The sequence below is a fragment of the Hemiscyllium ocellatum genome, chromosome 17, assembly GCF_020745735.1.
Source record: "Hemiscyllium ocellatum isolate sHemOce1 chromosome 17, sHemOce1.pat.X.cur, whole genome shotgun sequence".
Lineage (NCBI taxonomy): Eukaryota > Metazoa > Chordata > Chondrichthyes > Orectolobiformes > Hemiscylliidae > Hemiscyllium > Hemiscyllium ocellatum.
The window spans coordinates 43,948,800-44,237,157 of NC_083417.1; the positions used below are offsets into that span (position 1 = coordinate 43,948,800).

The following is a 288,358-nucleotide window of genomic DNA, read 5'->3' on the forward strand; positions in this document are numbered from 1 at the left end:
ATCTGAACTCCAGAATTGAACATACTGCAGGATCCATGTGATTTATTTGTTAGAAATTCAGAATCCATCCTTTTAATAGTTTTTTTTAAAATCCATCCTTTTAATTGTTATTTTTAAAAATGCGCATATTCAGAGCCTTATTTAGTTTATGAAATATTGCAACATAAACTTGCTAATTTTTCAATTTGAATTTGAACCATAAAAGACCAGATTTTTGCTCCTGAGGCAGACTGCTTGACTTGGCAAATTCCCACCTTGTTTTAAAAACCCCATTACATCCAATTTTCATTCTGGGAAGCAGGAATACTGAGAGGCGTGGATAGATTGGATGAGGAGAAGATGTTTTCACTTGTAGAAGAGACTTGGACCGAAGGGCATAGCTTATGTGTGAAGGGCTAGTCCTTTAGAACTGAGATGAGGGGGAATATTTTCAATCAGAGGATGGTGAATGTGTGGAACATATTGCCACAGAAGGCTGTGGAGATCAAGGCATTGTATGTATTTAAAACAGAAATTGATAGGTTCTTATGTAGTAAGGCAATCAAAGGTTATAGGGAGAAGGCAGGAGAATAGGTTGAGAAACATATTAGAGTAGAGAGTGTGGTGCTGGAAAAGCACAGCAGGTCAGGCAGCATCCAAGGAGCAGGAGAATTGATGCTTCGGGCATATGTCCTTCATGAAGAATGAGGCTTGTGAACCAAAGGATTCGAGAGGCAAATGGGAGGGGGTTGGGGCTGGGGGTATGTTAGCTGAGAGTGCGATAGGGAGATGAGGATTGAGGTAATGGTGATAGGTTGGAGAGGAGGGTGGAGCGGATGGGTGGGAAGGAAGATGGACAGGCAGGACAAGTCATGAGAGCGGAGCTGAATTGGAAGGTTTGATCTGGGATAAGGTGGGGGGGTGGAGGGAAATGAGGAAATTGATGCCATGTGGTTGGAGAGTCCCAAGGCGGAAGATGAGGCGTTCTTCCTCCAGGTGTCAGTTGTTTAGGGTTTGGCAATGGAAGGACGATGGAGGAGGCCCAGGACCTGCATGTCCTTGGCAGAGTGGGAGGAGGAGTTGAAGTGTTTGACAATGGGCAGTGGAGTTGCTTCGTGCATGTGTCCCGGAGTTGTACTCTGACACATTCTGCAAGTAGGCATCCTGGACTTTTCCTGTACTACAACTCCTCCCACCCTGCCTCCTACAAAAATGCTATCCCTTATTCCTAATTCTTCTGCCTTTATCACATCTGCTTCCAGGAGGACCAGTTCCACCATAGAACACACCAGATAGCCTCCTTCTTCAAAGTCCACAATTTCCCCTCCCACGTGGTCTATGATGCCTTCCAGTGCATCTCATCCACTTCCAGCATTTCTGCCCTGGAACCCCACCCCTCCAACTGCGACAAGGAGAGAGCCTCCCCCCGCCCCCGTTCCTCGTCTTCCACCCCGCCAACATCCAGATACATTGCATCATCCTCTGCCATTTCTGCCACCAACAAACAGACCATACTACCAGAGATATATTTCCCTCCCCACCCCGATTTTAATTTTGTAAAGTCCCTCTGCGACTCTTTAGTCAGGTCCACGCTGCCCACCAACCCACCCTCCCCTCCTGGTACCTTCCCCTGCCACCACAGGAATTGAAAGCTCTGCGCCCACACCTCCCCCCCTCACCTCTGTCCAAGTCCCTAAGGAGCCTTCCACATCCATCAGAGATTTACCTGCACTTCCACACATCATTTACTGTATCCATTGCTCCCGATGCAGTTTCCTCTACATTGGGGAGACAGGATGCCTACTTGTAGAATGCTTAAAAGAACATTTCCGGGACACATACACAAAGCAAGTTCAGCACCCTGCAGTCAAACTCTCAACTCCCCCTCCCACTCCACAAAGGACATGCAAGTCCTGGGCTTCCTGTATCACCAAACCATAACCACTTGATGCCTGGAGGAAGATCGCCATAGTGATAGGTGCATTAGTCAGGGGTAAATGTATGGGAATGGGTGTGGGTGAATTACTCTTCGGAGGGTCGGTGTGGACTTGTTGGACCGAAAGGTCTGTTTCCATACTGTAGGGAATCTAATCTAATCTTCCGCCTTGGAACCCTCCAACCCCATGGCATCAATGCAGATTTCACCAGTTTCATCATTTCCTCTCCTCTCACCTTATCCAAAATCTAACCCTCCAATGTGGCACTGCCCTCATGACCTGTCCTACCTGTCCATCTTTCCTCTCACCACCCTCCTCTCTGACCTAACACCAATACCCTCACCTTCATCTACCTATCTTAGCTATCTTCTCTCCAGCATAATCCCACCCCCCCCCCTTCCTGCACCTCCATTTATCTCTCTACCCCCTTGGTTCACGAGCCTCATTCCTGATGAAGGGCTTAAGCCTGACCCTTCAATTCTCCTGCTCCTCGGATGCTACCTGACCTGCTGTGCTTTTCCAGCACCACACTTTTAACTCTGATCTCCAGCATCTGCAGTCCTCACTTTCTCCTGAGAAACTTATCAGCCTTGATCAAATAGCAGAGCAGACACAATGGGCCAAATGGCTGAATTGTGCTTCTATCTTTTATGGTTTTATGGTCTTAGGAATGATAGAACTGGATCCCATAACCCCAGAAGCTGATCACACGTTTCCGGGCATTGAGCAAATGTTGAGGCAGCCTAGTGAGAATGATCATCTCTGTTGTATGAACAATGGTACTGCTACTCATCACATTGCAAAGTTACAGACATTACAAAATCTATTTGAGCAGTCCTTTAACATTGTAGAATAAGGTGGCTTATTGAACATAAAAAATGCCTCTATTGCTCACTATTTGCTGCTACCATCCCCTTCAGCAAAGGGTCACAGGGCCTGCTTGGTCTATTGCGGTAGACAAAGTCAAAAATCACATGGCAGCTGCCTGAGGAAAGAGTGGGGGCTCCAAATGCTTGAGGTTTCAAATAAACCTGTTGGTGTATAACCCAGTGTCGTGTGATTTTTAACTTTAGCCACCCTCAGTTCAACACCAGCACCTCCATATTGTGATAAAGGAAGACCACTTGGTAGTCTAATAAGAACATGTTTTTGTCTTGACAAGTTTATTGCAGGACAGCAACAATATAAATTACACCAATGTGATAGACATTGTTACAGAGATTACAATGAAGATTTAGTCACTAGAGATCTTAAGCTGCTCTTAAGGTCTTAAGGTCTAACGATCCCCTGGTCCACATGATATTATTATTATTATAGTGGGTGGAACCTAAGTCACTCTTCAGTATTAACCCTTGAAAGCCTCACAGTCTTATACATCAATCTCAGTTCACTGGGACGTCATCGCAGTTGGTTTACAAACTGTTAGGCTCTTTAACCCTCACTTCTTGTACTCAGCCACCCCTATGACCCCCTCCACATAAACCCATAATATCTCTATGGCTACTCATCCAATATCTACCATAGGAAAACATCAGGGGCCATCTGGAGAAAAAAAATAACATTCAAATAAAGCTCTCATTCATGCACATTTGATAGTCAGAAAAACACCTAATCATGAAAATGATTCAAAACATTTAAATCCCCTCAAATCCTCAACCTATTGTAAGAAATATTCTCTATCAGAATCAATATCTGACAGTTAATCTTTTATTAGTTTCTTTTAACTTGTCACTCAAAACTTGAACTCAGCTACCTCATTGGGATAAATTCTATTGTAGCTTTTCAAACTCAGCCAAGGATTCATGATGAGCTGAGCTATAACAACTGATTTTGGAAAATGTCAACAAAGAATTCTATTGTAACAGCAGTTATAGATCTTAATGGCTTGTCTGGAAATTAATAGGTTGAAGTCATGTTTGATAAATTGCAATTTAACTAAAATCAAGTGACTTGGTTTGGGAGTTAAATTACACCCTTTTTTTAAAAGTATTTTTATTGAAAAAAATGAAAGAAAAGTTGCTTTCTTGAATGTTACAACAAATACAAAACCAGATAATTAAAAAACAAACCCACTAATTACATAGATAAATAAATAATGACTAATAACTAAGCCAAAAAAAGAAAATCTTAACAGTAATAATAATAACAATAACACAGCTCAACAAAACAAAGCAATAGCCCTCGATCATCGAGCGCATGAGTTCATACATATTCATATGTTTATAGTTCCACCCCTCTGGATACTAGATTCATTATATAGAATTGCCATGGCTATATAAAGGCTCTTATTAGTATGTCAGACAAATCTGTACCCAGCTAGTCCAAAAAGGACCACCATGTCTTATAGAAATTTTCAGTCTTATGGTGCACCATACTCAAAAGAAAGTTCAAGGAGATGTGCTCTATGACTAGCTTATGCCAGCCTGCCAGCCCTGTGGTATTGTCCAACACCTACCCTAATAGAATGTTTTTTCTTGCACAAAAAGCGAGGATACTGAAAAGCCTTTTGTCGTGTGCATCTTATGAAAGTGAACTAACAAAGCCAAGAAGAAGAGATACCGGGTCCATCTCCACCTCCGTCCCCAAGACCTTCGCTATTTTGCCTAACACAGCTTTCCAGTATGCCCGCAGTCTCTGGTAGGACCAAAAGCAATGAGTAAGTGTGCCCATGCTCACTTTACATTTGGAACACATTGGAGATGCTCCCAGTTTAAATTTAGCGAGGCGGTCCGGGGCCAGATGGACCCTGTGGAGAATCTTCAATTGCAAGGCGTGGGTCCTGTTGCAAATTGAGATCCTTCTTGCATTTTCCCAGGTATCCTCCCATACTTCAGAAGAGATCTCAACGTCCACCTGCCTCTCCCATATCTTACAGAGCCGTTCAGCCTCGTCTGAGGGACCTTCTCCCAATAGGTGATAAGCATTGCTAACAGAAGCTGTACCCTCAGCACTCAGCACCCTCTTCTCCATATCGGACCTATAAGACTCAGTTAGAAGTGTGTTCTCTTTTTGTATGAAATTTCTAATTTGAAAAAATGAAAGAGGTCCTTACCAGACAAGTCGTATTCCTGAGCCAATTGGTCAAAGGACATCAATATGTCCCCTTCGAATAAATCACCCAGGCAAGGCACGCCCTTAGCTGCCCATAGTTTAAACACAAAGTCCATCATCCCTGGCAGAATACCGGACATACCAACAACGGGTGTAAAAAATGATGTTTTGGCAATATTGCCCTCACCCTGTCGCATTGCCCTCCACGCCTTGACAGTATTGATGACTATTGGGCTGTGGCAATATTCCTTAACTGTTCTCAATTTATCTAAGAACAGCAGGCTAATTAGAAGGAACCTTGCCTGAGATGCTTCGATGTCCAACCAAAGTGAGTGAGGGTCTCCCCAAGCTCAATCATTCACATAAGACAGCAACGAGCTTAATTGATAGTTTTTGATAGCTGGGAGGTCCACTGCTCCCAGTCTGTAAGGTAATTTGCAATTTGATCAATTTAATTAGAGGTCACTTACAATACTAGATAAAATAACTAAACCAGCCGTTCAGTCTTCTAAATATTTGCTTAGTAAAAAGCAGAGGAATCATTCGCAAAGGATACAACAAGTGGGGCAGAATGTTCATTTTAATGAGGGCTATCTGACCTAACCAAGAGATCAAAAGCACCTCCCACCTACAAAGGTCCTGCTTGATTCTGTCGAATAATGGGCAATATTTGTTTTAAATAGCTGATCAAAGATGGGAGTAGAGAAAGCCCTCCTGCGACCATCTAAAGCAGAAATGAGATCCGCCCTCAGGATCAGGCACTCTCGGCAGACCACCCATGAGCATGACTTTTGACTTTGCAAAATGGATCTTATAACCCGAGAAGCCACCGAAAAGATTAATGCATTGTATCAGGTGGAGCACTGAGACTGCTGGGTTTGATAAAAAGGCAAGAACGTTATCCACACACAGTGTGATCTTCTGTGACTTCGTCCCCACTTCTGGAGCAGTTATATTGGGATCTCTGCATATTGCCTCTGCCAGCAGTTTGATCACCAACATGAAAAGCAATGGTGATGAGGGTCAGCCCTGTCGACTGCCCCTACAAATATTAAAAGTGCTTGACCCCATCCTACTAGTGAGGACCACGGCAAAAGGATCACTATACAAAATCTCCACCCACCTGACGAAGGTCTTGCCCAAGCCAAACTGTTTTAAAATATAAAAAAGATATGGCCACTCGACCCTGTCAAATGCCTTTTCCACATCTAAGGAGATCATCAATCCCTGCACCAATCGCTGTTGATGTACTTGGATCATGTTAAGTAACATCCTGACATTATCTGTTGATCTGTTACCTTTTATGAACCCTGTCTGGTCCTCCTTAAAGATGGAGGGCAGTACAGTTACTAACCTTAATGCCAAAGTCTTGGATAGGATTTTGAAGTCAACATTCAGGAGTGAAATGGGCCTATAGGAAGGACAGCCTTCTGCGGCCTTCCCTTTTTTAAGAATGAGAGAGATGTTTGCCTCTCTTAGAGTTTGTAGGAGGAGCCCACAACTATGTGAGTCATTAAACATACTAAGCATTGGTCCTGACAATATACTTATATATTCCTTATAGAACTCACTGGGGAGCTCTTCAGGATCCGACGCTTTTCCATTCTGGAGCTGCCTCACAGTCTCCTGCATCTCTTGCTCTGATAATGGGGCATTGAGGAGAGACTCTTGTTCAAGGGTCATCCTGGAAGGTCCAAATGCTTTAAAAAAAGACTCCATCCCAACCCACCCACCCTCACAGCTTTCAGATTGGTATAGTTCAGAGTAAAATTTCTGAAATGCTGCATTAACCCTTCTAGAATCATAGGTTAAATTTCCAGTGCCCTCCCTGATCGAAGTAATGGCTTGGGAGGCACTCCTTTTCCTCGCAAGGTATGCTAGGTACTTGCCTGACTTATCCCCATGCTTAAACAGCCTTTGGTTTGCAAATGTAAGCTCCCTCTTGGTTGTTCGTGTGAGCATGGAGTTCAGTGTAGACTGAAGCACTGTGATCCTCTGCAGTTTAGCCAGTGAGGGTCTGTCAAAGTATGCCTTTTCAGCTGCCTTCAGACATGTCTCGAGCTAGCATTGCTGCTCACCCGTCTGCTGCATCTTACTGACGGAATAGGAGATAACCAACCCCCTAGCATAGGCTTTAGCTGTTTCCCAGAGAATGATGGGCTACTGGCTGAGCCTGAATTAATATCTAAAAAAGTCCTGAACTCATAGAAAAGAACTACTATCCATGAGGATGAAGAGGTCCAGTTGCCAGTGCCTTGAGCCTACCATAGCATCCTCACTCTTAACCATTAAATACACTGGGGCGTGATCGGAAATAGTGATAGTGCCAATTGTACATGACACCAATGAGCCCAGATATGCTGTGGGGGTCAGAAAAAGATCAATCATGGTCTGGCATTCGAAAAGAACGTGAAATCCCTGCCAGTACGGTGAAGGTGCCACCAAACATCTACCAACCCCAATTCAGCATACACATCCCTTAATTGTTTAGATCATGAAGAAGATACTGGAAGGCCTTTGGGCAATCTGTTCACTGGAGAGTCTATTAGACGATTGAAATCCCCTCCTACGATAATTTGCCGGGATGCAAGTTTAACCAGTCTAGAAAGTGCGTCTGTCAAGAACTTAAGGGGGTGGGCCAGGGGACAGTAAACATTTAAGATCCTGTATTCTTCCCCGTGTATCAGAGCTTTACAGATTACAAATCTCCCTTGTGCAATTTAATGCACTCTAACAACTTATATGGGAGATTCTTTCTAACTAAAATGGCTGGCCCTCTATTCCTCGTATTGAAAGATGACAAATAAACCTGGTTATACCCATTCTGTTGCAGCTTCAAATGGTCTGCATCATCCAGGTGTGTTTCTTGTAATAAGGCAACATCCAGCCTTTCCCTTTTAAGGCTGGAAAGTACCTTCTACCACTTGACCGATGAATGACTCCCCTTAATATTCCAGATGCTTCTCTTAAACACATCCTGAGCTATCATCTTCTATAGCACCTTTTAGACTCCAGAGAGGAAGAACCCGAACTACAGACCACTGAGTTTTAATGCAAAAGAATCCACAAAACCCCAAACTACACAGATTAAAATAACTACAGCCAACAAATCTACAAAACTTACAAAAACTATGTAGAGCAAAAACAGAAAAACAAAACATCACCAAAGGCACAATTGGAGGAATTTACCCCTATTCAGAGGGGGTACCTACACATCCTACAACCTTACCAACCATCCTAACCACCCTCTCAACTGCTACCAGCTAGGGTTGCACCACACACACACTGACCACCCTGTAGAGGGAAAAAAAACACCAAGAGCAAGAAAACTAAAAAATAAATATGTCACCGATCCTTTACATAACTTAGAGATTAAAGATAAATACTCTATCCATCCCGGATATCATTTAATGCAACTTATCACCAAAAAGGAGACTCCACCACGTCCTTTTTAAAGAAGAGCAAACCCCAACAGCTTTGACCTCTACACCTATTCAGCCGTTTGACTTATGTCAATGTGTCCACAAAATTCTTTGCTTTTTCTGGCAAGTCGAACAAATGTATGGATCCATTATGATTGATCTGAAGCATTGTTGGATATCTTAAAGAATACTTGATCCCAAGCTCTCTCAATCTCCTCCTGATGCCATCATAGGACTTCCTTTTCCAGACCACTGCTGCCAAGAAGTCATGAAAGAATATGGCCCTGGAGTCGCCACACACCAACACTGTCAGATCCCTCTCCTGGGCTCTAGAGGCTTCCATGACCCTCCACTTGTCGTTATAATGATGGAACCTTAACAGGACAGAGGTGGGCACTGATCTGCACCTGGCTTTCGTGCCGTGAACCAGTCTCTTTTAATTATTATTCTTCCCCTCTCAGTCTTCAAACTAAGGAACTCCAGTTACCACTTCTTGAAGAACTCCACCGACCGCTTACCTTCCATTCCCTCCAGTATGCCAACAATGCGCAGGTTCTTTCTTCTGCCCCTGTTTTTGAGATCGTCTACCAGATCCAACAGACCACGGAGCCGTATTTCCAGGGTTTCAATCCGGTTCATGGAGGAGTGAGTCTCTGCCTCTGCCCCTGCAGCCCGGTGCTCAAGCTCATCAGTCCTTTTCCCTAGATCTTGCAACATAGCACGATACAGGAGCCAGCCGCTCCTCGATTTTTTCTGGGATCTGCCTCCCCAGGACCTCGCAGGATTTGGCCAGCTCCTCAACCAGAGTTTGGTGAGGAAGCAAGTCCGCTGCCTCAGAGGGCAGGGCCGTGGTCTCAGCCCTGGGAGAGCTTCCTCCTCTCTTTGACATTCTCCAGCTCCAAGGACAAAGGTAAGTCATTTCTTTGGGTTTCTTGCTCCTTTACTGTGATTTTACTCACAGTAAAGTTAATGGGTTGGGTTCAGGCTCTGTTGAGCCAGTGTTGTGGCATGGAGCCCAGCAAACACGATCCTAACAGGATGCTGCCATCTTGCTTTTATTTTGGAACTGTTTCTCTGGTAGGTTCTGGTACTTGTTGGGACTTAACATAGCAAACTGAGACATGTGCTGTTGCCATTGAGAGCTTTGTGAGTCATTCTGGATTGACAGAATGTGCCGGAGACAAATTAACAGAAAGGAAAATTGGACTTGAGCTGCTAGCTTAGGGAAGTGTAGAGTGAAACATGGAGGGCTGTTGTCGTGGTACTAATGGGCCAGGATACCCTGTTTAAGCCTTACCTGCTCCAAAGGTCAATAGGCTTGTGACCTCAATTTTTAATAAGTGGATTATTTTCTAATCAACCAGTTCAGTGATGTTACTACACACCTCCATTAGATTAGATTCCCTACAGTGTGGAAACAGGCCATTTGGCCCAACAAGTCCACACCGACCCTCCAAAGAGTAACTCACCCAGACCCGTTTCCTTCTGGCTAATGCACCTAACACCATGGGCAATTTAACATGGCCAATTCATCCGACCTGCACACCTTTGGACTGTGGGAAGAAACCAGAGCACCTGGAGGAAATCCACGCAGACACGGGGAGAATATGCTAACTCCGCACAGACAGTTCCCCAAGGCTGGAACCAAACCTGGGCTTCTGTTGCTGTGAGGCAGCAATGCTAACCACTGAGTCACCATGCGGCCCCACTCTGGGACAAGTGGAACTTGAACCCAGGCCTTCTGGTTCAGAGATAGAGACTGCACCAAAGGACACTCAGGGGGAATAACTCACACTGCCACTGCACCAAGAGAGTTCACTTCAATATTTATCCTTTTTTTTCTGTTAAACCTGTTCAGAGATGCTGTTACACACCTCTGACACAGGTGGGACATGCACCTGAGCCCTTCAGTCCAAGGGTAGGGACACTACCTCTCCACAAGAGCCCCTTGTCTCATTGTATATCTAAAGCAAGAAGCTCATGGCCTTCAGGTATTGAGAGTGCCTCTGGCAGACAGCAGCACATCAGCAGCTGTTTGGTATGACTACAGCTTTCCATGTTTCACTAATTACAAGTTAATTAGGGCATCAGCTTTCCCAGATTGGTAGCTTCCTCCTAATTGCACAGGAGAGGGGAGGTAGTGATCAACACGTGTTCGTGCTTTGATGCTGGAAAACATTGGCATCAGAGGATGTTTGCACTGTTTATGTCTAACAGGATAATTGTTATTTGAGGTAAGGTATATGAGAAGGTAATAGGGAAGCGGGTGTATAGATGGAAGTGATACATTGTTTGTCAATAATGTGACACATTAATAATATAGTTAAAATTTAAACAGTTATTTTTGTTTTTGTTCTTTAATATCCTCAAATTGGATTTGTATTTACTTACCCCCTAGTTTTTTGAGTTGTACATTCACCTAATTTTAGAGAAATAAATGTTGATTCTTCTACATTACTATGCTGTAAGAAGATGTATGATGGGGTTTACAATGTAGTTTTGCTTTCACTCCATCTACAGAGTCAGAAGTCACACAACACCAGGTTATATTCCAACAGATTTATTTGAAATCACAATCTTTTGGAGTACTGTTCCTTCATCAGATGAAGTGTTTGAAAGCTTGGGATTTCAAATAAACCTGTTGGACTATAACACGGTGTCATGTGACTTCTGACCTCAGCCACCCCAGTCCAACACCGGCACCTCCACATCCTGGCTCTGTCTACAGGGAAAAGTATAAGCTGGGCCTTACATCAGTGTCAGAAAACACAAGATTGCAATTTTCTGACTTCTTGATACCAAATCCATCACCTTTTCCCACTCTCCCAGAATGTCCACCTCTGTGGAACATGCAAGGCTAAGGGTCAGTCTGCTGCCTTCGCTAGGCTGTCTCAAGCTGTGATGGAAGCAAAGGTTGGGCTTGTCTGAAGACCCAGGGGTCAGTGCTGGGCCCATTGCTGTTGGTTATCAACATCAATAATTTGGATGATTAGTAAGTTTTGCAGATGACATTAAAATAGGCGGTATCGTGGACAGTGAGGAAGGTTATCAGAAATTGCAGTAAGACTTTCCTCAGCTGGAGAATTGGGCCAAGGAATGGCAAATGGAGTTCAATATAGATAAACGTGAGGTCTTGCATTTTGGAAAGTCAGATCAAGGTGGGAGTTTCATGGTGAATGGCAGTACCTTAAGGAGTTTATTGGAACCTTGGAGTTCAAGTGCACGGTTCTCTGAAAGTGGAGTCCCAGGTAGTCAGGGCAGTGAAGAAAACTTTTGGCACACTGGCCTTCATCAGTCAGGGCAGTGAGTATAGAAGTTGGGAAGTTACGTTGCAGTTATACAGGATTTTGGTGAGGCCGCACTTGGAGTATTGCATTCAGTTTTGGTCACCTTGTTATTAGGAAGGAGGTTATTAAACTGAAAAGAGTGCAGGAGAAGTTTTTAAGGATATTGCCTTTTTTCTTTAAAGACCTTTTTTCTTGAGAAGGAGACTGAGAGGGGATTTTATAGAAGTGCAAGGGCCGGGAGGGTTGACGTTTCAAGCATAAGCTCTTCAACAGGGACATTCCCGATGAAGAGCTTATGCTCGAGACACCGACTCTCCTGCTCCTTGGATGCTGCCTGACTGGCTGTGCTTCTCCATGGCCACACTTTTTGACTGTAATTTTATGTATGTTTGAAAAGTACAAGATAAATATATTTTGTTCCACTAAGATAAGAGTTGAAACAAAAAGATGATACAAAAGAACATCAACGAGAACATCAACAATTCCTTGGTTCAATCATGCTTGTGTAATAGTATCAAGCAGATTTCCATGAGGCTGCCCTGATTTCGTGTCCAACAAGTTCAGGATATCATAAGATAAATTAATAGGTTCTGAGTGAGAATTGACTTTAGGGAAAGAAGTGTTTTGATGATGTGCCACAAACTGATTGGCAGCATTAAATTTCATTTAAAGCCTTTCCTGAGGGAACCATCTGCCACTAAATCCAAGCTTGTATTATTTGAAAAAGCTTTCAGAGAACAGGTGGTCTCCAAGCTATACTCACTAAATTATCTCACCATGGGGAAAAGCTTTTGGAAAAAATAATCACTTCAAAATACTTCTGATGTGCTTCATTAGCAGAATGCATCCTTTTACATTTATGTAACAACCTTACATATTGAAAGCATAGCACAGTGAACAAAAATGGTCACTTTCCATTCTCAAACACATTCTTTTTGTTTTAAAGTAGCCCACTCTCCTCAATAAGTTTATTTTGTCCTCACCATGTATGACCATAGAATTGTGTGGGTTTGACAGTTCAATTCAATTCACCCATGTCCAACCGTAAATCAGCAGCAAACTCTCAAAATGTGGCCTTTGTTTTATGAAGATACAACCGTTCACGTTTAGTGATCTATGAAATTCAAATTGGGAATTTGGCTTTGAAATTTGTGGGAGCTTAACACAGTTTAAGAGTTGTCAAATTTCAATAATTTGCTCACTAGGATCCTCTTCTAAGTATTAACAATTATACTTGTGTGTTTTAGTGTAATTAACTTCAAATTACATTTCTAAAACATTGTTGCATTTATTTTCAATATGCTGGGAGTTGATATGATCTGTCCGTCCACACTCTTTGCTTGCACTCACGGTGAAGGCAGAGTCATAAAATAAAAACCATGCTTTTTATGAACCAAAATGTAACAATATGTGCAGAGTTAAAAAGATGTACTGTGTCCACAGGCTTGCCACTGGGATATACAGGAAATAATAACTTGCTGGCTGGTCTTGTACATCAGCAGCTTGCACCAAGAAAATCGACTCCACAGTGTGGGATGCTCACCACAAACTCCTGAGTGTCACTCGGGAATAGACTTATCATACAGTTTCCCCTCATCTCCTGCCAGAGCTATGACAGACGATCAACGGAAACAGCAGAGTAGCAACATAAACACCACTTTCAATACTCCTTTGACTTTTGACAATCATCCACTGAATTTGGGGTGACAGCCAATGTCAGAATACCAGATGCGAATCCTATTTGAACCTGTTCTTCCATCCACTTTGGAAATCCTACCCACATATCAGACCATATGTTTCAGCTGAAGCTACAAATTGTTTATTAGAGGAAAGAAATATCATCAAAAGCAAGTTTTAATTAACGGATCAAATATTAAATTATCACCTTGTTTTTGAATAATTGTATCTATTTTCCAAAGTCAAAGAGAATTAATTTTTGAGCTTTTTATTCAGTCTTTGTTCAGAGTCCTTTAACTGCTGTTGAATTGTAGATATCCAGCCACTTTATTTTTGCAGCTTAGCAAAAGGAAATCTTCTCACTAAAAGTTTCTTTTGAAACACTCTCAGTGTGAATATAAGCTTTGAATTAATTATATCCAACAGAGAGATAAATCAAGACACCCCCACTGCCCTGCTTCATTATCAGATTGATTGCTCTATCTTCTACCTGCTCAGAAAGGATATTGATTTTCTTTAAAGCCTGGACAATTAGGGATAATGGCTACATTTCCTACTTGCGCTTCTCAACAACTACACAATAGTTATCTACAGCACTGTTACTATCTAGAATCTGCAACTGGGTTAGAAGAATTCAAAGGCTGCTTGGAATCTAATATATTCTAAATGTGCATTGAGTCATTTCCCACCAAAAGATTAGACATAATTCTTAATACAGACCAAAACATCCAGAGGCCGCGCATTGGTGCATAATCATAATTAGTGGTGAACCAGAGAAGGAGATATTAAGATGGGTGATCCAAAGATTATAGAGGTGGGTTTTCAAGTGGGTTATGCAAGGGGAGAATGTGATTAGAAGCAAGGCCTTTGACAGGAATTTCAAAGTGTTGTGCTAGAAAGTCAAAGGCATCAGCACCAATAATGGGGCAGAGATTGGAGTGTAACATAAGAGGAAGGAATCCAGAAGAATACAGATTATCTAGATAGGTAGAAATGGAACCAAGAGAGATTCAAGCATAGCAGTTGGAATTTTAAAATAGAATCATAGGGAGCCATTGCAGGTCAGAAAGGATGGCAGTTTTAGGTGTGCTAGGATTGCTATGGGATAAAACTAGGTTGGCAGAATTTTAGACCTGTTGATGCTTAGTGGTAAATGAAAGATGGGAGGTCATCCAGGTGAATGGCAGAAAGTACAGCTAAAAGACCTCATTTTAAATCAGCCAATCATATCCTGGCTAAACCTTCTAGGAGAAAGATAGGGGAGTGATAAGTTCATACCCATCTTCATTGTCCATCTGTTATTTTGATAGGTAAAACAGCTAGAAAGTAGTCTAGGATGTTGATGGACACAAAGTGAGAATTGAAAGAGTAACTTAACCAACATCCCCATATAAGAGGACCATCATGAGGCAGGTCCAATAGGAGGGGCTCTCTGCTTCAAGTGCTTTTGCAACATAAGCCTTCACTTGGCTTCAGATTATTGTTGGTGCTTAGACAGTTGGTAATAAATTGTTTAACCGAGGAGTAGATGTGCACCATTTCATTTGGAATACAGTTAAGAATTGTTAGAGCTATGCCTGTGATGGTTGGACTGAAATAGGGCGAAGGCAAAAGTGAGTACTGCTGATGATGGAGATCAGAGTCAAGATTAGAGTGGTGCTGGAAAAGCACAGCAGGTCAGGCAGCATCCGAGGAGCAATAAAATCGATGTTTCAAGCAAATGCCCTTCATCAGGAATTCCTGATGAAGGGCTTTTGCCAGAAACATCTTTTTTCCTGCTCCTTGGATGCTGCCTGACCTGCTGTGCTTTTCCAGCACCACTCTAATCTTGAAGCAGGGCAAGGCCTGTCCTATGGAGAAGAACAGTGCAAGAAACATTGTGCAAAAGGATGTATAGTCTACAGTGTGTTGCAGAGAGAGCAAGAATGCCTTTGATTACTGTCAAAAGATGCCTTTCAAGATTGTGAATCGGACCATTTTGTTTCCTGAAAACAGTAAAAAGTAGAGAGGGTCGATTTGAACAAGGTGTTTACACTGAACAGTTGGGGTCATGTACCTTTGGATATGGAAACTTTGGGAACAGAGAAGCAACATTTCTCTCATAGATTCTCAATACGTCTTTTCTTCTTCTGCTGAATGGTGACTCAAACTGTATGAGATGAATTATTTGCAAAAACAGTTTCTATTTGTGAAATAATCATTTAACCCAAGGTTAAATTAAGTTAAACAAGATTATACCTGCAATGTCAAGACTTACAATGCCATGGGCCAAGTGCTGGAAAATAGGAATAGTTGGTTGGTTGTTTCTGACTGGCGCAGACTTAATGGCCTAAAGGACCTTTTCCAAAGGAATTCTGGGAAAGAAGATTGTAAGTAAGATGCTTGGTTATGAGGTCATTAGACTTCTGCTGACTCCCAGTTGCTTGGGAAATGGGGGTCAAAGAAGAGGCGCACAATGAACGGGGCTGTTACCTCAGTTGTTCTGGAAATGAGAGAAGACTAATTGGGATTTTACGTTTTGGGCTAGAGATTGCACTCAGCAGCAGAACACAAATAAGCTGATGAAGAAAGATAGCAAAATTCTCTTTGGTTAAGACCAGTTTTCTATGTGGTCGTGAAGCAGACAGGACTTTTTGGAGATGATGTATGAGCTGGCGAAGTAAGACCAAACCTAGAAAGTTGTAACAATTGCTCAGGGATGCTAAATGGCCGGTCTGTTTACCAGAAGTACCAGACTGCAAACTAAGCATTATTGGTTATTTGCGAAGGAGGTCTGCAAAGGGCCAAAATTATTGTCATGTTCCACAGGAGAGGAGATTTTTAAAAATTCATTCACAGGATGAGGGCACAGCTGGCCAGGCCAGCATTTATTACCCATCCCACATTGTTCAGAGTGAACTACATTGCTGTGGGTCTGGAATCACTTATAGGCCAGACCAGGTAAGGCCGGCAGCTTCCTTCCCTGAAGGATACAACTGAATCAGGTGTCTTTCCCCCAACAATCAACTACGGTTTCATGGTCATCATGAAATCTTCAATTCCAGATTTTTATTAAATTCAAATTCCATCATCCGCTGTGGCAGGATTCAAACCCCGTTCCCCAGAACATTACCTGGATCTCTGAATTAACAATCCAGTCATAATTCCACGAGGTTGGTACCTCCCTCATTCATAGAGGTATGCTTATAAATAATAATCTCACTCATAATCAGTGGTGAAAGCTGTTATCTGATAGAATTTCTGATCTATCCATGTGAGTAAAGAACAACATATTGTGGAACTGCGCAGCCAGGTAATGCCATACAAGCTAAAGCAGAATGTGCGTATTGTACATTTGTGAGATATACCTTTATTACACTTAGCATTTAAAGTGAAATTCATTTCTACTGAAATTTCATTTATCTGTAAATGCATGTTTATTTCATTTTTGATTTTAGGTTGACTGTTGTAACAAAATTTATACAAAATACAATTTTGACTATCAATTCATTTTGTTGGTGTTGTTAGGAATTTTTTTCTGTTTGAGTTATAGAGTCATAGAGATGTATAGCATGGAAACAGACTCTTTGGTCTAACTTATCCGTGCTGATCAGATATCCCAACTCAATCTAGTCCCACCTACCACCACCTGACCCATATCCCTCCAAACCCTTCCTATTTTTATACCCATCCAAATGCATTTTAAATGTTGCAATTGTACTAGCCTTCACCACATCCTCTGGCAACTCATTGCATACATGTACCACCCTCTGAGTGAAAAAGTTGGCCTTTAGATCTCTTTTATATCTTTGCCCTCTCACCCTAAACCTATGCCCTCTAGTTTTGGACTGTCCCACCCCAGGGAAAAGACTTTGTCTATTTATCCTATTTACGCCCTTCATAATTTTGTAAACCTCTGTAAGGTCACCCCTCAACCTCTGATGCTCCAGGAAAAACAGCCCCAGCCTATTCAGCCTCTCCCTATATCTCAAAACCTTCAACCCTGGCAACATCCCTGTAAATCTTTTCTGAACCCTTTCAAGTTTCACAACATTTTTCCGATAGGAAGGAGACCAGAATTGCACGCAATATTCCAACAATGGCCTAACCAATGTCCTGCACAGACGCAGCATGACCTCCCAACTCCTGTACTCAATACTCTGACCAATAAAGGAAAGCATACCAAACACCTTCTTCACTATCCTATCTACCTGTGACTCCACTTTCATGGAGCTATGAACCTGCACTCCAAGGTCTCTTTGCTCAGCAACACTCCCTAGGACCTTACCATTAAGTGTATAGGTCCTACTAAGATTTGCTTTCCCAAAATGGCAGCACCTTATATTTATCTAAATTAAACCCCATCTGCCCCTTCTTAGTCCATGGATTACAGTATCCTAACAAAGTTTTTTTTAGTCCGTATGACATTATACTAAATCAGAGTGGAAAAAGTATTAAGATTCTAAACAGAATGAATACACATTTGTTGAGCTTTAGGTTGTATCTGACTTGTTGCTGCATTTGGGTGTTCCCTTGTTGGTTGCTTCCAATATAATTGTGCAACCAAGTACCTTTAAACACTGAAATCAAAGCATGACTGGTATTTTACAGATCTGAGCAATGAGGATGTCAGGAAATGATTCTAATATATATTCCTCATGAATTTCAATGTTAAAAGAAAATGTTCATGTCATTTACCTAGTCAACGTTATCTTTGATGTTTCTTGGAAGCATTCGTCAAAGCAAAGTAGAAATAAAAATTCCTCCTCTGGTACCAGGAACAGCAAGCACAATATTATCTTAGCATTTAACATTTCCTATTAAATTATTGAAATATTTTTGATACTTGAACTAATCCCCAGAGAGATTTAACTGGTGGTGTGCTGATGTTCAGCAGAAAATTGTGTCTTAATCCACATTTTGATGGACAACATGTATATGTTTAATTACATCTGCACAATTTTTTTTAAAAATCACCTTTTCCCTTCTCATTATCAGTGGATATGTTGGTATTTTGTAACATGCTAATTTTGAAAGTAAATTTGTAACAAAATGCTTGAATTCAAATTCAAAGTATTGTACACATTGTGCTCACTCCGTAGTTCTATTCCCTTAGAGCAGAGAAAAGTAATTTGTACCAAATAGAATCACCCTAGTGTTCCACAGAAACATTTGAAAATGCCCCACATGCAGTGAAATAATTTACGGTATAGTCATCGTCAATTAAAGTAACTGCCACAATTGTTTTCTGCACAAGGCCCCAGAAATCATGAATAGGCCTTATCCTTCAAGATAGCACCAATCATGCCTGCAAATCACAGCATATTTCCCAGCAAAGATAGATGCAAACAATCTTCACAGGCTCTCTGGCAGCAGGGAGACAGATGCCAAGCTGTGCTATCTGTTGCAAGAAAACTGCAACTATAATGCATCAGAGAATTGTCATATCCAGTGACCATAAAGATTGTATATGGCCTGAAACCTGACTCCACCTTCTTGTAGGCAACTCCATGGTTAACGTCCAGTCACAGTTCACTGGAGTGGCAAAGAAGGTCACCCATCTTATGACCAATACTTTTGCTTCTACAGCAATCAAACTGAGCTTCATTACTTACATGTCAATGTAAAATGGGCACTTATTTTTACACATTATCTCTTAGTCCCCCCTTTCATCCATTTTGTAAAGATTATAATGGGCTGAACCATCCTTTTAATGGTTCTCTTTCCATTAGATTTCATTTACGCAGCATTTTTCTGGTTCTTCAAGTATTGGGCTGTATGCACCTGTCTAAATCTACACCTGAAATTTTGAAAAAGATTTCAATGCAGAATCCTGAATCCAAACTGTTTTGATCTCTCTCCAGAACCAATCAGTAACCATTTGCATTTATAATGAAATCTAAACCGTAAAGGCTAAGTGCAAGCAATGTCATGCCTTGTGTGTAAAAACGCCAGAGTAAAGGAACAGTCATTCTTTGGGAAACAGCGGCCTCAAGATTCTGTTCAGGGGAAAGAATTATTTTTCTACTAAAACTATTCACCAGTTATCTCAAATATCAAAACTTTTTAAAAATGTCAACATTGTTCTCATTATGGAAACTACTGAATCACATCTGACTGCCTGCTGGTCAATTCAAGTGATTGAAATTGGAGTTTTCCAGAATGGCTCCATATCAGATAATGACATGAACAACAAGATTTCACTTATGGGAAACCCACCCCAACACACACACACACACACACACGTGCACACACACACACACACACACACACACATTACATGGAAATTATAATTGTTCAAGAGTAGCCCTCAGGGTGTTTTGAAGTCGCATTTTCTGCAATTTGCATAAGAACCCAGTTTTTATTACCAATTGATCTCAACTGCAAAGTGAGGTTTTAAAAAATGAAAGAAGATTTTCTTTCACATAAATGTGGATCACGTTGATCAAATCAAAATTTTCATCCATTTCAATTTGATTGTAGGGCAATGGTAGACTTAATGTAATTGAAATAATTTTCAACACTCCAGGACTTATGTCCATGCACTTCAATGGAAACCAAACTGAGGAAAATGTTAAATGGCTGCTGACTAACTTCATGTCTTATCCTCTGCAAGTTTTGAGAAGATTTATCCTCTGTCTTTCCAACATCTTTGTCTTTTAAAAATTTGAATGCCCTAAAACAAGAATAAACCAGATGCCAATTTCAAAATTTTATTTGTTGCTCTTCACTGATACAAATGGTCCCTGACAGTCATATAAAATTGATTTCCACACATGGCTATTTTAGTTATGGTCAAGGTTAAGAACAGCAGAAGCTCGGTTTGACAGTGAAACAAAGAACTACAGATGCTAGAAATCTAAACTAAACAAAAACAAAAATTGCTGGAGAAATAGGCAGATTTGGCAGTATCTGTGAAGAGAAGTCAGAGTTGACATTTCCCCTTCGGGTCACCTGGACTTAAAGCATCAATGCTCTTTTCTCAATACAGATCCTGCCCAGGCCTGCTGAGTTTCTCCAACAATTTTTTTTATGTTTCATATTTATACAATGCCTTTCTCATAATGAAATGGCCGAATGTGCTTGAGAAGTATTCTCAATCAGCAATTGGCATATAGAGAGATATTATAGCTGCTGGCCTGAAGTTTGGTCAAAGATGCACATACTAATTAGCATCTTAAAGGGGAGAAGAGAGGTACAGAAGCTAAAGTTTGGGATGTGACTTCCAGATTTTAGAACTTTGGCAGTTCGAGTCATGGTCACCAAGACAGGAATGATTAAAATCAGGATGCACAAGAGACCAGAATTAGATCAGAACAGACAACTCAAAGCATAATAGATCTAAATAAGAGAGATAGGGAAGGGAGAGGTCATGCATGGATTTGAAAATAAGAATGAAACATTTTTTCTCATGCCAATACTTAATTGGCAGCTGACGTATGTCAATGAACATAAAGGCAACTGGTGAACACGATTCTGTATAGATTGGGAGTTTGGCAGCAGCTTCAAATTTATGGAATGTACAGAGATGTAGTCAAGTCTAGAGGTAACAAAGGCATGGATAAGGATTCTCGAAACAGATGAACTGAGGCAGGAGTGAAGTTGGGCAATATTAAGGAAGTGGAAATTAGCCAATATAAGTGATGATGTACACATGTGGTTGGAGCTTCAGTAAGATGAGGAACAGGTCTAGTGACTAGGAAACAGAGTTTGTGGGATGAATGAAAACAATGGCTTTACTATTCCCAATACTGAAGTGGAGGAAATTTCAGTTCATTGAATATTGAACGTCAAACAATCCATCCAACAGTTTAAAGACTGTGGAGGAATCAAATGCATTAAGGTAAATCTGGGTGTCATCAATGCACAATGCAATCTAATGTCTCTTTTGATGATATGACATCCAAATAAAGACAGGGAGCAGTATGTAAATGAGTAAACGGGTCTCAACAATTCAACCCTGAGGTAATCTAGAGGTAACTGTATAAGAGTGTGAAGAGAAGCTATCGCAGCCCTTTTCAGGCTATTGGATTGATAGAAATGGAAGCAGATTCTGTCCGCACCCGAGCTTTTCCCGTTCAGATAATAAATGGCTCGCTGCTAATAACATGATTTTTCAAAGTAAGACCATCCTTTCAAAAAGAGGTGCAGAATTGATTTTGCTGTGGTTCGTAGTCTCCTCAGCTGCTGAAAGGTGCCATATAAATGTGAATCTCTTGATCTTCCTTTTCCCAATAGTCTCTGTACTCATTTTGGTTTTTGAATGCTTATGCATTGTTCAAGGATGTCTCAGCTAACCTTGAAACAGAATGATGTGGACTTGAGCTCCATAGATTGCAAGATCTAGACCGATGAAAGAGTGTTATACTGGAGAAGTGTCAGAGGTGGTACCTTGCATGTGAGATTTTAAACATCAGCCCAGATCGTTTGTCACTGTCTCAAAAAAGACCATGATAGTTCTCACCATTCTAACTTACTGACATTATAATTTAGATAAATATTGGATCAACAATCAATATTAAAAAGAAAGTGTAATAGCAATAAAGATTGAGTTTGTGGCTAGTTTAAATGGATCTTGAATATTGAAAGTATAATTTTTCTAAATTATGATTTGGAGATGCCAGTGTTAGACAAGGGTGTACAAAGTTAAAAATGCATGTGTTTTTCTGAAGTATTTAGACCTAGCAGCTTTCAAATGGCTAATCTCCATCAATACCTCCAATAGCAACGTAAAATTCCCAACATATTTAACAGCACACTGCTGAGATTGGAGCAAGCATTTGTGCTGGAAAAGCTTGGATGGAAAAAATGTCAGATGGAGTCTAGTGAAGTGAGACTAGCTCCCAGACTCACATGGTGGAAACTTGCTGAGGAATGTTGAATTTCTGCATGACAGAGCTGAGATTCACTGGGGACTTTGTAGCACTCTAAACAGGTGATCTGGTCCATTGATTCCAGCAGTACCTGCCAACGCATTTAACATCTTCCGGAACCTGAAGAAGTCTCTGTGCAGTGAAGATGTCTCATTACATCAAGGTCTTTTGTGGTTCCTCGTCCATATTATATAATTGTGTTACCTCCCTTTTGTGTAGCAACACAATCTTAAAATGTTAGAGTAATGGCAGTACTCAAGCCTGTTATTTATCCCATCCTGCCTGCAGCATTTGTTTGAATCGCTGCCTTTTTTGTATTGCATTGTCTTATTATTGCTGTACTCCCCTCTGTCTCAATGTAGTCAGTGCGTCAAGTCCAAAGATTTGTCCTCCCAAGCCTAGAGAATGCCGAAATGCTCCCACCTTGCGAACTTTCTAATTGCTGCTTGCATATTGCCTTGCAGTAAAGTAACATTATCCATATGTAGATGAATCATTAGATCATCAAATAGAATTGTTTTTGATTCATCCACTATTGAATTTTAAGCTTCGATGCAATGTTAATTTTGTAATGTCACTCTTCATAAGCTGTTATCAAAAGCAGTTTATTCTTACTGAGTCAGAAAACCATAAGTTTTGACTAGCTCTGTAGTTTATTTTATTTCTGATATTTTAATTGTTTTCAGTGAAATCCTTGGGAGTTCTGAAATGCAGTCCAGATATGAGTGTCAGAAGGAATAAAGTTTTAATTTTATAACAGTCTGCAGTGACGAGGATATATATATTTCAAGCAATATTTTCCTCCATGAATAATTAAGATTACTAATAATGCTCACTAAAAGTTATGGAATATATCTCGTAGTCAAAGCTCTTTAATAGCAGAAATTATTTTAAATAATTCTCTGATGACACTTGGGTTTAATGGTTGTGCATTTTGCAATATGTCACCGCCATCTACTGGTGTACATGGGACATATCAGTAAAATGCAAAGGCCAGCAAATGTACAGCTGGAGCAAATTGAAAATTATAACAATTTATCAAATATACCATCACTTCATAATCAATGGATACAAAATCTATAGTTAGGAGTAAATTTAGTGCAGAGAGGAGAATTTGCTTAGTAAAACTTTACATGTTTTTCAGAATGAATTGAATGAAATATGTGGATTCAATATTATAAAACAAGCAATTAAAATGCTCTTGATCCCTCATTAACATGTGTATTCCTTTAGCATTTCAAATTAAGCTTCTTGTAGGGATGGTCATTGAAACGTTTGTTACTTTAAAAGTAGTGTGTCTTACCGTCTTGATATTACATCACCAAAAGCCTTGATTTGGTCCAAATTTATCAGTTGAATGTTATTGATTTCACAAATGCCTCACAAATTATGGTTGTTCTTTTTGAACGTATTTTGATAATTATATCAACTTTTATTTATTACATGGCTTTTAATATTTAAATTGCTGCAAACAACGCAGTAAAGGAAAATTAGATAAATTGTTATAAATGTGGGATTAAAAAGTGGAGTTTGAAAAGGAATTTGAAGGAGGAGAGAACTGTAATGAAACTTGATAGGAAGTTCCAAAAAGTAGAGCCGTGTCAGCTGAAAGCGATGTTTGGTATATGGAAGGTGGCAAGATGTTGTTCAATGTCTCAAACTGGAGAAAGTCAGGACTGCAGATGCTGGAAATCAGAGCTGAAAATGTGTTGCTGGAAAAGCGCAGCAGGTCAGGCAGCATCCAAGGAGCAGGAGAGTCGATGTTTCGGGCACGAGCCCTTCTTCAGGAATGAGGAAAGTGTGTCCAGAAGGCTAAGATAAAAGGTAGGGAGGAGGGACTTGGGGGAGGGGCGTTGGAAATGCGATAGGTGGAAGGTTCTTCCTAACCTCTCTGCCCCCACCCCCACTCTGGCCTATCACCCTCACCTTGACCTCCTTCCACCTATCACATTTCCAACACCCCTCCCCCAAGTCCCTCCTCCCTACCTTTTATCTTTGCCTGCTGTACACACTTTCCTCATTTCTGAAGAAGGGCTCATGCCCGAAATGTCGACTCTCCTGCTCCTTGGGTGCTGCCTGACCTGCTGCGCTTTTCCAGCAACACATTTTCAGCTAATATCTCAAACTGACCAAGAACTCCAGAAACCCATCTGAATTGGTTTAGTTGAGAGTAAAGGGACCTGAGGCAAAGATTTAAGGAAGTGGTTTGTCTTTGAAAGTCTTTTCAGATGTAAGTACTTGTTTCACCATAGCGCCTGTGGACCTGACCAAGAAATTAATAATAAATTGGAGAAAGTTCTGAAATTCCATTGGGCAACCACCAAACCACTAACTCTTTTCCCATTCTCATAATCAGCGTCTATTCAATCCTACCCATCATTCATTTTTTAAAATTGTTTACTGTCTTTACTTTGAGTCCATACCACTTTTATCTGTTGTAGCAAATATTGTTATGCTTCCCTTGTTGAAAGTACATTGTCTGTATTTTCAAAATAGTTAAGGAGCTGGAAAAGCCTTGAAACAGGTTGGTTGATATTTGATCATTTCTTATCATAAAAGCATTCTGTTACTGTACTCAGTATGAGTGTGAGGTTAAATAGAGTACAGTTACCTTTTTGTGCTGTATGTAAAGATTGTCCACTTCTAATCGAGGAACAAGTCTCTGATATTTATAAATATCTTATTATTACCACAATATCTTACAAATCTCAGCTTTTGCCTTTATGATAAATACCACTTATCCTTAGGATTTACTTGTTTTGATTCTTTTACAGGAGAAAGTGAGGTCTGCAGATGCTGGAGATCAGAGCTGAAAATGTGTTGCTGAAAAAGCGCAGCAGGTCAGGCAGCATCCAGGGAACAGGAGATTCGACGTTTCAGGTATAAGCCTGAAGAAGGGCTTATGCCCGAAACATCGAATCTCCTGTTCCCTGGATGCTGCCTGACCTGCTGCGCTTTTTCAGCAACACATTTTCAGCTCTAGATTCTTTTACAGGTTATCTCATATCTCCATATTATTTGGTTTGGTTGATAACCTGGATTATCTCTAGATCTGGAACATAAGTTGTTTCTTCTCCCTAACAAATATTTTACTTGGATGAAGTAGTCACTTAATTGAATAGTTATTTCATTTACATCCACAGTTTAATTTTGTTGTAATTGGTCTTAGGCCTAGTGGTATTATCGCTAGACTGTTAATCGAGGGACCCAGGCTCAAATCCCATCAAGGCAGATAGTGAAATTTGAATTTATAAAATAATCTGGAATAAGAGACTAATGGCAGTCAATTGTCAGAAAAATCCATCTGATTCATTAATGTCCTTTCAAGAAGGGAAACTACCATCCTTACCTGGTTTGGCCTACACGTGACTCCAGACCGACGACAATGCTGTTGACTCAATAAATGATATCTGGGCAATTAGGGTTGGGCAATAAAAGCTGGCCTAGCCAATGAAGCCCTTATCCTGTGAATGAATAAAAAAAAATTCAGTTGAATGTGGTCTTGCTGTCGAGGGCCATCACTCACCTCACCTCTAGAATTCAGTTCTTTAGTCCATGTTGAATCAAGGACGTGATTTCAGGAGCTGAGTGATATTTGCTGTTGCAGCCTGAAGTGCAGAGGCATCCTGCAAGTGGATTGGAGATGTGCCATTTGAGTTCTTCAAGGCTAACACAGGTCAGATGCCATGTTGGCAAATGTGGAGTGTGTGTGAGGCCCGTATCCATGGAGTGTTCCCTGAGACATTGGTGCCTGGTGTCCAATATAGAGATGCTTTGGAGAAAATGGTGAGCTGAAGTCGCCAAGTAGCTCATCTGGATTTGACATCAAGAGTTTTCAATGCCTAGCATGGTCAGTGCATTTCAAAAGTAGGAAATTGAATGTTATTGAGGTGGGTTTTGATATTAATAAGGTGTTTAACAGACACTTAACAGGGTTCTGGTCACTGGACATAACATGTTAATTCTGCTTTCTGTCTACAGATGTTGCCAGACCTGTTGAGATTTTCCAGAAATATCAGTTTTTACTTCACAATTTTAGCCTCCTTAAATGACAACTCGCTGTTGCCTAACAAGAAACTCTTCATTCTATTCAGCAAATCCATAAAAGACGCAGCAAGTTTTCCTCAAAACTGAGATAGGTCTCACTGGACTTCTCACCCAATTTGGCCACACATCAGGGCCCTATAAAATTTCACCTGAAGTTAATGTTTCGATTCCAATATGACTCTTCTTGGAAACTGGAGGAGACGGGTAAAGTTGTGTTTATTCTGTAAAAAAGCAGGGGAGCAGGAGCCTGTGGAACACATGGTAAAGGTGGCCCTCAGCAAAAGGCAAAGGGCAGGCTATAGCGAGTTTTGAGACATCGAACTGATGTGAGAAATAAGCGCATCTTCATTAGATGTGAAACTTTGTTTTATCATTTATTTTAGCTATTAACAGTAAGTTTGAAAGTTACTGGCTTCTACCAGGATTGAAATCTGACCAACTTAATCTAGATTGCACATGTGGGCTTCTTGCTTCAACTCAGTTGCAGGAGTGGTCATTACACACAGTGTGGCAAACCCCTTCGAAAACACATAATAGCACTTTGTTTTAATGGGCGACTTATGCAAAATGGTCTGTACTTTGCAAAACTGAGCTATCCTATGTGCAAGTAAACAGGAAATAGTCCAATTGAGGACACCTTATGATTTCAGTGTACCTCCATGTCTTGCTGGGAGAGACTGCTGACATATTCAGAATATACCATGAAGAACTCTCAGTCAGACCTACAATTTCTTAATAGATTGGCTTGATAATTCATGGATAGCATACCAATAAAATAAAACACTCAATGAAGAAAAAATGAAAGAATTGCAGATACTGGAAATCCACAGGTAGGTCACTGGACTCAAAATGTTAATTCTGGTTTCTCTTCACAGAACTGCTGAGTTTTCCAGCAATTTCTGTTTTTGTTTCTGATAACAATGTGTGAGCTGATCAATATGATGGTGGGGTAGATGTTAAGGCCCTTGACTTATGCTGGGTTATAGATGAAAGGGCAGCCTCTGATGTCTCATGCATGTCTCTGTGAGCCAGGGGGTCAAATGGTCATTCATTGTGGCGAACCCCAACTAAATTTGAACCACTCATTTCCAGATGCTTCCTGGAAGCAAATCAGGAAGCGAAATCATTTTTCCTATCTAGTGCTAAACATGCCCAAATATTCTACCTTTGCTAAAATTAACAGACTTAAATCAGGGAATAAACCTTACACCCCATACCATTATGCATTTGCCAGCTAAGCTAGTCAGAGAACTGTATGTGAATTCATGTATGTGTCTGTTTTATGTATTTGTATTATTGTTGAATAACTCCAGCCTCACAACAAATTGGTTGATTTTCAACTGCTCCCTGGACAAATTAGGGATGGACAATAAATACTGCCTGGCCAGTGACATCCATTTCCCATGAATGAGTAAAAAAAAATATGCTTGATGTGGGCAGCATGGTGGCTCAGTGTTTAGCACTGCTGACTCACAGCACCAGGGACCTGGGTTTGATTCCAGCCACAGGTGACTGTCTGTGTGGAGGTTGCATGCTTTCCCTGTGTCTGTCTGGTTTCTGCTGTGTGCTCTGGTTTCCTCCCAGAGACCAAATTTGTGCAAGTTAAGTGGATTAGCACTAAATTGCCCATAGTATTCAGAGTTAGGTGTATTAACTGTAGGAAATGCATGGTTATAGGGATAGAGTAGGAGGATAGGTCTGGGTGGGATGCTCTTTGGAGTATTGTTTTGGACTTGTTGGGCCAAATATTATAGAAAATCTAATTCTATTTGTAATTTAGACAGACGATGCCAGCTCCATATTTCCTGTTTGCTAAAGACCTTTCAACTTATCAATTCAATACATTTGGTTTAGTACATTCCTTCAGGATTTAATTCTGGTAATGCAACCTTGAATGTACTGTTATAATTATTTTGAAATTACAGTAAATTGTTTTATTTGCCATAAAAAGGGTTCTGCATCCAATAATCATAGTTCCTGAAAATGTTGGCAATTGACTGTGTTACAATCCCAGTAGAAACCTATACATTTAAAAAGAAATTTGATCTTGCATTTAATAACTAAAATGGATGACATGGCAACATTTTACATTTTAAAACATTTATTGCAAAAGCTGACTCAAGGTATTATTGACTACATTACTTTTTTTCATAGATGACTTACAAGTTAAACTGTAGAAAAAAGTTCCCTTTTTACATATTAATAAAACACAGAAAAAGGTAATACAGTCATCATAGCAAGCAGTGCCCATTGACTTTCATTTTCAATAGGTTCCATTTCGAAAGACTCTCTCCAGGCGCTCCTCTCAATTTTCAGTTTCCCAAATCCTCTGCCCGCAGTGAGCCAGAGCTAATGATTTTTCTCATCCTTACCTCCTCACAACTGATCATGTCAGGATGAATTTCCTAGATTCCTAAGAACCTCTGGAAAGCTTTTATTTTTAACAAGAGGCCTGATCCCTCCTGCATTGAGCTTTAGCAGCTTACAGGGAAGTTCCTTTCCAAGACACACACCTTCGTAACTTGAAATGACATTGCCATTCCTTCACTGTGACAGGGACAAAATCCTGGAACCTTCCTAACGATACCACATGTGCCCTCTCACCCCAAGGATAGCAGTGCTTCAGAATGACAGCTAGCCACCACTTTCCTCAGGGCGATTACAATGAGCCAGCAGCACTCTCATCCCATGAATGAATAAAATGAATTTGTGACAAACTAACACTATTGATGAATATCACTACCTCAGGCATATAGTTTACTGACATCACTGTCAACAGTCAGCATTTATTAAAGCACATTGTCAATGCAGAACATATATTGAATCAAAATTCACATTTTGTCACAAAATGTAAACACACAACTAAAATATAAAACTGTCAACATCTTAAAGTCTTGTACATTTAATGTGGTTCGTTGAAGGCAAAAGACCATGTTTTTTGCCATGAACAGAAGATGATCAGCATGCTGTCTGCTTCTTTGGTAGTATTAATTCTGAGTTGCAAGAACATACGATTATTAGAACATAAGAAATAGGACCAGCAGAAGACCATTTGATATCACAAAGCAACCCTGCTTCACTGAATTCTTTACCTAAAATACCTTTACTCTTTGTTGGTTCCACAACATATTGCTCCAGAAAACTGTATGAAAGCATTCTGTAAACACACCTTTCAGGCCACCTTTACTAATTCGATTGGTCCAATCTATATGAAGACTAAAGTCCGCCACAATTAATATATTGCCTTTGTGGTAATCTCCAATAACTTCTTGTTTAATGTTCTGTTCAATAGTATAACCACCATTAAGGGGCAAATGAACTACTCCCACCAATGTTTTCTGATGCTTATGAAGCCTAATTAACCCCCATATTGATTTCCAGATCAGGATCTGTTCCTATGAATGTCCTTAAGTCTTTCTTTATTATCAGGGTTAAGCCGCCTCCTTTTCAATCCTGTTTGTCTTTTCAAATATTGTGAACCCTGAAATGCTCATTTTCCAACATTAGTCACTGTGTAACCATGAGCAGGAGTTGTTGAATGGATGAGATTCTTGTCCCATCACCTGAAGTCACGATGCAACCCCAGCAAACACTGCAGCCCCAAAAGAGATTTAGTGCTCCAAAAATCATTAATTAGCTGGAGAAGGATCTATTGCCTCTCATTCAGATGGAAGTCTCACCTCAGACAGCTGCTGACCGGACTTACTGGGGAGAGGGAAAGTGAGGCTTTGGAGGTTTGGAGACCAAATGATGCAAATCAAACATTCTGCATTACAGATCCAAAGATGGATCGGTAATATCTATTTGTCCACTGAAAAATCTGCTCAATTTATTACGTGTTTTAAATTATGAAGACCAGAAACTGGGCCATTGATCAGTGAAAGGTCAGGCCACGTATGGAGAATCTGCAGATTTCACCAGACGTTTTTTTTTCTCCCTCTCTTTGGTGAAGAGAAAAGATGTCAAAAATTTTATTTGAAAATTACCTCCTTTTTGTTAAAATAGATTGTACAATGTATTTCTTTTTTAATGCACAGAAAATATTTTAGTAAAAGTGTGACATTAACCTATTTGGCAGTTTAGTTGACTGCTTGCAAGAAGACTTTCTGAAAGATAGGCTTTATTGAATGTATTCCTGCACCACAAGCTCTTTCAGTGAAGGCAGGTTGCTTTGGCAGCCATGTTGTTCCTCTAATTCAGTCACCTTTTTTTGGAGGTGCCTCATGTCCTTACCTAGCTCATTACCTAGATTGATCTGAACCTTCAGCAAAGGGATAAGGTACTTGTGGCGACTGTGATTGGGTAAAATAAGGCCACCTTTCTCACAGAATTGATAGGCATCATCTATATTACCCAGATCTCTGCAGCACACACTAATAGCACTGAGTGTAAGAACAAGCCGATCATAATAACGCATACACAGTTTCTCCTGCAAGCTAAGAACATTCAGAAGGCAGTTCAAAGCTGTGGTATATTGGCCACTTCTGAGGCAGTTGTATCCTTCCTGCACCTCCGGTAGGTAGAAGAATTCAATAAATTCATCCGATTCACGGATGTCTTTGATTGCATATAACTGTCCCAAGTAGTCCATGAGTGCCAATTTACGTTCAATGATTTTTTCTTGCATGAAGTTCCCAGCCACGATTTTCTTTGGGAATGTAATTCCTTCTATCTCTTCTTTAAAATTTCTCAAGATATTTTTATGGAGCTTTTCAAAGTCTGAGTATCGCCGTTCAGCATAGGCTTGACTACCATCATAGGTGCCGGATTTTATGACCACCACTTTGTACATCTGAGAAGGTAGAAAGATAAAGAGCAAAACACCTGCGTGTTATTTCAACTGGTGGCACATGTTTGAGTAGAAAATAAATAGATGCCATGAATTAAAATGGTGCAAAGGTTACTCAATCATTTCAGCTTAAACAATACAATTTAATTTTCTTTTCTAGCTTTAGCACTGGCCCATTTGGTGCAGCAGGCTGCAAGATTGGGAATCGACATCGTAACACCTTTTGAGAATTTCAGATTCTTTTTTACATAAATACAATTCAGAAACTCAAGTCCACTGAGGTTTGCAGGATTTGTGTTATTAATTAAGGACTGAGCCTTCCTCCCTCACTAATTTTAGCACAAAAATGAATGTGAATATAAAGCAGAGAACAGAATTAGCAAGTGAAGGAAAATATTTCCCCACAGGCACTATTCCAAGCTGCAATCTGAGCAAAGAACAAACTAAGAAATGGACTCTTTTTAACTAAAATAGAAGAGTTCCTCACACTTTTTTGCACAGTCATAGACTTTTTACAAACTGTTTTTCGCATGGGGAGGATTGGAAGAACAGCTGGAATGTAAGAAAATACCGTGAGTTAGAAATTTATAGAATTCAAGTGTGGTGACAACAGAAATTCTACTAAAATGGCACATTGTAATTTTCAGACTGAATTGGAACAAGACTCTTAGAAGCAACACAGTGAATTAATAGGAATTTATTAGCATTTTAATGAACGTCCATCAATGTGTTATAGAGCAAGTTATGAAGATCACACAGCAATGTGTAAACTATGAAGAATGTCTAATTTGCTGTTAAGAATATACTCACAACATTGTAAGACTAGTCATCCTGATATTAGAAATGTGCAAGGATGGAAATGCAATATTTGTGGATTCTTTGATGAGAACTTCATAATTCAGTGTGAAATGAAACAATATTTATTTTCCAAGCATTTCTTTTTATTGTGATTATACATGTGAATTAAGTAAAAACAAAATTATGAATTTTATAGTCATGAAAGTCTTTGGTGTTTCAACAAATAACTTTATCATTGAAAGAATTACATTACCCACTTGTATGTAGTCAATGGTTGGAAGATCAAGGGTTAAATGCTCTCTGATAAATGACAATACCAAACAATATCTGTGCCAAGTTGAAAATTAAGCATGGAGTTATAAGATGCTGACAGTGGGAAGGTGTATAATTTTGATTTGGACGACAGAATGGATCAACATCAAACAGGAACATAAATTTACATTTCATCATAGGGTGACCCTATCTAATAACAACTGTCAACAGCCAATATTCTATGGCAAAATGTGGACTATGAGTCATACTAGCATGTACTGAGGTCACTGTAGATATTTCCCTCTGAGTCTTCCAGCAACATCAAATGCAAGAGATTTTATGCATCTGCCTTTGCTAATGTTCTGGAAAAAAAATAATTGCACATAAGTAGCCCTCCAAGTGCCTCCTGAGATTCAAACAGTTTCTCATAATACAAACCAGACGGTCCTGTCCACAACATTGTGTGTTGTGGACAGATAAACCAAATTGTCTGCTTGCCAAATCTCTACAATTTAGATTTGGGGCCAGGGTGGTTATGTTCAAATGGTGTGCACATTTGGCAGACAAACGCTACACTGCACCTGCCCAATGGTTGTTGTGATCAAACCATTTCCATGGCAGGGTCTCTGCTAAATATTTTTGGCACTTGCTGTTTATATCTAAGCTTTTTGCAGTCGGCCCACTAACCTTGTTCCAGATTTCAACAAATGAAAGTAACACACTTATCATGGGATTAAAATGAAGGTTAGTGGTTGAATCAAAAAACAAAAATTTCTGAATAACTTATGAAGGTCCAAAAGCATTCTCAACTTTTGTCAACACTAAAGAGGAAGGAGACAGGAAATAGTAGATAGAAGAAACCAAGTTGACAGGCATGATTTACTGTTACTGTAACTCCCCTCCATGTGTGGTGGATAACCGTAGTGGGGCTGTTGGTGTGAGAGATGTTTATAAAGAGGATTATTTTCTTCAACACTCCATGTGGGATCCCTATTGGTCAGCAATGCAACGTGCAAGAAGGAACAGAATAGGATTTGTGTCATTCTGATGCTGCATGAAGTTTGTCAGCCTATGGCATGACTCTACTTCCATCTCTCTCAGGCCTTGCAGTCATCACCAACCGTGCTCAACAATGCCTCTATACATGGCTGGTAGTGTACAGGTGTAGACAATTAGCCTTGCTAAACAACCTGGCAGGTCAGCTTTCATTGTAAAATAACCAAAAGCACAAAACATGATTATGGTGTGTTGAACATTACTACTAGACATTCTCTGAGGTGCCATCAGCTCTTCAGCAGAACAATGCACTGCGTGTTTATTACTTTGTATTTATTTCTATTGATAGAATGTCAGTCTGATACAAAATATTGATCCCAGAACATAATAAAACTCATTTGGAGATTGAAATGCCAGAAGGTGAATGGTGGCCAATCCAATTTGAGGAGATGTGTTACAGCTGTAAATGTGTTCGCGAGGCTTCATTCCTCATTGTTACTCAGTCTCTGGACTTCTATATTTACAGCTGGCAATGGGGTTTCCTGAGCTGTTGGTGAAGGGGGGGTGGGGGGTAAGGGCGGCACCTATTCAAGACCAAATCTGTATCAGTTCAAAAGGTAAGTGAATTCACACTTACTCTGTGGAACCAGGTACCCATTGAAGAGTCTGTCTGGTCAGGCCCCATTATGCTACTAAGATGAAATTTCCACATCCCCTCGCCAGATTTCCCACTATTCTATTGTTAAATTGTTCATAAAAAGGGAGGAAATAATTTTTTATGCAAATCTAAATTGGAGGTGCTTCATTTGTTGTTGCACAAAGCCATATGTCAAGCACATGTATCAGTCCTCCAGCCAGTAGGGGAACTCTCAGAAAAACACTGAAACACCAACATTTGGAATCTTAGCATGTGACCGTTTCAAATTTATAGGCCAGAAGACGTTACATAGTGGATGTAGGTTTGCTCGCTGAGCTGCAAGGTTCATTTCCAGACATTTCGTTACCCTACTAGGTAACATCTTCAGTGGACATCATGCAAAGAAATGCTGGAACTTTCATTGAAGCTGTTACCTAGTAAGGTAATGAAACATCTGGAAATGAACCTTGTAACGCAGCGAGTAAACCTACATCCAAAACCTCAACCTGAGCTACAAATCTGCTCAAAACTCGCAAACACGTTACATAGTTTTGGTATATGGCAGTGAGTATGACTTAAATATTGAACAGGATTTAATATTGAATTAGTTTGGGGAAAAAAACAACCAAATGTAATGTCGAAAAAGAGACAAACTGAATTAATGGTTTGAAAATAACATGGCGGCTGCTGCAGCAATGGGCACACAGCTCCACTCATGATGAATTGCAATGCTAATGATGTCAAAACGGCATTTGAAAACTTTAAACATAAGAGCGAACTGACATTCAGTAGGTTTCAAAACGTCAGTAGTGAACAGGAAAGGATCAGCTACATCCTTTTGTGAGCAGCACAAAAAGGGTAAAGTTTGTTCAATTGCTGAGAATAAAGTGAAGAAAACAGCAATTGCGCAGACATAAATCTTGATAAAGTCAACTTGAGCTTTCATCTAAAGTCAAATCTTTAGATCCATTGATATGACTTGCAAAGCCTGAGGCAGGAATTGCAGTCTGCCTGTTGAGAATTTCCTGACAGCATGAAAAAAGGCAGAAAGAAAATGTAAATTTAAGGAAACAGATGCTAAATCAGCTCAAAAAGATTTGATTGGAAAGGCCAAGCTCGCAATATCGCAGGCTGACTTCAGCTCCAGAGACATGGAATCATAAGTAAACAGGTGAAAACACTGACTGCCCAACTGGCTAATCTTCAGTTAAGTCAGAAGCAAATCAGCAAGATTGATGAAGTGAAACATTTAAAGAAATGCACAGATAGAGGGAAAGATGTGTGGGAACTGTGGATGATCTCTTGAGTTCACAGACAGGAGGAAATGTCTGGTACATGGATCAAAAGGTTACGCTTTGGAAAATCCAATCACTGGAAAAGGATGTGCAGAGGCAAGAAACAAGGTGGTAAATAAGTTATCAACAGCAGGGTAAAAGGCAAAAGTGCAAACAAAAAAGCAAATATCTATATTCTGGAAGATTACGATGTGTGGGACTCTTCAGACAGCGGGGTGGGGGGGGAGTGGCATCACAGCCAACTTCTTCAAGAGTCAGTGAGAAATGAATCTCCAGACATCAAAGCAACCCTGCAGCATTTCACACTTTGTGGAAGTGTGCCTTGTACAGAAAAAGCTGGACAAGTCCAATTCAAGCAATTACTGCCCCATCAGTCTACACTCGATCATTAGTAAAGTGATGGAAGGTGTTATCAACAGTGCTATCAAGCTACACCTGCTCAGCAATAACCTGCTCAGTGTCACCCAGTCTGGGTTCCACCAGGGCCACTCAACTCCTGATCTCACTGACAGCCTCGGTTCAAGCATGGACAAAAGAGCTGAATTCCAGGGGTGAGGTGAGAGTGACAACCCTTAACATCAGGGCTGCATTTGATCAAGTGTGACATCAAGGAGCCCTGGCAAATCTGGAATCACTGGGTATCAGTGGGAAAATTCTCTGCTGGTTGGAGTCATACTTGGCACATTGACAGATGGTTGTGGTTGCTGGAGGTCAATCATCTGAGCGCCACGATATCTCTACACGATTTCCTCAGGATAGGTGCTTACCATTGACAAGAATTCAACTGGACTTGCCATAAAACACATATATAAGTGGATCAGAAGCTCGTAATAACTCATCTCTCGACTCCCCAAAGTCTGTCCACAATCTATAAGGCACAAGTCAGGAGAGTGATGGAATACCCCTTGAAAACATTTCAAGGCCCTCTGAGGTCTCTGACCTCTCGCGCAGGACTCAACATCTTCTCTGTTGACATCAACTTTTTGATTTCTATCCTCTTAGAAACTCCATTCCTTGCTGATTACCAATACATTAATCAGCATTGGCTGCAGTTTGGTTGTCAGTGACCACCTCCCTGCCTAATCAAAGGCTTCCCGTCAATCCAGTTTTGGCCTCCCACATGATGTGGAGTTAAAACCTCACACATTCTGGGGAATTGCAAATGGACAGTGAACTTCTGCCTAGAGTGTCTGCGCTTCAACATTCACATAAGTTACACTGAAAGCCTGCAGTAAATCTTTATATCCTGCTGCTCCTGGGCCTTTCACAGAAATTCAACTCTAAAGTTGGCTACTGTTTATGAGACCAAGATTGAATGATGATACATTAGATGGTAGAGAACTTGTGACTTTCACATTGGTGGTAAGTGTAATTTCTAAACATTTTTCTACTTTCTCCATCATCCACTAAGTGCTGTTTCATCAGACAGTTTTTTTTTACTGTTCTATCCGACATTTGAGGCTTTCCTTAACACCTAATGCTTTTGCAATGCTTTTAGTCACCTTTCCTCGTAGATTTTTTTCAGGCTTGCACAATTTAGCATGTATATAGTTATAAAGGATAGAGTGCTGCAGATTATTACCGGGAAGTCTTGTATTTAAAATCTGTTCATTTTCAGTTTGACAACCGTAAGCTTCAGCCTCTATTAAGACATGTAAAATTCACTAAATAATTACTCTGTAACTCCAATGAAGTAGTCTGCATTCTTGTCACACTAGCCTTTCTATGCTATTAACTTTCTGCATTGTTGCATCGGCTGTAGGTTCTGACATTTCCTGTGTAAATTCTTGAAATAGGAACTGGTGCAGGCCTTTGCATCTGCTCTACCATTCAATATGATCATAGATGATTTGACTATGGCCAAATCTCCACTTCCCAACCTGCCACTCCATGCCCCTTGTCAATCAAAAATATAACTGAGTTGTGAATATATTCAATCATCCAGTTCCATCTCAATCAGAAAGAAAACTCCAAACTGGCAAATCTCTGAGAGAAGAAATTCCACCTCATTTCCATCTTAACAGACCAAATTCCCCAGTTCACATTCAGTTTGGTGACTGGCATAGCCTTAGTTAGTTTTGCTAAATTTCACTAAAGCCATTGAGTGAATCTACCACATTGTTTAATTCAGTTGAAACCACATAAATTTGTATTAAATAATTTGGTTTTGGTACTGTGATAATGCCTGAACACAATCTTGTTGGCAATACAACTAGGAAAAGTACCCTTTGCTTTAACATACAAACCATTATTTCTTTAACTATATCTAAGAATGGTTATTGGCATTTTTCCTGATGTTTACAAACAGATTTATTTTGTGTTATCCCTTAGAGAATGTGGTACTCTGTCTTCAATTTCTCCGAAGCCTGTGAATAATTTGGGATCTCACTTTGAGATTCACTTTCCCGGTCTGCATCTGTAAATTCACCAACCTTGTAAATTAGTTTCAGCTTTAAGATCCCTCACTGCATTCCTGACTCTGAAAGACAGAGAGTGATTGCATGATTTCTTTTCCATTATACCTACATAGCTTTGCTGTGATCATTGTAATTCATTGAGATTTCATCTTCAGAAGCCATTTATGTTGATTTGATTACAGTGAGACACTGAGTCTAGTTTCAAGTTTAAACTCCATGGTGTGTTCATCCAATTTAACTCACTAGTATTAATTGTCATTATTATTGCAGTTTTTTTTCTATTTCTGGCCTTGTGGCATTTCCCTCTTAACTCTGCTTGGGCAGTAATGACTTCCCTTTTGATTCTCTGCTCTGCATTTAAAACCTGCATATCTTCCCAAAATGACCCACATTTCCACAATTGTGTCACAACACTCCCCCTACAGGGCAGTCTTTCCATTTGTGACACTTGTTCCCTCTCAACTTCATTTTTGGATTGGTGGTGCTGGAAGAGCACAGCAGTTCAGGTAGCATCCGAGGAGCAACAAAATTGACGTTTCGGGCAAAAGCCCTTCATCAGCAATAAAGGCAGAGAGCCTGAAGCGTGGTGAGATAAGCTAGAGGAGGATGGGGGTGGGGAGAAAGTAGCATAGTGTACAATGGGTGAGTGGGGGAGGGGATGAAGGTGATAGGTCAGGGAGGAGGGTGGAGTGGATAGGTGGAAAAGAAGATAGGCAGGTAGGACAAGTCATGGGGACAGTGCTGAGCTGGAAGTTTGGGTTACGGAGGCAGGCACTGAGGAAGCAAATGTGGCTGTGGTAGCAAGTTTCTCTCCACCCCCACCCTCCTCTAGCTTATCTCTCCACGCTTCAGGCTCTCTGCCTTTATTCCTGATAAAGGGCTTTTGCCCGAAACGTCGATTTTACTGCTCCTCAGATGCTGCCTGAACTGCTGTGCTCTTCCAGCACCACCAATCCAAAATCTGGTTTCCAAAATCTGCAGTCATTGTTTTTATTTACCCTCTCTACTTCAGACATTTCAGTGTTGTGGTCGACATGCTTTTTACCATTTTTGTGGGCTGTGCTTTTTGGGATGGCTTTACCTGTGGCCTGTGTTCTCAACCACCTGACTTGAAGTTTCCCCATGATGCCACAGTTTCTCCATAAGCACCTAGTTTTGCTTCCAAAGCTGTGTTTGCCTATAGTGATCTACACCGTTTTCTCCTCCAATAATTACTCTATACCTCAGAAGAGGTCTGATATTGCCTCATCTGACTCTCTGTACACGATCTGGTCAGGAATTAATTCTGCCTTCGGCCTCTTCTAAGCAGAATTCCCTGCCAGTCAGTGAGGATTGTTTAGGAATTAATCTATTGCTTCTCTTGACTCCTGCTTTAAAAACTGCAGTTTTAAATTCCTGTATCCATTGAAATAAACATTGAACATCAATAGTACTTCTTCCTATTTTGATGCTAATATATCATTTATCAGTGCAGTAATATAGGCCTGATCCTTTAGGACCATTTTTAGATTAGATTAGATTACTTACAGTGTGGAAACAGGCCCTTTGGCCCAACAAGTCCACACCGACCTGCCAAAGCGCAACCCACCCATTACCCCTATCCTAACACTACGTGCAATTTAGCATGGCTAATTCACCTGACGCGCACATCTTTCGACTGTGGGAGGAAACCCATGCAGAACGTGCAAACTCCACACAGTCAGTTGCCTGAGTCGGGAATTGAACCCGGGTCTCAGGCGCTGTGAGGCGGCAGTGCTAACCACTATGCCACCGTGCCGCCCAAAGGTTTTATCTAAACCTATGACCATTTGTACTTTGTAGAGCTTCCAAATCTCGTGTTTTGTGCCTGGAGCCAGCCCTTGATTGGATGGAATTTTCTAAGAATGGGAGAATAGCCTCCATGCTTTGCATAAACTCTGGAGCTGCTGCATTATCTGTGACTGTGTTTGTCCTCCTCACTCTGCTTTGGGTCTGTGCTCACTGCTGTCTGGTCTCGAGTTCTGACCTGCAGCTGCGATGTCCCTTTAATGTCTTGTTGAATCTAGAAGCGTGTTCTATTTTGGTCTTCACCACAAGGTTTTTTTGTTGCTGAATTAAAATTGCTTTACGCATTTCCAACTGTATTGCTTTTCTCCACTGCCAACTGCATAGCTAGCATTTTATTTTATGTCAAGGGGTCTAATTCTATGTAATCTCCAAAGGTTTTGCAACTGAAATCCATATGACCATATGAAGTCGGAGCGGAAGGAGGCCCATTGAGTCTGCTCCACCATTCAACAAGATCATATCGAATCATAACAACTCCATTTTCCTGTCTTATCCTGATAAATCTTGATTCCCTTGGCTATCTTGACCTTGAATATAACATAGAGTCATAGAGATGTACAGCATGGAAACAGACTTTTTGGTCCAACCTGTCCATGCCGACCAGGTATCCCACCCCAATCTAGTCCCACCTGCCAGCACCCGGCCCATATCCCTCCAAACCTTTCCTATTCATATACCCATCCAAATGCTTCTTAAATGTTGCAACTGTACCAGCCTCCACCACATCCTCTGGCAACTCATTCCATACACATACCACCCTCTGCGTGAAAAAGATGCCCCTTAGATCTCTTTTATATTTTTCCCCTCTCACCCTAAACCTATGCCCTCTAGTTCTGGATTCCCTGATCCCAGAGAAAAGATTTTGTCTGTTTATTCTATCCATGCCCCTCAATTTTGTAGACCTCTATAAACCCCTCAGCCTCCAATGCTCCAGGGAAAACAGCCCCAGCCTGTTCAGCCTCCTCCTATAGCTCAAATCCTCCAACCCTGGCAACATTCTTGTAAATCTTTTCTGAACTCTTTCAAGTTTCACAACATCTTTCCGATAGGAAGAAGAACAGAATTGCATGCAATATTCCAACAGTGGCCTACCCAATATCCTGTACAGCCGCAACATGAGCTCCCAACTCCTGTACTCAATACTCTGACCAATAAAGGAAAGCACACCAAACGCCTTGTTCACTATCCTATTTACCTGTGACTCCACTTTCAAGGAGCTATGAACCTGCATTCCAAGGTCTCTTTGTTCAGCAACACTCCCTAAGACCTTACCCTTAAGTGTATAAGTCCTGCTAAGATTTGCTTTACCAAAATGCAGCACCTCGCATTTCTCTGAATTAAACTCCATCTGCCACTTCTCAGCCCATTGGCCAATCTGGTCCAGATCCTGTTGTAATCTGAGGTAACCCTCTTCGCTGTCCACTACACCTCCAATTTTGGTGTCATCTGCAAACTTACTAACTGTACCTCTTATGCTCGCATCCAAATCATTTATGTAAATGACAAAAAGTAGAGGACCCAGCACTGATCCTTTTGGCACTCCACTGGTCACAGGCCTCCAGTCTGAAAAACAACCCTCCACCACCACCTTCTGTCTTCTACCTTTGAGCCAGTTCTGTATCCAAATGGCTAGTTCTCCCTGTATTCCATGAGATCTAACCTTGCTAATCAGTCTCCCATGGGGAACCTTGTCGAATGCCTTATTGAAGTCCATATAGATCTCATCTACTGCTCTGCCCTCATCAATCTTATTTGTTACTTCTTCAAAAAACTCAATCAAGTTTGTGAGACATAATTTCCCACGCACAAAGCCATGTTGACTATCCCTAATCAGTCCTTGCCTTTCCAAATACATGTACATCCTGTCCCTCAGGATTCCTTCCAACAACTTGCCCACCACCGAGGTCAGGCTCACTGGTCTATAGTTCCCTGACTTGTCTTTATTGCCCTTCTTAAACAGTGGCACCACGTTTGCCAACCTCCAGTCTTCTGGCACTTCACCTGTGACTATCGATGATACAAATATCTCAGCAAGGGGCCCAGCAATCACTTCTCTAGCTTCCCACAGAGTTCTCGGGTACACCTGATCAGGTCCTGGGGATTTATCCACCTTTAACTATTTCAAGACATCCAGCACTTCCTCCTCTGTAAAAGGACATTTTGCAAGATGTCACCATTTATTTCTCTACAGTCTATATCTTCCATATTCTTTTCCACAGTAAATACTGATGCAAAATATTCATTTAGTATCTCCCCCATTTTCTGTGGCTCCACACAACGGTCGCCTTGCTGATCTTTGTGGGGCCCCATGCTCTCCCTAGTTACCCATTTGTCCTTTATATATTTGTAAAAACCCTTTGGATTCTCCTTAATTCTATTTGCCAAAGCTATCTCATGTCCCCTTTTTGCCTTCCTGATTTCCCTCTTAAGTATGTTCCTACTTCCTTTATACTCTTCTAAGTATTCACTGGATCTATCCTGACTATACCTGACATATGCTTCCTTCTTTTTCTTAACCAAACCCTCAATTTCTTTAGTCATCCAGCATTCCCTATACCTACAAGCCTTTCCTTTCACCCTGACAGGAATATACTTTCTCTGGATTCTTGTTATCTCATTTCTAAAGGCTTTCCATTTTCCAGCTGTCCCTTTACCTGCGAACATCTGCCTCCAATCAGCTTTTGAAAGTTCTCACCTAATACTGTCAAAATTGGCCTTTCTCTAATTTAGAACTTCAACTTTTAGATCTGGTCTATCCTTTTCCATCATTATTTTAAAATGAATAGAATTATGGTCGCTGGCCCCAAAGTGCTGCCCCACTGACACCCCAATCTTCTGGGACTTTTTCCAGAATCCATAGATGCTTGAAGGATTACTACCAATGCTTCACCAACTCTGTAGCTACTTCCTTTAACAATGGGTTAAGGATACTTTTCGGCCTTTATCTCCAATAGTTTCCCTGCCACTTGTTCTCTAGTTATAGTTGTTGTTTTTGTTTTCTCTCCTCCTTTTGCCCCTTTATTATTCAGTAATTCTGAAATGATATTAGTGTCTTCTACTGTGAAGACTGAAGCAATGTATTTAATCAACTCCTCTGCTATTTCCTTATTCCCCATTATAATTTTCTAAATCTCATTCTATAAGGGGCCTATGTTCACTTTTTGACTTCTTGCTTTCTTTTTATGTATTTAAAGAACCACTTGCAGTCTATCTTGATACGTTCCAAGTTTTTCTTCCTTTTTTTAGTGGTTGTCTTTTGTGTTTTTTTATAAGTTTTCCAATCATGTAGTTCACCAGTAAACTTTGCCACATTATCTGGTTTCCTTTCAGTTTGAAACCATTCTTAACTTCCCTGGTTAACCATGGCGGGCTTATCTCATCCTGGACTCCTTCTTTGTCACAAGGATATCTCTTTGCTGTGAGCCATGAACTATTTTCTTAAACATCTACCATTGTTCATCAACTATCTTTCCTGGTAAATTCCTTGCCAGCCAGGTCTGCCCTTATTCTTTGTAATTACCCTTATTTAAATTTAGCAAAGTTTTTCCAACCCAGGTTTTTCCCTCTCAAACTGAATGCTAAATTCTCCCCTGTTTTGGTTACTGTTTCCCAGGGGATCTTTTATTCCGACATATTTTATTAAATGTGCCTCTTGTAACACCAGATCCAAAATAACTTGATCTCTAGTTGGATCCATAATGTTTTTTTGTAGGAAACTATCCCAAATACACGCTATGAATTCTTCCTCATGGCTACCTCTGCAAATCTAACTTTTCCAATCTACATGAAGAATGAAGTCACCCATGATTAACACACTGCCTTTCTTACATACCTTCACTACCTCCCAATTCATTCTCAATCCTATTGTGTAACGATTGTTAGGGGACTTAAAGACCTCTCATACCAGTGTCTTCTTCCCCATTTTATTTCATATCTCCACCCAGATGGGTCCTACACCCTTTTATTAGATTAGATTAGATTACTTACAGTGTGGAAACAGGCACTTTGGCCCAACAAGTCCACACAAACCCGCTGAAGCACAATCCACCCAGACCCATTCCCCTACATTTACCCCCTCACCTCACACTATGGGCAATTTATCATAGCCAATTCACCTAACCTGCACTGTTAGGACTGTGGGAGGAAACCGGAGCACCCGGAGGAAACCCACGCAGACACGGGGAGAATGTGTAAACTCCACACAATCAGTCGCCTGAGGCAGGAATTGAACGCAGGTCTCTGGCGCTGTGAGGCAGCAGTGCTAACCACTGTACCGCCGTGCCGTCCAAGATAATTTCTTGCTATTGCACTTAATCCATCCCCGACCAACAAAGTCACAATAGCTCCATTTCCTTCCTTTCAGAAAGTCACATACTCCTGAATATTTAGTTCCCAGCTTTGATTTCTTTGTAACCATACAGTCATAGAGTCATAGAAAGGTACAGCACGGAAACAAACCCTTCATTCCAACTCGTCCATGCCGACCAGATATCCCACTCCAATCCAGTCCCACCTGCCAGCACCCAGCCCATATCCCTCCAAACCCTTCCTATTCATATACCCATACAAATGCCTTTTAATGTTGCAATTGTACTAGACTCTGCTTCCGCTAGCAGCTCATTCCATATACACACCACCCTCTGTGTGAAAATGTTACCCCTTAGGTCTTTTTTATATCTTTCCCCTCTCACCCTAAACCTATGCCCTCTAGTTCTGGATTCCCCCATCCCAGAGATGCGACTTTGTCTATTTACCCAACTCATAAGACCATAAGACCATAAGACATAGGAATGGAAGTAAGGTCATTCGGCCCATCGAGTCCACTCCGCCATTCAATCATGGCTGATGGGCATTTCAACTCCACTTACCCGCGTTCTCCCCATAGCCCTTAATTCCTTGTGACATCAAAAATTTATCAATTTCTGCCTTGAAGATATTTAGCGTCCCGGCCTCCACTGCACTCTGCGGCAATGAATTCCACAGGCCCACCACTCTCTGGCTGAAGAAATGTCTCCGCATTTCTGTTCTGAATTTATCCCCTCTAATTCTAAGGCTGTGTCCACGGGTCCTCGTCTCCTCACCTAATGGAAACAATTTCCTAGTGTCTACCCTTTCCAAGCCATGTATTATCTTGTAAGTTTCTATTAGATCTCCCCTTAATCTTCTAAACTCTAATGAATACAATCCCAGGATCCTCAGCCGTTCCTCGTATGTTAGACCTACCATTCCAGGGATCATCCCTGTGAATCTCCGCTGGACATGCTCCAGTGCCAGTATGTCCTTCCTGAGGTGTGGGGACCAAAACTGGACACAGTACTCCAAATGGGGCCTAACCAGAGCTTTATAAAGTCTCAGTAGCACAACAATGCTTTTATATTCCAACCCTCTTGAGATAAATTACAACATTGCATTCGCTTTCTTAATCACGGACTCAACCTGCATGTTTACCTTCAGAGAATCCTCGACTAGCACTCCCAGATCCCTTTGCACTTTGGCTTTACAAATTTTCTCACCGTTTAGAAAGTAGTCCATGCTTGTATTCTTTTTTCCAAAGTGCAAGACCTCACATTTGCTCACACTGAATTCCATCAGCCATTTCCTGGACCACTCTCCCAAATTGTCTAGATCCTTCTGCAGCCTCCCCACATCCTCAGTACTACCTGCCTGTCCACCTAACTTTGTATCATCGGTAAACTTCGTTAGAATGCCCCCCAGTCCCTTCATCCAGATTTATATGTAATGTGAACAGCTGCAGCCCCAACACTGAATCCTGCGGGACACCGCCTGTCACCGGCTGCCATTCCGAAAAAGAACCTCTTATCCCAACTCTCTGCCTTCTGTCAGACAGCCAATCCTCAATCCATACCAATAGCTCACCTCAAACACCATGGGCCCTCACCTTGCACAGCAGCCTCCCTTGTGGCACCTTATCAAAGGCCTTTTGGAAGTCTAGATAGACCACATCCACTGGGTTTCCCTGATCTAACCTACTTGTCACCTCTTCAAAGAATTCCAATAGGTTTGTCAGGCACAACCTCCCCTTACTAAATCCATGTTGACTTGTTCTAATCCGACTCTGCTCTTCCATGAATTTAGAAACCTTATCCTTAATGATGGATTCTAGAATTTTACCAACAACCGAGATTAGGCTAATTGATCTATAATTTTCCATCTTTTGTCTTGATCCTTTCTTGAACAAGGGGGTTACAACAGCGATCTTCCAATCATCCGGGACTTTCCCTGACTCCAGTGATGTTTGAAAGATCTCAACCAATGCCTCCGCTATTTCCTCAGCCACCTCCCTCAGAATCTAGGATGTAGCCCATTGGGGCCAGGAGATTTATCAATTTTAAGACCTTTTAGCTTTCCTAGCACTTTCTCTTTTGTAATGGCAACCATACTCAACTCAGCCCCCTGACTCCCTTTGATTGTTGGGATATTACTCATGTCTTCCACTGTGAAGACTGACGCAAAGTACTTGTAAAGTTGTCCTGCTATTTCCTGATCTCCCATCACTAGGCTTCCAGCATCAGTTTGAAGTGGCCCAATGTCTACTTCTGCCTGTCGTTTGTTTCTTATGTATTGAAAGAAACTTTTACTATCATTTCTAATATTACTGGCTAGCCTACCTTCATATTTGATCCTCTCCTTCCTTTTATTCTCTTTGTTATCCTCTGTTTGTTTTTCTAGTCTTCTGATTTCCCAGTGCTCTTGGCCACTTTATAGGATCTCTCTTTTTCTTTAATACATTTCCTGACTTCCTTTGTCAGCCATGGCTGTCTAATCCCACCCCGGATAATTTTTCCTTTCTTGGGGATGAACCTCTGTACAGTGTCCTCAATTATACCCACAAACTCCTACCATTTTTGCTCTACTGTCTTCCCCGCTAGGCTCTGCTTCTAGTCTATTTTTGTCAGTTCCTCTCTCATGCCCACATAATTACCTTTATTTAACTGTAACACCATTACATCCGATTTGCCTTCTCTCTTTCAAACTGCAGACTGAACGCTACCATATTATGATCGCTGCTTCCTAAGTGTTCCCTTACTTTTAAGAGTTTTTATAAAGTCTGGTTCATCACATAGCACTAGGCCCAGAATAGCCGGCTCCCTTGTGGGCTCTATGACAAGCTGTTCCAAAAAGTCATCCTGTAAGCATTCCATGAATTCCCTTTCTTTGGATCCACTGGCAACATTATTTACCTAGTCCACCTGCATATTGAAGTCTCCCATGATCACCGTGACCTTGCCTTTCTGACATGCCTCCTCTATTTCCTGGTACATGTTGCGCCCCTGGTCCTGAGCACTGTTAGGAGGTCTGTACATAACTCCCATTATGGTTTTTTTGCCTTTGTGGTTCCTCAATTCCACCCACACAGACTCCACATCATCCGACGCTATGTCATTCAGTGCCATAGATTTAATTTTGTTCTTAACTAACAAGGCCACCTCACCCCCTCTGCCCACCTCCATGCCCCTCATGATTTTATAAACCTCTATAAGGTCACCCCTCAGCCTCTGACACTCCAGGGAAAACAGCCCCAGCCTATTGAGCCTCTTCCTATAGCTCAAATTTTCCAACACCGGCAACATCCTTGTAAATCTATTCTGAACCCTTTCCCATTTCACAACATCCTTGTGATAGGACGTACACTAGAACTGCAAGCAATATTCCAAACGTGGCCTAACCAATGTCCTGCACAGCCTGCACAGCCACAACATGACCTCCCAACTCCTGTACTCAATACTCTGACCAATAAAGGAAAGCATACCAAATGCCTTCACTATCCTATCTACCTGCGACTCCACTTTCAAGGAGCTATGAACTTGCACTCCCAGGTCTCTTTGTTCAGCAACACTCTCCAGTGCCTTACCATTTAGTGTATAAGTCCTGCTCTGATTTGCTTTCTCAAAATGCAGCACCTTGCATTTATCTAAATTAAATTCCATCTGCCACTTCTTAGTCCATTGGCACATCTGATCAAGATCCCATTGTAATCTGTGGTAACCTTCTTCGCTGTCCACTACACCTCCAATTTTGGTGTCATCTGCAAACCTACTAACTGTAACTCTAATGCTCACACCCAAATCATTCATATAAATGACGAAAAGTAGTGGACCCAGCACCAATCTTTGTGACACTCCACTGGTTACAGGCCTCCCGTCTGAAAAACAATCCTCCACCACCATCCTCTGTCTTCTACCTTCAAGCCAGTTCTATATCCAAATGGTTAGTTCTCCCTGAGATCTCCATGAGATCTAACCTTGCTGACCAGTCTCCCATGGGGAACCTTGACAAATGGCTTCCTGAAGTCCATAAAGATTACATCCACCACTCTGCCTTCATCAATCCTCTTTGTTACTTCATCAAAAAACTCAATCAAGTTTGTGAGACATGATTTCCCATGCACAAAGCCATGTTGACTATCCTTAATTTGTTCTAGCCTTTCTAAATACATGTACATTCTGCCTCTCAGGATTCCCTCCAACAACTTGCCCACCATTGATGTCAGGCTCACTGGTCTATAGTTCCCTGGCTTGTCCTTATCATTCATCTTAAACAGTGGCACCATGTTAGCCAACCTCCAGTCTTCCAGCACCTCACATGTGACTATCGATGATACAAATATATCAGCAAGGGGCCCAGTAATCACTTCCAAAGCTTCCCACAGAGTTCTAGAGTACACCTGATCAGGTCCTGGTGATTTATCCACTTTGATGTGTTTCAAGACATCCAACACTTCCTCCTCTGTAATATGGCCATTTTTCAAGATGTCACTATCTATTTCCCTACATTCTATATCTTCCATGTCCTCTTCCACAGTAAACACTGATGCAAAATACTTGTTTAGTATCTCCCCCATCTCCAGTGGCTCCACACAAAGGCCATCTTGCTGATCTTTGAGGGGCCCTATTCTCTCCCTCAATACCCTTTTGTCCTTAATGTATTTGTAAACATCCTTTGCATTCTCCTTAACTCTAGTTGCCAAAACCATCTCACGTCCCCTTTTTGCCCTCCTGATTTCCCTCTTAAGTATACCATTACTGCCTTTATACTCTTCTAAGGATTCATTCGATCTACCTTGTCAATACCTGACATATGCTTCCTTCTATTTCTTAACCAAACCCTCAATTCCTTTAGTCTCAGTAATAGCTATAAGATCACACACTCAATAACCTTTATTTGTGCCATGAGTTCATTTATTTTGTTTCAAATACTATGTGCGTTCATGTTGAGCCATTTTTTTACCACTTTTTCCCCACCCCCCTTCACCCTGTCTACTGCCATTTTTCTATATTTTGTCTCTTTCTGTCCCACTTTGGGTTTCAATATCTAAATAACTGCCCTGAAATGCTGCTGTATTCTTTCTACAATTATAAGCCAATAATTTTCTCCCCCAAACCCCTAATTAAATGCCCTCTCTACAGCCCTAGGTACTTGATTCACCAGGACACTGGTCCCAGCAGGTCCAAGGAACTTTCTGCATGAACGTGTAGCTTGATATACACATACATTCTCTCAATGCCCTGGTGGAGTTTAGGTTTCCCTCTAGTTTTCTCCACTTATTCCTGTGACATTGACATCATCGATATGCACACTCCCAGTTAATCTCATGAGTCGACAGCGACCAGTTCTGCAGTGTTTGCTTTCTTTGTTCAATACTTGCTCTTACAAATGGACAACAATACCACTAAAGTGGAAATACAGTACTCTGCGGCATTCCCTGAAAATAATTAAATGGAAACTTATGCAGTGTAAAAATGAAACAATTTTCTTAAGTTTAAGTAATGTAAATGATCAATATTTTGTACAGTTGTTTGACATTATATCTTATATCTTTAAAACGAAAAACTAGTTTTTGTGCTCAACATTAAATGACTGAAACTTTCACCGTTTCAATGAGTAGTAAGTTTCCCTGGAAGCTCACTGTTCCTCTTTTTGTTGTATAAAATAATTGTAAAATGTCTCACAAGTGGTTCACTTCTCTTATTAAAGAGGAAGTAGCTGCGGAATGATTCTGTACTATCTAACAATTGTCTTCTGTCAAATTAGTTTGAAGTGGATCTAATGGCAGTAACAGTTGAAAACACAAATGGTACAAAGCGTATTTTAATAGTATGACATTCTTAGGAACAGAACAGGAACTTAGCATTTAAAGAACTTGGTAGAGTTGGTTTTAGTACAGGCAAAACATTTCCATTCAATTATTTTTCACAAGAACATATAAAATAGTAGTAGGCTGGGACCAAACAGATCCACTGGCCTCCACTCAGTATAATCATGGATTCTCCTAATCTCAGTACTAAATGCTTGAGCTATTATCCTAAGAGCTATTCCCATATTCTGAATTCTCATGAAAATTAAAAATATTATACTTTGGGAAATAGATCAATTTTGAGTGGGAACAATAAATTAAAACATAGTACAGCCTGAGGTTTACCTGTATTATTTACATTAGGGTGAACAGCAATATATTTGTTGAATAAAATTCACTCCATGTGATGTCAAAAAATAGCTGAAGGAAATGAATATTGCAAAGTTTAGGAGGCCTGATCTATGTTCCCACAATTTCTTTTTCTTCCCCATGGACCTCCAAGGTTTGTACACAGCAGTGACTTCTGATACTGAAGGTCAATCTGGAAATGGCATTGGCTTGTCAATTGGTGTGTGTGAACCCTCAGAGGTGAGGGGACATTTGGCCCTGAAAACTTATACTGATATCTTGTGGTCCAGAATTAGTTACGCTCTAGCCTGTTCAATACAGCTACAAAACTGGCATCAACCTGACAATGTGGAAAGTTGCCCAGAAGTATCCTGTCCACAAACAAAAGCAAGAAAAGTCCAATCCAGCAAATTAATACTCCACGATCAGCAAAATGAAAGAAGGGTCAATCAACAGTGCTATGAAGCAACACTTGCATGGCAATAACTAGATCACTGAGGCTCAGTTGGATTCTATTGGGGCTACTCAGCTCCTGACCCCATCACAGCCTTGTTCAAACATGGACACAAGATTAGAACTCCAGAGGTGGAGTGAGAGTGACTGCCCTTGATACCAACTGGCACTGTCTTTTGTAGGTCAGTATTGATGAAAAAGTATCTCAGTCGGTTCCCTCAACTCAGCACCGCCCTCCTAACCTGCAATCTCCTTACTGACCTCTCCGCCCCCACCCCACTCCGGCCTATCACCCTCACCTTGACCTCCTTCCACCTGTCCCACCTCCATCGCCCCTCCCCCAAGTCCCTCCTCCCTACCTTTTATCTTAGCCTGCTTGGCTACTCTCTCTCATTCCTAATGAAGGGCTTATGCTCGAAACATCGAATTCCCTATTCCTGAGATGCTGCCTAACCTGCTGTGCTTTAACCAGCAACACATTTTCAGCTGAAAAAGTATACAAGCAAAGATAATGATTAGGTACTCTTCCTCGATCTGAACACATCATCATTCCACTTGTGCTGATACCCAGAATGCAAATACACAAGTATTTCTTGCTGCATTAAGTTCTGTCTGGCTGATGTTGCAGCACATAGTGACTTTATCATTTATACAATAGTATTTCAGCACTGCCATTGCCGTCACTAATTTTTTGACATCAGTGAACATTATTTATTGCTCTGTGCCCCAGTCATACATCCTTTGCGGTGAGTTGGTGCAGTGGTTCACCCTCTAATGAAAAATTGGGTCATAAATATCTTAAATCATTGACAAATACAACAAATCTTTGTACTGCTTTTACATCTGTTGGGTGGTCCATCACTGCTACAGATCTCAACTTTCTGCAACTGTGCAAAAAAGCTTCTGCTGCTTGCAAACAACAGATAAATCTGGGGAGTTCTGTCTAACTGTAAATTATGATGTTGTTTTGACATGGCTTCTTCTATTTTGTCTGAGCATCCATAAACTAACAGATCATCCACTATCGCAGACTACTCACAGTTTTATGTTGTTTGTATAGATACTTCTCTGGAGTCATGGAAATGCCAAACAGCATACACAAACATCCCAAAGGGCATCCTAAACACAGTTAGAAAGCTGCTGCTTTTATTCAGCTTCACTTACCAGCAACCATCATGAGTATCTAGGATAGGCTTTTGCCTTTCCATTTTCTGGCAAAATTCCTTTAATGGTTGACATTGGCTACTGATAGCTCACAGTTTTGTTTAGGTCAATGCAAGCTCTCGACTTTCCAGATTGTATCCCTGCTGCCATGCGGTAGGAGTCTTCATTTTCTATCTCATATCTCAGGCTAAACCTGAGGGCAACTGGAAATTTCCTCAGCAGATGCTCAGTTGGTCTCACACACTCATCTGATTCAAGATAATATTCTCCAGAAAGACATCCCAGGCCTCTAAGTGCATTGTGGTACATCTTTAGGATCTGCTCCATAATCAATGGTCATAGTGCAATTACTCAAATTATGTACATTTCTTTGGAACAGTCAGCACAAAGGGACTACAATCTGCGGGGCCAACAGCCCTGAACACCTTCACTGCCCATGATAAACTGATTTTATTTTTGTGGAATGTTAGTTTTTTCCATTATTATAAAATATCCCTAGATTGTAATATTAAAAAATTGTAACATTTCACCTTCTGCTTTAATCCCATATGTATCGCACAATCTTTATTTGAAATGAAGGATATTCAATACTTTGTACTACTCAGTTTACTGTCTGTAAAGATTCTTCGATATGATTGGCTGCTTAAGTTTTTCAACATCACCAGTGATGCTGGATACAAGTGATAACTGATAACAGAAATCATTTAACATCATAAAAGATACGATCATGAATCATTGCGATCATTTTTCTTCAGGTTCAGGTGTGGATACAATTATGTATCCAATTTGAAAACTCACTCTGAATCCCATGTGACCTAACTTTACTAATTGACTACTATGCAGAACCTTGTCGAAGGCTTTACTAAAATTCAAATAAACAACATCTACTGCCCTGCCATCATTAATTGTTTTGGTAACTCCTCAAAAAACTCAATCAAGTTTGTGAGACATGATTTTTCTGGCCCAAAACCATGCTGACTATCCCTTATCAATTGTTGCCTCTCTAAATGACCATGAATCCTCCTTGAATGATTTAAAATCATCGTCCTCACGTCTGATGGACCAGGACATTAAACCCACTTTCAGAGGTATCAATACAATTGCATCAAGTTACCGCTCTTCAAAATGGCACCGAATGTACTTTTAATATAAAAGATTATAAAGAATTGCATTTTATTATGCTGTGCTGGCTCATGGAAGACTTTAAATTTCTGATTGTGCAAATATGTTTAAACTGTTGACTAAACTTTTGCTTTGGAAATAAAATGATATTCCAAGCCCAATTTGCAGCCAGATTGTCAATTGCACTCAAAATGGAAAATATATCCAAAGACTATGATCTAGACTTAAACTAGTTATAAACTCCTTGAAATATTGGTCCAATAACATTTTTGGCCCTTGTAATCATTATTTGGCCATTATCTGCTGTATAATTACATATGATTCAAATTAGTGACTCAAACTTACCACATATTTGGACCCCTGTTCTTCTACAGTTCTAGTTTCTGGTATATCAAAGAGCAATCGAATTGGCTTCACCTTTTTATTCATATTATTCCAATACTGCAACAGCTGTTTTGTGGTTAGTGTAGCTTCTGGGACTGTTGCGCTGGAAGGGGCTAAGAAAGGAAGACAGCCTATGAATTGACTTTATTTTAACGCATTGGAATGTTAGTAAAACCTTCAAGTTGAACTTCTTTTTAAGGCTTGAAATCAATTCATCAATATAATGTTTCAAACTTTTGTTATGATGTATTTTTTATGGAATATTTGCTGGAGAGATCAAATGCTAGTATGCCCACACCCTATCTGTCCCAGATATCAGAGAAATTACAGTATAGATGGAAGCCATTTGATTGACTTGTTGTACTTGCCACCTATGCTAGTTTGTAAACTGAAGCTATTTATTCTCTTCCTAATTACTGGTATTCTCTTTCATTCCTTTTTGAATGCTCTTCAGTTCTCTAAAACTTCATGTTATGAACTCCACTTGAATAGCTACTTGCAGCTAACCTTTCTAATGACAAAATGCTTCAAAAAAACCTTAATATTTTGACTCTATTCTTCTCATGACATCTTCAAGTACATGTTGCTTGTTGCTTGTTACATTTGTTACAAATTTGACACAATCTGCCCTTTTATTGCCTTTCTTCATCTTGAACATTTCTATTATTTCTCTCTAGCTTTTTCTGACCCAATGAGAAAAAAGAAGTTTCTGAGCCTTCTTCCCTTCATTTCTGATATGATTCCAGTGAATCTTCTATGATGTTAATATGCTTACTTTAATGGTGTATCCAGATCTGCATATAACAGCATATTAACAAAGCAATATTCAATGGTGTTTTGTGCTAAATTCATAATCTTCTTTACTTTATTTAAATGGTTTTTCTACCTTCCATTTAAAGATCTTATTAATCATAACCCTGGATTGTTCTTGCCTCAACAGAAGGGATTTTCTATTACCTGTGCCTCAAGGTCCACAATGTTCTGCTCATTAAACTAAATAAGTGAAAAACCAAAGACTGTAGAGCCCAGAAACAGAAAAACCTGCTACTCTGCTGTTTTAACATGCTGTGCCAACATGTTGCCCTATCTCTTCCAAGGTTTAGGAAGAATAATTCACAGATGCTCAATGTTTTGTGCTGTTTTACTCAAGATAAAACTGAGCATTAAAGATGCCAACAAAATTTGGACATAAACCCTGAATGGGTTGGAAAGTATTCAAATTGCATGTTAATAACACAATTAAGCATTAAATGTGATGTAAACCTCTCTTTTGTTGTGTTTAGTTACACCACTTCATTTACCTTTGTTTTGTTGTGAAACATCACTACTGCATCCTTGTGCAGCCCCAGTAACACTTTGTTCCTTAATGGAGGTTTTATAGCAAAATGCTGCTGAAAGCTCATTGTTCACTGATGAATCTTTTTGTTTGTAATCTTCCATTGTTTTAACAACCTGTACGCTAAAAAAAATCACAAGGTTATATTGTTACATTGCCTGTCTGAAGAGGATCTATGGATGAATGATTGGTTAGCATTAATTAACTGTAAAGGTTAATGAATTGAAGATTGCTTGTGTAATTAAATGAAGCATTTTTACCGTAGTATGTATATCCAAATTTGAAGTCCTAATGTGGAGGATTTGTTCTTTGCAGTTATCTATAAGAATGCAAAGAAGACATGTGTGTTTATATTCTTGGAAATTTCTCAAAATACCTAAAAGTTAAAAAAAAGCCTGAGAATGAATTGAGACAAATGTGGGAGTTATTTTATAAATGTATGAACAAGCTGGAACTGGGATCTCCAGAAATTACCAAGGATAAATTGAATGCTGTTCTGGTCCATGGACATTGGCACCCATTAGGAATGCCCTTTAGTTTCTTTCATCAATGCCTCCTGTTGTCTTTCTAATTGCAATCCTACTGTAAGTTACAAAAACAGAAATTGCTGGAGAATGTTTATCAGTCCTGAAGAAGGGTTTTTGGATCTGAAACATTAACTCTGCTTTCTTTCCACTCATTCTGCTAGACCTGCTGAGTTTCTCCAGCAATTTCTGTTTTTGATTTAGATTTCCCACATCTGCAGTTCTTGATTATTTGTTTGTCTAATATTAAGTTATTTTGCATTCAGTCACGGGATACGGGCATTACTGGCTGGGCTAGCATTTCTTGCCCATACCTAGCTGTTATTGAGAAAGTAGTGATGAGTTGTCTTCTTCCACTGCAGAACTTTTGCCATTTAATCATTTTATAGTCTTTAGGTACTTTGCACATTACTTGATTTCTTTGTGTGGTGTTTCATGGTGCTACAACTTCTAATGATAAATATTTCCAAACGTGATGGTAGATTTGGATTGGTAGTAGTTACTTGCTCATATTTTTCCGTCTCTCTCTCTGTGCATATTTTATTCATTTCTTTTGCCTCATTCTGATCTTATTTCACTACAGTCACTAGAAATAGCTTTCTCTGTGTCTTGGTACTGCTGAAGACTGTATAAAAACAATCCAAATTCTGGAAATTCCAAATTGGATGTCACATGCAATATTGAGTCAATCTTTTAGACTTTGAAAATCTACAGATTAAACCTAGTGTGAATGCTGCCATTATTGTGAACAGTGCAATGGTCCCTAGAGTCTAACTTAGTTGCATCTGCAACCTTCTCTCTGGTACACGAAAGATTTATGTATAATGTGATGAGCAGAAATCATGTGTTTGCACACTGGAGTAATCTACAACATCTTGTTTATTCCATTTTAGAGACATGTTGCATGGAATCTTGTATGTAATGTTCCCTGAAAGCCAAAATATATGAAGTTGCAAATCACACAACACCCGTTTATAGTCCAAAAGGTTTAATTAGAAGCACTAGCTTTCAGAATGTCGCTCCTTCATTAGGTGGTTCCTTCATCAACCATCTGATGAAGGAGCGGCGTTCCGAAAGCTGGTGCTTCCAATTAAACCTGTTGGACTATAACCTGGTGTTGTGTGATTTGTAACTTTGTACATCCCAGTCCAACACAGCACTGGGTGGCACGGTGGCACAGTGGTTAGCACTGCTGCCTCATAGCGCCAGAGGCCCAGGTTCAATTCCTGTCTCAGCCAACTGTCTGTGTGGAAATTGCACATTCTCCCCATGTCTGTGAGGGTTTCCTCACACAGTCCAAACATGTGCAGGTTAGGTGAATTGGCCATGCTAAATTGTCTGAAGTGTTAGGTGAAGGGGTAAATCTAGGGCAATGGGTCTGGGTGGGTTGTTCTTTGGAGGGGTGGTGTGGACTTGTTGGGCCAAAGGGCCTGTTTCCACATGGTAAGTAATCTAATCTCCAAATCAGAAACATATGAATGTTGTTTGGCTGTAATGTCAAACACCATTAGCTTGTGTTTAGAGAGGTCTCTGTCACAATCCCCTGTCCTTGACTGTTTCTAAGGGCTTACTCTGTTTATAGTTGTAAAGGAAAGCCTTCAGTAAGGCTGAATGAGAAAAAGTCTCTTGCCCTTAAACATGATGTAGTTTATTGCATTATAGCAATTAAGTACTTGTAGCTTTAACAATTTTCTTAGGATTATGAGGACAATTAAGACAACAGATATGCCTTCCGCAAGATCTTATGTCAGAGCCTTGCTGCGTTTTTCATTTTTTAAATAATTTTGTCAATTTTCTAAACTGTGAGCTGAAAATGACATTTGCATTGTGGGTAGCAGCTTGTGTTATATATAAAAAAGGAACCGTTGTTTGTTTGTCAAGCCAGGTCTGGAGGTTAATTGCAAGGTTGGTTCTTGATCACAGGTTTCTACAGTCTCTTCGACTCTGAAGAAAGCAATACAGTTTGGCCATGAACAAGGTTGGTACCTGAGGACTGGTGCCAGCAAGTCTGGGAGGAAATATGAATGGTCAAACAGAGGGAGGACTCCCTTGTTAGGTCCATGCTCCCCACTAACACACCCTCTACTCACGGCACCTTCCCCTACCACCGCAAAAAATGCAGAACCTTTGCCTGCACCTCACCCCCTTATCTCTGTCCACAGTCCCAAAGGATCCTTCCACATCCAACAGAGATTTACCTGTACTTCCACACGCTTAATCTACTCTGATCATTGCTCCCAATGTAGTCTCCTCTACATTGAGGAGGCAGGACGCCAACTTGCAGAACATTTCAGGCAACATCTCTGGGACACATGCACTAAACAACCCCACCACCCTGTGACTGAACACTTCAACTCCCCCATACACACAACCAAGGAAATGCAAGTCCTGGACCTCCTCCACCGCCTAACCTGAACCACCTGATGCCTGAAGGAAGAACACCTCATCTCTCACCTTGGGACCTTCTAACCACATGGGATCAATGTGGATTTCACCAGCTTCTTCACTTTCCCTACCCCTGCCTTATCCTAAATCCAAACTGCAAACTCGACAACGCCTTTCGAACTGTCCTACCTATTGCATCCCAGCTACCTTCCTCCCCCAGCTCCACCACCTACCCTCCCCATCTCCATCCCCACCCCCAACTATTTATCTCTCAGCCCCTTTGGGCCACAAGCCTCATTCCTGATGAAGGGCTCCTGATCCTCAGATGCTGCCTGACCAGCTGTACCTTTCTAGCACCACACTCTTCAACTTTGATCTCCAGCATCTGCAATCCTTACTTTCTCCAGTCACTTGCATCCTCAACACTCAGTTAGTCTTATTGCATTCTCCTGATTTATTGCTTTTTTGATTGACTGCAGTGATTTTTCCTGACAAGCATGCAGTTATCTATTCTGGGAATATGTTTCTATAAGCTTTAACCCCAAACATATGAATATTAGTTACGCTATAATTATAAATTTACAATTTAATGAGTTGTGAAATATTTTAGCTACAGATTCTCTACATTAATCCTTTACTTGTTAATTATTTTATGACTATATTGCAGCTCCAGTTTTGTCTCAGTTGATTCATTTCTTACTAATCTGGATTTTCTCCAAAACTTGAAGGTGCATCTCTTAGCTTTCATGTAAAGAATTTGATGAAGTAAGAAGTGATGCACAAGCCTTATTATGGAGCATCAGAATAGAGATTTAAAACATTAAGTGGACTGACACATTATAAATTGTCCTGTGCAAGAACTTCCACCAGGTTTATGACAGCTTTCTGTCTGATAGATGTTTCCAAATTTGAGATGCAGGTGCCGGATGCCATTTAATGGCAGCTGCACGTCTGATCATGCATGAATATACCCAGCATTCTATGGCCACTATAATTTGGTTGTGAAGAGTTAAGCAGCCACTACTGAATTTCAACAATTTTAACTAATGGCTAACATGTATGTTCGTATATGCACTGCACATCTTGCACATTCTTGAATGAGTTGGGGGAGTGGTGATTCATAATGCCACATTTTCCAGTGCCTCTGTCAATTGTCTAATTACAAATGGTGATTATACCTCCATCTGTGGTAGCAGATAGGATGTGAGTAAGAGTCGTAGTTACTTTGATCCCTTTGGACCCTGTTTGGTCTGAGGATCACATTCCATATGCTAGGAATTGATCTTCTCTTGTCAGCTTGATCATTCAATTTCTGAGCCTGCTAGGTTTACCATATTCAGAGACCTTGTGTTGATTTCTCAGATTTTAATTTGGTTTCTCTCAACCAAACTTTATCTTGCTATTTTAGCTGATTTTTAGCCTGAGGATTAACTTGAACTTTTATTTTGTATACCTGTTTTCTTCTTCACACTGGCTCCCAAAATCCATTATCTGGTTGGATTCTGAAACAGTGGAATCATAGAATTTACAATAGAGAAGGAAAAGAAGGTGAGATTGCAGGGATAGGGTGGGACATTTGATCTGGGTGGGATGCTGTTCAGAGGGTTGGTGCGGACTCAGTGGGCCATTCTAGAGAATCTATGAGGCCAGTCAACTCATGGTGTCTATACTGGCTCATTAAAGAGCAACCTATCGAGTTCAATTTTGCAGCCTTACTCCGTAAGATTGATTAGAAAAATACATTAAATTTTTTAAAAAGTCCTCTATTGAAATTAACATGGAAACAACAATAATTCAAAGAAATCTATCTATCATACTTCTAAATGCTTCAAAACAGGAATTTTTGTCAGCAGTTCCTGAGCCATCTGTGGCAAAGTTAGCAAGTTCAAGATGTCTTTTCATTTTATACGAAACACGTTTCCTGCATTTTCGCATGAATGCACTCTTCAGCCTTTTATGTAAATACTGTTAAATAAAGCACTATGGTAATAATCTCCTGAGACCTCGATAAATGTAAAGCAAAAGTCCCTGAAACATCCGTAATCATATTGATAACACATGGTATCTCCTCAGCCTTTAAGGTGCTCTCCTGAGCTTTCCAGAAGCAAGTATATTGTGAAACTTCCATCAACACCATATATCAAAAAATATTTCAAAGACTGGGATGCTGAGTGCACAGTCATTAGACCAATTCAGACCAATGAGTCCTGATAATCTAGACCACAAAATCCTACTTCAATTTGTTCTGCCTAAATATAAGGGGACTAAAAGTTATAGTGAGCTGTTGCTAGCCTTTATGGTGGATAAAACAGATCAAAAATGTCTCTTTGTATTCATAACTTGAGAGTGATGAAAATAAAGAGAAAGAGTCATTAAACCTTGCATGTGGTCCTTGATTTTTTTTGAGATACAACTAAAGTGGCCAGTGAGGATACAAATGCTGTGTGTATATCTGCCCTAGAGCATGGCAGATAGCCATAACAGTAAAATAGGTCATGCATTCCAATAGCCCTCTGATGGTGTTTTTGATCCACATAAGCCTCCTTATTCATTGTATTCTCATCCTATGAATATATCATTCCATTCCTTTCTCCCTCATTCATTTTTCTTTCTTCCCCTTAAGTATTGCAATCATTCCATATGGTAGCAAGTTTCACATTGTCACTATAAAAAAGTTACAACTGAATTCCCTGAATCAGAGTCAGCTGGACTCGAAGCATTAACTGTCTTCTCTCCACAGATGCTACCAAATTTGCTGAGTTTCTCCAGTAATTTCTGTTTTTATTTGTTTCAGCTCTCCAGCATTACAGTTCTTTGTTTTATTTTAGAATTAGAATTCCTGCAGTGTGGAAACAGGCCCTTCAGCCCAACAAGTCCACACCAGTTGTCCGAAGGGTATCCCACCCAGACCCTTATTCTAAGTTTCCCCTAACCTACATGTCCCTGAACACTATAGGCAATTTAGCTTGGCCAATTTGCCTGGCCTGCATATCTTTGGCCCATGGGAGGAAACACACGCAGACACGGGGAGAATGTGCAAACTTCACATAGACAGGCACCCGAGGCAGGAATTGAAGCTGGGTCCCTGGCGCTGTGAGGCAGCATGCTGACCACTGAGCCACCGTGCTGTCCTTTCTGAATTTCTTATTGGATTTTGGAGTGATTATCTCTTCTGTAAGACTGCTAGTTTTAGACTCTGTCACCCAAACAAACTCCTTAAAGCCATCCAAAAGGATACCTCTCTGTTTTCTAAAGAGCACAGTTCATGCCTTTCAGAATTTACAATCATTATAAGTGACATTTCAGATAAGATGGTTGACACTAAATTGTTTTTCTTTAATTTTTGAAAAATATTCAGTTATTTGCAATTTTACTACATGCAAGATTATTACTTACATGGATCTATGACAACTTAAGATGAAATTCAAGTGTCCATTATAATATAAATCAAAAATCTCTCCAGGATTACAAGTTCCAGATTTCCATCACTGCTATAACTGAATCAGGTCTATGTACAGCTCAAAGGAGTGGATCCCTCCCACACACAACAATAGTGTTATAATCCTCTTGTTCCAATAACAGTTCCTCAAAGTTTATCTAATAAGACTGATTACATTACAAAGCCCAGCTTATATATTTTAAATACTGGTTGGAAAGAAAAGAAAATCCAAATCTTGAACTATTTTTAGACAGTTCGTACATATTACTGCAATCTAGAAAATAGGAAGCACTAAGTTTGAAGCATGAACTAACCTTTAAAGTCTGAGTTTTGTCCTGGAGCTAAGGCACCAAAATAAAGATGGACGTGGCAATTGTTGTAATGATGGATGTGAAGAACTGAAGTATTTCCAGTTTTACATAATCGAAACGTTGTTTCTGTGGATATGTGCAGTTATAAGGACATTTTGCCGTACGTCGTTAAAAAGAAAGAGGTTATACGCTGAAATATTGATTACTTCCTCTAAGGGAGGGGTTTATGCAAAGGAAAATGTTCTTTAACAGTTTTTTTTAAAGAGACACAACATCTAAAGATAGGCAGATAGGAAGAAACTGTTCTTGTTGGTGGAAGGATTGAGGATCATGCACAGTGATTTTAAATCATTGGCAGAAGAAGTATCAGTAACACAAGGAAAAGCATTTTTCATGCAGCAGATGGTTAGGACCTGGAATGCACTGTCTGAGGGTATGGTGGAGGCAGCTGTAATTGTCCTCTTTGAAAGAAAATTGAGTGGTTATGTGATGAGGGAGAATTTTCAGGATGCAATAATGTAGGAAGCCCAACTGTTGAACACCAGAATAAAGCTGCTACACAGGGAATAAACAGTTCTGTAGACCCTTCCATGTGTCTGTTTTTTTTCTCCTATATCTGGAAGTACTATGATATTTAACCGAATGACTTTCTAACCGCCAAATCACTGTGACTTGTTTTTGAATATTTTTAATATAAACTACTAAGCACCACCTGTAATCACCCATGTAGCTTGGGTCTGCTTTTATTTTATTTTTCTGGGTTTTTTTTCTCTTTTTGATTTCTCTTTTATATATCTGGAAGTGTTATCACACACACAGAATTAATTTCACACCACTAAATCACTGGGGTTTTTTTGGATATTTTGAAACTGCTAATCACCACTAGTAAAATCATCCGTGTAGCCAATTAAATATTTACAAGCAAGGCCCACTCTCCCTCATCGGATAACCACACAATTTTCTTTCCAAGCCAGGCCCATTATAGGCAATGCGAATCACCAAAAGTGCAAAAGGAGAGCAGGAAGGGGCTGGGTCTGCTTTTCTTTTGCATAAGTTAGAGCTGGGGGCAGGCCATTGACTGTTACCAAGGGAAGTCATACTTACTGAGTTCCATTGAGAGATTAATTATTGATTTCCCCTGGGCCGTAAAAGGGGTTATCACACTGGGCTACTGAGGAGAGGCACTTTTGAAATAATCTCACAAAGAGCTGACAGGGATACAATGGGTTGAATGGCCTCCTGCCATGCTGGAAATATTTTATGATCTTATAATATTGTATGTTGAGAGAGAAAATCCGGAGGCTGTTTATTATATTAGCATGTTCAAGTGACATGATAGTCTCTTTGATGAAATGCCCATCACTATAGGTGATACTAAAGAAAAGCAAGGTTTATCAAATGTTCTTTTGAGATTTCAATGTTTTCCAATCAAATGCTCAATATCATCATCCTTTGGAATCTCTAGATGAGAAAAACACAGTCGACTCACAGATCTTTAAGGTTCATTTACAATGAATAAATGGCCAATATTTTACATAATAATAGAATCTGTTCTGGAATCATCAAGTTCCTACTGTGCAGATAGAGATCATTCAGCCCATCGGGTCTGCGCCGACCCACCGAAGAGCATCCAATCCCCCACCCTCCCTGTGACCCTGCATTTATCACAGCTCACAGTTCCTAGTCTGCACACTGCTGGACACTATGGGGCATGGCCAGTCCACCTAACACATCTTGCATATTATTGGATTGTGGGAGGAAACTGGAGCACCCAGAGAAAGCCCATGCAGGTGTGGGGAGCATGTGCAAACTTCACACAGCCTAAGGGTGGAATCAAATCCAAGTTCCTGGTGCTGTGAGGCAGCAGTTCTAATCACTGAGCTGTTCCTGTTCTATTTATTTCCAGATCAGTTTTGTACTCCAGACAATAACTTTCGCTAACTTGCTGAGTCACATTTTGTCAGAATTGTTAAATCTAGAAATACCTTAGACTAACATCTAAGTTAGGAACACAATAACAAAATAAGAATCCTTCTTTTTATTTAACATATAAGAGAGAAAAAACACACACTTATGCAGTTAACGGTAGGGGCCTGGGGAGTTTGTTGAACAAGGAGACAGAGGGGTTCAGGTACATGATTCTAGAAGTGGTATAACAGGTAGACCATGTGGTGAAGAAGGCAGTTGGCATGCTTGCTTTCATTGGCCAGAGTATTGAGTATCAGAATTGGGCCATCATGCTAAGATCATACAGGATATTGATGAGGCCACTTTTGAAGTATTGTGCACAGTTCTACTCTATAAAATCAGGAGGGGCATGGCTGAGTAGCCAAGGTCTTTACCCTAGGATAGGGGAGTTCATAACTGGAGGGCATGGGTTTAAGGTGAGAGGGGAAAGATTGAAAAGGGACTTTAAGGGGCAAACTTTTCACACACAGGTTGGATTGTATGTGGAATGAGGAAGTGGTAAATACAGGTGCAGTTAAAACATTTAAAAGACATTTGGACAGGTACATGGACAGTAAAGATTTAGAGGGATATGGCCAAACGCAGGCAAATGGTTCTAGTTTAGTTTGGTAAACCTGGTCGGCATAGACGAGTTGGACCAAAGGTTCTGTTTCCATGTTGTCTGACTTTATGACTCAGGGAACCCCCTGAGTCAGCTGGGCTGTCTGACTTCTCCCGGCATGCTTTGGGACATTCTACATGTATTTTTGCAGCCCTCCTGGGGGTGTCCTGCCACAATGACCTCTGAGTAGAGCAGCTGTTTGGGAGTCTGGCATTAGGTGGATGAATGTTAACAAGCAGGAAGCTGGAAGAGCACAGCCCGCCAGGCGGCATCAGGAGGTGGAGAGATCAACGTTTCAGATATAACCCTTCTTCAGGATTACACCTGAAACATTGGACTTCACCTCCTGATGCCGCATGGCTTGCTGTGCTCTCTTAGTCTCGTTGTCTGGGCTCTCCTTGCGCTTTTCCAGCAACACATTTTCAGCTCTGATCTCCAGCATCTGCTGACCTCACTTTCTCCTAGTCTCCTTGTTTACCTTGGATTTGAGCATCTGCAGTTTCTTTTGTCTCTAATTTGGGTGTATGAATGACACGCACTGCCCAGTCGAGTTGGCTTGGAATGATTAGCGCCTCAATTCTGGGCATGTTGGCTTGGGAGAGAATGCTGCTGTTGGGGAACCGTCTATCTTGTCCCAGGATTTGGAGGATCCAGCAAAAGCATCTATTGGTGGTACAATTCTTATCCATTCATACACTGATCACCAAGTCTTTGATATGTAGGAATGCCAGAATGGTTGTATTTCTTCACGCAGTGAAAGTTAAGCTACCATGTCCAGTCCATTCATGTTCAGTTTTTCTTCCATGACCACCTATTGCCAGCTTACACATTACGAAAATACTTTAAACTCTGCAGCTTGAAACAAAAACCGAAACTCCTCAGAGCAAGTCGAACTGTTCCAGAGAACTGTTTCCCCTGCCGGAACTGTTGACTTGTATGTTTTGCACAACTTCAGACTGACTTCCTGCAGGTTATCTGGTGTCAGCTTCCTCTCCCAAAAATAATAAAGAGAGAAACTGGAGAGAGAGCAGTTTCTGAATTCTGACCGGATTCTGACGCTCTCAGAATGATCTTGAACAAGTGTCTCAGCCTCCCTGTGACCGGAACGCTTCAGGAGACACCAGCAGTCTTAGTTATTGAAAGGACGGTATTTTGGGAAGGTATGGAAGTCTCTCTCTGCGCCGGTGGGAAGTGGAGACGGAGATTATTATCAGTTCATGGTGTTTCTCGGCCCGTAGCTACTAACCATTGAGCCCCCAGTGCCATTCAGAGAAGGTGCAGCTCTCAAACTGCTGTGGGCATTTACACCGGGTTTTTCTGTGTGACTGGGAACAGCACGCACCCAGAAAAGTAGGACCTCACATTCTCTCCACGAGCCTGTTTTGGAATTTTAGACGTTCTGAGAACATTACCTCAGGTACCCCGAGAAATTCCACTGTACTTGTTTGTTACATGCCGTTATTAAAGCGTCTTGCGTTGCTATAAATGTGGATGTGGAACTTTCAGAAGTGTGCTAGCAATAGCATTCATGAAGTCTGAGATACACCTGGAATTATCTACTTGTAAAATTTTGTAATTGCTCAGCGCTGCTACGATATTGGGGGGAATAAAGCCTTCTTTTATGTCTTTAATATTGGGCTTGGATTAGACTAATAAAATCGAAGCGACTGTGCTGAATAACTCGGTCGTGTTCGCTCTCAGAAGGATTTAACAAACTCAGAATTGTTTGTTATGCTTATTTAGAATTTTTTTGAAGTTAGCATTTTATTCTTTCAAAAATGTACTTTATTCATAAAAATATCTTTGTATATACATCGTCACTGAAGCAGTTCAGTTCTGTACAGTAGCATATGAAGAAACATTGGGGTTTGACTCTTATTCAACAAATAAACCAAAGGCATTTCTGACTTGTACAAGACAAAATTTACATATAGCAATTTCTGCCCAGAACTCTGAAGACCAGGTTGTAGGTGACAGTAAACTTGTGTCTAATCACATTCAATTTGGGAGGTGAAAGGATGCTGTCTTTAATCAAAACTATATTGAGTTTGCACTTGTTCATTCTGTAAACTGGGGAAAAGAATAGGACATGTGCAATGCATTTATTACCTACCCCGAACCAGCCTTGAGAAGATGGTGGTGGGGCACCTTCTTGAAGTCTTGTAGCCTGCAACGTTGTTAGGAAAGAAGTTCCAAGGTTTGGATCTAGTGACAGTGAAGGAGTGGTAGTTCCAAGTTAAAATGTTGTGTGGCTTGGGAGCAACGTGCACGTGGCTGGTGTTCAACGTTCTAACTAGGTTTTGCCCACAGCCCCTCTGATGTTCAGCGATCGGCACTGAATGCAGCATTGATTGCCGATTCCTTGGTGAATTGCTGCAGAGCATCTTGTAGATGCACATTGCTACATGTATGCACGCAGCTCTTAGTACTTCCTACATACTTACATGATAATCTTTATCCTTCATAAATGTCATTGTCATTAATTTGGCCATAAAATTCCATCTGAATGACAAATTACAGAATGGGCCACCGTTTATGAATTTTCAAACATCGTTAAAAATGTAGCAGCAAAAATATGGCTCAGCAGTAGCACTCTTGCCTTAACTAGAAAGTTGTAGGTTCAGTCTCTATGCAATAGACTTGTGCACATAATCCATTTTGAGACATCAGCTCAGAAGTGAGAATTGGAGCTGTACTCTTTTTCATTAAGCATCAAACCAAGGCCCTAAATATTTTCTGATCTATGCAAAAGTTACCGTGGTCTGATTCAGAAGAGATTGGGAGCATTTTCCTTGATGTCATGGCCAATATTTATTCCTCAATCAGCACCATTATAAAAATAAAGAAATTTATCTCACTGTTGTTTTTGGGATTGAGCTGTGCAGAAAGTGGTCGTTATGATTAGATTATCTACAGTGTGGAAACAGGCCCTTCAGCTCAATAAGTCCACACCGACCCTCCAAAGAGTAACCCACCCAGACCCATTTCCCTCTCACTAATACACCTAACACTATGGACAATTTAGCATGGCCAATTCACCTGACCTGCACATCTTTGGATTGTGGGAGGAAACCAGATCACCCGGAGGAAACCCGTGCAGAACGTACACACTCCACATGGACAGTCACCCGAGGCTAGAATCAAACCTGGGACCCTGGTGCTGTGAGGCAGCAGTACTAACCACTGAGCCACCTTGCCTTATTTCCTACATTAGAGCAATAACTAGATAAGAACAGTGACCATGCTCAAAGCTGAGTTAGATACATCTCTATTACAAAATTAAGTCAAGGGATCTGGAGTACAGACAGGATCCTGAAGCTGAGACCACATCCCAATCAGCCATGGATCTCATTGGTTCTGCTCCATCAATCAATCAATACTATACTAAACTATAGTGAAATGCTGCGGGATGTTCTAAATTTGTGAAAGATTCTGTTTAAATGTGAGATTTTTTTAAAAGAAATTGACAACAGCATTCTTACCAAAATTAGGCATTTCATTGGTTGCTTAGGTCTATCTTGTTTTGGATTTTCTCAGCATTCGTTGAAATTAAATGCTTTTGGTTAATCTTTCTTTTACATACAACTATGCTCCAATGCTTGCTTGTCTCACCTAGTTTTGATTATCATTAAAGGAGATGTGTGCAAAATGATGATTATCTAACAGTTAATTAATTTGATTAATTCTAATTTAATGCTGATAAATTAAACAGCATTTAGTTCAATACAATGAGTCTTACAGGTAAAAGCAGATGAACTCAGGGCATGTATGGGAACATGGGACTAGGACATCAAAGCTATTACAGAAGTATGGCTGAAGAAGGGACGGAACTGGCAGTTCAATGTTCCAGTGTTTACATGTTATAGGAAAGAGAGGAAGGGGAGTGGCACTTTTGATTAAGGAAAACATTAGTGCAGTACTTAGATATTTCTGAGGGGCTGTCCAGTGAAGCTTTATGGGTGGAACTCAGAAATAAGAAGAGGATGTCACCTTGATGGGATTGTATTATAGGTGCTGAATAGTCAGAGGGAAATTGAGAAAAATATGTAGAGAGAGCTCACATTTATGTAAGCATAATAGGCTTGTAATAATAGAGGATTTTAACTTTCCAAACATAGATTGAGACTATAGAATGCAGACTTAACATATTGTTAAAGGTTTAGATGGTGAGGAAATTGTTAAATGTGTCAATAAGTTTTCTTTATCAATATGTAGATGTACCTTCTAGAAAAGGAGCAAAATTTGACCTTATCTTGAGAAATAAGGCAGGGCAAGTGACTGAAGTATTGGTGGGGGAGCATTTTGGGATCAGTGATCGGAATTCAATTAATTTTAAAACAGTTATGGTAAAGGATAGGCCTTGTGTAAAATATAAAGTTCTTAATTGGAGTAAGGCATATTTTCATGGTATGAAACAGGAACTTTGATTGGAGTAGACTGTTCACAGGTAAAAGGACGATTGGCAAGTGGGAGGCTTTCAATAGTGAGTTGACATGAGTTTAGAAGTATTATGTTCCTCTTAGAGTGAAGGGTATGGCTGGTAAGAATCAGGAACAATGGATGAATAAAGATATTAAGGCTCTGGTTAAAAGTAAGAAGGCATCATATATTCCGTACAGATAATTGAGATCAAGTGAATCTCTTGAAGAGTATAAAGGATAGATTCACTGCCACCAAGCCTTCTCATTGCTGATACCAAGGAGGAAGGGTGTCCACACAAAGCCTTCAACAGAAGGGAGGCAGTACAGACCTTGGTAGTGGATACACCAGTACTGGAGACAGATCAAATCTGGCAGAGATGTTCCCTGCACATCCACCCACCTCACCTACTGCATCTGTTGATCTCAATGTGTCTCCTCTATCCCAGGGAGACAGGACGCCAGCTCACAGAGCCGTTCAGGTAACATCTTGGTTTGTGCACACCAAACAACCCCACCGCCCTGTGGCCGACCACTTCAACTCCCCCTCCTACTCCCCCAAGGACATGCAAGTCCTGGCCCTCCTCCACCGCCAAACCTAAGTCACCCGCCAACTGGAAGAAGAATGCCTCATTTTCCGCCTCGGGACCCTTCCGACACACCATCAACATTGACTTCTCTAGTTTCCAAATCTCCTCTCTCCGCTCCTCATCCCAGATCCAACCCTCCAATTCAGCACCGACCTCTTGATCTGTCCCACCTATCCATCTTCCTTCCCACCTATCCACTCCACCCTCTCTGCCAACCTATCACAATCATCTTTGATCTGCATCCATCTGTCGCCATCCCACCTACATCCCCCCCACCCCACTTTATTTGTCTCTCAGCCCCCTTCCTCCTCCACATTCCTGATAAAGGGCTTATGCCTAAACTGTTAATTCTCCTGCTCCTCATATGCAGCCTGACATGCTGTGCTTTTCCAGCACCACACTTTTTGTCTCTGATGAGGAAGACAGCCATGGATCCTGAAGTGAGGTAAATCAGGAGGTGTCAGGGATGCTCAATAAACTAAGATGTTTGGGCGGCATGGTGGCACAGTGGTCAGCACTGCTGCCTCACAGCACCAAAGACCCGGGTTCAATACCCGACTCAGGCAACTGACTGTGTGGAGTTTGCACGTTCTCCCCGTGTCTGCGTGGGTTTCCTCCGGGTGCTCCGGTTTCCTCCTACAGTCCAAAGATGTGCAGGTCAGGTGAATTGGCCATGCTCAATTGCCCGTAGTGTTAGGTAAAGGGGTAAATGTAGGGGTATGGGTGGGTTGTGCTTCGACGGGTCGGTGTGGACTTGTTGGGCCGAAGGGCCTGTTTCCACACTGTAAGTAATCTAATCTAATCTAAGTTGTGCTTATGACCTCCCATGGACAATGGAAAGCTATCTGACAGCATGTTCAGAGAAGTTGTTACCCCCAGGTTACATAGGACAACGTTTCAGTTTCAGGCAAAGAGATTTATCATTTAAGGTTGAACTGAAGAGTAATTTCTTTCCTGAAAAGATTGTGATTCTTTGGAATTGTCTACGCAGAGGATGTTAAGACATCAACATTGAACATAATTAAGACTGAGATGGACACGATTTTTGTTTTTTTAGGGAGTAATGAGTAGACCAGAGAGGTGCAGTTGAAGTCCAAAATCTACTATTGCAGGGGGTATTGATGGGCTATATTGCCTTCTCTTGCTCCTTAATCCTATACTGTTGACTGAGAAGAAATGATTCTGAAACTGGCTGTTAGAGGCAAGAAACTTTACAATCTTTATTCTAACAAAAATTGAGATATGGAAGTAACATCAGGGTGTGCACATGCCTGTTTGTCTAGTGATAGAGTGAAATCCTGCAGATAGTTGTAGGTAAAGAATCATAGAAACCCAACTGTGCAGCAAAAGATCATTTGGCCCATTGAGTCTGCATCAACCCTCCGAAGAGCATCCCGCCACCCTATCTCCGCATCACCGTGCACATTCCCCCGTGTCTGTATGGGTTTCCTCTGGGTGCTCCTGTTTCCTCCCACAGTCCAAAGATGTGCAGATTAGGTGAATTGGCCATGTTAAATTACCCATAATGTCCAGGGATGTGCAGGCTAGGTGATTAGCCATGGGAAATGCAAAATTATGGGGATAGGGTGGGGTTGAGGGGGTGGGTGTGTGTCTGGATGGGATGCTGTTTGGAGAGTCAGTGTGGACTTGATGGATAGAATGACCTGCTTCCACATTCAACCATTCTATGTGGGATTTAAGACCTTTCGACTAAAGCAATGTTGTATTTAAAGTGCTGACTTATCGAATGCATTGACAAACTGACTGTTGGGGGTAATTCAAACAATATGTTGCACTTAGAGATCATTAAGGTGCAGGTAAGTCATGCCCGCTTATTGACATTCCCAGCAGGTGTTACCAGGTACTCTGCAAAAATGTCAATGGAAATACGAATTGGCCTTTATACTAGTCCCAAAAGAAAATGCCAGATCAATTTGAAAGCAAGAAGGCAGTTACTTTCACTATAAATTTATTTTGATGAAAGAGGAAGAATGCTACAAGGTGCACACTGAATGCGCAATATGTAATCTTGCTTCTGAAATAAGCAACAGAGAGTAGATATGACAGATGCCTTTTTATAATCTGCCTGAATTACAATTAGGAATCATTACCATATTGACATTGCCTCAAATTATTTTGCTATATTCTGCCAACAATGCTTCCACTTAAATTTTGTTGTTGCACATGGCAAGCTATGGCGAGTTTCTTAATTGTGCAGTATCTTTTAAACTTATCGCATGGCTGCCTGGATACATAAATGTCCAGAGCTGTGCAAGCTTGGTATTTACTATGGGAGAAGGCGACACGATACTTTCCAAGCTGCCATGGGTTTACACACACTGTAATTTAGTGGGAATAGGAATATTGGTTCATTTTACTTGGAAACTTCTATATTTTATCCAATAACCTGCCTTACATTGGATCACAAGTGTTACCAAACAATTCCCCAATTTAGCGAATTTTCAAACCTGGTTGACAGAAAGCATGGACCACTATGCTTACAGGTTATAAACTGTTGGCTTTTAACACCACTAGCGGTGGCATGGTGGCTCAGTCAATAGCACAGTTGCCTCACAGTGACAGGGACCCGGGTTCGATTCCAACATCGGGCGACTGTCTGTGTGGAGTTTGCATGTTCTCCCCATGTCTGCGTGGGTTTCCTCCGGGTGCTCCAGTTTCCTCCCACAATCTAAAGATATGAAGATTAGGTGAACTGGCCAGGCTAAATTGCCCTTAGTGGTCAGGGATGTGTAGGTTAGGGGTAAATACAGAATAATAGGGTCGGGGAATGGGTCTGCATGGGTTGCTGTTTGGAGTATCGGTGTGGACTTGTTGGGCCAAATGGCCTGTTTCCACACTCAAGGGATTCTATATAAGATTCTGTATAAAAACCTTAATCTACTTATAACTTCCCTGCAGACAGAAGAAAATAAACATGAGTTATGGATGGGGGAAAGAGTTTGAAAAAACAATTCAGAGGTTCCCATTTACAAGGGCTGCTGAGATGATTCTTGGCTGGTCAGAAAACTGCTTCTCAACTGTCCTTCCAAGAAAGGCAAAGTGGCTGATCCACTTATAAATAGGCCTCTGACATATCAATTAAATATCATAGCTTATAGCGATCACTGAAGCAAAGTTATACTGGTTTTCTTCAAGTTCAAAATGACTTATACAAGGAATGGAAGGAGAGCTCCCGGCTAGTTGAGACCTGATGGTTTCACTGTATATTGTTCCAACCCCAAACTGTTTAGTTGACTGAGAATCATGTGACAGGCAAAAGACCTTTGTTATTGATAACCAGTCACCAGTCTACAAACCAAAAGGTTTCTTGTTCCCAGTTAAAGCGATATCTGTACACAAGCTGTTGGCTCCAGTTCATCTGCTGTGGAATGTTCACCATAAATATCAAATTACTTGCTTTCAACCTTTCCAGGAGTCATTGTTTTTCAAAATACTTACCTCAGTTCAGTCCACAATCATAAAACACAAAAATAAGACACACAGTCTTCACACCCCACTAAGCTGTTTATAGGTCCTGTGTAGCGACCTTGTGCAATCCCACGTTATAGAAAAATCAGGCTTTAGAAACAGTGCTTAAAGAGTTGGCGATGTAATTGCGTTACAGAGAACACGTGTGAAAAGTTTGTGCTCTAGAAACAGTGTCCTCAATTCATCATTCGTGTTACAGCGAATTTGTGTTGATGAAACGTGCGTTATAACAGCATGACCTGTACATTCCTTAGAGTGGGTAAATATATGATGATTTCTTTAAAAGTTATAATGCCCATTTCTCCGTTATCAATTCCTATTCCTTCTTCTCCTTCTGCATGATATATACCAAGGTCTGCAAGAAGCCCTCTAAGACCTTGTGGTCTATCAGTTATAGAAAAATTCCAAAGTTTCAAAAACACTTTTCAGTTGCTGAAAGGTTCAGACTCCACAAATGCATCCAGTGATGAATCTATTTCCCAGTTTGTAGCAGGTTTAAAGAAGCTAGCAGAATCCTGTGAATTTGGAAACTATCTAAAAAATGATGCTTTCAGAGCCAGAGTGGTGTCTGGTTTATGATATGAACCAATCCAGAAGAGATTACTGACAGAAAGGAGCCTAGACTTAAAGAAAACAGAGGAAATATCAGTCTCGATGGAAGTAGCAGCCAAGAAAGTTCAACAGCTAAGCTCAACCCTGAATGTGTTTTATTATTGTGGACTGAACTGAGTTAAGTATTTTTTTTAAAATGACTCCTGAACAACATCCAGTGAAACCATCAGGTCTCAACTAGCTGGGAGCTCTCCTTCCATTCCTTGTATAAGCCATTTTGAACCTGATGAAAACCCGTATATCTTTGATTCAATCATTGCTATAAGCTGTGATATTTAATTGATAAGTTAGTGGCCTATTTATAAGTGGATTAGCCACTCTGCGTTTCTTGGAAGCATCCAGAGAAGAACAGTTGAGAAGCAATGTTCTGACCAGCCAAGAATCATCTCAGCAGCCCTTGTAAATGGGAACCTCTGAATTGTTTTTTCAAACTCCTTCTCCCATCCATAACTCATGTTTATTTTCTTCTGTCTGTGTGCAACAGGGAGGTTATAAATAGATTAAGGTTTTTATACAAAATCCTATGTAGAATCCCTTAGGTGTGGAAACAGGCCATTTGGTCCAACAAGTCCACACCGACCTTCCAAAGAGCAACCCACCCAGACCCATTCCCCTTCCCTATTATTCTGTATTTACCCCTAAATAATGCACCTTACCTACACATCCTGCTCTACACAATGGAGGGTATCCTCAATGTGAGGACAAGACTTAGCTTCCACAAGAACTGTTCAGCGGTTGCTCCTACCGATGCTGTTGTGGAAAGTTGCATTTGTGGGCAGACTGGTGATTGGTGAGGATGAGATCAACTATATTCTTCCCTGGTGTTTTCCACATTATCTCATGCTGTAGGCCCCATTGAACAGCTATGTCCTTTAGGGCTTGACCAGCTTGGTCTGTTGTTGTGCTGCTGAGCCATTCAAGAACCCAAAGCAGAGTACATTCTGTCACTTTATAACCCTCAAAGTGATGTTCAACTTTTCGACATAATGGAGGAGCAACTTCATTCTAACTGTACATCGTTAGCTTCCTATGGCTCAGGACATAGTAATCATGTTGTCTTGGACATCAGGTGTAATTGTATGATCATGCCTATTGCAGTCTGTGAGTCAGATCTCCCTATTTTGGTAGTAACTTCCCAATTGTAAGGTAGACTTTGCAGAATCGACAGGGCTGAATTTGTCGTTTCTGGTGCCTAAAGTCCAGTTGGAACATTTAAGAGTCAAATACTTTGTTGTGGGTCTTGAGTCACACATATGCCACACAAATGAAGGACAGCAGGTTTCTTTTTCTAAAGGGCATGAATGAACCAGATGGACTTTTATGACATGATATAATTCCAGATTTAAAAAAAAATCAAATTCCAACATCTACTGGCATGAGCACTGTTTTTTAGAGCAAAAAGACACTGCTATTTTCTGTGTCTGTAGATTGTGAAGGAGCAAAGGTGGCCTTTAGTAGAGTGATATGCCCTTCCTGTCAGATGTGGGAGTTTAAGGAGAGTTTCCATGTTACTGATGATTATGTTTACAGGAAGTGTCTTTGGTTGTAAATCCTATCAGATCACATTGGAATGGCAGGTAGTGACAATAAGGAATTTTTAAGTGCTGTGGCTGTGATGGATGGCAGTTATAGGAAGGGAGAAAAGACGCAGATACAGTCAGGTAGATGGGGGAACTCCAGGAAAGGTAGATGTGATAAGCAGGTAATGCAGGAGTCTCCTGTGGCTATATCCATTTCAGGAGCAAGTGAGGACTGAGATGCTGGAGATCAGAGCTGAAAATGTGTTGCTGGAAAAGCGCAGCAGGTCAGGCAGCATCCAAGGAGCAGGAGAGTCGATGTTTCGGGCATGAGCCCTTCTTCAGGAATGAGGAAAGTGTGTCCAGCAGGCTAAGATAAAAGGTAGGGAGGAGGGGCTTGAGGGAGCGGCGTTGGAAATGCGATAGGTGGAAGGAAGTCAAGGTGAGGGTGATAGGCCGGAGTGGTCAGGAATCTTCTTCCTGACCTCTCCGCCCCCACCCCACTCCGGCCTATCACCCTCACCTTGACCTCCTTCCACCTATCGCATTTCCAACGCCCCTCCCCCAAGTCCCTCCTCCCTACCTTTTATCTTAGCCTGCTGGACACACTTTCCTCATTCCTGAAGAAGGTCTCATGGTCGAACCGTCGACTCTCCTGCTCCTTGGATGCTGCCTGATCTGCTGTGCTTTTCCAGCAACACATTTTCAGCTCTATACCCATTTCAAACATGTATACAGTTTTGGAAAATAGACTGGGTCTGCCTTAGTGTTAGGGGGTGATAGACTGTCAGGGGAATGTACCACAAACAGCCAAGTTTCTGGTATCAAGATTGGCTCTATTGTGGTGAGGGGTACGTTGTGTTCCAAGCGATCGATTGTGTTAGGAAATTCTCTAGTCAGAGGCACAGACAGACGTTTCTGCGGCCAGCAGTGAAAAATCAGAATGGTATGTTGCCTCCCTCATGCCAGGATCAAGGATGTCTCAGAGAGGTTGCAGAATGTTCTCAAAGGGTAGAGGGACCAGCAGGAGGTCATTGTACACATTGGAAGAGAAAAGAATCAGATTCTGATGGGAGAATATCGAAAGTTAGGCAGGAATTTCAAAAGGAGGTCCTCACTGCCACAAGCTAGTGAGAGTAGGAGGATAGAGCAGATGAATGTGTGGCTGAGGAGCAGACGGAGGGGAGAAGGGTTCACATGTTTGGATCACTGGAATCTTTTCTGGGGTACAAGAAGGACAAATTGCACCTGAATTGGAAGGGGACTAAGACACAGACAGGGAGATTTGCTAGAGCTACTTGTGAGGATTTAATCTAGTAAGGTGTGGAGGTGGAACCCAGGGAAATAGTGAGGGAAGAGATCAGTCTGAGACTGGTACAGTTGGGAAAATGAGCGAGTCAAATAGTCAGGGCAGGCACGAACAAAGAAGAGAACAAGGTAGGACTGATAAATTAAACAGTATCTACTTCAATGCAAGAGGCCTAACAGGGAAGGCAGATGAACTCAGGGCATGGTTAGGAACATGGGACTGGGATATCATGGCATTTACAGAGACATGGTTCAGGGATGGACAGGACTGGTAGCTTAATGTTCCAGGATACAAATGCGAGAGGAAGGATAGAAAGGGGGAAAGAGAGGAGTGATGTTTTTGATAAGGGATGGCATTACTGCTGTACTTAGGGAGAATATTTCTGGGAATACATCCAGGAAAGTTATTTGAGTGGAACTGAGAAAGAAGAAAGGGATGATCACGTTATTGGGATTGCATTATAGACCCCCTAATAGTCAGCGGGAAATTGAGAAATAAATTTGTACGGAGATTTCAGTTATCTATAAGAATAATAGGGTGGTTATGGAAGGGGATTTTAACATTCCAAACATAGATTGGGACTGTCATAGTTTAAGGGTTCAGATGAGAGGAATTTGTTATGTATGTACAAGAAAACATTCTGATTCTGTGTGTTGATGTACCAACTAGTGAAGGTGCAAAGCTTGATTTACTGTTGGGAAATAAGGCAGGGCAGGTGACTGAGGTGTCAGTGGGAGAGCACTTTGGGGCCAGTGACCATAATTCTATTAGATTTAAAATAGTGACGTAAAAGGATAGACCGGATCTAAAAGTTTAAGTTCCAAATTGGAGGAAGGCTAATTTTAACAGCATTAGGCAAAAACTTTCAAAAGCTGATTGGGGGCACATGCTCGCAGGTAAAGGGACGGTTAGAAAATGGGAAGCCTTCAGAAATGAGATAACGAGAGTCCAGAGAAAGTATATTCTTGTTAGGGTGAAAGGAAAGGCTGGTAGGTGTAGGGAATGCTGGATGATTAAAGAAATGGAGGGTTTGGTTAAGAAAAAGAAGGAAGCATATGTCAGGTATAGAGAGGATAGATTGAGTGAATCCTTGGAGTTTAAAGGCAGTAGGAGTATACTTAAGAAGGAAATCGGGATGGGAAAAGGGGGCAATGAAATAACTTTGGCAAACAGAATTAAGGATAATTCAAAGGGATTTTATAATTCCACTAAGGACAAAAGAGTAACTAGGGAGAGAATAAGGCTGCACAAAGATCAGCAAGACAGGCTGTGTGTGGAGCCGCAGGAGGTGAGGGAGATACTAAACAAGTATTTTGCATTAGTGTTTACTGTGGAGAAGGATGTGGGATATATAGAATGTGGGGAAATAGATGGTGACGTCTTGAAAATCTCCATATTACAGAGGTGGAAGTGCTGAATGTCTTGAAATGCATAAAAGTGAATAAATCCCCAGGACCTGATCAGGTGCACCCTAGAACTTTGTGGGAAGCTCGGGAAGTGATCGCTGGCTCCCTTGCTGAGATATTTGTATCATCGATAGTCACATGTGAGATGCCGGAAGACTGGAGGTTAGCTAACATAGTGTCACTATTTAAGAAAGGTGGTAAGGAAAAGCCAGGGAACTATAGACCAGTGAGCCTGACATCAGTGGTGGGCAAGTTTTTGGAGGGTATCCTAAGGGACAGGATTTACATGTATTTGGAAAGGCAAAGACAGATTAGGGATAGTCAACATGGTTTTGTGTGTGGGAAATCATGTCTCATGAACTTGATTGAGTTTTTTGAAGAAGTAACAAACAGAATTGATGAGGGCAGAATGGTAGATGTGATTTATATGGACTTTAGTAAGGCGTTCGACAAGGTTCCTCGTGAGAGACTGGTTAGCAAGGTTAGATTTCATGGAATATGGGGAGAACTCGCCATTTGGATGCAGAACTGGCTTGATGGTAGAAAAAAGAAGATGTGGTGGAGGGTTGCTTTTCAGACTGGAGGCCTGTGACCAGTGATATGCCACAAGGATCAGTGCTGAGTCCACTGCTTTTCGTCATTTATGTAAATGATTTGGATGTGAGCATAAGAGGTATAGTTAGTAAGTTTGCAGATGACACCAAAATTGGAGAAGTAGTGGACAGTGAAGAAGGTTACCTCAGATTACAATGGGATCCTGACCAGATGGGCCGATAGGTTGAGGAGTGGCAGATGGAGTTTAATTTAGATAAATGTGAGGTGCTGCATTTTGGAAAAGCAAATCAGAGGAGGACATATACACTTAATGAAAAAGTCCTGGAGACTGTTGCTGAACAAAGAGACCTTAGATTGCAAGTTCATTGTTCCTTGAAAGTAGAGTCACAGGTAGATAGGATAGTGAAGAAGGTGTTTACTTTATTGGTCAGGGCAATGAGTATAGGAGTTGGGAGGTCATTGGAAGGATGTTGTGAAACATTAAAAGGTTCAGAAAAGATTTACAAGGATGTTGCCAGGATTGGAGGATTTGAGCTATAAGGAGAGGTAGAATAGGCTCGGGCTGTTTTCCAGGGAGCATCAAAGGTTGAGGGGTGACCTTATAGAGGTTTGTAAAATCATGAGGAGCATTGATAGGATAAATAAACAAAGTCTTTCCCCTGGGGTGGGGGAATCCAGAACTAGAGGGCATAGGCTTAGGGTGAGGGGGGAAAGCTATAAAAGAGACCTAAGGGATAACTTCGGAAAAAGTGGTGAAGGCTGGACTAATTACAGCATTTAAAGGCATCTGGATGTGTATATGAATAGGAAAGATTTAGAGAGGTATGAGCCAAGTGCTGGCAAATGGGACTAGATTAGGTTAGGATATCTGGTCGGCATGGACGAATTGGACCGAAGGGTCTGTTTCCGTTCTGTACATCTCTATGACTCTATGGATCTACTGCAGTTAAACTCAAATCCAAATCCTCAGAGTGTTACCTGAGTGTCTGAATTACTGGTCCCACAAGAATATCACTATGTCACCATCTCCCTTGTAGCAAGACTTCCCTACTTTTAACCCAATCTCACCTCTGATAAAAAGCAAACTTCTATTAGCTTCCCTCATGACTTGCTGTAAAGGTCATTATGCTATAATGCGTATTTCATCAGCGCGAATTGGCTATAATGCGATTGACAAATTGTGGATGTTGTTTGAATAATGCAAACTTTCTACTGAATGGGTATAGCAATTTTCAATTAGTGATCTTATACACCATGATTTTCTCTCGCAGCTTCCCATAGCATGATTTTCTGTAGTGTGAGGTTGCAGAGGAAACAACTTTCATGTTCTAGCAGAATGACCTGTACTGACAGGCCAGGTTTCTTTAATTCATATTTGAGGATGCACATATTTCTCTGTTCTGCAGCACATTGCAGTCAGTTGCCATTTTAATAATATTATGCTTTTCTTTGTTCCCAATTGAACAACATCATATTGTTCCACTTTGTGTTCCAACAAAATATCCCATCTGCCAAACTTTGGCCAATTTACTTAACCAAATTCATTCAACTTAAGTGTCTTCTCCTCACACCTTGCTTTCTGTCCTATCTTTGTATAATTGGAAAATGTAGTTATAATTCATCAGCACCTTCATGCACATCATTAATATAGATCATAAATGGTTGAGGCCCTTACTGATGTGGAACTTCACTCATCAGTTTAGCAACCTGAAAATGACCATTATATTCCACTCTCTCTTTCATGTTAGTTACCATACTTTTGTTGTGCTAACATATCATCCCTAACTCTTATTTTGTGCAGTAATCTTTTATCTGGTTCTTTATTGAATGTCTTTTGGAATTTAAATACACTATTACATCTTCTCTTTCTCTTTTATCTACCCTCCTTATTACATTCTCAAAGAATGATAATAAATTTGTTGAGCAGTATTTCTCTTTTAGAAAATCATATTGACTCAGCTTGATTTTAATTTTCTACATGTCCTACTACAACATAATTTATAATGGATTCTGAAACAAATATTAGATTAACTGGTGTGTAGTTTCTTGCTTCTTTCTTAAATAGAAATGTGACGTTTACAGATTTCCAGTTCTGGAGGACCATTCCAGAATCTGTGGAATCGTGTAATGTTATAAGCAATGCATCCACTATCAAGATTAGATTAGATTACTTACAGTGTGGAAACAGGCCCTTCGGCCCAACAAGTCCACACCGACCCGCCGAAGCGCAAACCACTCTTTTCCCTACATTTGCCCCTTCACCTAATACTACGGGCAATTTAGCATAGCCAATTCACCTGACCCGCACATCTTTGGACTGTGGGAGGAAACCGGAGCACCCGGAGGAAACCCACGCAGACACGGGGAGAACGTGCAAACCCCACACAGTCAGTCGCCTGAGTCGGGAAGTGAACCTGGGTGTCGGGAAGTGAACCCGGGTATCTGCAGCTACATTCTTAAAAATCCTCTGGTCCAGGTTACCAGGTCCAGGGAACCTGCCAGTCTTTAGTTCTATTCATTTTCCAGCGCTTTTACTCTTGTGATTGTGTTTGTTTTAACTTCCTCCCTCTCTTTTGAGTGCTCACTGTGCCTTCTGCTGTGGAAACACTTACAAAATAATTATTCATCAACTTTACCATTTCCTTGTTTAACAGCATTATTTTCCATGTCTCCGAGACTAATACTCACAACTATTCTCTTCCTTTCTATATATGTGTTGAAGTTTTACTGTTTAATTTTATATTCTTGCCATTTTACTCTCCTATTCTGGGGTGAATACAGAGAATGGGCCTAGGTGGGTTACTCTTCGGAGGGTTGGTAAGGACTTGTTGGGCCGAAGGGCCTGTTTCCATACTATAGAGAATCTAATCTATTTGAATTTTGTATTTTATTCATTATTGTCCATTGCTGATTTCTAAAAAAAATTAATCTCTGCAAATCTTTGTAGTATTGTACACATTTTTCAATTTTATATCAGCCTTAACTTCCTTAGCCAAAATGGCACATCTTTCTTGTTTAGTCTTTCTGAATGAAATACATTGTTTTTGAATATATGACATCTATCCTTAAATGCCCACTACTGCTTATCTGCAATTTGACCATTTAACCTATTTTCCCAGTCTATGGAAACTTTTGTTATAATCTTATTTAAGTTGAGGCTGCTAGTTTCAGACCAAAGCTTTTCATCCACAAACCAAGTCTGAAATTTTATCATGTTCTGATCATTCTTGCTTGGAAAGTACTTTACAATGAAGTAATTCCTGAATCCGGTTGAATTCCTCATTATCAGCTCTAAAGTAGACTTATCCTTGGTTGGTTCCAAGGAATAGCCCCAAATATCTAAGTGAACTCTGTGAATTCAACTTCAAGGTTTTCTTTGCCAATATGATTTGTCCAAGCTAAGTGCAGAGTAAAAAGTATTCACAGTGATTACAGTACTCTTCCTCCAAGCTTCCTTTATTTCTTGTGTACTCTGTTCTAATGTATAGCTGCTGTTAGTGGGTATTGTTATGGACTAAGCCAGATCACTCACAACATTCTTAAGCAGGCAGCTCAGACCATAATTTGCGATTTATTTTGGTAAGTGTACAGTGAAGGTTACCTGGATTAAGTTAACTAGGTTGACTATTAGACTTTAAAACAGACAAAAATTTATGCACAGAATTACACAATGAAACACAAAGGACAGAATAAAGAACTCCTACAGATCTCAATCTATCCAACTAGACTTAATTATGCTATTCTGAATATACACAACAGTCCCAATAATCAAACTCCCTTTAAAAACCAGTATAAATGGAACACATGGTTACAGGTTAAAGGGCTTAAAGAGAGAGAAAGTTTCCACACAACTCCCTGTTGAACTTCCAAGTAATTCAAGACTGAACTAAACTGTAGGGAATCTAATCTAATCTAATCTAAAACTGCTCAGTTCAGCTAGAGAGCTGACCACTTCCCTTTCTTTATACAGGTCACTTTTAAAACATGACCACTTTGGCCTGAAGTCTCAATCTTTTACATATTTTAAGAAAAGGCTTCTCAAAATCCTTTTCATCTCTGCACCAAACTAGACTGATTAGTGCCCAGCTGATTTATTAACCCTCTGAAAATGACCAAGGATGGAGTATCCTTGAGCCAAGGAACAGCCTTTATAAAAAAAGGACTAGCTTTGTGTACCTCTTCCCCCCCTCCACCCCCCCATAAAAAATGAACTATCCATATCAAAATATGGCATCATTTTTAACCCTTCAAAACCTTTCTAAACACACTAACGATAAACATGCAAATATGCACAACCACATGCACATTCAGGCCGTGGTACACCTATCACCTAACGCCTCCTTGTCTCATTTGAGTCTCGATAATGCATTGGGAAGCATATTTTTGTGACCTGCCACATGCACAATTGTCAAATTGAATGGCTGCAACAACAAGCTCCATCTAAACAGTCTGGCATTTTTGTCCTTAAATTTTTCCACAAATGTCAATGGGTTGTGATCAGTTTGTATGATTGTCTGAGATGCATTGCTGGTAATATAAATACTGAAATGTTGTAATGCCAACACCAAGCTTAAAGTCTCTTTCTCCACTATTGAATATTTCTGTTGCTGAACTTCAACTTCCTGGAAAAATATCTGATGGGTCTTTCTATCACTTTGTCCTCGTGGAGGAACACTGTACTAACACCCACATCACTGGCATTGGTAGCCACCTTGAAAGGCTTCATGTAATCCAGTGTGGCTAATACTGGGGCAGTGGTTAACACAGTTATTAGGTTGTCAAAATGGCTTTTGACAGGCCACTGTCCACTGAAACCTCTTGTCCTTTTTAACAATTCAGTGAGTGAAGCAGCCACACTGCTAAAGTTCGACACAAATGTTCAGTAAAATCCACTCACTCCCAGGAACAGTAGTATGGCTTTTCTTCGTTACAAAAGCCAAAATTGCCTTTGCTGTCTCATGACAGAGGTACTTGCCAGTAGCCTCTGAGCAAATCTAACTTTGTCGCTTGTCCCACTTTTTCGATATAGTCCTCCAATCGTGGAATTGGATATGCAAGAGTCTTTATAAGAACATTGACTTTGCGATAGTCCACACATTACCGTTGGTTACCATCCGGCTTTGGCACCATGATTCTAGGTGACCTCCAGTCACTATAACTCACTTTGATTATTCAATCTTGGAGCATGCACTCTATCTCCTTCTAAATCTGTGCTAACTTTAGAGCGTTATGGCTGTAAGGATATTGTTTAATCGGAATAGCATCTCCTATATCTACATCATACACAATTAGGTTTGTAGTTCCCAGTTTATTTCTGCATGTCACCCCATGTGATAGTAATAACTCCTTCAGGTCATTTCGATTTTCTTGTGGAAGGTAACTCAGTAATTTATCCTAATTTCTTACAACTTCCTCATTCTCCAATTTGATTTGAGGAATGTCCAATTCAGAATCCTCTGAACTTGGTTCTTCCTTCTGTGCTGTCATCATTAACACCTTCTCCTCTGGCTTTCCTTCCCTATCAAAATACCTTTTGAGCATATTCACATGACACACTCTGTGAGATTTCTTCCGGTCTGGAGTCCTTACCAAGTAGTTCACCTCACTCAATTTCTTCTCGATTTGATAAGGTCCACTAAACCTTGCTTTTAAAGGCTCACCTGTTACTGGAGGTAACACCAATATCTTATCCCCATTTACAAAACTGCAAATTCGTGATTTCTTATCACCTCCTGTTTCAGTGTATGCTGTGATACTTTTAAATGCTGTCTAGCCAACTCTCCAGCTCTACTTAATCATTCTCTAAAATTTGACACATTGTCCAAATAGGTGGTCTCTGAATTCTAACTTTTTCATTTCTCCTTAATCAATTTTAATGCTGATCTTACTTCATGCCCAAAAATTAATTCAAATGGACTGAATTTGGTCGATTCATTCGGTGCATCTCTGATTGCAAAAAGTACAAATGGAACTCCGTTATCCTAATCATCTGGATAATCCTGACCATAAGCCCTTAACATGGTCTTTAGTGTTTGATGCCATCTCTCTAGCTTTCCTCAACACATCCATTATTGTTCATAAATACTTATTCCCACTTTTTGTTTGAGGTAGGGGACCTATGCAATCAATCAAGACTCTTGTGAAAGGTTCCTGAAATGCTTGAATAGGTATTAAAGGTGCAGGTTTTATTACTGCCTGTGGTTTACTGATTAGCTGACATGTATGACACGTCTGGCAAAATTCAACTACATCTTTGTGTAGTCCAGGCCAGTAAAAATGTCTTTGTATTTTAACCTGTGTTTTCCTCACCCCAAATGACCTCCAAGTGGTAGCTCATGCGCCACTCACAGTACCACCTTTCTATACCTTACTGGCAGATCAATTTGATGAATCTCTGCCCATTTCTCATCTGCTTGAATGTGTGATGGTCTCCATTTCCTCATTAAGACATCATTTGTTCATTAATAACACTGTAAATGCCTTTTAATATAACCGTTTTAACTCCTCATCTTTCTGCTGTAATTCAATCAGCTTAGCAGAGCTAAAGATACTTGCATGTTTACCCATTTGCTCCTCTGTTCCACTTTCAAAGAAAGTTTCGGATAACACTATGTCAGCTTCCTTATCTGTGCCTTTTGATCCCTCCTGCTTCAACTTGTGCTTCTGTGATATTGTAATCATACAATCAAGGAAAATTGCTGGATAAAGGTGCATCATTTCTTCTGTTACCTGCGCCTCCACTGGCTTTTCAACTAGAGTAGGCAGCACGCCCACCAGTGAATCAACTATATAATTTACAAGGACAAATTGTATTCCTGGAGCTGAGAGTTTGTCCAGTATTCTTACCACAAATTCTCCACTCTTCTCTGGACTCTATAGCCTCACTTTACATAATTTGAGCACTTTTTGTCTCACCATGAATTCCTATTACTGGTACCTTTTCTGGCATTAGTCCCTCAGGAATACATATCTCCTCTTCCTTCAGCATTACAGACTGACAGGATCCCATGTCCCTTAATATCATAGCCTCCTTATGTACTGTTCCTAGCCTATGTGAATAAACTTTACCTTGCATATATATTTTTAAGCAGATCTGGCACTTCCTCCTTAATCAACTCCTGATTATCTTGTACACGCTGAGGCAGTTGTCTAACTTCCCTTGTGCTTTTTGTTACTAGTCCAACAAAATTTCCAGGCTTGTCTGATTTTCCTACATCTGTCATTCTCCTAGCTCACTGACACTGATTTTGTGTGGCCAACTTTATTACAATGAGCTTTTTAATTTCTTTGTCCCCCTCAAGGCTTCTTTTTTTACCCTGTGGTAAGTTATCCTTATGATCTTCCCTGAGATCTACCTTTTGCTTTTCCACATGAGGATTTCTCTCTGTCCCACTTTCTCTCCTTCATGGACTGAAATTGATTCTGGAAGCAAAACCGTGTTTTATTGATCAGCTCATAATCATCAGCCACTTCAGCTACTAACCTTGCCGTTTTAACTCTCAGTTCTTCCACATGAGTGCGCACTACTTCAGGCAGTGAATTTTTGAATTCCTCCAAAATAATTACCTCTCTAAGGGCATCATAGGTTTGCTCGATTTTTAAAGCTCTTATCCATCTATTGAAATTACTCTGTTTGATCCTTTCAAACTCAATGTAGGTTTGAGCAGTGTCCCTCCTTAGATTCCTGAAACATTGTCTGTAGGATCTGGTACAAGCGCATGTGCACTTAAAATGGCTTTTTTCACCACCTCGTATGTTGATGTTTGCTTTGGTGCACAAATTCGGATGACACAAGTTTCAGTACAACAGCAGATGCTTTATTATTGGACTGCCGGCTAGAGATTCTCAATGTCCCCAAAAGTATTCGTGTGTCTACTTGGGGTGATACTTCTCCAGGAATCTCTGTCCTACTCACAATTTTTTTATAGGGATTAAACAAAAGGTTTATCACTCACATGGCCAACTGTCATTACGTAGTTTAAAGTAGGTAATTATGAATTTACAAAGCCTGATGAACATTGATGTGATAGCGTGTGAATGGATTACAAGAACTGATTATTGTATTCTTCATGATTATGTGTTGCTGGGAAGAGATTAAGATAGAAGAGTTTTGCCTGTTGTTAAATGGGGAATTCACATACCTATGCTAATATGGAGGGGAAGTAAGACAATGGGAGCAGAAGGCAGTTTTAACAGGATTGTGGCCAAGGCTATAAGTCTTGTTTGAGAAGGACAAATACCTCTGTCTGAGGCTACAGGGGAATCCACATGTGTGGCTCCACTAGGCTCCTCTTCTGGTACACAGTCAGCCTCTCCCCTACTGAGATGTTCTGTTGTAAGAGGACAGGTTTCCAATTGATAGTGCAGTGAGTCTTTTTGGCAGTGGAATGTTTAACCCTTGAGTCCCCAATGTGCCTTGAAGGAGAAGTAAAACATGGAACTGATCCCTTGTGGCTTTCTAACTTCCTCACATACTCCCCAGATACATCCTGTGATAGGGATGCAAATACCTCACTAGCTCTACCTACAAGTTTCATTTGAATTAACAAAACCCACATTGCCACTCTGGCCACTGCATTTGTTTAGTGACCTTTTCAAATGAGATGAAAAAGGTTTCCACATCCTTCTCATCAAATTTAGGCAATGCTTGAACATACTTACAGTTTCTCACAGGGCTTCTGACTACTAGGAGCTTGCTCCTCATCACTCTCTTCCTCACTAAGCTGACCCTCAGCCTTTATCTCGAGGCTTTTAAGCTGACTTAACTTTTTAAATGTAAGTTTTTGAAGTTCAAAAGCGCTCTCTTTTTCCCTCTCTTCTGCTCTCTCCTTTTCTCTCTGTTCTGCTGCTCTCTTTTTCTGTCTCTTCTGATTTTAATCATAACTCAAATTGTTTCATTTCTGCTCCCCTTTCCTTATCTCTCACCTCTAACTCAAGCTGCTTCATTTGCAATTGAATTTGTGTCATTTCTATAGATTCTGATAGCAAGTTGAAATGCTGAGCTACTGCTGTAATAATCTCTCCTTTTCTCACAGAAGCAGGCAGTTCCAATTCCAGCTTCTCTGCTAATTCTTACAACTTGGTCTTATTCACTTTTTGCAAAACTTCCAAAGTCACTGCATCCACATCCAGAAAACTTTTGGCGACTGAAAGGGCCATTCCTATCCCAGGCTTTGTCTACCCAACTGAACCAACACCCGAAGTAAAGACACTAGCACCTACCTATCACTGTTTAAAATCCCGCAAAGAGCCCCCAGTCTGTTATTGACTAAGCCAGACCACTCAAAACGTTCTTAAGCAGGCAACTCAGACCATAACATTGCAATTTGTTTTGGTAAGTGTACAGCGAAAATTACCCAGATTAAGTTAGTTTGGTTGACTACTAGATTTTAAAACAGACAAAAGTTCATTCACAAAATTACACAAGCACAAAGAATAGAATAAAGAACCCCAACAGAACTCAACCTATCCAACTAGATTTAATTATGCTGTTTCAAATGTACACAACAGTCCCAATAAGCAAACTCCCTTTAAAAGCCAGTATAAATGGAACACATGCTTACAGGTTGAAGTTGAAGGGCAGAAAGTGAGAGAGAGAGTTTGCACACAGCTCCCTGTTGAACTTCCAACCAATTCAAGACTGAACTAAACTGCTCAGCTCAGCTAGAGAGCTAACCACCCCCCCTTTCTACAGGTTACCTTTAAAACATGACCACTTTGGTCTGAAGTCTTGTCTGTTCACATATAAAGAAAAGGCCTCTTAAAATCCTTGTCATCTCTGTACCAAACCAGACTGATCAGAGCCTGGGCAAAAGTGAGGACTGCAGATGCTGGAGATCAGAGTCGAGATTAGAGTGGTGCTGGGAAAGCACAGCAGGTCGGGCAGCATCCGAGGAGTAGGAGAATCGATGTTTCGGGCAAAAGCCCTTCATCAGGAACCCTTGATCGGAGCCCGGCCTGGTTTATGACCCCTCTGAAAAGAATCAAGGACTGAGTCTCCTTGAGTCAAGGAACAGCTTTTAGAGAAAAAAAGAGTAGCTTTGTGACAGTATGTAAGTTCCTGAACCATTGATTTCAATCTAATGCTATTTCTTATCTCCATCCAAACTGACTCTATATCTTGATTGTTCAACCTTTGATACTATAGCAGTATTTATTTTGAATATTTCACTTAGAAGCAGTAAGTAATAATCTATTATTCACCTGTTTCTTTATTTTACTAGGTCTATCTATCTGCATTAAAATAACCCTGTTGAAAGGGCATCCAGTGGAATGAATACTGATCAACTGCTTAAGGCACAAAGACATAAACTCATCACCATTCTTGGAAGAGGTTCAGTGGAAATCTTTGAGAGCATTCTTGATCATTTATGAGCATGGGATCTTCTGAGTTGGGAAGAATATGAACATGTGAAATCACCAGAGGTTCTGTCTCATTCCAGTCGTAATCTCCTTGATGTTGTTACATTGAAAGGGACGAGAGCCTGTGAATTTTTTCTTCTGGCTTTGGAAGATATCATTCACAGCTCGCAGCTGGCTGATTTAATTTTGGGCAGCTATAAGCCTTCAGAAAAGTCTCCTGAACCTTCAGCGTCACTGGCAACATTACCTTCTCAAAGTCTTCAACAGCACAGACCCAACATTGTGCGGAAACTGCATGAACACATTGCAGCTGTGTTAGAAATTCTGCACAGCTATAGTCATTTGTGTCAATATATATACCTTCTCAGCAGGTACCAAACACTGTGTGTGTGTGTGTGTGAGATAATGAATCATAGAGGAAAATTTAAGTGAAGTTATGAAATGTGATTTTACATCTTGCCCACTTGTAATTCATTTATCCCTCAACTGGCATAAAATTCATATCATATAGCTGCCTAATGTGTACTTAGTGTATGCTATATGTGAGCTGATTAACTTAATGATAGCGCAGTGTTTACAAAATAGGCATCAGATAGTTCTATATAGATATTATATATTTGCTGTTCCCTTTTCTGCCACCTGTTGAGCTTACACCTTCTCAAATCTTTGACCCTATCCTCAAGATCGATGACCTCTATCATAGGGTTTCTTTCCCTTTATTTCTGTTCCCTTCACCATACACCCCAAAAATCCAAAACTAAAAAGCCTGCTAATTCTTAGATCAGTCCACGCACTCAACTATTTCATTCAATAACTGCTAATCATTCAACTTTTTCCATTTAGACCTATGCCTGTCAACATTTCAGACATTTGGGACATGTAGATAATGTCTATTTATAGTGCTTCATAATTTCTGGCATCTGTTATGTCCATTGTCTCCACATATCTCAGGAAATATATTTTTAAAAAATGCAAGATCATTAACTTTCCCAATGTGGAATATGTTGGGCCCAACAAGCTGAAAAGGTTCCTTTTGTGCTATAACTATCATTCATTAATTCATTACTAAAAAGGCAAATGGTCAACTTAAAATAAAATTGAAGCTACCTTTACAAGCACTTAAGTAAAAAGACAATTAGACAAAGAGTGATTGCACAAATATTGAAAAGGCCATTTATGCCGAGAAGTGAAGGAATGGCAAAGTTGTCTCCCACATACTCTTTGCACCTCTAACCTGCCCACCTCTCAGTTAGCCCATGGAACTGATCTCCTTGCTCTCAAATCTCTCCCATAGATCACCCAGTACTGCCTCAGAAACCTCATCATATTTATCCGTATGCATCTCCACTTCTCAAATGCCTCATCCGTTTCCTCATCCCTTACTCTGTTCTGTTATTGGTAACTACAAATGCCAATTGCCTGTCGAGCAACTACAATTGTTATGTTCCTCGTAAGCTTGCTTTTTGCCCACACATTTGCCACAAATTCCTTTTGTTTTCTTCACAACCTCTACCCTTGGTCTATAGCCATGTACTGATCTCTAGGTTATCCTAGACATTCATCTATCATATTACACTCTATAAATATTATAAATACTGGCTCAGCCAGCAATGCCCTTGTCCCATGAGTGAATTTTTAAAAAACATGCAGAGTCTGTTGCTTCTTTTTACAAATATTGCATTTTTCACATTTTTAAGTACAATTTTACATGATTGAAAAGCAGCTTCTTATGAAACATTTAGTTATTCTTCTGTATCACATTCTATCTGAATGTAAATGATCATTTATTTACATTAAAAAAACTTATTCTGCCATTGATTTGGTGATGGACATCCAAAGTCTATGTACTGCACAGTTCCCATTAGCTCACACATTACTCTTTTTACTTCCCATTAGCTCACACATTACTCTTTTTACTATGTTTAAATTTTCAATGTTAGGCTCGAAAGCTGCTGGATCTCACTAAAGCTAAAGGGGAAGATACAGCTCAGGTCCTGTCAGACTACGTTGAATCTGAACCTGGACTATCAAACCCATCCTCGGTAAGGAATATCTCCAGCTTCTTAAAATTGATAGTTTTCTATCACTGCTGCTTTCTCAACACTGTCTAGGAAAGATTTCTGCTTCATAGCATTAAACCTCACTGCCTTCAAATAAGAAAATGTAAAATTGTGAGAACGTGTATTTCAATTGCATGCATAGCTCTGCTAATTGGTGTATCACTGCTAATGGCCTTTTAATATATGACTGTGTCAAAGGCAAACTCTCCCCCCTCATCCTTCTTGACTCCTCAGCAGCCATTTCTTACATTGTGCTTTTCCACTGGTGTGCAACTAGGTGGACTGCTCTTACCACCAGAACTTCGAGAGAAGAGTCATATCAGACTTGAAATGTTAACTCTGTTTTTCTCTTCAGAGATGTTGATATCTCGGGTGAATTTCTCTAGTAATCTCTGTTTGCTTATGAAATGTTCTTCTAACACTTGATAGCATCCCCGCGGGACACTCTTACTTTACAACATTCCTTAGAATCTATCTATTTAACCAAAAGTTTGATTTCCATGGAATTTCCACAACAATACCACCCACGGCCCAAGTTCAGGTTTCCTAGCACATTCAATTTTCAATACCCAATATTTGGGCTCTCAGCCAAAAATGCAAACCTAAGAGCCCAGATATCCATTAGACTTTTGGATTAGCTACACCCAAGGGAAAACATTGCTTGGTTCACAGCATCTGTTCTTCAAATGCTCAGTGTTTATTTAGACATGATAAAGAGATGCATAGTACTTAAAGTTTCGACCACTGGCCCTTTACAGTTCAGGTTGATTGATACTTTTATAGGACTTTGGTGATTTTCAAAGCATTTTTAAAGGATTATCCCACGTGATGTTCATACTGTAAGGTTCTGCATAGAATATGTAATGGATGAATAGGCATACAGGTTAAGATGGAGGACATGGGAGAATATAGGGCTGGATGGAAGGGCATTGGTCATGGAGGGTATACAGGCTGTTTGTAGAAGGGCATGTAGTCACATGGACATGAGAATTGAGGGATGGAGTACAATCTTTGGAAATTGTTTTTACAATATCTAGATCAAACTCCACACTTAGCAGCTACCTTGGCTCCTTCAAGATCTCATTCTGGGAACAGTGGATCATACCCCTGTTAGCACCAATTGCCCCCACCCCAAACAGAAATGGTACCTTTGCAGGTACTTTCTCCTGAGGTAGGTGCAACAATCCAGGAAGTTTTCTAATTACTGCTACCACCTCAAGATGGAAATCCAGTCCTATATTTTCTTGTATGGCTCAGTATCATAATTTGTTTCAACATGTATTTATGAAACACTTGGAATTAACATCAAGCTCTCCAATTTAATTACTGTAAATAAAACATTTCTTTAGGTTTTTTGTGATGTTAAACACTAACATTGACATTTACGTGAATGACCTGGATGAGAATATGAAAGGCAGAGGAGAAAGTGAGGACTGCAGAGGCTGGAGATCAGAATTGAGAGTGTAGTGCTGGAAAAGCACAGCAGGTCAGGCAGCATCCGAGGAGCAGGAGAATTGACAGTTCGGGCATAAGCCCTTCGTCAGGAATGGCTTATTCAGGAATGATGAATGGCTTATGCCTGAAATGTCGATTCTCCTGCTACTCCAATGCTGCCTGACTTGCTGTGCTTTTCTGGCAGTACACTCTCAAATATGAAAGGCATGGTTAGTAAGTTTGTGGGCGACACCAAAATTGGTAGCATAATGGACAGTGGAGAACATTATCTTGCAGTACAACAGGATTTTGATCTGCTGGGCCAGTTTAATTCAGTTGAACGTGAGGTGTTGCATTTTAGTAAGACAAACCAGGGAAGGACTTACATAGTTAGTTGTAGGGCCCTGGGGAGTGTTGTTGAACAGAGAGACCTAGGGGTTCAGGCACCTGTTCTTTAAAAGTGGTGACACAGGTACACAGTGGTGAAAAAGGACTTTGATACGCTTGCCTTCATTGGTCTGAGAATTGAGTGGAGCCGTTTGGATGTCATGTTACAGCTGTACAAGATATTGGTGAAGCCATATTTAGAGTTCAATTTACAATTCTGGTTGCCCTGCTATTGGAAGGATGTTATTAAACTGGAAAGCGTGTAGAAAATATTTACAAGGATGTTGCCATGACTGGAAGGTTTGAGTTACAAGCAGAGTTGGATAGGCAGGGACGTTTTTCCCTGGACCATAGGAGACTGAGGGATGACCTTATAGAATCACAGAATACCACAGTGTGGTAAGAAGGCATTTAGTTCATCATGTTTGCACTGATCCTTCAAAGAGCATCTCACTTAGACCAAGCTCCTTGCCCTATCTCTGTAATACTGCATTTTACCATGGCTAATCCACCTGGCCTGCACATCCTAATTACTATGGATAATTTAGCGTGGCCAAGAGACCTTACCTGCACATCTTTGGACTTTGGGAGGAAACCAGAGCATCCAACGGAAACCCACGCAGACGCGGGGAGAACATGCACATTCTAAACTGATAGTCATCCGAGGCTGGAATCGCACCCGGATCCCTGGCACTATAAGTAGCAATGCTAACCCTGATACACCATTCCACACATATAAAATCATGAGGGACATAGATAAGGTGGATTTCAAGATCTTTTCCCCAGAATAGGGAAATCCAAACAAAAAGGGTGTGGGTTTAAAGTGAGAGGGGAAAGATTTAAAAGGGACTTGGGGGGCAACTTTTTCACACAGTGAGACGGCCAGAGGAAGTGTTCCATGCAGATATAACAATTATAACAGTTAAAAGAAATTTGGGCAGGTACGTGGATAGGAAAGGTTTAGAAGGATATGTGCCAAATGCAGGCAAATGGGACTAGTTCAGTTTAGGAAATGTGGTCCACATGAATGAGTTGGGCTGAAAGGCTTGTTTCTGTGCTGTATGTGTCCAAGACTCTATGACCAACAGTTTGAGAGATGCCACATTGTTACTGTGCTTAACTATGAGCCTGTCCTAATTTCTACACACATCAGTATCATCCCACTCTGTCAGAGCTAAATATGATAAGAAGGTGTGTGGGTGTGAGCTCACATCTGAGACTTGAGCCCTGCTTTACCTTCTTGTCCAACAGTCATCAAGTTGGCTGCTAAAGGATTTCAAAGGGGTGACGCTGTAAAGCATGGCTGTGAAGGGTGCAAAGAGGAAGGAGGGGGTCAACAACAGTCAGTCAAAAGAAAATCAACATTTCAGGCAAAAACCCTTCATTAGGAATGAAGAGCTTTCCTGATGAAGGGCTTTTGCCTGAAACATCAATTTTCCTGCTCCTCGGATGCTGCCTCACCTGATGCGCTTTTCCAGCACCGCATTCTTGACTCTAATCTCCAGCATCTGCAGTTCTCACTTTTGTCTAACAGTCAGTAGAAGCCTGACTTCAAATTGTGGGGAATGTTAGTCACCGCATTAAGCATGGTCACCTCCAGATGGCAGAGTGGGAAGGGTGGATAGGTGTAGGTGAATGTAGTCAAGTTGGGTGGCGACTTGTGGAAGTATGAAACCTATGGGATTGACAGGATGAGCCACTGGGAAGGGGATGTGGATGTTTGTGGGCTCACATAAAACATAGAAAGTAGGAGCAAGAGTAGGATGTTTGGCCCTTTGAAAGTGCTCATCATTTAGCATGTTCATGGCTGACCATGCAACTTAATATCTTGATCATACTTCCTCCCCAGATCCTATGTTTCCTTTAGCCCTAAGAACTATATTTAACTCCCTGTTGAAGATATTCAGTGCTTTGTCCTCAACTACTTTCTGTGGTAGACAATTCCAGAGGTTAATTTAAAGTACCTGGGATCTGGCATAATATGTTGAGATGGATAGAAAATTAGTTAGCAGACAGAAAACAAATTGTAGGAATAAATGGGTCTTTTTCTGAATGGCAGGCATTGAATAATGGGGTACCTCAGGGATCAATGCTAGGACCCAGCTATTCACAATATATGTTCATTGTTTAGATGAGGGAACTAAATGTAATATCTCAAAGTTTGCAGAAATCAGGGTGGACAGGTGAGCGAGGATGCAGCAATGTTGCAGTGTGAGTGAGTGGGCAAGTGCATAGCAGATGCAGCCTCATGTGAATAAATGTGAGGTTATCCATCTGGGTAGCACAAATAGGAAAGCAGATTATTACTTGAATGGCTGTAAATTGTGAGAGAGGAATATTCAACAAAACCTGGGTGTCTTAGTGCAGCAGTCGCTGAAAGTAAATGTGTAGGTACAGCAGGCAGGAAAGAAGGCAAACTCCTTGAGGCCTTCATAACAAGCGGAATTGAGCCCAGGAACAAGAATGTCTTGCTATATTTATACAGGGCATTGTTGAGATTACACCTGGAATATTGTGTACAGTTTTGATCTCCATATCTGAGGAAGGTTTTCTTGCTACAGAGGAGGTGTAATGAACATTTACCAAATTGATTCCTAGAGTGGTAGGACTGACATATGAGGAGAGATTGAGTCAGTTAGGAGTTTAGAAGAATGAGTGGTGATCTCATAGTAACCTATCCAATTCTAACAGGACTAAATGGATTAGATGCAGGAAGGATGTCCTGATGGTGGGGTAGCCCAGAAGCAGTGGTCAGAGTTTAAGATTTAAGGAGTAAACCTTTTAGGAGTGAGATAAGGAGAAATTTCTTCACCCAGAGAGTGGCGAGCCTATGGAATTCATTACCAGAGGAAGCTAAACACTTTGAAGCGAAAACATTTTATATTTAAGATGGGAGTAGATATAGCTCTTGTGGCTAAAGGGATCAAGGGATGTGGGTGGTTGGAGGGATTAGGGTAATGAGCTTGATCATATTGAATGGCAGAACAGGTTTGAGGGGTAGAATGGCTTACTCATTTTCCTAATTTCTATGTTTCTATGAAGAAATTTCTCCTCATCTCAGTCCAAAATTGCCTAACCTATATCTTTAGACTTTGAACCTAGGCTGAACTCCCCAGGCAATCTGAAACATCCTTCCTGCATTCACCCTATATAGTCATGAAATAATTTATAGAATTTTAGAAATCTGTGAGATCCCTTTTCATTCTTCTAAACTCTCATGAATGTACTCCCAACTGATTCAGTCTCTCTTTATACATCAGTCCTGCCATCCCAGTAATGAGTCTGATAAATTTTGGTGCACTCCGTCCATGGCCAGAATATCCTCCTTCAAACAAAACTGCACACAGTACCCTAGAAGTGGTCTCACCAAGGCCTTGTACAATTGCAGCGAGATATCCCTCCTGCTGTACTTGAATGCTGTCACTATGAAAGCCAACATACCATTTTAACTTCTTCACCACTTGAATGCTTATTTTAAGCAACTGGTTTACAATGACACCCAGATCATGTTTCCCTTCCCCTCTTTCTGAATCCACCACCACGTACAATAATCTGCCTTCCTGCTTTCATTACCAAAATGGATGACTTCACACTTATCCACATTATAGTTCATCTTCTACTCAATTGCCCATCCACTCAGCTTGTTGAAATTACACTGCAGCATCTCTGTATCCTCCTGACAGTTCACCTCCCACCTAGCTTTGTGTTGTCTGCGAACTTGAGATATTATATTTAGATCCTTCATGTAAATAATGAACACATATTGTGAATAGCTGGGGTCCAGACTCTGATCCCTGCATTACCCCTTTAGTCATTGACTGCCACTCAAAAAAAATCTGTTTATTCCTATGCTTTGGTTCCTGTCTGCCAACCAGTTTTCTTTTCATGGCAGCACATTGCCCGCAATGCCGTGTGCTTTAATTTTGCATGATGATCTCTAATGCTGTATGTGCAGGCAAAGGCTAGAAGCCTTTGGCAGAAGAGTGCACGCGGTCACCTTCCATTATGCTGAAAATAATACATTTTCTGATGTACAAAAAAAAAGAAAATGATTAAAACCACACTCAGAGTGGGCAGGGTGAGTGGCTCAACATATGAGGCAAGGTGCTGCAGCACATAATGTTCTTAAGACTTTTAATGGGGAACAACACAGGTCACCAGCTACTGAAGGGTCTAGCACTAGTGCCTGTAGGCTGCATACTCCCTGCTCATTCTACAGTATTGGCCCTCCCAGTAGATGCACCTCCTTGCAGAGCTATTGCAGATCAACTGTTTGGCAGCTACACATTTATGCACAGAGGGTCGAAAAATTAGGTATTGTCTTCCAGGATAACTAAAAGTTCCAGAAGCACTCAAATCCACATCTGTGTATTGTTCCCTGCTTATGTGGTCAGCTCTCACCACAAACCTCTCCATGAAGTCTCTTGTTTGGTCATGAACTGTGGCTGATGGTCTGACAATTGTGTTGAGCACCTAGAGAAAGAACCTCAAAAGCAGATGTATGAAAGTTAATGTCAAAAATGTTGCTTTACAGCAATTGAATAATTGGACTGAAGGGTCTGTTTCTGTGCTGTATGACTCTATGCCAACAAAGTGCCACACAATGTTTTCTTATTTCTCTCCCGCTCTCTACACCTATGTGCACATCCTGTCCTGCAGTTTGGAGGAGGGGGTCTGCACTGAGGCAGATGCTGTTAGTTCTGGAGGTTTGGCAGGGTGACCCCAACGTGACGCTTGTGTCAAGACAGGGTGTCTGGATGAGTGCATGAGTATCATCAACTTCAACTTTGTGACTGGAGGGTGGCAGGCCAAGTGAAGATGAAGGTTTGGGCTACCTTTGTACATACCTAGGAATATTGTGAGCATCCAGATAGACTCAGGAGTGAGGTAGTGTTAAGAAAGTACGTGAAAATCCTAAAGATGTAGCCTAGTCCAGTCCCTCAGCTGGGTGTGTGTCTCTGAGCACACCATATCCTTGCTGCAGCAATACAATCAGAGTGCCAGTGGAGCCCAGCATACAGTATTGAAATGCAGAAACACCCTCTAACTGGATCAGGGATGTGCATGGGGACTCTTAGAGGCCAGTACATGTTGATGCTGGTATCTGTGGATGTGGGGTGTGTGTGTGGCTGGTATCCAAGGAGCATATCCTCAGATGTTTGTGCCTGGTTTCCAACATTTAAGTAATTTGGAGCAAGCGGTGAGCTTAATCTGCATGATGCCCTCTCTGGTTTCCTGGTTGAGCTTTCTGGACTTCCAGCTCAAGGTGAGCTCGCTAATATGAGACATTGAATATTGATGAGATGAGTTGGGCTGTTAACTAGTAATAATGACCGTCCATTGGCAACTTGTCACTGCCTGGCAAGAATCTTACCAGACCACTTGTGATAAGTATAAAAGGTGGCATAATTGCAACAACACCAAGATAGATCTTGCCACACTTGGTACCTGATTCTGCCACACATCTCCCTCGTAGCTGATGTCCCTTAGATGTCTATTAGATACCACCAAGGTGTATTACATTGTTCTTAATTCCTCATAAGCATGCATCAATCCTCTCCCCTATTTCTGGTTAAGTTATAAGACACTTGTGAGACTTCAGCTGGAGTGTTATGTACATTTCTGGGTACCATCTCATAGGAAAGGTGAAAGAGTGTGAGAGCGATTTACAAGAATGTTTTCATTGATGAAAAACTTCAGGTATGAGGATAAATTGAAGAAGTTGGGACTTTTGTCCTTGGAGAGAAACAACTAAGAGGAGATTTGATAGTGTTTTTCAAAATCACGAGTGGGCAGGATGGAGTAGAGAGGGAGAAACTGGTACCATTTGTAAAAGGAACAGGAACACGAATAGGAACAAGAGGGCATGGAATTTAAGTGATTTGCAAAAGAAGGGTCATTTGAGGAAAAAAAGAGACTTGCTTCAAAGTGTTGTGGGGGCAGGTAAAAACAAGGTCTGCAGATGCTGGAAACCAGAGTCCAGATTAGAGTGGTGCTGGAAAAGCACAGCAGGTCAGGCAGCATCCGAGGAGCAGGAAAATTGATGTTTCGGGCAAAAGCCCTTCATCAGGGATAGAGGCAGACTGCCTGCAGAGTGGAGAGATAAATGAGAGGGGCTGGGGGGGAGGGGGAGAGAGAAAGTAGCATAGAGTACAATAGGTGAATGGGTGTGGGGATGAGGGTGATAGGTCAGAGAGAAGGGTGGAGTGGATAGGTGGAAAGGAAGATAGGACAGGTCATGAGGGCGGTGCTGAGCTGGAAGGCTGGAACTGGGTGAAGTGAGGGAAGGGGAAGTGAGGAAACTGGTGAAATCCACATTGATACCATGGGGTTGAAGTGTTCCTAGGCAGAAGATGAGGTGTTCTTCCTCCAGGCGTCAGGTGGTGAGGGAGCGGCGGTGAAGGAGGCCCAGGACCTGCATGTCCTCGGCAGAGTGGGAGGGAGAGTTGAAATGTTGGGCCACAGGGTGGTGGGGTTGGTTGGTGCGGGTGTCCCAGAGATGTTCCCTAAAGCGCTCTGCTAGGAGGCATCCAGCCTCTCCAATGTAGAGGAGACCGCATCGGGAGCAATGGATACAATAATGATATTGGTGGATGTGCAGGTGAAGCTTTGATGGATGTGGAAGGCTCCTTTGAGGCCTTGGATGGAGGTGAGGGAGGGGGTGTTGGCGCAGGCTTTGCAATTCCTGTGGTGGCAGGGGAGGGTGCCAGGACGGGAGGGTGGGTTGTTGGGGGGCGTGGACCTGAGGTAGTCACAGAGGGAACGGTCTTTGCGGAAAGCGGAAATGGGTGGGGAGGGAAACATATCCCTGGTGGTGGGGTCCGTTTGGAGGTGGCAGAAATGTCGTTGGATGATTTGGTTTATACAAAGGTTAGTAGGGTGGAAGGTGAGCATCAGGGGAGTTCTGTCCTTGTTACGGTTGGAGGGATGGGGTTTGAGGGCAGAGAGGCGGGATGTGGATAAGATGCGTTGCAGGGCATCTTTCACCACACGGGGAGGGAATTTGCGGTCTTTAAAGAAGGAGGTTCTGTGTTCTTTGGTGGAACTGGTTCTCCTGGCAGCAGATGCGATGGAGGCGGAGGAATTGGGAATATGGAATGGCATTTTTGCAGGGGGTGGGGTGGGAAGAGGTATAATCCAGGGAGCTGTGGGAGTTGGTGGGTTTGCAAAACAATGTCAGTGTCAAATCGGTCGTCATTAGTGGAGATGGAGGGGTGGGGTTTGAGGGCGGAGGGGCGGGATATGGTCCAGGAAGGGGAGGGAGATGTCAGAGATGATCCAGGTGAATTTAAGGTCGGGGTGGAATGTGCTGGTGAAGTTGTGGGTGTAGGTCTAATTGAGTGTGTTGAATAATTCTTTGGGTAGGAATAACATGCAGGTTAATGGAGAAAAAAGCAGTCGATTGGCAATAGGCAAATGAAAGTGAGAACTGCAGATGCTGGAGATCAGAGCTGAAAATGTGTTGCTGGAAAAGCGCAGCAGGTCAGGCAGCATCCAAGGAGCAGGAGAATCGACGTTTCGGACATGAACTCTTCTCGGTAAATGATGCCTGTGCATGGAAGATGGGCTGAATGGCCTCCTTCTGCATCAAAAGACTTTTATGATTCTGTGAAGCACCTTCCTTTGAATTATATTACATGTTCTGTTCATAAGTTACAAACACTCCTTAAAGATAAACGGAGAAAAATGTACAAATTTTGTATAAATCTCCGATAATTTCTTTTATGTATGAGTCCCAAGCTGATATCAGAATCTGATAAGAATTACTTCTCAAAGTGATGAAGTATCATACACTTAATTATCTACGGTTATAACTGATTACCAGTTGGTAAGATAGTGTGTTGCAATAGTACAAAGATTGCCATGGATTTTGGATTTTTAATATTGTTCACTGTTGTTTAGGTAATGCTTGCTTGAAGTATCAGGAAAAGTTGAGCTCTACATTGTCTGCTCAGTCCCGATTTCTAACAAACTATGCTGGAACTGAAAATATGTGCCTGGAGGACATTTATGTGGATTGTCACTTGGAAGTATCCAATACTGCCGCTGCTCAAAATGGCTGCTTGTCATTCCTCGTTAGACTGGAAGACATCTTTGGATCAGATGGAATATTAAATAAAGATGCAGATACTGTGCTGATCACTGGGGAAGCGGGAAGTGGGAAAAGCATTTCACTGCAGCAAATGCAACAATTATGGGCAACAAAACAAGCTTTTCAGGACTTCACATTTGTATTTCTTTTAGCTGCAGAAGGTTCAACTTCATTGATAAACCCATTTCACTTCAAATGTTACTGTTTGAACATTGCTGCTGGCCTGATGATCACCAGAGTGAAGTGTTCCAGTACCTCCTCAACCATCCTGAAGAGGTCATATTCCTGTTTGATGGGTTTGATGAATTTAAATTCCAGTTTACAGATGAAGAAAGACACTGTTCTCCCTCAAAGCCTACCACTGCACTGAATTTGATCTTTAATCTTCTCCAAGGAAATTTGATGAAAAACACTAAAAAAAGTTATGACCGGCAGACCAAATGCAGTAACTGCCAATTTAAGAAAATATTTGCAGAAAGAGATCACACTAAAAGGTTTCTCACCAGAGAGAATTGGAAAGTTCATAAGGAAATGCCATAGAAACTCATCAAGTGCAGAACGTATTTTGTGTTTTGTTGAGGCAAACTCAGCTCTTCATGGACTCTGTGATGTGCCCTTCTTCTGTTGGATAGTTTCAAAGTGCCATGAACAGTTAATGCAGAATGGGAGTGATTTCACTCACACAATGACTGATGTTTATCTGTTGATTCTAGAACACTTTTTATTGCATCTTACTCAAAACAGCCGAGGAACAAATGAGATTTTGCTGAGCCATGTTGCTACAATCCTCCATCTTGGCAAATTAGCATTGGATGGTTTAAACATTTGCTGTTACTTATTCTAAGCTGTACAGCTACAAGATGCTGAGGTATCAGAAGAAGACATTTCTTTAGGTTTCCTTGTCTGTAGTCATAGTTTCTCACATGCACACAATGCAGTTAGCAATAGGAATTATGAGTTTCTTCACATCATTGTCCAGTGTTTCTTTGTTGCACTGTACATCACTTTAAATAATGACGTGGCACAACCTACTCTTCACTCATTGTTCAAACACAGACAGGAAAACCCATCCCTGTGCATAATGTCAGCAGGCTGCTATAAAGGTTGGTCATTTAATTGTCACCAATCTCATGAAGAAGATAAAAGGAGATATGAACTCTGTTACAGGAAGCGGAGACATCAAATCTTCAAATAACAGCAAGCTTTGTTTCGGGGCTTTTGTCTAGTAGCACAGGGACCTGATGGGGAAGACCACCCTCTTTCAGAAGCAATCCAAAACGTGCAGACTTGTTAAAAAATACTTAGCAAAGTGTATACAGAAACATTTCCTATCCATATCACCAGCTGTTGGAGGAGAGAAGAAGAGCATGCATGCTTTGCCAGAATTTGGTGGATTAAATGCATTTATGAAATGCAAAACAGTGATTTGGCTAAAGAAGCTGTTAGTAAATTGCAAGTTGATCACTTGAAGTTGACCTATTGTGGAGTAGCTGAAAATGTGTTGCTGGTTAAAGCGCAGCAGGTCAGGCAGCATCCAAGGAACAGGAAATTCGACGTTTCGGGCACAAGCCCTTCATCAGGAATGAGGAAAGTGTGTCCAGCAGGCTAAGATAAAAGGTAGGGAGGAGAGACTTGGGAGAAGGGCGATGGAGATGTGATAGGTGGAAGGAGGTCAAGGTGAGGGTGATAGGCCGGAGTGGGGTGGGGGCGGAGAGGTCAGGAAGAAGATTGCAGGTTAGGAAGGCGGTGCTGAGTTCGAGGGAATCGACTGAGACAAGTTGGGGGGAGGGGAAATGAGGAAACTGGAGAAATCTGAGTTCATCCCTTCTGGTTGGAGGGTTCCCAGGCGGAAGATGAGGCGCTCCTCCTCCAACCGTCGTGTTGTTATGTTCTGGCGATGGAGGAGTCCAAGGACCTGCATGTCCTTGGTGGAGTGGGAGGGAGAGTTAAAGTGTTGAGCCACGGGGTGGTTGGGTTGGTTGGTCCGGGCGTCCCAGAGGTGTTCCCTGAAGCGTTCCGCAAGTAGGCGGCCCGTCTCCCCAATATAGAGGAGGCCACATCGGGTGCAGCAGATGCAATAGATGATGTGTGTGGAGGTGCAGGTGAATTTGTGGCGGATATGGAAGGATCCCTTGGGGCCTTGGAGAGAGGTAAGGGAGGAGGTGTGGGCGCAAGTTTTGCATTTCCTGCGGTTGCAGGGGAAGGTGCCGGGAGTGGAGGTTGGGTTGGTGGGGGATGTGGACCTGATGAGGGAGTCACGAAGGGAGTGGTCTTTGCAGAACGCTGATAGGGGAGGGGAGGGAAATATATCCCTGGTGGTGGGGTCCGTTTGGAGGTGGTGGAAAAGACGGCAGATGATACGCTGTATATGGAGGTTGGTGGGGTGGTAGGTGAGGACCAGTGGGGTGCTGTCCTGGTGGCGGTTGGAGGGGCGGGGCTCAAGGGCGGAGGAGCGGGAAGTGGAGGAGATGCGGTGGAGGGCATCGTCGATCACGTCTGGGGGGAATCTGCAGTCTTTGAAGAAGGAGGCCATCTGGGCTGTACGGTATTGGAACTGGTCCTCCTGGGAGCAGATGCGGCAGAGATGAAGGAATTGGGAATATGGGATGGAGTTTTTACAGGGGGCAGGGTGGGAGGAGGTGTAGTCCAGGTAGCTGTGGGAGTCAGTCGGTTTATAGTAGATGTCTGTGTTGATTCGGTCGCCCGAGATAGAAATGGAAAGGTCTAGGAAGGGGAGGGAGGAGTCTGAGACGGTCCAGGTGAATTTGAGGTCGTATTGTGGAGTAGGACCTGTTGAATGTACTGCTCTTGCTTATGCCCTCAAACACTTGAAAAGTCCCATGGGATTACAGTTAGATTACAACTCAGTTGGTGATTTAGGAATTGAACAACTCCTTCCCTGCTTGGACATTTGCCACTCAATTTAGTAAGTTTATTTTTAGTCCCAATCCATATTTGCTGATACTAGTAGATGAATGTTTAATAAGTTTGTGCCACAATTCTTTGTTTGCTATTTTGGGAAAGAAGATAACCAAAAGTTCAAATCCAATTTCCTGTCTTTTGCTGCAAGTTAGTCTCATCCGTTTATAAGAAGAAACAAGATATCTGAACAAACGTTCCTTGTTTGTTGTTATAGATTTGTTATCAAAATATAAGACAAGAGTATTGTAGGCCTTGGTATGTATTTTCCACTACTATCGAAAATAAGTCATTTCAGGCAGTGGTTTAGGAATACAGTGGTATGATTAGCAGGAAAAATAATACAAATAAATTTAAGCAGACTCTTGTGGAGATTAATAGGTTTTATTAAATAGACCTGAGTACAATAAGCACTTAATATTGTTTTCAAATTTTATCTTCATCGAAGATGATGACAAATGTTTCCCTCAAGTCCTTATCTTTCGCCCAAAGTTTTTTGCCTGGTCTCAGTGCTGTCCCTTTCCCTCTAAGTCAGAAAATCATGGGTATAGGCCCCATTTCTAACTCTTGAACATCATCCTCGAATGACAGTTCTTGCTGAGAAAATGCTGCATTTTAAGTGATTTCATTGTCTGAAATAGATAGTAACTGCGACTTAACAGATCCAATGGCAGTACATGAGAAGTAGCAGATATTCTTTCTGGTGTCCTGATCAAAATTTGTCCATCATCTAACACCACCATAACAGCTTATCTGGTCATTTACTTCCATGCTGCTCTTGGAATCTTGAGTGAATAGAGTTGTAGCTCCTGAAGTTCCTTATGTTATCATAGTGGCTGTCATCAAAAACATCATATGGAGTGCTTTTGGACCTCATGAAATTGTGAATGCTAATCATTTTTGAATGTGCTTTCTACACTGAAAATCTGTGTGTTTATATAATTGCTACATTGCTAATGTTAACTGCAATAAAATAACAGAAGTAGAACCACATGTCACCATAATTTAGAGATACCATTTTCCTTCAAATATGTGAAATGTTAGAAAGTCTTTCTACAAAATTATACTTACCCATTCAATGAATTGTGACTAGAAAAATGTTTATCAGAGACTAGCTTCATGAGATCAAAGGAAATTCGGAGCCAGAGCAAGTCACTTGGCCTATTAAATTGCACTGCCATTCATGAAGTTCGTGGCTGATCTGATTGTAACCTTAACTTCATTTACCTGCTCCCACATCACCCTTGACTACCTTGTAGATCAAACATCAATGATCCAGTCTTTGCTGCTTCTTTGAAGATGAAAATTCCAAAGTTAATGTTACTCTGAAAGAAGGAATTTCTCTCCCCATCTTAAATGGGAAATCTAACAGTTTTAAATTGAATCCCTAGTTCGAGATAACCCAATCTCAACATCTAACCTGTAAATCTCATCATATGTACCCAGTCAATTCCATCAGAATGTTATATCTTTCAAAAAAAATCACCTCATTCTTCTAAACTGCAATGAGCTTGGCCCAACCTGCTCAATCTTTCCTATGAAGGCAAACCCCTCATTCTAATATTCAGCCTGAGTAAACTATCTCGGAGCTGAAATAAATATTTTTCAAACTACCTGATTTCCAGTTTCCTTGATATGTCTCATAATAGGAGACAGTGAGGTCTACAGATGCTGGAGATCAGAGTTGAGAGTGTGTTGCTGGAAAAGCAAAGTACGTCAGGCAGCATCCGAGGAGCAGGAAAACCAACGTTTCAGGCCAGAGCCCTTCGTCAGGAATGCTCTTCATTCATTCCCAATGAAAGGCTCCAGCCCGAAACGTCTATTTTCCTACTCCTCGGATGCTACCTGACCTGCTGTGCTTTTTCAGCAACACACTCAACTATGTTTCATAATAGTTTACAATACTTCAGATTTTCTGATGACTCTTCAATATTGGGGCTGAATTTTTTCCACACTTTGGTTAACTGTGAACTTTGGAGTGTTTCATGGAATGTTTCTTTTGTGAGCCCTGGCAATTCTTTTTGCACAGTTCTCTGCTGCTCACCTCATTAAGTGTGCCCCTCATTCCATTGTGCCTCTCTCACACAATCATATGAGTCGGCTCAGTCAGAAAGTAAGGAGGCATGGGTTACAGGGAAATCTGGCTGTCTGGATTCAGAATTGGCTTGCCCATAGAAGACAGAGGGTAGTAGTAGATGGAAAGTATTCCGTCAGGAGCTTGGTGACCAGTGGTATTCCGTAGGGATCGTTTCTGGGATCTCTGCTCTTTGTGATTTTTATAAGTGACTTGGATGAGGAAGTGGAAGGGTGGGTTAGTAAGTTTGACGATGACACAAAGGTTAGTGGAGTGGTGGATAGTGTGGAGGGCTGTTGTAGGTTGCAATGGGGCATTGACAGGATGCAGAACTGGGCTGATAAGTGGCAGATGGGGTTCAGCCTGGAAAAGTGTGAAGTGATTCACTGTGGAAAGTCAAATTTGAATGCAGAATACAGGGCTAATGCAAGGTTTTTGGCAATGTGGAGGAACAGAGGAATCTTGAGATCCATGTCCATGGATCGCTCAAAGTTGGCACCAAGTTGATAGAGTTGTAAAGAAGGCATATAGTAGAAGGCTTTCAGTAGCATGGGGATTGAGTTTAAGAGCCACGAGGTTATGCTGCAGCTCGACAGAACCCTGGTTAGACCATACCTGGAATATTGTGTTCAGTTCTGGTTTCCTCATTATAGGAAAGATGTGGAAGCTTTAGAGAGGGTGCAGAGGAGATTTACCAGGATGCTGCCTGGACTGGAGGGCATGTCTTATGAAGTAAGGTTGAAGGAACTAGAGCTTTTCTTATTGGACTGTAGAAAGATGAGATATGACTTGATAGAGTTGTACAAGATGAGAAGAGGCATAGATAGCGTGGATAGCCAGAGACTTTTTCCCAGGGCAGAAACAGTTATCACGAGGGGGCATGATTTTAAAGTGTTTGGAGGATGGATTAGGGGAGACGTCAGAGGTAGGTTCGTTACACAGAGAGTGGTGGGTGCGTGGAATGCACTGCCAGCAGTGGTGGTAGAGTCAGATACATGAGGGACATTTAACCAACTCTTGGATAGGCACATGGAAGTTAGTCAATGTAGGTTAGTTTGATCTTAGAGTAGGCTAAAAGGTCGGCACAACAGAAGGGCCTGTACTGTGCTGTACTGTTCTATGTATCTTGTGATCAGCAGTAGCAGAAGTGCTCTGCAGTGCTAATATCTTGTGATATTCATGCTGCTGGTGCCATATTTAAACACTGGCTGTGCACCATTTCAAACACCAGAGCCAGGATCTGCCCTTCACAGTGCGTATCACTGAACACTTCCAAAGGAGATGGCTGAGAGAATGATGTTAGTGTCCCTCTTCGTCTGGAGGTTTTGGTGGACAACATTATGAAGAGGACTGCTAGAGAAGACCACATCGCCATACAAAATTATAAGGGGAATGTATAAATGGAAAGTTGGAGTCTTTTTCCTAGGGTAGAAATGCCAATTACATGGGGATGTAGATTTCAGGTAAAAGGAGACAAGTTTAAAGGTGACGTGAGAGGCAAATTTTTTACACAAAGGGTGTTAAGTGCCTGGATAGTACTGCCAGAGGAGGTGGTAGAAACAGATACAATAGCATTTTTAAGAGGCATCTTGACTGATACATGAATAGGCAGGATTTAGAGGGATATGGACCATGTAGAGCAAAAAGGTTTTTAGTTTAGAAGGGTATTGTTTTGGCAGAGGCTGTTTGGGCCGAAGGGCCTGTTCCTGTGCTATACTATTCTTTGTTCTTTCTTTGTTCGGGTAAGTGAGAACATCTTCTCTCTGCTACCTCAGCCTCACTCTAACTCTGCCACTGCAATTAAGTCCACACCAAGGCTCATGGTCTACCATCCTGCACACAGCATTTATATACTCAATAGTTCTCACCAAACCTCTCCCAGCAAACTACCGATCCTTCCTTCCCTTGGCACTTGCTATTCATACATCCAGGACACTTCATCACCTTTCCTCCGTTTGCACCTGCATTATTAGGTTTCCCAGCCAGTTTCTTCTCACTCAATCCCTCCCTTTGTCTCAAGGCTAGAAAATATGGCCTATAATAGGGCCTAGAGGGCAAAAAGGAGTCATTTACATCCTAATCCAAATGAGGAGAGGATCCTTGAGCTCGTGGGAGAGGAGTAAGGCAGCTCATATGGGGATAGTGAGACCTCCATGTCTCAGCAAACACGTTAGATTCATTAAATTGTGCTGCGCTGAGATCTCATTACCACCACTTGGAATGTATTTGTAACGTCCTCAAGCCTCTACTCGCATTGTGCAAAGTATTTCCTCTCATCTTCTGCAGGCACTTGTGGCATTCTCCCATAAGAGATAATCCAACCAGCCATGAGCTCCTCTTCCACCTTTGGAGGATGAAGCTACATGCCCCTCAGAGGAAGCACCAACAGGCAAAATACTTTGGCTTTGGGTACGGATTTGAACCAGATTAGAGTCAGGAGTACCTTCTGGTGAGCACATCATTGACCCATCTTCCCAGCTAGTTCAGGAAGAAATACCCCGGCTGCTGGTACTTGAAGGACCTCCTAGAGATCAGTCATCTGCCCAGTCAAGGGCAGGAGAGGACCCCATTGTAAAGGCCATTAAAAGTTTCAGGCAGCTGACCAGACAGTCATCGGAGCAGTGGGCAGTTTTTTCAGAGATACTCAGTGAAATGAAAGGGTCCACTAACATCATCAGTACCATGCTGGCTCCAGCACCCTTGTATCTGGCTGTCTCCATGGACAGGTTGGTAGCTGATGTGGAAAGTTAGGTCCAGCAGAACACTCAGTTGCTGCTGGAATCACATGTGGAGCTACACTCTATTGCCTTAGGTGTTGGTGCTGAGCAGCAAAAGCAGGGTGAGAAGGGGAAAAGGAATCCAAACCTCACTCCAGATGCTCTATCCTCTCAGGAAACAAATTAGTAACAACAGGAGTTCAGGCCAAGCTGGGACTACAGAGCGGCCAGCCTGAGGCTAGCTCTCTCGACCCTCCAGAGTGCAAAACCCCTTTGCCTTCAGCCTGTTGATGACCTTGAACCCTGTGGGAGAACAAGCTGAGAAAGGTGAACCTGTATCCACATTGGACACTCTCAGCATGTTTGGGCCTTCCAGCTACAAATGAACTGGAGTTGTCCTCCCAAATCTCCAAGTCCAACAATAGAGGGCAGACTCTCCCTACTCCACCCATGAAACCCAGGACTGTACTTGGAAGAAGTGGGAGGGTGAGGAAAAAGAAAACCTTTTACAGGGTACATAGGTGGCACAGCTGACACTTTCTTGTGAATGGAATATCACATCTGTAAACATATTGGCACTTTAAAAAATCGTTATGACGAGCTGGCTGGTTTTTTTGTGTGCACATTTTTTTGGACAAAACTACGGTGGGCCTGTAAGTTCTGAATGAAGCAGCAATACGCTAAAAGACAAGTCAGGGCAGAGTTGCTGCGAACATCAAAATACGCCGACAAGGAATGAGTGCTAAGGGAGCAAGCATTTACCTTGCTTTGATAAATGCAATGGTGGCCTGTCCCTGTGTGCAAAGTGGTGTGGCAGCAGCATTACGATGGGAGATCTCAGTGAGCACCAAAAGTGCAGCATTGAAGTGGTGAACTGTATTGTAAGTGAGCCTGAGATGTGACATGATGACATGTTGTGCTTTGCTAGTGCCATTGCCATGAAAGAAGAGTGGAGGTGATTACAGCCCGTGGAGTTGTTGGGGAATGCTGACCAAGATAGAGGCCTGTGGAACATGCTAGTAAACACTTTGACTTTCAAGTCAGGATTCCTACTGTTTAGTTTCTAACCAGTATCTAACAAAATAGCAGCCTTCATATAAATGTGGCAAAGTTAAGTAACAATGAGATGGTAACGCATGCAAATAGGTTCCTTGCTGCTCCCTGGCAAGATTCTCATTTTGTCAGTATAACTTCAGTGGAAAATGGGACTTTCTGTTATTTTCTCATTCTTGCTATGTTTTCCAGACTTTCTCACCATTGCCCACATTCATTCAGACACTTCCAAAAGTGCCATGATTGGTTTTTGTTTTGGCCTCTGTTTCGACTGTACATACATTATGGGCTGGATTCTACTACAGTGATGCTAAAACATGGAAATCAGATATCAAATCAATTTCTGGTGACTGGATATATACAGTGGAAAAGCTGAAAGTTGTTTTTTTTTGTGACATTACAGTCCTCCAAAACCTTCCATGTTTCTATTTGTTGACTGAATAAAAACTATTTTATGGTATGTTCAACCAACTAGCTAAATTAATGGTGATTTCTAGATTGATTTGATCAGTCCTAAAGTTAATTATTAAAGTTTGTTTTCAGATTAATATTTGCCATAATTTTAAATATCATGCAAAGTTACATTGATGAAAACAGTTTGTGAAAATTTAACAATTCATTTGTTATGTTTGAATGGGCATACATGGCAAACTTTGACTGATTGCTCAAAGACCTATAAAATCTGCTTCAGTTAAAATCTGCTTGCAATTTATTCAGATGAACTAAAAACAAGCTAAGGTTCTCACCTATACAATTGGTGCAGAGCCATGCTTTTAATGTCAGAACACAATTTCTTCGTTTCATTCTTATGCTTAAACATCTTATTTTTTTTAAAAATTAAATGATTCTATGCTGTAAAATTTTAAATTCAATGAATTAATTTTAGGCTTGAAACTTACAGCTAGACTGAGTAATGTGCTTACATTGTATGTTAAGTGGAGAAAAATGCTTACTTTTACCAGCTACGTCAGTGAATAATGATCATATCCATTGTGACAGAATTTGTAGGCAAGCCAAACCATGACCGAGAACATTTTTTTAAACTTTGATGAATTATTGGAAACAAAAAGAGTTTGAAATAATTATTTTTAAAATGATTTGGAGGTGCTGGTGTTGGACTGGGGTGTACAAAGTTAAAAATCACACAACACCAGGTTATAGTGAAACAAAGAACATTATACTGGTATAAACCCACACTTGAGCTCTTATTTGGGCTACAACTCATAAGCTATCTCTATATTTGAACAGATACAAAAAAAATCAAATATTAGTATTTTGGGGAATTGTATTTGTTCCATTTGGACAACAAAACAATGGCATGAATACCGTGGTTGCAAGGAATTTGAGCTGCTACCAAGAGATGTGCAGCTTCCTAAAATTTTAGCAGGATGAACTTTAATCAGTTTTACCTCGAGGAGAGTTGTCTGGAATGACTATTTTAGAAAGCAAATACATTTAGGTTATTTTACAAGTGGATTGAACATTGTTAGTGTAATTAGACATTTTTGATTTTAAAATGTGCTTTATAGAATAATTAAAACTGAGCAGCTTTTTTTAATGTTGATTTATAAAATGTAAATAATTTGATGTTTACATCTTTCAACCTCCGGGGAAATGACATTTCTGATCAAGGTGTCTCCAAACTGGTTGAGTGAGCTCTTGACAGCTGTAATTTGCAAAAGATTGCATAAGAGCAATGCTACCTGTTTCTCTTGGGGTAAAAAATGAGGTCTGCAGATGCTGGAGATCACAGCTGAAAATGTGTTGCAGGTTAGGCAGCATCCAAGGAATAGGAAATTCGACATTTCGGGCATAAGCCCTTCATCAGGAATGAGGAGAGTGTGCCAAGCAGGCTAAGATAAAAGGTAGGGAGGAGGGACTTGGGGGAGGGGCGATGGAGATGTGATAGGTGGAAGGAGGTCAAGGTGAGGGTGATAGGCCGGAGTGGGGTGGGGGCGGAGAGGTCAGGAAGGAGATTGCAGGTTAGGAGGGTGGTGCTGAGTTGAGGGAACCGACTGAGACAAGGTGGGGGGAGGGGACATGAGGAAACTGGAGAAATCTGAGTTCATTCCTTGTGGTTGGAGGGTTCCCAGGCGGAAGATGAGGCGCTCCTCCTCCAGCCGTCGTGTTGTTATGTTCTGCCGGTGGAGGAGTCCGAGGACCTGCATGTCCTCGGTGGAGTGGGAGGGAGAGTTAAAGTTGTAGTGGTTCTGTTCGCCGAGCTGGAAGTTTTTGTTGCAAACGTTTCGTCTCCTGGCTAGGAGACATCATCAGTGCTGTGGAGCCTCCTGCGAAGCGCTTCTTTGATGTTTCTTCCGGCATTTATAGTGGTCTGTCCTTGCCGCTTCCGGGTGTCAGTTTCAGCTGTCCGCTGTAGTGATTGGTATATTGGATCCAGGTCGATGTGTCTGTTGATGGAATTTGTGGATGAATGCCATGCCTCTAGGAATTCCCTGGCTGTTCTCTGTCTGGCTTGCCCTATGATAGTAGTGTTTTCCCAGTCGAAACTGACACCCGGAAGCGGCAAGGACAGACCACTATAAATGCCGGAAGAAACATCAAAGAAGCGCTTCGCAGGAGGCTCCACAGCACTGATAATGTTTCCTAGCCAGGGGACGAAACGTTTGCAACAAAAACTTCCAGCTCGGCGAACAGAACCACTACAACAAGCACCCGAGCTACAAATCTTCGCACAAACTTTGGAGAGTTAAAGTGTTGAGCCACGGGGTGGTTGGGTTGGTTGGTCCGGGCGTCCCAGAGGTGTTCTCTGAAGCGTTCCGCAAGTAAGCGGCCCGTCTCCCCAGTATAGAGGAGGTCAAATCGGGTGCAGCGGATGCAATAGATGATGTGTGTGGAGGTACAGGTGAACTTGTGGCGGATATGGAAGGATCCCTTGGGGCCTTGGAGGGAAGTGAGGGAGGAGGTGTGGGCGCAAGTTTTACATTTCATGCGGTTGCAGGGGAAGGTGCCGGGAGTGGAGGTTGGGTTGGTGGGGGGTGTGGACCTGACGAGGGAGTCACGAAGGGAGTGGTCTTTGCGGAAAGCTGATAGGGGAGGGGAGAGAAATATATCCCTGGTGGTGGGGTCCGTTTGGAGGTGGCGGAAATGACGGCGGATGATACGTTGTATACGGAGGTTGGTGGGGTGGTAGGTGAGAACCAGTGGGGTTCTGTCTTGGTGGCGGTTGGAGGAGCGGGGCTCAAGGGCGGAGGAGCGGGAAGTGGAGGAGATGCGGTGGAGGGCATTGTCGATCACGTCTGGGGGGAGTCTGCGGTCCTTGAAGAAGGAGGCCATCTGGACTGTGCGGTGTTGGAACTGGTCCTCCTGGGAGCAGATGCGGCGGAGACGAAGGAATTGGGAATATGGGATGGAGTTTTTACAGGGGGCAGGGTGGGAGGAGGTGTAGTCCAGGTAGCTGTGGGAGTCAGTCGGTTTATAGTAGATGTCTGTGTTGAGTCGGTCGTCCGAGATAGAAATGGAAAGGTCTAGGAAGGGGAGGGAGGAGTCTGAGACAGTCCAGGTGAATTTGAGGTCGGGATGGAAGGTGTTAGTACAATTAAGGATGTGCAATAAATGCTGACCTAGGCAGTGACAACCACATCCTGTGAAAGTTTTTTTTTAATTAAAAAATGGTCCTAATATTTGCAACTATTAAAAGTCTCAAAAAATTGTTATTGATTTTTAAATAATATGATAAGAAGCTCAATGGTTAGCACTGCTGCCTCACAGCACCAGGGTCCTGGATTCAATTCCAGCCTCAGGCGACTGTCAGTGTGGAGTTTGCACATTCTACCCATGTATGCGTGGGTTTCCTTCGGGTGCTCCGGTTTCCTCCCACAGTCCACATATGTGCAGGTTAGGTTATTGGCCATGCTAAATTGCCCATAGTGCTAGGTGCATTAGTCAGAGGGAAATTGGTCTGGGTGGGTTACTCTTCGGAGGGTCAGTGTGGATTGATTGGGCCGAAGGGCCTGTTTCCGCACTGCGGGAATCTAATCTAAATAAAGAAGTAAATGTCATAACACAGAATGGAAGATGATAATGCACATGTAGTTTTGTTAATATTGATACTGCTAGCCTCATTCCCAGAGGTGCAGCCATCAGTAAAGAGCAGAGGGTGTAGACCTGGGGCAAGCCTGAAATTTGATGAACTGGAATATAACTTGCATCAAATTGGCTCTTTAAATTATCAGGATGAGCCACCTAGCTTTTTGTGTGCACTAAATGGCAAGACCAGTCAGAGCTACTGTGAGCCAATACGTTCTAAATGAAGTGGCAGTGCATTGTAAGGTAGCTCAAGGCAGAGATGCAATGGGAATCCACATAAGCCAAAAGAGGAAGGGAGCCAGCACTTCCTTCACCATTTAATTCCCCAAAACAGCAACCAGTTCACCCTACCTGGTCCTGTAACCAGTACTGTCTAATGGTTGCATCTCTACTTATACCTTATTTCAACAGATTTCTGATTCAGGTGTTATATAAATTTTCATGAGATTTCGAGTATATTCTGGGGAAGTTAGATTACTGTTCAAATCTCTTTTTTTTAAGGTTATTTCACAATAATTTAACTGATGCATGTGCCCAGAATTTTGCAAAGCTCCTGAAACACAAGAACAACTTTCTTGCATTAAGGTAAGACAGAAGTTACCAATAATGTTAACAAAAGAACCATTGAGACATTAGATGCTAAAATTCTGAAATTCTATTTTAAAGTCAGAGTTAACTTGGATGAAACCAGAACAAAAATTGCTGAAGAAACTCAGGCAGGTTTCATATTGCCAGGATTTTTGCTATGATGTTTAAGGCTGCTTTCAGATGTTGTATTTCCCAATGTTATTAAAGCATAGGTCAAAGGAATTACTGGCAGTAAAACTTCGTTTTGTTGGTATGTTGATACAAATTATGTTCCCTTTCCCTTTGCCACCACTATCCTCCTTGTTGCACAGCATGTAAAAACATTGAAGGCTTAAAGAATAATTTTTCGAAAATTTGCTGACACCAACATCTCACTTCAGCTTATGTGGAGTTAGTGAATATGTTTAAAACATATCCAAATCCCTAAAAATTAAATGGGGTACCAGTTCATAAATATCCTGCACCTTGCTATGAAAATTGGCAACCCTCTTTAATTTGAAATAAAGACCAAGAAAATGTGTGTTTAGAAATCCATTCCACGCCTCCCTTCACTGGAAGGTGAACATTTTGTAAAATTGGCAGCTTTGATTAGATTTCCTAAATTAAGAATTTTTATTCCTCCTCGATGTAGTCAACTATGGCACTTGAATTTTTGTTATCATAATTGCATCAAAAAATTGATGCAAAGAAATATTATGATGAGCAACAAAATATTTGGGATGTGAGTAGTCGGTCTGAGGGAATGTCTTAAAGGAGGAAAGTAGAAATGCAGAGAGGGAACAGGTGTAGAAAATAGACAAGGCAACTAATGCTGGCCTTCATGTCTAAAGGGCTGGAGTGTGGAGATTCACATCTTATTTTGTAGTTTTACAAAACTCTTGTAAATATTTTGTTACTCAGCCTAATATCTCTGCATTAATTTTTTCTGATAATGTTCTTGGAAAGATTTTTTGGGAGGATTTCCTATGTTTAAAATGCAATAAAAATGCAAGTTGATGCTTGTGCTGCACTTTGGGTTTGGGGCAATGTGGATGGATTGCAAACTCAGATGTCTGAATCATGGTGTTCAGGAAATTAGGAATCGCTGTGGGTCCTCTTGTTGAAGTGTAGGGTTAGTGTTTATAAGTGACCCTGGGACCTGGGATCTCCCTGCTGTATGTGTGGGACTTAGTAAAGGATTGTTGTAAAACCTTTGTGGCCCACACACCAGCTTCAGCTTTTGTGAAGAATTCAGATTTGTTCGGGATTAATTAATTTATAAACCAAGAGTTAATCTAAGTTCTATTTTGAAAAGATGAACTTTGTTTTTATGCCACGCCTTCTGATTTTTGTCTCTTGGGATGATGGGTTTGATTATTGCTTTTTGGCTGCCTTAGGAGCTTTAGGTGGTAAAATCAAATTTTTGAATTAGGAAAGGTCTGGGTGCTTTTCAAAGTGGAGCAACTATGGACAATTCCTTTACAGTTTCTGATGATGGTGAACATTCTGAGAGGTGTTTTTATGGCAGTAATCATCGTTTAATATTCCCAGGCTTGGCAACAACCACTTAACTGCTGTTGGGGCAGAGGTGCTGGCAAAAGGTTTAAAACAGAACAACTTCATCCAATATTTATGGTATATAGCTGTTATTTTCATTGTTCTGCATATCATGTGTTGACATTGAATATTGTACACATTTCAGGCACGTAGGGTGGAAAGGCCCATTAAAATTCTTAATTGAGAACAATTGCTTGTCTGACGGGCTTGGCACACTGTTGATCATTCTACTCCAAAAGGTGCTCTCATAATCTAGAAATTGATTCTAATATCAGAAATTCATCACATACTATATTCTGGAGGTAACTTTTAACATCAAAGGAAAGTAAAATTTGACAGGTGTGAAATAGATATCCCAGCCAGCCATAGAGTCACAGAGATGTACAGCATGGAAACAGACCCTTCGGTCCAACCCATCCATGCTGACCACATATCCCAACCCAATGTAGTCCCACCTGCCAGCACCCGACCCATATCCCTTCCTATTCATATACCCATCCTGATGCCTCTTAAATGTTGCAATTGTACCAGCCTCCACCACTTCCTCTGGCAGCTCATTCCATAAACGTACCACCCTCTGCGGGAAAAAGTTGCCTCCTAGGTCTCTTTTATATCTTTCCCCTCTCACCCTAAACCTATGCCCTCTAGTTCTGGACTCCACGACCCCAGGGAAAAGACTTTGCCTATTTATCCTATCCATGCCCCTCATGATTTTGTAAACCTCTATAAGGTCAACCCTCAACCTCTGATGCTCCAGGGAAAACAGCGCCAGCCTGTTCAGTCTCTCCCTATAGCTCAAATCCTCCAACCCTGGTAACATTCTTGTAAATCTTTTCTGAACCCTTTCAAGTTTCACAACATCTTTCCAATTGGAAGGAGACCAGAATTGCGTGCAATATTCCAACAGTGGCCTAACCAATGTCCTGTACAGCCACAACATGACCTCTCAATTCCTGTAGTCAACACTCTGACCAATAAAAGAAAGCATACCAAACGCTTTTGTCACTATCCTATCTACCTGCGACTCACTTTCAAGGAGCTATGAACCTGCACTTAAGGTCTCTTAGTTCAGCAACACTCCCTAGGACCTTACCATTATGTGTATAAGTCCTGCTAAGATTTGCTTTCCCAAACTGCAGCACCTCGCATTTCTCTGAATTAAACTCCATCTGCCACTTCTCAACCCATTGGCCCATCTGGTCCACATCCTGTTGTAATCTGAGGTAACCCTCTTCGCTGTCCACTACACCTCCAATTTTGGTATCATCTGCAAACTTACTAACTGTACCTCTTATGCTCACATCCAAATCATTTATGTAAATAACAAAAAGTAGAGGTCCCAGCACCGATCCTTGCGGCATTCCACTGGTCACAGGCCTCCAGTCTGAAAAACAACCCTCCACCACCACCCTCTGTCTTCTAACTTTGAGCCAGTTCTGTATCCAAATGGCTAGTTCTCCCTGTATTCCATGAGATCTAACCTTGCTAATCAGTCTCCCATGGGGAACGTTGTTGAATGGCTTACTGAAGTCCATATAGATCACATCTACCGCTCTGCCCTCATCAATCCTCTTTGTTACTTCTTCAAAAAACTCAATCAAGTTTTGAGACGTGATTTCCCACGCACAAAGCAATGTTGACTATCCCTAATCAGTCCTTGCCTTTCCAAATACATGTACATCCTATCCCTCAGGATTCCCTCCAACAACTTGCCCACCACCGACGTTAGACTCACCGCTCTATAGTTCCCTGGCTTGTCCTTACCACCCTTCTTAAACAGTGGCAACACGTTAGCCAACCTCCAGTCTTCCGGCACCTCACCTGTGACTATCGATGATACAAATCACTTTCCACCAAGTACATTAGATTACAATGACTCCGTTTCACTGGAATATACCCCCATAATGTTTTGCATTGTGACCATAGAGTCATTTGTCTTTTATTTTGAGATTCATAAAATGTTTACTTTAATGGTTATCCAGACTTTGGGGAAATAAAGTTGGAGGTGCTGGTACTTGTGCTTTGGCAGCAGCTCTTGAGAATAACACAAGCTTGTTATGGCTAAGGTAAGGATACTGTGGTTGTAATGTCCCTGGCAAAATTTCAGGATGGCAATGTCATTATTAAAGCCCTGTTGTGTTCAGATAAATATTTCAAAGGACTCTTTCTCACTGTTAGTCTTGTAGGTAACAATGTTGATATCCATGGTGCCAAGGCTTTGGCTTTAATGCTGACGAAGAACACTGTCCTAGAGGAGCTCTGGTAAGTGTCTTTATGATGTTTTCATGGGAAACTGACTAAATATATTTGGAGTCAGTTCGTTCTGGGGTGGAATTAATCATGAGTCTGATTGTCATATGAAGTTGCTATTATTTATCTTGGTTATTGATACTTGGGATTCTGCAATTCTGTCAAAGATACATTGTCCTTTTTGATTGGATTATTCGCTAATCAAAGTACAAATTCCCTTGCAGATAAGCAGAGCAGGAATGTGAACACGTGGCTGAAGGAATGTTATGAGAAAGAGGTTTTCCCATTTCAGGTGTTACTAGAATCAATGCTACGGTGCATAGTAAAATTCTCCAAGCATAGACTGGGAAATTCTGCGACACTTTTTTTATTCAGACTAATTTTCGTTGTTAATGCTCAGGGACCTGCAATCTCTTCCCTTGCCTCCCACAGCAGCTTTGGATACAGCTTATCTGGCCTTGGGGATTTATTCATTTTAAGCCCTATAAACTGCTAATATCTCCTCTCCCACAATGCTAATTTGTTCAACTATATCACAGTCCTCCTCCCTGATTTTTACACCTACATTCTCCTTCTCTATCGTGAATACAGATGCAATGTACTGATGTAAATCCTTAGCTATGTCTTCCGGCTCCACATACAAATTTCTACTTTGGCTCCTAATGGTCCATACTCTTTCCCTCATTATCCTCTTACCCTTAATATACTTCCAAAATGCCTTTGGAATTTTCCTTTACTTCACTCTCCAGTATTATTTCATGTCCCCTCTTTACTCTCCTAATTTATTCTGTGAGTAATTTTCTTTTGTACTTTTCTAAGACTTGCCCTGTTTCAGCCCTCAGTATCTGTCAAAAGTTCCCCCTGTCTGTCTGGATCCAATTCAAGGTTCTCTGGACCTATTGGCTCGACCTTTCTCCTTTATATGAACATGTTGACCCTGAGTGCTCACAATTTCTTTTTTGACTTAGTGTCACTGCCATGAAACTCTCCTATAAATAGTTGCTCCCAGTCCATTTTGGTCAGACCCTGTCTTATCGTATTAAAATCATCCTTCTGCCAATTCAGGATCTTTTCTTCAGGTCCATCATTGTCCTTTTCCATAACTGCTTTAAATCTTACTGCATTATGGTCACTATAACTGAAATATTCACCCACTGACACTTCAACTACTTACCTAGCTTCATTCTCTAAAATTAGATCCACTGCCCCCTTTCTTCAAGTTCCTTCTACGTGCTGGCTAAAAGAGGTCTCCAGGATACATTTTTAAAAATTCACCCAATCTGAGCCTTTCATACTCTTGTCTTTGAGAGTTAATATTGTAGAAGTTGAGGTCCCTGGCTATTATTAGTCAATTACTTTTACACTTCTCTGAGATTTCACCATATATCTGTTCTTCTATCTTGCCCTCATTATTTGAGGATTTTTAAAATTCACTCACGGGATGAGGACATCACTGGCCAGGCCAGCATTTATTACCCATCTCGAAATGCCTAGAAGGCAGTGAAGAGTCACCCAATTGCTTTGGGTCTGGAGCCACAAGTAGACCAGACAACGGTGGCAGTTTCCTTCCATAAAGGGCATTCGCAAACCAGATGATTTTTTCTGTTAGTCAATAATGGATTCATGGTTATCTTTTGACTCTTAATTCCAGATGTTTATTGAATTTAAATTCCACCATCTGCAATTGTAGGATTCAAATCCACAGGACGTTACCTGGGTCTCTGGATTAACAGCCAAGTAATAATACTTCTAGGCCATTGCCTCCCTGCCATCTATAGAACATTCCCAACAATGTGAATGCCCTCTTTTTGTTTTGAAGTTCACCCATATGGCCTGAGGAACAGTCAAAGTTATCACCCCCTCTTACTGAGGTAATTCAGTCCTTAATCAATATTGTGACACCACCTTCTCTTTATACACTCCTGTCATGCAGTCACTCTCTCACATGACAGTTCTATACCGTGGAATATTGATCTGCCAAATCTGTCTCTCCCTCAACCATGTCTCCATGATTACAATGATGTTATATCCTCATGTATTAATCAACACTCTCAACTCATCTGCCTTACTCATAAGACTTCTTGCATTTAAAAAAAATGCCGTCCAGCCTTGCCACTCCCTTGTGCCGTAACTCAACTCTCTTCCAGACTGACTTGGTTCTTCCTCGTGGGGGTCAGTTAGTTCAGTTGGCTAGATATAGAGTTTATGATATAGAGTGTTGCCAACAGTGCAGGTTCAATTTCCACACCAGCTGAGATTCCCATGTAGGTCCCATGCTCTTAACCTTACCTCTTACCTAAGATGTGGTGTCCCTCAGTTTAAGCTCACCACTAACTATCTCTGTCTAATGAGAGAATAGCCAATGGCCTGCTAGAACTATGGGAATTCAGCTTTTACCTCTACTTATCAATATATCACCTCTTAGTTAATTCCCAACTCCTTGCAAAATTACTTTAAACCCCTGCCAACTGTATGAGCACGCATCCCCCTACCCCATTAAGAATGTTCTGGTTCAGGCATGGCCTGTTAGACTTGTACAAATCCCAGCTTCTCCAGTGATTCATGATTCTAAAGTCTTCCCTCCTGCTCCAAATTCTCAGTCACACATTCCTCTGTTCTATCCACTGCATATTCATTAGCATGTGACACTAGGAATAATCCAGAAATTACAAACTTTTGAATCCTGCTTTTCAATCTGCTACCCAGATTCCAAAATTCTTGTTGCAGGACATCATCCCCTTTCTATCTATGTCATTAGTATCTATGTAAGCCATGATGTCTGAATGTTTGCTATTCTCCTTCAGAATTCTTTCGGCCATATTTTGACATCCCTGACCCTGGCCCCAGGAAGGAAACATTCCATCCTGGACTCATGTCTGTGGCCACAGAAAAATCTATGTCCCTCACCATTGGGTTTCCTACAACTGTTGCCCTTTCTCTTTTTCTCTTCTCCCTCTTGTGCCAATGAGATCTCGCTGCACACTCATACTTTTCCACATGGAATACCTGTTGCTGTGTGAGATGCACTGAGGGGCTTCCTTGACTACCTGTCTACCTTATTATGACTGGGCAGTTGCCCATTCCTTCTCTAACTGCATTTCCTTAAGATGTGGGGTGACCACATCTAAAACTGCACTATTCGCATAACTCTAAACTTCACGATGTATTGCTGTGCCTCCAGCCAATGCTCAACCTCCAAAAATTAACACTCAAGCTGGTCAACTGAATGTGCCAGAAGAAGTGGTAAATGAAGGCACTGTTGGAACATTTAAAAGACATTTGGACAGGTACATGAATAGGAAAGGTTTAAAGAGATATTGGCCAAATGCAGGAAAAATGGGACGAGTTTAGTTTGGGAAACTTGGTTGGCATGGAAGAGTTGTACTGAAGGGTCTGTTTCCATGCTGTATGACTCTACGACAGTACAATACTTCCGGCAGATGTGGTCACCCAGGCTGCCGGGAGCATCCAAGACCTCCCACATACTGCATTCTGAGCTTGGGACTAAGCTACACATCAGACTGAGCTTCCATGCCATACTTTTCCTAAAAATACTTTAACCCTAAACTTAATCCATGTAGAAAATGAAGTAAGTTTCTTTTCTTTAAAAGAGTTTGAATGCTTCCCTTTTGTTAGTTTAGATTTGAAGTGGAGAATAAACCACTCTTGCTCACTGCTTACCAATCAGCCCTCTGCTTTGTGCCAATGTCCCTTTCACAATGACAGTGCAGTGACCACTCTTACCGATATTGTCATGTTTGATTGCATCTGTGAAGGTAGAGGAAGTAGATGAGGATGAGTTCCAGAAAATCCTACCACAACCTGACACAGGTTCAGTCTATCAGCTATGCCCATAGGACTCAGTCAGATTGGCCACTCGCCATTCTTGGTAATAGATATTGAAGTTTCCTACCCAGAGTCTATTCTGTGACTTGCTGCTCTCGGCATTTCCTCTAAGTAGTGCTCAGTGTTGAGGAGCATTGATTCTTCTTTCAAGGTGGGAGGCAGGAGGTGGTAATCAGCGAGAGATTTCTTTGCCAAAGTTTGACTTAATGCCATGAATCTTTATGGGTTTTAGAGTCAGTATTGACAACTCCCAGAGAAGCTTTTTATGACTGTGCTACGTTTGGTAGATCTGTGGGACAGGACACATCTAGGACCGGTGACAGTGACATCTGAGCTATTGTAAGGTATAATTCTGTGAGTATGTCTATGTCATGTTGTTGTTTGACTCAGCTATGAATTAGCTCTCCTAATTTTGGCCCAAGCTCCCAGATGTTAGTAAGGAGGACTTTGCCAGGTCAACAGGGCTGGGTTTGTAGTTGTTGTTTCCACTGCCTAGATCAATGCCAGGTGGTCCATCTATTTACTTCCTTTATTTAAACATCCTAGTGGCTTGGTACAACTGAATGGCTTGCTAGGTCATTTCAATGTGTCTCTCACACATTGCTGTTGGTCGGGAGTCAAGTTGGATGCTGAGTTAGCTCGCAGCCTTTGAGTTGTATGATGATGAATTGGAAGACCTGAATTAACATTGATCAGTGGAAGATTGTGAAAGGAAATTTTGGTTGTTTGGATGTCTGTTTTGTGTTAACAGCATGGGAAGGTGGTAGAAATCGATTAAACAAGCAATTGTCCTTGTTGACTCTAAATGAGCTTGATAATTATGAAGTATGCTATACAGCAACAAGTGCTGCTGTTGACGCACTGACTGTACTTTTCCCTCAGAGTTGTCTGAAGAGACTCTGTGAGTTTCTTTGTTCAGCTAATCCAAATCACAATGCTTGGTGATGTTGTGTAAAGTACAGCACTCCAGCGTTCTGGAGACTTTGGATGGTGTGCATCAAAAGATACTTTTCTATCTGTCCAGGCTCCTGAAGCAAGTCTTTAACATGCTTGCTCAATGAAACATCTCATCATCTGGCTTTCATTATGTCACTCCTGGGTGTGATTGCTTGGGTCCCTTATGGATACTACCAGACATGTTTTAAATGGGTATCTATTTAAAACCAGCGAGGGTGTCTGCTTTGATGTGCAAATAAATTATGATAGTTCAGAATGAAAATATCACAGAGTCCAACCTCCCTTGGAATATTGCACATACCTGCATAAAGATCTTTTAGTGATTGCACACCAGCTGCTGATAGCTGTTCAGGAGAAAAGTAATCAATCTGTGAGCAGGAGACTCATCGAGTCAGTGTCATAGAGCATGGAAACAGACCTGTCAGTCCAACCAGTCCATGCTGAACATAATCCCAACATAAACTAGTCCCACATGCCTGCTCCTGGCCCATATCCCTCCAAACCTGTCCTATTCATAAGTTATCCAAATGTCTTTTAAACATTGTAATTATACCTACATCTACCACTTCCTCAGGAAGTTCATTCCACATGCTAACCACCCTCTGTGTAAAAACATTTGCCACTCATGTCTTTTTCAAAATCTCACTCCACTCGTCTTAAAAATGCGCATCCTAATCTTGAAATCCCCCATCCTAGGGAAAAGACAACTACTATTAACTCTGTCTATACCTGTCATTATTTTATAAACTTTTCAGATTGCTTCTCAACCTCCTATGCTCCAGTGACAAAGTTCTAGCCTATCCAGCCTTTCTTTATAACTCAAACTTGCCATACCCGGCAACATCTTGGTTAATCTCTTCTGAATCCTCTCCAGCTTAATAATATCCTTCCTATAATTGAGTGACCAGAACTGGACACAGTATTCCAAAAGGGGCCTCACCAATGTCCTGTACAACCTCAACATGACTTCCCAATTTCTATATTCAATGTACTGAACAATAGAGGCAAGCATGCCAAAAGCCTTTTTAACCACTGCCTCTATATGTGACGCAAACTTCAAAGAGTTATGCATTTGCACCCCTAGGTCCCTCTGATCTACAACACTACAGAAGCCCTACTATTAATTGTATAAGACCTACCTTGTTTGTTCCAACTCCTGCTGGCTTTAGTCAACTTATTTCTCATTTGAGGTCAGGTGTAACACATAGAAACAGGAATAGGCTAGTCAGCTCCTTCACCCTCTTATGCAATCGGTGCAATTGTTGCTGATCTGTGAATTAATTCCATACATACGTATTTCGTCAATATCACTGAATATTTAAGGTAACAAAAATCTGTCAACCTCAGATCTGAATTTAATGATTGATCTCATATCAACTTTCATTTTTGTTCAGAGTTATTCCCCAATATTACTCTTGAAAGTTCTGAATCCAATTTGTAACATATGCCCCACAATCCCAGGTTCCCAACTAATGAACATAGTTTATCTCCATTTATCATTTAACTTCATTTGCCCAATCTGTTGTTCTTAATATCAAAAACATATTTGGTAAAATTAGCCTTTAATTTCTAAGTTCCAGGGGATACACGCCTAGTTTCTGTAATTCTATTTCGTAATTTAACTGTTGCAACTCCGGGAACATCCTGATCAATCAATGTTGTATTCTCTCCGAGGCCAATTGCTCATTCCTCAAGTGTGGAGCCTAGAACTACTGGAATTGCTCTCAATTCCCTCCAGCCTCCCACATCACTGATCCTGCACTGCTTCTGTGCTGCTTACTCACATACCTACGAAAGCTCACTACCTTTCAACCACGTGCACCGACACTCTCATCTAATTTAATGCCTCCCTTTACCTAATTCCAGGCAACAATAGGCCATAATAGTACTGAGAAGATCAGAATAAGTGGAAGGATGCCTGGTATTTGGCTTCTCATCCACTACCGCAAGAGAATTCTATCCCTTTCGGAAAAAGACTGGGACCACTCCTACAGATGATGCTGAAGCATCCATTTCCTGTCCACTGAGCAAGTACAATTCTTCATTCCTCTGCACTTCTCACATGAACTACACTTACAGTGTCATTCATTGTACACCATTTTTTTACCATAGACTACAAAGTCTTCTCTCCCTTGTGTCTCGCAGATGCCAATGGGATATCCATGGTCTTGGCAGAGAAACAGACTGGTTCACAAGAAGCCTCCTCCTTTTTCTCAGAAGAAGCATCAGCAAGGCTTCCTTCTGCATTCTCCACCAGCTCAGATACTGACTCCACGGGAGGGGTTGGGAGGAAACATCATGTGTACAAAGTATGGGACCACATGCTGGTGAGTACCTCACTGTGAAACCTCCACAGCTGAGTCAGGAAGAAATGTCCCAGAATGCTGGCAGTCAGAGGAGACCTGGAGGATCTTATGTTGTCAACAATCAGAGAGTTTGTCCAAACAGGAGGGCCAGGCCAGTATGTGGGAAGCAATGGTAATGTACAGTGCAATGAGAACCAATGCAGTAGGATGCATAGGAATCAGCGACTCTGCAGTCTGTGTCCTGTACAGCTCGTTGTGGATGACCACTCCCAGGAGATTGACACTCTCCACTCATTCCACCTCTGTGCTGTTAATGTGTAGGGGGCATGAGTAACATCCCGCCAAAAGTCAATAATGAGTTCCTTGGTTTTGCTGGCATTGAGAGCTAGGTTGTTCTTAGTACACCATTTTTCCAGGTCTTCCACCTCCCATCTGTAGTCTGTTTCGTCACCATCTGAGATTCGACCGACTATGGTGGTGTCATCAGCGAACTTTTAAATGGCATTAGTCTGGTATTTGGTGACGCAGGCATGAGTATACAGTGACTACAGTAGGGGGCTGAGTATGCACCCCTGGGGGGGCTCCAGTGTTGAGTGTTAGTGAGGATGAAATATTGTCCCCAGTCTTCACTGATTGTGACCTGTGGATCAGGAAACTGAGGATCCAGTTGCAGAGAGTTTGGCTTAGTCCCAGATCACTAAGTTTAGTAATCAGTCTCGAGGAGATAATAGTGTTGAAGGCTGAACTGTAGTCAATGAGTAGGATTCTTATGTAGCTGTTCTTGGTGACAAGATTAGATTAGATTAGATTACTTACAGTGTGGAAACAGACCCTTTGTCCCAACAAGTCCACACCGACCCGCCGAAGCGTAACGCACCATGACCCATTTACCCCTTCACCTAACACTACGGGCAATTTAAAATGGTCAATTCACCTGACCTGCACATTTTTGGATTGTGGGAGGAAACCGGAGCACCCGGAGGAAACCCACGCAGACATGGGGAGAAGGTGCAAACTCCACACAGAAAGTTGCCTGAGGCGGGAATTGAAACCGGGTCTCTGGCGCTATGAAGCAGCAGTGCTAACCACTGTGCCACCGTGCGGCCCACAAGATGTTCTTGGGAGGAGTGAAGGGCAAGTGATATGGCATCTGATGTGGATCTGTTGGTCTCATAGCCAAATTGGAGTGGGTCAAGAGTAGTGGGGAGGCAGGAGTTGATTAATGTCATGACCAGCCTTTCAAAGCACTTCATGACCACTGAAATTAGGGCCACTGGGCAGTAGTCATTGAGACATGCTGCATGAGCCTTCTTAGGCACAGGGATGACGTTGGTCATCTTGAAACAGGCAGGAACAGTGGCCTACTGAAGGGAGAGGTGGAAGATGTCCGAGAAGACCTCTGCCAGTTGATCTATGCATGCTCTGAGTGCACGGCCTTGTATTCCGTCTGGTCCCATCACTTTCCTTGGATTCACACGAAGGAAAACTGATCTGAACGCTGATGCAGTGACTGTTGGGATACATTGATCAGGACTTGTTGGAATAGATGTTACCTCTCTGCCAAAATCTGCCCAAAGTGAGCATAGAAGGTGTTGAGATGATCTGGTAGGGATGTGTCATCTGTTATCTTGCACTGTCTCCTTTTAGAACCTGTGATGTCATTCAGTTCTTGCCATAGTCGCCGGGTGTCTGTCTGCTTCTCTGTTTGGATCGGTATTGGTCCTTGGCTGTCTTAATGGCTCTGCGAATGCCATACTTGGATTCCTTATATTTGAGTGGGTCTCCTGAGCTGAAGGCCTGATGCCTGGTTTTTAGCAGGTTCTGTATGTCCTGATTCATTCAGAGTTTCCATTTTTGGAACACCTGAATTGACTTCCTCGGTATGTAGTCCTTCATACACTTGCTGATAAAGTCTGTGGTGGTGGTGGCAGACCCGTCCAAGGTACCTGCAGACTGTTTGAACATGGTCTAATCAGCTGATTGTGAACCCTTTATAAATCCCTGTTGGCTTTCCCTGAGCAGCAGAAAATTTCCAAGGCATCCAGTCATGCTTTTTTTTACTTATGGATTCTAGCAATTTCTTGACAACCAAGATTAGGCTGCATGGCTGATTTTACTTTCTCCAGATGACCATAAGACGTGGGAGCAGAAGTTGCAATTTGGCCCATCCAAACTGCTGTGCCATTTAACAAGATTATGGTGAATCTGGTAATACTCAACTCAATTTTCCTGTTTTATCCCAATTATCCTGATTCTCCTAAACTCCAAAGAGCACAAGCCAAACTACTCGACGTTTCCTCATTGGATAATCCTTCCATAGCTGGAAACAACTTAGTGAACCATCTCTGAATTGCCTCCAACATTAGTATATCTTTGCTTAGATAAGGGGACTAAAACCCTTTGCTTACAGTATTCCAGCTGTGGTATGATTAGTACCTGATCTAATTTTAACACAACTTGATGACAGGGATCACAAAGTACCTAGTGCCCTATCAAACTGAGAAACTGAGTGCGATACAAATCAGAGAATACTTATCATTCTCTCAACACTGACTCCAGCCCTCTTCCTGAAGTCTTAGCGGGGACAGTACAGCTTGAGGAAGCAGGGAAATCTGAAGGTGAAAGTGAGTGGAGAGAGAGAGAGAGAGAGAGAGAGAGAGAGAGGTGCTAGCAAGCACTAGGAATGAGGGGAGTGGGCCGAGCATGGTGAAGGTTGCAAAGAGGTGGCTTTGGGAACAGAATATGCAAAGAACCAGCTGGAATTGGTTGGGCCATGGTACAAGATTGTCAAGGCAACATAAAGTGAGCATCACCATGATCTACAGAGTCATTAGAACTGAACAATAAGCGCAATAGCAAAAAAGTGTGATTTATAGATTTCTGTGACATGTTGATCAAAAACTCTCAGAATCTATTTGGCCAAATGAACATTACATAAAATATTTAAACCCAGACTCTGGTGAGTAGATCTGTTGGTTAGCCTGTTCTGATTTTAAAGCTGACAAGTGATTTTTCCACCAAAATGATCTCACATCAAATAGTCCTGTTCCTCGGATGCTGCCTGACCTGCTGTGCTTTTCCAGTGCCACATATTGAGTCCTTAATGCAGGCCAGTATATTTAAAATAAACTTTCATTTGAAAGTAGAAGTCCAGTCTAACTTGCACATTTTAACTTTTTTTGCAGTCTTCAGGAGAACTGTTTAGTTGACGAGGATATGCTTCACTTTGCAGAAGGACTCCAAAACAACACAGGCTTGAAGGTTCTTAAGTATGTGGTGATATGTCAATAAATGTTGCCCTAACTCGAATTGTGTACAAACATTCTTACTGCACAGAAGCAGGCCATTGAGAAAATCATTACTTTGAGAGAAACTTCCAGATCTTTGAAAGAACTATTTGATTAAATTCTACCTTCCTGACCTCTGACACAGCCCTGCAACATTTTATTTGTGCTGTAATTTGTCGGGAATGTTCAGCCTGTTCAAAATCATGAGCAAAATTATTTTTCCTGACCTGGGTAATATTAAGAAAATCAAATGATGCATTTTTTTCCCCATTCAGGGAATTATTTGATTATTCATTTGAATTTAATTGTTTTAAAAGGACTATTCTCAATCAACATGGGGTGGGGGGGAGTGTGTGATGCTGGGAGAAGGTAGCAAAGAGTAGAATAGGTTGATGGGGGTGGGGATGGAGGTGATAGGTCAGAGAGGAGGGTGGAGTGGATAGGTGGGAAGGGAGATTGGCAGGTAGGACAGGTCATGAGGATGGTGCTGAGCTGGAAATTTGGAACTGGGGTAAGGTTGGGGGAGGGGAAATGAGGAAATTGGTGAAGTCCACATTGATGCCCTGGGGTTGAAGTGTTCCGAGGCAGAAGATGAGGTGTTCTTCCTCCAGGCATTGGGAGGTGAGGGAGCGGCGGTGGAGGAGGCCCAGGACCTGCATGTCCTCGGCAGAGTGGGAGGGGGAGTTGAAATGTTGTGGTTTGCTGTGCTATTTGATCACAGCTGATATGTTTCTCCTGCCTTCTCCCCATAACATTTGATCCCTTATTAATTAAGAACGTATCTATCTCTGTCTTAAAGACACTCAAAGACTTGGCCCCCACAGTCTTCCAACACATAGATTCACCACCTTGAGAGTTCAGAGAATTGCACTTGATTTGATGACAAGAAAAATGATTGGAAGATGAAGTAAGCTGCTTGCAGAAATAATGAACATAGGCTGAATAGGTCTATGAAAGGAATGAACCATGGTGAAAGAGATCTGTTCAGTTTCAGGGTTAAGTGCATTTTGGGAAAGCAAATCTTCACAGGACTTATACACTTAATGATAAGGACCGAAGGAGTGTTGCTGAACAAAGAGACCTTGGAGTGCAGATTCATAGCTCCTTGAAAGTGGAGTCGCAGGTAGATAGGATAGTGGAGAAGGCACTTGGTATGCTTTCCTTTATTGGTCAGAGTATTGAGTCCAGGAGTTGGGAGGTCATGTTGTGGCTGTACAGGACAATGGTTAGGCCACTGTTGGAATATTGTGTGCAATTCTAGTCTCCTTCCTATTGGAAAAATGTTGTGAAACTTGAAAGGGTTCAGAAAGGATCTACAAGGATGTTGCCAGGGTTGGAGAATTTGAGCTATAGGGAGAGGTTGAGTAGGCTAGGGCTGTTTCCCCTGGAGCGTCGGAGGCTGAGGGGTGACCTTATAGAGGTTTATAAAATCATGAGGGGCATCGATAGAATGTATAGACAGTCTTTTCCCTAGTGTGGGGGAGTCCAGAACTAGTGGGCATAGGTTTAGGGTGAGAGGGGAAAGATATAAAAGAGACCTAAGGGGCAATTTTTTCACTCAGAGGGTGGTACGTTTATGGAATGAGCTGCCAGAGGAAGTGGTGGAGGCTGGTACAATTACAACATTTAAAAGGCATCTGGATGGATATATGAACAGGAAGGGTTTGGAGGGATATGGGCCGGGTGCTGGCAGGTGGGACTAGATTGGGTTGGGATGTCTGGTCGGCATGGACCGAAGGGTCTGTTTCCGTGCTGTACATCTCTATGACTTTAAGTATATGCATCCAGGTTTTTGCATACATTGAGGATCACTTCCTAAGCAAATATGGAAGTTACACATGGAGACCCTTCTGCAGCAGATTCCGAAGGAATTGTTCAGGAAATTGAAGATTGCACTGAGCAATTCCCCACTACCTGGAACCCTCTGAAAATATTCATTTACACTTACACTTACCCTCTCCAGATCCTAACATCCAACATCCTTCTTACCCCCAACACCCCACCTCCCTAAGGCACTGACCTTTCCTCGCTTGCAACTGCACCGCTTAGCCTTTCAACCCTCCATCCTGATTCCACAGAACTCAGATTTCTGAAGAAGAATCCTATCAGACTTGAAACATTTACACTGCTTCTCTCTCTACAAATGTTGTGTGACCTGCTGAGTTTCCCCAGCACTTTGTTTTTAATTCAGATAGCCAGCAACCACAGTATTTTGCTTTTACTTGAGTATCTTCACTTCTACACAAATAGAATATCCATACCATGATTTTCTGTTTCTCACTGCCTGCAGATTGTCTAATAATAGGATCAGCAGAAAAGGAATGGAGTTTTTTTGTCAATACTCTCAAACACAATGTTACTATTGAGTCTATATGGTAAGTAGTGAGTTAAAAAATGGTCAAATCAAATATGTTAAGGGATTTGTAACTTCATTCATTGAGAAACCACTTCACTCATACCATAGGGACAGAAGTGGATTATAGATCACCCCTTGAGTCTGTTCTATCTTTATAGAATCATGTGGAATTGGATAGCACAGAAGGCGTTCATTCAGTACATCATGTCTCTTTTGCCAAATGATGCAATAAGAAGCTTCTTCAGACTATACAGATTACAGACCATAACTAGTCAGCAGTGTCAATAGTAAGCCATGAGATTGAAGGTAATTTTGAGGAGATGAGGTGGGCTGAGGTTTAGAAGGGAGGGAGGGAGCATACTTGTTTCTGCTGATATCCAGGAAGTGTCAGGAAAAATACTTCTCAAATGAAGCTAGCTGTTCTACCTCCCTTTCACTGTCAGCTTTCCCAACTCCTAGAAAACCTACATAACAGCAGCTCATTTTAAATTGCAGGGTTGATTATACTTTGGGAACTTGGTTTTAAATATCTTAATAAAGTATCCTAGTTCACCACAGCATAGAAGCCATGAAAAACATTTTTAAAAAGTGATAGTGGTCATGTTTCATGCATTTGATCTTTTAGGACTCCCTTATCAATCAGTTGTAAAGGTTTAAAATTTAATTCATTACCGTTGGAAAATTTTGATCAATAGTGTTGTGTTTTCCTGTTCACAGATAGGATTGGCCTCATTTCTATTTTTCCAAAGCTGACATAGGTTTTCCAGATGCTGATAAAAAATAATGCTATTTTACAGAGCATGACAAGTTTGCAGATGTATTTGGAAGAATATCTAAGCACGTCTTCCAAAAGAAAGACCATCTTTCCATTATCAAGCCAGAAATAGGAATCTAAAACAAAGCAAAAAGAAATTGCTGGAGAAATTCTGAAGATCTGGCAGCATCTGTGAAGAGAAAGCAGAGTTAACATTTTAGGTCCAGTGACCCTTCTTCAGAACTCTGCTTTCTCCCCATAGATGCTACCAGATCTGCTGAGTTTCTCCAGCAATTCCTGTTTTTGATTCAGATTTCCAGCGTCCACAATTTTTTTCCAGAAATTGAAATATTCACTGATGATTACACACATTACAAGACTCCTTAGATATTGAAGCAGTGCATGCCCAAATGTAGAAAGAGCTGGACAATATCCAGGTTTGGGCTGTAATATAGCAAGTAACATCTGTGTCACAGAATGACCATCTCCAACAGGAGAGAACCTAACCATCATCCCTTGATGTTCAATGGTATTATCTGCTGAATACACTATTATCAACTTCCTGGGGATTATCATTGGCCAGAAATTAAACTAGACTGATTGTTTAAATATACTAGCTACAATAGCAAGTCATAGAATCCCTACAGTGCGGAAGGAGGCCATTAGACCCATTGAATCTGCACTGCTCCTCCAAACAGCATTCCACCCAGACCCAGTGCCCCACCCTATCCCTGTAACCTTACATTTATCATGGCTAATCCACCTAGGCTAGGCAATGCTAGACATTATGGGACAATTTACCATGGTCAAACCACCCATCCTGCACATCTTTGGACTGAGAGAAGAAACTGGAGCACTTAGAGGAAACCCACACAGACACAGGGAGAACATGCAAACTCCACACAATCACCCAAACCTGGAATTGAAGCTGAGTCCCAATAACAGTGCAAGCCACTGAGCCACCATGACTCTTCAAAACTGTCCATCATCACAAGTCACTTTGATTGAACTCTCCCCACTTACTTGGGTGAGTGCAGCTCCAGCAACACTGAAGAAGCTTGACATCATCTGGGACAGTACATCACTTGATCACATCTACAAACATTCACTCCCTCCACCACCAATACTCAGTAGCAGCAGTATGCACCACCTACAGGATGCACTGCATAAATTCATCAAGTGTTCTTAGAAAGCACCTTACAAACCCAGGACTACCAATGTCTATTAAACAACAGATACATAGGAACACTGCCACTTACCCAGGCCACTTACCATCCTGACTTAGAAATATATTGTTTCTTTAATGTCAATGGATCAAAGTCCTGGAACTCAAACTCTAATGGCATTCACCAAATGGACTTCAGTGGTTCGAGAAGGCAGCTCACCATGATCTTCTCAACAGAAATAGTGAAGGGCAACAGCCAGCAACATCTACATTCCATGAATTTTCTTTTTAAAAATTGGGGTTAAGAGAGCAGGATATTTAAGAAACCATATCAAACTCTGTAATGTGTTATGTCCTATTTACAGGCAACAGGAGTCTCTTACAACAAATTAATTCTGAGACAAAATTGAATCACTTAAGAATTTTTTTTTATTCGGGTTAGGGGGAAATCTTGTCACTGCAGAGGAAATCGAAGAAATGACCAGAGTGGAAAGAAGATTAATATTTTGATCAAAAACTGAAAAGGGGAACTTGTGACCTTTTGATACTTCCCTCACACAAAAAAAAATCCTACCCTGCTCTGCCTTGTGCAACATATTTAAAGTGGAAAGGAATCTGTATTGGCTAGAGTTATATTTTCAAATGTTTCTTTTTTAAAAATAATTATTACGTAATCTATCATTTATTCCATGTCTTTTTTTTAATTTCTGTTCTCAACTGGGATGGTTCTGATGTTTATATGAACAGCACTCTGGATTCTAATTACAGCATTGCCCTCCTTTTATTTTTCCTGTCTCCCATTATAATCCTGACCATCTTCAGTATGAGTCCTGTATGCTTCAACTAAGTAAGGATTTTACATTTATTCTGGTATCTTGGATATGTCAGTGTTCAATGTGAACAAAGTATTTTTAAATTGTAATTGCTATTATAATTTAGGTAAACACTACAATTAATTTAAACATAGCAATGAGATCATATTTTAGTCATGTGGGATAAGTTGGCTCGAACACTGAGAAAATGCTAGCTGTTTAGTAAATAATACAGTTGGACATTTTGTATCCTCTTTAATCAGCCAGACAAGGATTCAGGTTAGTGCCTGATCTGAAAGGCAGTGTAGCACTTCCTCAGTATTGCACTTAAGATTTCTGCCTGAATTGTGTGCTCAAACCTCTTAAATGAATGGTCTACTGATTCAAGATCAAGAATGAAGCGCTGAAAGCATTTAGCCTATTTTATTTTAACGTCCATTGTTTCTATTGTTTGATATGATAGAATAATTCCTGCAAATTTAACATATTCCTGCTACTTCATACAGATGTACACCTAGAAATTGCCACTGTTTAGGTGTTAACTATGCTTCAACTTTTGGGAAGAACTTTCTCTTTGCTGTTAGTTCCCAATATTTCTTATACTTCTAGCAGAATGAAATTATGTGATTCATTACACACACAAAGAGCTGACTACGTGAGTATCAAACTTATTCATAGGCACAGGATGGCGATTGCTAGAATGAAGAAATCTGCTGAGGTATTTTGAATTACAACATGGAATATCAAGTGTCTGATCAAAGTAACCATTGCTATAAAAGTGCCTCTCATTATTTCCAAATTAATTTGTACTGAATGATTAATCAATTCATAAAGTCGCATTCTATGCAGTGCTATCAAAGGAGAAACCACCCACCAAGTATGTAGCATTCACAACAGACCTCAGCATGAGATAAAATGCAGTCATTATAAAGGTGGTGGATGAATGAAATCGTGATAAAACTGTGTAGTTTCCAGGTATATGTTAACTTAGTGTCATGGATTTTGTTGTAGAATGGGTAGATGTATTGTTGATGGACTAATGTTAAGATCACCTATCTGCTCTGACATTGTAAGGTGGCACATATTTAAAGGGAACAGAGCTGGTGGAGATCTCATACATTTCAATCACATCTCCATTTCTTTGAAGCACATGCGGTTTGTTATTGCTTAAGCTGCTGGCGCACATTTCAGCTCTGACTTTGATGTCGCATGGTGCCATAGAGCAGTGGGTCCTGACCTTTCCTGACAAACAATTTCACAGCGTACCCACTTTCTTCGTATCACATGCGTGGCTGTGGAAGTTTACGTATCCGCAGCTCTGGAGGCTCAGCGTGCACAGTGATTGATTGGCACATGGTGTCAGCAGATATTGCCTTTGATAATAGACATTGAGACTCCAGAGGAGATCAGAATCATGGAAGCAGCCTCAATGCTCAGGCGAAGCATTTCTGTGATTCCAATCTTGTGGCACACTTCTCAACTTGTGGCATACTCATTGAAAATCACTGCTGTAGAGTGATATAGAGTCAAAGAGTCACAGAGACGTACAGCATGGAAACAGACCCTTCGGTCCAACCTGTCCATGCCAACCAGATATCCCAACCCAATCTAGTCCCACCTGCTAGCACCCGGCCCATGTCCCTGAAAACCCTTTCTATTCATATACCCATCCAAATGCCTCTTAAATGTTGCAATTGTACCAGCCTCCATCACATCCTCTGGCAGCTCATTCCATACACGTACCACCCTTTGTTTGAAAAAGTTGCCCTGTAGGTCACTTTTATATCTTTCCCCTCTCACTCTAAACCTATGCCCTCTAATTCTGGATTCCCCGACCCCAGGGAAAAGACTTTGTCTATTCATCCTATCCATGCCCCTCATAATTTTGTAAACCTCTATAAGGTCACCCCTCAGCCTCCGACACTCCAGGGAAAACAGCCCCAGCCTGTTCAGCCACTCCCTGTAGCTCAAATCATCCAACCCTGGCAACATCCTTGTAAATCTTTTCTGAACCCTTTCAAGTTTCACAACATCTTTCCGATAGGAAGGAGACCAGAATTGCATGCAATATTCCAACAGTGGCCTAACCAATGTCCTGTACTATTTGACTGATGGATTGACTGTTGCATGCTTCCTGCTGTAACAAGCTTCCTAGCTCTTCTGCTGTATTAAATATCAAATCGAAAGTTACAATAGATAGTTTTAATAGTTGAGGTTGGTCAAAGTTGAGAGACGTTTAAGTGATACAATATAAATATGTGGACTTATGAATGGATTGGATATGAAGTTGAAACCCATCTCAAGGTCAATATGACACCAACATTGCAAAAGGTCTGATTCAGACTCAAAGTATTGCCAAGGACAGAGATGAAGTTAGTAACTAGGGAACAAAGATAGTGACTTCAGTCTTCGCAACATTTAGTTGGAAGAAATTCCTGCTCATTTGTTAGAGGTTCGACAAGAATTCTGACAATTTACAAGGGAGAGGAGAGTTGGTAACAAGATAGTGTTGGGCATCATTTGTATACATGTGGAAGTTGTAATGTTTGTATGCTGTGTAGTAGCAGCATTAGATTGTAGTAGAAATAGGAAGTGAGGCAGGATGTAGCAAGGCTGATTTCCTAGGGGACAACAGAATGGGCAGTGGTGGCTATTTATAGGCTATGTTTGGATAATAAGAATAGAATAGATGAGTATAATCAAAAGGGTATGAAATGTGGGCACATTAATAGGCCAGTATTTATTGCTTATTCCTTTTAAATAACTGGGACCTTTTGTGGATTAAAATAGTTTTAAAAAGGGAAAATACTTTAAGGTGGCCAGACTGTACACCTGAGCACAAATTGAGCTAGCTCATGAAAGCATCAGTTAACAAGATCGTGTCTAAACTGATATTAACATGTCATCAGAATTACTGAAACCAAATACTCGGATCTAGTATCTTCTATTTGATTTACACCTCTGCAAGCTTCACATATTTGTGGGCGGCACGGTGGTACAGTGGTTAGCACTGCTGCCTCACAGCGCCTGTAGACCCGGGTTCAATTCCCGACTCAGGCGACTGACTGTGTGGAGTTTGCACGTTCTCCCCGTGTCTGCGTGGGTTTCCTCCGGGTGCTCCGGTTTCCTCCCACAGTCACAAAGATGTGCGGGTCAGGTGAATTGGCCAAGCTGAATTGCCCGTAGTGTTAGGTAAGGGGTAAATGTAGGGGTATGGGTGGGTTGCGCTTCGGCGGGTCGGTGTGGACTTGTTGGGCCGAAGGGCCTGTTTCCACACTGTAAGTCTAATCTAATATTGGAGTGTAAGTCACCAAAGATTGTCCAACTTGAAAGAAACAATGAAGAAAGACATGGGAAGACACAAATGAACTATATTTCAGACAATCACTTTTTGGCAGAAAGGGAAAAGTAATAAATTTGTAACCATGGAACTTGAAAGCTTTCTCTCTTTCCCTTTTTCTTTCATCTTCTTAGATGAGAAGATGAAAAACAAATTAGAGAAAAATCCATTCATTGAAAATTCCAAGCTACATCCAAATCTCATTGCTACAAGTCATCAGATGATCAACCATGGCCTTAGGTTAAACCTAACACGTAAAGAACTAAGGATTTTTAAAAATTGCATATTCCTAATCTTCCTTTTGGCATTAGGCATCCTCACCTCTTTAAAGTGTATGGGCAAAATCTTAAAGGGGCTTGACCAATGTGAGCTATGCCGAGAGTTCTGGCAGAATATTGTGTGGGAAGTATGATGAGACCTTTCTCAATGGCATCTGTCAGGCATTGAGATGAGTTTCTTGCTTAATGCAGCAGTGAGTTACCAATTAAGGGTAAATTATTGGTTGCTAAACTACTTATTAACTGCATATTTTGCTTCATTAATATGCAGCATCCAATAGGTCCATAAACAAAGGATTCTGAGAATAGAAGTAAACAAATCATTAGAAGTTATCTTAATAAAGTTCTGAAACAGGAAAACTAACAATTGGAGTTGTAGGAAGGAGAAAATGGAAAACTAAAGAAATGGTGGTAAGCTTATATTGAACCTTGATTAGGACCTACTTGGAGTTTGTGTTTGGTTCCACTAGATATATATCCATTAAAAAGGATTAAAAATAAACCAAAGTTGAGAGCTTATCAGCAAATAGGCTTGACCCTGTCACCTTCCAAATCAACAGCTAGACTGTGATCAATCTAGGTTGAAAGAAAGGTATGTGAATACTGAAATCAATGATGTTCTGTAATGATAGTTATGTTCATTAAATCGAAAAGTCAGTGTACCAGGCCTGATACAGGATTTATCTTTACTCCTTCATGATTCTTCATTCTGAAGAACCAAAAGATATATAAAGGCTTTGATGGAAGGAACTATTTCTGTCTCTAACATTTGGAACAAATGTAATTATGCTGTTTTTGGGAGCACTATTTCTGGAGACATATTTAGTTTCAGTTACTGTCAGTCTAGTAGCATATTCTGATGGTTGCATAATGTTCAACACCATTTGCAAATGCTCAGATACTAATGTAGAAAATGTCCATCTGTGGGAAGACCTGGACAACAGGCAGACTTGAGCTGACACCAAGTAAGGTTCACACCACATAAATGCCTGACAATGATCATCTCCATCATCCTTTGACATTCAATGTATTTGCCATCATTGAATCTATCAACATCCTGGGATTTACTAATGATCAGGAACTAAACCAAGTCAGCCAACTAAATATTGTGGCTACAACAGCAAGTCAGTGGCTAAGAGTAACTGATTTCCTGTCTCCCCAGTGTCTGTTCATGATTTACAAGAGGCAGATTGGGTGTGCGATAGATTGCCCTCCACTTACCTGGACTGATGCAGCTAAAACAACAGTGAGGAGCTTAGTGGGCAGCACGGTGGCACAATGGTTAGCACTGCTGCCTCACAGTGCCAGAGACCCGGGTTCAATTCCCGCCTCAGGCGACTGACTGTGTGGAGTTTGCACATTCTCTCCGTGTCTGCGTGTCCTCCGGGTGCTCCGGTTTCCTCCCACAGTCCAAAAATGTGCAGGTCAAGTGAATTGGCCTTACTAAATTGCCCATGGTGTTAGGTGAAGGGGTAAATGTAGGGGAGTGGGTTTGGGTGGGTTGCGCTTTGGCGGGTTGGTGTGGACTTGTTGGGCCGAAGGGCCTGTTTCCACACTGTAAGTAATCTAATCTAAAAAAAATCACATAACACCAGGTTATAGTCCAACAGGTTTAATTGGAAGCACTAGCTTTTGGAGCAGCGCTCCTTCGTCAGGTGGTTAATCACAAGCACATGATGAATGAGCAGTGCTCCAAAAGCTAGTGCTTCCAATTAAATCTGTCGGACTATAACCTGGTGTTGTGTGATTTTTAACTTTGTACACCCCAGTCCAACACCGGCATCTCCAAATCCTGAGGAAGCTTGACACTATCCATGTCAAAGCATCCAAACTGACTGGCACCTCTGCCCTCAACATTCACTACTTTCATCACAGCTGCAGTGTGTATCATCTACAAGATATTATACAACCCAAACATACCACTTAGAAATACTAGGGCAGAAGACACATAAGAAAACCACAAATTGAAAATTCCCTTCTCAGGCACTCCGATGTGACTTGGAAATATATTGCTGTTCTTTAACAATCCTGGAACTCCCCTCACAACAGTATTGTGGGATTGCAGCAGTTCAAGGAGACTGCTGATCTCACCTTCTCAAAGGCAACTGGGGATGGGCTTTAAATGCTTGTCGAACCAGAGGCACCCAAATCCCAGGAAAGGTTACAATAATGTGAAATTGCTCTTCTACACTTACTTCCATGAGCATCTTTTCAACAACAGCATAATGTCATTACCATGCATCTAGAAATATACTAATTAAAAAGCCAGAATCAAGCCATCTGATTCAAACCAGTTTATGCTGTTGTCCATAGTCAAATTTCAACTGAAAAAAGATCTGGTCAAAAAGCAGTATTTTCCACAGAAATATTTTATTTTTCGTCCACTTAAATATTTAAACTGCGGATTGGGCTGCAGAAGACAGAGTGGATTACATTGAAAATTACATTCTTAATACGGTGCTTTTACATTTACAACCCTTTGTTGTCAATGGTTTTGTTATTTTCCTAGGCACTCTTTCCTCCCAAGTGTGAGTTCATGATTTCTTACAAAACTTGAGCACAAAAAATCAGGATTGATAGTTAAGTGCAGTATTGAGGGAGCACTGCATTTTTGAAGATTGCGTTTTTCCGATTTGACATTAACTGAAGCCCTCTTGGGTGAACGTTAAAGGATCTTCTGGCATTACTTTGAAGAACAAGGGATAGATTCCTGGTGTCCTTTTTATCTCCTATCAAAATCTCAAGAATAGAATATCTGGTCATTATTATATTGTTTGTCGAAGCTTGCTGTGCACTTCTTACATTGCACTACTAACTATAGTTCAAAAAGTAATCAGTTGCTTGCAATACATTTTGAGGTGTGCAGTGACTGTGAAAAGCAATATGCAAGTGTAAGTCTTTTGTTTTGAGGGAAGGCAAATTCTTGATGATAAACAAATAATGTTTCCATTGGCAGGGAAGTGTAATTCAAACTCTTCAAATTCAGCATCACCAAAAACATTGTGAACGACCACCACAACATGTACATATTTCTGTACATATCCAGGTCACTTTTTTACTCCCCCAGACTCTAAGATATGGAGGATAATGCACATGGATTTATTATGGAACTGAAACTTTCCAGACTGCTGTAAACTAATCCAGAGGTATATTTATAGATACGTATTTCTTATTTCCTCTAGCACATCCTCTTTTAAACATGACCACTAGAATTTTTACACAAACTAACTTTCTTTGCTGTGGGGCGGCATGGTGGCACAGTGGTTAGCACTGCTGCCTCACAACGCCAGGGACCTGGGTTCAATTCCTGCCTCGGGTAATTGTCTGTGTGGAGTTTGCACATTCTCACCGTGTCTGTGTGGGTTCCTCTGGATGCTCTGGTTTCCTCCCACATTCCAAATATGTGCAGGTTAGTTGAATTGGCCATGCCAAATTGTCCGTAGTGTTAAGTGAAGGGGTAAAATGCAGGGGAATAGGTCTGGGTGGGTTGCTCTTCGGAGGGTCGGTGTGGACTTGTTGGGCCGAAGGGCCTGTTTCCACACTGTAAATAATCTAAGAAAAATTTTATTGTTATGATTTGTAAGAACAAATAAACTCATTTTACGCAATCATATATGTAAGCAATTGACAACATATCACACAAACAGTAGTCAATAAAAGAAATATAAATACTTGAAAATGGTCAATTTCCCTACAGGAAAATGATTAAAACACATCTTACAAAATGCTCAAATGCACCACAACTTGTGGTTCAACATCAAAAGAATATCTTATCACCTTTTCCCCGCTCCCCCTGCCCCGCCCCACCCTCCTCCCCACCACTCCCAGCATTTTCCATCCTGACAAGCTGTTCCTTGAGCAAGCGGGGGAAACTAGTTTGTGCAGTCATAATGTTCAAGCCTCATTGTGTATCAGCTTTTTTCTGTTCATCTATTTTGTATTCACCTGATTTGATATTTGTAGAGAGAACAGACTAATGATCTGTCCTGGATTACTGTAAGCCCTAAAATTCAAAAACACAAATGCCAGTCAATCTCTGTAGCAGAGAGAATTGTTGACCTCTATGAACCTCTTACCTTTTCTCAAGAGAATGCTGAAATGAGGTTGTGCTTCTTTTCTTACATTTCACACCACTATTTTTTATATATATCCATTATCTGGAATTTGAGACAAATCACAATAGGAACATAACAGCAAATAAATTATACTTACACTGCAATTTCTAAACTATGGTGGAAATGCTATCATAAACTGCTAATTAATTCATGACACAATGAAGTAAGATTTGTGAACATAAATACTATACTCAAGACTTTTGATGATATCTTGATAATTACCATCATTTTTGATATTCTCCCTAGAGAAATACACATTATCCATTTGTATAATCTTAACTTTATTTTTATTTGTGTTTTTGATTAAAAATATAAAAAGTGATTACTTCTTTCAATGGTAGGATGAAGTATTTAATAGTTAAATAGTTAATCTTCCCTGAAATAGTTAATAGTAAGTCCTAAAGTAAGCACAATAGACCATCAAGTTACTTGCATTTCATATGACACTGACAACTAATTAGAATAGAATAGCAATTTATTGTCACATGTATTTTTACAAAATGTACAAGGAAAGGTTTTATAAGTTGCCATAACAATGCAGCTAAATTAATGACAGAAGTCATAAATAAGAACAAAAAAATCAAAATTTATCAGAGTTCAACGAACGGCTCCTGGTATGCAGGAAAACTGGGCCAAGCCCTCCCGCCAGGCCACGGGAAGACCCAGAAACCACTTTCAAAGCAAGGACAAACCTCCATGCCAAGAGGAGATCCCCGCACCAGGACTAGATCTTCATGCTGGGCTATTGGAATACATGAAAGCTGCCTAAGAAGACCTTTATGCCAGGATTGCCTGCAGAGATTGCCTGTCCTGGACGAGACCAGCATGCCAGGCCTATACCGCCATTCCAGACTGCTGGGTTGAGAGAAGACACCTTGCACTGAAGTCATTAAAAGAAGATAAGGTACCAATATAAATAGAAACATTTAAAAGAAAAGCAGAGAGAGAGAGAGAAATAAGCGGACGGAGTAGATAAGCTCCGGGCTCCTGGGCTGAAGAGACCACATGTTGCACTATTATTCCGTCGCCATCTTGGAATGTACAACACTATTTTCAGATTTACAACTTGGTCCACATCAATTAACACCTTTAAACTTCCTTCGAAAAATGTTAAGAACTCAATCGCAAGTTGCTGCTGCAAAATATCCGACATTATGTTGGTTGAATGTTTATTCACTTGAATCCACATGTCCAATATAATTTTCAAATTGTCGTGTCACTTTGGTCTCAAGGATGTTTGGCAACTATGCAGTTTGTGGTGTAGAGTCATACAGCGTGGAAGTAGACACTTCAGTTGAACTCTTCCATGCCGACCAAATTTTCCAAATTAATCTAGTCCCATTTACCTGCATTTGTTCCATATCTCTCCAAACTTTTCCTATTCACATAACTATACAAATGTCTTTTAAGTGTTGTAACTGTACCTGCATCTACTACTCCCTCTGACAATTCATTCCACATATGAACCAGCTTTTGTGTGAAAATGTTGCCCCTCAGGCCCTTTTAAATCTTTCTCCTCTCACCTTAAAAATATGCCCCCTACTTTTGATCTCCCCCACCCTAGGGGAAAAAAGACCCTTGCTATTCACCTTATCTATGCCTCTCATGATTTTATAGACCTCAATAAATTCACCTGTCATCCTCCTAAGCTCCAGTGAAAAAAGTCACAACCTATCCTTATAACTCAAACCCTCCAGTTCCGACAGCATCCTGGTAAATCTTTTCTGACTCCTCTCCAATTTAATAGTACCCTTACTATAGCAGGATAAGAATTCCAAAAATGGCATCACCAACATGCTGTAAAACCTCAATGTGACATTCAACTCCTGTACTCAGTGGTCTGAGCAAAGAAGGCAAGCATGCTGGATGTCTTCTTAATCACCCTGTCTAGCTGTGACGCAAATGTCAAAGAATATGTACCCAAATACCACGCTTTTATCCAAATTAAACTCCATCTGCCACTCTTCAACTCATTGGTTCATTTGATCAAGATTTTTTTTGTAACCTTGAATAACCTTCTTCAACATCTACTACACCACCAATTTTTGGTGGAATCTGCAAACGTACTAACTATGACTCCAAAGTTCTCATCCAAATTGTTAATATAAATGATATGTAAAAGTGGACCCAGCACTGATCCCTGCAGAACACTACTGGTCATAAGCCTCCAATTTCAAAACAAAAGCCTTTACTTCCACCTTGTATTCCCTACCATCAAGACAATTTTGTATTCAACTGGCAAGTTCTCCATGAATCCAACGTGATCTAACTTTACTAAACAGTCTACTGTGCAGAACCTTATCGAAGGCTTTACTGAAGTCCATGTAGGCAACGTCTACTGCTCTGCCCTCATCAATCCTTTTGGTTATGTCCAAAAAAAACTCAATCAAGTTTGTGAGATACCACACACAAAGCCTTGCTGACTATCCCTAATCAGTCCTTAACGCTCCAAATGCATGACAATCCTATATCTCAGGATCTCCTCCAATAGAAACTCAAAACCATTTTGAAAATGTTGGGGAACAAGGGATTTTGTGAGAATTAGGATTTTTAAAAAATGTATAAACATAGATGTACAAAAACAAAACACAGTAATAGCTGAGATCTTAATTAGAGACAAAGTTCTGTCTGGCAGCATCTATGGAGAGATGATCTAGAATTCCAAAGGAGCCAGTTCAACCTCTTCAAACAGAGATTTAAATCTTAGCAGGTCATCTGATAAAACGTGACTATAATTTCATAAAAGTCAGGCAATAAAGAGTTAGTCCAAGTAGTAGTGACTTTGAAAGGATCATCCAGAAGCATAACTGAGTAGATCGGTTCGTGTCTTTTAAGATAAGAAATTTGTACCCTCACCTGATCTGCCCAACATGTGACTCCAGGCCCACAGCAATTAAAGATGACATCGACAAACATTTTCCCTCTAAATCTTCACTACAGAAGATGTAGAAACAAAAGTCCATAAATAGCCATAAACCAGAAGAACGTCACACTTGTCCTGGTGAAAGTGGGGTTAACTGTTGGGACATTTTATTTATTGTTGCTCATTCGTGGGATATGGGCTTCGCTGCCTGAGCCAACATTTCATTGTCTGTCTCGAACATTTTGCATGGAAATAATAATCGTGTGGAAATATTAACAGGAAAGCGATAGAGTAATAGTGGTTTGGCAACAATGCTCATGGTTCAAACACAGGGTGAACCTTTAACATGGGTTTCACAACAATAGCCATTCATTTGGAGATCTGATTTCCTCTTGCACACCATCCTGTCAATAACTCTGCACCAATTTGCCATTTGCTGCTGGCACGAGGCGGAAGCGATTGTTCCAAAATGCCTGGGAACGCGCTGTCACTCAGACCGCGCCCCCTCCCGGGCAGCCGGACCGCACTGTGCGCATGCCCAGTCCCTGCCCCCCTTCTCCCATCAGCAAACCAGCCAGCAGATGCGTGTAGACGTCAATGATTGCCACGTCTACTAGCCAACCATGGATGGGGAGTGTAGACAGGGCCTGGTCCCGATTGGGCGGTCGTGGGGTGGCGGTTCGGCTGGAGGTCCGCGCCGCTTGATCACGGGGAAGGGGGGGCGGGACTTGGCGCGGGCTGTGTTGTCGCGCGGTGAGGTTCGCTCGGGAATGTTCCTTTATTTACATCGGCTCCGGGTTGCTGTTGTTTCCGTTACCGTTAAAATCTGGGATCCGCTTCGCCTCGTTGTCCTGTCGCCAGGTCCTGAAAGGCAGAGCAGAGGACCGCGACTCTGTAAGTGAAAGACGGTGTGTGAGAGTGAGTGAGTGAGTGAGTGAGATGGGCCGGCGAGTGGGGGAAGGGGGTCCCCGGCCCGACCAGGCCATGGCCGGCCTCCCGTCCCCTCAGTGACAAGGGTCTCTCCTGGCAGCGGCAGTGTCAGAGGAGTCGGCCCCCGGGGCGGCGGCTGCTGCTGACGATCACCTCGACCCGGATCGTGATTTGTGCCGCTGGACACCCGACGCCCGGTCTTCCTGATGGTTACATGTAAACATATTCTTTTCCATTACCGCAGTTGAAGATGCAGGTTGCTTCCCTGCGGGAACCCGGAGACCATCCCTGGCTATTGGGGCTTCAGGGCTGAGGTTGACGCTGTCAGGATCCGATAGTCACACGAAACGGGGGGGGGGGAAACATCTCCCTATTATTTTCCAGTCTTCAGCTTGGATATACTGAAACCATTCTGTGCACTCCTGGCCCTGGTTGAGCTAGTTTTCGCTGTAGATTGGAAACTTTGCTTTGAAGCAGGAAGCACTGGAGCACATGGTGCATTTACGTACTGAGTCACTCGAGGAAACGTTGCCTTTTTTTACTCCAAGAGGTGATCTTTTCATCCTGAGGGGTTAGTCTTGCAGAGGACAACCCTGGCGGATTTTCATGTTGCACTAAACACCTAACGCATTCATTCCCTCCACCACTACCAGTGCAGAATGGCAGCAGTGTTTAATATACACAACTTAGAATGCAGCATCTCACCAAACCTCCCTCAACAGCTCTGTACCACCTGGGCAAGGGAACATGAGCAAAGGAACACCATCACCTGTAATTTTCCTTTAAGCCACCCACCATCTTGCTTGGAATTATATTGTCATTCTTTCCAGCATGACCAGATGGAGTATTGTGAGGTGTAAAAATAAGCCACATCTGGGAGGCTATGATACTGTTGAAACCTTAGGTAGTGGGAGTGCTAATAAGAGTAGGGGAGCAGCCAGTTCACACTGCCCTTTTGCTTTTGACTGCCCGGATCCAAAACAGTAAAAGAAATCAGGTTACTATTTAGTTCCAATATGATGCTCCTTTAGAACAGAATGGCAACACTAATGTCTTTGCCAACCCACTGACTGCTATATTTGCCTGGACTATACTTCCTCGCACCCTGCTTCAGTTAAGAACACCAGCTATTCTTCCAGTTGCTCCGTTGTATCTGTTGTGAGAGGGAGCTTCTGACATCTCTCCCTTTTCTATCAACCATAAATTCCCACTGGTGCTTGACACTATTGCCCTCAAATTTTCCCCTCTCTCTGTTAGAGTAACAATAGGGATTCCCCCTCTTCACTTTCCATCCCACTGGCCTTTGCATTTAAAGGATCATTCTCTATCATTTACATCACCTCCAGAAGGATATCTTCACATCTTCCTCTCCCCTCCCTTATCCATTCCTTCTGCGAAACTGTCTCTTCACCACGCTGTGGCACTTGCTCATTGCAATCAACATCTGCAGAATTTTCTATCAGTATTTTATGCAGTACCTCTACTCCACCTAAAAAAAACTGGATTGCGAATTAATTAACACCAGAGGACATTTTCAATAGATTTAACAAAAACATTCTCCCTTATTCTAAGTTGACATTCAGAAATTTGATTGAGTATTGTGCTTGAATTTCTGTCTGAAGCTGCTGGTGTAGCTGCAGCAGAATGAGTGTTCTTACTGTCCAAGGGTACAGTATTTTCAGTATCTTATAGACAGATCTTCAGCTTGATCTACACTTGACTATTTAATTGACTTCAACTATAATGTTGGAGTTCTGCTTCAAAGCATTTTTGTAAATGCACTTATTTAACTAGGCACAAATATCAGTTCTCTTCAACAGTTTTGTTTTAAATTCATGGAATATGGGCTCTGCTGGCTGAGATCGTATTTAATGCCATTCCTGATTGCAGTGGATAAGTAAGTGGTGAACTGCCTTCATTTGGTGTAAGTGCTCTCATAATGTTAGGGAGGATGTTCCAGAATCTTGATCAAACAATGCTGGTATATTTCCAAGACTGTGTGGTGGGTGCCTTAGAGGGAAACTTGCATATTGTTTTGTTCTGATGTATAAATTGTCCTTGTTCTTCTGAATGATAGTTGGTTGTGGGTTTGGGAAACTTCCAAATCTCCCCTCACCCGACCTCATTCCAGATCCAACCCTACAACGTGGCACTGCCCTCATGACCAGTCCTACCTGTCTGTCTTCCTTCCCACCTATCCACTCCAGTCTCCCCACTGATCTGTCACTAGTACCCCCCCCCACCTATGCCCACCTATTGCGTTCCCAACTAATTCCTCCCATGCACCCCCCCCCCCCGCCCAACCCCAGCTCCATCCCCACCATCCTAGTTATATCTCAGCCCCCATCCAGTTTCGCATTCCTGATGAAGGGCCTACACCCGAAACATTGACTCTCCTGCTCCACGGTTGCTCCTAACTTGCTGTGCTTTTCCAGAGCCACACTTATGGAAAACAGAAGAGCCCCTTTATGGAGTCTTTCCACTGGAAATCTCAGCTGCCAGAGGCTAGAACATTACACCAAGGTGTATCTGACTGGTGGACAAATGTGAGGAAGTGGAGAGTATGCAGCAGCAGTCCATTTGTGAATACCACGATGCCCTTCTGAAAGACATGGGGGAGTTTTGAGAGAGCTCAGATTGTGGGGTTCGACAAGGGTGTCAATGTCAGGTTCTGGACAGAGCGGTTTCTGTCTGGAAGTCAACTGCACCCCTTAGCACCCTCAATTTTTCATGCGGTGTCAGGGCTGAGGCTCTGCATTAACTAAATGTATATTCCTTCAGCTGCCACAATAGTATTTAAATTGTTTTGGAATAATGATTCCAAATGTCTCGATTACTCATACGATAACCAAAGGGAATATTTGCCTGGAGATTACATTTAAAACAAATGTAATTAAATTTTTGCTTAATAAGCTGTATATATGATTCATCTTTTCTTTTGTATTTTGTCAAAACAAAAATGTCATAAAATAGTTGGAATATTATTAAAATACTCTTATTTCCCTTTCCAGATATCCAGTGTACAATGATCCAGTGACAACTGCTCTTTACCAGAATTTATTAATTATGTTCAGCAGAATGAAAAGTAGACGTCTTTCATGGCCTATGCAGTGATAACAATAAGTTAACTTTTGAGATACAATAATCACGTTTTGAGATAAAACCTACATCATGTTGAGTTCTGCTACATGGAACAAAGAGAAATCCAGCGTGATGCTTCGGGATGAACCTAAGTATTATTTGGTTGCTCAAGAGTGTAGTGCAATTAATAAACATACTCAAATGTCATTAAGACTAGTAAGAGGTAGCATATTAATGCTTCAGGATCGTGGTCCTCAACTATCAAACATTCATAGTAACAAAAATAAAAGAGGGGTTGTTACCGTGCAATGCTTAGAACAGCCATATAACATCGTACATGTTGAAGAAAAAGATTTGCAAGAAATTGAGGGAAGAGTGGCTGAACTACTTTTTGCTGTTTCAACCCCTGAGGAGAGGCATGCTCTGTCCAAAAACAAGCCAAAACTGCAGGAAGCACTCCAAATTGATTACGATTCGAACGTTAAAGTTCAGCTGAGGGCTGGAGGAGAAAAACTGCCTGGTATTATACGATTCAAGGGGTCGTTGTTACAGAACAAGTTGCTATGTGAATTGTGTTTTGGAGTGGAATTACTGGTAAGTACTTGAATTATTTTCTGTTTCTTTTGTTTAGTAAGATAAATGATTGTAGAATATAAAATGGAGGGGGGTAAGAGCTTTATCTTTCCCCTCTAATTTAAGTATTCAGTAATTTTAGAATCCACAATACTTCAACTGACTCCTCTTCTGTATTTAAAAAAACTATCCTGCATACCTGCTCTGAAAAAAGCTAATGGTTTTTTTTTGTTCTGTGTAGTCCAATGGAATATGCTGATGGTCAGTGTTCTGCACCCATCAGAAATAATCCTGAATGGAGAAAATTAAGAATGTGGTGAACTACTCAAGTCTTTTTTTTCAAATAAATTGAAGCTAGTGTTTTATTTTGAGATAGCTATCATTTGTTGCAAGTTCTACTTGGTGGGCGCCTTGTCATTTTTAAACTCATGGCTGTTTTGAAGATCTGTTTGTTTTTGTACTTATACTCTCGTGTGTGCTTACCTACTCTTTCTCATGCGCGTGCTCACCTCCTGTTTTTCATTTACCCTGTCTGGTGTTCTCTATCTGCACTCAGCCTCACCACCCCCCCCCACCCGCAACTCAGTCTTTTTGAGACCCTCTTTGTCTGTCTTCAGTTCTGGAAGAAGTAACGGTAATATTATCATGTAAGGTGATGTGTCATGATGGCTATAATCATAATTTAGTGACCATACTGGCATGACAGAAGGTTGTTGTTGCTGTGAGGGCCAAGTATAGAGTCATAGAGATGTACAGCACAGAAACAGACCCTTTAGTCCAACTTACCTGGACTACACCTCCTCCCACCCTGCCCCCTGTAAAAACGCCATCCCATATTCCCAATTCCTTCGTCTCCGCCGCATCTGCTCCCAGGAGGACCAATTCCAACACCGCACAGCCCAGATGGCCTCCTTCTTCAAGGACCGCAGATTCCCCCCAGACGTGATCGACGATGCCCTCCACCGCATCTCCTCCACTTCCCGCTCCTCCGCCCTTGAGCCCCGCTCCTCCAACCGCCACCAAGACAGAACCCCACTGGTTCTCACCTACCACCCCACCAACCTGCGCATACAACGTATTATCCGCCGCCATTTCCGCCACCTCCAAACGGACCCCACCACCAAGGATATATTTCCCTCCCCTCCCCTATCAGCGTTCCGCAAGGACCACTCCCTTCGTGACTCCCTTGTCAGATCCACACCCCCCACCAACCCAACCTCCACCCCGGCACCTTCCCCTGCAACCGCAGGAAATGTAAAACTTGCGCCCACACCTCCACACTCACTTCCCTCCAAGGCCCCAAGGGATCCTTCCATATCCGTCACAAGTTCACCTGTACCTCCACACACATCATCTATTGCATCCGCTGCATCCGATGTGGCCTCCTCTATATTGGTGAGACAGGCCGCTTACTTGCGGAACGCTTCAGAGAACACCTCTGGGCCGCCCGAACCAACCAACCCAATCACCCCGTGGCTCAACACTTTAACTCCCCCTCCCACTCCACCGAGGACATGCAGGTCCTTGGACTCCTCCACCGGCAGAACACAACTACACGACGGCTGGAGGAGGAGCGCCTCATCTTCCGCCTGGGAACCCTCCAACCACAAGGTATGAATTCAGATTTCTCCAGCTTCCTCATTTCCCCTCCCCCCACCTTGTCTCAGTCGGTTCCCTCAACTCAGCACCGCCCTCCTAACCTGCAATCCTCTTCCTGACCTCTCCGCCCCCACCCCACTCCGGCCTATCACCCTCACCTTGACCTCCTTCCACCTATCCCACCTCCATCGCCCCTCCCCCAGTCCCTCCTCCCTACCTTTTATCTCAGCCTGCTTGGCTCTCTCTCTCTTATTCCTGATGAAGGGCTTATGCTCGAAACGTCGAATTCTCTATTCCTGAGATGCTGCCTAACCTGCTGTGCTTTGACCAGCAACACATTTGCAGCTTTAGTCCAACTTGTCCATGCCGACTAGATATCCCATCCAATTTAGTCCCACCTGCCAGTACCTGGCCCATATCCCTCCAAACCCTTCCTATTCATATATCCATCCAGATGTCTTTTTTCCTGTTGCTTTTGTACTAGCCTCTACCACTTCCTCTGGCAGCGTATTCTATACATGTACCACCCTTTGCATGAAAACCATTAGGTTGCCATTAGGTGTCTTTTGTATTTTTCCCCCCTCGTTCTAAACCTATGCCCTCTAGTTCTGGACTCCCCCCACCCCAGCGAAGAGACTTTGTCTGTTTATCCTATTCATGCTCCTCACAATTTTATAAACCACTATAAGGCCACCTCTCGGCCTCTGCTCCAGAGAAAACAGCCCTAGCTATTCAACCACTCCCTATAGCTCAAATCCTCCAATCCTGGAAATATCCCTGTCAATCATTTCCGAACGCTTTCAAGTTTCGCAATATGCTTCCAATAGGAAGGAGACCAGAATTGCATGCAATATTCCAAAAGTGGCCTAACAATGTCCTGTACAGCTGCAAATTGACCTCCACCCTCCTGTACTCAATACTCTGACCAATAAAGGAAAGCATACCAAACGACGACTTCGTTATCCTATCTGTCACTCTACTTTCAAAGAGCAATGAACCTACGCTCCAAGGTCTCTTTGTTCAGCAATACTCCCTAGGAGCTTACCATTAAGTGTATAAGTCCTGCTAAGATCCACAATTGATAATTGAAGGTTTTTTGAATTTTTTTTAATGAAGTACTTGACCTACATAATTTTCATGTCAAATACATTCATCTCACTTGTGAATTAAAAGTAACTATAAAAACATTGAGTATGTTATGGACAGGACCAAACCCTCAAAATATATTATGATATCCTAGACTGTAACATTTTCTTCTTTTAAAGGCAAGAATCATTGCGATCTGGATGAAAATCGATTGGTCAAACTACCAGATTTGAATAAAAAAAACCCCTTTATTCATATGTTATAGTTAAAACACCACTAAAGAAAGGAGAAGTAGAAGTAATTGACTCTATTGGAAAATTTAACAGAATAATAGATGATTTAACTACTAAACAGTAATTGTTCCAATATAGTAACATCCTATAAAAATCCCTTTGGCAAAGGTAAATTCAGTAAAATTGTTTCACAGGCAATTCTCCAGTCTAAGGACAAAATATAAAGAGGAGAGAGACAGAAGCAGAGAAAGATATACTGCAACCTCCAAATCCAGCTTCAAGATCTCAGCAACAGCTATGGAAAAACAGAAGTTAAAAATCCTACCTTTGGGAGAGTTTGACTCCACCCATGCAGGCTGCTTTTATTGTTCCAACTTTTAAATGAAACCTCAAGGCCTCACAAGCTGTTAACTTTATTGGAACCAGATAGATAGTTCGACGCCTGTTCAAACAGGGCAAATTACACCTTTTTAAAACTATAGTATCATCACAAATTCAGGCATTTTTAATTTGCTTGATTCTTAATTCCAGCACACCTTACAATCTATATTGCTATATTGTGAAAAACTGTATTTTTCTGCTGTATACCTCATATACGTTCTGACTTAGGAGCATAGAACAGCACAAAACAATAGATCTTGTATTAATAGCAGCTTTTCAGATTCAGGATTGTTGACTACAAATGTCTTCACTTCCTATGTTCATATTTTGCTGTATTTTAGCATAGTGTGTCTCCTGTTTAGTCACTGACAATTATGTAGGAGTATTTTCAGATGTTGGTAACACAGCCGGAAACCGGTCACCATTTTATAAAATGTTACGGCAGCCTATAGTGGTTTTACAAATTGAGGGGCAAACTTGAAAGGAAATGGGGAATAAATAAACTTGAAAATGGAAGGTGGAGGCAAGATGGGGTCAAAATCCGGTGCCAATATCTAGTATAAACTAAAAACAGAAAATGCTGGAAATAGAAAGCAGGTTGGTCAGTGTCTGTTGTCTGACTCACATGAAATATTGATTGTCAGATTTTCCTGATATTATTTAAAGAGTAAAATAAAAACCACATTTTAATTTGTTTTGGAATTATGGATCTTTAAACTGGGTGTCAGTTTGGTATTCTTTCTCTGTACCTCTTCAAAGATTTCTACATTATTCGCATTAAGAGGGTCAAAACTGGCCACAGTGTCGTAAAGGTAGTGGCTGCAGAAATTATGGACCCATTGATTAAAATCTTTCAAAATGCCCTCTATTCTGGCAAGGATTGAAAAAAAACTGCAAATGTAACACTGTTCAAGAAAGCAGAGAGACAGGAAATGATAAGCTAGTTAGCCTAACGTCTGCCTTTGTGAAAACTTTGGAATCCATCCTGGCCATGGTATGGACTTAATTTTGGGAGATCGATGTCCTTGTGGTATTATCAGTATGCTGTTAATCCAGAGATCTGGATCATATTCTGTGGACTCCTGTTTGAATGCCACCATGGCAGATATTTGAATTCAGTAAAAGTCCAGATTTCCATCTAATAACCACTGTCAATTGTGAGAAAAATCTAACTGGTTCACTAATGTCTTTTAGGGAAGGTAACAGCCATCCTTATTTGGTCTGACCTAAATATAACTCCAGACCCACAGCAATGTGGTTGACACTTAACTGCCCTCTGAGTGATTGGGGATGGGCAATAAATGCTGGCCTGGTCAGTGATGCCCACATTCTGTCAATGAATTTTTTTAAAGTACCAAGACCATTTAGATCTATATTAGTAGAGAAATAATGTTGGAGAAATTGGTGGGATTGAAGGCTCAAATTGCCAGGGTCTGATAAGCTATATCCCAGAGCAATTAACGAAATGGACCTAGAAATACTGGGTATGTTGGCGGTCATCTTCCAAGATACTTTAGAGTTTAAAACAGTTCCTGCAGATTGGACGATAGCTAATGTAACCTCACTACTTAAGGGTGATGAAAAGAAAATAGGGAATTATAGACCAGTGAGTCTGATGCCAGTAGTGGGGAAGATACTTCAGTTTATCAAGGATTATCAAAGCACTTAGAAAACAGTGGTAGAATCCGACATGGTTGGTATGGTTTATTAAATAGGGAAGTTATGCTTAACAAATCTATTGGAATTCCTTATGAATGTAACTACTAGAATGGCTTATTTGGAGTTTCGGGAGGTTATTGACAGTCCCACGTGAGAATAATGCGTAAAATTTAAAGCACATGGTTGGGAGTAGAATATTGAGATAGATAGTTGATTTGCAAACAGGAAACAAAAGTAGGAATAAGTGGTCTTTTTGCATGACAGGCAGTGACTTGTGGAGTATACAGTAAGAGGATTCCAGCTAATCACAGTAATGTTAATGATTTAGATGTGGGAATTGAATGTAATATCTCAATTTGCAGATGACTCAAAGCTGAGTGGAAGGATGCACTGAGAGGAGGATACATAGCTGTTGCTGTGTGATTTGGATGTAAGTGCTGCATAATTTAGAAGAATATGAGGTTATCCACTTTGGTTGCACAAGTAGCAAGGCAGATTAAAATTTGGCTGTAAATCAAAAGAAAGGGATGTTCAATAAGTCTTGGGTATCCTTGTGCCTCAGTCGCTGAAAGTCAGTGTGTAGATGCAGCAGACCATAGAGAAGACAAACTGTTTGCTGGCCTTCATAGCAAGAGGATTCGAGTACAGGAACAAGAATATCTTGCTGCAATTATAGGTGTCATTGGTGAGGCCAAACCTGGAATGTTGTGTGCGAATTTGGTCTCCTTAGCTGAGGAAGGATGCTTTTGCTGTAGAGAGTGCAGTGGGGATTTACCAGATGAAATAGGCTAAAATTTCGCATATGGAGTATAATATAGGAAATAGGTTGTCCACTTTTGTAGGGAGAGCAGAATAATACTTAAACAGAGAAAGACTGTGGAATCCTGCTCTGCAGAGCTATTGGAGTGTCTCTATACATGTATGTAAAAAGGTCAAGAAGAAAGGTACAGCAGTCAATGTTCCTCTGGGATGAAGTATAAAGGTAGGGAAACCTTCTTACTGTAGATGGCATTGGTGAGATTGCATCTAGAGTACAGTGTATGAGTGTATACACTTGAAAAGGGGTAAAACGTGCATTGAAAGGAGTTCAGAGAAAGTTCACGAGCTGAATTCCTGAGATAATGAAGTTTGGTTATATGGAAACATTGAGCAAGTTGGGTGTACTCATTGGAATATGGATGAAGTAATGTTATTAAACCACATTCGGTTTTGAGGAATTTGATTGTATAGATGCTGGGAAGATGATGACAACCTCTTCTCTCCCCATGGAATCTGGATCTAGTGGACGCAGTTTACAAATAATGCAGAGGAACCACTTCTCTCAAAGCATTGTTAGTCTTTGGAATTCCCTCCTCCCGAGAGTCTTTGAATATATTCAAACTTAAGTTACACAGTGTTTTTTTGATCTGCAAAGTTCTTGACCATTATAGGAGTGGGATTTGTAGCATGAAAATGGGACTAAGCCTCAAATAGGTAAGCCATAAATGTTTTAAATGGTGCAGCAAACTGGGTGGGCTAAATACTTAGGCATGCTAATTTTTTGCATGATTTCACATTTTCCACAAGACCTAACCAAACTCTTATGCAAATAAGGCATAATTCTTTTGGTTAAGTATTTAATTATCCTAAGTTTTGTAATACCTAACCCTGTCAAAGATTCACATACTGAAACATCCTAAGTCTTTCTCTTGCTTGAGAGCCAAGTGTCACAGTCTTACAGATATGGGGGAGGCTATTTGCGACTGAGATAAGCAGAAATTTCTTCAGAGTTCCACAGAAAGCAATTGAGGCCAAAACTTTAAGTATTATTAAGAAAGAATTAGGTATAGTTTTTATTGCTAAAGGGATCAGTGGGTGTTGGGGGAGAAAGCGAGAATAGTACTGAGTTGGCTGAGCAGGCTCAAAGGGCTGAACAGCCTACTTCTGCTGCTGTTTTCTTAATTTTTATATTTCTACAAATCTTGTTTTGTATAAATGCTTGAGATTGGTACTACCTAAAAAAGACTTTTATCTACTAATATTAAATATTGCTTTCTGTCTATAATCCATTTTCATTTGCTGATTTTTGCTGTTGTCCTGATTTTGATTTTGTGCAGATTGCTCTCCTCTTATTTAAGTTACCATTAGATACTTTGCTCTGCAGCATTATTCACATAACTTATTTTTTTTTTCTCAATCATCATGCATTTGGTTATAGTGAGTTCAGTTTTCCTATTAATCGGTTGGATTGTTGGTTTGCGGAGCAATGTGATACCAACAGCATGGGTTCAATTCCCATCGCCAGTTTGACGTTACCACGAAGTACTCTCCTTCTCAGCCTCTTCCCTCGCCTGAGGTCTGATGGCTTTCAGGTTAAATCGCCACCAGTTGCTTCTCTCTGAGAGAGCAGCCCCCTTGGTCTGGTATGACTATGGTGACACAACAACAATGACATATATTTATATGGTATCAGAAGAAAATTATTCCATGAATTAAGTTCTCAAAATAATTCCATATATTTTAATTGTAGAATTTTTGAGTTACTGTTTCTGTGTCTTAGGGTGGTCTGTCATCTCATTCTTTGAAGCATCAAGATAACATGGTTAGACAGAACAGACCTTGATTTCCAATGTATACTGCCCTAGGAAGTAATACGATTAATAAATCAAATGACCTTGGAAAATCCCCTAGAATCGGAAGTGTTTTTATGCAGTGTTTAAAAGAGGCTTCTTTGGACTTTCCCCCAAAATATTGACGTATATTATCCTGTCGGTGTTACTTTGTTCTTTTCTCAATGTTATTCTTGCTGTGTTATTGTGATATAGCACACCATGTGTGGGCTAATCAGTACTTAAACCTGTTTTCACCTTGATTTGTATTCTGATCCTCTGTTACTGCAACACGTCTTGTTTGTTTTTACTGAAGCTAGCTAATGGTTCTGACAGCTATTTTTTTTAAAGCACAACACACAGATCTATTTCCTGATGAGCAGAGTGCATGTGCTTATTATGCTGATTACTGACTCCCAATATCATCGTTTTACACAAATTAATTTGTAATCTCTGAATCACGTTTCCTTAAGAGTTAAATTGTTTGAAATGTAGAACCTATTTTTACTTTATCTTTACCGTACATTTTGAAACCCTTTTCTAAATATTTGAATAGTTTATATATATTTGAACTTCTTGCATATGTAGGATCACTCTTCAAAGATTCATATTGAAAGGTGTAACCAGGGCAAAATATTAGGACTGCTTAAAATCTTCTGTGGGCTAAATGCAAAACATAGTAATTGGGGGATCTTCACTAAATGCATGCATGAATAGGAAATATATATTGCAACTTTCAGGTCTTTCCAGATATTTTTACGATGATCTGAATGTCTTATGTTCAGAAATCTACTATACTCTCCAGTAAATATAGGTATATAATGTTAAGTTGCATGCGTTATCTCAACTGGGAGATGTACATTTCTCTCGCATGAACTGAGAAACACTTGGTACACTTTCTTTCTTTCCATTTTGGAGAATTCAGCAGTAAACTTGTCAAAAAAATGAATACCTTGGGTATAAGAGGTTTGAACTGCTAATCTCAAATGAATGAGAGCCGCCCCGGGAAGAGACAGTTGATTTTGTTGCATCAAAAGTTGTAAAAACTGACATTCCCAAGTGAGCTCATTTGGCTTTAAAAGTAATCATCAATTCCTGGAACGTGTTGATTATTTTTTATCGCGATGGGTAGTCTCTTGTTTGGAATGCAGAATTATTTTCTCGCATTGTGACACTGAATCAAGCAACTGTTTTCCCTCAATGTTTTAATTATAGACCACTATACATCCTATTATAGCAGGATCATTGTAATTTGTTTATGGATAGCAGTTTCTTTAATATGACAGCTTTGTTTCTCCATTTATTTGCTATTGGAGCCTATCTCGTTAATGTCTCTTATTTAACAGGAAGAAGGCAGGGGTCAAGGCTATACAGATGGCTCGTACAAAGGAAAGCAACTCTTTCGCTGCGATGATGATTGTGGAGTTTTTGTTCCTTTTGACAAACTAGAACTTGTTGAAGAGGAAGATGACACTGATCTCAAATCTGGCAATGCTGAAATGTTTTTGTATAGTGACAAGTCTGCCATAGAAATTAACTCGAGGGTGTCTGCCATGATTGACGATGAAGTTGTGCATGGAACAGTCGTATTCTGTGGCCTGCTGTCGGGAAAAGAAGACTATGGCTATTTTCTAGGTGTTGATATGGTGAGTGTTTATAAGTGATTATCATTTTATGTCTCTGCTGTGGAACATACTTTGCTATATTTACAACTAGTTGTAGCCTGTTTCTGAGGGTGAACATAAACTAATGTTTTTGTGTTTTAGGAACTGGTGAGCCGAATGGTGCATCAATTGAAATTTTTAAAAAAATTTATTCATGAGAACTGGGTGTCGTTGGCAAAGTCAGCATTTATTGTCCATCCCCAATTATTTTTGAACTGAGTAGCTTGCTGGCCCATTTAGAAGGCAGTTGAGAGTTGCTGTGGAGTCATGTGTAGGTTAGACCAGGTAAAGATGGCAGATTTCCATTCCATTTTTAAATGCTGTTCATGCAAGGCTAAGTCTTCAAGGATTCATCTGTATTTCCTTCTTTTTGATTAGGGATGGAGGATCCTTTTTGAACTCTGTATTTTTCTCAATTTTAAAAAATACTGAAAGAACTGTAGATGCTGGAAATAAAGACAAAAAAGGAAATTGTTGGTAAAACTCGGCAGGTCTGGCAGCAGCTGTGCAGAGAAATCAGAGTTAAAGTTTTGGGTCCAGTAACCCTTCAGGCCTCATTCTGCCGGTGTTTCTGTGGATTTTCTCAGTCCAGAGATATGCAGACTAGGTAGATTAGTCATGAAAAATGCAGGGATAGGGAAGGAGAGTGGGTCTTCACAGGGTCAGTATGGATCCAATGGGCCAAATGGCCTGGTGACAACTGTAAGTATTCTATGTTGACCAATGCAATAAGTGATTTTTAAAAACCTTTTTCCTTCCCTGCTCTTTGAAAGCTGCTTATGGTCTTGTGATAGCAACTTTGCCATCTATATTCACTGAAGTCTCTTGAAGTATGTTAAAATACAAGTTTGGATGGGAAGATAAATTTGAAGGAATGTCCCAAAGAAAATGGGAACTGTGAAGAAAAAGGGAGAATCCAACTAGACACAATGTTGTTTTTGTATGCAAGAGGTGGTGTGCATGCTTCCTCTTTTCCTTCTTTGTTAAAATTTTTGTTGCTGCTTGTTTCAGGGAGGAAAATATAATGGTGTATATTTGAATTTAAAGTGCTTGATCTTGCTGACTATCTTACTAGCATGCAAATGTACTGTTAGAGTCAGTCTGTCATAGATTCTGTCCCTTTCTCCAGTGTTCAGCAGATATTAGCAAATGTTGTTACAGATCAGAACAAATGACTTCAGCATGCCTTGCACAATGAAAAAGGAAAATAGTTGGCTTCCCTTGCTCCTGATTGCTGATGAGTGATCTCATGTTAGAAGCATTGGATACATAGAGATCAGCCACTAATAAGATCGTTGTGAAGCACTCCACTGTTCAGCTAGAAGAACTTAACCATGTTATCAAGTGAGTCCATTCATAAACTCACTTGGCTGAGGGCTCAAGGGTTGTTAGTAGAAATGAATTGTATCTTGGAATAAACGGTTGGAAGTGAAGAGCAGTCTCACTACTGGACTACTCTGTTCAAGCTTCTGCAGACAAAGCATACTATATTTTTTTTTGAGAAACACTTCTAATGAGGTAAGCATTTATGTTAAAGTTCTCCATTAATAAATATTTCTTCTTGCTTTGATTCTGTCAACAAATGGATGTCAACATCCAATAAACTTTTAACTTGTCTTCATTTGCCCTCAAGTATATCAGTGATGCATGGCATACAGAAAGCTTTGCATTCCATCAACAATTTCACAACAATGACAACAATGATTTATATTAGATTAGATTCCCTACAGTGTAAAAACAGGCCCTTCGGCCCAACCGGTCCGCACTGATCTTCCGAGGAGCAACCCACCCAGACCCATTCCACTGCCTAACACTTACGGGCAATTTAGAATGGCCACTTCACCTAACCTGCACGTCTATGGACTGTGGGAGGAAATCGGAACACCCGGAGGAAACCCACGCAGACACTGGGAGAATATGCAAACTCCGCACAGACAGTTGCCCGAAGTGGGAATTGAACCCAGGTCCCTGGCATTGTGAAGCAGCAGTGCTAACCACTGAGCCACCGTGCCGCCCAAATTTATTGTATCTTTGCCATGGTGTAGGCGTATTTGGAGATAGTGAAAGGAGTCCTGGGTGTAAATCGAGCCCTTTTTAATCTTGTGGAAAGAAAACAAATTGTTACCATCCACTTTCTTGTTCCTCTTGATGCAACTTAAGATATTTTTGAGATGTTAATTTATTTTAGATTTAAGATGTTTAGTGTAACACTTTTTAACTGCAAAACTTGGTTTGTTGGTCTTCTAACAGATAGTTTGATAACTTGTGAGAGATCGTAAATGTGAGTATTAGATTTTATAAATTGTCTACCTTTAGGCAATAAAAGTTTTAATTACTAGATCGTCTATCTAGAAGATTGGTAAAGACTGCCCATGTCACATTCTGACATCTCGTTATTTCTTAAAAGAATCCATTGATTTACTTTCACTATTATGCATTCTCAGATGCTTCCTTTCTAAACTGAAAAGTCCAAGTCTCTCCAACACTTCCTGATAACTCTATCAGGATAAACCTCATGACTCTGTAGTGCCTTCAGAGCTTCAGTAGTTCCTTGGCAGCCATAGTTAGGTGCAAACCCATGTTGCAGTCTGACTAGTGTACAGTACTGTAAAGCTTGATTATTACCTCCTGTGGTATGTACTATATTGTTTTTAACATTGCAGTTCATATCTGATTTGTGTGCTACTATGGATTGGTAGACTTGTTTATTGACAAATCACCCAGGATTCCTAGGTTTGTCCTTATTATATCCGCATCATTCACAATCCATGTCACTCAATTTTCCATCGTGTTCATTTTATACTTGCATGTATTGAACTTTTATTTGCCATTAGTCTGCCTATTTTTAAATACCTTGTCCAACTTATTCGCCAATTTTTGAGCCACCATTTTCAATTCCATGTCCTTTACAGTTTGATATTATCAGCATTTTTCACTACTTTGCATTGAGTTGCTGAATTTGATTTGATTCAATTCAATTGAAGCAATGCTGAATCCATTACTGAGCCACGAGTCACTCAATCAGCACTTTTTTTTCCCCTTCTGTATAAAACCTCCACTCCCACTTCACTAAGCCCAGTCTTTGAATGTTAGTGAGGGAGTGATAGAGATGGGGAATGCACTGAAAGTTGAGAGAATTAAGAGACCAACCGAGAACAGTTTAGGGCAACATGATAACTCAGTGATTAGCAGTGCCAACTCACAGCACTACTATTCGATTCCAGCTTTGGGCTTCTGTGCAAACCCCACGCAGATTATTCTCCCAGCATGGGTTTCCTCTTGGTGCTTGGGTTTCTTCCCATAGTCTAAAGATGGGTAGATGGATTGTCCATGCTGAACTGCCCATAGTGTGCAGGGATGTGCAGGCTAGGTGTCTTAGCCACAAGAAATGCAAGAGTTATAGGGATAGAATGTGGGCATAGGACACTTTGCAGAGGGTTGGTATGGATTCGATGGGCCGATTGGCCGCCTTCCACACTCTAGGGTTTCTAAGATTCTACAGTTCCAGAACATTCAAGAAGCACAACACCATCCAGGAAAGATCAGCATGCTTGTTTGGCACCCATCCATCATCTTAGACATTTATTCCCTCCACCATAAATATACAATATTAGCAATGTGTGCCATCTACAATAGGCTGCAGAAAGTTGCCAAAGAACCTTCTTCAACACCTTCAAACCCAGAACCACTTCTGCCTAGAAGGACAGGTGCACCAGATGCATGGGAATATCACTATGTGCAAGTTCACCTCTAAGCTGTGCACCATCCTGACTTGGAATTATATTGCCATTCTTTCATGGTCACAGTTTGAAATGGACAACAAATGCTGGCTTATCCAACAATGCCCACATCCAGTGAACGATAACAAAATAATAATGGAATAGAATTAGAGAGAAGACCGATCCTCCAAGAGTACAGGTGGAAGAGGGGGAGAAAGGGTCATCTTTAAAGCCATGGCCAAAACATAGCTGCATGTGTATATAACATTTATTAATAATTCAAAATATATATTCTTGTGCATTGCTTTTAACCCTTGAGCTATGCGAGGGCTGTTTAATATAAAAATTTACTGTTAAAATATTAACTGCAATGGAGAGAGAGAGAGAATTAATGTTTCGAGTTCTGAAGGAGAGTCCTATTGGACTCGGAATGTTAATGCCATTTCTTTCTCCACAGATGCTGCCAAACTTTCGGCATTTCTATGTCTTCTCCAACATCCACAGTCTTTTGCTTTTATTGAAATGTTAATATTTCTGTTTTCAGGATAACGTCTTAGGTGATTGGGATGGCACATGGGAAGGAAAAGTGCTGTACAATACTTCACACGGAAAGATCACCCTTCTGTGGATAGAAGATGCACAGCTAGGTAGATATGTTTCTCTTTTATGAAAATTTAATTCTCCAATGATATGTTCTTGAATTTAGTTAATGTTAAAAATAAGTAAAGAAGATTTAACTGTCATATGAATTTCAGTTATGTTATGATCCAAACTGATGTTATAGCTGGACAAAATAAAAACCAAAAGAATTGTGGGTGCTGTAAATCAGAGACACAAATAGAAATTGTTGAAAAAGCTCAGCAGGTCCGGCAGCATCTGTGGAGAGAAATCAGTGTTAATGTTTCTGGTCCAGTGACCCATTCTCAGAATGCCTCTGAGGTAGGATCGCTCAACCCAAAACACTAACTCTGTTGCTATTTCCAAATAACACCCTTTTAAAGATTTAAAAAACACACATAGAAATACAATCCCATTATTCCCAACAGCATGCCATTACAGTACAGTACACCTGAGAGAAAACGCTTCTGTCTCCCACAAGTGGTTTGAAATAGATTTGGCTTCAACTCCTAGTCATGAGGATCTGATGAATTTATTCTTGATTTGTCATATAACTGAGCATAAACTGTCCCAGCTTCAAATGACACCTTCAGAGTTTGAACCAAATGTTTCTGGTCTGAAACTTTTAAACTAAACTTACACTGAGGTAACCAATTTTTAAACAATTCTAAACCATCCTCTCCCTTTCTCAGGAGCAACCATTTTACATGTTCACCTACAACTACAGCTAAGAATACTACAGAACTGCCCAGGCTGAAACTAAAAGGGTCCTTTTGGTTTTGCCAAGTTGTGAATTTCCGATAAGCACCCTCCAAAAAATTCCCAAATGTTTTATCTGAAAGCTTAATGTGCAAAACTTTGTTTTATTCATTTGTAAACTCTCCAATGTAAGCAAATTCCTATTAACCTCCAACAGCATTCCTCTCAGACTTATTTTTAGGAGACATCACTGTGGCTTCAGGGATATTTGTGACTTAATAATTAACTCCTTTAGACCCACATGAGACTCATAGTGCTTGTTCAAATTCAAAAATCCAAACTCAAAAATAAATTACATTTAGAGCCTTGACACTGGCTGGAAACTAGTGGGAAGCTTATGTTGCTTCTCTGAGGCCTGCCGCCATTATGATAGGATGATGGAAGTTGAAAGCAAGGACAAGGGAATGGCCTTCGTTGGCTTATCTCCTGCCTGATGCCAGCATCCTCGATTGGGCGCAGAGTATCTTTAAACAATGGACCCTTTCCCCATGAGGCTGCAGGTTTCCCTGGGCAAACTCCCCTGTATGATGGGTTCCTTGGTTGCTGTTGGTTGCATACCTGGAGAGAGGCCCCTAAGTATCTACTGTAGTTGGGATCATCAATTGAACTCCCTGCAAGAAGGTCACCTACTTCCTTTCTTGCCCTGAATCTGATTAGGGAAGAGAAAATAGTACTCCCTTTTTTTTTTACTCTTGCCCTCCCATCTCAGAACTTGCTTCTGGTGAGGAAGGCAGAGCATCAGACTTTAAATTCTGCGCAGTATGCCGTTGCATTCATTTGGCTGACAGTGAGAGTTATGGTTGCTTACAGATTTCATTACTTAAAATTACTGTTGCTGGTGTATTGGTGCATGTCGCTTTATTCTTTTGTGATGTCACAGAGCTTCATCCTTTTTAGCCCAGTAATTACGACTTGCAGCCAATCTGTTTAATCGAAGAAATTGATATCTCAAGGCAGTGGGACTGTCGTGTATGTACTGTATTGTTTTTGCTAAAACATTTCTCAAAGAGAAAGATGAAATAAGACAGATGTCTTAAATTAAAACAAAGTCTAATTAGCATGTTAATCTTGGTAGTCTTGTAAATAATTCTACCATGGGGAAATTGAGATTAAGGTGTGATATGAGTAAATTGTTTAGGACTATTAAAGAATATGGTCAGGTAAAAACCATTTCTTCTGCTTAGACAGTCCAGAACAAAGAACCATTCTGAATTAGGCCATTCAGCGATGATATCAGCAAGTACTTCACTTGGGGTTGTGGAAGACCAGTTTCAAAAAGCTGTTGCAATTGGGTCATTTGAATATGTTTTGTAATACCTGAGATTGATAGAATTCTAATACGCAAGAATGTTAAAGCATAAGGAGCCAAGAAGGTTAAATGGAATGAAGATAGAGGTTGGCTGTGATCTAATTGAATAACGGAACAGATTTGAAGTACTGCTGTTCCTATGATTGCACCTCCAGTCAGACCATCTTCACTGCTGCAGAATTGAATGAGTCCATATTTGGCCATCATACTGACTAGCTATTCCAGCTGGGCCATCTGGACTTGGGTCTTAAAAAAGGACAGGTAGGGTTGGCTATACTCTGGTAGGTGGTTATTCCAATACCCCTGCTACCCATGGGGTGCAAATACCTTTCCAAGGACCTTTTTTTTTCTCCTAGTGTTTTTATGTAGTTTGAAATGTCAGACAAAATTTTGGGCTTAGTGGAATTTGTTGGAATGAGATTTTTTTATGATCTAACAGAAACTGCACATCTGAGTGTGCTTCTCTGTGAGGGGAGCAAGCTTAGATTTTGACTTTACTTGGGAACATTGCTGACAGAAATATTATATTATTTTGTTCTGGAGTGGGCAGCTTTGTAGAGCTGATTTATATTTGCTGATAAAAAGCAAGCCTGTGTTGAAGAAACTTGTTATGCTAATAGGATCCTGTGCAAATATTGCAGACACCTCAGAAACACGGCCACTGAAACAAAACTTTGCATCGAGAGGTATTAATGAAAAGGTCTCTTCAAATGTCAGCAGCAGATCAAAGAATAAAGGTAACGCAGTGTTTTATTTCTGTTCCATAATATGAAGATACATTTTTCATCAAACAGTTCCCTGTGAGGCCAACGTTTATGTATTCTAAATCATTTATTTAAACCATCACCTCTGTAGGATACTGGAAATGCTGATACAATATTATCTTCTAGAATGGCATCTTGTGTATCTGAAGTGGACACAACCAAATACAAAAGAGACTTCCCTCAGGAACACAGCGATCAAGTAGCAACCAAGGAGCTACTTGGATTTTTTTTCGGTGGGGGGGTGGGAAGGAGTGGGGAATGATGGACCGGTCTGGAGGCCAGTGCCGAGTTGGAGGCTTTATGTGGGGGGAGTGGAAATGAGGAAGCTGTCAAAATCCACATTTATCCTATGTGGTTACAGGGTTGTAAGGCGGAATAGAAGGTGTTCTTCCTCCAGGTGTCTGGTGGTAACGGTTTGGTGGTGTAGGAGGCCCAGGGCCTGAATATCCTTGACTGAGTGAGAGGGGGAGTTGAAGTGTTCAGCCACGGGGCAGTGGGGTTGGTGGGCACAGGTATCCCAGAGATGTTTTCTGAAACGATCCGTAAGAAGGCATCCTGTCTCTCCGATGTGCAGATTTGAAAGGAGAAGTTGTTGAGGGTGAGGGCCAGTACAGCCAGTCAGAAAGAAAGAAAGAAACAGAGGGCTTGGAGACATGTTGATCCACCACGATGAAGGTTTCTTCCTCTCGCGCCGTCCCAACCAGTACCCTTCCACCTATATCCTCATCCACCTGGCTGAACTGGTCCTCCCTCTCAACAACATCTCCTTCCAATCCTGCCACATCCTCCAAAACAAAGGGATAGCCATCTCACCTGTATGGGACCCTGCTATGCTTGCCTGTTTGTCGGATACATGGAACAGTCCATCATCCTCGGTTACACTGGCATCACCCTCTCATTGTTTCTCCGTTACATCAATAATGCATTGGAGCTGCCTTGTGTTACCACGAGGAGGTTGAACAGTTCATCAACTTTATCAACACTTTCCACCCCAACCTCAAATTCACCTGGACCATCTCTGACACCTCCCCTCCCCCCTTCCTGGACCACTCCGTCTCTGACAACTGACTTAAGAACAGACAACTTCTACAAGCCCACCAACTCCCACAGCTACCTAGACTACACCTCCTCCCACCCTACTTCCTGTAAAAACTCCATTCCTTATCCCCAATTCCTCCGCCTCTGCCGCCCATGATCCCAGGATGACCGATTCCACCTCAAAATCGCAGATGGCTTCCTTCTTCCATTATCGCAGCTTCCCTTCCCACGTGGTTGACGATGCCCTCCAATGCATCTCCTCTACTTCATGCACCACTGCCCTTGAACCCCATCCCTCCCCAATGCAACAAGGACAGAACTCCTCGACCCTCACCTTCTGCCCCATCAACCTCTGCATACATCGCATCATCCTCCACCACTCTTCCACCTCCAAACGGACCCCAACACCAACGATATATTTCCCTCCTTACCCCAATCAGCGTTCTGGAGAGACCATTCCCTCCATGACTCCCTAGTCAGGTCCACGCCTCCCACCAGCCCACACCCCACTCCTGCAAAGCCTGCATACACACCACTCCCCTAATCTCTGTCCAAGGCCCTAAGGGATCCTTCCTCATCTGTCAAAAATTTATCTGTACCTCTACCAATGTTATTTACTGCATCCGTTGCACTCTGTGTGGTCTCCTGTCTACATTTGGGAAGCAGGATGCCGCCTTGTGGATCGTTTCAGACAACATCTTTGGGACACCTGCACCCACCAATCCCACCGCCCCGTGGCTGAACACTTCAATTCCCCCTCCCACTCCATCAAGAACATGCAGGTCCTGGGCCGCTTCCACCACCAAACCGTTACCACCTGACGTCTGGAGGAGGAATGCCTCATATTCTGCCTTGAGACCCTGCAACTACACAGGATAAATGTGGATTTCAACAGCTGCTTCATTTCACACATCCCCGCTCTGCATTATCCTACTCCCAAGCCTTCAACTCGGCAATGCCCTCTGAACCTGTCCATCACTCCCCCATCTGACATCACTATCTGCCTCCCCTTCATCCACCTTTCACTTTCTCAGCTAACCACCCCAAACAACCTCACTTTTATATCTCAGCCCCAGTCCACAAGCCTCATTCCTGACGAAGGGCTTATGCCCGAAATGTCGATTCTCTTGCTCCTTGGATGCTGCCTGACCTGCCGGGCTTTCCCAGCTACACACTCTCGACTCTGATCACCAGCATCTGCTGTCCTCACTTTCTCCTTCCTGCAGGAACAGGCACCTTAGTTTCTTTTTGTCTCCTTTCTTTAGGCCACTGGCACAAGGACCAATTGCTATATCCCAGTTTTGATTGTAAGTAGCTCTGTGCAACCTGTGGATCAAAATCAAAAGAGTCTTTAGTTTGTGCTGTCTTGGCAATCTAATCTGAATTGAATTGGAGTCCAATCGAAATTTATGTCGTAATCGTATTATCATATTTGATTCATGAAACAGTTAGATGCTGCAATGTGTACCCTTGTGGTCTTTAATTGACCCAATATGAATTAATCCATATATAATGTTGGATGAATGGCATTCTTTGTCATAATTATTTTGTGATTCTGTCTAAAATTTGTATAAAACTGGAGCATGCAAAGACTTTTGTTTTTGAATCTTCTGTTAAACAAAATCATGTGTAAAATATGAAATTTAAAGAGGCACCTGAAAGGGACACCTCTTCCCACTCTACCTCTTGCAAAAATGTCATCCCGTATTCCCAATTCCTCTGCCTCCACCGTATCTGCTCCCAGGAGGACCAGTTCCACCATAGAACACACCAGATGGCCTCCTCCTTTAGAGACCGCAATTTCCCTTCCCACATGGTTAAAGATGCCCTCCAACGCATCTCGTCCACATTTCGCACCTCCGCCCTCAGACCCCACCCCTCTAACCGTAACAAGGACAGAACGCCCCTAGTGCTCACCTTCCATCCTACCAACCTTCGCATAAACCAAATCATCCGCCGACATTTCCGCCACCTCCAAAAAGATCCCACCACCAGGGATATATTTTCCTTCCCACCCCTTTCCGCCTTCCGCAAACACCGTTCCCTGGTCAGGTCCACGCCCCTCTACAACCCACTCTCCCATCCTGGCACCTTCCCCTGCCACCACAGGAACTGTAAAACCTGTGCCCACACCTCCTCCCTCACCTCTATCCAAGGCCCTAAAGGAACCTTCCACATCCATCAAAGTTTTACCTGCACATCCACTAATATCATTTGTTGTATCCGATGTGGTCTCCTCTACATTGGGGAGACTGGACGCTCCGAGCAGAGCGCTTTAGGGAACATCTCTGGGACACCCGCACCAATCAACCACACCACCCTGTGGCCCAACACTTCAACTCCCCCTCCCACTCTGCTGAGGACGTGGTGGTCCTGGGCCTCCTTCACCACTGTTCCCTCAACACCAGATGCCTGGAGGAAGAATGTCTCATCTTCCGCCTCGGAACACTTCTACCCCAGGACATCAATGTGGATTTCAACAGTTTCCTCATTTCCCCTTCCTCCACCTTGCCCTAGTTCCAAACTTCCAGCTCAGCACTGTCCCCACAACTTGTCCGGACTTGTCCTACCTGCCTATCTCCTTTTCCATCTATCCACTCCACCCCCACCTCCCTGACCTGTCACCTTCATACCCCCCCCCCCCCCCACTCACCTATTGTACTCCATGCTACTTTCTCCCCACTCTCACCCTCCTCTAGCTTATCTCTCCATGCTTCAGGCTCCCTGCCTTTATTCCTGAAGGGCTTTTGCCCGAAACGTCGATTTCGCTGCTCCTTGGATGCTGCCTGAACTGCTGTGCTCTTCCAGCACTACTAATCCAGAATGCATTTATGTAAGGTTATGCTTTGATATCAACATATTCCACACAAGTGCAGGGCAGTTACTGTCTCTAACAAGAGAGAACCTAACCATCACTCCTTGACGTCTATTAGCAATCCCATTACAGAATATTCCATTTTCAACACTGAGGGTTACAGTTGACCTGAAATTGAACTGGACTAGCCATACATGTATTGTGGCTATGAGCAAGTCTGAGGCTACTTGCAGCAAATAATTCACTTCCTGACTCCACAAAAGCCTGGTCACCATCTACAAGGCCCACAGCAGGTGTGTGATGGAGTACTCTCCACTTGCTTAGAGTGCAGATCCAAACGGAGACCAAGCTTGACAACACTCAGGACAATACAGCCTACCTGATTGGCATTGCACCCAGAAGTATTCATTCCCTTCATCACTGACAATCTGTAGCCATTGTGTGTATCAACTACAAGATGAATTGCAACACTTTACCAAGACTCCTTGGACAACATCTTCCACACTCATGTTGCATATCATCTAGAAGGACAACAGCAGTTGATACATGGGAACACCACAACCTGAAAGTTCTCCTCCAAGCTGCTCATTGTCCTGGCTTGGAGATCTGTTGCCATACCTTCAGTGTCAGTGGGTAAAAGTACTGAAATCCCCTCTCAAAACAGCATCATAACTCCACCTACACAAAATGGACTGCACCACCTGAAGAAGGCAGTTCAGTACCACCTTTCTGAAGGCCAACTAGAGAGGTGCAATAAATAGTGGCCAAAACTAGTGATGGTCACCTCCTATGAATAAAATCCGGTGCACTTTTGCAAAGCTAGAAATACTATAAATAATTGTCTTTTGTTCTGTGTTAACGAGACAGTGATTTGCTTCATTATGTTTATTATTTCCCTCTTCAATTTGCTTTTATCAGTTACAGAGCTGATTGTTTCCAAAATTAGGTCTTGTAATTAAAATTAATAAGAACTGTACTTGCCCTTCCATGTCATGCTTTGATTGAATGAATTGTCCTTTGAACTTTTGTTGAATTTTGTTGTCAACAGGACTTGTTTCACAATTGGGAAAATCTCCAGGGCATAATAGGAACCGATCTGAATTACGTTGCATGTTAAATGGTGCATCTATTGATCCACAAAAATCAAAAAGTACATGGTATATTGATGAAGGTAATGAACTTGGAAATCAGCAATCATCATCTGTTTTCTGAAATAATGCAATTCATTCACTGATACTGTTATATTTGTAACAATTTGGTTACAATTTTGCATGATATTGGTGTTAATTTCATAAAAGTCAACTTTGTTACAGCAGTAATTCATCAGGTTGCTATGCTCCTATCCATCTTTACTTAAGAGTTTGACATTTTAAATAAAAACAAAGTGCTGGAGAAACTCAGCAGGGCTGGCAGCATCTATGGAGAGAGAAACAGCTCCTCTTTTGAGTCCAGTATGACTGTCATCTTCAGAATTGATGCGGCTAGACCTGCTGTGTTTTTCTTGCACTTTGCACTTTGTTTTTAATTTAGGATTGCTAGTATCTCAGTATTCTGCTTTTATTTACACTTTAATTTTAGCTTTGCAAAAGATTTGGATCAAATGTTAAAGGAAAGCATGCTACTAATGTAGATTGCATTGGAGCTAAAATATTTTAGCATTGTGGCATAAGGTTTGTTCATTTATTTCAGAATTGCTGCGATTTGAATATATATTTTTGAGTTCAAAGATCACTAAATTTTACAATGTAAAACAAATTGCAGGTTGAGTCCGTGATTAAGAAAGCGAATGCAATGTTGTCACTTATCTCAAGAGGGTTGGAATATAAAAGCACCGTTGTGCTGCTGAGACTTTATAAAGTTCTGGTTAGACCCCATTTGGAGTACTGTGTCCAGTTTTGGTCCCCACACCTCAGGAAGGACATACTGGCACTGGAACGTGTCCAGCGGAGATTCACACGGATGATCCCTGGAATGGTTGGTCTAACATACGAGGAATGGCTGAGGATCCTGGGACTGTATTCATTGGAGTTTAGAAAATTAAGGGGAGACTTAATAGAAACTTACAAGATAATACATGGCTTGGAAAGGGTGGATGCTAGGAAATATTTTCTAGGACACAGCCTTAGAATTAGAGGGGGTCAATTCAGAACTGAAATGCGGAGACATTTCTTCAGCCAGAGAGTGGTAGGCCTGTGGAATTCATTGCCGCAGGGTGTGGTGGAGGCTGGGACGCTAAATGTCTTCAAGGCAGAGATTGATAGATTCTTGATGTCTCGAGGAATTAAGGGCTACGGGGAGAGTGTGGGTAAGTGGAGTTGAAATGCCCATCGGCCATGATTGAATGGCGGAGTGGACTCGTAGGGCCGAATGGCCTTACTTCCACTCCTATGTCTTATGGTCTTAAAAGAGGAAGGGATGTTGCAATATTGTTAAAGGTATCCATTGCAGCAGTAAGGTGGGATGACATCTTAGAAGCCTCCTCAAATGAAGTCATATGGTTAAAAGTTAAAAGCCAAAAGGAGCAGTTGCATTGCTGGGAGTGTACTATTGGTCCCCTAACAGTTGGACAGAAGTTGAGAGAAAATATGCAGACAAATTTCAGAAGTGTAAAAGTAATAGTGTAATGGTAGTGGGAGATTTCAACTTTCCCAAGTTGGTCATAGTATGAAAAGGTTAGAGGGAGCTGCATTCTTAAAATTCATCTATGTACAGAGTTAAAAAGGTCACCTGCAAGAGACTGAGCATTCTTGGACTTAATTTTAGGTAATGAAACCAGGCAAGTGGTTGAAGTATCATTGCAAACCGTGATCATAACTGCATTAGATTAAAGATTCCTTTTGGAAAAGGACAAGGATGCATCTGAAATCAAAATTCTAAACTAGGGAAAGGCTAACTTTAGTAAGATCAGATATGATTTGGTCTAGGAGCAGATATTTTTACATAAATCTGTGTCATTAGTGGGATGGAAGGAGAAAATACAAAGGGTATAGGATTAACGCATTCTGATTAAAGATAAAGGGTAAGACCAACAAATTCCGTCAACCCTGGATATCAAGGGATATACAGGATTGGATAAAAAGAGAAAAGGAAGCTTATGGCAGATACTAAGGGTTCAAAACAGCAGGAGCCCTGGAGGAGTATGGCACATGCAAGGGAAAACTTAGGAAGGAAATTAGAGCAAAAAATAGGTAAGAAAGGATAATGGCAAGTAAAATAAAGAAAAATCTTCAATTATTTTAAAAGTAGATTAAGGCTGAAATGATAACTATGGAAAGAGTAGGACCCACTAAGGACCATAGTGGTAATTTGTATGGGGTGCTGGACTGTGTGAGTAGGCTTTGAAATGAATACTTTGTGGTACCATTATTTAAGAAGGGAGAAAGGGATAATCTCGGATTCTGTGGGCCAGTCAGTTTAATCTCAGTTGTTGGCAAACTATAGCAAGCACTTGGAGAGACCAGGATTAATAAAGAACAGTAAGCATGTTTTGTTTTTAAGAGGAGGTCATGTGTGACCAACTTGATCATAATGAACTGATAGTGAGAGTAAGACCCCATAGGATCCAAAGAAATTTAGCTAATTGGATCCAGAATTGGCTGAGTGGCAGTAAACAGAACAATGATCAGTGGTGTTTTTGTGACTGGAAATCGGTGTCCAGTAGATCAGTGGTGGTGTTATTGTTTGTCCTTGCTGTTTGTAGCAAAGTCAGTTCAACTATAATGTGCATTTCTTCAACGTGAATTGGCTTTAATGCTATTGAAGAATTTAGACTGTTATTTGTAAAACAGTTTTCTTACCTGTATTGGCTTTAATGCTATTCTGGCTCCATTAGTTTAAATGGTGTGGCTATTTTCTTGAGAATGTGAGATTGTACAAGAAAAGAACTCTCATATTATATCAGGACTGACATATATGTATGTACATGATATTAGGCTTGGGTGTATGAGGGTTGATCAGGAAGTTTGTGGGTATGAAAATTGGTCAATGGTAAATAGTGAGGAGAATAGCCTTGCATTTCAGGATGATATAGATGGGCTGAACAGTGGCAAATGGAATTCATTCCAGTGATGCACCTGGGCAGGACAAACCAGGTAATGGTAGGACACTGGGAAGCACTGAGGATCAGAGGGGCATTGAAGTGCATGCCCATCAGCTCCTTAAGGTAGCAGGACAGATAAATAAAGTGATCATGAAGTCATGTGGGATGCTTGGCTTTTTTAACCGAGGTGTAGAATTTAAGAGCAGGGAAGTTATGCTGGAACTGTTTTAAAGATTAGTTTGGCCACAGCTAACAGTATTATATGCAATTCTCAAAACCTAATTTACATAATATTGTCATTCGATGTTTCTTATGATTAAGCTAAATCTTTTTATCTCTGCTAATATAGACTTGTACTCCATATCAAAATAACTAACTATATTTTGAATTGCTTAGAGTAGGATGATGTGACACCTAAGTCTGCAATTCTGCTTCATGTTCAACACTTTGTAGTCTTAATTGTTACTTTTCTTCATATTGTGCCATCTTGTAACAGCTATTTTCCATCGCCATTTTAATAAGCTAACTGCAAGTACTTAAATGATTAAAGCTTATAAAGTTGCACTGATTTAATGGAAGTGAAACTTTCTTCATTTGAGTCTTACTGTTTTGTGCTGCTCAAGTTGCTGAATATTAGTTAGCTAATATCGTGATAATTGTTTTTATATTTTTTTAAAAAACTACTGAATAAATATAGGTCATAAATCATTTCATTTAATTATCATTTGTGAGCTACAAAGTTACCTCCCACAGGAAAATTTGAACAAATATATAATTGACCCAAGTATTAAATAGAAACCAGCAATGTCCACACAGTAATTTTCATTTCCCATGTCAAGGCCAGTGCTATTCTAAATTAAAATTTTAAACAAGGGAGGTAAACCATCTGTACATAAACATGATGGACTGAATGGCAGCCTCCTGACTGACAGTTCTTTAATCCTATAACTGATGACCATTTTATTGAGTCACGTTAAAAAGCTGATCACCATCTTACAATATTGCTGTTGCTTTTTGCATTGGTATTCTTGACTGGAAATATTTATTTTAGCTCAGTGTTATTTACTTACAGGAAGTGAAGATACAGTAACATCACTAGTAGACGCACACTCCAAGTTGAGTCAGTCACCACCCACAACGTCTTCTCTTCAAGCTTCCCTTTCAAATGAAAACAAATTCCATTCGTTGCCTTTCAGCCTTACCAAGAAACCCAATGTAAATGGAAGCATAGGTCATACCCTTTCCTTATCTGTCCAATCAGTAATGATGGATGTGAATACTGGTGCAAACCAAGATGCTGAACCAGGAGGAGTATCAACGATAGAGCAGCCCAGTTTGGAAATAGGATCGTTGGTGCAAGTGAAGGAAAATCATCCTCTCTATGGAGTAATTCGGTGGATTGGGCAACCTTTAGGAGTTAATGAACAAATAGCTGGACTTGAACTTGTAAGTATAATGGAAATATAGCTAAATGGAATTTTTTTTCTTAGGGAACACATTCTAAACTTCACATGGTTTGTCTTACAATAAAAAACATGCATATTTTAGCCTGGAGAAACCTGGGTATGAATTTAAATGTGCAAAATGGGTAGGTTAGAAAGAATTTTGAATTTCTGAAATCAGTCTCCAATTTCACCCCCAACCAACTTCCAAGCTTAATAGAGGACTGAGACCTAAACAACCAACTTGCATCTAGGCCCAGTGTGAACCATCCCTTTAGCTCAGCGTGAAGGTCTGGGTTCAAGTTCCAATCCAGGACTTGATCACAAAAGGATGTGTATTGATAATGTACCCACACTAGCTGAATGTAAACTTGTTAGTTCTTCCAACATGAGCTAGTGAGTGCAGGAGAGATTCCTGGTCAGCCATGTAATGGAAACAAAATTGGAACCTCTATGAAGACTGTCCGTACCTTTGGGCTACAAAATGTATGTAAAAGTGCTTGTGCCCACAGCAATTCCAATTCCTTGGCAGAATAGCTAGTGTGGATCTGTTTGGTGTCAACAGCAAGGAGTTCAATACTGTTTGGGCTGAGCTGGATTCTGGGCTTAGTATTATAGTTCACAGCTGAAAATCACACAACACCAGGATATAGTCCACAAGTTTATTTGGAAGCACAATTCATCAGACTTATGGACCAGAACTGCCTTTGGGCAGAGAACTGGATAAAGAGCCACATTTAAACAAACAAATTTGAGCCATTGGCTCTTTTGCAGACGAGAGAATGGCAGTCTATTTGCACACAGTAAAATCCCACAAATACTAATGCGATAATGACTAGATAATTGAGGAAAAAATATTGACCAGGCCACTAGTGCTGTGGGGTCTTTAAGATGGTTCTGAGATTTGCAGATTGATTTTCAATTCAGCATCATTACCTAAAAATGCTACCTCTGTGCTAGGGAGTCGACCAGATTTTGTACTGTAAAAACTGGACCAGGACTCGACTCTACGTCCTCTTGAGAGATGAGAGCCTCATTGAACTATGACTAAAAGTTCCTTAACTTTATGAACCTCATTAATGAGATGAGTCGGTTATATTTATCAATTAATATGTATGGTCTCATGAATATAAGAATATAGAGCTTGGTACTTAGTTTCAAATAGTTTAAGATTTTTGCTTTTATTTAGGAAGAAGAAAACGTGGGCTGTACAGATGGTACTTTCAAGGGAGTACGTTACTTTATGTGTGCTTCGAAGAAGGCGTTATTTGTCAAACTTAAAAGCTGCAGGCCTGATTCGAGATTTATATCATTGTCTCATCACTCCAATCAAATTGAAAGATGCAATTCAATTGGTAGGTTTTTAATACAGTTCAAAACCTTTTGAACACTGCTTGTTGTTGTTGAAGTGCAATCTATGGCATATTAGCAATTTTTTAAAAAAATGCTTTATCAAATGTCTAGTTCTTTCCTTCAAAGTTGAAGTTTCAGATCAACCTTCTGGATTACTTATATATTTGGCAGTGCTGCTTACCATGTAGATCAGTTGTTAAGCAGGTGCAATTTTTTAGTTAAGGTATTGGATGTAGGTTTGCCTGCTGAGCTGAAAGGTTCATTTCCAGACGTTTCATTACCTTACTAGGTAACATCTTCAGTGGGCTTCATGTGAAGCAATGCTGAAACTTCCTGCTTTCTAATTATATATTTGGGTTACTTTGGGTCGATGATGTCATTTCCTGTGGTGAAGTCACTTCCTATTCCTTTTCTCAGGGGGTGGTAAACGGGTCTAGATCAATGTGTTTGTTGATAGAGTTCTGGTTGGAATGCTGTCCTTTTTAAGAATTCTCGTGCATGTCTTTGTTTGGCTTGTCTTGGGATGGATGTATTTTCCCAGTCGAAGTGATGTCCTTCCTTATCCGGACGTGAGGATACTAGTGAGAGAGGGTTATGTTATTTTTTTTGTGGCTAGTTGGTGTTCATGTATCCTGGTGGCTAGTTTTCTGCCTGTTTGTCCAATGTATTGTTTGTTACAGTCCTTGCACAGTATTTTGTAAATGACATGCATGAGTTCAGTGAGCAAACCTACACCCAAAACCTCAACCTGAGCTACAAATCTTCTCAAAACTCACCAAGTTAAGGTATATAGAAAATAAATGAAAAAAAATAGTGTGGATGCTGGAGATTTTGAACTATAAACAGAAAATGCTGGAGAACTCAGTCAATTTGACATCATCTTTGGGGAGAGTAACAGTTAATGTTTCAAGTCCAATGATTCTTTATTGGTACTGAAAATAAACCTCTTCTCCACTTCACTCATTATAGTTCTCTGGGAAATTTGATTAAATGAGTTACAGATAAATAACCCATTGAACAAAATGAAACTAAACAAGCAATTAAAGTGGAAGTGTTAATTGTGGAGAAATAAGATAGTTGTAAAGGTTAAAAATAGCAGCTATTAGAAGGGATTTGAGATTGTTGATGAACAGCAATGCTTTCTAAGCTTAGTCTAAGCATTGCAAAAAATTTTTTAAAATGCGTATAAATGTTTCCAATGTGAAAATTATAGATCAAGTTGAATTGAATCAGAAACTTATGACCATGGCGGTCAACAAAACACTTTATGAAAACAGTTGCACAATTAGGGCTATTTTCCCTCTACAGTGTTTTAGAACAAATATAACAAACATAAGCCAAACATTGGCAAACATTTCCCAAAACAAAGAAAGATTTCCCTCAATATTTACCTGAGAGTTGCTGGTCCTTTGGAAATGCATCTCAGGATCAGATGCTACCTTCAAAAAGGAGATTCCTTTTCTCTGCCATTCCAACTTAATGCATTTGGCATGTATGTGTCTCTGTTTACAGTATTAAAAAAACTGAGTTAATTGTAGATATTATGAAGCAACCTCTTCAGATGTATTATTACACAACTCTAGATAAGTGGAGTTGAGCCCCTGACTAGTAGTAAGGACATTACACCTACTCTATGACAAAACCCCTACTGTGTTGATTATAGATAATTCTAATTAAATCATCGTCTGCGCATGTTATGTTCTTTGTTTAATCTGTTCAGATATTATTGCAACTTCTGGAGCAGTTGCGACTATCATGCCTTAGAGCTAGGGATACACCACTGTGCAACAAGAGCCGAGACGTTGTTTTCCTAATTTAGCTTGTTCAGAGATGATATTACACCGAGAAGGAAGAGGAGCCAGGCCTCCTCGCTCGGAGGTAGACAATAGTGCAGCATAAGAACTAAGTTATTGTATGCATGTGTCATTGGAGCCAGTTATTAACAGCATCCTTAAATTATGTGGGGCTGGTTTCTATTCGACAACATTTTTAATAAACTAATTATTAATAAAAGCAGTGGACATCTTTCAAATATAAATCTTGTACCTCTTGGTTTCAGTTTTGGAGATCCTATAAGATGTTAGCAGGTGAATGAACGCCATCATGTGGATTGTTAACAACAGATCTATGCATAGCATATAGATGAATGCCTGAGCATAATTTTAAATAGAAACACTACATTTCTGAAATTAACACTTCCCTCTATTTAACAAAAATATTTTGTTTGAAGGTAAAAATGTTTCTCTTGATTTCTTTTTCCAAATTTAAGATGGTAAATTGGAAAACCTCTGAGAACAAGTGCAGGGTTCATACTGCACAAGTAACTGAGTTCGATGATTGCAATGCAGCAGCATGTCAACTTGATGCTGCCAGCTTATTTAATAATTAGTGGCCAGCGAGCTCTAACCGTGCTTGCAAGATTCTTGAAAAGTTACTGATTTTGGGCAGGGTTTGGAATAATTAGATCAGACAAAATTTTTAAAACATTTACTCGTGGGATGTGGGCGTGACTCGTTGGCCAGTATTTTTTTGCCCATCCCGAGTTGCACTTGAAGGTGACGATGAGCTGCATCTTGAACCACTTCAGTCCATGTGCTGTAGGTTTACCGACAATACCCTTAGGGTGGGAGTTCAAGGATCTTGACCCAGCCACATTGAAGGAAAAGTGATATATTTCCAAGTCATGATAGCGAGTGACTTGGAAGAGAACTTACTAGTGGTGGTGTTCCCATGTATCTGCTTCCCTTGTCCTTCTAGATGGAAGTAGTTGTGGAACCTTATTGAATGGCAGAGCAGACTTCTGAATCCCAGATATTTGCTCTGTTTCTAATTCGTATGTTCACATGTTCTTTATTGGTTTGACACATCAGTGTGGGACCAAGTTTTGATTCACAAGTATCACTTAAAACTCAACTATTGTACTTAAAGTGAAAGTGCGTTTTGACGTGAGTAGCTGCTTGGAACCATGATTGATAAGAAATTTGTATAAGATAGACAAGAGACGCGTAGTGAAACAGATAACAAATGGACTGCAGCCAGAGCAAAGAACAAGGATAGTGGTGGTGCTGGCTTGCTACAGGAGGACATGCTCAGATATCATTCCTGTAAGAGAGAGCTCCAATGAGGACATTGTTGGGACAGGTCACAGATGATTGCTGGTGGGTTTGCATAGCAAAATGCTTGGGATACCTGCTAGAAATCTTGCAGTTACTGTCATGCAGCGCAGAGAAGCCCCAGCAGCAAATTTGGGCAAAGCTTGGAGCCATCCTTTCTAGAATGGAAGCTGTGGCTAACTCAAGTCTGTTTATGGTTCCAGTTGTGCTTATAGTTTTCATCACTGTATGAGCAGAAGCCATGGAATATTTCTGCAGCAGTGAAAGCTCAGAATTCTATCTTGCAAGCTTTAACTGCTTCGAAGATGATGGTGTATTATAGTATGCAGAGAGGCTTAAAGGTTGACACACAGCAATTCAGCATTCTCCCATTCACCAATTGTTTGGATTGTTCAAGCTGCTAGCCCATAGTGTGGCAGCTGGCTCCATTTGGGAAATATCTTGTCATCATCTTTCAGGGGGACCTCATTTATTCACCCTCACCCTCTGGCCAACAACCTGCCATTATGCTTTGCCTTTGTTTTCGTACTCTAATCCAGACTGAGATGGGGGCCAAATAGAGCCAGTTCTTTCAGGCTCACGGCTGCTCGCAATAGTCCTCCAAGGGCATTTGCAGTATCCTCTGCTCAAACTCAACAGCCTTCCACAAACCATATCGTAGCCACAGGCGTAAGACTATGCCAAGGCAGGAAAAGGCGCAATGAAGATTGACAATAAGAAAATGCATGAGAATGATTAGTTCACTTTTTAAAAAAAATATTTGACATGATTTCATTTATCAGCTTCGTTGGCGATTATTATTTTGTGGTAACTTTAATTTTAGTATTGGAGCCGTGAGGATGCGTGAAACTATAGTGGTTGTTGAATGGGGACTAGGAGTCATAGTTACTAGTTTTGCATTCTGATAGGTTCTTCACAGCCATATCGTGTCTTCCTAGGTTGTCGTTGTCTTTTCCTTTCCTTCAGTACTTCCCTCCTAACAGCTGCTCGTTCTGCTCTGCTAGCCCTATTCATTCTCTCTCTGAATCGAGCTTTATCCAAGCAAAATTCCAACTAGTTGACCTTTGTCTGGGAGTAAACTGGTTTGTGTAGAACCTTTTAAAACCTTCAGCACAAGCCACACCACTCCCAGTAGACTTTTGACAATTTGAAATAATAAAAGAAAGCACCAAAAACTTGAAGCCTCAAGAAATTAACAAACCACTATTCTGTGATGCAAGATGATATTTTTAAAAATAGGACTGATTTTCAACTTTTCTGGCTACTAAATTAGTAATTTACATCTCAACTATATATGTGTGTGAGAGATGGATCCCATTTTGCAAGCATTGTCCAAATGCCTGGTCGTGATCAAGATGAATTTCCCACCCTTAGTGTTTCATTTTTGTTTTTTATTGACATTTTTAAATTTGAAATGGGTTACATCTTGTCATAAGCTTGAAATATTTCAGTTTGAGTCAAAGTCTACTTGCATACAGTAAAGTGATGAAAGCACAACAGACAAAATAGACAAACATATTTTGTTAAACGATCTGCTGGAAACTACTGGTCATCCCACTTTTCACCTTCTTTGTACAATATATTAATTCAATTACTGTTTGCCGTGTCAGTTTCTACAGGTCATTCATGTATGACATTGACAGGAATGTCCTATGATTGATTGATTGATTGATTTTGTCCGTTCATCTGTCTATCCGTCCAGAATTAAAGTAATTCTTTTAGCAGTAGGTAATATTGCTCTAGTATGTTTTAGTCATCACCTTGGCCAAAAGGTTATGGTAATGGACATCCCTGAAAATGATACCACGGAAGAACTGAAGATGGAATCTCAAATGTATTTCTTGAAACTTTCAAATTTCAGTTTTGATTCATATCAAAACCTGAAGATCTTGATTGATGTCGGCTGGTGCATGTGTACTGTTTTATTTTGTGACAGGGATGAGAGGGGTTGAAAGTAAATGTAGTTTTTCCTCCTACATTTTGATGACTGAAAAGTGCCAATAAAGTTCATTTATGAATAACAGTTTTTCAGACAATTGTACCTCATTATTCGAAATTCTTTGGCAACAGGAGAAATCTCCATTTGGCCCATGCCTATGATTCAAGATGAAATTCTGGATCTTAGACAAAAAGTTGGATCGGGACAGAATAAGAGTATTCCTTCATTGATTTTTGTCACTGATTTGCTGCAATGGGAAGTTGCTTGGTCATCAAACTGTCTGAAGAAAAAGTATATTTCCTTTTAACCCCTCTCATCCCAGTCACAAAAAGACAGATAACCCTTAAAGTGAATATCTGAAGGATAAGTTATGACTAGCTAGACAATTAAGAAATGTACTATGGCGGCAAACTGAGTTTTGATAGATTAAGCTTCTAACAGTGTATCTGAACATGGTTGGATGATCCATAACCTTGAGTTTCGCTGACCAACTAAACTGTCTGAACCTCGATGGGTCAAATATGTTTTTGAGCAGGAGTTCTTAATTTGTTTCAAACTAAATACATAAAAAGCTTAATCTGTGTGGTTTATATAATAACTTGACTTTAAAGACCCCTAAATATGGTGATGTTGTCCTGTGTGCTTCACAGTCCACCTGACTACAACAAATTCGCTGTCCTGTGTCTGATCCCTTGCCAAGGTCTCAAAATTGTGAGACTTCGTACCTCTTTATGACTACTTCTTTTCAGTCTGCAGGACTTTGAAATACGTTTGATTTTGCCTCTTTCTTTTTGTAAAGATGTCACTATGTTGCCAGATATTTTAATTCAAAAGAATTATTGTTTTTGAGATTTAGTCTTGATATGCCAAAGTCTCTTCACTTTTATATTTAGCACATTTTTAAAAAAAGATTTACAAAAAAAATCCTCTAATGCGTTAATGTGATTTTTAATCCTGATGAGAAAAAATTTCATTTTTATAGATTTAGGCCAAATTGTTCTCATTCCTTGACTTTTTGAATGCATATTATTTATTGTGATTGGGTAGCGCATTCTTTTATAGAATGATTTATGCCATGTAATGTTCTGAATTTTGCCATTAGTAGTAAAGTGTGACTCTTTTTCTATTGACTTTAAATAATTTGCTGATAAAGATTTGCCAATATTTTGTGGTGTGGATTTTCACATCTGCAACATTAATATATTCCATGGCAAGAAATAATGACATCAGTAGGCTAAGCATACAATTCTCACATACAGCTCACCAGGAAGTAACAGACAGGTTTTATCACTTCCTGTAAAATTATTACAGGTTAATGAAATACAAATTGGGGTCGACACATGGGATTACAGGTGGAAGCTGAAATGTCACAAATGTTAAAATAAATTGCAAAAGTCTATTGCGTTTGTAGAAGATTGACATTCTACAAATAAATGTAACTTTTATGGGCCAGTGAGGTTGCTTATAGTAATTCTGATCTCCTGCACTATTTATATTTTTTTTGAAAAGAAATCTGAAGTAGTGCTTCAGTCAAGAAAGCTTGAAATCTACTACTTATTGCAAAAAAAAAGTTTAAGAATGGAGGATAACCATTAAACTCCATGCCTTTTCAGTGACTTCTGAAAATTTTCGATCTGAGAGGATCCTGTGAAGCACTGGATAATTACCAGCAGTACATTGTGAATTTCTGTATTTGATTGTGTATGCAGATGGCACATGTTGCAGTCAGTTTTGTGGATCTAGTAATGATAGTAAGCAGTGACAGTTTCTGATCACTACAACTCCCAGAATTTGGACTGTTATGAGTAAACATGTATTGAGATGTGTTTTATCAACACCAACCAGTCTATGCTTTGTATTTTTCAGTTAATGAATAGAGCAGAAAAGAATTGCTGACAGTTTGGTTTTTGTTTCAGCATTTGGAGGATATCGAAGTGAAGTGGTTAAAGAAAATACACCTCCAAAGATGGAAAAAGAAGGCCTAGCTATAATGGTTGGAAAGAAAAAGGGTATTCAAGGGCATTACAATTCCTGTTATTTAGATTCCACTTTGTTCTGGTAGGTGTGCGTATGCCAATCTTCCTGTTGAAAGGCTGTTGGGAGCTTGACCTTTTTTTTTATTATTTATTCAGACAATGTGAGTGTCACTTCCAAGGCCATCACTTATTTTTGATGCCAAGTTAACTTTGGGGTGATGATAGTAAACTGCCTCATAGAAAATAACTGAGTATCTTGCGAAATCATTTCAGAGGACATTTAAGAGTCAACCACATTGTTAGTTCCTTAATTTTAATGTGTGTTTAGAAAAAAAGGTTTTAATATTACAACTTACTGCCTTGTTCCCACCCTTTCCCTATAACCCTGCACATTATTTCAATTTAAATGATCTTCATTGCCTTTTGAATTTTTTGATTGAACCTGCCTCTGCCATACTTCCAGACAGTAGCAATCCAGAACTGAACAACTGAAAAAGATTGTTCTTGCGTCACATGGACTACTTTGAAATCTGTGCCCTATCACTATTGACCTGATTACGAGCTGAAACAGTTTTGCCCTATCCAATCAAAACTGTGGATACTGGAAGTCTGAAACCAACTCTAAGAAAGCTAGAAAACACAACAGGTCTGGCCGCATCTGTGGAGAGGGAAACATGTAGCTTCTTCAGAACTGAAACTTGTTGGAAAATTGGTTATTTTATTATACTCCTCTCTGCCCTTGTGAAAAGTAAGAGGGCAAATGATGTAGACGTCCAGTGTAAAAGACCAAGGGCTTGTTAATGTAGGAAGCAAAATGTAAAATGTAAATTAAGATTTAAAAGGGAGGGAATTGGTCCATGCTGATAACTGCAAAGGCAGAAGGGGTCAGAAAGAATATAAGAAAAATAAAGAGCACACATAATATGGTCAGTTTCAGAAGTTATGGAATTTATTATTGAGACCTTGAGTTTACGTTGTACTTTGGAACATTGAGGCAGGCCCAGGACTGAAATGTTAGCATGAGAACAAGGTGGCTTATTGGAATGGCAATCAACTGGGAGATCAGGATCACTCCTCCGGATAGAACAAAGTATTTCCTAAAGCAGTCACCCAGTCTTTTTTCCCTATGTTCTCTTCTCGTCTCCTCCTCCTTTCACTCTAATGTATTCTTATTCTTCGTAAAGTGTGGCACTCAGAATTGCATACAGTATTCCAGCTAAAGTCGAGCTAGTGTCTTATATAAGTTCTACTTAAACTCCCTGCTGTTTAACTCTATGTTAAATACTATGTTACCACATGCTTTATTAACTGCATTCTCCAACTTTCCTGCCACCTTTAATTCCTCATCCTCCTCATCATCATCCTCCTCATCCTCCTCCTCATCCTCCTCCTCCTCCTCCTCATCCTCCTCATCCTCCTCATCCTCCTCCTCATCCTCCTCCTCATCATCCTCCTCATCATCCTCCTCATCATCCTCCTCATCATCCTCCTCATCATCCTCCTCATCATCCTCCTCCTCATCCTCCTCATCCTCATCCTCCTCATCCTCCTCATCCTCCTCATCCTCCTCATCCTCCTCATCCTCCTCATCCTCCTCATCCTCCTCATCCTCCTCCTCATCCTCCTCCTCATCCTCCTCCTCATCCTCCTCCTCATCCTCCTCCTCATCCTCCTCCTCATCCTCCTCCTCATCCTCCTCCTCATCCTCCTCCTCATCCTCCTCCTCATCCTCCTCCTCATCCTCCTCCTCATCCTCCTCCTCATCCTCCTCCTCATCCTCCTCCTCATCCTCCTCCTCATCCTCCTCATCCTCCTCATCATCCTCCTCATCATCCTCCTCATCCTCATCATCATCATCCTCATCATCATCCTCCTCATCATCATCCTCCTCATCCTCCTCATCCTCACTTTTTATCTTCTACTGTTTCCATGTTCTTTTTCCAAAATCTGTCATCTCACACTTCTTCACATTGAACTTCATTTACCACCTATTTGTCCACTTTGTCAATGTATCAATGTCCATTTTGAATGTCTACATTGTCCTCCTCACAATTTACAATGCTTTTGAATTTTGTATCATCGACCTGCTTTGAAATTGTTCTCTGCCTGTGAAAAGCATGTAAATGATACATAAATCAAGAGTTCCTATAAAGTCCCTTAAGGAACCCCATGGCAAATGTTCTTCTAGCCTGAAAAAACATCCCGTAACCACTACTCTCAGTTCCTATCAGCCAATTTTGTAGCCATGTTGATCCATCCCCTTTGATCCATTATCAGTAACTTTTCACGTAAGTCTCTTCTGGGTCACTGTATCATTGACTCCCTCTGTTGTCTTTCCAAAAATAAAGCAAGTTATTTTAACATGATTTTTCCTTAAGAAATCTATGTTGGCTGTCCACAATTGTCCCATGTTTTTCTATGACTATTAATTCTATCCCAAAATAATTGTTTCTAGAAGTTTCACAACTACTGAAATTAAACTGACTATCTGTCATTGCTGGGCTTTTCCTTATAATTGTTTTGAACATGTAAATTGTGTTTTGCAATTCTTCAAAACTCTGGTCCAACTATGTATCCAAGGGAGACTAAAGTATTATGGCTAGTCTTGCTGCAATTTCCACTCTCCCTTGCTTCAGTATCCTTGGGTGCATCTAATTTGGTGTCTTGTCAACTTAAAGTGCCAATAGCTTATCCAATACATTTCCAATTTTGAACCCTTCTGTTGACTGGATTTCGACCTCTATCTAACGGCCGGGACAATGTCTACTTCAAAGGTAAAGACCAGACGCAGGCTATTCATTTAATTCATGTCCCCGCCTCCATATGTAAATCCCCTATCCCCTTTGGCCCTACCGCTCCTTTTAGTATCCTTTTACTATTCTCAGGGCAGCATGGTGGCTCAGTAGCTAGCATGGTGGCTCAGTAGCTAGCACTGTCTGTCAGCGCCAGGGACACGGAATCGATTCCAGCCTTGGGTGGCACTCTGTCTGTGTGGAGTTTGCACGTTCTCCCTGTGTCTGCATGGATTTCTTCTCTCAGTCCAAATATATGCAGGTTGGATGGATTTGCAATGCTAAATTGGCTATAGTGTCCAGTCATGTACAGGCTAGGTGGATTAGTCATAGGAAATGCAGGGTTACAGGAATAGGTTTGGGGGGAGTGGTGGTGCATGGAGCTGAACGGGATGCCATATGAAGGTTTGGGTGTAGACTTAAAGGGCTAAATGGCCTGCTTCCACATTGTAAGGATTCTATAATAATTAGGCCTTTGGAAGTCTTTAGGATTCCCCGTTACGTTGGCAGCCAGTCTTTTTCATATATTCTCTGTTTGCCTGTTTTGTTTTCGCATTACTTGTCCAACCAGTTTGTATTCTGCTTGGTTCTCAATTGTGTTTTCAACCTGATACTTTTCATAATGACGCATTTTCTTCTCCATCTTAATTTCTGTCACCATTTTCTTGCAGAGAACTGTGTTTGCCCTAACATTTTCTTTTGCTGGAATGTACTTTGACTACAACCAAACCATCTCTTCTTTGAAAGTAGCTCATTGTTTAGCTACAGCTTTCCAGCCAATCTTTAGCTTCAGTCTCTTGGGCACAGTTTTGCCCTTGACCATTTTGCAGTTGGTTGTGTTGCACTTAATTGTTCTTAGTCTGGATTGTCTATTATCTGTGATAGGTTATCACTAGGATTAGGGCTATCATGACTCTAAACCACACAACATGGAAATAGACCCTTCGGTCTAACTCTTCCATACCAGCCAGGTATCGGGTCGGCACGGTGGCTCAGTGGTTAGCACTGCTGCCTCACAGCACCAGAATCTCAGGTTCGATTCCCGTCTCGGGCAACTGTCGGTGTGGAGTTTGCACGTTCTGTCCATATCTGCGTGGGTTTCCTCCAGGTGCTCTGCTTTCCTCCCACAATCCAAAGATGTGCAGGCTAGGTGAATTGGCCATGCTAAATTGCCCGTAGTGTCAGGTACATTAGTCAGAGGTAAATATAGGGTAAGGGAATGGGTCTGGGTGGGTTACTCTTTGGAGGGTCAGTGTGGCCATGTTGGGCCAAAGAGCCTGTTTCCATACTGTAGGTCATCTAATCTAATCTAATATCCTAACTTAATCTAGTCCAATTTCTCCAACACTTAGCCCATATCCCTCTAAACCCTGCCTGTTCGCATACTCATCCATGTGCCTTTTAACAGTGCTGTACATCTCTATTTCTATATGATCTAATGATCACCATCCCCTAAATGTTCTCCGGCTGACATTGATCTAATTGGCCTCCCTCCTTTGTAAGAACCAGGTCTGATATTGCTTTCTTTCATCGACTGGACATGTACTGCTTTAGAAAAATCTCTTGAACGTAATCTAAGAGCATTTGCCCCCCTCTGCCCTCAACATACTGTCAACATAAATATGGCTAATTAACATCCTCCATTGTAACTCTATAATGTTTGCTTCGCTTGCTCTCGCGCTCTCTTTCACTCCCTCAAAGTTCCTTGTTGCAGATTTTGTTTCTCTATATCCTTCCTGCTAATGGTCTGTACACTGCACCAAGTCATGTAATTGAACTTTTAGCCGAAGCAAATCTATTGTTGAACCTTCCGAGACAGATCTCCTCTATGCCTAGTACTATGGTGCCCTCCTTAACCAATGCTGCTAGGGCCTGTCCTGCCCTAGCTTTTTATGAATACCTTGTAACCAAAAATACTTAACGCTGAGTCCTGTAGCAGGGTCTCTGTTATCACCATAGCATAATAACTGCACGTGATCTAAATCCTAAATCACCACTTTTATTTGCTATTCTCTGGGCATTCATATAAATGCAGCATAACCTAAATTTAGAAACTATTAATTTCTCCCTTAATAGCTGGAGTCAGACTAACTTACAATTTTTTATCCTGATGCTATCTGCTTCTCCCCTCTTTTATGCAATCTAGTATTATTCTCCAATATTCTTTCCTGATTCCCACACCCTTGCAGATGTAGTTTATTGCCTTCCCAACAGTGTGTCCAAGATACCCCAAAGGGAACTCAGGCCAAGATCTGGTGCCATCATCCTAGTGCCAGTTGCAATTTGAAGCCCCCCATTCTGTATCTTTCCAACCACACATTCTTCTGTTTTATTCTTCTTTTTCTGTACTTACAGTTGGCTGATACTAAGAGTGATCTGGAGAATATTATAATTTTGAAAGTCCTCCTTGTTAATTTTCTATTGAGCTTCCTAAATTTTGACGCGCCACATCAGCCCCTTCTTTCTAAGATTGTTGGTACCAGTATATCTGGCTGATCGCTGCTGCCAGAGAATGTCCTACAGCTGCTCTGTGACATCCTTAATCCTTGTACCAAATAGGCAATATATTATCCTGGACTCATATCTGTAGCTGCAAAAAAACCTATCTATTCCCCTAAGTAAAATGCCCCCTTTTTAGTATTGCTCTTCCTGTATTCTTCCCTTCTGTACAGCAGTCCCACCCTTGTTGCCTGGCTCTGACATTTGTTGTACTCCTCTGCACAACCATTGCTGTATTTAGTATCCAGAATGTAAAACCTGTTGTTGAGCAGGACTGCTGAGGACTCTGCAGTACCTGCCCTGTTGACTTGGAATGTCTATGGTCACCCATTTCCTATCTGCCTATATGTCCCTAACTTGCATTGTGACCACCTCTTTGAACATTCTGTCCAAGTAACTCTCAGCTTTGCGATACACCACTGACTCCAGCTGCCTCGAGTTCTGAAATCTGGGTTCAGATTCACATGAAACGTGCGTGTTCTCCCACTTGCCACAAGATGGGCATTAAGGTGAGAGAAGAAAGTCACTGCATGGTGAGCTGCCCTGCAATAACCTAAGCTTAATTTTGTAATATTAACTATAAAATGAAATTGACTCAGTTCTCCTGTAATGTCACTATTATTTTCCCCCGCAAACTCAGCCAGTTTGTGTAGCCTTTGAATTGCTGCTCTTCTGGATACTGATAAAGATAGAAAAAGGATAAGAGAAATACCCTCCCTTCACACCAAACTGTGATTCCACTCTATCCCACTGCACTTTGTGCACTGCATTAATCATCCTTTACTTTTATTGCTGAAGTTCAGCTGAGTTTATATGTGGCAATTACAGAACAATTTTAGGGCAGTTACCTAATTAGCTGATCTCACTTTCTCTTGAACAGAGAGCTTGATTAGCCTCGTGCAAGTCTGGAAGTAACTTAAAATTATTAACTCTAAGTATGATGTCATGAGCAAGTGAGCAGTACTATTATGAAATCAAATTATTACTTTAAAATTTAAAAATACATTTCTTTATCGTAATCTCCCCCCCCCCCCCCCCCGCGCCCCCTTCATTGTTATGTCTCTTGCTCATTTACTCTCAACCACGTTTTTCATGGTAATTCTTACGACCATTTTGTAATTCAGCAGTCCTCATGCTTATTACTCATTTTTTTGACAATATCATAACTCACATATCTTGAATTTTTCTTGACCATTTTTCCATTGGACATTAGTCCCATTGAGTTTTATTCTTTAAGGGAATGAATTTTTGTTGCCAATTAGAATTTTTTTAATTGCTATTTCATATCATAACATTATCTAGGTTTTAGACTGTAATTGCACCAAATTACTTTCAATTATCATGGTCACTAAGTGCCAAAGCTGATTTTTACCTCAAGGTATTAATGTGAGGGGTTGCATTTTAGTAAGACGAACAAGGGCAGGACTTTGTTAATGGTAGGACTCTGGGGAGTCTATTTGAACAGTGACCCAGACATTCTGGTACAATTGTGTCGCAGGTAGACTGATCAAGAATGCTTTTAACAAGCTTGCCTTCGTTGTTCAGACCTTTGAGTAGAGGAGTTAGGCCATCATGTTACAGTTGTACAGGATGTTGGTGAGGCCACTTTTGGACTACTGTGTTTAGTTCTGGTCGCCCTGCTATAGGAAGGATGTTATTAAATTGGAGAGTTGGCAGAAAACATTTATAAGATGCTTATAGACTGGAAGGTTTGAGCTATAAAGATAGGCTGGGTCTTTTTTCACTGGAGTGTTAGGAGGTTGAGGGCTGACCTTTATAAAGCTTTATAAGATCTGTGTCCTTCATGATGAGGTGAACATCAAAGGTTGTTGCCATTGGGAAGGGGATTTCAAAACTAGAGGGCATAATGTTATGGTGAGAGGAGAAAAACTGACAAGGGACCTGAGGGGCAACTTTATCACACCGGGTGGTTTGTATATAGAACAGGCTGCCATAGGAGGTAGTAAAGGCAGGTTACTACATTTAAAAGACATTTAAACAAGTACACAAATTGGAAAGATTTGAAGGAATTTTGGTTAAATGCAGGCAAATGGAGCTAGTTTAGTTTGGGAAACTTGGTTGGCATGGATGAGTTGGCCTAAACGGTCTGTTTTCAGCTGCATGGCTATTAAATTAGCTTTTCTCACTGCACAATGCTACATCAACATAGACTGTTGTAGTGGATTCTTCAACATACTCACTATTAATGTCTCCAACTAATATTTAGAAAATAAATCTTCCTTGTCATTAATAGCTTAACATTTTCTCCACAGCATGTTTGCTTTTAGCTCTGTGTTGGACACCGTATTGCTTAGGCCTAAAGAAAAAGATGATGTTGAATTTTATACTGAAACCCAAGATTTGTTGCGAACAGAAATAGTCAATCCTTTGAGAAAGTAAGTGTTATGCATTTCATGTAATTAATTATTTAAACTCATAACTGTAACAACACTACTTAAATTTCATATTTTTATTCATTTTTATATTTCTCTTTAGAAATAAGAGGGCTGAAACATGATTTCTCCCTCAGTAAAGCAAAATCCTGCATTGATTAGAGAATTTAAGTTGTTAAAGATTGTTGACTTTGGATTGTTTTTCATGATCTGGTGTACTTATCTTGATATGGGATTGTTGTTGATATTTTGAATGGGACAGACAATTATACAGTACTGCACTATTGAAAATTGTGTGAGCGAAGTTGCATATATTTGGATTAATTGAATAAAACCATTTCTTTTTGTTTCTTTTGAGGCTAAATTTTACTTGTTGCAATGTGTGCTGTTGTCTTTAATCGCTACTGAAAAATTATCCCTTTTTTTGTTCTGTTTTAGTCATGGGTATGTATGTGCTACTAAAATAATGAAACTTCGAAGAATTCTTGAAAAGGTTGAAGCAGCTTCAGGATTTACTTCAGAAGAAAAAGGTGACTTTTTTTTATTTGCATTTTAACATTTTATAGGTTTGTTGCATTTCGGTCCCTGAAACAATTATTCGTTATACCCATTGATTGCACAATGCCTAATACAGTTCTTGTATTTTTTTTTCTATTTATAGGCCGTATTAACCTTGCTAAAATAAATGTGCCACTTCAGGTTTTAATTATGAAAAGAGTTACCTGTTGAAAGTATTGATTGAACATTTAGGAATAGAATTCTATGTTAAGTAGATAAATGGTCTTGAGTAGATAGTTGGTCTTTGACACATTATATGCTTTCAAGCTTTACAGGCTGTGGGAGGTCAGTTTCTGGCATTCAGTGGCTCTCTTGATGATAACTGGCTCATACTTGAGGAATTAGCAAACCAATGAAGATTGCATGTAGATTGTCATTGACTCCACACCTTGCTAGCCATTTGGGAAACTAGCAGCTAGCATTCATGTAGCTGGTACCAACCCATTAGATAGAGGGATTGGAAATGATAGGACATGTGCAGTATTTAAAAAAAAAACTCCTAACTGACCCAGTAGTGGATGTCCTGGTTTCAGCCTCCCTCAAACACATATATTGACAGTGGATTATGGTCAACCTAATCCACACAGGGGTTGGACAGTGTGACCACCTGTACCTTCAATGAGTGATTTCTGGCCAAAAATTACAGACTGTAGAATATATCACATCAAACAGTCCACTAGGTTCTGTTGCCGAGACACCAAATTTCTCCACTCCAGGCAATGTAGATGAATAGTAAAGTGGAAACGCTTCCTGTAATGCAAGGATAGTATCAAAATAAAAGCTATTAGCTTTTATTGGACAATGATTGGACAATCATTGATGCAGATTTGATGGGTTAAATAGGCTGATTTTATGCTGCAGCCTTTTTGGATTCTACAAACACCTTCCCTTTAGAAATGAAGCTGCACATGGATAAACTCAATGTCTCAAATAGTTGGTTAAGGGCATTATTGCTTTGTGGAAAAGAAATATTATTTGAATAATTTATTAAAGTTCTTTTGAGGATGTAGCAAGCAAGTTCAATAAAGGGGATTAATAGAAGTAGTGAATTTGGATTTCCGAATGGCATAAGGTCAGAGTTCATTGTGTTGGGGTTGACATTTAGCAGAGGTAGAGGAATGGTGAACATGTAATGGAGAATTAGAATAAATGGCCATTTTCAAGTTGACAGGTTAACTAGTGGAGTGCAACATGGATCAACTATTTAGATATATTTTGATAATTTGGATGAGGGACCGATTGCATTGCAGAATCATTTGCTCATGATAGGAATTCAAACTGTAAGGAGGATACAATAAGTCTGAATAGGAATATAGATGGATTAAGTGAATAAGTTTAAAAAACATTGGTAGTTAGAGTATAATGTGGGCAAGTGTGAGGTTGCTCACTGTTAAAGAATAGAAAACCAACATAAAAAAAGAGAGGACTGCTGAATTCCATCCTGCAGAGGAATTTGGATGTCCTTGCAAATAAATCACAAGTTTGAGCATGAAATTAAATAGGAAGGTTGACTTTATTGCAAGGGAAATTTAATTTAAAAGTAGTGAAGTATTCCTCCATATGGAATACTACATACAGTTTTGGTCTCCTTATTTAAGGAGAGATGTACTTGCATTGAACGGGTTCACTTGACTGATTCCTGGGATGAAGGCATTGTCTAATGAAGAAATGTTGGCCAGGTTGGGCCTATACTCATTGGCAGTTTAGAAGAACCACAGGTGATCTTTAAACAGGTAAGAATCTGAGGAAATGTAATCACTCATGGTGAATCTAGAACTCTGAGCCTCAGTTTTAAAAATAACGCTTCTCCCATTCAAATCAAAGATGAAAAATTCCTTCTGTCAGGGTAGTCAGACATTGAAAGTCTTTTTTTTTAAAAAAAGTAGCGGTTGCGCCATCACGTATGTTCAAGGCTGAGCTAAGGAGTTAAAGTTTATGGGAGACAGGCAGTAAAGTGGCACAAGCCAATCTGTCATGTTTTTTTTTGTGGTGGAGCAGGCTCCATGAGCCAAATGTTCTCCTACTATTCCGATGTAAACTGTTGGAGAACATTTTAAAAATCAGATAATGATTCTGGAATTGAATGTTCTTATCTTTGAAATTACTTCCTGTCTGTGATACTCATTCACAATTATATTTCAACATGTTTTCAACTAAGTTGTTGCCAGTGTGTAGTGCTTCTGGAGCATGTGTTGCATCAATCTCATTGACGAATTGCAATCATTACAGTAAAATTTTAAATTTTCAGTTTTATTCTGCGGACTTGTTCAAAAAGAGTTGTTGGAGACATTCAGATTTGAATAACTTCCATCTGAGACTTGATTTAAATCTGAAACCAAAGGCCTAGAAGTCTATAGACTACTGCACCCAGCCTAGTAGGGATCCATTTTAATTTATGTCTAGTGGTGGTTTCAGGTGATGGCCAAGTATATTTCAAGTGCTGATTGTTATGAAGTGCCTGATTTAAATGTACTTGTATAGTGTAGCTCTGGGTGTTTACTAAATTTCTATGTTTTACTTCTCGAACATTTGTATAGCACCTTTTGTTCATATTTTAAACTTGGAAAGCATTTGATAAATGCAGAAAGTGTTCAGTAATGCCAATACGGTAATACTCTTTGGGTATTCATATTTGCTTGTCTACTTAATAACCATTTCTAATTTTATAGATCCAGAAGAATTTCTCAACATATTATTTCATCACATATTAAAGGTAGAACCTTTATTGAAAATCAGGTAAACTTACCTTTGTCACCACTAAGTGAAGACTTGTAGTGCAAATGCTGCTGAAGACATAGTTTGTACTTACTCACAATTTAAAGTGTTTGGGGTGAAAAAAAATTGTTTTGATGAAAATGGAATGCAAAACCTCAAACTTACAATAGCTTTATAATTGAAAGCGAAAGTCAAAGCATGTTGTCTTGCACTCATCAGGATTGGGATGCAAGAAATCAAACTTTGAATGGGATCATCAATTCATCCAACACGAGAAGAGAATTCTAATTGTTTGAATCATTGTTGTCATGGCAATGAAGCTGGATCTGTTAATTGTCAATGTGAGCTCGCTGACGAATCTCAGCCCAGACCGATAAACTTTGGTTAGAGTACTGCTATGGAAAGTGGACTAGTAGTCCCGTACCCTTTCTCATTTTAAAAAAAAGGTACAATATATGCACATGTTTTGCTTTTCCAGAATGGGGTCTTGTCTATGACTGTATATAGATTCTTGGACACTTAAATATACTACAAATCTTACAAGTGATCTTAAGTTGGTTTTAGGTGTAATTCTTAATGCTGAACTATTTAATAAATCTTGTCCAGTGGCAGAATTAATTGACTGCTGGACACTGTGCTATATTTTTCAATCATAAGTTGAATAAGCATCTTAGCATAATGCAGCGTGTCAAAGGGATGAGTACTGGAATCCTGACCAGAGAGTACCTGCCTGATCTGATATTAATCAGTGAAATTTGACTGTTAACAGACTGTGTGCATGCATTTGCTGAGTAAGAATGTGTGTAAATCTTTAATTTGTGCAAACTTCTACAAGCCTAACTTAATCTTCAACCTGAGCTTGAAAAACTTGTCAGAAATAACTGTGCTAAGTTTTAATAAGGGTAATTTCTTACTCCTTAAGAGGAGTTTAGGAACAAAGGATTGACATATTGAGGAAGAAAGACTTTGGGAAAGGGATAAGCTGACCATTGTTAACTAAGGAAGTTATGAATAATATCACATTTTGGAAAAAAAACTTAGAATGCAGCAAAGGTCAGTGGTAAATCAGAGATTTGGGAAAGTTTTAGAAGCCAACAAAAGATTACCAAAACAAGACTAAAGATGGAGAAGATAAACTATGCAGGCAAACTAATAAAAAAAAAGCACAGTAACAGCTTCTTTAAATTTAATTTTAGAAAAGCGAGAGGTCAGATGAGCATAGGTCCCGGCAGGGTTTGGAGGAATATGGGCCAAGTGCTGGCAGGTGGGACTGGATTGGGTTGGAATATCTGGTCGGTGTGGACAGGTTGGACCGAAGGGTGTGTCTCCATGCTGTACACCTGACTCTACGTAGAACTTGGAAATGGTGAAGGAGTTGAAGTTGCAGCAGTTTTCTGGATGGTGGACACTAATAGCATTTCAAAAATGCTAAATAATCAAATCCATTAAGTAGGAGAGAAAATGGACACACTTTTTCCTCTGTTTATAGCTATTATGAGTGAAGATAACTGGGTAAAGGCAAGAAGTTCCCTTGCTCCGATGGGTTGCACCAACGGATTTTTAAGTAAGCAACTACAGTGATGGTGGCTGGACTGGTAGGTTTCTTCCAAGAATCTTTATTTTCTCAATATCCCAGAGGATAGGAAAACTGTTTGTTAATGTAAGACCTTGTTCACAAAGGGAGGCAACTAAAAGTAGGTTAATACATGCTGTCTGTCATTGGGAAAATGGTGGAATCTGTTCTAAAGAATGTATAGTTACAAATATGTAATATAATCAGGCAGAATCAGCATGGCTTAGTGAAGGGGAAATCATGCCCAACACACTTACTACTGTTGTCTGTGGAGACAGAGAGCAGGATAGATAAAGGGAGATCAGCAGATGTAATATGTCTTGCTTTCCAAAACAACTCAGTAAGGTACTACATGTAATTCTATTTAATAAAAGCCCACAGTGTTTGGGATCATATATTAGCATGTATTGAGGATTGGCTAAGTGATGGAGTTGGGATAAAAAGGACATTTTCAGGATGGCAACCTAATGTAACTGAAGAAGGTGTGTGTGTGTGTGTGTGTGTGTGTGTTAGTTGACACACGTGAATGTATTATTGCAAAGCACACAAATTAGATGAGAAGGCAAGTAGAGAGGCTGGCATAAAACGTCTACTGAGGATATTCTGTAGATAGCTTTAAGCTTTGCAGGTATAATATATTGTGGGGAAATATGAGGGTATGCGCTTTAGCAGGAGGAATAGAAGAACTGAATTTGATTTTAAATAGGGGAATACTGCAGAAAGTTGTGGCATGGAGGGCTTTGAGGATCTTCATGCATGAATCACAAAAAGCTAGCATCCAAGTTCAGTGGATAATAGGGAAGGCAAATGGATTGTTGGGCCTTTTTATTTCAAAGGGAATAGAGTATAAAAATACAAAGGTCTTGCTTAAGCTACACAAAGCACAAGTCAAGTCACAACAAGAATACTGTGCATAGCTTTGTTCCCCTTACCTAAGAAAAGACACAGTGACATTGGAGGCCATCCAGAGAAGATTCACTAAGTGGGGAAAACTGGTCAAAGTCGTACCTAGTATAGAGGAAGATGGTTGTGGTTGTTAGAGGTCAATCATCTCTGTTCTAGAACATTTCCACAGGAGTTCCTGAAGGTCCTCCTGCTGCTTCAGTCAGGAGTCAGATGTACAGCACAGAAACAGACCCTTCGGCCCAACTCATCCATGCCATCCAGATATCTCCAACCAATCTAGTCCCACCTGCCCATATCCCTCCAAACCCTTCCTTTTAATTTACCAATCCAGATGCCTTTTAAATGTTGCAATTGTACTAGCCTCCACTATTTCCTCTGGCAGTTCATTCCACACATGCACCACCCTTCGGTCTCTTTTATATATCTCCCCTCTCGCCCTAAATCTATGCCCTCTGCTTCTGCACTCTATGCGCACGCACACGCACATGCACACAATTTTATAAACCTCTAAGATCACCCCTCAGCCTCTGACGCTCCAGGAAAATATTCAACTTGTCCCTATAATTCGAGCCTGGCGACATCCTTGCAAATTTTCCTGAAGGAGGCCAGAATTTCACGCAATATTCCAACAGTGGCCTAACCAATGTTCTATACAGCTGCAACGTGACTTCCCAACCCCTGTACTCAATACTCCGCCCAATAAAGGAAAGCATACAAAACAGCCCTTTTGTTTTGCACCACATCCATAAGCATTCACTCGTTCCATCACTGATGCATAGTAGCATCACTGTGTAGCATCTAAGATGCATTGCATTAATTCACTGTGGCTCCTCTTCCAGACCTACAACCACTATGTTTTAGAAGAACAACGGCAGCAGATACAAGGGAACACTACATTTGCAAGTTCACCTCCAAGCCACTTATCATTTTGACCTGGAAATGTAACACTGTTCCTTCAGTGTCAGTTTGATCAAAATTCTGAAGCTCCTTCCCAAACACACTATAATTGTGCCAACATCAAACTGATTGCAGTGGTTCAAGATGGCAGCTCACCCCCATCTTCTCAAGGGCAACAAGAATGGGCAATAAATACTAGCCCAGCAGGCAACACTCACATCCCATTAATGTACCAAAAAGAATTTCCTAGTCCTGATGACTGCAAACTAATAGTTTTGATTTTGTCTTTTTAGCCATATTAAGTTTGGTACTACTAAGAAATTATTTGAAAGCTTCTTGTCTAGTTTTGTTGCTGAAATGTAGTCATAAAATGGGAAGGAAAACATTTTTCCTCAAAATGTCCAAATATGGTTAACAGCAGTGGCTTGACTTTTTTATGTAAGCAGTTGTGGCAGCCAAATTGTACATGGCAATTAAACTGAATGACCAATTTATCTGTTTTGGTAATAGTTGAAAGTTGACTGCTGGTAAGGATTTCCTGTCCTGCAGGAAGTGCCATACATCTAACGTTTTTAACATTTCATCAAAATCATTGCAAAACCAGACAAAATGCATTTAATTGTCAGCCTAGATTAAATATCCACATTCTGTTCTGGGCCTTATACCCATGACAATCTTAATCAGAGTGAAGAGTGTTACCACTCAACCAACCTGCCACTGAGTGTGCAGAATTGGTCTTTGAATTGTCCATGTTATGGATTGGAGTCTAAAGTGGTTCTGAAGCACCTACACGCAAAAGGCATACAGCACGGAAACAGACTCTTCAGTCCAGCCAGTCCATGCCGACCAGAATCCCAAACTAAACTGGTCCCACTTGCCTATGCTTGGCCCATATTCTTCCAAACACTCTTTATTCATGTACTAATCTAAATGTCTTTTAAATGTTTCATCACTTCCTCTGGCAGTTCATTTCAGGCACAAACTGCTGTTTGTTTTAAAAAAAAAAGCCATCATATCTTTGAATCTTTCTCCTCTTACCTTTAAACTATGCCCCCTAGTCTTGATATCCTTCACCCTAGGGAAAAGGCACATACCATTTACCTTACCTAATCCCTCATGATTTTATAAACCTCATTAAGGTCCTTCCTCAACCTCCTACACCTGAGTGAAAAAAGTTCCGACCTAATCAGCCTCTCCTTATAACTCAAACCTTCTATTCCTGGCAACATTCTGGTAAGTCTCTTGTGGTCCCTCTCCAGCTTATTAATATGCTTCCTATAGCAGGGCATGGATTGTGCTGGATTGAAGGAATTAGTAAATGGCAAGCTGATGTATGTTCGAAGTATGCAGGGTAGCTGCATCATGATGTTGCATGATAATTTGATAACCATGCTTCAGTTTTGAGCTCAACACTCCAGTAATTTTATTAAGCAATGGAGAAGACCTTCCATCAGCATTATTTAAAGGAATTATCAACTACATGAAGCTTGGTTATTTTTAGTTCATTTCTAATAACTGTTGGTAAGATTTAAAAAATCATCTGATGCTCTCTGTAGTTGCTTCCAAGTCTCATATTATCCTGACTTGGCACATATCACTGTTGTGGCCAGTCAGAGTCTTGAAATTCTGTACTTCAGTGACTATCCCATCAGTAGAAGGACTACAGAAATTCACTAACATCCTACAACATTGTTTTTGCTCATTCCTACCCAGAAATAAAATGAAACTTTGCCAGTGTTTCCCACATCCTGAAAAAGCTCCTCTTTCAGATGAGACAGTACCTATGAACCAGTTACTGTGTTATGCTTTATTGCCCTTTTGATTTTAAAACCTACTACCAGATCCTATTTGTTTTACCTTTTTGATTAACGCATGACCTTGGGAAGATGTTCACTATAAAATTACGTTGGGACGAAAACATTTGGATTTCTTCACTATTGTCTTTTGTGTCTTGCAATAAGGCCCCATTCTACCGTGTGCAAGAAAGCAGAGTTAACATTTCTTCAGAATTGCTTGTATCTAGAAAAAGGTTGATTATATATGCTGAAGAGGGATAGGTGGAGTAAATGATAGGTGGCGATGAAACCCCGATGGCGAACAACAATTGGACAGATAGAGAAATGGGTAGCTGTCTTTGGGACCATTAGTAACTGACCAAGGGATGACAAAGCCAGGTGTGTGGGGGTTGGGGTAAGGAGAATGGGAGGCGTGCTCAGGCCCTAAAGTGATTGATCTCTATATTGAGTTCTGAACATTTTTCACTGTTCCCAAGTGAAAAATGCGATGCCATTCTTCCAAATTGCACTGATCGTCACTGGAACACTGCAGCAAACTCGAGACCGAGCTGTTTGCCAGGGAACAAGGTATGTTGACGTGGCAGGCACAGGAAGCTCAATGGGGTGGCACAGTGACTCAGTGGTTAGCATTGCTGCCTGACAGCTCCAGGGACCTGGGTTCAATTCCAGCTTTGACCACTGTGTGTGGAGTTTGCCCATTTTCCTTGCATCTGTATGGGTTTCTTCCAGGTGTACTGGTTTCCTCCCACAGTCTAAAGATTTGCAGATTAGTGGGCGGCACGGTGGCTCAGTGGTTAGCACTGCTGCCTCACAGCGCCTGAGACCCGGGTTCAATTCCCGACTCAGACGACTGACCGTGCAAACTCCACACATTCTCCCCGTGGTCTGCGTGGGTTTCCTCCGGGTGCTCCGGTTTCTTCCCACTGTCCAAAGATGTACGGGCCAGGTGAATTGGCCATGCTAAATTGCCCGCAGTGTTAGGTAAGGGGTAAATGTAGGGGTATGGGTGGGTTGCGCTTCGGCGGGTCGGTGTTGACTTGCTGGGCCGAAGGGCCTGTTTCCACACTGTAAATCTAATCTAATCTAAAATTGGCTATGCTAAATTCTCCATAGTGTTCAGGGATGTGTAGGTTAGGTGCATTAGTCAGGGGTAAATATAATGGCGGGGAATGGGTCTAAATGGGTTACTCTTTGGAGGGTCGAAGGGCCTGTTTCCACATTGTAGGAATTCTAAAAATTTTTTGCAGATGTGCAATCCCTTCACCTATCCATCTCCCATCAGAATGGACGCCAGGATCTCTGATTCTTCTTGAAAAAGACCTGAAAGTCCCCATCCACCATCACCCTCCTCTGCCAGGCCAAGCTTGTCCTTATTTTGAGCAACTTCTCCATTAATTCCTCTCTTTTTTTCCATGTCAAAGGTATGGTGATGGGTATCCTCAGTGGCCCCATTTAAGCTTGTCTCTTTGTGGGTATGTGGAAATTGTTTCTGTGCTGCTCAGGAGCCCCAGCCACAACTCTTTCTACATTATTTCAATGACATCAGTGCCTCACTTCTCCGCAGTTGGAGAAGTTTATCAATTTCATTTCCAATTTCCACCCCACTCTCACCTTCACCAGGTCTATCTGACTCTTTCCTTTCCCTTCTCTTCCTTGATATTCCTTTTCCATTTCTTGGGATAGGCTGGGTACCAGTATCCCCTACAAACCTACTGATGCTCGTAGTTACCTTGATTACACATTCTCATACCCTGTTTCCTCTAAAGACTCCATTCCATTCTTTCAGTTTCTCCAGCTCTGTCACGTCTTTTCCGATGTTGTCAGGTTCTCCAATGAGAGCCTCTGAAATGTCACCATTTTCCTCGACCGAGGATTCCCCAACACCATGATTGACACAACTGCAATAGGGTCCCCTGGTCTTCACTTACTACCCCACCAGCATCCACATCTAAACTATCATTAGTTACATTTGCACCACCTCCAATAGGATCCTATCACCAGGCGCACACCATCTCTGCCCCTCTGGCTCATCTTGGTCCACTCCTCCTCCACCCCAAACTCCCACGCACCTTCCCACACATTGGAAAAGATGTAACCCATGCCTGTTTACTTCATCCCTTTACTTCCTATCCAAGGCACCAGACAGACTTTTCAGATGAAGCAGCAATATACCTGCACTTCATTCAATCTAGTCTACTATATTTGCTGCTCGCAATGTGGCCTTTTCTGCACTAAGGAGATGAAACACAAACTAGGCGATCGTTTTGTGGCACCCCTACATTCTGTCTGCAAAAATGACCCTGAACTTCCTGTTACCTGCAATTTCCACAGACTACCCTGTTCTTGGCCCAATATCTGTCTCAAGCTTGCTGCAGTGTTCCAGCAAAGCTTGACACAAGCTCGAAGAATCTCATTTTCCACTTGGGAACACCATAGCCTTTGGGAATCAATATCAAGCCCAATAATTTTAGGACTGAGCACTTTCTATCATGTCCCTGTCCGAACCCTCACATATCAGGATTTGTCATCACAGTGGTTGCTAACACAACCACCCTAATAATGGTCCCAGTTAACAGCTATTGATTTCCCAGGATGACCTTTACCCATTCCTCTATATATCTCAAACTTTTCATTGCTATAATGAGTTCTGAGAAAGCATCACTTGACCCAAAACATCAACTTTCTTTCTCTGCACAGGTGCTGAGTTTTCCCAGAAATTTCTGATTTTGTTTCTGATTTCCAGCATCCGCAGTTCTTTTGGTTCTTTAAAGTAATGGGATATTTAGCTGAGGTTGCCTTTCTGGTTAGAATAATCTGAGGTGTGTCTTGATATGTTTGGACAGGTTGATTTTTTTTTTAAAAAGAGCTGAGTGCTTAATCCCAACCTCTCTCCACTGCATTCTTGCTGAGATTCCTTTGGAAGGAAGCACATGGTGTCCACTAGCACCTTCAGAGCTTTTAAAGATAGTTGGGAACCTGCTGGAGCTGGAGTGCGTCATTCCAAACCCACCATCGGTACACTGCCTGCGTTTTGACTTGGTTTCCTATCCTTTTATTTTGTTTCACTGCCCCTAATGGGAAGTGTGTGTAATTTGATCTTTTTTTAAAATCTCAAACAAAAAGAGCTGATACATTTCTTCGGTTATGTCTGTGCCTGGGTGTCTGTAAAGAGTGGGCACATGGTGTCCATTGGTAGCCTTGAAACTTTTAGGGGTAGGTGGGTGCTGCAGGGGTTGGTGTACATCATGTTCCTATTCAGTACTGTTGTGATTCTGTCCTTTACCTTCCTTTCCCTTCTCTGGTTTATAGATTTTGTTTTTTGTTTATAGTCACACTGCCCCGGTGTTTATTATTAGCTGTTTTGTTAATTAGGTGATTGGGTGAATTTTATAAAAAGAACGTCTAAATTTTTCCTGAGTGGTCAGGTGGCTTCTGGATTGGGAAAAAAAATTTCCCAAAGACAAAGATGAAACTGGCATTTGAGCAAAAACTATAGATTTACAATAAACTCATTGTAAATCTCTGAATATCTTTTACTGCTTAATTCAACATACCGATATCAATAATACATAACGAAGAAATGCGGATGCAGTAAATCTGAAGCAAAAACAGTTTTTCCAGTAATTTATAAGCACATCCGGCAGCATCTATGGAGAGTAAGTAGAATTAATATTTCGGGTGCAGATCTTAAGGGTCTCTGGATCTAAAATGATAACTTTGCTTTCTCTTCACAGGTGATGTCAGACCTGCTGAGTTTCTCCAGCAGTATTTTTTTTTTTGGATACAGATATTAATCTGGTAAACAGTAAGAACAAGGAATTGGATTGACTTGGTTTGCATTTCTTAATTCCAAATTCACTGACTACACCATCAGGTGGGCAAATTCTACACTTGGGTAGAATTCATCTCTTTTGCATTTATTTCAACACAGATCAGCTGGACAAAAAGTACAAGATTGTTTCTTTTACCAAATATTCATGGATAAAAATGAAAATGTTGGTGTACCAACAATTCAACAGTTACTGGAATGGTCCTTTATTACCAGTGACCTTAAATTTGCTGAGGTATGGAATACTTAAATGAATATCTCAGAACAGCATGACAAAGTTTATTTTAATTTTAGAATTGTGGAAGTTAATAAAATGTTCATCCTCTGAGTACACTGTCCAGCTTTGCTTAGTTTTGGTAGTGTGTTGGGATTTTGTTATTTATGTAGTCAGGTTTAAGATCTCCTTGAACTCACTTGTCTTTTATCAGACAAGGGGAGGCCTAAACTAGCATTGATACTGATTTTTAATTTGCTTGTATAAAATTCATGTCACTGTCACATTCACTGACAAATGGGTGGCATACAATCAGCTGGAGTATGAATTTAATCCTAGTGAATTCAGCAAAGATAATATGGGGAATTGGCATTGTCATCAAAGGTCACGTTTAATGTCATAGGAGTTTTAAACAGGTAATGCTCACCTTGGAGGACAAAGTTTTCTTTAAATTTTTGATTCTAAATAAATAGTGTTAGGATGCTTGAGGATTGCTTTTAAAAGAAATAATCCTAACCCTGAGAGTTGGGGGAAAATTGCATTGAACATTTACCTCTCTGAATTAGTTAATTTTTTTATTGTAAAGTAAAATCAAAAGTTTTATTTTTACCAAAACTGTATCACAGAAAGTAGTATTAATTAATGAATGGATATTGAACAGAAGAAATTGGAAGTATTTAGAGAATCTGGATAGCTGAGCTCTTTGCAACATATGATCTACAATACATTAATTCTAATTTGCATACTGTAATGCTTTGAAAGTTTTGAGCATGTAGCTCATTTTGAATTTAACAAATAATCTGAATAATCAAAATCCCTACAATTGTCCACTTTTTTCTTAAAGGCACCTTCATGTCTAATAATTCAAATGCCTCGATTTGGAAAAGATTTCAAGTTGTTCAATAAGATATTTCCATCTTTGGAATTGGATATCACAGATTTATTAGAAGACAGTAAGTAACATTTTTAATGTACTTCTATGTATTTGCATCTTTGTGTTACTATGAGAAACCTAGCAAGAGAAAGAAGACTGGCCCATTCACTACTTCCTTTTTAAAATCTAGGTCTGTCTACTCTGCTCTTGTTTTGTTTTTGTTATTCCTTGTGTTGTTTCTCTCAAAAGCCAGTAAACCTTTTGAAATCTATCATGTCAATGTAAATTGCGAAAATTTCAATAGTTTTAAAGCTATGAACAAGCATTAACTAATAAAGTGTTTTTAATTGGAAGAGTTATTATGCTTAAACTTAGTATTTTTCAGAATAAAATAGATTGATTGATTGCTTGATATCGCCATTCCAAGGAGGGAACTGTTATACTGCTGACCTTGGAGCTGTGGCATTGTTTCTTATCCTCATTGAATACTTTATCATTTTAAATACTTTTATTATTGTTACTGTTATTTTAAATTGTTGACTTAAATTGAATAGCCTTGAGTGCCACTTGATTATCTAGGTGCAAAGTTTGCAAGCTGCTTGAATGTTATGTATCTCCACAAAATCTAGTATCAGGAATCAGCTTTCATATTCTATTGATGATCCTTGTATGTCCATTTTATTGTGAGGTGCCTGGATTATTGCTCGAATGTTGAATAATTTTCATTGGGTAGCTCAACTACACCATAGAAAATGTACAATTTCTTGTGCTATTTCTGGTTTTTGTCTCCTCAAACTATTGGGTACAAGACAAATTATCCTGTGTGTCTGCAACCTACATTATTATTTGGAATAATGACAATTTGCCGTAGTTACTTTTGAACTTTACATTTCACATAGGTTCTAATCTTCCTGAGCAACAAATTTTTAAGAACTTTTGAATTGACTTCATTACTTAACACCATTGATTTACGATAACTCCGAGATAGAGTCCTTGCCTGTCGTAGTTTTTTGCTTGTAACTCTGGCTGTGGATGGGCTTGTATCTATGAATGGTGTTTCAACAGTTTTAAGATTATAGATTAAACTTTGAATATAGACAGTGTTTATAGATTGGCAAAGCTAAGAATTTTTCGGTAATTGCTCGTTTTGTCTGTAATATAGCTAGCAGCCACTTGAGGGAGTACCACATCGCAAGAAGCCCAGGAAGTGCAGTACAGACTCATTTTTAAAAGACGATGTTTTTCAAAAGAAAATTCCTAAACATGGAATCATTTTGGGTGCTTACCCACTAGCTTCCGAATTCTTCTCTCTTTCCTATTTGTCACCTTTTAAAGAATCTGATGATCAATTTCTGCCATTTTACTTTTTTCATATCCTGCTACCATTCAAAGTCGATACGTTGTCAACGTCCCCGTCATGCTAATGTATTGATTTTGACCTTTTTTCCAAAGAATTTTGTACTTTCAATATTATATTTTGTGGCTTTTTGACATCTATTAGGATTTTAAAACAAAAAAGGCTTTCTCCAAAGTCCTCATTCCTCAACTACCACCATCACTGTTGCAATGACTTCCCTGAAAGGGTAATATTAGTTGCAAATCTAACATTGCATGTACAAAGTTGGCTACCTAGGGTATTCATCATTAGTATTTTGAGAAAACGAATGTCACATTCACAGCCATGTCATTGAGTTATAACACATGTTTTCTGCTGAAGCAGTAGTTTTGTTACAGTACTAAAATATTTCCTCCTTTGTTTGGGAAAAATTTACTGAAGCAGAAGTAAACTTTTTATTCATAAGAATATGGTGTTGACAGTGATATGCCTCCAAAGTTGCTCCTCTTTATCTGTAAACCTAGGTTACTGGTAGGCTATTCTGTAAAGCAGCTATCATTTTTTGTGTGCCTTTTGTGGGCTTGCAAGGCCCTCGGTATTTTAGAAAGCTTGTGATAGCAGAAAACTATTGAAACAATGCCGTATTAAATTTAAAATACCAAAGTACCTGCAACATTAATCTCTAGTGGAATAGAAAATACTGAGTAAATAGTGTAGAGTCAGAAGAATAAAAGATGCCTATGGGGGTGTGAGATTGAGAAGATTTCTCAAATAGAATGAAAAGTTTGTTTGCCGTAGTTTTAATCTGGCAGGTTAATGGAATTGGTACCAGAGTTGGTGCCAGTTTCTTATACAAGGCAGAGGACAGTTCTTAATTTTGTGTTACAGTGAAAAAAGTTGTGACTTGAAGTCACCATTTTGCTTTCGTTATGCATGTCCTTCAGTGACTTTAATTGCCCCCACCCAAGCTCTTGTACACTGAAAAATGTTTTAATGTTTTTGCATCAGTCCAGGTAAAGGTGGTTCACTTAGCAAACTGCATTAATCTAGACTTGACAACTGGATTGTATCATTCAGTAATATGTGTCTTGGATATTTAGTAATTGTCATCTTGAGAGGGTATTTATATTATTTTCTCACTTTGTATGAATAAGTTGCTAGTGCAATGTGTATGGTCAGTGGTTGGGCTATTCCCTTACTGATTTCAAAAACTTGGAAGAATTTGTTAGAGACAGATAATTCTTTCAGAGTATCTGTTGCTCATGAGAAATAGTTTTGAAGTGTGCTGAAAAATTCATGCACTTATTTATTAAAAGTAGTTTATTATTAAACAGTTGAAAGTACAACTAGTCGATAATTTTGTCTTTATATTTTAGCACCCAGAGATTGCCGGATCTGTGGTGGTCTTGCACTTTATGAATGCAAAGAATGTTATGAAGATATTGATATAACTGCTGGAAAAATCAAGCAGTTCTGCAAAGCTTGTACTACCCAAGTAGGTATTTTTCTTAGTGGATTATAGAAATCATCCAAGATGAGAGGCTCTATATTGACCAAAATAAACACCTGTTATCAATTATATATGCACTTGAAAAATTGGCTATGATTTGTTCTGACTAAGAATATTCTTCATAGAAATTGCAAGACAAAAGAAAGGCCACGATACATCTCGATCACATCTTCACTGTTTGAACGGTCAAAATTTTATGATGAAAAGCTTTGGGATTCGTGATTTGAATGTCAGCTGTTCCTTCAAGCTTACTGTTGCACTTTCCACTTGTTTTTCTGAAATTCTCCATATATTGTACTACTAAATGTGATTTTCAGGGACAAATCCAGTTTTTCATTTGAAACCATGCTAACTGCTAACTCCTCCCTAGGGAACCTAGATTGACCACTTGTTCATTTAAATATTTCTCGATGGATTATTTCGGAATTCACCTTCCTTTGAGTACAGTCTTTGGCCTTTTTGGTTATATTGTTCTGGATAATTTGAAATAACTTGTTACATCTACATCTACATTAATTGGATGTTTTACAATCATATTACCTCTCAACCTTTCCTTTTTTTTTGTAGTGAGGTATGACATATTTGTATAATGATTCCTCATAATCCAGCCCTTTCATTCCCTCAATTGCTCTGATAGTTCTTGTCTGCATCCTTTTTAGTAAATGCAATATCCTTTTTGTATTGTGACATTTGGAACTTAGTATTCTGAGTTCAGTGGAACCAATAATTTATGAAATTAATCTTTTGATTTGTCAGCACCCAATTTTCCTTAGTCTATGCCAGCTTGCATTGATGTTCTTGCTTCAATTTATTAGAAATAGGTATCTTTAACTTATAGCATTAAATTTTACATGCATTAGAAGAATAAAAGGACTTTGCTATAATGATTTGTCTAACTCTCTTGCTGTATTAAGAATCAAAAGTACGCTCTTTGAATTTCTTTAATTTTTTATTTTTTATTGAGAATAGTGATATTAATTTTCTTCTAGCGTTCAGCATATAGTGGGATTCCCCAGGGATTGGTACAGGAATTATTACATCTTATATATATATATATATATATATATATGTGTGTATATGTATGTGTATATGTATATGTATGTATAATATATATATGTGTGTGTGTGTATATATATATTTGCATATTTAGTTTAAGGAGTACATTGTACAAATTTGCCCATATATAAAGTAACTGATGGGATAATAGACTTCAAGACAAAAACAGACGTAGTAGACAGACACGACGCAAATGTGATCTTACGCAGTTGACTGAGTTTGTATATTTTGAGAGAAGCAGTATGTTTTGACAAGCTGCAATTGCACATAGATCTGGCATGCATATTCAAAAATATTTGAAGATTGTGTTTTTAAAAATATGTTTGTATTGAAATATGCATTCTAGTTTACTATTTTATTCGTGGGTAATAGATAAACCTACAAGTTGAGTGGTTAAGAAAACCTATCAGATATGTTACTTCACACTTACAAAAGTAAGAAAGTCATGTCTTTTAATCTCAAACTAGACATTGTATAATTCTAGGCACACTGCTTTAAGGATGTCGAGACTTCGATGAGATTACAGAGGATGGGCTATTCAAATAATATCTGAAATAAAGAACTTGAGCGATTTGTGGTGATATTTGAGAAGGGAGGGTTGTTATCCTTAGAACAAAGAAAAATAAGACGTGACATAATAGAGAGAACTTTGTAGTGTTTTGACAGAGCGAGTAGGGAGAAACTGTTCCCTCCTGGCAAGTTTCTGTAACCATATGTCATAAGTTGAGAGGAATTGACAAAAGAACTAGAAGGGAAATTTTAAAACTGTTAACAAAAATTTAAGGGCCAAAATACTTTAAAGGATGATGGTGTCAGATCCTATGGGACTTATACAAGGCAATTGAATATATACTTGAAGCTGACTTATTTGCAGAATTATGAAGACAAAAAGCTCAGGATTGGAACAAAGATTGTACAGGTTTTTTAAAAAGCCAGAACAGGCTAACTTGGCCAGAAGTCTGCTACTTCCCATGCTGCAAGATTCTGAATCTAACTGATTTCTGCAGATTGTTTGTAAAACAGTGAAATTTCAATTCTCTTATTTACAGTGACGTAACTTGGAATTATTTTGAGCATTATTCTCTGCATTATTATTTTAAATGCAAACTAAATTTGATTAATTCCATTATTTAACAAACATCTGTTGAGTATCCAGATAGGGGGAAGTTATATTTATGATAGTTAACTGGATAGTGTTTCTAAATCCACAATAGTTGCACTTAGCTGAGCAAGCATATTGGCTTATTAGTATTCAGTGAGTGTCGCCACAATGGTATGCTCGAGTCTTCAGTGAATGTTTATTTGTTTCGGGATGATATTGGGTTGACTACAATTAACTGAATTTACATTACTAATTTGAGTCTTGTAGATTAGATTAGATTCCTTACAGTGTGGAAATAGGTCCTTTGGCGCAACCAGTCCACACCAACCCTCCGAAGAGTAACCCACCCACACCCATTTCCCTCTGACTGATGCATCTAACACTATGGACAATTTAACATGGCCAATTCACCTGACCTGCACATCTTTGGACTGTGGGAGGAAACCGGAGCATCCGGAGGAAATCCACGCAGACACTGGGAGAATATGCAAACTCCACACACCACTTTGTTAGAAAGTGGCAATGCGTGTTTAGAATTTTTCAATCTAGTAGATGAAGTAATTCCATGTATGTAAGGACTTTTATCAGCTGCAACTGTAAGAACACCATGCCAAATGAGAACACTCTTGCCCCTTATGCTCCAGTCGATGGTTTGTGGTTGTAAACTCTACAAGACACTTGCTCATAGAGAATGAAAAGAAATTGGTCAAGTCAGTTGGAGATGCTATGAGAGCTAGGTTGTACACCACTGTAGTTCAGTTATCTGCACTAACCAGTATAAAGAAAGGAAAATGATTTTACTGTGTGGTTAAGATTTGGACTGCGTTACCTGGAGTGTGATGGTGGTGGATTTTATCGTGGGCTTTAAAAAGCGAATTGGATAATTATCTAAAGTTTAAAAAAAAATTGCAAGACCTCAAGGAAAAGATGGGAAAAATGGGAACAGGCACAATTAGCATAAGGACTGTCTATTTTGTGGCCACTCTGACTCTATTCGAGAATTTCTTGCTTTTGGCATTTATTGCTAAAGGAATAGAGTATAAAAGTAGGGAAGTGTGGCTGTAACTCTAAGACATTAGTGACATGGGCGTAATTTTGATTCCCTTATTTGAGGAGAAATGTAGTTGTAATGGAGACAGTTGGGTGGAGTTTCACCAGATTGATTCCACACACGAGGGGTTTGTGTTATGAAGACTGAGCAGTTTAGGTCAATACTTTCTGAAACTTAGAATGAGAGATCTTTAGTATCTTCTATACCTCAATAAGGATTGACAAATTAGGCATAGAAATGATGTTTCCTTATGTGGGGAAATCTAGAATGAGAGATCATAGTTTTATGATAAGGGATAGCAGATTTAAAACCAATGAAGCAGAATTACTTCTCTCAAAGGATCAGTAATCTGTGAAATTCACTAATCCAGAATTCAGTGGATGCCGAGACATTGAGTTAATTTAAGGAGGAGATTGACCAATTTTTTAATTGATAATTGGTTGAAGGGTTATGGAGAGTGAAGTTGAGGACTAGATGAGATCAGCTATGATCATATTAAATGGCGGAGCAGGCTCAAGAGGCTGAATTGCCTACTCCTCCTTTCTTCTCTTTATATTTGAAAGTACTAACCTAACAATTTAACAATGAGTAGAAAATTGTCACCGAAATTTGACTGATTCACTTTGGGGAGAGAAACATATCTAGGTTAGGCTATAATGGATTCAGTCTGTCACACCAATGTGATTTGTCTTTTAATTCCTCTCTGAAGTGGTCTGGCAGTCCACACAGCTTTCCTTAAGAAAAGAAAAATGTGCATGAAGTCTAGCCTTAGCAGCATTTGCATGAGTTTAGAAAAAGTTGAGTATTTGAACTGTAGGCTATTCATATCTGTACCTTGCAGAAGCTTGAAATAGTGCTTCAGTTTGCATTGATACAGTTCTCTGTGTTCCAGGTACATCTCCATCCTAAGAGGCAAGGACATGAACAGAGAAAAGTGTCTCTACCAGAACAGATGGCTGACTATGCCTGGAGGCAGTGTTGTGTACCCAGACAGAAGATGAAACTGTTTGCTGTGCTTTGCATAGAGACTAGTCACTATGTGGCTTTTGTCAAATATGGCCCAGATGACTCAGCCTGGTTGTTTTTTGACAGCATGGCTGATCGGGATGGTACAGTGAAATTTTCATTACTTGTATTTCCTTTGTCTCTTTAATCTTTTGTACTGCTTGTGTGTTGTCAGTCATTGTTCTGGAAGCCAGGATTTGTGCCCAGAGGTTTTCTGTGTAGCAAACTATATTTGGGCAAATTAACGCACAAGTTGTATTTGCATTAAGAAGAATCTACAAATGAGTTTCATTATTCTATTATTGTATGTTGCCTCTGTATTACTTATTTTTAATATTGCATGGGAAACTTAGATACACTGAAGAAGAGTGTTAACTACTAAACATCAGTAGTTGATGATTCTTTATCACCGTAAACGATCTGAACAAGCTGAAGGATATTCTGGTATGCGCTGGTTAACAAAAAGCTATGGGCTTCAGCATGATGGCAGCCAATTTATCTCTAAGACAATACTGTAAATATACCAAGAATGTACATTTTATTACCGCAATTGAAACTCTGGATGTATCTGCCTTGTATTGTTCAAGCATCTGCTATTACACAAATCCAAGGTAGTGGATTAGAAAAGCAAATTTCTGTTTGATTCAAATTACAGTTGCATAATGTTTTTATTTCAGGGAACGTTAGAAGGAATTCAAATGCATTTAACATGGCATTTGTTATCTGCACTTCGAATCTAGAATCCCTCCAGGCTCTTCGGCCCAACAAGTCCATACTAACCCTCCAAAGAGTAACCCATCCAGACCCATTTCCCTACTCTATTATCCTATATATACCCCTGACTAATGCACCTAACCTACACATCCCTGAATATTTAGCTTGGCCAGTCCACCTAATCTGCACATCTTTGGATCGTGGGAGGAAACTGGAGCACCAGCAGGGAACCTATGCGGACACTGGGAGAATGTGCAAACTCCACACACAGTCTCTTGAGGTTGGAATCAAACCTGGTGCTGTAAGGCAGCTGTGCTAACCATTGTGCTACTGTGCCGCCCCCATTTGTGTAGGCATGTGGACAATTTGAGATTTTTGGGAAATGAGGTTGACTCCCACTTTTGGCTTAAGAATTACATTGTAGTTCATAATTTCTTTCTAAGAGGATGCACTTGTATTGAACTGTGTGAAAATCTTTTGAAGTTTCAAAATTTCACGGGCAATGAATTATTTCTGAAACTCATTGTTGTGATGCAGGGAAATGTGACATCAAATTTGTACATATCAAGATCCTCCAAACAGTAATGAGATAAATAACTCTAACCATTTGTAGCATTGGCTGGGGGATCACTTTTGGCAGCATTTCAGTAGAGCTCCATTTCTATTCCTTTACATTTACATCAGAGAGAAAAGATAGGGTCTTTGTTTAACATTGTATCCAAAAGATTGTGTCTCCTGTTTTTCCCTGAAGGAGTGATGTAGCGTTGTAATGCAAACTAAATTGTATTCAAAGAGATGAGGGTTGATAGTCGTTGGACCAGTCAACTGCCGGCTTTAGCTAATGCTCTAGAAGCCTGATGGGATCTAATTTTGATTAATTAAATAATTCATTTTAGTGAATAAATCTGGGATTGAAAGTGGTCTCGAATACATGCACTTAAATTATTATTGTTATTATTGTAAAACCCCATCTAGTTCAGTAATGTCCTTTAGGGAAGGAAGTCTGCTATCTTTACCTGGGTTGGCCTGCAAGTGACTCTAGAACAGAGAAAATGTGAAATAGCCTAAAAAGTGACTCGGTTCTGGATAATTAACAAAAATACTGGAAATAGCTGGAAAGCTCTTGAACATCACCAAACAATGATATTTTAAATGAAGACCTATAATTTCAGGTTTTTTCTTGTCTTTTCATCTGACTTTATAAGTTAGCAATCAATTCAAGGTTTACATGGATGTTGGCATGTCAGGAACTGATATTCTGCAAATATCATTCTGGCATAACTTAAAAAAGAATGTTGCAACCAACCTCTTTCTCTTTCATTAAATTCATAGTTACATTAACAATGCTATCATACTAATGGTACAAAACTAAAATTGTTGACTGTGGACTTAGCCTAACTTGTCTGTAAACGAGTGTGATCTTTAACTGCTTCCAAATATATAACCTGGTAGATTTTTTCACATTTACCAATTAGGTATCTTGGATGCAGTGGGGAATTTTAAGATAAATTCATTTGAATTGTTTTCATTTTTAGAAATTCCAGCTGTAAAATTGTTTCTGGAAATGTTAAATTCCACACTGCATACTTTGCACATTTGTGGTGTGACAACGTATACAAAAAGCCATAAGAACTATAATTGTAGTTTGACTAACTTTGATTTTTTTTTGTAGGTGGGCAGAATGGCTACAACATCCCTCAGGTGACTCAGTGTCCTGAAATAGGAGAATATTTAAAAATGTCACCAGAGGAACTACATGGTTTGGATCCTAAAAGTATCCAAGGCTTTGCACGAAGACTGCTGTGCGATGCATACATGTGCATGTACCAGAGCCCAACAATGAGTTTGTACAAATAGACTGTGTAAACTCTCTGGTCCTTGAAGAGGCAACCTTCAGTAATTTATTACATTTCAAAGAATGTCTGATTACATTAAATAAAGTGAAAGTATTGCTGTAACATGTTTTGCACTGTAGTATATGTCTAGTATTTCTTAAGTGTTTGCTAATTGACTGTCAGGTGTGCATTTTTTTAAAAAGTCTGTTCCAGGATGAATTAATGTGTAAAAGATTAATTTTTCTTCATTTAACTTCGAAAATGTGAAGGTACTGATTTGTTCTTTAATCCTATATCTTTATAGCTTTACTTGGTTTATCATTACAGACTGATTTATCATCCTGTGTATCATTGGAGTAGAGATAACCAATTGCAATGTACACATTCCTAACTCTCTCATGCTAACTATTTGACACATGTTGCTCATTAGCATTCCTGTATTCCAAAGATTGTGATTTTTATTGTCAGCCCCCACCTGTTGGTACTATTTTACATGGGTCCTAGCTGTTACCAGTAGATCTCAATTAATGTATTTCTTGATGTTTTCCATTTTGTTATGAACTTGTGAGCCATTTATATATTTTTGTGGACCTATGAATATTACTTTTGGAAGCAATTTTCTGGTAATTCCCAGGAATGTTAATTACACTGACGTAGAGCTTTGTCTTTGAAAGTTCATAATTTCATGATTTGAGCCTTGAAGGAGAAATATTTGTCAAGAGAAACAGGGGTACAACAGCACTGAATTAAATATATTTTAGTATTTGTGTTTTTTTCTGTCTGTATCTTGCTGTTGGGTTGTGATTAAGGCCTGACCAGTCAAATCCTTGTATCTGGTAATACAGATAAAATCTTGTGATTAGGAAGGTATTCTGGATCTTCAAGTTGATCATTACAGTGTGTACTGTAGGGGAAGCAAAGCTATCCATGTTTATTCTTACACACTGAAATCTTCTCTTTCTGAAGAGAAAGGGAAATTTTCAAAGGGAAATTACTTCTTTTAAAGTAGTAAGGAACATACAATTGTGTAAAACATGCAGAACCTTTTCCTGCAACCAATTAACAAACTGTATTAGCATTTGACCCTTCCTTTTCCACAGGATGTCATTTGGCATAGCATGAACTTGAAGCAAAAAAAAAGTATCATTATATACAGGTTTATCCTGATTTGTGCAATGGTCTCTTAGGTTTGAAAATCTATTTGTATACATTCTCAGCTACATTGTAAAGTACAGTGTTATATGCATGGAGTCTCTATTATTCTAAAAAATCTTCAATTTGGTTGTGGATAAGCATGCATAATTATATTTTATCAGCATTTTGTGCATTGATCTAGTACTTAAAAAGAAATAACTGGAATCAGTAAATTACCATAGTACTAATATTATCAGGTACCAGTATGGAACACCCGATTCAAGTTGTTTATGTGAAAACGTTAAATGTTTTTCTCTCGAGATTGCTAGATGTGTAGGTCATTTTCTTTTATTTTATCTGAAGAACCTTTTTAAGTTTGTGTTTTTTTTAAAGTTATGGGTTCACATCCATGGGCTTCATAACTGGAGTTGCAATAATTCTTCATTTAGTTATAAAATCAGTTTCTTTGCAGTCAGCACATTAGAAAAGATAATGATGGATACTATTTGTTTCTGCTTCAAGGAGAATTGACAGGAGTTGTTTCTTTAGTTTGCGTCTTGTCAAACAAGACAATTGCACTCTTAATTTGATTGAGGTTCTGATTCAGCATTGTCTTTTGAGTTGAGCTGTTTAAAGCACAGTTTTTAAAATGAATGTATCAGTTATGAAGAAGGGAGAACATGACCAGGCCCAGGTCAGGACCAGATTTTCCCTCTGGACTTCACTCACTAACACTCTCTCTCTCAAACTGTGACTTTCACTTACAATCCCTTCTAGGATTGAAGATGACTAATTTCCATTTCAGTTCAATGGGTTCTGAGATGGCTGATCTTTCAGCATGGTCAGCAGACTCTGCTACATGTGTGGCAGGTGATGTTGGAAAGGTTGGGTAGAAGGGTCATTTGGAGATATGTGTGCTGCCTCCTATGACTGTGCACATTTCAAATGAACATCCTATGTGTTTGCTGCCTTCCTAAATGAACTTTTTGTTTTAGTTGGTCACAATCCAGAGTCTTCCATGAGTCCTACAAACCTTGATCAAATTGATCACACCATCCAGCCAGATCAGAGCAAATTAACAGGAGTTCAACAATGATCAATGTAGGAGATGCAAATGTACTGGGAATCAGCTCAGCTTCCTAACATTGACTCATTTATTCCCTCTGTGATGCTTCAGAGCTCCTTCTGTGCACTGTTGTTTTGATTTTTTTTACACTTGTTGTTTTGAACAAATCCAGTTTCTTTTCATTTTACATTCTCTAAACATCAGTGTTCAAACTAGTTTGCCATGAAATTGGGTGTGTGGCGATAGGTCAGCACATTATCCTTTCACACTAAAATCTCCGACCTGTTTCTGATCAGTCTTATCAGACCCACAACCACCAAACTGATCACAAATTGGCAACCTCACTCATGAGGTACATGTTAAATGAATTGGTACTAGTTAGGGGAGATAGAACTCTACCCGCCCAATAGAGAGTGGCTTGCACAGTTTGAGACAAAATGAAAAGCTTTTTCCTGAAGGAGGTGCCTCCTATTGAAACTGGGGAATAAAAAGATAAAATGTTTCATTACAATCATGAAAAAAAAATACAAACAAAAACAAAGAAAGTGACCTACTTTGTTTTCTTCGTAGAAGCACCACACTTCCTGGGGTACAGTTTAGTCTGTCATTGTGAAGTAATCTTTTCACAGTAACTCAGAAGTGACAGCCTAATTGGAACCATGTCCCAGTCTTAACGGTTCTATGAGAAATCATGGAGAAACTTTCTCGCATCACTTGGCCTTGACACTGGTGTGTAATTCCAGTGTTGTGCCAATCTGCATTTTAAAAAAAGTGATCTCATAGGCACTTTATAAATTGATGGGTTTGTTTTGAGACTATGTGCAGGGTGCTCTGCATGAATGATTCCATTAGGAGAAAGTGAGGACTGCAGATGCTGGTGGAGATCAGAGCTTTAAAAATGTGTTGCTGGAAAAGCACAGCAGGTCAGGCAGCATCAAAGGAACAGGAGAATCGGCGTTTTGGGCATAAGCCCTTCTTCAGGAATGAGGAGGGTATGCCACGCAGGTTAAGATAAAAGGTAGGGAGGAGGAACTTGGGGGAGGGGTGTTGGGAATACAATAGGAAGGAGGTTAAGGCGAGGGTGATGGGGCGGAGAGGTGGGGAAGAAGATTGCAGGTCAAGAAGGCGGTGCTGAGTCTGAGGGTTGGGACTGAGAAAAGGTGGGTGGAGGAGAAATGAGAAAGCTGGAGAAATCTGCATTCATCCCTTGTGGTTGGAGGGTTCCTAGGCAGAAGATGAGTCAGTCAGTATAAATCAGGTGTTGCTGGCTGTGAATTGATTTTGTAGTTTCAATCTTGGACTGGTAACATGGTATAGTTGGTGTTGGAGTGCATTCAGACCTTGCATTTCTTTTTAAATAGCAAGGGTCAGAATCATGAATGCTGTACTGTTGGAAAATGAAGCTGCTAACAAAGGTGAAACCGAATTTTGTTTAATTACGTTAAATATTTGGCTGTATTTTACATACAACTTAAATAATTTGCATTTATATTGTACCTCGGTCCTCGTGCTAAACCTGATGATTTGTTTATTACTTTGGTGTGTTTTAGTGAATTTGCACGGTGAGTGCACACAGCATATATAATAGCTGTGTAAATACATAACCTGCATACTGTCATTTTTCAATCTCATTGCATCAGGTCATTTTTCTTTGGTAATGTAAAGCTATTGCGTTCTCAATTGCTGCACTCAATGTGACTTTTAGAAAAATAAACTGGCTACATCTGTAATGGATCTGTAATAGCATGTTTCTTTTTGTTTGAGTCTTGTCTTTAGCTATTGAGAATGTATCAATTTGCTCCTTTATCAAATAACTAAATACCATGAATTAAGATTATAAGCTTTTTCTAAAACTAAACTTGAGTGACAGATCCTGGTTAACTTATTTTCAATGGGTTTTGATTATTATGAGCACTTGAACTTTGAATATTTTTGAAGCAAAATAGCTTTTGATGCTGAGTTAAGGTTCAAAACGCAAGGTCAATGCACATGAAAGGTGGCATTTCAGTTTTTATAAGAGATCACTTGAATGTGTGCCTGGTATTTTGCAGCCATATTACAAGAGCACTGAATTCTGATAAGTTGGAATATTTTAAATGATCCTTGCACTATTCTAATTGCAGGTTATTTGGAACGAAGTTGAATTTTTCATTTTGTTTATCCTATTCTCTTCTGTACCAAGTGTTCAGATTTAAACATTAAACTGTTTGAATTACTGAGAAAGAGAATGTGATTTTTTTTGGCAATTCACATTGAATTGTGAATGTGAATGATTTTGCTTGCATTGTGTTTTTACTATCTTTTGATTAAGGAGGCAGCAACTTGTTTTGAAACTGCTTAATAATTTGAGATGGTGTATTATATTTATATTAATTTTAAGAACTATGAAATGTGAATTAATTTTACACACTGTGTAACCATTTCCAAAAACATTGTACAAAAAAATTGTAATTGACTCTCACTTGATTGAAAAATTTGACGGAATTGATTCCATCATTAAATGGTGTACATAAGTTTGCCAAATTTGTAAATTTTCATGTAGTAATGGTTTGAATGATACCTCCACCTTCAGGCTATTATTTGAATTGCATCTTTCAATAATTGGAGTTTAGTAGATTTTGTTATGAGCTTTTTAAGCTTACATTTTTAGTGGTATTAGATGTACACCTTGGACCTACATACAAGTGTTCTATAATTATGCAATTGTCAATTTGCTTGTGCAAGCAGAATATTGTATGCACACCTAGGATTATTAACTAAGAGTTCATTAAAGCACCAGACAAATCTTCAATTCTAAATTCTAACCATTCATTAAACAATCGCCTTAAATTTACCACCACGTTTCATTATTGGTGTAAATTATGCCTAAAGGAATCTTGTACAAATTAATTAAATTCTATCAATTTATTGTTTTAAACTCATTAGGATCTGCATACACTTGAATGAATGCATTTTACTTTTTTCACAATTTAGTAAAGTCAGTCAATAAACTCTTAATGATCTGTGGATTATAGTAGCACTTAAACAAGTATTTAAATAATTAGTGTGGTTAGTTTTAAAACAAAAGTTTATAGAAGCAGTTTTATTACAATACAGTAATTCAGCACTGCTGAATATGTTTACAATTATGGCTCTATGATATGGAAGTTGTGAAATTGAGTTAGATTTTACTTCCTAGGATACTTGGTTATCTAATTCTGTTAGCTTGTCAACTTGTTGAATATCTTTAAAGTCTAGGGGGTGTGGAGTTCATTGGCCCTGATTTTTGGATACAGAGGTTACTATTTGTGATGTGCCCACATTTGTTGAACATGAGATGGGCAAATAATGTTTCACACTTGTCTCATTTCTGTGATTTGTAGGATGTCCCTACATGGCCCCTGGGCACTCAGTTCTCATGTAGAACTGTGTTCTAGACAGCCTTCAATTTAAAAAAAATGCAGTGCTTATAAAAACAAAGTTGCAGCAATACACTGAAGGCTGTGGCATTTTCATATTTTGCTATTTAGTGACAAATTATGGCACAACAGGGGGAAGAGCACTCCCCCTATTTGATATGTCATCTGGGAAACATTTTAAAATTCATTTTTGGGTTTTAAGCTTGCTGGTTTAGTCAAAATTTGTTGCCCATTTTCAATTGCCCTTGAGGGGATTTTGATCTGCCATGTTGAACCAGTGCAGCACATCATGTGACGAAGGTGGCCACTTCGAGGGTGATTCCATGAACATGACAATAGTCCTATAAAAATGTGGTGATTGCCAAAAGGATCAGAGATAACACAACAAAAATCTCTTTTTACACAATTTCTGCATCTGCATCCACTAATCCTGTTGATTGACACTGACATTGGACCCAGGGAAAAAAACCAGCAATGCCTTCCACACTTTTTAACTCTGCAGACAGATGTGTAGTGTTTCTTAGAATTGGCACCCATGACATGATATTCATTCACTTCCAACTCCATTTTCCAATTTGTTTATGATTAAAATTTACAGAATTTGCTAGAACCTCCTATCTCAGCTGTTGGGAGTTACTTATTGCTTTGGCTTCCTCTGGTATTTGCCTTATCAGATTTCAGAGACCTGAATCACTGATCTCACTCGGTGCAAGTGATGATGTCTGGACCCTATGTTCCTGGATAAAATTCCCTTCCACTGAAATATTTAACTAACTACCTTAAATATTATTTCCCTCGATCTCTGAAAGAACATAAACTTACTTCTGCCCGTATTTAGCTCACGTTGAATTTTGATCAATGTCGTCCAGAATGCTGAGTATAGAATTCCAGAGGATGGCCATATACACTTTCAGTTTTCAATTGTTCATAAGCTACTTTTTAATTTGGCATTGAACTTTTTGTGACAAAAAAAATGTGTGCTGTGAATTTCCCCTCCACCCCCTCCCCCGGGGGGAATGGTACAATGCACCAGATAGGATGGCCCATCATCTCTGAAAATAAGTTCAAGTACATAAGATTGGTTGTAAATCTTTCAACTGATTCTAGTCAAGATCTTGTGTGACACTTCCCCACAACTTGTAACAGCAAGCTGCTTGAAATTCAACAATAATTGAATGAATGGAATTGGGAGATTATCCGCTTCTGAGATTAACATAAACTGGAACAGAACTGAGACTTCACTTACATTTAGTTATGAGCCAGATAACTTCAAGAAATGTTTCATTTTCAAATGCTAATGTTTATTTCCAAGACAAATGTAAGATGAACCGTCTAATACCCCAATTTATGACAGGTATTTTTGCTCTATAATTAAGAGCTCTATGAACATTAGGAATCTTGATTACTATGGTGGATAGAGTTGAGCTGGAAAAAGCACAGCAGCTTAAGCAGTCCTGGTGAAAGGTTCAGACCTGAAACATTGATTTCCTTCCTGCTCTGGTGCTGCTTGACCTGTGCTTTTTTTTCAGCTCAACATTCTATCCACTGACTCTCCAGCATCTGCAATTCTCTTTATCTCCAAGTCTTGATTATTGGGACCTAGTTTTCCCTGACCTATGTTTCCAGATTGGAGGCTGCAAGATAGATAAGGTCAGTTTTCGGCTTAGCCCCTCAGGACATTTCCCAAAGGAAGCCGGAAATTGTTTGACATGAATTTGCACATTTAGGCCCAAAACAGGGTAATTTTAAGGGCTTGCTAGCAGCTTTAATGGAGGCAACTCCTATAGGGTCTTTGAGTATAGGTGGAGGCAGGGGGGCCAGTGGAAGGAGATGCTCCCTAAAGGGGTGCCTAAGTATGTTCCCACAACACTCCAAGCAGATATTTCCCAAATAATCCATCAGGTCTATGCTTTCACAAGCCCTTGAATATTTATTTTGTACACCCCAGCGTACATCCAGATTGCATGAGGAGGGCAATGGTCAATTAGGGGACTATATCTGGAATAGCAACATTACCAGTCTTGTTCCTAGTAAGTGTGGTCCTGACATTAGTGTTCTTAAGACCCTTGGGAAAACCCTGCCCCTAATGTCCCAAACTGTAATAGGTCAAGGATGAGATACTATGATTGCATTGTACACCTTTTATACTGTGCTTTAATTTTTTTTGTGGTTAATTGGTTCAAATCAAATATTGTTTAAAAAAAGTGGGTTAAATAACAGCAAAGGTTGGTATCCTATCACCAAGTCATCCTTTATTGTGCAAAGTACACTGGGCTCAGAATTCTGAAGTAAAAACAATGACTGCAGATGCTGGAAACCAGATTCCGGATTAGTGGTGCTGGAAGAGCACAGCATTTCAGGCAGTATCCGAGGAGCAGTAAAATCGACGTTTCAGGCAAAAGCCCTTCAGGAATAAATGCAGAAAGCCTGAAGCGTGGAAAGATCAGCTAGAGGGTGGGGGTGGGGAGAAAGTAGCATAGAATACAATAGGTGAGTGGGGGAAGAGGATGGAGGTGATAGGCCAGGGATAAGGGTGGAGTGGATTGGTGGAAAAGAAGATAGGCAGGTAGGACAAGTCATGGGGACAGTGCTGAGCTGGAAGTTTGGAACTAGGATGAGGTGAGGGAAGGGGAAATGAGGAAACTGTTGAAGTCCACATTGATGTCCTGGGGTTGAAGTGTTCCGAGGCGCAAGATGAGGCGTTCTTCCTCCAGGCGTCTGGTGAGGGAGCGGCAGTGAAGGAGGCCCAGGGCCTCCGTGTCCTCGGCAGAGTGGGAGGGGGAGTTGAAATGTTGGGCTACAGGGTGGTGGGCGGTGTAGTTGATGTTCCCTAGAGCGCTCTGCTCGGAGGCGCCCAGTCTCCCCAATGTAGAGGAGACCGCATCGGGAGCAACGGATACAATAAATTTATATTAGTGGACGTGCAGGTAAAACTTTGGATGTGGAAGGCTTCTTTAGGGCCTTGGATGGAGGTGAGGGAGGAGGTGTGGGCGTAGGTTTTGCAGTTCCTGCGGTGGCAGGGGAAGGTGCCAGGATGGGAGGGTGGGTTGTAGGGGGGGGGCGTGGATCTGACTAGGTAGTCATGGAGGGAACGGTCTTTGCGGAAGGTGGAAAGGGGTGGGGAGGGAAATATAATCCTGGTGGTGGAAATGTCGTCGGATGAATTGGTTTATGTGAAGGTTGATAGGGTGGAAGGTGAGCACCAAGGGCGTTCTATCTTTGTTACGGTTAGAGGGGTGGGGTCTGAGGATGGAAGTGCGGGATGTGGACGAGATGCGTTGGAGGGCATCTTTAACCACATGGGAAGGGAAATTGCGGTCTCTATAGAAGGAGGCCATCTGGTGTGTTCTATGGTGGAACTGGTCCTCCTGGGAGCAGATATGACAGAGGTGGAGGAATAGGGAATACGGGATGGCATTTTTGCAAGAGGTAGGGTGGGAAGAGGTGTAATCCAGGTAGCTGTGGGAGTAGGTGGGCTTGTAAAAAATGTCAGTGTCAAGTCGGTCGTCATTAATGGAGATGGAGAGGTCTGGGAAGGGGAGGGAGGTGTCAGAGATGGTCCAGGTAAATTTACGATCAGGGTGGGAATGTGTTGGTGAAGTTGATGAATTGTTCAACCACCTCGCGGGAGCACGAGGTGGCGCCAATGCAGTCATCAATGTAGTGGAGGAAGAGGTGGGGAGTGGTGCCGGTGTAATGACGGAAGATTGACTGTTCTATGTAGCCAACAAAGAGACCGGCATAACAGGGGCCCGTACGTGTGCCCTTTCGTCTGGAGGAAGTGGGAGGGTTTGAAGGAGAAATTAAGGGTGAGGACCAGTTCGACCAAACGAATGAGAGTGTCGATGGAAGGGTACTGTTGGGGACATCGGGAGAAAAAAAAAGGGAGGGCTTGGAGGCCCTGGTCATGGCGGATGGAGGTATAGAGGGATTGGATATCCATGGTGAAGATGAGGCGTTGGGGGCCGGGGAAACGGAAGTCTTGGAGGAGGTGGAGGGCGTGGGTGGTGTCTCGAACGTATGTGGAGAGTTACTGGACAAGGGGGGATAGGACAGTGTCGAGGTAGGTAGAGATGAGTTCAGTGGGGCAGGAGCATGCTGAGACAATGGGTAGGCCAGGGTGGTCAGGCTTGTGGATCTTGGGAAGGAGTTAGAACCGGGCAGTGCGGGGTTTCCAGACTGAGGTTGGAAGCTGTGGGTGGGAGATCTCCTGAGGTGATGAGGTTCTGTATGGTCTGGGAGATGATGGTTTGGTGATGGGGGGTGGGGTCATGGTCGCGGGGGCGGTAGGAAGAGGTGTCCTTGTGTTGGCGTTGGCTTCAGCGGTATAAAGATCAGTGCGCCAGACTACCACTGTGCCCCCTTTATCTGCTGGCTTGATGGTGTGGTAGGGATTGGAGGGCTGCGTGTTGAGGGTGAGAGATTGGAGTGGGGGAGGGGAGTAGACAGGTTGAGGTGGTTAATGTCCCGGCGGCAGTTGGAAATGAAGAGGTTGAGGGCAGGTAATAAGTCAGCTGGGGGTGTCCAGGTGGACGCAGTGTGTTGGAGGTTGGCAAAGGGGTCCTCGGAAGGTGGGCAGGAGTCCTGATTGTGAAAGTAAGCTCTGAGGCGGAGGCGGCGGAAGAAGTTTTCGACGTCACGGCGTGTATTAAATTGGCGGCGGAAAATGTGTTCGACGTCAAGACGTGTATCTCTGAACTGAGGAGATTGTTTTTTTTGCTCTCTCTCCTGGTTACTTTGGTTAGTCAGGGCTTTCCCGACCGGTCCAGGTTAACAACCCCAATCAAGGATCTCTGAGTCATTAAGATCCAGCTGGTTCCAATTACAGCCATGGGATTAGTGGGGAGCAAACTGGGAGAAGGTGCATCTTCCTTATTTTTTGTGATGCGATGAAAGTGGAGCTTCGAAACGCTGATCATAAATGTATTGCCAGCTCTTTGACGTTCAATCCATGTAAATTTATTTCCTATTGTTTCACATTTTAGGCAGCCTCTTTTGGAGTCTGAAATAAGAAAATACACAGCTCGTACGTTATTTTCTGAAGCAAAAAGATTTTTTTTATTGTGACCCAGTTTCATTTTGCAGGTATTGGCAATCTGCATGGCAGTTTCAATATTTTCATTTTACCTTTTAATCTTTTTAATAGTGCCATTCCCTTTTTACTCCATCCCCATCCTCAGCAACAAATATTTTTCACTAATAGAATCCATTCAATGCAAATACGGTACTCTCCAACTCTTGCAGCTGTGATTAGCTGAAGTTAAACAATATTTCTTGTTAATAATTGCCCTTTAAAACTGTCATCTGTCTGTTTGGAAATACTTATATATAAAAATGTGATTTCTAAACATCTCATTATTTAATTTCTGTGATTATTAGAAATTGTCCTGTACTTAATTGGGGTAAATATTTCACCACTTTTATTTTCTGCATGCCTTTATAATGTTAAATATATAAAACAAGAAGCAGCATAGAATCTAATTTAAACGTCTTGATAACTAGCATTCCGCAGAATCAAATCTGTCAGAAGTTTAATATCTCTTCTGTGACACTTCAAACTCCGTAATTCCAGTGAGAGGTGTATGATGTAATTCTAAGACCAGTCACTCCAATGGTTACAGTTCACGAACGTCATTATGGCGAGATGACTATTAGAGAATCTGAGGAAACTGATGCTCAGTGATTCATTTTATGGAAAGTAAAATTAATTTGCATCTTAGAAAGCTGATTGGATAACTGTGCTTTCATCTGATGCCACTAAATGTTCTTCAACTCCGAAGAAGACCTTTTAGTGTTCCTTTCTGGATGAAATGAATGAATACCAGACTCCGTTTAAGTGGAAAAAAAGTGAAGGATTCAAATAAGTGCAATGTTATTATGCAACTTCTATTAACATCCTTTCACCACTAACTGTTTTGGTCCAGATTTCATATTGCTGCAAAGCTATTTGATCCAAACCCCTCTTTATTCTATCACATTACATTTTAATGGAGAACTAACTACCTGCTTTAATTCTATTTTTGGTCTAAAGATAAGGATGTAAACTGTTTTATAAGAACAGCACTCAGGATCTATATGGAGATATGAAATTCAAAGTGTTCAATAGACACCTGGTTACTGTACCAGTCAATAATGGTTACAGGAAATAAACTACAAATAGGCTTCAAATATAATGTTAGAACCAAATTGTTTTACTTTAAGCATACACTGCATTTCATAGTATAAATTTATTATTGAAATTTGTACTCCATTTAAAGCATAGAGCACTGAATACATTTTAAGTTGTTGTCTTGAGTTGCTCACTTGTGCTCTTTACTTTAGATTCTGACTGTATTTAGACTTTAACAATACTGATCTACACTGATCAAGTTAGTAATCCAATGATCAATAAAAAATTATTGTCCCTGTATAGTAGGTAATATATATGGTGAAAATGTCCATCTTTTTCTGTGGCTTTTTGCATTCACTGTCCGAAATCAATTATGTTTATATTTAAAAATTGTGTGTTTTTAATAAAAATTTGTAATTGATGAGACATTTCAATTCATTCCAGACAGCATGTCAGAAAAGCAATTTCACAATACAGATGGTAGAACTGGATGTCATCCGCATTCGTATAAGCAATATAATCCACACCAGCACCTCCATGCCATTCCAATGGGTAACATCATGAACAAGATGGGGGTGGTAAAAAGGATTGAATCTTTGAAAATTTTGCATGTAAAGGTATGGGTTGTCACAATGTCTACTAGTTGCAGGCAGTTTCTCACAGGGCAAAGAAAGACCTGTCATAGTACTTGGGATTCTTATAACAAATACCCCCTCCGAACCACTGCAGACAGCAACTATTGTAATTTGCCCCAGTGGCTTATTTTTAATTTCTGAAGCATAATCAGCAGATATAGGAAATTCTCCAGATGTAAATGACACTTGAGAGAGAATGTGTTTATGGCCCAGATTTTCTGGTCTGCAGTTTGTCGTTTTGTAGTGTAGGTGAGAGTAACGTATCAGAAGCTTGCAGAATTCCTAAAGTAGTGACTTCAGGGGAACTATCCAGGATGTTGAAGATTCTGATGGGTAATTCCCCTGTGCTCCGAGCCTCCAAAAGCATCCATTTAAATCTGAGAATTTAAGTTTCCAGAGGAATTAAATAAACAATTTGAGAAAAAAATGCAAATGAAAACCCAGTCTAACTTCTGGATAATTATTAAACTGACCCCTACACTAACAGCACACCCACCTCCTCCCCCCCAACCCCCATTGCACTCCTCCTGATCCTGTACCTAACACCCTTGATCTCTATTGGACCTGTTTAATTCTTGTCGTTCGTTGTCATGTTTAATTCTTGTGTCGTTCGTTGTCATGTTTAATTCTTCTGTCGTTCGTTGCCCTCTCGCTCTCGCTCTCGCTCTCTCCTCACCACCCCACCCCCCACCTCACCATGCGTCTCTCACAATGGGCAATCACCTCAATGATTAAACTAGTTTACCCTCCAGTTTAATCACTAACAATATTACAATGATTGTTACAAGTGTAGGTGACTATTCAGCCCATCATCTCTTCATTGACTCTCCAAATATACAATTCACGTTGTGCTATCGACTTACTTACAGTGTGATCAAGATTCCACAGCTTGATGTCAAATCTCTTGGAATCAATGTAACCAATGATGTCCAATTGCATGAGTAAATCTATGCATGACATTTTTATTTTCTTGTGTTCTTTTCTCACCAGGATTGTGAAGATCATACCAGCACAGAAATCTTGACTTATAATTTATGGTTTTGTTATTTATTTTGAAATTCATTAAGATTGTCCAAATTATATCACTGGCTGAGCGGATGCGATACCAATTATTTTCCTTGATCACATACCAGTTCTTTTCCTTGAAGATTTATCTTAGTGACTGATGAGTAACCAACTATTCCAAGAACCTTCATTGTGAACTATTTTTGTAAGTGTTTCTATCAGTAAAGATTTTCTGTATGTTATGAAAATTATAATACTATTTTTCTTATATCTGTTTTGTGTTTATAATTTAGGCTACAAATGCTGGGGTGCTAATGTAATTCATTCTGAAATCAACCTATCCACAAGTCTTGGTGGGAGATTAAAGGGGATTCTGGTGCTTTCCTGGGAAGAAGTAGCAAGGTGTTTACTTTTGCAGGAAATGGCAAATGTTTCTGCACTAATAGTGGACAGACAGAATCTCCAGAATGGTGGGTTGCAATCAATTATTTTTAGATTAGATTACTTAGTGTAGAAACAGACCCTTCGGCCCAACAAGTCCACACTGACCTTCCGAAGAGCAACCCACCCAGACCCATGCCCCTACATTTACCCCTTCACCTAACACTATGGGCAATTTAGCATGGTCAGTTCACCTAACCTGCGCATTTTTGGACTGTGGGAGGAAACGGGAGAACCTGGAGAAAACGCACGCAGACACAGGAAGAATATGCAAAGTCCACACAGACAGTTGTCTGAGGTGGCAATTGAACCTGGGTCTCTGGCACTGAGAACGATCTCTTTACTTCCAGCACAAAGGAGTTGGGATCTCAAGAATGTATAATCAACATTTCTACATGGGTATAACACATACGTTGCCAAAGAGATGGGTTATGCAAGGATGAAAATATCACATATCCTTGACAATTCTCATCCAGGAACTGAGAGCAGATAAGCAATTAAAGACAGCAGTATGATTTGATTTGTTCCATCCACTTATACATATGGCTGAGAGTTTACTCGCCAATTGAGGGGATCAAATTCTCTAGAAGCTAAAACAACACTGGAAGATTTCCCTAGCTTCCTGAATAGGAGGAATCTACAGGGTGGAAAACCTGACTGAAAAACACTCTGACATGGAGAGTTTGTGGTGTTATGTTAATGTCACTGGGCTAGTAATCCAGAATTCCAGGTTTTGGGGATATGTGTTCGTGTGAAATTTGAATTCAACAAACATCTGGAATGAAAAGCTAGCCTGATTTCAATCATGTAACCATAAAGCCTATTTGGGATACTAATGTCCTTTAGGGAAAGAAATCTACAGTCCTTATCATATGCGATTCCAGATCCACCAAAATCTGAATTGCTCTCTGCACAATTGGGGATGGGCAGTAAGTGGGCAATAGCCAGCAAAGTATATATCCCATTAAGAAATTAAAAATAATGAAAATGGAGAAGTCAACATTAGGGAGCTAAGAATCACCTTGGATTCTGTCGATGAGAATTAAATGTCAATTTATAGAGTAGTGTAAAAATTATCTGTGAACTATGTTTTCATTAGTCCTAAAAGAAGTTTTGTGATTTAAAGTTTTATTCACCTAAAGATGGTGTTTAGTCAATGGTGTTTTAAGTCTTTTGTTACAGCAAACAGTTTAAAATCTGATGTAATCTGTTCATATTTTAAATGCAATTTCAAGTATCTATTTTAACACTCCGTTTCAGTGGGGATTATGACAACATCTCCATGCTTTTTTAATGACACTGGGCACGATATTTTTAAGAGATGTACTTTCTAAAGCAAATTATTCAGTGCATTTTCAAGTGTGGGTTGGACTTTAATGAATACCTGTCTCAAAACACACACACACTAATTTCTGATGGCAGAATTGGCATTAAACACAAGTAGTTTTGGGAATTGTTGTGTCATTACTCTAATACTTTCAGCACTACTGAAGGCTAGTCTATTTTGATTTGGTATCCAAAATAGAAAAACTCATTCAATTGTGAATTATTTGCGCTTTTAAAATTGTACTTTTATAAAAGAGATGAAGTTGTCCATGGCATGCCAAATTACTTGCAGTTCGTTAATGTACCAACAAGAAATGTGAAGATTGGAAGTAAAGATTAAACATTGGAATTAATTTAAATTCTCTTCCTCATAGTAGCCAAGCCAAGCCAATCATATATTTTAACTGGAAATGCTTTAACGAACATTATTGTCTGCTAAAAGTAATTTTTCACAAAGTATGAAAACAGAATTGTTTGCAATGATCACCGATAGAAGTCAAAATCTTCCAAGGAGTAACAATCACTCAGTGATGCAAATTATATTGCCATTCCGTTCCGCTTTAATAATCCTGCCTGCAGCTCCATGTTTCGGGCTCGAACTTCCAACTCCGGTTGCAAGCATGGAATGCACTTGTTCGGGAAGCCTTCCAGCACAAAATCAGCGCCGAGGCCAAATCATGCCCTCTTTTTACAGCAGTAATGTCTGTATTCTGCTGTTTAAATGTCCCAGAGGCACTTTGACAAGCTGCAGAGATGATAAGTTGGTGAGAGTAGGGCACTAGTTTGAGGTGTATGGGATAGAATGCCAGATAAATAAGGTGTTATAGGTGGTTAAGAGGATATAGACCAGGTTAGGTGTTGGTTTGGGTATTGGGTGATGGTGCCAGTGTGATAGTTATTGGGGGTCAGTGATGTGGGTAACCAGGAGTTGAATAGGGTTTAATCCTTCTTAACCTTTCCTGGGATGCAATTAACAAGTCGAATCTCTCAAAGCTCAATCTATAGCTCAGAATTTGGGTCTTTTCCAGAGGCTTACAAACATGGGGATAATCATTAGAAGTTTAAATTTCATGGGTAGTTACCATGTAATTGGTATGGCGAATTTCTGAGGTGTACTATAATGCATCTAGAGTATATTTCATTTTCTGGCTATTTGAATATTAGCCAAATTGAATTGAATTTATTGTCACATGTACCGAGGCACAGTAAAAGGTTTGTCTTGCGAGCAATGCAGGCAGATCATATAGTTAAATAGCATAGATAAGTAAATAATAGGTAAACAGCAGCAAAAACAAAAACACAGGTACAGGGTTTGTGAGTCCATTCAGTATTTTAACAACAGTAGGGTTGAAACTGTTTTAAAACTGGTGCAGGTGTTCAGGCTTCTGTACCTTCTCCCCAATGGTAGAGATCGTTGAAAAACATTACCAGGGTGGGATGGATCTTTGAGAATGCTGATGGCCTTTCCTTGACAGCGGGCCTGGTAGATGGATTCTATAGATGGGAAGTTGGCCTTTGTGATTGTCCGGGCTGAGTTCACCACTCTCTGTAACCGTCTCCGATCTTGAATGTTACAGTTGCCGTACCAGGTAGTGATACATCCAGACAGAATGTTCTTGATGACGCACCTATAAATGTTGGCAAGGATATTCACTGTTATGTCAAATTTCCTCTGCTGCCTGAGGAAGCAGAGACGCTGTTGGGCCTTTATAACCAGTATGTCCATGTGAAGAGTCCAAGAAAACTTGTTGTGCATGACCACTCCTAGGAGCTTGACACTCTCTCCACTCATCCAGCTCTGTGCTGTTAATGTGTGTGTGGGGGGCGGGGGCATGAGTAACATCCTGCTGAAAGTCATTAATGAGTTCCTTGGTTTTGCTGGCATTGAGAGCTAGGTTGTTCTCAGTGAACCATTTTCCAGATCTTCCACCTCCCATCTATAGTCTGTTTTGTCGCCATCTGTAATTCGATCAACTGTGGTGCCATCAGCGGACTTGTAAATGGCAATAGTCTAGTATTTGGTGATGCAGTCATGGGTATACAGTGAGTACAGTAGGGGGCTGAGTACGCACCCCTGGGGGGGCTCCAGTGTTGAGTGTTAGCGAGGATGAAATATTGTCCCCAATCTTCACTGATTGCAGCCTGTGGATCAGGAAACTGAGGATCCAGTTGCAGAGAGTGGGGCTTAGTCCGAGATCACTAAGTTTAGTAATCCGTCTCGAGGGGATAATAGTATTGAAGGCTAAACTATAGTCAATGAGTAGGATTCTTACGTAGCTGTTCTTGGTGTCAAGATGTTTTAGGGAGGAGTGAAGGGCAAGTGATATGACCTCAGATGTGGCTCTGTTGATCCGATAGGCAAATTGGAGTGGGTCAAGAGTAGTGGGGAGGCTGGAGTTGATTAGTTCCTTAACCAGCCTTTCAAAGCACTTCATGACCAATGAAGTTGGGGTCATTGAGACATGCTGCCTGAGCCTTCTTAGGCATAGGGATGGTGTTGGCCCTCTTGAAACAGGCAAGGGCAGTGGCCTGTTGCAACAAGAGATTGAAGATGTCCGAGAAGACCTCTGCCAGTTGAAGCATGCGTGCTCTGAGTGCACGGCCTGGTAGTCCATCTGATCCCATTGCTTTCCTTGGATACTCATGAGGGAAACTAATCTGACCTCTTATGCAGTGATTGTTGGGATAGATTCATCAGGACTTGTCGGAATAGATGTTACCTCTCCGCTGAAATTCTGCTCAAAGTGAGCATAAAAGGCATTGAGACAATTTGAGAGGAATATGTCCTCATCACTCCATTGTACTTGATCTCCTGACACTTTTTTTAAAAGTATGGCAGTTACAAGTTATTCCCATCAAATGGTTAGTTTTGTCTATTTAAACTGTTTCATTATTGTCAATAAATTGCTCTAAATGTTCTTTTTAATATTCCTAATATCTAGAAATTAGTCTATGGCATGTGGCTGGAGGAGATATGTGTAATGACCATGAAACATATTTAATTGTTACCTGATAACTTAAGTTGAGCCACTCAAAGATAAAGCTAATTTCCTTTCTGAGGCTCGCTTTCTATGTAATGGATATACAAGCAATTTATCTGATTAAGGAACAGAATAGTGTTAGATGCTTGGGGAGATAGTTTATTCACACTCTCTAATGCAGAGCACTCAGATTTCTGGATTAAGAAAGGAAGCTGAAGGATATAAATAATTTATCAGAAGCATCAGGTGTGTCCATGTTTTATAAGAATGTTTTTACAATCTGCTAATCCCTTGACTTCACTGAGAGGTTGGATTGTATTTCCTTCAAACTGCATCAGATGAACTTATTGACAACAATATGATAGGAAAAGATAAACTTCCTTATTCCAGTGACAATAATAAAATGTATCATCAAAACAGGATCTAGACAATGTGCGTATTTACTTTTGCAATGCATGAACATGCAGAATCCAACTCTGCGTTTATTTTGAATTCCTATAAATAAGTGTCATGTGAAAGCTATCTTTGTCTTCTGAATTGGAAGTCACATTGGTCAGGTTATGCTACTCTCATTTTTTTCAGATACAGAGTTAAGCCCTGTGTGCACAGAATATTATGTGGCAACTGAAATAGGCCATAAACATTGGACCTTTAAAACTGTAAGGTATAGGAGCTGAATTTGGCTCATTGAGTCCACTCGACTATTTGATCGTGGCTGATGTTTCTCGATCCCATTCTCCTGTCTTCTCCCCATAACCTTTGACCCCCTTGCTAACCAAGAACCTATTGCCATATTAAATGCACTCAATGACCTGCCCTTCACAGCTTTCTGCGGCAATGAGTTCCACAAATTTACTACCCTCTGGCTGAAGAAATTCCTCCTTATCTCAGTTCTAAAGGGTCATCCCTTCACCATGAAGCTGTGCCCTTGGTCCTAGTCTCTTCAAACCTATTTTGATGTGAAGATGTTGGATTTGGACTGGGGTGGACAAGGTTTAAAAAAAAGCAAATGACACCAAGTTATAGTCCAAATGGTTTATTTGAAATTGCAAACTCTCAGACCTCTGCTCTTTCCTCAGGTGTGGTAAGATAGATTTCTAACCTGTTTTTTCATTCAAAGGCTGTAAAAGACTTAATTAAATCAGCTGAGCTTTCATGGCAATTTGAATGTGTTCTGGTCATCTGCCAGCTTCTTATTTCCAAATTTTGTGAGTTGAGTTTGGTTTCTCAAACTGTGACACTTTATTTTGGACTCATGATCTCTGGGCTGTAAGCCCATTAACTGATATGTTAACTGACCTGAAAGTAATTGTATACCCTGCTGGACCCACATTTCCTTTTGGTGTAAAGAAACTAAACTAGTATAACTCTCAGACCCCACTAAAATTCTACAGATTGGTTTGCCATCATGTCCACTGTCTTTTTGCAGCCTAGTTTACTATGAACTGAATTTTTTTGAAAAATTTAATGCATGATTAGATTACATACAGTGTGGAAACAGGCCCTTCGGCCCAACAAGTCATAGTCAAAGCGCAACCCACCCATACCCCTACATTTACCCCCCAACTAACACTATGGGCAATTTAGCATGGCCAATTCACCTGACCCGCACATCTTTGGACTGTGGGAGGAAACCGGAGCACCCAGAGGAAACCCATGCCGACACTGGGAGAACGTGTAAACTCCACACAGTCAGTCGCCTGAGGTGGGAACTGAACCCAGGTCTCTGTTGCTGTGAGGCAGCAGAGCTAACCACTGTGCCACTGTGGTTGCTACCACTCAATATCTTTATCCTTTCATCTGGTAGATATACTTGAACCAAGTGCATGGAAATGATTTTAAAGCATGGGGGGATGCAAGTGAGATTTCCTTTTTTTTTGCAAAGTGTGTTTGAAACCCCTTTGCCCATCAGGGACAAACCCCTTCCTAACTGCATGTGTTTTAACATAGAACAATACAGTGCAGAACAGGCCCTTCAGCCCTCAATGTTGCACTTACCTGTAAACTATTCTCAGCTTATCCCCCTACACTATCCCAAAATCATCCATGTGCTCATCTAAGGATTATTTAAATCTCCCTAATGTGGCTGAGTTGACTACATTAGTAGGTAGTGCATTCCACGCCCTTATCACTCTCGGCGTAAGGAACCTGCCTCTGACATCTGTCCTAAATCTATCACCCCTCAATTTGTAGTTATGCCCCCTTGTACAAGTTTCATCATCATTCAAGGAAAAAGACTTCCACTGTCTACTCTATGTAATCCTCTGATCATCTTTTATGTCTCTATCAAATCCCCTCTTAGCCTTCTTGCCAATGAGAACAGGTTTAACTCTCTCAGGCAACATCCTGGTAAATCTCCTCTGCACCTTTTCCAATGCTTCCACATCCTTCCTGAAATATGGGGACCAGAACTGTAATATTCCAAGTGTGGCCACACCAGCGTTTTGTAAAGATTTCAAGATGGCTCTCGCTCAAAATCAAAATTTTTACATTAAATAAAAAAAGTGTCATTTCAATTCATTTCTACATACCCACATTCTTCCAGTTGGCTTTCACCTGCCACCTTTGCTGCCTTCTTCCTTATGTATGTAGCACCATGTGAATTTTCTAAGGCAACTTTGAAAGACGTAGTATCAGGTGACGGCAAGTGCTTGCTCAATGTCTTGGCTTTATTCCTTGCTTCATACCCCTCAGTAGTGTACCATATAAACCCTGCGCAAAACCCATCATTCTGTAGTGGTCAGCCTCATTTGTGAGTCTGGCTGCTGTCCTGGCTGTGCCCACAATGGAGTGTGGTATTGCTGGAGCCAGTCCCATTGGGACAAGCAATGGAAAGATTATGCATAGGATTGAGGAATGGAAAAAGAGACACCAATTCAGCAGTTATAAAGCTCCAGACAGCAATTATAAAGTGGTGGGATACTAAAGCATGGAGGTGAGGGGAGCTAGTTGTAAAGACAGAGCACAATAGGACACCTTAGTATTCTCATAGTCTAAGAAAATCAGGAAATCTTGAGTCCTAAAAGCAACAAATTTCTCGAATGTTTATTTCAAATTGGTTTTTGGAATAGGACGTCCTTGAAACAAAAGAAGAACAGACCAGTTGGATTTAATAAAGAGCAATGAACCTAATTTGCGAATTAAATAACAAAAAGGGAGCAACCAGCAAACAGTGACCTTAACATAGAATTTAACATTGGGTTGGGTACGAGAAAGATGAGATTTAGCTTTTAAATAGGGTTGACTTTGGAGTGTTGCAGTGCAAATTAACTACTGTAGATATCTTTAATCAACTTGTTCAGATGTATTATAACACAAATCTCTGTGGCAGATAGGGCTTGAACTCTGATCTTCTGGCCAGCAGTAAGAGCACACACCGGATCATCGACGCCACACTCTCAGGAATCCAGTTCACTAGAGAGGAAGAAAAGGACAACCAACTCCCATTCCTAGACGTGATGGTACAGAGAACACCGAACGGAGAATTCACCACAAAGATATACAGGAAAGCCACACACACAGATCAAGTCCTAAACTACGAAAGCAACCACTGCAACACACACAAAAGAAGTTGCATCAAGACACTGTTCAAAAGGGTCACAGCACACTACAGCATACCAGAACTGAAAACGAGGAAGAAGAACACCCATACAATGTATTCGCCAAAAATGGATACCCCCGTAATTTCATCAACAGATGCCTAAGGGAAAGACAACGGAATGAGGACATGCCACAACCCAAAGGACTAGCTACACTACCATACATCAAAAACATTTCTGAACTGACAGCCAGACTACTGAGGAAAGGCTGAGGCACTTGGGGTTATTCTCATTGGAGAAAAGAAGGTTTAGGGGAGATTTGATAGAGGTGTACAAGATGATTAGGGGTTTAGATAGGGTTGGCAGTGAGAACCTTTTTCCGCGTATGGAGTCAGCTGTTACTAGGGGACACAGCTTTAAATTAAGGGGGGTTTGGTATAGGACAAATGTTACGGGTAGATTCTTTACTCAGCGGGTTGTGAGTTCATGGAATGCCCTGCCAGTATCAGTGGTTGACTCTCCCTCTTTATGGTCATTCAAGCGGGCATTGGATAAGCATATGGAGGTTATAGGTCTAGTGTAGGTTAGGTAGGCTTCGGTCGGCGCAACATCGAGGGCCGAAGGGCCTGTATTGCGCTGTATTTTTCTATGTTCTATGTTCTACTACGACTACTAGGACTCATAACAGCACACAAACCAACAGCCACTCAGACACCAGCTCACCAGAACGAAGGACCTGATACCCAGCATGAGCAAAAACCAATGTAGCGTACAAAATCCCATGCAAGGACTGCACAAAACACTACATGGGACAAACAGGAAGATAGCTAACGGTCTGCATCCATGAACATCAACTAGCCACGAAACAACATGACCAGCTATCCTTAGTAGCCACACACGCAAATGACAAACAACATGAGTTCGACTGGGACAACACTACTATTATAGGACAAGCCAAACAGAGAACAGCCAGGGAATTCCTAGAGGCATGGCACAGATTCAATCAATGAGCACATTGACCCGGACCCAATACACTGACCACTGCAGCGGACAGCTGGAACTGACAACCGGAAGCGGCAGATACAAATCACTATAAATGCCGGAGGAAAGATCACAGAAGCGCTTCACAGGGTGCTCCCAAGCACTGAGGATGTCACCTATACAGGGGACGAGACGTCTGCAACACAAATTCCCAGCTCGTATAATGACTAAGATTGTGATACGTAATTTATGTTAAGAGATATGGAAGAAGCCAAAAACTCTACTAGAGTTTAACCATTTGTGTATAACTTCTATGCTCTTAAGTAAAGAGGTTTAATGGAAGCACCTTGGATCGAGAAGCACTTTGGAAACTAAAGCTAATTAGACCCCTACACATTGTAAAATGCTTAATATTGGGTGGAATATGACACCTGAGAGATTTAGAGATGCAAGTGCAGAAGTCACTTAAATACACTGAATAGATTTTCAAAAATTGTAAAGGATAATGGCAGATTAGCTTTTGTCTTAAATGCTGGGATACAAAGGGATGTATGTTATTGTTCTGTGGTGCTTTGATTAGATTGAATTCCGTTCCGAGCTCAAAAAATAGATTGGTCTTTTGACGGGGCATATTCACCAGATTGCTACTAGAACTAATTTGGTTAAGTTACAAGGATAAGTTGCAAAGATTAGACTTACATTCCCTTGCAGACCCTTGGAGATTAATAGCTGATCCACTTGACTTTTTTTAAGATGATTGAAAGACCTTATTGGATAAACATAGAGAAACTATATCATCTGCCTGTAGAATCCAAAATAATAGACATAACTTTGAATTCATACTCAGAAACTTATTTGCAAAAAGGGTCCAGGAATTCTGAAACTAATCCCCAAAAAAGCAATTCAGTTCATTCAATTGAAAATTTCAGACTGTGATTAAAAATAAGACAAGGATATTAAACATAGCGGAACCAATCCAGGTTGATGGAGTTAAGATACAGATCAGCCATTATCTAATTGAATGGCTTGAGGGGTTGAATACCTAGCTTCTGTTCCAGTGTTTTCCTATGTTCCTATACATTGTATTCAGTTCGTAGGGCACGTATTTATTTAACACTCTTTCTAACTACCTGTTTCTTTTGCCATATTTTTAACATTCAAGGTGTTATGCTTTGTGATGTGTAACACAATTTTGTTTCAATACAGAAGATATGCAGTCTGATCATTGGGTTCTCATCCATCTCTCAAGTGTGTTCAGAGAAACCTTCAGCCGTCATTTTTTAATTTTAACTGAAATTTCTATTATTCAGACTAAGGGTTTAATTTGATCAACTAAATTGCCATTTGTTTCTTTAAGAAGCATTTAGCTTGAAGGCATCTGTCAAAATTCTGGGCTTGGAATGAATATTTTTAGCTTGCCTGTAAGGCGAGGCTTTCAGTCGCTCAGAATCTCCCAGCTGGGCATTCGTACAGCAGCGAGGTAAAAAGGTAAGCCAGACATTTTTTTTTCAAAATCAATGAAGTGCAGTCTGATTCTATGGTTGAGGTTTAGGATGGTTCAGTTGGCATTTTGGGTATTTTCTTCCCCTTTGTCAAACATATTGGATCCTGTACCATGCCAGAAATGTCCATAAGATATAAGAGCAGAAATTAGGCCATTCAGCCAAGGAGTCTGCTCCACCATTCTCCAACTTTCTCTCCATAACCCTTGATCCCCTTTACAATCAAGAACTTATCTATCTCCATCTTACATATACTCAATCAGCTGGCCTCCACTGCCTTCTGTGGCAATAAATTCCATAGATTCACCACTCTCTAGCTGAAGAAGTTTCTCCTTCTCTTCATTCTAAAAGGTCTTCTCTTTAAGGACTCTGCCCTCTGGTCATAGTCTCAATCCAGGCTATTCAGTATTCTGTAAGCTTCAATTAGATCCACCCACCCACCACCCCCACCCCCACTCCATATCCTTCCAAACTCCATTAGTTAAGCTTTTCATTCCTGGGACCATTCTCGTGAACCTCATCTAAACACTGGCTCCAGGACCAGTATTTCCCTCCTGAGATATGGGGCCCAGAACTGTGTGTACAATAATCCAAATGTGACCAGAACCTTTTTTAGCCTCAGAACTACAGAAGTTCTTCTGTCACTGGGAGATCAAGCCCCAGTGGCATCATTGGGACAAATCTGCAATAATAATTGATGCCTGAGTTCAAGTGAAAGCTGCTTGCTGTGCGTTGTTTTTTTTATTTTTTTTTGAAGCACATTTCAACTTCTAAAAGAGGGATTGACCAAGATGTGGCAGATATAAATGTCACTTCCTTCTCACTGCTAACTCCCACTCACACACTCTGACTCTGCTGTTTTACTCACCTACCCCTCACCAAGGCATGTGGTCCACTGCTCTCATTATTGCTTGCACCCACCATAACCCACAGATGATGAATTCTCTGATACCACACCACTATTGCCCCCAGCTACAATCAGGTAGGTAAAAACAATGACTGCAGATGCTGGAAACCAGATTCTGGATCAGTGGTGCTGGAAGAACACAGCAGTTCAGGCAGCATCCAACGAGCAGCGAAATCGACATTTTGGGCAAAAGCCCTTCATCCTGAAACGTCAATTTCGCCGCTCGTTGGATGCTGCCTGAACTGCTGTGCTCTTCCAGCACCACTGATCCAGAACCCAGCTACAATCAATCCAACCCCATCTTACTCAATCCCTCCCTTTGTCCCATTCCTGGGGAAAATAGCCCACAGAGGGCAGAGATGGACAAGATGGGCATGGTTTGCATTTCATTTGGCTCATCAACCCTTATGAAGAGAGAATCTGTGTTTTAGCAAAAGAGACAGTGTGTTGATGCCGAGACGTCTGTGTTGATGCCGAGACTCGCTGCAGAATGCGTTCTTAAATGTTCAAGCATCCACTCCTATTTCATTCTCTCTCTGTTTTGTCTCCTGCAGGGACCAGCAGCATTTGCACAGCCTCCACCTTGAAGAAAGCAGCCCCTCCAGAGACACCAGCTCCTCCTTCACTTCTGAGGAAGAAGTCACGATCTCCCAAAGGGAGAACCCTCCTCCAGCCCGGAGACTGCCTTGGTGGATGCATTTACTCGATTTGAGCACATTCTGGTGAGCACATCACTGGCACATCTCTGCAGCTGGCTGCGGAAGAAAGCTGCAGGTCACTAGCACTCAGAGGGCACTTGCTCAGCAACAGGCCGGAGGAGGACCCCATGCTATTGGCCATTAATAACGGGCTTAAAATGAACGGCTACAAGAGCAGCAGGGATGTTTGTCAGAACCACTCTCCAAGCTGGGATCAAAGGTTAGAGTCCTCTAGCACTATTTGTAACCTGCTGGATCCAGATGCAGAATGTGGTTGCCTCTCAACTGCCCTGTGAAATGTTCGAGCAAGCAGTAGGTTGAGGGACAATAAGAGATGGGTAACACATGACAGTGACACAAACGTCACTTGAAAGACTAAAGAGAAAGAAAGACGATCTCTGTGCAGAGCTCCACTATCCAGAGTGACCTTCTCCCATTTCAGGCCCTAAATTGGTGTTGGTGTGTTCACCAGGGATTCCCCTGCCAATCTCTGCAGCCTTGGTGATGCCATTAGCCTCAGGTCACTCTCAAGTTCTTGCTTCATGCTGCTGAGCACTGGCAAAGGCAACCACTGTGCCATAGCTAGGCATTGTTCCCTATGCTTAAATATGTTGAATATGTTAATTATTATTAAAATATTACTAAACATATATCTATTTGTCCTCCTAGCTTTTGGGTATATTCACACCGGCATACATCCAAAGTTTTTCAGATATTGAGTCTCTTAACTCACAATTTAAAACTGACAGAAAAGCAAAGGATTGCAAATGCTGGAAAACTGAAATTAAAAAAAAACCTGCTAGAAAAATTTCAGCAGGTTTGGCAGCACTTACAAAACTGTGTTAATGTTTTGAGCCCAATATGACTTCTTTAGAAGGAGCTGGAAAATAGATGAGTTTCATACTGTTGAAGAAAGGAAGGGGAGCAGCAAGTGAAACAGATGGTGAAGGTTACCAAAAGCAAATGGTAAAAAGAATGCTGATGGCAATAGGGATGGGATCTAGATGAGTGTTAATGGCAGATGTTGACATCAGAGAATAGATAATAGGTGCAGGAGTAGGCCATTCTGCCCTTCGAGCCTGCACCACCATTCAATATGATTATGGTTGATCATCCTTGATTAGTATATTGTTCCTGCCTTATCTCCATATTCCACTATCCTTGAGAGCTCTATCCAACTCTTTCTTAAATGAATCCAGAGACTGGGCCTCCACTGCCCTCTGGGGCAGAGCATTCCACTACTCTCTGGGTGAAGAAGTTTCTCCTTATCTCTGTCCTAAATGGTCTACCCCGCATGTTTAAGCTGTGTCCTCTGGTTTGGCACTTACCCATCAGTGGAAACATATTTCCTGCCTCCAGAGTGTCCAATCCTTTAATAATCTTATGCTTCTCAATCAGATCCTCTTTCAGTCTTCTAAGCTCAAGGGTATAAAAGCCCAGTCGCTCCAGTCTTTCAGTGTAAGGTAGTCCCGCCATTCCAGGAATTGACCTCGTGAACATACGCTGCACTCCCTCAATAGCCAGAATGTCTTTCCTCAAATCTGGAGACCAGAACTGCACACAATACTCCAGGTGTGGTCTCACCAGGGCCCTGTACAGCTGCAGAAGAACCTCTTTGCTTCTATACTCAATCCCTCTTGTTATGAAGGCCAGTATGCTATTAGCTTTCTTCACTACCTGCTGTACCTGCATGCTTACCTTCATTGACTGGTGTACATGAACACCCAGATCTCTTTGTACTGCCCCTTTACCTAAATTGATTCCATTTAGGTAGTAATCTGCCTTCCTGTTCTTGCCGCCAAAGTGGATAACCATACATTTATCTACATTAAACTGCATCTGCCATGCATCTGACCACTCACCTAACCTGTCCAGGTCACCCTGTAATTTCCTAACATTGTGGGTTTCCTTCGGGTGCTCCGGTTTCCTCCCACAGTCCAAAGATGTGTGGGTCAGGTGAATTGGCCATGCTAAATTGCCCGTAGTGTTAGGTAAGGGGTAAATGTAGGGGTATGGGTGGGTTGTGCTTCGGCAGGTCGGTGTGGATTTGTTGGGCCGAAGGGCCTGTTTCCACACTGTAAGTAATCTAATCTAATCCTCCTCACATTTCACCCAGCCACCCAGCTTAGTATCATCAGCAAATTTACTAATGTTATTACTAATACCATCTTCTATATCATTAATATATATTGTAAAAAGTTGCTGTCCCAGCTCTGATCCCTGCGGTATCCCACTGGTCACTGCCTGCCATTCCAAAATGGAGTCGTTTATCACTACTCTGTTTCCTGTCAGCCAACCAACTTTCAATCCAAGTTAGTACTTTACCCCCAGTACAACGCGCCCTAATTTTGCTCACTAACCTCCTATGTGGGACTTTATCAAAAGCTTTCTGAAAGTCCAGGTACACTACATCTACTGGATCTCCCTCATCCATCTTCAGAGTTACATCCTCAAAAAGTTCCAGAAGATTAGTCAAGCATGATTTCCCCTTCATAAATCCATGCTGACACTGACCTATCCTATTACTACTATCCAGATGTGTCGCAATTTCATCCTTTATAATAGACTCCAGCATCTTTCCCACCACTGAGGGCAGACTAACTGGTCTATAATTTCCTGCTTTCTCTCTCCCACCTTTCTTAAAAAGTGGTGCAACATTAGCCACCCTGCAATCTTGAATCTATCGAACTCTGGAAAATAATCACTAACGCATCCACGATTTCTCGAGCCACCTCCTTCAGTACCCTGGGAAGTAGACCATCAGGCCCCGGGGACTTATCAACCTTCAGACCTAATGGTCTCTCCAACACCAATTCCTTGAAAATATAAATTCCCTAAAGTTCAGGTCCTTCAGCCACTGTTACCTCAGGGGGATTGCTTGCGTCTTCCCCAGTGAACACAGATCTGAAGTACCAATTCAATTCTTCTGCCATTTCTTTGTTCCCCGTAATATATTCCCCTGTTTCTGTCTTCAAGGGCCCAATTTTAGTCTTAACCATTTTTTTTTGCTTTTCACATACCTAAAAAAGCTTTTACTATCCTCCTTTATATTTTTGGCCAGTTTACCTTCGTACCTCCATTTTTTTCTCTGCGTATTTCCTTCTTAGTAATCCTCTGTTCTTTAAAAGCTTCTCGGTTCTCCATTTTCCCACTTATCTTTGCTATGTTATACTTTTTCTCTTTTAACTTTATATGTTTCTTAACTTCCCTCATCAGCCACGGTCACCCCTGCCTCCTCATAGGATCTTTCTTCCTTTTTGGAATGAACTGATCCTGCATCTTCTGCATTATACAGAGAAATATCTGCCGTTTTTCCTCCACTGTCATCCCTACTGAGGTATTGCACCATTGAACTTTGGCCAGCTCCTCCCTCATAGCTCCATAGTTCTCTTTATTCAACTGAAATATTGTCACTTCCAATTGTATCCAAGGTGAACTTGGCTGAGAACAAGCCCATGCAAACAAAGCCCTGGAGGTTGGCCCCATAATCCAAATGGAGGATTGGGGTCATGATCTAAAGTTACCGCTCTTATTGCCAAATTCGGAAGTCTATAAAATTCCCAATCAGAAAATGACATGGTTTCAAATGATATAAGAGCAGAATTAGGCCATTTGGTCCATCCAGTTTGTTTCACCACTTGATTATGGCTGGTATGTTTCTCAGCCCCATTTTCCTGCCGTCTCTCATGACCCTTGATCCCCCTTAACAATCAAGAGCCTCAGACTGTGGGCATTCAGATTGGGGATGGAATTGTAGAGGAATTGCATGTCCATGATGAAGAGGAGGAAGCTAGGACAAGGAAAATGGAAATTGTATTAAATGACAGTGTCAGAAGAAGCACAAATTCAGCTGGGAAGAGATAGGATGAAGTAAGTTTGGGGGAGTAGGAACAGGCTGAAATGATGGTCAGCCAGGACAGTTCTGTTTGTGCATTTTGGGAAGGACTTAAAAGCAAGCTTTATAGGATTGGGAGAACGATAAGATGAGAAATTATGGAGGGGAGATCTCCAAGGAGGTGAGCTCAGTGATAGTCCTAGAAACAGCACATAGATGCTTGGTGGTAGGGTCATCATCCGGGGAAGATGGGAGGAAGTGTCTGAGATGGCTGTTTGCCTCTGTAAGGTAGATGTCAGCATTCCAGGTGACAGCAGTACCATCTTTGTCAGTGTGTTTGATAAACCATAAGAACCAAAGAAATAAGAGGTGGGCTGGGCCATTTGGCCCCCCCTCTCCTGCCTACAATTTGATTAACGATGGCTAATCTGTCCCAGGCCTCAACTCCAGTCTTGTGTCAGCTCTCCGTAGCCCTCAACTCCCTGATATTTCAAAAATCGACCAACCTCCTCTTTAAATACTTGCAGTGATCATTCCCTCCCCTCTGAAAGAATAAATTCATCTGCATCTCAGTTTTAAATTATTCTTATTCTTTAATTATGCCCCTGAGTTTGATATTCCCCCACTAATGAAAACATCACCTTAACAATATACTCTGTCAGGCCCCTCAGAATCTTTTACGTCTCAATAAGATCACCCATCATTCTTCTAAACTCGAACCAATCAAGAACTAAACTGCTTAGTCATTCCAGATAAGTCAACCTGTTAATTCCAGGAATCAGCCTAGTGAACTCCTTTTGACCTGCCTCCAATGTAAGTATATCCTTAAATACAGGGATCAAAATCATACACAGTCCTCCAGGTGGCGTCTAACCAACACACTGTGTACTATTGTAACAAGGCTTTCCTATTTTTAAACCAGAACACAGAAGCAATACAATTCTGTTTGTCGTCTTAATTATTTGCTGTACCTGTCATACACAAGATACCCAGACCCCTCTGTGCTGTACTACTTTTTCTTTTGGAGTCTTTCTCCACTTAAATAATAGTCTGCTTTTTGGTCCTTCCTACAAAAGTAAATGGCCTTGCACTTTTCCAAAAATTAAACTCTACCTACCGAGTTTTCATGCACTGTCTCAAACAATCTATATTTCCATGCAGATTCCTTCTGTCCTCATCACAATATGCCCTCACGCCTATTTTGTATTGCCAACAAATTTAGATACATTACGTGCTGCCTGCCCCCTCAGTCATTAATATAGATAGTAAATAATTGAAACCTAGGACTGAGCCTTATGACACACCTTTCAATTACCTTTGCCTTTTCTTCTGTGGCACCTTAACCATCTATTTCATTTGCTTCTCTTCCCGACCCCTTTTTTTTATTTCCCTCTTGTGTGAAACCCATTATTTTTGCAGCTACTTTCGGTTACGATGAAGACTCATACTGAACACATAATGGTAACACTATTTCTCTCTCCACGGATGCTGCCAGACCTGGATTTCTCCAGCACTTTTTAAATATTCTGAAATGAAAACACTGTTCCTTCAATTGTGCATCAACAATTTCCATACCCTGTTTTGAGAGAAAAATAGTCACCATGGCCTCCGAGAACCATAGATTTCGCTCACGAAAGAGAGATGAACAGAAGTTATGTAAAAGGTCATTGAAGTTAATGAGTTTAACCTGAGGGTTACCATGCCTCAGGCAAGGGCAGAGATTGAGAAGATAGAGCCTTTATGGTGACCATTGGCAGTGCATAGATAACCAGCTGCCCCATGCTTTCACTTTGAAAATTGCATCAGGGAATGTTGACATCCAGTGGCTTCCTCCAGAACTCCTCCAGTTTTTGATGCATGCCAGAATCCATGCCACCCTCCAGAGGCTATTTGAAAATCAAGAACTTGATAACCATTAATCTTGATATCTCCAGCTATTGAATTGTACCTCAGCATGAAAACAACTGCTCATTTTGTAAGGACAAACCTGTAGTGAGGTAGCCCAGGGAGGTAAACCTTATTTTAGTGTAAGGTTCCCTATGGGCAAGGAGAAGAATGCACACCTTTTGGAATTCCCCACCCCCTCCAACACTCCACCTCTCCCACATCCTCCCCAACTGTTGTTTGGAGGCCTTTTGTCAACAAATTTTAACAATTGGACATCTGGGTTGTTTTATTTGTGACTTGTGTCAACATGTATTAATGAGGCCTGGCCATTCAAAAACTGCTACCCTTTCCTGACTGCCGCCGCAGATAGGGCTGACTACTCGCTTGGGCCGAGTTTCCATCCAGGGTCTTAAAATTAACTTCCATTACATGTCTGCCCTTACTGTTATAGTTTGAAACACCATACTAAATGGTCATGATGCAATATAGTGCATATTTGCAAAAATGAGTCTTATAATGACAGCATGAATAAATAATGATTGCTAAAATGAAGGCTGGTTTTGTGCATGCTTAAGTTTATTTTAAAACACTTTTCAGCTCCAACTAATTTATGTCCATACCCTCTAGCAATTTTAATTTTGTTGTTCGAACTGCAATAAAAATACTCTCATTTGCTTACTATCTATAACAGAAGGCAGAACAAGCTAATTTTGCTCGACTCCAGTGAAAATGCAGCAGACACTTGATCACAACATAATCTTTCTAATTCCAGCTAATGAGTTGTATCTCAGTTGCAAGCCACTGCTTATTTTGAGACAGATTTCAACACATCTAGTACCTGTCACTTAAAAGTAATCTTGCTAACTAAAAGCGTGGTTTTGCTGTTCTGAAGGAAATGTGTGTAACATCAGACTTGGATGCTAAAGTCAACATGAACTGTACTGAGAGCTGACAGTGTCTGTAAGATCTACAACTAGCTTCTGTTTGCTGTGCATGTGATAAAAAAATCCAACAGCATCACTATAAGAGCCAGAAGTAATGTGTGCTGCAAGTGTAATGTTTTGAGACTTGCCAGATCTCTTGATACCGGAGACGATATTTTTCAAAGGGTCATGTTACCATGCATGTCATTCGAAAGAAAGGTGTTGCAGTTTATTAAAACTGTAGAGAGAGGTGCTTGCTGCAAACATAAATGAGCCTGTAATGGTCCATATGCTTTGATTTTTATTGGGTGATCCCTCAAGGGTTTAAAGCTCGAGTGCAAATAACAATGCTTCAGCCCATCTGCTGGTGCATTATCAGCCCTGGTTAAATTCTCACATGCTCTGAGTAGCTGGCATATGTTGTGGCATAAAGATGTTAAAAAAAGTGTTATCAGCCAGCTGCTGTGTCAACAAATACTTTTCAGCTAGTCATTAACTTTCTCACACTGATCAGGGAGTACTTTACCTCAAATGATTTTTTTCCTTGATAATGGAGTGAGTTTGAGTAGGTGGGGAGGAGGGAGGAAATTCAACTTTGATGCCATTCAGTGTCTGGTTTCCCTCTCACATGAGAAATTTCTTGAAAATTTTCACAGGAAATGTCTTCAGTTGTGTTCTGTTCTCAGCTCTGTTCTCCTTCAGGGAGTGTCTTCACATGCACTCATTGGAACAGTTTCAGCATTCTGTTCCCAAAGTCATTATCAGGCTGCAGCAAGCCTGAGAACAGATCACAACACTTTTTAATCTGACAGCAACATTTACAAATCTCTTCCATTTCAATGCATGCTAAGAACTGAAGAGCTTCTCACACAGAGCAAAGCGTAAAAATTCAAAGAAGGTAACAGTGAATAAACGAGAAGTAATCAGCTAAAGGTTACTTCAGATGCTGAAAAGATGTGCTATACTCGCCTGCATTTTTATGACATAGCTACAGAAGCAGTGAGCAAAGAGGAAATGGTTGAGGTGTAATTTCTTCAGTGTTAGTTCATTCTTCCTGTTAGTAGTTAAACTGTCTGTGAAGGATTTGCAGAATTGCCTACATAAATCACTGCATTCCAAAAATTAATCCATTGCTTGAAATGGGCATAGTCATGTGCTTTTTACAGTAGATGCAAAAAAATGGTATTCTTTACTTACTGTAGCAGTAAATAACAGGAAAGACTAACCACACTTGCAATGTTGTCACGATCTATAATATGAAAATTGATCGTGTAATAAATAGCAAGGAGGGAAGCTTTAGATATTAGAAAAGTATAGGCTGAGCTGGTTAGATGGGCTGAACAGTGACAAATGGAATTTGAGGTGAGAGGGTTTGCATTTTTGAAGGACTAAAAAGGCAAGAGTACATGCTGAATGGTAGAATTCTAGGAAGCACAGAGATCAATGGTGCCTCAGTATACATTCCATAAATCCTTGAAGATACAGAATAGAGTGATTAGGTTGATTAAGAAGGCATACAGGATACTTCTCCAAGTCAAGGCATTATACAAGAACAAAGAGGTTATGATGGTGCTGTGTGCAGTATTGGGTCATAGCTGGAGTACTGTATACATGGTCACCACACTATAGAAAGGATGTGATTACAGTAGAAAGGGTGCAGAGGAGATTGACTAGGATGTTGCCTGTACTGGAGTAATTCAGACTAGACAACTGTTGTTTTCCTTAGAATAGGAAAGGCTGAGGAGGAACGGGATTGAAGTGTACCAAATTATGAGGGGCCCAGATAAGGAGAATGTTTTCCCCTTAAATAAAAGGGGTCAGTAATCATGGAGTGCAATTTTAAGGTAACAAGTAGAAGTTTTAGATGTGATTTGAGGCAAAAGTTTTGTAGCCAAAGGTAGTGGATATCTGGAACTCACTGCTGAAAGAGATGGTCGAAACAGGAACGATCAGGACATTTAAGAAGTAGTTACATGAGAATTTGAAACATAAATTACAAGGCTAAGGGCCAAGGACTGGAAAACGAATTTACAATAGATAGATTTTGGTGTGATGCATGGACGTGATGGGCTGAAGACCTTTTTCTGTAAAATCTCTCATAATATAACAGAATTTGTCAACCGCTGGAATTAAATCACAGATAATTGGTGATTGTTGCTTTCTAATTACTTACATGCTTCCTGTGGAAGAATTTATTGTGTATGAATGATTTTGGAGCATGTAGCCTTGCTATTTGCATGGGTTCCATTGTGTTTGAGCAGTGCTGTATCTCATTTACTGATGGACGACTGGGCCATTACATTTACCTTGCTGTTTTTGTCCTTCTGGAAGTGTCAGTGGTTTACGCCTACATTTTTCTACATTTATTATGCATAGCACTGTTGATGAAACAAGGAACTATGGCTGTTAGTTTCGTATATCTAAGATCACTGAGCCAAAAACATGGAGTGAAGTACAATAGGAAAAGAAAATAAGAGCCTTTATTTGATGCTCCAATTTAATATCATGTCATAACAAGAATGAAAATTAGTTGAAGTACATAATTAGATAATGCCACTGCTCTATGTATTCTGCAAAAAAAACGTGATTTTTGGCAATTTTAGCAGCATTTGTTTGAATTACTCAGACTATTTCATTATCATTTTTGCAAGTAGAAAATCGAATGTACAAACTGCACATTGTGTATATTTTGGGGATATTGTAAATGACCTGATTAACTTTGATATACCGATAGAATGTAGAACACTACTGATCAGTACAGGCCCTTTGGCCCACGATGTAGTGCTGACCTGTGAAACCAATCTGAAGCTACTCCATTATCATTCATATGTCTAGCCAATGACCATTTAAATGCCCTTAAAGTTGGCAAGTCTACTAATGTTGCAGACAGGGCATTCTACACCCTTACGACTCTAAGTAAAGAAACCACCTCTGACCTATATCTATCACCTTTAATTTAAAGCTACGTCCCCTCGTGAATGAACAAAAGATGACCATATCATCTACAGGTTCAGGTCTGATGCTTGTAAGATATAACACAGGGTGTCAGTCTTGGAACTCTTATGATGCATTTGTCCAGCAGTAAAATAATATTTTGAATTGTAAAACTTGTTTGAAACTAATATGGAGCTCAACTCATTAGAATCTGACTATTGGTTAGATTTTAATGGTAAGAGGAAGCTGGCTGCTATTATAGAGTCACATAGAGCACAGAAAGAGGCCATTCAGCCCATCACATCCACACTGGTCCAAACCAACAACCAAAGTATTATAATCCCATTTTCCAGCACTTGGCCCATAGCCTTGTATGTCTTGGCATTACAAATACACTTCTAAATACTTCTTCAATGTTATGCGGTAGTGTTCTGTTAACATTAGATATATTTAAAAAATGTGAATTATAAAGAAGTTTCCAGATGTTCTGAAATAGGGTTGGTGCAAGTGTGCAGAAAGAGGTTTCACACTCCTGCCATAATGTAGCCTAAGGCCAGATTCCTCGTCCACTCCTTAATATTTCCACCAAAGACAGCTTGAGACTGGTCCAAAGCTGGCAATATAACTGCCCTATTGGGTCACTTAAAACTTGCATTTAGTCAACCAGCAGCATGTTTTTTACATAACGTTTTTGTGAGTAATAAAAATCAAAGTATTTATGAAAAATACAGTGTATAAAACCGTAACATGCAATTGAGCTATGAAGGTATCATGAGAACATGTCTGCATACATGGGTAACACTTATACATAAGAGTTTGTAAACACTTGCTTCAAATCGCATACATGCACACATTAAATAAGCCAGTTTAAGCTCATGAGTCGAGAGAGGTGATGCACTGGTAAGTTTTATTGTCGCCAGCCTTTGAATACTGTATTGAATTCTGGGTATCAGACCAGCAACGGTGGTGCTGGAAATCACAGTGATTGAACTGTTTGCATGGTCTGAAGGCCCTAAATTCTCATTTCAAAGAAAAGGAGCAGGCATCATGTTGGGACTGCGTGCTCAAACTCTGGATTTGAGTTTGTTGTGCTCTGTTGTTAATCTGACCTGTGCTGATTGAAGTAATGACTGCAGAAAGTCTTTGCAAGAGTTAAGGGGCTGTTGTTATGTCTGGATACTCATGCATGCGTGCTCAAGTCAGGATAGAAAGGTGAATTGAAAATTTTGTAAAGGCTGAGTTTCCTCTCCACAATGGAAATATCAAGATCAATGGGACTGAGAATCTGGTATAATTCAGTGGATAGGTGGGATAAATGGGATGGGGTGTACGAAAGGAGATATGATTCAGATATGCACAAATGAGAAGCTGAACAATTCAAAGCTGAACCATTCTTTGAGGAATCCAAACGTGATGACCATAAAGTTGTGAAATCACAATTTAGTTGTGAAGAAATTTTCTGTGTCACACTTATAGAATAATTTGTCATCAAGCATTTTGAATACTGTATGTGCTCAATCATTCAAGAAGGAAACAGATATCGATAAGCCAGTTCAGAAGCAGCATATTTTATTGTTAATGAAAGTATTATCCTAAATCATTTTTACTAGCACAGCTACAAAACCTTTGCAAATGAACCTATGGAAGTATCCAGATGAATCCTTTTTTAAAGTAAATGTTTGCACACTCTGAGTAAGATGCACGTAAATTATTTAAAAGCACATGTCTCACTTGGGACTTTACTGTCTGTTAATGTTGTTACTGCAATATTCACCTTTGTGTGAAATGGTAGGTGTCTTAGGCTGGGAATTCTCTTTTTAGATAACTCTTAATTTAGTGTAACAAAAGTAAATCCACAAGTGCTGGTAAGAATATTAGTGGACCCAACAGGTAACAGCTTATCGAATTATTGCATCCTTAGCATTTTGCAATATTCTGTGTAGTGACTATTACAGTTATGTGGATTCACTTAATCTCACTTCTGCAAAGTTAAATTATGTTAATTTGTAGTAATCTAATATGACCGTGAGAGTGAAAACTGCCAGTTAAATAACTCAATAAATCACCATCCCTCCAGATCTCCCCCTCTCTGAGGATGAAAGATCAGTCCTCAGCAGGGGCCTCACCTTCATTCCCCTACGCCCTCGGATTAATGAGTTCAACACGCGCCGAGATATTGAGGCACCAAAGGCCGCCGCCGACCGTGACGTCACTTCCGCCCCCACCGACCTCGGAGCCCCCGCGATCGCCGCCCCAACAACTGCCCCGGTGACCACCGCACACACAACCGCTTCCACGATCACCGACGGACCCGCGACCCACGCGGCCACCGGGAATGACCACCATTCCTCCGTTGCCGCAACCATTTCCGCCCCTCCGGTTGCCGTCGGCGCAGCCACTTCCGCCCCCACTGACATCACTAACCTGCAGGAGCACAAATCCTCAGGTTTCCCCGCCCCCACGCCGTCTTTCGTCACTACGCGTAACCCCGCCCCCACGCAAACATTCGTCACCACGCATAACCCCGCCCCCACGCAAACCTTCGTCACCACGCATAACCCCGCCCCCACGCTTATTTCCGTCACGACGCATGACCCCGCCCCCACGCTTGACTCCGCCCCCACATCAAGCAACGTCACCACGTCTAACTCCGCCCCTACTTCGATCTCTCTCCCCGCTCCTAACCCCGCCCCCAGCCCCAGCTCCAGTCCCACACCAGGTCCTAGCTCCCAACCATGCCGGATTTTCACCATCCCTCCAGATCTCCCCCTCTCTGAGGATGAAAGATCAGTCCTCAGCAGGGGCCTCACCTTCATTCCCCTACGCCCTCGGATTAATGAGTTCAACACGCGCCGAGATATTGAACAATTCTTCCGCCGCCTTCGCCCCCGTGCCTACTTTCACAACCAAGACTCCCGCCCACCCTCTGATGACCCCTTCTCCCGCCTCCAACACACCCCATCCACCTGGACACCCCGTGCTGGCCTCCTACCCGCCCTCGACCTCTTTATAGCCAACTGCCGCCGTGACATTAACCGACTCAACCTGTCCACCCCTCTCACCCACTCCAACCTCTCACCCTCAGAACGTGCAGCCCTCCACTCCCTCCGCTCCAATCCCAACCTCACCATCAAACCCGCAGACAAGGGAGGCGCGGTGGTAGTTTGGCGCACTGACCTTTATACGGCTGAAGCCAAACGCCAGCTCGCGGACGCCTCCTCTTATCGCCCCCTTGACCACGACCCCACCTCCCACCACCAAACCATTATCTCCCAGACCATCCATGACCTCATCACCTCAGGGGATCTCCCATCCACCGCCTCCAACCTCATTGTCCCACAACCCCGCACCGCCCGTTTCTACCTCCTGCCCAAAATCCAGAAACCTGCCTGCCCCGGCCGACCCATTGTCTCAGCCTGCTCCTGTCCCACCGAACTTATCTCCCAATACCTCGACACGGTCCTGTCCCCTTTAGTCCAAGAACTCCCCACCTACGTTCGGGACACCACCCACGCCCTCCATCTCCTCCAGGATTTTCGCTTCCCCGGTCCCCAACGCCTTATTTTCACTATGGACATCCAGTCCCTGTACACCTCCATCCCCCATCACGAAGGACTCAAAGCCCTCCGCTTCTTCCTTTCCGGCCGCACTAACCAGTACCCTTCCACTGACACCCTCCTTCGACTGACTGAACTGGTCCTCACCCTGAATAACTTCTCTTTTCAATCCTCCCACTTCCTCCAAACTAAAGGAGTTGCCATGGGCACCCGCATGGGCCCCAGCTATGCCTGCCTCTTCGTAGGATACGTGGAACCGTCCATCTTCCGCAACTACACTGGCACCACCCCCCACCTTTTCCTCCGCTACATCGATGACTGTATCGGCGCTGCCTTGTGCTCCCACGAGGAGGTTGAACAGTTCATCAACTTTACTAACACCTTCCATCCCGACCTGAAATTCACCTGGACTGTCTCAGACTCCTCCCTCCCCTTCCTAGACCTTTCCATTTCTATCTCGGGCGACCGACTCAACACAGACATCTATTATAAACCGACTGACTCCCACAGCTACCTGGACTACACCTCCTCCCACCCTGCCCCCTGCAAAAACGCCATCCCATATTCCCAATTCCTTCATCTCCGCCGCATCTGCTCCCAGGAGGACCAGTTCCAACACCGCACAGCCCAGATGGCCTCCTTCTTCAAGGACCACAGATTCCCCCCAGACGTGATCGACGATGCCCTCCACCGCATCTCCTCCACTTCCCGCTCCTCCGCCCTTGAGCCTCGCTCCTCCAACCGCCACCAAGACAGAACCCCACTGGTTCTCACCTACCACCCCACCAACCTCCGCATACAACGTATCATCCGCCGTCATTTCCGCCACCTCCAAACGGACCCCACCACCAAGGATATATTTCCCTCCCCTCCCCTATCAGCGTTCCGCAAGGACCACTCCCTTCGTGACTCCCTTGTCAGATCCACACCCCCCACCAACCCAACCTCCACCCCCGGCAGCTTCCCCTGCAACTGCAGGAAATGTAAAACTTGCGCCCACACCTCCACACTCACTTCCCTCCAAGGCCCCAAGGGATCCTTCCATATCCACCACAAGTTCACCTGTACCTCCACACACATCATCTATTGCATCCGCTGCACCCGATGTGGCCTCCTCTATATTGGTGAGACAGGCCGCTTACTTGCGGAACGCTTCAGAGAACACCTCAGGGACGCCCGGACCAACCAACCCAACCACCCCGTGGCTCAACACTTTAACTCTCCCTCCCACTCCACCGAGGACATGCAGGTCCTTGGACTCCTCCACCGGCAGAACATAACAACACGACGGCTGGAGGAGGAGCGCCTCATCTTCCGCCTGGGAACCCTCCAACCACAAGGTATCAATTCAGATTTCTCCAGTTTCCTCATTTCCCCTCCCCCCACCTTGTCTCAGTCGGTTCCCTCAACTCAGCACCGCCCTCCTAACCTGCAATCTTCTTCCTGACCTCTCCGCCCCCACCCCACTCCGGCCTATCACCCTCACCTTGACCTCCTTCCACCTATCCCACCTCCATCGCCCCTCCCCCAAGTCCCTCCTCCCTACCTTTTATCTTAGCCTGCTTGGCTACTCTCTCTCATTCCTGATGAAGGGCTTATGCTCGAAACGTCGAATTCTCTATTCCTGAGATGCTGCCTGGCCTGCTGTGCTTTGACCAGCAACACATTTTCAGCTAACTCAATAAATGATCAGTTCTAATTAGAAGAAAGATTCACACTGCCATGTTTGCAGTACATAAAGACACGGTACCCAGTTTGACAATCTTTGCAATGGAATGAATGCTTGGAATATTGAATTGACAAATTGCAGATTTCTCTTGTTTTAGTATATTCCATTTTATGAACAATGTGCAATGGTTTCCTAAATTAGAAATGACATTGTTTAAAAATGATTTGTACCCAAGTTGTCTTAAATTGGCTTTTTAACATGATAAAGTGGCCAACCAAATACTTGAGTTATCTATCAGTCTGCATTAAGATGCACCCTTTTATTTTCAGACTTAGCATGATCAGATAATCTTTTTCTGTTTTAACTTATATCAATATAAATAAAACTTTTGAATTTTGTTAATTTTACCAAAAATGTATATTTATCTCAGGGTTTTAGGGAGAAACTGATTTATTTTGAATTTTCTTAATGATTCACTCTTATTAAAATAATGTATTGATATACATCTATGGATATCATCTGTTCTAACATGGGCATGAATGGATTTTTTTTGTTTTGTTGTTCCATGGGATGCATGCATCACAGTAGACAAGCAGGAGGCTGGAAGCAAATGGCAAGCCAAGGAGCATCAGGAAGTGGAGAAGTCAATGTTTTAGGTATAAACCTTCTTCAGGATTGGAGATGGTAGTAGGGTGACCTGCAGAAAAAGGAAGGTGGGGAGGGTTATGGATGGGAAGAGAAGTGAGGTAATGATAGGTGAGTACAAGTGGTGGGTATGACCTGTTTGGTTGATGGGAGGTATGAAATCCAATTGGTACCTGGAAGGAAGGGTTGGTCAGAAGAATGGAATGGAGGGGGAGGAGCTGGAAAGTTATTTGAAATGGGGGAACTCAATGTTGAAACTTCTCGGCTGTAGGCTGCTTAGGCGGAAGATGAGTTGGTGTCCCTCCAATTTACAATCTGATTCACTGTGGCAATGGAGGAGACCGAGGATGAACATGTCGGAGAGGGAGTGGGAAAGCGAATGTGCTCAGTGTGTCCCTTTCTCAATGCCAGACTGCTGTGAATTGCAGGAACAACACCTCATCTTCTACCTACAGCCCGGAGAACTCAGTCCTGAATTCTCCAATTTTTCCACCCATCCCCTGACACCCTTTCCAGCCTCCCCCACCTCCCTTCCATTCCTCTGACCGACTTCTACTTCCAGCTGCCAACCCGATTAATTTCTCCCATCAACCAACCAGGTCATACCCACCACCTGTATTTACCTATCACTACCTCACTGCTCTGCCTCTGTCCCCACCCAAAACCATTCCTTCCCCCCTCCGCGCCCCCCCCTTTACCTGCAGCTCTACAGCTCCCTTCACCACCTCCTGTCCTGAAGAAGGGTTATACCCGAAATGTCGACTTCTTCCACCTGATGTTTCTTGGTTAGCTGTGTTCTTTCAGCATCCTCTTTGTCTACTTTGAATTTCAACATTTGCCAGTTTTTTTGTCTCTATGTAAGCATCACAGGCAGTATTTGTTGCCTAGCTCCAAGGGTTATTCGATTGAGAAGCTTGCCAAGTCATTTGAGGACAGTTAAGAGTCAATGGGGCTGGAGTGGTGTGTTAACCAGGTAAGAACAGCAGATTCCTTTCCTATTTAGGGAATGAGAAGAGTTTTAATGACAATTGCTGATGGAGTTCATGGTTCATGCCGTCAGAACCCATAGATTTTACAATATTCAGTGCCTTCTATAATGTCCTGATTATCACAAGTGAATCGAAATTGCTGATGACCTGTGGCTGGACCGGCTGCTGAAAATGATGGACCTAAGAAAAAAGGGATAATAGATGAGGCATGCTGGGAAATTGAGGCAAGCCTTGGCCAGAAGTAACTGTGATCAAAGACTCTGAAATAAACAAGCTGAAGAATCCAGACAGGCTGCAGCTATAGATACAGTACACAATTGACTCAGCAGTTGCATGCAATACAATACGCTTGAATTTGAATTGAATGGAATTGACCTGAATGCCATCCCCAGAACAATTGAAAACATTGAGTTGCTTATCATTTAAAGGGGCACCTCACACCCTTATTTGGAAAGGGCTACCTGACCTACATGCCCCAACACCTCCAGGAAGGATGCCCAAGGACCACCATCGACATGTCAATGCCTGGTTGGGTCCAATCGCTCTGGGTGATCGAGCTGTGATTGATCTATTGGTAGACATCAAACACCCTTCCCAAAAGGCGCAAAGACCTGTAACTCAAGACCAACCACCTATGAAGAGAAGAGATCACTGGAATAAGAAGACTAGATGATCATCGCCACTTAGATCAAGTCCAAGATCTAGTGTAGTGGTTTATGATCATCCAGAGTTAAGTTAAAGTACATGATAGTTGATTAAATGTATAGTGTAAATTGTTTGTAGTGGATTTTGTTATAATATTAATTGTTAAATATTATCATTTATTACTATTAACAGTCAATTTGTAGTTTCTTTGCTAGATATGAGAGTTAAAACTGGTAAGTGTAATGCTGGGGGAACTACTGGTTGATGCAGAGATGGAAGGACATTGCTAATGTGCTACTATCTCCTCCTCCTGATTGAATGAAGATACTTCTGTGAACTGTTCCTGCTCTTGATCAAGCTCCTTCTGATTAATTTGTTTTATACGTGCTGTAATTTAACTGTTAGTACCCAGATTTACTTCAACTGCAATGTAACATTGACAATTATTCTAATATTTCAAAAACTTGTGCTGTGAGTGACCAGCTCAGGTATGTGGAGAGCATTAAAAACATGGAAAGTCTGAAAATTCAAGCTCAGGAAACTGTTGTTTTGCTGATTAGTGAAGAGTTTTGGAGAGTTTTATTTTGAAATGTATTCCTATCTAAAGTATTCAAAGTTTTTGGTTTGTGTATGTTGTAACCTTGGCTTCAGTTTGTATTTTGCTTGTAAGAAAATGACTATTCTATATAGCACAGTATACTTTATTTTCTCTTAAATATGTATGATTTCCACAACTTGCTAAAGGATCTGCTTGTAAAATTTAGAATTTGGGGTGTGTGAAAAATGGGCTTTCAACTACCTGACAATGATCAGAATATTTAAGGTTTGATGAGCTGCCTAATGTTTCTTCCATTAAGGCATTTTAATTTAAAGCTCCCACTGCAGTGTTTATTTTGCCTACCATATGATTGTGCCATGAAGTCAAACCTCTATTTTTAAAATAACATTGATTTCAAGTAAGCTGACATAAGTTTTATGTCCTAATTAACTTAATGCAGGTGGAGGCTAGAATTAGCATTAATGTTGGCTCTTACCTAAATCGAGCTTTATTGGTATTTTGGTTGACTGTTTATGGGGAATTCTGAATCTAAAATCATCATCATTGGCAATACTAGCAAGTAGATTCCTAAGAAGTTTGTTTGGGATTAATGTCTTCGTGTGAACAATTTAATCTGTTTAAGTACCATGGTTCCCGTTTATGCCAAAGCGGTCAATGATGGAAGGCCATACGGACACATTGGCATTTATCTGCTAATACATACAGGCAATCATAATTCCTGTAATTAGGCAGTGAATGAACATTTTGTATAGAAGTTTGATTGATTCCCTAGCTATAAAAATACAGTAATTGTAATCTAAAACAGAAATATTTTGATTGTATTTCTACAAGAAAATTAAATCCCTATTTAATAATTTCTCCTTTTTTAATCGTTAAAAAAAACCTCATTTAGGCCAGAGGGGTTAAAAGTGGAGGTTTTCCATGTACCAGGATGGCCCTGCATACCAGCTGTTAACAGTCACTCTGCTACATTATCAGCCATAAGCTAACATATGAATTGTTAATTAGAGCTGCCTTTTGAACCTGTGGATTGTCATGAATAATAGGACAAGGGGGGGTTGACAGAATGTTGATTTTAATTGTAACTGGTTCATTTAATTCAAGGATTCATTAGCATGCATGTTTGGCACCATTGATTATGATATTACATACCAAACAGATAACCCTGCTCCTGCAATATAAAGACAGAAGATATGTATGCAGGCTGGAGTTATGAATAAATTGTTTCTCTCGTAAAAGGCTATTAATTACACAAATTAGTGAGTACTGGGTAATCAAGTTGGGCATGTATAATTTATAATAATTGATTACATTTTGACTGACCAACAGTAGCCCTGCAAAAAATGCCCTCAGAAGAAAAATGGTCCCATTAGGAAAAGTTTAATCCTAATCATAGTTAATGAATCTTATTGCTTTAAGGTCATATTTGAAGCTTTGTTAATTGTCAGAACCATTTTAAATTGATTAGTGTTAAATTAAATCAATGTAATGTTTAGAAAAACAATATTTCTAATGGATGAGGCTGGAGCAACCCTGAATAAACATATTTATCAACTGATTATAGCGAATGAGATGACTAGGAGCCACATAAGTAATTTATCATTGTCTGCTGCAATATCAGATATCATTGAGTAATTATTTTTACTTAATATGCCTACTACTTTATGATAAAATAACCTTGCTGAGTGCAGTATTTTAAACAATTTAGAGGTTTTCCACATTAAAAATAGTTGACAGAAGTAAGAAGCAAATGTTCTAGAACAATAAACTTTGTGTTGGGGGAAAAATATTTTTTTAAAAAATTATAGTTGAATGAAGGAAGAAATTATTCTGCTGATGTATATTAGAAAAAAACCCAATTATTTTCCATAAATATAAATATGATGGAATATAATATTTGCAGTATGGAGGTTAAAAACAATTAGCTTTGATAGTTAGGAGAAAATGTTTAAATTAGTTGACATGGTTCAACATATAAAGGGAAAACTTCAGAAGTGCAAGACTGTCACTGTATGGTGCTTGAGTCTTCAAACAGGCTTGTAAATGGAATAAAATATTGAAACATGGTGGTCCATTTTGAGGAAACTGAAGAGTTTACAGTTGAACTAGATGAATTCTGAAGTCCTGAGTAATGCTAGTAAAGTTCAGAGAAATTGACAATCCAAATTGGGAAATGTTCTTATTTACCTAGATGGTTTATTGAATGATAATGATTAATACAATTACATGCTCATCAGTCGAGATTCTTGGGAGTTAAGCCACATGCATTTTCTGTATAGGCAGGTTAACATAGGTCTGAACTGTCTCCCAAGAGAAAATGAAGACTGCAAATGCTGGAGATAATGTCAAAAAGCATGGTGCTGGAAAAGCACAGCCGGTCAGGCAGCATCTGAGGAGCAGGAGGGTCAATATTTCAAGCATAAGCTCTCTATCAGGAATGGGGGATGGGGTGTCCCAAGGGGGCTGAGAGGTAAATGGGAGCAGGGTGAGGCTGGGAGGGAGGAAGCTGGGAATGTGATAGGTAGATGAAGGTGGGGTAATGATGCTAGGCTGGAGAGAGGGTGGAGCAGATACGTGGGAAGGGAGATGGACAGTTCAAGAGGCCGGTGCCGAGTTAGAGGGTTGGATACATTTCGAGCATTGCAATATCGACTGTCCTGCTCCTCGGTTGCTGCCTGTTCAGCTGTGCTTTTTCAGCACAACCCTTTGTGACTCCCAAATTGGGTGAAGCTATTACAAGACCTTATACAACACATCTGTTACTTATTTTTAGGATTCTTGCAGGGGTGCTGCTTATCTGAGCTAAACCATTGCCTGTCAGAGAAATAAAGATAAATGAAGAACCATAACCCTAGTATTTACGATTTGGAGATGCCGGTGTTGGACTGGGGTGTACAAAGTTAAAAATCACAAAACACCAGGTTATAGTCCAACAGGTTCAATTGGAAGCACACTAGCTTTCGGAGCGACGCTCCTTCATCAGGTGATAGTGGAGGGCTCAATCGTAACACAGAATTTATAGCAAAAATTTGCAGTGTGATGTAACTGAAATTATACATTCAAAAATTGATTGTTTGTTAAGCCTTTCATCTGTTAGAATACAGTGATAGTTTCACTTCTTTCATGTGTAAATCACAAAACCCTTTTTTTAAAGTTGCATTCTCGGGTTAGCTGTTAACAATGGTGATAGCTAGATAATATGTTGAGGGTGTTAGCCCTCTGTGTTCTCTGTCTATGACCTGATGTTTAGATTGATTCTAATTTAAAAAGTGAGATAACAGAGTTTTACATACATTCATGCAGTTTTTGAGCTCAGAGTTCTACATGAATGTATGCAGTTTTTGAGCAAAGTGCAATATAACTCTGCAAGTACAAATTCACCCCACAAAATATATGTGTGCATGTGGGTCTTTATCTGTGTGTGTGTGTGCCATGTAATGTGACATGAACCCAAGGTTCCGGTTGAGGCCCTCCCTATGGGTACCAAACTTAACTATCAGCCTCTGCTCGGCCACGTTCCTCTGCTGCCTGTCCCGAAGTCCACCTTGGAGGATGGTCACCCGACGGTCCGAGGCTGAATGTCCTGGACCACTGAAGTGTTCCCCAACTGGGAGGGAGCCCTCCTGTCTGTTGATTGTTGTGCGGTGCCCATTCATCCGTTGTCGTAGCCTTTGCTTCGTTTCCCCAATGTACCATGCCTCCGGGCATCCTGGCCTGCAACGTATAAGATAGACAACGTTGGCTGAGTCACATGAGTACCTGCCATGTACAAGGTGGGAGGTGTTCCCACGCGTAATAGTGGTATCCATGTCCACAATCTGACACGTCTTGCAGCGTGACAGGGTTGTATGGAATTGTCCTGAGAGCCGGGCAGTTTGCTATGAACAATGATCTGTTTGAGGTTTGGCGGTTGTTTAAAGGCAAGTAGTGGAGGTGTGGGGAAGGTCTTGGTGAGGTGCTCATCCTCATTGATAATGTGTTGCAGGTAACGAAGAACATGGCGTGATTTCTTACAGAAACTTAGCACCCACGGAGCAGTCGAACTGAGAACATTCCTCGTCACAATGGACGTTTCAGTACTCTACACGAGCATTCCCCACAAGGATGGCATCGCGGCAACAGCCTCAGTACTCAACACCAACAACTGCCAATCTCCAAACACCATCCTACAACTCATCCGCTTTCACGTCTTCACCTTTGACAACCAATTCTTCATCCAGACACACGGAACAGCCATGTGGATCAAGTTTGCACCCCAATATGCCAACATTTTTATGCACAGGTTTGAACAAGATTTCTTCTTTATGCAGGAACTCCAACCAACATTGTACACCAGGTACATTGATGACATTTTCTTCCTCTGGACCCATGGCAAGGAGTCACTGTGCAGTTTTATCAATAAGTTTCATCCCACCATCAAACTCACTATGGACTACTCTCGACTGTCTATCTCATTCTTGGACATGTGCGTCTCCATCAAGGAGGGACACCTCAGCACCATACTCTACCACAAACCCACAGACAACCTCACAATGCTACACTTCTCCAGCTTCCACCCAAAAAATATTAAAACAGCCATTCCCTATGGACAAGCCCTACGCATACACAGGACCTGCTCAGATGAGGAGGAATGTGACGGACACCTGGAAGTACTCGAGGATGCCCTCACAAGAACGGGGTACGATGCTCAACTCATGCTGCCAGTTCCGACGTGCCACAGCAAGGAACCATAATGACCTCCTCAGGAGACAGACACGTGCTGCAACTGACAGGGTACCCTTCGTTGTTCAGTACTTTCCAGGGGCTGAAAAATTACACTATGTTCTTCGTGACCTGCAACACATTATCAATGAGGATGAGCACCTCAGCAAGACCTTCCCCACACCTCCACTACTTGCCTTTAAACAACCGCCAAACCTCAAACAGATCATTGTTCGTAGCAAACTGCCCGGCTCTCAGGACAATTCCATACAACCCTGTCACGGTGGATGCTGCAAGACGTGTCAGATTGTGGACATAGATACCACTATTATATGTGGGAACACCTCCCACCTTGTACATGGCAGGTACTCATGTGACTCAGCCAACATTGTCTATCATATATGTTGCAGGCAAGGATGCCCGGAGGCATGGTACATTGGGGAAACCGAGCAAAGGCTACGACAAAGGATGAATGGGCACCGCACAACAATCAACAGACAGGAGGGCTCCCTCCCAGTTGGGGAACACTTCAGTAGTCCAGGACATTCAGCTTCGGACCTTCGGGCGACCATCCTCCAAGATGGACTTCGGGACAGGCAGCAGAGGAAAGTGGCCGAGCAGAGGCTGATAGCTAAGTTCCATAGAGAGGGCCTCAACCGGGACCTTGGGGTCATGTCACATTACAGGTGATAACTATTGCACTATACATACACACAGATATTCCTACACACACAGACACACGGACACACATACGCACGTGCACACCCACACACACCCTTATAGACACACACACTTCCACACTCACATGCACTCCCTCACAGACTTAAGACACTCTGCACCCACTACACACGCACACGCACCCACTACACACGCACACGCACACGCACACACACCCACTACACACGCACACACACTTTCTCACACTCACAACCCCCACCCCAGACAGACACACACACACAGACAAAGACCCACATGCACACATATATTTTGTGGGGTGAATTTGTACTTGCAGAGTTACATTGCACTTTGCTCAAAAACTGCATACATTCATGTAGAACTCTGAGCTCAAAAACTGCATAAATTTATGTAAAACTCTGATTCTAATCTAAAAAGTGAGATAACAATCTAAACATCAGGTCATAGACAGAGAACACAGGGGGCTAACACCTTCAACATATTGTCTAGCTATCACCATTGTTAACAGCTACCCCGAGAATGCAACTTTAAAAGGGTTTTGTGATTTACACATGAAAGAAGTGAAACTATCACTGTATTCTAACAGATGAAAGACTTAACAGACAATCAATTTTTCAATGTACAATTTCAGTTACGTCACACTGCAAATTTTTGCTATAAATTCTGTTACGATCGAGCCCTCCACAATCACCTGATGAAGGAGCATCGCTCCGAAAGCTAGAGTGCTTCCTATTACACCTGTTCGACTATAACCTGGTGTTGTGATTTTTTTACCTAGTATTTAGGAGCACTTCCTTCTATCATCTCACCAGTATAGTAGTTTGTAGATAATCTATGCAATAATTCCAGTTCCATGACTGTACTTTTAGCTGAACTGCAGGGGCGTTTTTCCCAATGTGGTGTCTGTCTAGGTGACTGTTAACCCCATTAGCACCCAGTCAGTTGTCACGATTTAATCTCCTGTACATCAGAACAAAGAGTGGTGTTCAGAAACTCTGCAATTTGAAGTGGATCTGGTGAAAATAGATTCTGGGTGGGGCGGAGGCCTAGGCCGGTTTTGTAGTACAAAGTGAAGGTATTTTGGCTCCTCTTTAATCCCCTATAACATTCATCCATCTCATCATCATCCCACTAACATAAAAAGAAAATAATCAGTCAGGTTCTATGGCTGGTTGGTCATCTTGACAATGGTTGGATTGTGCATAGTATGTGTGTCAGCCAAGGTCAGGGTTCAAATCTCTCCTGCTGTAGAGAATGTTACAATATATCTGAACAGTTGATTAAAAATATCTGTACATGCCAGCCTGATCAGGTCCAGACTGGCTTTAGGGATCTTATTGAGATGATTGGGTATTGAGTTCCATTTCAAATGTGACTCTGGAAACCCAAGGCCATTTAGCAGTAGAGACAGAGGAAGTCTATAGCGACAGCAGCAATTGCACAGTCTGTTGTAATATGCTATTTTTGGTGTATTACCCAGTTGTTTTCCCTGCTTCAGGTAGGTGATAAGGCTGAAAATTAAGCTCGAGGTATGAAACAAAGAAGCTGATATTAAATCTATTTCAAAATTGCAATGCAAGTATTCTGATAGTTGAACATTATTCTTGATTAACAGAGGATGATTAATGTTTTTCACAGCAATCATTGGCACTTACTTAATAAATTCAATTTTTAATCGATAAAACAATATAGTTGAACTACATAATCAAACAGTAGAATCAGAGGAGCTGCTTGTTAAAAAGTCAGTAAAGTTGCCATAGTTATCAGATTATAGGGCTGCTCTCTCATTAGTTTAAAAAAAACAACTGATGGTGGAGAAATAACAGAAGTTAAGGAGGAGAGTCATTCATGGTAACCTCAACCATTGCGGGAAATGAACTCATGCTGTTAACATTACGTAGCATTACAAACCATCCTGCCAACAGGGCTAACCACTACTGGCACATTGCACTACTCAATCTGTACCTTGAATGTTCTAGTCTGTTCTGATGGCTGAGGCACAAAGAAGACATTCAAGTGCTGAGAAACCTTTAAACCGAAACCTTGTATCCAGGGCATGACACACTCAAGGTCAACGTAGTCATGTTGTTGAGGGTCTGGTGTTGGACTGGGGTGTGCAAAGTTAAAAAAAAATCACACAACACCAGGTTATAGTCCAACAGGTTTTTCACTTTTTAAATGATGAGTGCTTATAAATAAACCTGTTGGACTGCAACCTGGTGTTGTGTGATTTTTTTTAACCAAGGTCAAGGTAAATATCAGTCATCCAGTTCAAAGTAAATATCAATTTTAAAAATATTATAATGTTAAGAGCCTAAAAGCAACCATGGAGGAAGGCTAGTCCCTCACACTGATTGGCTTTGGTTCTGACAAGGGATGACAGCTCAAGGAGACAACATGGAAACATGCGCAAAGTACCAATGAGATAACCTGTTACACTTGTCACCAAAATTTGTGGATCACCTGCAGCTTTGGATTGGTTCATGTAATTTTTTTTTACAAAAGCCAAAAGTTGACAGACTCAATAAAAAAAATCAAAACTGAAGATGGGAAAACACATGAAATATCTCACTCCTTAGTTGGGCCAATTGATGTCAAAATTTGAGAGAGTCCATGGAGAAGCGTAAAGTGAGGAATGAAAGTGAAAAAGCTTCTATTTTGGTCTGATTGCTGTCCGTGTTCTATCTTGTACTATATCCCTTTATCTCTCACTGCTGTGCTCTCTGCTCTATATTTGGCAATATTTCAATTTTAATTCTTATCCTGTTCTTCAATCGCTCCATGGCCCTCCCCTCACGATAATCAACCCCAGCCTTGTAACCCTGTAAGATCTCCGCAGTTCTCTAATTCTGGCCTCTACCAAACCTCTGATTATCGTCAGTCTATCATCACCAGCTGTCTAGGCTCTTATTTGTGGAACTTCCTCCTTAAGCCTTTCTGTCTTTAAAGATGCCTTTCTTAAAAAAATTACCTCTTTGGTCTCTAACACTAACTGATAGCAATATGAATTTGGTTTTTCTCTTCCTAAGGAATTAAACTCACTTAATCTTTTCAGAAACAAATGAATCCAGAATAAAGTCTGTTGGTCTGATTAGCTTGAGCATGGGAGTTAAAGTTAAATCCATAAACACCCCAGTAAACAGACACTGTTCATTTAAATGCCCATTGCATTCAAAAAGTCAGAACTTTCTTATCAGTTCTATGATGAACCCATGAAAAGAATATGTTACCAGAATCTACCATTTTCACCACCGTCTACACAATTTGCTGACTCACTGAATAATATCAGTGAAAAGCCATATGTAGTTTTATTTTTTTAACCTCTATTCAACTGACCAAAAGGCTTTCTCTTGTCTCAACAGAATGGCTGTTTGATGGGAGGGTAATTTTTCACTGGTATAATTCAACATTACTACTTCCAACAAGTGAGAGCTCAAATCTTCACCTGTTATTGACTGTGAAATGCAATTTCTCTTTTTTTTGCAAAAGACCATTTATTATTACCACCTGTGTTATCAGATGAACAAATAAATCCGAACATTGTCTGAGAATTGCTGGTTTGTAAAACAGCTGGCAGTTAGATTCTCTCATTGTTGGTGGTTGCTTGTCATTTATTATATGTCACACTGCTATCTGTCAAATGTTGTGCAAGAGTAAATTGATTTGTGTCCGTTCTTAAGCAAAGGTCACTTTGATCAACACAATACAAAGCCAGCAAATTAAAAGTCTTCTTGACAGCATGCTGCTTGAAATGAAGGGGGAAAAAATCATGTGGAAAATATATTTTATATTCACTTACATTATGGCCATAATTAACAAAATGAAATGTAATCTCAATTTACAAAAGAATGGCTGGATTTCACTGTTGAAATTCTTCAGAGTGGTTAGAGAAAGTGATATTACTTAAGAGGTATGGAAGGATTCAAGGTTAGGCAAAATAGACCACTGATTTCTTCATTGTGTAATTACACTTAGACCCTAGCCAAAAAGATCTCTTAAATGTGCATCTTCTAATATTAAATTAGTGAGATTTCTTTTATGATTGATATTTTGGAGAATAATAGTTATCACTCTTCTGGTGGTGATAATTTTTGTGTTTAATACTGTAAAAACTTAAAGTACTGAGTAACATTGAAATTTTTTTTAGCATCTTAAGTTTGTAGGAAATCTGCTTTTATTCCATATTGATATCCATCCACTCATTCTACAGTCCTTCCATTTCTCCAGATCACACATCACCAGAACTGAGATGGTAAGGGGATAGAAGGATAGTTTGTGCATCGACCTCTGTCCACCACATTGACTGCTTGAAGAATTGTCAAAATGGCACAAGCATGGTAATATCAATAGTAATGTGAGGTATTTGAAACTGGGTGGGTGTGATATCAGTTGTAAGGTTCTAATTACATTATAAACACCATTCTGTAGACATCCACTCCATCTGGTAAATACATGAGGTTGAACAGATTGTTCACAATCTTGGTCACTTGTCTAAACATGAGAGGAACTTCTAACCATGTGTCTGCCATTAATAAGACTTCTTTATTTCACCCTCTATAGCATTGCCACCCCTATTTTCACTCATCTGCTAATGAAAATCTCATTTGTGCCTTTGTTACCTCTAATTTTAAGGTAGGAATTAATCACATTATCAGGTCATACATCCTCTAAGCAATGATGGAAGTGGTCCTCCACAGATTTCCCCATTGACAACTGCAGAGAAGGAAATATTGGGGATGCATAGCATTTCCTACTCTGTTGAAGAGGTGTACGGCTACCTGGGAATACAACTGTGCGTCAGCAACTCACATATCATACAACATTCGGCCACCCTGATTTACTATCAGCAGCAAGTAAAATATAATCAGAAAAGGTTTATTCTTACCTTATTAGTACTAATGCAGATCTTTTCTCTTCAGGGACTTTATGCATATTGTTCATCAGGGAGAATGAACTGACTGAGGGGGCAGGGACTGTTGAATGACCCTCTCTGAGCTTGGCTCAACTGGACACAGACCAATGAAAAGGAGAATCATTGAAGGGAAGCATAAAATGTGCAAGTTATGTGCAGACCTTCTATGCTCATTGTCCACAAATAAAAAGATCAAAGGTGAGCCACCTCAAGCATGGAAATTTGATGGTGCCAATCCTTGTGAAATGTCTTCTTCCATTGGTAAGTGGCCAGTTATGTGGAACATCAATTGGTTCAATGAGTTTGTGCAGGTCATGAATGGGACCATTAGTAAGATGCACAAAGGGTTCTTTAGATGTTTGCAGGGTGTATAAGGGGGAAGTGTGGCTGTTGCTTGTGACTCTTACATCTGCCTAGTGGTAGCAAGTAGTTGAATCATATTGTGCTAAATGAAAGGCTGGCATTCCCAAGAAGTTTGAGCAGCTAATATTGTGAGGTTGGGGAATGGCAAGGGTGCTGTCTTTACTATCTGCTTTCTTTTCTTCATTGAATATGTTTGCAGACCATATATTCTCAGCTGTTTGATCCTCCTGTACATACATATGTAACATACCATGACCTTTCTGGGGACTGTGGCTGCTAAATACTGAAGGGACCCTCCAGATTTGCTCCTGCGTATGAATGCATTTCAGCATGTGACACATTTGCTTTCATATACCTGCCATTGGATTAGTCTTTGTCTATGCTAGATGGATTTGTCACAGTTGGCATTGGCTAGGTTTTAAGGAGGAGTGTCCTATGTCTTTGAACAGTCATCTCCAAGATCCAATTTGTAAATCTAAGCTCATTGGAAAGCTTGGAGTAACACAGGCCGAAACCATCATGACAACTTGACATTGATTGAATAGCCAGAGGGTGCCCAGATTTTCAAGTCGTGTGAAGCCAATGTGTCACTCTGCCTGTGGGATGACCACCAGATACACAAATCCAATCACTGCTCCTGGTTCTTGTGCTGACCAGAAAGGCTGATAGAATTCTTTGCTCTTGCAAACAATCTGTCAGTGAATGATTCCCCACTATGCTTGTGTGCAGCCAAGTGAGAAATGCTGAATATATTTCTGGCCAAAGTAAAATGACCCAAAAAAAATATAAGGCTGGTGGTGAATTTGACAGCCACTTGCAGTTTCTGGCCATCAGCTTCAATAAGAAGCAGTCCTCCTTCTGGGAGTCTGCTGATGTCTGCCACTTCCTGGTAAAATAACCTTTGCATGTGAAGCATTGCACTTCTGAGAGGTCAATGAAGTTAAGTCTCTCCCATTCTAGTACACAGTTGCTAGCTACTGAGTGCTGCATTTTTCCAGTCTTGACTTCTGTGCTGACCACTAGCAGATCTGTCCAGCGCATGGCTTTTCCTCCTTATTTGTGTTTAAGCCTCAGGTAACCCTGGCAGTGCCCATCTTGATCTTCATCTCAGTGGACTAGAAATTCAATTATGTAGCCCTACTTCAAGTGGAAATATGTAACTCTGTCACCACTTTCTAAGGTCAGGATGGACTGTAGGCTGCTTTCTCTACAGTCTACACAGTATTACAAATGTTGTATTATGGCATAGGATTCCATAATAACGGCCTGTATCTTTAAGACAGTTACATGCTATTTAGGTCATGAGACATTCCAATGTAAAAGGTATCCAACTTGCTTCCAGTCACTCTGCCTGTATAGTGGAGATAGTAGAGTCTGTCAGCTACATGTTTGCAATATACGGTAATGTCAGTAAACGTAGGACTCAGACTTTGTGCGTCAGTCAAAGGTTTTTTAGCCTTGTAAACAAACATTGAGATATCTGAATCAATAAAAATCCAACTATTTGTGTTATACATTACATGGTCTTGCATAAAGAAAGTCACAAACTGCAAAAGAAGAGGAGCAACAAATAGAGAAATTTGTGCAAACCCCTGTATCCAGAAGATTTTGAATCAATGCTATCATCAATCCTATCATCACACATTCAAACCAACTGATGTGATGCTAGAACATTGGATACCATAACCATACACCACTCTTCAGAGACATTGCATGGGACTGCAGGGTGGTCCTTGCAGTAGCATTTCTTAAAGGGCCAGGCAGCCAAATTTAAACCTACTTAATTTTCAGTGACATTTTTAATCACAAAATATCCAGAAGTATCCTGGAGAGCTTATGAAGGGTTTTTTAGTGTTGAGGTCCTGGATTTGTTGCAGAGTAGTGCCACAGCCTTACACAGCAGACAACTTGGTGATCTGCCCATGTGACAGATGCCACAAGTAGTGGGGACTGCGGTTACAGTAGCACTGTGTGCAGGGTAGCCAGAAGGCGGAGCAGTCTGCAGAGAGGGTAGCCACTGCATCATGTCCTCCACATTTGGAGGTTGATTCCCACAGCTTTCTGACAGGCTGTACAATGTACCCAGCATTTCATTGTGACTTTCAGATCATCAACCTCCTCACTTGACTCCTTTGTAGCAAAACCTATCTGTGACTGTCCTCTGGGACCTGCCAAGTGAATGTTACCCCTAATCTGACTGCAGGTCAGTTGTAGCCACTTGCCATGCACTGACTGACAATTTCTCTACTGGCCTTCGGTATGCAAGACTGACTAGTAACTGAGCTGATAGCTGCAAGTGTCAAATTGAGTCGTGAGGCCCCTTCATCTTGGCTCTGTTGTTGTACTGAATCTTTCTTCTGTGCGCATTGTCCAGACAGGCGGACAATGTGTCCGGAAACAGGAATTTGGAAAATGGAAGGTTGGTATGACAAAAGTGGGTGAGTAGGATAGCAAGAGGCCTTGGGGAATTGCAGTGATTGTAATGTGGTCAGCCAGATGGACCTTATATAGGATATGATTTTCTTGATATGGGGCTGTTAATCTGGTCCAATCAGGGAGCCCTGGCTGATGGAGTAAAAACAGGAGTATCCGACATTCTGTTTATCGGCTCTGAGGGAGCTGGATCAGTGTCAAGAACTCTCCACATGTAAATAAAGGGTAGCTTGGTGACAGGATGCTGCCCTTTGTGGAGATATTTCAATCACAGCATTTGCAAATTGCTCATGTTAAAATAGTAGGAAGAGGATGTGCTGGGAGTTGGGAAGGGGCATACAGCAGGAACGTAGGAATTGTTGGGAAGGTTGAGGATGATGCTAAGTCCCTGAGTCCCATTGCAATCAGTTACATGATATTAAGAGCTGTTTCCTTTATCAGGCTCAGCAGATGCTAATTTTCTTATTCTCCATGGGCTCAGCTTCACTCCCTTCCATTGTGTTTCACCTTGCCCAAGAGACAAGGCAGAGTGTCTTCTGTAACAGTTTTGGGTGCTGTGTCTACCATAGCTCTGTGGCTGGAAGTAAATGGTGGCTGTGAGAGCTAGGTGTGAGGTTTGCATTAGTGCAAACTTATTGAGATCAGCCAAGGTAAAAGGTTGTTGTGTAAAGGATGGGAGCCAGCTCCTCCCTCCTCGCTTGGGAGTATATTGACTTGAGACTGGTAACGAATTGGGACGCTTTGTCCAAGGAATAGTAGAAGCAAAGTGTCTACCCTGAATGGTAAATTTTAGAATGCCTGCAAAATCCAGCATCTGAAACTAAATTTAAGTGTTGGTCAAAATCAGGATATTTAAATATTGTAACAGATCCATCTTTCAGGAAGAGTTTACATAAAAGTTGCCATGGTCTTACCAGATCATAGAGCTGTTTTCTCTTGAGAGAGATAGAGAGAGAGAACTGTTGGTAGTTTGACCTGAGGGTCACCATGCCTCAGGTAAGGGGAGAGGTTGAGAAGGAGAGACCTTCATGGTAGCCTCAGCCGGTGCGGAATTGTTGGCATCACGCTGCATCACAAAGTAGCCATCCAGCCAACTGAGCTAACTGACCCACTTTACATATAGAAAGTGCACCTGATGTAAACATTAATCAATGCAATGCTGTTGGATTCTGTACCTGTCAACATTTTTGTTGATTTTACCAACCCCACCAGTCATAAATCGGTGCACTCTTCACAATTTAAATGTACAAAAGATTAGCTTCATTGGCCAGATAGCTGGGTTGTGCCGTACAGTGATGACAAACAATGTGTGTTCAATTCCTGCACTGGCTGAGGTTACCATAAAGGATTCTCTTTCTTAACCTTTCCTTCGCCTGAAGCATGATGACCCACAGGATATGCCACAACCAGCCATCTTTCTCTAATGACAGTGTAGCCCATATGGTAGGGATTGTTTAGCTCAGTTGGCTGGATGGCTGGTTTGCAATCCATAGTGAAGCCAATAACATGGCTCCAATTACTGCACTAGCTGCGATTATCATGAACAATTCTTCTCAACCTCTGATATGCTGATGGTGACTATGCCTTTTTAAACATGTAATTTTATTTTATAATTTTCAATGTTTGAAATCTATACAAAGAAGTTTAAGAGATGTTGCATGGTTGAAAGATAATGTGTTTGGCTGAGAACTGTAGGAATCTTTCTGTAAAGTATAAGCAGGATGAGTGAATGATTTCATTCAGTAACCTTAATGCTACTTTTATTGTAGGCTCAAATGGAATCTATATATTGAATTTAGTTCTGACAAAAGGTCATGAACCAAATCTTTAACTTTGTCTTATGTCTTTCAGATGCTGCTACACTGATTGCACTTAAAAAAAAAATTCTGTCTTTAGTTAAGATTTACAGGCATTATCTTTGTTTTATTCTGTTGAAAATATTGTTTTGCAATTATTAAAAATGTAAATGGGTTAGATTGATTTTACACTTCTTCTCCCTTGCTGTATTCTGTTTAACATCCAGAGAATCCACAATTCATGCAATTTGCCCTCCTTTCCCACCCAAAAACTGATCAACAGCATCCTGTTTCTTATGTCATCAATTTCCTTCGTAGGATGTTTTCAGAATTTTTTTATTGCGACTTTTACATATATGTGTGGATTTATTGATTAGATTAGCACTACCCTAGGTCTGCCTGTGACAATATTTCTGGAAAGAGCATTGTATATTTAATGTTTATAATGTTCATTCTTTGTGCTAATGTACCACTTGTACAACAACTAGGTACCACTCAAATCTCAATTTCAAGGCAGACCTAACATCTTACATTGGATCAAATTGATTTTGTCCACTTGGGATAGCCAGATGACAAATGGTGCATCTTGGACATCCCCTGCATGACTCATAGCTGAAATACTACCTTTATTTCAAAAAAAAAATTTTGATTTTCATTGAGGTACTGCTTTTCAAGCTGTTTCATTGGTAGGTCACACCATATTGTTCATTCCAAAGGGTTTTACCCTTTGTCAATTTTCTTTGACGGTTGATTAAACGGATCACTTTATCATCATTTGTCTGTGGTGCAGACTGTTTTTATTCTGTCTCTGATCCCTCTTGGGTTACAGCTGTCATAACTCATTCAGCTTAATAGCATTGAAACTTGTTACAGAGCTCCTCACATGGCTTTAACACAGACATAGTGCATACTGTGAGAAATTAGAGATCAGTATTATTAGCAACGTGTCATCAAATTGCAAAGGATGTGCTGCAACCAAGTAAGAATGTAACAGTATTACCATTCTATAAGGTTTCATGTGTTGAGCAATGTTTCAGAGCAGCAATATGTCTGTGCATTGCAATTTCAGAATACTCAAAAAAAATTGTCATACTTTAGTGCAAGAAACTTGTCTTCCATTTAATGGTTCAGGCAGTTTTTTGTCACCTGACACTTCATAGATGGCAATTGTGACTTACAGCTGCAATATATTGTAGCACATTACATACAGACAAAAGTAGTGTCAATGTCAATTGTGGGTTGCTACTGTAGCTGTGAGGTATGGTCAGGACCCTTCAGCTATGCCATGATTGCAGGATTGAGCTGGATTTAGCACCTGGCACAGTTAAGCTTTTGTTTTGGAAGATAACCCACACAATTTTAACTTTGGGCCAATTTTTGATGGCTGAGTAGCAATGTGAGTTATGGACTCATCTGCTGCTCCAGAAGTAAGATCGCAGAAGTTTTAATTGTCAGGATTCATCTAAATACAGTATCATTGATTGACTAGTTATCCACTGTGATTGAGATGTTAGTGGGAAGTGACAGAAAGTCACAAAGCCAAGAGGCTGCCTGCTAAAAACAGTTAACTGTGATGGACTGCTGGGGCTTGTATATCTACACTTCTCAAGGACAGTTTTGATAAAAATATGAAGTTGCCTTTTGGTCCCTTTCTGACCTTGATCATTTTCACTGTTACTTCAGCTGGGTACTATTGTATGATCAGTTCTGGGTTGTTGGTAGAAAGTAGTCTGCACCCAACAACGACGACAATTTAAGTATCTATGCTAAATACAGGAGGTGGTAAGAGAAGACATCTCTGGAACCTTACATACCTGGGTCCCGACTTCTAATACAAACTTATAGATGGTGATAGAGAAAAAAAAATTCCTGGTGTTTGTGTAGTGTAAAAGGATGCTGTTTAGATAGATTGAATGGTGTACATTTGTTGTGTATTGAAATCTTTCAGAATGCACTATACATAAATAGCAGGGTTTATTCTATTTTATCTTTTCTTTTGCAAACTAGCTTCTGTTTATTGTTAAAACCAAATCTGCAGCATAGTGTGTCCATGTTTCAGTGAACGGCCACCTTTATTAAGTGCAAAAAAAAGCAAATATGATCTAGTCAAACTGGTTTCAGCCTAAACTCTGAATTGTGCTGATCTGGAATCATAACACAATGGCCTAAAAGGATCTGAAAGAATTCATGCTTGATTGAGTGTAGTAAACACATTATGACGATGTTTTGAGAACTTAGAGAGAAATTGTAAGAGTAGACCTAGGAGTGTGCCCCTATGACAGTCCTGTATGATATAGGTTATCATGCATTAAAGGTCGTGTTGTTTGTGCAGTAAGATTCTTCCAGTTCGACCACAAAGACTGATACTGTTAGACCATAAAACCATATGGCTCAGAAATAGACCATTCAGCCCATCAAGTCTCTGCTGCCATTTGATTGCTTCAGATTTCCAAGGCCTTTCCCCATTTAGGAAATAGTCTGCGCCTCTATTCTTCCTACCAAACTGCATAACCTCACACTTTCACACATTTGTATTCCATCTGTCACTTCCTTGTCCACTCTCCTAGCCTAGAGTCATAGAGTCATACAGCATGGAAACAGACCCTGCAGACCAACACCTCCATGCTGACCAGATTTCCCAAACTGAGTCAGTCCATTTCCCTGCATTTTCCACATCCTTCTAAACTTTTCCTATTCTTGTACCTATCAAATGCCTTTTAAATTTTGTAACTGTAGCTCCATCTACCATTTCCTCTAACAGTTTATTCCATATACGAATAAGTCTTTGTGTGAAAAAGTTGCCCCTCAGGTTCCTTTTAAATCTTTTTCCTCTCAACTTAAACTTATGCCCTCTCGTTTTGAATTCCCCTACCTTAGGGAAAAGATCTTTGCCATTCACCTTATCTGTGCCTCCCGTGATATTGTAAACTTCTATAAGGCCACCCCTCAACCTCCTACACTCCAGGCAATAAAGACCCAGCCTATCCAGCCTCTCCTTATAACTCAAACTATCCATTCCCAGTAATATCCTTTCCAATTTCATAATATCCTTCCTATGGCAGGGTGAGCGGAGCATAGCACTCCAAAAGTGGTCTCACCAACATCATGTACAACCTCAACATGATGTCCCAACTCCTATACTCAATGGTCTGACCAGTGAAGGCAAATGTACCAAATGTCCTGTCTATCTGTGATGCCACTTTCAAGGAAATATATACCTGAATCTCTGGGTCTCTCTGTTTGGCAACGCTTCCTGTACACTGCAGCCTCCTAGCCTCCTCAACATTATTTGTCCCTCCACCTATTTTTGTCATCTGCAAACTTAGCAACAATGCAATTTTCCTTTATCCAGATTGTAAATGTATGAGGTGAATAACTGTGATCCCAACATAGATTCGTGCAAAGCACCACTAGTCATCTGCTGCCATCTTAAAAACAACGGATTAGATTACTTTGGGCTTGAAGTAACCTAAACACCATATTGACCATGCACTAAATTGTCTCATGCTTTCTGCTTATGTAAATTTCATGCGCCCTTCCTACCTCTGAAGACCTCTACCCAGCAGCTATCCATTACTTGGTGTGGATAATTTTTTTTTCAGTTTACTGTGACCCATTGTGAGCTTTCCCTGTCCTTGATCACAGAGTTTCCCATCTTGTGATCTGGTGACTAGCTTGTCCATGGAGTCCTTTGACCACTCCACTGTACTGTCTCTTCAGGCTTTCCACCCTCTTTTACAGTCAGATTGCTCAGCTAAACTCATACATCACCTGCTGCACTGTACTGATGCCAGGCACTCCATTGCTGTTAGTTCTATAGGTCTGATCACTGCTTGTCACCATGTAGTATGATCAAATTTCGATCGCTGATAGGAGGTAGCATCAATGACATTAGCAACTTTAATTATAACTATATATGGGAATATTAAGACAGGAACCCTACTTACCCAGGACCCAATTCCATGTGATTTGACCTAGTCGTGACATCTTACACACATTTGCAATAGCTATTATTACAGTAAAGAGTTCAGCAAGCCAGGCAGTATCAGGAGATGTAAACGTCAACATTCCGGGTATAACCCTTCAGGACACAAGCTAAAGCTGAAATGTTGACTTCTTCACCTCCTGATCCAGCCTGGCTTGCTGTATTCTTCCAGCCACCTATTTATCCACTTTGGATTCCAGCATCTGGAATTTATTTGTCTCTTAACAATTATTAGAGTAAAGGTCTAATTAACACTTTACTCTGCAGAAGTTGCTGCAACTCCCTGGTGTATAAAGGGTCAATTCTCACTGTGTAATATGCTAAGGGAACACCAGTATGTCATCATAAGAATTGATAACATTGCACAATCTTGCCTTTTCTTGCAACCTCATGGCTAGATTCAGCCACAGTAACATTTTTAAAAAAAATAAAGTTAATATTTTCCTTTCCTCAGCAGGTGATGTGCATATATTGTGTATTAGCACAACAGGTTAAGAACATTATATGTTGGTCGCTGAGTCAAACTTGAAATGTAAAACAAAGCCCTGCCAGTTTTGAATACCATGGTTTTGCTGCTCGCTCAATTAAATAAATTTAAAATGGGAACCATACTATTTTTACAGTAGTTAGAGTTATGAGGAAATGTTGGTATTGAAGTTTTGGAAAAGAGAGATTAACACTGTGATCTGCTATTTGTTATGAGATTCTGGTCACAAATTATTATGGTGAGCGTATGAACATGTAAGACTGCATATTATATTTATACTTGGAAAAAAATCAGTATTTTTTGTTGAGTTATATTTTCCAAAGCTGTGAATTGTGTGATTATCACTCTGCGCTGCATAAAAGATATTTTCCCTCTGGAATCTTTTTATTGTATTGTTGGCAAGCCAAGAGTTTGCAGCAATATATTACATCGAACAAAGATGTGATGAAGTCCCATGAAGGGAATTCTGTGATTAAAAGCACAAATGTTTGAAGCCTCAAATGCTTTAAAGATCCAATCATTATTGCCAGTATACATGACACAGGTCATTATTATTGTTTCCTCACAAGACAACATACGTGGGGTTTATTGGAAAAGTTGATGTCAGCATTTCCTATGTGATGAAGATAGGTGATATGAAATTGGGCTGGATTTAATGGAGACAGTATAAGTTCCGTCACAGGACTGAAAGAGGGAGATGAACTTGCTTAGGGTCCAGGGCTGCACCATATCAGCAGCAACCCATTAGGTGGCTGCCACCAGGATTCCCATGTCGATCTAGGATGGCTTCCTGCTTCTATGAGCCTCCGACCAATGGGAGAGTCGCTATTTTGTGGTGGTTGTTGCGGGAGCTGCACTTGTGGAGGAGAATAGATCGATGGATGATGAGCTCATAACCAAGCAAGTGAGGGTATAGAGACATGTTTAAGGGGAGGCCAGTTAGTGTGTGTTGGCATCATTGTGGGTGTGGTCATTGCCATCATGGGTAAAGTGTGCCTGAAAGGGGAGGATCCCACCTCCCCAAACTGCTGATGTGTATATTGTGGTCTCCCCATATGAGGGAGCCAGAGAATTGCCCCAGGCATTGGCAAAAAGCCGGTGGAGAAGGGATGAAGCCATTGATTAATATCTTAAATAGTTTGGTTGAGTTCTAGGCTGGATGATCAGTTGTCACATATTGCCTTCCCATGCCATCTTGCCAGTCATACCATCTCACAGCCTTCACACAAAGTGCTGGTAAAATCCAATTTCTTTTGAGAGTCATTGCGTCATGTAACATACAACAGCCCTTCAGCCTGCCAATATCTATGCCAATCAACAAACACCAAACTATACCAATTTATGTGCTGTTGGTCTATAGCCTATTATTACATTGGCATTATGAGTACTCCTCCAGATGCTTCTTAAATGTTATAAGAGTACCTGCCTCTCCCACCTTCTAGGGCAGCATGTTCCAAATTTCAACCACCTTCTGGATGGAAAACATTTTCCTTGAATCCCATCTAGTTCACTTGCACCTGACCTTCAATGTATGCCATCTGGTCTTAAAACACATGTGCCATGAGGAGAAGATTCTCATGATCTACCCCGTCCATGGCCTCTCATAATTTTGTATAAGACAATCAGATCCCCTCTCAGCCTCATCTGCTCCAAAGAAACCAAACCCAGTCTATCTAGTCTCTCCTCATAACTGAGACATTCTGTCACAGGCAACATCCTGATGAATCTCCTCTGCACTTCTCCAGTGCAATCACGTCCTTCCGTTAATATAGCGACCAGAACTGCACAAGTATTCCATATGTTTTATAAAGTTGGAACAAGACTTCCTTGCTTTTACATTTCTACGCTCCAGCTAATGAAGGAAACCAATATTTTGCACCAGTCTTTATGCTGGAAAATAACTTTGAACATCCCATTAATACTAAAGAATGCTGGGGAGGAATGAAGTACCATCGCCATTACTAAAGTAGTAGAATTAAACAAACTAATGGGACTAAAGGCAATTAAGTCAATTCACCTGGATGGTTTGAATCCTAGGATCCTAAAAGTGGTAGCTGCAGATATAATGGACCAGTGGTTGTATTTTTCTAAAACTCGTTGGAGAAGAGTCAGAGGATTGGAAAACTGCTAATGAGACACACCTATTCAAAATGGGATGGATGCAAAAAGCACTAACTGCAGGCCAATTAGCCAAACATCTATTGTTAGAAAGTATTGGAATCAATTATTAAGGCAGTAATAGCAGAACGTTTGGAAAATCGGAGTCTAATCAGGCAGAGTGAGCATGCCTTTGTGAAAGGGAAATCATGCCTGACTAATTTATTAGTGGTTGAGACTTCCTTGAAAGAAAATGGATAGAGGGAAGCCAGTATTTTTTTTGTATTTGGACTTCCAGAAGATGTTTGACAAGGTACTTCTGAAAAAGTTAAGATAAATCAAGAGCCTATAAGCTGGGAATAATCTATTGGCTATGGACAAGAAACCAGAAGTGGGGCGAAGGAGTTATTTTTCAGGGATCAGTGCGAGGACTCCAACTGTTTACAAAATATATTAAAGACTTGGAGGAAGGAAATGAATGTACTATAGCCAATTTTTCAAACAACACAAAAGTAGGTGGAAAGGCAGGTTGTGAGAGGAACACAAGCAATTTAAAGAGAGATATTGATGCATTTAGTAAATAGGTAAACAGTTGCCAAATGGAGTATGATGTGCGAAAATGCAAAGTTGTTCATTTTGGAAAGGAGAACAGAAGATTATTTAAATTGAGGAAAACTATAGGAAGCTGCAACACAAAGGGACTCTGAGGTACTTGTGCATTAAACACAGAAAGCTATCATACTGGTACAGCAGGTAATCAAGACGGCTAATGAATGTTAGCCTTTTATTTCAAAGGGTTGGAGCATAAGTGTAGGGAAGTATTATTGTAACTGTTCAAGATGATGATAAGACCACATCCAGAGTACTGTGAGCAATCTTGGTCCCCTTATTCCAGGAAAGATATAATTTCATTGGAGGCAGTTCAGAGAAGGTTCACTAGGATGATCCCAAGTATGGAGGGATTGACTTATGAGCAATGGTTAAACGGTTGGAACTCTACTCACTAACGTTTAGGAGAATGAGAGGTGATCTCAATGAAAAATATAGGATTCTTAAGGGGCTTGACGAGATAAATACGGAGAGGATGGTTCCCCTTATGGGAGAGTCTAAGGCCAGAGGGATTTGCCTCCGAATTAAGAGGGGCCAATTTGAAACTGAGATGAGGAGGGATTTCTACTCAGAGGGCTGAGTCTTTTGGACTCCTTGCCACAGCGGGCTGTGGGGACAGACACCTTGTGTATACTTAAGGCTGAGATAGAATGGATTCCTGATCCATCAGGGAATTAAATGACCTAGGAAAGGGAAGAAAAATGGACATGATGAATGTTGGATCAGCCGAGATCCTTTTGAACGGAAGAGCTGGTCTAAGGGGCAAGCAGCCTATTCCTGTTCCTAATGGTCTTACTGTCTTGACTTGTATGCCTTCTTCACCACCTTGTCAACCTGTGTTAACACCTTGCCTTTCAAAATGTTTATATCCACAGATGCTGCCAGACCTGCTGAGATTGCCAGCAATTTCTGTTTCTCTTGCAAACTTAACTAATTATGGGTGGCACGGTGGCACAGTGGTTAGCACTGCTGCCTCACAGCACCAGAGACCCGGGTTCAGTTCCCGCCTCAGGTGACTGACTGTGCACATTCTCCCTGTGTCTGCGTGGGTTTCCTCCCACAGTCCAAAAATGTGCAGGTTAGGTGAATTGGCCATGCTAAATTTCCCGTAGTGTTAGATGCAGGGGTAAATGTAGGGGAATGGGTCTGGGTGAGTGCGCTTTGGCGGGTCGATGTGGACTTGTTGGGCCGAAGGGCCTGTTTCCACACTTTAAGTAATCTAATTCCCATGGTGGGACTTTGTTTTGGGGAGGTCATAAAGAGGACAAAGAAAAAAATCTCCTATGCTACTGACAAAGCACTAATTTCCATTAAATATTTAGCCACGGAGTTATATTAATGGAACTGTTCAATATCAATATGTTTGTAAATCACAGCAGTTTTATGATGGCTTTTAGAATCAGTACTGTAAACATCCATAGTGTAAATAAGCTCACCAACACTGCCAAGATAAGATTCAATTTCACATCTCTCTTATATTCTGCACAGCCTTCTCGTAACTTTCTAGTTTAACCCCATCATTTTCAATTCTCCCCAAATGTCTGGTCAGGTAATCTGCAGATCCACGTATCTCGGTTCAAGAACCATGGGAAGCCTATTGGTGATTTCAATGAGTTTTCAAACTAATTCGGTCAAGACTAAGTGTTGAAAATTCCATATGAAGTGTCAACGTTCTTCCTCATCTTCCCCAGCACAGAAATTGGCATTTGTGTAGCACTGATAAAGTCAGAGATATCCTGATGGCCAGGTAGTCATGGCAGCAGTGTAGACAGAAGCTGTGCATCAGGATCTTGCAAAAATTCCACTGCAACTAGGGAAATTGCTTGGCAAATTGAAAACTCCGATAGCTATTTCTCCAGTTTAGAACCTTCCAGAAAAGCTCTTTAAAGCTGATTAATTCAGAGGAATCCAACTCACTTAAGCTAATAGTCCAGAAAAGTTTCTGATCCTGATTGGAATTTCTGGGTCACAGTGTTACAGGGGTCAATGCTGGCAATCATTGCTCTCTTCCTAGAAACCTGGCACAAAAGCTTGGAACAACCGAATAGAGAGGGTTTAACCCTAGTTGTGGGCATGTAAGTTGGGAAGTTGATTTGCAGACCGGAAGCAGTAGGAATGAAATTCAATAAATTCCAGAAGACTCAGTACAGCAGTGCTTCACAGGAGGCTCCAAATCACTGAGGAGACCACCTAGACAGAGGACAAGACATCTGCAAATCAACTTCCTAGTTCAGCGACATCAGAGCTAAAAATCTTCATACAAGCCGAGAGAGGGTTTAAATAGATCACTTTAGTTACATCTATTGGAATGTTAATCAATAAGGCAAAAAAAAAATTGGTCATAGCACTGATTTACACAATTGGTCAAAATAACCTGACATTCAGTACTAAAGTAGGTGTTGACCATGATGCCATTTGATTTGCTCTTCATGGATTTCTGGTCATTGTTCTTTTCAATTATATTTCCACTTCCAGATGAAAAGACTTTTTGCTAATTGGGAACCATAAGCACTTTCTTTAACAGGAAGAATGATAAAGGCAACTACTTAAACAGAGGTGTAGGGAGAGTTATATGTTCTAGTGCATGAGTCACACGAGTTAGATTGCAGGTACAGCAATTAATTACAAAAACTAATGGAATGTTATATTTTAATATGAGAGATATTGAACATCAAAGTAGCTATATTATCTTTGGCTCTATATAGCATTGGTGAGACCATATCTGGAATACTGTGTGCAATTCAGGCCTCCTTCCTTAGGGAAGAATGTAAATGCATTGGAGACGATGCATAAGAACTTTACCAAATTGATGGTTTGACTGTGTGAGTTATTTTACCAGGGTATGTCAGAAAGGTGGGCCCTGTTTCCATTCCAGTTAATGAGATTGAGGGGTGACTTGATTGACGAGTATATGATCCTGAATGGTCTTGACAAGGTGGCTATGGAAACAATGTGTACACTTGTGGATGAGTCAAGAACTTGGAGGCATTGTTTTAAAATTAGATCTCACCCTCTTAGGACAGAGCTGAGGAGAAATTATTTTTCTCGAATGGTTGTGTGACATTGAAAGCTGTCTTGGATGGTGATTAAAAAGCACGGTCATTATCCTAAAAACATTGAGGTGGATAGATTATTGTTAGGCAAAGGAATCAAAGATGTTCAGGGGTAAGTGGGAATGGAAACACAAACAGATCTTGTTGAACAATGGATGAGGTCCAACAGACTGAGTAGTCCCTATTCTCTCCCTATTTTGTATGTTTGTAACACTTTTCAAAATGTAAGAATTTTAAAAGCTTTCCCCTTTTCACGACTTGAAAACTGAAACACTAAATGCTCTCTCTAATCCTTGCCTAATAACTATACTGAGCTTTACGTGAATCATTTCATGTCAGTTTGGTCCAGTGTAGCACTCTTGCTGTCAGGTCAGAGACTCCTGTGTTGGAACTCCAGCCTAGGCCTTCAGTACATACTCTAGTCTCTCTCTACATTGCAGTACTAAGGAAATGATGCAGTATTGGATCAGACATCTGTTCGATGAGAAATTAAATTGATGAATTATTTGCGTATTATAAGGAAGATACTTCATATATTATTGCCTGGAGAGCTTAGGCTCTAAAGGATCATGGAAGAAATTATTTATTTCAAGTTATGTGAAAATACCTGGAGTGATAAGTTATTGAAAAGTAGTTGTGAATTGACTTTTTTTTAAAAAGAAGGCTTTCTAGAAATCACATGATTGATATTTGCTTGTCCTGCTGCAGATCATTGGCAGAGCTATTTGAACAGTAATGTGATGAAGCAGAGTCCTTTATTATTTGGAGTGAATTGGGGAACAAGTAGCCTGTGAGGATAGGTTGCTACGCTGATCTTTTCTAAGTTGAAAATGAGCCATGTTTTGAATTTGTGATGAAATCTATTTGCTCTTATGAGAGAATGATTGAAGAAACTTCTGAATAGTGCATTTCCTAAGCAAACTGTGCCTGCCAAGATTCCAGAGATAACTGTACATGATCAGCGACTTGGCCACAATGCCAGAACATTAAAATTACAGACTTCGGAACAATCATGACTCTTTGACTTCAAGAATATCTCTAATAGCAAGGAAGGTTTTTTTTAACATGAAACTTTGCAGAGGGATATCCTTTTTTATTCCTTTCTGAAGTGAGCATTTTTATGCGTCTTTTAGCTTCTTTAGAGGGATAAACATTTATATTTTTACACAGTTGGTAACGTGGAAGTATAAATGTATTTATTGTCTGGGAGGGAGCGGAGAGTTACTGCTGTGGCTATCTGGTTTGATAAGAATCAAACAGTGACATCATAGCAAAGTTGTAAGCTGGTTGTTGACAAATGTCTGTTTGCAAAAAGCTAGATTAATTGAAGCTGATTTCTGAGCAATGTTACTTTCGGCTCTCTCATCTTCTGGGATCGTCAAACTATCCTGTGAGGAAAGATTGGGGAGACTGGGCCTGTATTTTCTGAAGTTGAGAAGAATAAGAAATGGTCTCACAGAATTCTTACAAAATTCTTACAGGTGTAGGCAGAGTAACTGCAGAAAGAATGTTTCCTGTGGCTGTTGGAGTCTGCAACCAGGAATAGCGGACTAAATGACAAGCCATTTAAGATGGAGATAAGAGAAGCTTCTACCTTCAGGAGGTGGTGGATCTATGGAACTACCTACCCCAGAGGGCTATGGAAGCTCAATCATTAAGTAATTCCAAAACAGATTTTTTTTTTAGGTATCTGTTTACTGATGACTTGGGGGATATAGAGATAATATGAAAGTATGGTGTGGAAATAGGTCATTAGCGATGATCTAGAATGGCAGAACAGGTTTAAGGGGCTGAGTGTGTATTCTTGCTGCTGTGCTTCTAATGATATTTGCTTTTATTTTTAAATCCTGATTTTAGATGAGAGATTTAATTAGTCATCTTAATAAGTGGAAACAATGTTTTTATTATAAGTTATATAATGGAAGCTATGTGATTTATCCATATTTTAATGTCAGTCATTTTAGAATTTGTGTTTGTGTTAATGGCTTGTGGCTTTATATCTCTGTGTCTGAGTGGATTTAATAACCAACTTGTAACCACAGTGAATTCTTTTGAAAAACATTGGTCTGAGAGAGTGTCCATGGAGACTAATGAGAATTTCAGATGGGGAGAGTTTACGACTGAATAAAATAAACAATGCAGTTCATTTAGGGTTTTTTCAATAGATTTATTTTGGGGGCCAAGAGGTAGCAGCAATAGCTTGGAAAAAGAGTTCAGTCATTACACCTGACAAAAGGTGGTTGTCTAGAACTGTTAAGAAATACATTACTTCAGTGTAAAAAAAGTTCTAGAGCAGAAGTGTTTGCTTACACATTTGAAGGAGTTATTTCAAGCGCAGTTGTGTGAAGACTTCAGGAAGAGGCTATCAGATTCTGAAGATGGGGAATGGAAGCCAGGGTTAAATTAAACCCCATAGATGTGAAAGAGAAGGGAATTCTCTCTGGTGTGAGTACTGTAAAGGAGTACTTTTGGGATTAATGGGATTGTACTTTACTGGTTGTATCTAAATATTTAAATTGTTTCATGTAAATAGTTTGGTTTATTCTGTTTTATTTTTTCTTTTATACAATAAGTCTCTGTTTTATTGTTAGAATTGGATCAATAGCATTGTGTTTAATTTTCAGTGAAAGACCAATGTACTAAAACTAAAAAAGATCATATTTTGTTTTTATCATTACAGGTTTCAGTCTGCGAACTAGCTTGCCCAGTAAAAATATCAGCTGGGATCATAGCAGTTGTGACCCCTAGAGTAGTGGGACCAGGTGATAATGCACTCCTCTAGTCTTGCTCAAACATAATTCAGATGAATGTAAAATATTCCATAGTACTGTTTGGGAAGATCTGATGTCCTGACCAATCTTCAGTCCTGAGCCATCACTTCAAAACAATTGAAATACTAATTTTCTCATTTGTGTTTGTGGAATATGCTTGCAATATAATGTAAATTATAATGGGGTGGGGTATAAAATGGCCTGCTGATTTGCTGTCACTCCTTTTCTATTATAAGGTTTCAATTACCTGAGATTTTCGTGACGAAATTCCTCCGATTAAAGGTGAATAGTGTTTGTCCAATATTTCTTTCAATATAATTTCTGAGGCATTCAATTTAAGGTTTTAAAATATCTTTGTTGTATAGAATATTGATTGGAATGTAGCTTGTATGCAATCATTTCATAGTATCAGTCAAATATGTTCATTAAGGATCACAACATTTTTACTATTCTCACTTTAAATGGGACACTCAAAATCTATTCTTGCACTATTCCTGACTTTCTTTCAACAGAATGTTAATGCCTTGTAAAATAAAAGCAGCATGAATGAGAAAATGCTCTCTCTTTGACAGAGTGAATAGTATTACTGTTATACAATGATCAATTGGCTGCATCTGGATGATTTGACACTGATAATCAAAACTCCATAAGCTGCATCTGTCTAAACATGACAAGGTTTACTGCCAAAGGAAGGTATGACTGGGATATGCCTGATGTAATAATTATTACCAGACTGCTTGTAATAAATGGGATTATGTGTTCAGCTGCCCTGGAGCCTACTCAGCTCCATCCAGCACTATTTAGATAGTCTGAAGTATTTTTAAGCACATTTCAATGCTTTCGGTTCATCTGGGATATAAATCTATCTCAAATTGTGTCTTGTTGGCCATTTTTTTGTTGAATAGGCTGTGCAGAATTTCAAATGTTTAAACCAGCCAACATTAAAGTTTCTGAATTCTACACTTGATGGTGTGGAGGAATTTATTTTAATCTCTTCAAAGGTTTTGATGAATTTTGATTAGCAATGAAGAAAACATTAAAGCTCAAGCCAGTTCTTCTGCTATCTGGATCCTAAAATGCCCTTGTTTAGTTGTAGACTTGGCAAAAAGTATCAATTCTAGTTCATGTCAATAGCGAAGACAATTTTGGCCAACATTTTGCAGAAGTATTGACAATGAAACTATCCAGTATTTATCTTTTTTACTCCTCTGAAGCTGGTAGTAACTTTTGGAGTCTGGACATGTGTAGTTAAATATGAAAATTGTTAAATTCCCTTTCGTGATTCTCGGTTGCATTGCTGAAGTCCTCCAAGTCAAATAGGAATCACTAAATTAATGAAATCTTTTTCGCTTAATGCTGATGATTTCACTATTTTTAAAAAGTATACATTGTTGAATGAGTTTTTTTTTGAATATTTGAAATGTTGAAGGGTAAATATGTTCCATCCTCTTCTCTTGTCTGTTTTAAAATAACATACTAAATTTACAGTTGCTGCTAAACAATTCCATTGGGCCTAATAACAAAATTACATTTGTGAAACAACAAATTTCTTCATTGTCATAATAAATCTGCATTTTCAAGATAACTTTTTAAATAGTTTATTTAGGATATTTGAACTTTACGTTGATATCAGTTGAATTTAAATTAAATATGAAGAGATTCAGCTGCTCTTACATTCTTGTTTGCTGTCTGTGAGAATGCTTGAAAGTGATTTGCTGCGTGACAACAATTGTTGCTGGATAAATGTAGGTCTTCTTGCCTTAGTACCTGATTCAAACTGACATTATGAAGAGGAAATCCACAAAGATCATATCATCTTTATGACCATTTTCATTTGAGACTTGTGGTGAGCATTGTCGCTTCTCCACTGACTTCAATTTCCAGCTTATTATTTACATTAAAAATGCTGCAGTGAGAAAATGCAGTAGCAATTTGGGCCCATTAAAGGCTTCAATTCAGAACAGGGAAAGGAGCATAGATCCCCTCCTTTATCTTGAATACTAACAACTAGTATTGGACCATGTTTAAATTCAGAATTTTTGAACTGTTTCATGAACAAAGAGTACAAACCCCACTAACAGAACCTTCAATTTTGTTGAACATGAGAACTCTTTATTTGTAATTCTATAGAATCATTTCCACTGCATATAAAATGTGATATTACAGTAAATTGTTTTTTCTTAAATTCTCTCTTTTCTTTGCTCTTTTGATTTCCACACAAGCTAGTTTCTGCCCCTTGATACATTCTTTTCTCTGGTGAAAGTTAGCACTATTGAATCTACAGGGTTCATCAAGATTATGGCTTTAATTTGGGCTCGCAGTTTGGCAGAATTATCTGAAGATTTCATACTTGGTTAGATTAAATGAAAGCCGAAAGGCATTTATCTTCTTTACAATTGATTAAACTAGAAAAATATTACATTTTAACTACAAAAGCAATCTCCATTTGTTATGATTACTTATCATTTTGATTTAGTTTTATATTTTTCAAAAATGTTATTGTGAAAGCATATGAAGAATAATAATGCTGCCTGCATGATTGTTATCTTGAACTTCCCTGATGTGTTCGGAACTCTTTATTAAATACCATGTTCCACTGTATTACCAAATGATTTCTGGGACTGGCTCAGTACCATCGTTTCGGCTGTGTCACTGCCGAGGAACAGATTACAGCTCTTCAGCACCAATGCAATGTGAAAATTGATTAATATTTGTTCTCAAAATGGCAGGCAATGATGTATGAATACTCTTTACCGATTTAAGTAATACTTTAAGGAGATGAATAGCCTCTACAGAAAATGTTAAAGTTCAAGCAAAATAATTTGCATATTTATATTGCAACTTACTGATAATAATTGCAGCAACATAGTGTAATAGGGTTCGTATTTCATTCTAATCTAGTAGTACTTCAGAGCTAGACCTCATTACCTTCCATGGACAAGAGCTCTAATATCCTCCTGTTAAAATACACAGCTCAAATGATGTCACTGAATACCAAAGGAGGAATCATTATTCATCTTTTTTGCTCAAGCTGAGATCTGTGGCTTCATTGATGTTTGAGAAAGTAAACAAAAAGGACTAGTTCGAGGTTTTTTTTATACAAAGCAAAAAGGAGCAAAAAACTTGCCATTCAAAAAGTTGGCCATGGATTTTACTGCTTGAAGTCATGGAAATTTTATACAGTATGGAATGCTTCTTAACATTGTGATACAATTTTGGGAAAAATAATTGTCCCGTTAATAGGCTCCTGATAATGCTTGGTCACATTTGAAAGACTTTCCTAATCTCTACCAGGTCACATGTTGCTTTTAATGCCCTTAATATTGTTCCACTGTGCATTAATAGTGAAGTTATTTAGAGAAGTACAGAATCAGTATGACAGAAGATTTGTGCTCTACATTAGATTAGATTATTCAGTGTGGAAACAGGCCCTTTGGCCCAACGAGTCCACACTGACCCACCGAAGCGCAACTCACCCAGACCCTACATTTACCCCTTCACCTAACACTACGGGCAATTTAGGATGGCCAATTCACCTAACCTGCACGTTTTTGGACTGTGGGTGGAAACCGGAGCACCCGGGGGAAACCCATGCAAACACTGGGAGAATGTGCAAACTCCACACAGTCAGTCGACTTAGGCAGGAATTGAACCCGGGTCTCTGGCGCTGTGAGGCAGCAGTGCTAACCACTGTGCCACCATGCCGCCCATAGGTGCAGCAAAATTGTATAAATACATTTACTTTATGACTACCTCTAGTTTTATGCGGTCAGCATTTTTAAATAATATTTGTCATTCATTGATTTTTTGTCAGTGTGATGAGTTTCTTCTTATGCCCTTTAATTTAAGATGATGTTTAGGTCAATGTTGTCATTTTATTAGAATTATTCATGTCTGTGAAAAGCAAGCTGAATTCCAGAAAATACAGAAACTGGCCTCTTCCTGTGAAATACCACATCTCTACTAACCAGCCGCCTTTACATACCTTCTGGGTGACAACCCTCTTAATTTGAATAATTGATTGCATAATTCATGGGGGCAGATGACTGATACTCTAATTGATTTAAAGTTCAGTAATATTGTGACAAGTAAACTTTCATTGCCACCCAAATGAGTGCCGATTACAATCAGAATAAAGGGATGGTTTCTCACAGTTTTAAGGTGTGATTCAATCTGACTTGTTGTTCTTTGAGTGTTAATGGAAAGCATTGCCTCCAAAAACCACAAGCCCACGCCTAATCAGCATGCAGCTGTTTCAGGTTGGTGTTATTTTTTTGTCCAAACTGTCTGAAACATCAATGAAAATGACAGTAAAATGCTGATTAGAGTCAAAACCAAATTTCTTTAAGCTGTTTTTGCGCCCAGTTTGTCATTGAATTAGTTTTTCTTTTGTTGATAGTGGTGCAGCTGACGTGCTGTCTCAAGATTACCTGGGTAAGGATGAGAGGCTATGGTTATGCATGCCTTTAACTTATTCACCTAAATGTGTCAACTTTCCCTTTTATCATTTTCTACACCCCCTAGTAGAATTGAACCAGTATAAAATCATATGATTTTACTCTCTTTTCACCTTCTCAAATCACTGCTTTTCCTTCTTTTTATAGTTGTTTTTGCACTGTTATTTCTCACATGTGGCTTGCCTGAATATATACTTTAATAGAACCAATTTCAAATGGACTTCGCTAAACTATTACCAACAACCGTCCCCATTATAACCTCCAGAGATTTTGCTTTCTTTTTCAGATTTTGGAAAAGAAAGGTTATTTTCAGACAAGAGTTTTCATCCTGATATTTAGCTTTAGCAGGTAACAAACATTTAATGACTAAGCAAAGATACATTGGTGTTGGGTAGTGGTGAGGGGTAGGCAG

General features: G+C 40.7%; 3 protein-coding genes across 6 annotated transcripts; 2 read left to right on the forward strand and 1 right to left on the reverse strand.

Moving 5' to 3' along the window:
- Positions 1–29,124: 29,124 nt before the first annotated feature.
- On the reverse strand, positions 29,125–64,301 carry snx20 (sorting nexin 20). Of its 3 annotated transcripts, none has more exons than XM_060837710.1 (5): positions 63,873–64,301; positions 54,427–54,485; positions 54,132–54,289; positions 52,792–52,943; positions 29,125–31,044 (listed from the first exon to the last, which is right to left on the reverse strand). In XM_060837710.1, the coding sequence occupies exons 1-5, from the start codon at positions 63,885–63,887 to the stop codon at positions 30,373–30,375; spliced, it is 1,056 nt and encodes a 351-aa protein (XP_060693693.1). In that variant the 5' UTR covers positions 63,888–64,301; the 3' UTR covers positions 29,125–30,372. The 3 variants fall into 3 exon arrangements, with proteins under 3 accessions (XP_060693693.1, XP_060693694.1, XP_060693695.1); XM_060837711.1 differs by lacking the exon at positions 63,873–64,301 and adding an exon at positions 60,829–60,975; XM_060837712.1 differs by lacking the exon at positions 63,873–64,301 and adding an exon at positions 54,641–54,725.
- Positions 64,302–64,395: 94 nt separating this feature from the next.
- On the forward strand, positions 64,396–127,227 carry nod2 (nucleotide-binding oligomerization domain containing 2). The gene is given in 10 exon segments (XM_060837713.1): positions 64,396–64,554; positions 87,514–88,023; positions 89,593–89,694; positions 112,937–113,020; positions 114,554–114,637; positions 116,542–116,625; positions 116,738–116,821; positions 123,479–123,643; positions 123,758–123,939; positions 127,104–127,227. Coding segments are annotated over 7 exon segments (909 nt in total). The 5' UTR covers positions 64,396–64,554; positions 87,514–87,562; the 3' UTR covers positions 123,489–123,643; positions 123,758–123,939; positions 127,104–127,227.
- A 16,390-nt stretch (positions 127,228–143,617) lies between these two features.
- cylda (cylindromatosis (turban tumor syndrome), a) lies at positions 143,618–212,428 on the forward strand. 2 transcript variants are annotated; one of them, XM_060838128.1, is made up of 18 exons: positions 143,618–143,782; positions 146,830–147,493; positions 156,365–156,664; positions 160,946–161,048; positions 163,729–163,824; positions 168,753–168,875; positions 172,816–173,189; positions 174,375–174,540; positions 181,507–181,648; positions 189,131–189,253; positions 189,689–189,780; positions 192,478–192,544; positions 201,627–201,759; positions 202,583–202,691; positions 205,325–205,443; positions 209,560–209,776; positions 210,350–210,666; positions 212,059–212,183. In XM_060838128.1, the coding sequence occupies exons 2-18, from the start codon at positions 146,990–146,992 to the stop codon at positions 212,089–212,091; spliced, it is 3,018 nt and encodes a 1,005-aa protein (XP_060694111.1). In that variant the 5' UTR covers positions 143,618–143,782; positions 146,830–146,989; the 3' UTR covers positions 212,092–212,183. The 2 variants fall into 2 exon arrangements, with proteins under 2 accessions (XP_060694111.1, XP_060694112.1); XM_060838129.1 differs by lacking the exon at positions 210,350–210,666 and having other exon boundaries at positions 212,059–212,428.
- The last annotated feature ends 75,930 nt before the right edge of the window (positions 212,429–288,358 follow it).

Excerpts from the sequence above, each read along its gene's own strand:
- snx20 (XM_060837710.1), bottom strand. Across the intron at positions 52,944-54,131 it reads TGTTTCACAACAAAACAAAG|CCCCTTCCAGCGCAACAGTC; the intron begins GTAAATGAAGTG and ends TTCCTTTCTTAG. Across the intron at positions 31,045-52,791 it reads AACAGGGGTCCAAATATGTG|ATGTACAAAGTGGTGGTCAT; the intron begins GTAAGTTTGAGT and ends CTACCTTCTCAG.
- cylda (XM_060838128.1), top strand. The coding sequence starts at position 146,990 with ATGTTGAGTTCTGCTACATGGAACAAAGAGAAATCCAGCGTGATGCTT. Across the intron at positions 174,541-181,506 it reads TGAAAGATGCAATTCAATTG|CATTTGGAGGATATCGAAGT; the intron begins GTAGGTTTTTAA and ends TTTTTGTTTCAG. Across the intron at positions 210,667-212,058 it reads TCCACACACAGTCTCTTGAG|GTGGGCAGAATGGCTACAAC; the intron begins GTTGGAATCAAA and ends TTTTTTTTGTAG.